At 45.9% G+C, this 288,358-nt stretch overlaps 2 protein-coding genes, 3 long non-coding RNA genes and 2 pseudogenes across 7 annotated transcripts; 4 read left to right on the top strand and 3 right to left on the bottom strand.

The window, feature by feature from the left end:
• Positions 1-31,707: 31,707 nt before the first annotated feature.
• Positions 31,708-34,770, top strand: LOC149990136 (CLIP-associating protein 1 pseudogene; annotated as a pseudogene).
• An 80,631-nt stretch (positions 34,771-115,401) lies between these two features.
• On the bottom strand, positions 115,402-125,078 carry LOC149990135 (uncharacterized). 2 transcript variants are annotated; one of them, XR_016508920.1, is made up of 4 exons: positions 125,013-125,078; positions 123,000-123,107; positions 119,637-119,728; positions 115,402-115,843 (listed from the first exon to the last, which is right to left on the bottom strand). It is a non-coding gene; the product is annotated as an uncharacterized LOC149990135 (long non-coding RNA). The 2 variants fall into 2 exon arrangements; XR_016508921.1 differs by having other exon boundaries at positions 124,927-125,072.
• A 21,120-nt stretch (positions 125,079-146,198) lies between these two features.
• Positions 146,199-146,628, top strand: LOC149990134 (uncharacterized). The gene is made up of 2 exons (XR_016508919.1): positions 146,199-146,379; positions 146,497-146,628. It is a non-coding gene; the product is annotated as an uncharacterized LOC149990134 (long non-coding RNA).
• Positions 146,629-148,698: 2,070 nt separating this feature from the next.
• LOC149990133 (uncharacterized) lies at positions 148,699-153,752 on the top strand. 2 transcript variants are annotated; one of them, XR_016508917.1, is made up of 7 exons: positions 148,699-148,794; positions 149,072-149,149; positions 149,610-149,673; positions 149,953-150,009; positions 150,197-150,299; positions 151,588-152,553; positions 153,653-153,752. It is a non-coding gene; the product is annotated as an uncharacterized LOC149990133 (long non-coding RNA). The 2 variants fall into 2 exon arrangements; XR_016508918.1 differs by lacking the exon at positions 149,953-150,009.
• Positions 153,753-170,420: 16,668 nt separating this feature from the next.
• LOC149990131 (uncharacterized) lies at positions 170,421-224,205 on the bottom strand. Its single transcript, XM_090265666.1, has 5 exons — positions 224,083-224,205; positions 223,639-223,787; positions 172,949-173,075; positions 171,763-171,854; positions 170,421-170,738 (listed from the first exon to the last, which is right to left on the bottom strand). Exons 1-5 carry the CDS (start codon positions 224,203-224,205, stop codon positions 170,432-170,434), a joined length of 798 nt encoding a protein of 265 aa, XP_090121792.1. The 3' UTR covers positions 170,421-170,431.
• Positions 201,915-202,033, top strand: LOC149990132 (5S ribosomal RNA; annotated as a pseudogene).
• Positions 224,206-236,481: 12,276 nt separating the features above from the next.
• On the bottom strand, positions 236,482-245,851 carry LOC149990130 (uncharacterized). Its single transcript, XM_090265665.1, is given in 7 exon segments — positions 236,482-236,922; positions 237,781-238,272; positions 238,274-238,491; positions 238,494-238,578; positions 238,581-239,255; positions 239,257-239,539; positions 245,682-245,851. Coding segments are annotated over 7 exon segments (2,364 nt in total).
• Positions 245,852-288,358: the final 42,507 nt, after the last annotated feature.

Here is a 288,358-nt window from a genome sequence, read left to right as displayed (position 1 = left end):
AGGAAACATGAAGATTCTGCTATTCTCTGGAGGCTGGAGTGTCTTAAAGAAGATGTTCAGCGACAACAGGAAAGAGAAAAGGGACTTCAGCAAAGATATGCTGATTTGCTGCTGCAGAAAGAAACTTTAAAGTCCAAAATGTGAAGCACAGTTTGTATTCTGTCACAGGATGAATTAGCTGCTGGTTTTCATACTCTGGAAGGCTGAAACTGATGTTTATCCTCAACGACAAATTCACCCGTGACCTGTGGGTTCTTTTGTTGTTTATTTTAAATGACATCGCTCTTACACAATCTATGTATAAAGTATTTAACTCCACAGGACATTTTAGAGTGTAAATTATGATGACAATCATTCTTTAAGCACTGTCATATTTGCAGATTCTTTTTGGTTTTGGCCTTTATTTTAAAAGCGTAATTTGAAAGTGCTGCCTGGGAGTATGCTCTTGAATAAAAACGAAAGATAAAATTGAAAAAAAAAACAAACAAACAAAGCTTGTGGGCAACCTCTCCTCGTGGTTTAAGGAACTGTAGCCGCTGTCTGAGCATGACGAGCCACCGGCGTCCCGGCCGTGCTTGTCTCTACGTCTCAACATAAGGCTGTGTGTGGAACATGACTGACAGTCACTCAGAGGGTTGTCATGGGAATTGGATTAAAGAATGCATATTGTACTCATGTTTTAGAACTTGCTTTGCTTTCTTTATCATTAATGGAACATAAATAGTCTCTATCTAGCAAGGAGTGTATGAAACCTTGCCCTTAGTTCCAGTGTGGCGCCAAGATGTTTTATGGACCCTGACACAGACTGGTCACTGTGGCCCCTGTACTGGTATGCGTAATCTGTTCCTGTCAAATGCCTAATGGCTATTGACGATTTATGAGTTTTAGCCTTGTATCTTTTGTATGCATCCTCCTCAATAAAAGGCACAAGGGATGAAGGTTTAGGGGCTGGTCTGCACTAGAGAGGCAGTCACCTTCTTTCTCCTAGACATCACCTGTTCTTTGTTACCTGTCTTATGCCTTCACCCCGTGGTGCGTGTCTACCCCGATGAGCAAGCTCCGCACCTGTTCTTTGTTCCGTGTCTGCTGCCTTGATTCCGGGGGGCGTGTCTACCAGGCTAAGCAAGCTGCTCATCTTTTCTTGGTTACCCGTTTTATGCCTTGACCCCGTGGGGCGTATCGACGAGGCCCAGCAACCCGTTCTCCTGTTCCTGGTTACCTGTCTTTCGCCTTCACCCCGGGTGGGCCTGTCTACCAAGCCGAGCTAGCTGCTCACCTATTTTTCCCTACCTGTCTTCTGCCTTCAACAGGGGGGCGTGTCTACCAGGCCCAGAAAGCTGCTCACCTGTTCTATGTTACCTGTCTTCTTCCTTCACACCGGGGGGCTCGTTTACCAGGCCAAGCCAGCTTCTCTCTTGTTCTTTTTTACCCGTCTTATGCCTTCACCCCGAGGGGCGTATCTACGAGGCCAAGCAACCGGCTCCCCTGTTCCTCGTTACCCATCTTTTGCCTTCACCACGGGGGTGCGTGTCTACCATGCCGAGCAAGGTGCTCACCGGTTCTTTGTTACCTGTCTTCTTCCCTCACACCGGAGGGGCTCGTCCACTAGGCTGAGCAAGCTGCTCACCAGTTCTTTGTTATCTGCCTTCTTCCTTCACACCGGGGGGCTCGTCCACGTGGCCGAGCCAGCTTCTCTCCTGTTCTTTGTTACCAGTTTTATGCCTTCACCATGTGGAGCCCATCTACGAGGCCGAGCAGCCGGCTCTCCTGTTACTGGTTACCTATCTTTGGCATTCACCCGGGGGGGGGGGGGGGGGGGCGGCGTGTCCAACATGCTGAGCATTGTGCTCTCCTGTTCTTTGTTACTTGTCTGCTGTCTACACCGGGGGAGCGTGTCTACCAGGCCGAGAAAGCTGCTGACATGTTCTTTGTTACCTGTTTTCTTCCTTTACCTCTGAGGGCGTGTCTACCAGGCCGAGCTATCTGCTCACTTCTATGTTCTTACCTGTCTTCTGCATTCACCTCGAGCGTGTGTCTACCAGGCCAAGCAGACTGCTCACGTGTTCTTCCTTGCCTGTTTCCTGCCTTCACCCCGTGGGGCGTGTCTACACCGCTCAGCAAGCTGCTCACCCGTTCTTTGTTACTGTCTCATGCCCTGACACCGTGGGGCGTATCGACGAGGCCCAGCAACCGGATTTCCTGTTCCTGGTTACCTGTCTTTCGCCTTCACCCCGGGTGGGCCTGTCTACCAGGCCTTTCAAGCTGCTCACCTATTTTTCTTTACCTGTCTTCTGCCTTCACCACGGGGGCGTGTCCACCATGCGGAGAAAGCTGCTAACTTGTTCTTTGTTACGTGTCTGCTGACTTCACTGCGGGGGGCGTGTCTACCAGGCCGAGCAAGCTGCTCATCTTTTCTTGGTTACCCGTTTTATACCTTGACCCCGTGGGTAGTATCGACGAAGCCCAGCAACCCGCTCCCTTCTTCCTGGTTACCTGTCTTTCGCCTTCACACCGGGTGTGCCTGTCTACCAGGCCGAGCTAGCTGCTCACCTATTTTTCCTTACCTTTCTTGTGCCTTCACCCCGTGGGGCATGTCTACCCCGCCGAGCAAGCTGCTCACCTGTTCTTTGTTACGTGTCTGCTGCCTTAACTCCCGGTGGTGTGTCTACCAGGCTGAGCAAGCTGCTCACCTTTTCTTTGTTACCCGTTTTATGCCTTGACCCCATGGGGCGTATTGACGAGGCCCAGTAACCCGCTCTCCTATTCCTGGTTACCTGTGTTTCGCCTTCACCCCGGGTGGGCCTGTCTACCAGGCCTTTCAAGCTGCTCACTAATTTTTATTTACATGTCTTCTGCATTCACCACTGGGGGCGTGCCCACCATGCCCAGCAAGCTACTCACCTGTTCTTTGTTACCTGTCTTATGCCTTCACCCCGAAGGTCGCTTCTACCCCGCTGAGCAAGCTCCTCACCTGTTCTTTTTTCCGTGTCTGCTGCCTTGATTCCGGGGGGCGTGTCTACCAGGCTGAGCAAGCTGCTCATATTTTCTTAGTTACCCGTTTTATGCCTTGACCCCGTGGGGCGTATCGACGAGGCCCAGCAACCCGCTCTCCTGTTCCTGGTTACCTGTCTTTAGTCTTCACCCCGGGTGGGCCTGTCTACCAGGCCGAGCTAGCTGCTCACCTATTTTTCCCTACCTGTCTTCTGCCTTCACAAGGGGGGCGTGTCTACCAGGCCGAGCAAGGTGCTCACCGGTTCTTTGTTACCTGTCTTCTTCCCTCACACCGGAGGGGCTCGTCCACTAGGCTGAGTAAGCTGCTCACCAGTTCTTTGTTATCTGCCTTCTTCCTTCACACCGGGGGGCTCGTCCACGTGGCCGAGCCAGCTTCTCTCCTGTTCTTTGTTACCAGTTTTATGCCTTCACCACGTGGAGCCCATCTACGAGGCCGAGCAGCCGGCTCTCCTGTTACTGGTTACCTATCTTTGGCATTCACCCGGGGGGGGGGGGCGGCGTGTCCAACATGCCGAGCATTGTGCTCTCCTGTTCTTTGTTACTTGTCTGCTGTCTACACCGGGGGAGTGTGTCTACCAGGCCGAGAAAGCTGCTCACCTGTTCTTTGTTACCTGTTTTCTCCCTTTACCTCTGAGGGCGTGTCTACCAGGCCGAGCTATCTGCTCACTTCTATGTTGTTACCTGTCTTCTGCATTCACCTCGAGCGTGTGTCTACCAGGCCAAGCAGACTGCTCACGTGTTCTTCCTTGCCTGTCTCCTGCCTTCATCCCGTGGGGCGTGTCTACACCGCTCAGCAAGCTGCTCACCCGTTCTTTGTTACCGTCTCATGCCCTGACACCGTGGGGCGTATCGACGAGGCCCAGCAACCGGATTTCCTGTTCCTGGTTACCTGTCTTTCGCCTTCACCCCGGGTGGGCCTGTCTACCAGGCCTTTCAAGCTGCTCACCTATTTTTCCCTACCTGTCTTCTGCCTTCACCAGTGGGGTGTGTCTACCAGGCCCAGAAAGCTGCTCACCTGTTCTATGTTAGCTGTCTTCTTCCTTCAAACCGGGGGGCTCGCTTACCAGGCCAAGCCAGCTTCTCTCCTGTTCTTTTTTACCCGTCTTATGCCTTCACCTCGAGGGGCGTATCTACGAGGCCAAGCAACCAGCTCCCCTGTTCCTCGTTACCCATCTTTTGCCTTCACCACGTGGGTGCATGTCTACCATGCCGAGCAAGGTGATCACCGGTTCTTTGTTAGCTGTCTTCTTCCCTCACACCGGAGGGGCTCGTCAACTAGGCTGAGCAAGCTGCTCACCAGTTCTTTGTTATCTGTCTTCTTCCTTCACACCGGGGTGCTCGTTCACCAGGCCGAGCCAGCTGCTCACCTTTTCTTTGTTACCCGTTTTATGCCTTGACCCCGTGGGGCGTATTGATGAGGCCCAGTAACCCGCTCTCCTATTCCTGGTTACCTGTGTTTCGCCTTCACCCCGGGTGGGCCTGTCTACCAGGCCTTTCAAGCTGCTCACCTATTTTTCTTTACATGTCTTCTGTATTCACCACTGCGGGCATGTCCACCATGCCCAGCAAGCTACTCACCTGTTCTTTGTTAACTGTCTTATGCCTTCACCCCGTAGGTCGTTTCTACCCCGCTGAGCAAGCTCCTCACCTGTTCTTTGTTCCGTGTTTCTACGAGGCCCAGGAACTGGCTCTCCTGTTACTGGTTACCTATCTTTTGCATTCACTCGGGGGTGGGGCGGCGTGTCCAACATGCCGAGCATTGTGCTCTCCTGTTCTTTGTTACTTGTCTGCTGTCTACACAGGGGGAGCGTGTCTACCAGGCCGAGAAAGCTGCTGACATGTTCTTTGTTACCTGTATTCTTCCTTTACCTCGGAGGGCGTGTCTACCAGGCCGAGCTATCTGCTCACTTCTATGTTCTTACCTGTCTTCTGCTTTCACCTCGAGCGTGTGTCTACCAGGCCAAGCAGACTGCTCACGTGTTCTTCCTTGCCTGTCTCCTGCCTTCACCCCGTGGGGCGTGTCTACACCGCTCAGCAAGATGCTGACCCGTTCTTTGTTACCGTCTCATGCCTTGACCCCGTGGGGCGTATCGACGAGGCCCAGCAACCGGCTTTCCTGTTCCTGGTTACCTGTTTTTCGCCTTCACCCCGGGTGGGCCTGTCTACCAGGCCTTTCAAGCTGCTCACCTATTTTTCTTTACCTGTCTTCTGCCTTCACCACGGGGGGCCTGTCCAACATGCCAAGAAAGCTGCTCACCTGTTCTTTGTTACGTGTCTGCTGCCTTCACTGCGGGGGGCGTGTCTACCAGGCCGAGCAAGCAGCTCATCTTTTCTTGGTTACCCGTTTTATATCTTGACCCCGTGGGTCGTATCGATGAAGCCCAGCAACCGGCTCCCTTCTTCCTGGTTACCTGTCTTTCGCCTTCATCCTGGGGCGTGTCTACCAGGCCGAGCAACCTGCTCACCTGTTCTTTATTACCTGTCCTCTCTCTTCAACTCAGCGGCCTGTCTGCCAGGCCGAGCAAGTGGCTCTCCTGTTCTTGGTTCCCTGTTTCTGTCTACACCCCGAGGGGCGCGTTCACCTCACCAAGCAAGCTGCTCACCTGTTCTTTGTTACCTGTCTTCTGCCTTCACCTGGGGTGGCTTGTCTACGAGGCCGCGCAAGCTGCTCACCTGTTCTCTGTTACCTGTGTTCTAACAAAATATGGACACAGTCTACGTTTAAAGAACACTCACTCAGCCTCTGTTCTAAGGGAATAATCAACCAGCCTGAATTTCAATAGAATATGGACTCAGTCTTTGTTTAAATAGTACTCACTCAGCTATTGTTCTAACAGAATATGGACTCAGTCTACGTTTAAAGAATACCTACTCAGTCTGTGTTCTTACAGAATATGGACTAGCATTATTTTCAAAGAATACTCACTCAGTTTGTGTTCTTACAGAATATGGACTTAGTCCATGATTAAAAAATACTCACTCTGACTGTGTTCTAATAGAATATTGACTCAGTCTATGTTTAAAGAATACTCACTCAGCCTGTGTTCTAACAGAATATGGACCCCATCTTTTTCAAACAATACTCACACAGCCTCTGTTTGAACAGAATACTCACTCAGCCTGTGTTCTAACAGATTATGGGCTCAGTCGAGGTTTAAAGAGTAGCCACTCAGCCTGTGTTCTAAGAGAATATGGACTCATATTATTTTCAAAGAATACTCACTCAGCCTGTGTTCTCACAGAATATTCATTCAGCCTTTGTTCTCACAGAATATTCACTCAGCCTGTGTTTCAACAGAATATATACTCAGTCTGAGTTCAAAGAATACTCACTCAGCCTCTGTTCTAGCAGAATACACACTCAGCCTGTTTTCTAACAGAATACACACTCAGCCTGTGTTTCAACACCATATGGACTCAGTCTCTGTTTAAAGAATACTCACCTAACCAATGTTCTAAGAGAATAGTCATTCAACCTGTGTTCCAACACAATATGAACTCAGTCTATCTTTAAAGAATACCCACTCAGCCTGTGTTTTAACAGAATATGGACCCCATCTTTTTCAAAGAATACTCACACAGCCTGTGTTTGAACGGAATACTCACACAGCCTTTGTTCTAACAGATTATGGGCTCAGTCTAGGTTTAAAGAGTAGCCACTCAGCCTGTGTTCTAAGAGGATATGGACTCAGATTATTTTCAAAGAATATTCACTCAGCCTGTGTTCTCACAGAATACTCATTCAGCCTGTGTTCTAACATAATATTCACTAAGCCTGTGTTTCAACAGAATATATACTCAGTCTGAGTTCAAAGAATACTCAATCATCCTCTGTTCTAACAGAATACACACTCAGCCTGTGTTTTATCAGAATACACACTCAGCCTGTGTTTCAACACGATATGGACTCAGTCTCTGTTTAAAGAATACTCACCTAGCCAATGTTCTAAGAGAATAGTCATTCAACCTGTGTTCCAACACAATATGGACTCAGTCTATGTTTAAAGAATACCCACTCAGCCTGTGTTTTAACAGATTATGGACTCAGTTTATGTTCAAATAATACCCACTCAGCCTGTGTTCTAACAGAGCACTCAGTCAGCCTATCTTATAACAGAATATAAACTCAGCCTATCCTTAAAAAATATTCACTCAGCTTGTATTCTAAGAATGCACCCACTCAACATTTTTTCTAATAGAATATGGGCTCAGTCTATGTTTAAAGAATACCGACTCAGTCTGTGTTCTTACAGAGTATGGACTCAGTCCATGTTTAAAGAATACTCACTCTGACTGTGTTCTAATAGAATATTGACTCAGTCTATGTTTAAAGAATACTAACTCAGCCTGTGTTCTCACAGAATATGGACCCCACTTATTTAAAAGAATACTCACACAACCTGTGTTTGAAAAGAATACACACTCAGCCAGTGTTGTAACAGAATATGGACTCAGTCTATGTTTAAAGAATACTCACTCTGCCTGAGTTCTAACAGAATACTCAGTCAGTCCATGTTCTAACAGAATATTCTTTGTTAATTGTCTTTTACCTTCAATCCAGCGGCCCGTCTGCCAGGCCAAGCAAGCTGCTCACCTGTTCTCTGTTACCTGTCTTCTGCCTTCACCCCGGGGGGCGTGTCTACCAGGCCGAGCAACCTGCTCACCTGTTCTTTATTACCTGTCCTCTCTCTTCAACCCAGCGGCCTGTCTGCCAGGCCGAGCAATTGGCTATCCTGTTCTTGGTTCCCTGTTTCTGTCTACACCCCGAGGGGCGCGTTGACCTCGCCAAGCAAGCTGCTCACCTGTTCTCTGTTACCTGTGTTCTAACAAAATATGGACACAGTCTATGTTTAAGAACACTCACTCAGCCTCTGTTCTAAGGGAATAATCAACCAGCCTGAATTTCAATAGAATATGGACTCAGTCTTTGTTTAAAAAGTACCCACTCAGCTATTGTTCTAACAGAATATGGACTCAGTCTACGTTTAAAAAATACCTACTCAGTCTGTGTTTTTACAGAATATGGACTCAGATTATTTTCAAAGAATACTCACTCAGTTTGTGTTCTTACAGAATATGGACTCAGTCCATGATTAAAAAATACTCACTCAGCCTGTGTTCTAACAGAATATGGACCCCATCTTTTTCAAACAATACTCACACAGCCTGTGTTTGAACAGAATACTCACGCAGCCTGTGTTCTAACAGATTATGGGCTCAGTCGAGGTTTAAAGAGTTGCCACTCAGCCAGTGTTCTAAGAGAATATGGAATCAGATTATTTTCAAAGAATACTCACTCAGCCTGTGTTCTAACAGAATATGGACCCCATCTTTTTCAAACAATTCTCACACAGCCTGTGTTTGAACAGAATACTCATTCAGCCTGTGTTCTAACAGAATATTCACTCAGCCTGTGTTTCAACAGTATATACACTCAGTCTGAGTTCAAAGAATACTCACTCAGCCTCTGTTCTAACAGAATACACACTCAGCCTGGGTTCTAACAGAATACACACTCAGCCTGTGTTTCAACACCATATGGACTCAGTCTCTGTTTAAAGAATACTCACCTAGCCAATGTTCTAAGAGAATAGTCATTCAACCTGTGTTCCAACAGAATATGGACTCCGTCTAAGTTTAAAGAATACCCACTTAGCCTGTGTTTTAACAGAGTATGGACTCAGTTTATGTTTAAATAATACCCACTCAGCCTGTGTTCTAACAGAGCACTCAGTCAGCCTGTGTTATAACAGAATATAAACTCAGCCTATCCTTAAAAAATATTCACTCAGCTTGTATTCTAAGAACATACCCACTCAACATTTTTTCTAATAGAATAAGGACTCAGTCTATGTTTAAAGAATACCGTCTCAGTCTGTGTTCTTACAGAGTATGGACTCAGTCCATGTTTAAAGAATACTCACTCTGACTGTGTTCTAATAGAATATTGACTCAGTCTATGTTTAAAGAATACTAACTCAGCCTGTGTTCTAACAGAATATGGACCCAACTTATTTAAAAGAATACTCACACAACCTGTGTTTGAAAAGAATACACACTCAGCCAGTGTTCTAACAGAATATGGACTCTGTCTATGTTTAAAGAATACTCACTTAGCCTGAGTTCTAACAGAATACTCAGTCAGTCCATGTTCTAACAGAATATTCTTTGTTAATTGTCTTTTCCCTTCAATCCAGCGGCCCGTCTGCCAGGCCGAGCAAGCTGCTCACCTGTTCTCTGTTACCTGTCTTCTGCCTTCACCCCGGGGGGACTGTCTGCCAGGCCGAGCAAGTGGCTCTCCTGTTCTTGGTTCCCTGTTTCTGTCTACACCCCGAGGGGCGTGTTCACCTCGCCAAGCCAGCTGCTCACCTGTTCTTTTCTTACCTGTCTTCTGCCTTCACCTGGGGTGGCTTGTCTATGAGGCCGCGCAGGCTGCTCACCTGTTCTCTGTTACCTGTGTTCTAACAAAATATGGACACAGTCTATGTTTAAAGAACACTCACTCAGCCTCTGTTCTAAGGGAATAATCAACCAGCCTGAATTTCAATAGAATATGGACTCAGTCTTATTTTAAATAGTACCCACTCAGCTATTGTTCTAACAGAATATGGACTCAGTCTACGTTTAAAGAGTACCTACTCAGTCTGTGTTCTTACAGAATATGGACTCACTCCGTGATTAAAAAACACTCACTCTGACTGTGTTCTAATAGAATATTGACTCAGTCTATGTTTAAAGAATACTCACTCATCCTGTGTTCTAACAGAATATGGACCCCATCTTTTTCAAACAATACTCACACAGCCTGTGTTTGAACAGAATACTCACTCAGCCTGTGTTCTAACAGATTGTGGGCTCAGTCTAGATTTAAAGTGTAGCCACTCAGCCAGTGTTCTAAGAGAATATGGACTCAGATTATTTTCAAAGAATACTCGCTCAGCCTGTGTTCTCACAGAATACTCCTTCAGCCTTTGTTCTAACAGAATATTCACTCAGCCTGTGTTTCAACAGTATATATACTCAATCTGAGTTCAAAGAATACACACTCAGCCTCTGTTCTAACAGAATACATACTCACCCTGGGTTCTAACATAATACACACTCAGCCTGTGTTTCAACACCATATGAACTAAGTCTCTGTTTAAAGAATACTCAACTAGCCAATGTTCTAAGAGAATAGTCATTCAACCTGTGTTCCAACACAATATGGACTCAGTCTATGTTTAAAGAATACCCACTCAGCCTGTGTTCTAACAGAGCACTCAGTCAGCCTGTGTTATAACAGAATATAAACTCAGCCTATCCTAAAAAAATATTCACACAGCTTGTATTCTAAGAATATACTCACTCAACATTTTTTCTAATAGAATATGGACTCAGTCTACGTTTAAAGAATACCTACTCAGTCTATGTTCTTATAGAATATGGACTCAGATTATTTTCAAGGAATACTCACTCAGTTTGTGCTCTTACAGAATATGGACTCAGTCCAGGGTTAAAAAATACTCACTCTGACTGTGTTCCAACCGAATATGAAGTCAGTCTGAGTTCAAAGAATACTCACTCAGCCTCTGTTCTAACAGAATACACACTGAGCCTGTGTTCTTACAGAAAACACACTCAGCCTGTGTTTCAACACCATATGGACTCAGTCTCTGTTTAACGAATACTCACCTAGCCAATGTTCTAGGAGAATAGTCATTCTACCTGTGTTCCAACACAATATGGACTCAGAATATGTTTAAAGAATACCCACTCAGCCTGTGTTTTAGCAGAATATGGTCCCCATCTTTTTCAAAAAAAACTCACACAGCCTGTGTTTGAACAGAATACTCACTCAGCCTGTGTTCTAACAGATTATGGGCTCAGTGTAGGTTTAAAGAATAGCCACTCAGCCTGTGTTCTAAGAGAATATGGACTCAGATTTTTTTCAAAGAATATTCACTCAGCCTGTGTTCTCACAGAATACTCATTCAGCCTGTGTTCTAACAGAATATTCACTCAGCCTGTGTTTCAAAAGAATATATACTCAGTCTGAATTCGAAGAATGCTCACTCAGTCTCTGTTCTAACGGAATACACACTCAGCCTGTGTTTCAACACCATATGGACTCAGTCTCTGTTTAAAGAATACTCACCTAGCCAATGTTCTAAGAGAATAGTCATTCAACCTGTGTTCCAACACAATATGGACTCAGTCTATGTTTAAAGAATACCCACTCAGCCTGTGTTTTAACAGATTATGGACTCAGTTTATGTTCAAATAATACCCACTCAGCCTGTGTTCTAACAGAGCACTCAGTCAGCCTGTCTTATAACAGAATATAAACTCAGCCTATCCTTAAAAAAATATTCACTCAGCTTGTATTCTAAGAATGTACCCACTCAACATTTTTTCTAATAGAATATGGGCTCAGTCTATGTTTAAAGAATACCGACTCAGTCTGTGTTCTTACAGAGTATGGACTCAGTCCATGTTTAAAGAATACTCACTCTGACTGTGTTCTAATAGAATATTGACTCAGTCTATGTTTAAAGAATACTAACTCAGCCTGTGTTCTCACAGAATATGGACCCCACTTATTTAAAAGAATACTCACACAACCTGTATTTGAAAAGAATACACACTCAGCCAGTGTTGTAACAGAATATGGACTCAGTCTATGTTTAAAGAATACTCACTCTGCCTGAGTTCTAACAGAATACTCAGTCAGTCCATGTTCTAACAGAATATTCTTTGTTAATTGTCTTTTACCTTCAATCCAGCGGCCCGTCTGCCAGGCCAAGCAAGCTGCTCACCTGTTCTCTGTTACCTGTCTTCTGCCTTCACCCCGGGGGGCGTGTCTACCAGGCCGAGCAACCTGCTCACCTGTTCTTTATTACCTGTCCTCTCTCTTCAACCCAGCGGCCTGTCTGCCAGGCCGAGCAATTGGCTATCCTGTTCTTGGTTCCCTGTTTCTGTCTACACCCCGAGGGGCGCGTTGACCTCGCCAAGCAAGCTGCTCACCTGTTCTCTGTTACCTGTGTTCTAACAAAATATGGACACAGTCTATGTTTAAGAACACTCACTCAGCCTCTGTTCTAAGGGAATAATCAACCAGCCTGAATTTCAATAGAATATGGACTCAGTCTTTGTTTAAAAAGTACCCACTCAGCTATTGTTCTAACAGAATATGGACTCAGTCTACGTTTAAAAAATACCTACTCAGTCTGTGTTTTTACAGAATATGGACTCAGATTATTTTCAAAGAATACTCACTCAGTTTGTGTTCTTACAGAATATGGACTCAGTCCATGATTAAAAAATACTCACTCAGCCTGTGTTCTAACAGAATATGGACCCCATCTTTTTCAAACAATACTCACACAGCCTGTGTTTGAACAGAATACTCACGCAGCCTGTGTTCTAACAGATTATGGGCTCAGTCGAGGTTTAAAGAGTTGCCACTCAGCCAGTGTTCTAAGAGAATATGGAATCAGATTATTTTCAAAGAATACTCACTCAGCCTGTGTTCTAACAGAATATGGACCCCATCTTTTTCAAACAATTCTCACACAGCCTGTGTTTGAACAGAATACTCACTCAGCCTGTGTTCTAACAGCTTATGGGCTCAGTCGAGGTTTGAAGAGTAGCCACTCAGCCAGTGTTCTAAGAGAATATGGACTCAGATTATTTTCAAAGAATACTCACTCAGCCTGTGTTCTCACAGAATACTCATTCAGCCTGTGTTCTAACAGAATATTCACTCAGCCTGTGTTTCAACAGTATATACACTCAGTCTGAGTTCAAAGAATACTCACTCAGCCTCTGTTCTAACAGAATACACACTCAGCCTGGGTTCTAACAGAATACACACTCAGCCTGTGTTTCAACACCATATGGACTCAGTCTCTGTTTAAAGAATACTCACCTAGCCAATGTTCTAAGAGAATAGTCATTCAACCTGTGTTCCAACAGAATATGGACTCCGTCTAAGTTTAAAGAATACCCACTTAGCCTGTGTTTTAACAGAGTATGGACTCAGTTTATGTTTAAATAATACCCACTCAGCCTGTGTTCTAACAGAGCACTCAGTCAGCCTGTGTTATAACAGAATATAAACTCAGCCTATCCTTAAAAAATATTCACTCAGCTTGTATTCTAAGAACATACCCACTCAACATTTTTTCTAATAGAATAAGGACTCAGTCTATGTTTAAAGAATACCGTCTCAGTCTGTGTTCTTACAGAGTATGGACTCAGTCCATGTTTAAAGAATACTCACTCTGACTGTGTTCTAATAGAATATTGACTCAGTCTATGTTTAAAGAATACTAACTCAGCCTGTGTTCTAACAGAATATGGACCCAACTTATTTAAAAGAATACTCACACAACCTGTGTTTGAAAAGAATACACACTCAGCCAGTGTTCTAACAGAATATGGACTCTGTCTATGTTTAAAGAATACTCACTTAGCCTGAGTTCTAACAGAATACTCAGTCAGTCCATGTTCTAACAGAATATTCTTTGTTAATTGTCTTTTCCCTTCAATCCAGCGGCCCGTCTGCCAGGCCGAGCAAGCTGCTCACCTGTTCTCTGTTACCTGTCTTCTGCCTTCACCCCGGGGGGACTGTCTGCCAGGCCGAGCAAGTGGCTCTCCTGTTCTTGGTTCCCTGTTTCTGTCTACACCCCGAGGGGCGTGTTCACCTCGCCAAGCCAGCTGCTCACCTGTTCTTTTCTTACCTGTCTTCTGCCTTCACCTGGGGTGGCTTGTCTATGAGGCCGCGCAGGCTGCTCACCTGTTCTCTGTTACCTGTGTTCTAACAAAATATGGACACAGTCTATGTTTAAAGAACACTCACTCAGCCTCTGTTCTAAGGGAATAATCAACCAGCCTGAATTTCAATAGAATATGGACTCAGTCTTATTTTAAATAGTACCCACTCAGCTATTGTTCTAACAGAATATGGACTCAGTCTACGTTTAAAGAGTACCTACTCAGTCTGTGTTCTTACAGAATATGGACTCACTCCGTGATTAAAAAACACTCACTCTGACTGTGTTCTAATAGAATATTGACTCAGTCTATGTTTAAAGAATACTCACTCATCCTGTGTTCTAACAGAATATGGACCCCATCTTTTTCAAACAATACTCACACAGCCTGTGTTTGAACAGAATACTCACTCAGCCTGTGTTCTAACAGATTGTGGGCTCAGTCTAGATTTAAAGTGTAGCCACTCAGCCAGTGTTCTAAGAGAATATGGACTCAGATTATTTTCAAAGAATACTCGCTCAGCCTGTGTTCTCACAGAATACTCCTTCAGCCTTTGTTCTAACAGAATATTCACTCAGCCTGTGTTTCAACAGTATATATACTCAATCTGAGTTCAAAGAATATACACTCAGCCTCTGTTCTAACAGAATACATACTCACCCTGGGTTCTAACATAATACACACTCAGCCTGTGTTTCAACACCATATGAACTAAGTCTCTGTTTAAAGAATACTCAACTAGCCAATGTTCTAAGAGAATAGTCATTCAACCTGTGTTCCAACACAATATGGACTCAGTCTATGTTTAAAGAATACCCACTCAGCCTGTGTTCTAACAGAGCACTCAGTCAGCCTGTGTTATAACAGAATATAAACTCAGCCTATCCTAAAAAAATATTCACACAGCTTGTATTCTAAGAATATACTCACTCAACATTTTTTCTAATAGAATATGGACTCAGTCTACGTTTAAAGAATACCTACTCAGTCTATGTTCTTATAGAATAGGGACTCAGATTATTTTCAAGGAATACTCACTCAGTTTGTGCTCTTACAGAATATGGACTCAGTCCAGGGTTAAAAAATACTCACTCTGACTGTGTTCCAACCGAATATGAAGTCAGTCTGAGTTCAAAGAATACTCACTCAGCCTCTGTTCTAACAGAATACACACTGAGCCTGTGTTCTTACAGAAAACACACTCAGCCTGTGTTTCAACACCATATGGACTCAGTCTCTGTTTAACGAATACTCACCTAGCCAATGTTCTAGGAGAATAGTCATTCTACCTGTGTTCCAACACAATATGGACTCAGAATATGTTTAAAGAATACCCACTCAGCCTGTGTTTTAGCAGAATATGGTCCCCATCTTTTTCAAAAAAAACTCACACAGCCTGTGTTTGAACAGAATACTCACTCAGCCTGTGTTCTAACAGATTATGGGCTCAGTGTAGGTTTAAAGAATAGCCACTCAGCCTGTGTTCTAAGAGAATATGGACTCAGATTTTTTTCAAAGAATATTCACTCAGCCTGTGTTCTCACAGAATACTCATTCAGCCTGTGTTCTAACAGAATATTCACTCAGCCTGTGTTTCAAAAGAATATATACTCAGTCTGAATTCGAAGAATGCTCACTCAGTCTCTGTTCTAACGGAATACACACTCAGCCTGTGTTTTAACAGAATACACACTCAGCCTGTGTTTCAACACCATATGGACTCAGTCTCTGTTTAAAGAATACTCACCTAGCCAATGTTCTAAGAGAATAGTCATTCAACCTGTGTTCCAACACAATATGGACTCAGTCTATGTTTAAAGAATACCCACTCAGCCTGTGCTTTAAAAGAATATGGACTCAGTTTATGTTTAAATATTACCCACTCAGCCTGTGTTCTAACAGAGCACTCAGTCAGCCTTTGTTATAACAGAATATAAACTCAGCCTATCCTTAAAAAATATTCACTCAGCTTGTATTCTAAGAATATACCCACTCAACATTTTTTCTAATAGAATATGGACTCAGTCTATGTTTAAAGAATACTCACTCTGCCTGAGTTCTAACAGAATACTCAGTCAGTCCATGTTCTAACAGAATATTCTTTGTTAATTGTCTTTTACCTTCAATCCAGCGGCCCGTCTGCCAGGCCGAGCAAGCTGCTCACCTTTTCTCTGTTACCTGTCTTCTGCCTTCACCCCGGGGGGCGTGTCTACCAGGCCAAGCAACCTGCTCACCTGTTCTTTATTACCTGTCCTCTCTCTTCAACCCAGCGGCCTGTCTGCCAGGCCCAGCAAGTGGCTCTCCTGTTCTTGGTTCCCTGTTTCTGTCTACACGCCGAGGGGCGTGTTCACCTCACCAAGCAAACTGCTCACCTGTTCTTTGTTACCTGTCTTCTGCCTTCACCGAGGGTGGCTTGTCTATGAGGCCACCCAAGCTGCTCACCTGTTCTCTGTTACCAGTGTTCTAACAAAATATGGACACAGTCTATGTTTAAAGAACACCCACTCAGCCTCTGTTCTAAGGGAATAATCAACCAGCCTGAATTTCAATAGAATATGGACTCAGTCTTTGTTTAAAAAGTACCCACTCAGCTATTGTTCTAACAGAATATGGACTCAGTCTATGTTTAAAGAATACCCACTCAGCCTGTGTTTTAACAGAATATGGACGCAGTTCATGTTTAAATAATACCCACTCAGCCTGTGTTCTAACAGAGCACTCAGTCAGCCTGTGTTATAACAGAATATAAACTCAAGTCTATCCTTAAAAAATATTCACTCAGCTTGTATTCTAAGAATATACTCACTCAACATTATTTCTATTAGAATATGGACTCAGAGTTTGTTTAAAAAGTACCCACTCAGCTTTTGTTCTAACAGAATATGGACTCAGTCTACGTTTAAAGAATACCTACTCAGTCTGTGTTCTTACAGAATATGGACTCATATTATTTTCAAAGAATACTCACTCAGTTTGTGTTCTTACAGAATATGGACTCAGCCATGATTAAAAAATACTCACTCTGAGTGTGTTCCAACAGAATATGGACTCAGTCTGAGTTCAAAGAATGCTCACTCAGCCTCTGTTCTAACAGAATACACACTCAGCCTGTGTTCTGAGAGAATACACACTCAGGCTGTGTTTCAACACAATATGGACTCAGTCTCTGTTTAAAGAATACTCACCTTGCCAATGTTTTAAGAGAATAGTAATTCAACCTCATTTCCAACAGAATATGGACTCAGTCTATGCTTTAAGAATACCCACTCAGCCTGTGTTTTAACATAATTTGGACTCAGTTTATGTTTAAATAATACCCACTCAGCCTGTGTTCTAACAGAGCACTCAGTCAGCCTGTGTTATAACAGAATATAAACTCAGCCTATACTTAAAAAATATTCACTCAGCTTGTATTCTAAGAATATACTCACTCAACATTTTTTCGAATAGAATATGGACTCAGTCTATGTTTAAAGAATACCGACTCAGTCTGTGTTCTTAGAGAGTATGGACTCAGTCCATGTTTACAGAATACTAACTCAGCCTGTTTTCTCACAGAATATGGACTCAGTCTAGGTTTAAAGGGTACCCACTCAGTCAGTATACTAAGAGAATATGGATTCCGATTATTTTCCAAGGATACTCACTCAGCCTGTGTTCTAACAGAAAACTCAATCAGCCTGTGTTCTAACAGAATACCCACTCAGCCTTTGTTCTAAACAGAATACACATTCAGCCTGTGTTCCAACAGAATATGGACTCATTCTCTGTTTAAAGAAAACTCATTCAGCCTGTGTTCTAACAGAATACCCACTCAGCCTGTGTTCTAACAGAATACAAACACAGCCTGTGTTCTAACAAAATGCTCACTCAGCATGTGTTCTAACAGAATACTCACTCAGCCTGTGTTCCACATAATATGGACTCAGTTTATGTTTTAAAAATACTAAATCCGCCAGTGTTATTACAGAATACCCACTAATCCTGTGTTCCAACACAATATGGACTCAGTCTTTGTTTAAAGAATACTCACCTTGCCAATGTTCTAAGAGAATAGTAATTTAACCTGATTTCCAACAGAATATGGACTCAGTCTATTTTTAAAGAAGTTTGGCATTCTAAACAAGTAAGTAATGACATAAGTTCCTTTGCATAGAACTAATAAGACCAGTTGTCAACAGAGGTTCTCTTTTTTTTTTTTGACCAAGTCTTTGACTGGAATGTCAAGCCTAAAGGAAACATACTTGGGCTCAGATTGTTACCAGAAAGCCCTGAGGAACTGGGAATGACTTTCAAAGGTAATAAAAGCCCGTGAGATAAAAGGCCTGGTACCATGGTTGGTTGTGCGGTCCACAGCAATCTTTCCAGGGAAGGAACGAAGGTTGTTTTCCTGAAAGATGGCTAGAAGGGACCTTAAGGCACAAGGAAAGACCAGAAAGACTTGGAAAAAACTGGTTTGTACAGGCAAGGATGAATGCCAGATATGTGGCACAGCTTCTGTGCCCTGAAGAACAGACTGAAGGTCACCCCAAATATTCCTTGGGTAAGTTCCAGCAAAGCAGAACTAAAGATCATAAGTGATCATTTGCTGCTCTTATTATGTTTATGCAAATGAACAGGATAAATTAAAAATGGACTTAATGTAGTCCCTTTAAAGACAAGGAGGGTAACCTTAGGGAGAAAAATTATTATTCAAGGAAAATCACAATGATCAGTAGTAGAGTATAAAACAGAGCAACTAACCGTCTTAAAAGTTTCTTCTACAGATTTAGAGACTTGTTTACGGGTTATGTTACATAAATTAACACGTGTTTTTTGTTTTCAAAGGACATAAGCCTATGATCGCATTACCTGAGTGATTATCTGTACCCATAAGCCTCACTTAATCCTCCCTGCAGCGCTGCCTCCTGAGACTCAACGGTTTGGCTGAACTAAATGGCTGGGTTGGGGAAGAATGGGGTGGTCTGTGGTCTTCACTTTCAAACGGGTTTCTCTTTTCTATCCTAATGGCTTGGAGAGAAAAGGCCCAGAGGTCTGAGAGGGGGAAAAACCTAAACTATTTACGTCAGCCCAAAATAAGTATAATGGGCAAAATGGTTTTGGACAGGCGAGATGTGCCTAGCACACCTTCTTACAAAGAAGCCTTTTTTTTTTTTTCTCCCCTAATATGGAACATTGAAAACTTAATCCCTGCCTTTTGTCATGTAGTAGTTATGGATTGAATGATGTCTTTTAACCCTTTTCGCCAAATCTGTTGCCCCCAGAACACAACAAGGACACCAGCCTGTTAAACCAAGCACGCCGTTGACCGGAGACAGCCAACTGACCTGGAGTCTGCACGATCCTTCCCCATGAGGGAAGGCCACCCTCCCCTCCACACCCCTACGCTTATTAGGGTTTTCTGGACCCAAGGGTAGGTAGGACGACGACCATGTCCAGCTTGAAGCAGCTAGAGGAGCTTGAGACCTTCGCCCATTGTCCTTTACAAGATTACAAAGGGTCCTAATACTTTAAGGGAGGGGATAGTTAATTTTTACGAACCAGGGGTATGGACTTGGGGGGGATTGCTGGGGGAGGGGGGTGCTGGGTTGAGGGGAACAAGGGGGAGAAAATTGGAACTGTTGTAACAATATAATCAATAAAAAACATTAAAAAAATAAAAAAAATAAAAATCAATTAATCAATCAAAAAAAAAATAAAGAATACCCACTCAGCCTGTGTTTTAACAAAATATGGACTCAGTTTATGTTTAAATAATACCCACTCAGCCTGTGTTCTAACAGAATATGGACTCAGTCTAGGTTTAAAGTGTACCCACTCAGTCAGTGTACTAAGAGAATATGATTTCAGATTATTTTCCAAGGATACACACTCAGCCTGTGTTCTAACAGAAAACTCAATCAGCCTGTGTTCTAACAGAATATGGACTAATCCTATGTTTAAAAAATAATCACTCAGCCGGTGTTCTAACACAATACCCACTCAGCCTGTGGTCTATCAGAATACACACTCAGCCTGTGTTCTAAGAGAATATTCACTCACCACTGTTCCAACAGAATACTGACTCTGTCTATCTTTCATAAAATACCCACTCAGCGTGTGTTCTAACCGAATACTCACTCAGCCTGTGTTCCAACAGAATATGGAATCAGTCTCTGTTTAAAGAATTCTGACCTAGTCTGTGTTCTAACAGAATATGGACTCAGTCTATGTTTAAAGAATACTCACTCAGCCTGAGTTCTAACAGAATACTCAGTCAGTCCATGTTCTAACAGAATATTCTTTGTTAATTGTCTTTTCCCTTCAATCCAGCGGCCCGTCTGCCAGGCCGAGCAAGCTGCTCAGCTGTTCTCTCTTACCTGTCTTCTGCCTTCACCCCGGGGGGCGTGTCTACCAGGCCGAGCAACCTGCTCACCTGTTCTTTATTACCTGTCCTCTCTCTTCAACCCAGCGGCCTGTCTGCCAGGCCCAGCAAGTGGCTCTCCTGTTCTTGGTTCCCTGTTTCTGTCTACACCCCGAGGGCCGCGTTCACCTCACCAAGCAAACTGCTCTCCTGTTCTTTGTTACCTGTCTTCTGCCTTCACCGAGGGTGGCTTGTCTATGAGGCCGCGCAAGCTGCTCACCTGTTCTCTGTTACCTGTGTTCTAACAAAATATGGACACAGTCTATGTTTAAAGAACACTCACTCAGCCTCTGTTCTAAGGGAATAATCAACCAGCCTGAATTTCAATAGAATATGGACTCAGTCTTTGTTTAAAAAGTACCCACTCAGCTATTGTTCTAACAGAATATGGACTCATTCTACGTTTAAAGTATACCTACTCAGTCTATGTTCTTACAGAATATGGATTCAGATTATTTTCAAAGAATACTCACTCAGTTTGTGTTCTTACAGAATATGGACTCAGTCCATGATTAAAAAATACTCACTCTGACTGTGTTCCAACAGAATATGGGCTCAGTCTGAGTTCAAAGAATACTCACTCAGCCTCTGTTCTAACAGAATACACACTCAGCCAGTGTTCTAACAGAATACACACTCAGCCTGTGTTTCAACACCATATGGACTCAGTCTCTGTTTAAAGAATACTCACCTTGCCAATGTTCTAAGAGAATAGTCATTCAACCTGTGTTCCAACAGAATATGGGCTCAGTCTATGTTTAAAGAATACCCACTCAGCCTGTGTTTTAACAGAATATGGACGCAGTTTATGTTTAAATAATACCCACTCAGCCTGTGTTCTAACAGAGCACTCAGTCAGCCTGTGTTATAACAGAATATAAACTCAAGTCTATCCTTAAAAAATATTCACTCAGCTTGTATTCTAAGAATATACTCACTCAACATTATTTCTAATAGAATATGGACTCAGACTTTGTTTAAAAAGTACCCACTCAGCTTTTGTTCTAACAGAATATGGACTCAGTCTACGTTTAAAGAATACCGACTCAGTCTGTGTTCTTAGAGAGTATGGACTCAGTCCATGTTTAAAGAATACTAACTCAGCCTGTTTTCTCACAGAATATGGACTCAGTCTAGGTCAGTCTAGGTTTAAAGGGTACCCACTCAGTCAGTATACTAAGAGAATATGGATTCCGATTATTTTCCAAGGATACTCACTCAGCCTGTGTTCTAACAGAAAACTCAATCAGCCTGTGTTCTAACAGAATACCCACTCAGCCTTTGTTCTAAACAGAATACACATTCAGCCTGTGTTCCAACAGAATATGGACTCATTCTCTGTTTAAAGAAAACTCATTCAGCCTGTGTTCTAACAGAATACCCACTCAGCCTGTGTTCTAACAGAATACAAACACAGCCTGAGTTCTAACAAAATGCTCACTCAGCATGTGTTCTAACAGAATACTCACTCAGCCTGTGTTCCACATAATATGGACTCAGTTTATGTTTAAAAAATACTAAATCCGCCAGTGTTATTACAGAATACCCACTAAGCCTGTGTTCCAACACAATATGGACTCATTCTCTGTTTTAAGAATACTCAGCTAGTCAATGTTCTAACAGAATAGTCATTCAACCTGTGTTCCAACAGAATATGGTCTCAGTCTATGTTTAAAGAATACCCACTCAGCCTGTGTTCTAACAGAATATGGACTCACAGAGGGGAAGATGGCAGAGGAGTGAGGAGACGCTGCGGTTTCAGGCTCCCGAGACTTTTCTGCCGTTTTGGCTAACTGCAGACAGAACATCTCAGTGAGCATCTGGGTACTGGCAGGAGTCGAGCCAAGACACTGCTGAATTAGAGAAAATCCATCTGAGAACAACCTGTTTAGTGAGGATAGCGGAGAAAAAGTGGATGAAACGGGATTCCTGACTGGGGCGGCTGCAGGAGCTGTGGCTGGAAGGACAGAAAGGATTTTTGGGGACCACAGGCTGCCCCGGGAGAGGAGTTGGGAGGAGAGCGGATCTCTGCCCGCTGGCAGAGACTGGACTTGACCAAGTGGCATTGGTGCTGAAGGACAGGAGACAGCGTGCTGCCGGGCAAGTGAGAACATAATTCTCCTTTGTATTTTTCTCTAGTGGACGGTGGAGAGGGGAGGAAAGTTTGGGAGTGGTAAGCCATTCTTGAGGAGCGCAGGCGCAGTGGTGTGTTCATCCACACCCCAACACTCTCTTTGGGTCACTGGGGCGCGCACAGGGAAGTGCCCTCATTCACTGGGCCTGGTGCACCGGGCTGCGCGTCCAGGTGCCCCTGGGACACACACCAACAGACATAAAATCAGTGACCCAACGGGCGCAGGGAGGGCCCACTGGACACGCAGAAGACTGTGCGCAGTCGCCCCTGGCCAGCCCAGTGGGCGCCAGGCCAGAGTACCAGGCCGGAATCCGGAGCGCAGAGCACTTGCCCAGGCTCTGCGCGTGCCCGCTCAGGAGGTGCGGGAACGGTGGGCAGCGGGACTCACAGACACTCCCTTCCACTGAGCACAAGTGTCTGCAGCCCTGCCCTAAAAGGCGAAAGACCGAAGCCCAGAACACGGCGCTGCAGGCCTGAGGCTAGCTCCCCAGCCGCTTGGGTGCACACCAGCACTCGAGCCAAAAAAACACCTCAAGGGCTTTCCTGGAGTGCACCTCGACCTGCTTTCTGGGAGTGCGGTGCGGCAGGCCTGAGCTTAGTTCCCCGGACACCTTGGGCGCGCACTGGTGCTCTAGCCAAAACAACACCTGGAGAGCTTTCCCGGAGCTTGGCACGGCCTGCTTCTTAGGAGGGCGGCGCGGCAGGCCTGAGCTTAGTTCCCCAGCTGCCTTGGGCGCTAAACAGGTGTTCGAGCCAAAAAAAAAAACACCTGGAGGGCTTTCCTGGAGCTTGGCACTTCCTGCTTTCTGGAAACGCAGCGCAGCAGGCCTGAGCTTAGTTCCCCAGCTACCTTGGGCGCACACTGATGCTTGAGTGAAAAAAAAAAAAGAAAGAAAACAAACAAACAAAAAAAAAACACCTTGCCAGCTTCCCCAAAGTGCGGTGCGGCCTGCTTTCCTGGAGCACTGCCTGGCAGACCTGAGGTGGGCTCTTGGCTGCCTTGCATTGTGCCTTGCCGACCACCTCGCGTGCACCACTGCTGCAAGGAATAGGAATCTCTGACCCATCACATTAGACCAGCTGTGGACAAAGAAAAAGAAGACGACACAAGAAGGCTGAACTGACATCTCCACAAAAGAATTCGAGATAAAGTGGATAGAGTGACTCCCAATCAACAAGCCAGAAGGAATATCCTAACAACAACAACAAAAAAAAAATATGAAATATAACCAGACAGCATAAACAAACGATATAAAAGGTACCCCAAGAACATCAGGCTCAGGAGATCAAAGAGCCTGCACCACTGAATCCCCCAGATCTACCATAAAAAATCTCATACCACAAAGGTGGGTAGGCAAAGCAGACAAATCCAAATAACAAAGACAAATAAGAAGAATCCAACATGGTAAGACGCAGAAACAACCTCTCAATGAAAAGAAAAGAGGAATCCCCAGAAAGAGAGGTAGATGGAATAGACATAGCCCAAATGTCAGACATGGAATTCAAAACTATGGTGGTGAAGAAGCTCAATATGCTCGAAAACCTCAAAACCAACTACGACAGCCTCCAAGGAAGTTACCAACAGCTCCAAGAAAATTACAGAGAACTTGCAGAGAACTACACCAGCATCAAAAAAGGACAAAGAAACTATTAACAAGAACCGGGAAGAAATGAAGAATGCAATCTCTGAACTGAAAAACACAGTAGAATCAGTCAAAAGCAGACTAAACGAAGCAGAGGATCGGATTAGTGAGTTAGAGGATAATGTAGGTAATAATTCTCAAATGATACAGCAAAATGAAAAACGATTGAAAAAATATGAACAAGATGTAAGGGAATTACAGGATAGCATTAGAAAAAATAATTTAAGGATCATAGGAATAGGAGAGGGAGAAGAAAAGGAGCATGGAATTGAAAATCTGATAGGAAAAATAGTGACAGAAAATTTTCTGAACCTGATGAGAGAAAAAGCTATGCAAGTCCAAGAAGCACTGAGAGTTCCAATCAAGAGGAACCCCCAAAAACCCACTCCAAGGCACATCATAGTTCAAATGGCAACATTCCAAGACAAAGAGAGAATCCTAAAAGCAGCAAGAGAAAAACAGCAAATAACTTACAAGGGAGCTCCAATAAGGCTATCGACCGATTTCTCAACAGAAACATTACAAGCCAGAAGGGAATGGTCAAAAACATTTCAAGCAATGAAAAACAAAGGCCTACAACCAAGAATACTCTACCCAGCAAGGCTCTCATTCAAAATAGAAGGTGAAATATGGAGTTTCTCAGACAAAGGAAGACTAAAAGAACACATCTCCACCAAACCAGCATTGCAAGAGATGCTAAAGGGAATATTCTAAGAAACAGGAAGAGAAAAAACAAAAAAAGAGTAGAGGAACAGAGATACAAAAGGGAAATGAATAAATACATGTCAATAATAACCTTAAATGTAAATGGATTAAATGCTCCCATTAAAAGACATAAGGTGACGGAATGGATAAGAAAACAGGACCCACATATTTGCTGTCTACAAGAAACACACCTCAAAACAAAAGGTACACATAGACTGAAAGTAAACGGATATAAAAAAATATTCCAAGAAAATGGACCTGAAAAAAAAGCTGGGGTAGCAGTCCTCATATCAGACAAAACGGATTTCAAAGCAAGGGCAATATAAAGAGACAAAGAAGGACATTTCATAATACTTAAAGGAACGATTCATCAAGAAGATATAACACTGATAAACATATATGCACCCAACATAGGAGCACCCAAACACATAAAGCAAATACTAGAAGACCACAAGAAGGATATTAACAACAACACACGCATAGTAGGGGACTTCAACACTCCATTATCAACAATAGACAGATCATCCAAGCAAAGAAACACCAAGGATATACAGGAATTGAACAATACACTAAACCACATGGACTTAACTGATATATATAGAACTTTTCACCCCCAAAAAGCAAAATATACATTCTTTTCAAAGGCACATGGGACATTTTCAAAGATAGACCACATAATAGGACACAAAACAAGCCTCAACAAATTCAAGAAAATTGAAATCATATCAAGCATCTTTTCAGACCACAATGCCTTGAAACTAAAAATCAACCTCAGGGAAAAAAAATCAAAGACACCCAAACTCATGGAGAATGAATAACACGCTCTTAAATAACGAATGGGTTAGCAATGACATCAAAGAGGAAATCAAGAAATTTCTAGAAACTAATGACAATAAACACACAACAGCCCAAAACCTTTGGGACACAGCAAAAGCAGTCCTAAGAGGGAAGTTCATAGCAATACAGGCATATCTGAAAAGGCTAGAAGAATCTCAAATTAAAAACCTAACCTTAAAGCTACAAGAACTAGAACAGCAACAACAAAAAAGCCTAGGGCGAAAACAAGAAAGGAAATCATCAAGATCAAAGCAGAATTAAACGACATAGAAACGAAACGAACAATCCAAAAAATCAACAAAACTAGGAGCTGGTTCTTTGAAAAAATAAACAAAATTGACAAGCCTCTAGCCAGGCTCACTAAGAAAAAAAGAGAGAAGACCCAAATAAACAAAATCAGAAATGAAAGAGGAGAAATCACGACTGATACCTCAGAAATACAAACAATTATAAGAAATTACTACAAACAACTATATCGCAAGAAATTTGACAACCTAGTAGAAATGGACAGATTTCTAGAAACATATAACCTTCCAAAACTGAATCAAGAAGAAGTAGAAAGTCTCAACAGACCAATAACAAAGAAGGAAATTGAAACAGTAATCCAAAATCTCCCTGCACACAAAAGCCCTGGACCGGATGGCTTCACAGCCGAATTTTACAAAACATTTAGGGAAGAACTAACTCCTACCCCCCTCAAACTATTCCAGAAAATCCAAGAGGAGGGAAAAATCCCAAACTCTTTCTATGAAGCCAGTATTACTCTAATCCCAAAACCAGGTCAAGACACAGCAAAGAAAGAAAACTACAGGCCAATATCACTGATGAACATAGATGCTAAAATCCTCAATAAAATTTTGGCAAACAGGATCCAACAATACATCCAAAAGATCATACACCATGATCAAGTGGGATTCATCCCACGGATGCAAGGATGCTTTAATATTCGCAAATCAATAAATATAATACATCACCTAAACAAAATGAAAGACAAAAATCACATGATCATATCTATAGATGCAGAAAAAGCATTTGATAAAGTACAACACCCATTTATGTTGAAAACACTCAGCAAAATGGGAATAGAGGGAGCATACCTTAACATAATTAAGGCTATATATGAGAAGCCTGAAGCCAACATCATACGCAATGGACAAAAACTGAAAGCATTCCCCCTGAGATCAGGAACTAGACAAGGCTGTCCACTCTCCCCACTTCTATTCAACATAGTGTTGGAAGTCCTAGCCACAGCAATCAGACAAGACAGAGACATAAAAGGCATCCAAATTGGGAAAGAAGAAGTAAAACTATCACTATTTGCAGACAACATGATAGTATACCTAGAAAACCCTATAAAATCCACTAAAAGACTACTTGATGTAATAAGTGAATTTGGCAAAATAGCAGGGTACAAAATAAATATACAGAAATCTAAGGCATTTCTGTACACCAACAATAAAATCTCAGAGACAGAAGCAAAAAAGAAAATACCATTTACTCTAGCAACAAGAAAAATGAAGTACCTAGGAATAAACTTAACCAACGAGATAAAAGACCTGTACACTGAAAATTATGCAACATTGAAGAAAGAAATTAAGGAAGATACAAATAAATGGAGGCAAATACCATGTTCTTGGATGGGAAGAATCAACATCATCAAAATGGCCATACTACCCAAAGCAATTTACGGATTCAATGCAATCCCTATTAAAATACCAAGGACACATTTCACTGACCTAGAACAAATCCTCCAAAAATCCATATGGAACCAAAAAGACCCCGAATAGCAAAAGCAATCTTGAAACAGAAGAACACAGCAGGAGGAATCACGATACCAGACATCAAACAATACTACAAAGCCACTGTGATCAAAACAGTCTGGTACTGGCATAAGAACAGACATATAGATCAGTGGAACAGAATTGAAAGCCCAGAAATAAACCCAGGCCTCTATGGTCAACTAATCTTCGATAAAGGAGGAAGGAACATAAAATGGAGTGAGAAGAGCCTCTTTAACGAATGGTGCTGGGAGAACTGGACAGGGACGTGCAAAAAAATGAAACTAGACCACCAACTTACACCACACACGAGAATAAACTCAAGATGGATTAAAGACTTAAATGTAAGCCTTGATACCATAAAAGTCCTAGAGGAAAACATAGGCAGGAAAATTTCAGATATCACACGTAACAATATCTTCACAGATAAATCTCCCAAGGCAAGAGAAATAAAGGAAAAAATAAACAAATGGGACTACATCAAACTAAAAAGTTTCTGCTCAGCAAAAGAAAACATCAGCAAGATGAAAAGGAAACCAACCATATGGGAAAACATATTTGCCAATGATATCACAGACAGGGGACTGATCTCCAAAATATAGAAAGAGCTGATACGACTCAACATCAAGAAAACAAACAACGCAATTAAAAAATGGGCAAAGGACCTGAACAAACACTTCTCCGAAGAGGACATACAGAAGGTCCATAGGCACATGAAAAAATGCTCAACATCATTGGCCATCAGAGAGATGCAAGTAAAAACCACAATGAGATACCACCTTACACCTGTCAGAATGGCCACCATCAACAAATCAACAAACAACAAATGCTGGCGAGGATGTGGAGAAACGGGAACCCTGGTGCACTGTTGGTGGGAATGCAGAATGGTGCAGCCACTATGGAGAACAGTATGGAATTACCTCAAAAAACTAAAAATGGAACTGCCATTTGAACCAGTGACTCCACTGCTAGGATTATACCCGAAAAATCCTGAAACCCTAATTCAAGAGAACTTATGCACCCCTATGTTCATAGCAGCCCTGTTTATAATAGCTAAGTGCTGGAAACAGCCTAGGTGCCCGTCTGTGGATGAGTGGATCAAAAAACTGTGGTACATTTACACAATGGAATACTATGTAGCAGAAAGAAAGAAGGAACTCCTGCCATTTGCGACAACATGGATGGAATTAGAGAGAATTATGCTTAGTGAAATAAGCCAGGCAAAGAAAGCAAAATACCATATGATATCACCCAATACAGGAAACTGAACAGCAACACAAACAAACGAACTAAATAGGCAAAGACTACAATAGTAGTCAGTAGAGGGAGGTGGGAGGGAGAGAAGGGGGATAAGTAAGAGAAGGGTCAGGTCAAGAAATGTATATGAATGACTCATGGACATGGACAACGGGGAGGGATATAACTGTGGGAGAAGGGATGGGCTGGGAGGGGGGAGCAATGGGGGGAAAATGGGACAACTGCAATTGAATAACAAAAAAAATAAATAAATAAAGTACCTCTTGTAAAAAAAAAATATGGACTCAGTCTACGTTTAAAGAATACTCACTCACCATGTGTTCTAACAGAATATGAACTCAGTCTATGTTTAAGGACTACCCACTCAGCCTGTGATTTAACAGAATATGGACTCAGTTTATGTTTAAGTAATACCCACTCAGACTGTGTTCAAACAGAATATTCAGTCAACCTTTGTTATAACAGAAAAAGTACTCAGCCTGTGTTCTAACAGTGTATGGACTCAGTCTAGGTTTAAAGTATGCTCACTCTGCCTGTGTTTTAACAGAATGTGGACTTAGTCTATGTTTAAAGAATACTGCCTCAGCCTGTGTTCTAACAGAATACTCACTGAGCCTGTGTACTAACCGAATATGTACTCAGTTTATGTTTAAAGAATAATCACTCAGCCTGTGTTCTAACAGAATTCTCACTAAGCAAGTCTTCTAACAGAGTATGGACTCAGTCTATGTTTAAAGCATACCCACTCAGCCTGTGTTCTAACAGAATATGGACTCAGTCTATGTTTAAAAATAATCCCTCACCCTGTGTTCTAACAGAATACTCACTCAGTCCATGTTCTAAAAGAATACTCTTTGTTAACTGTCTTTTCTCTTCACATCAGCGGCCCATCTGCCAGGACCAGCAAGTGGTTCACCTGTTCTTTGTTACCTGTCTTCTTCCTTCACCCCAGGGGGCGTATCTACCAGGCCGAACAAGCTGCTCAAATGTCCTTTGTTTCCTGTCTTTTCCTTTGACCCGGATAGCGTGTCTACCAGGCCGAGCAAGCTGTTCACCTGTTCTTTGTTACCTGTCCTCTCTTCACACCAGCGGCCTGTCTGCCAGGCCAAGCAAGCGGCTCTCTTGTTCTTGGTTCCCTGTCTTCTGCCTACAACCCAGGGGGGCGCGTGTACCAGGCCTAGCAAGCTGCTAACCTGTTCTTTGTTACCTGTCTTCTGCGTTCACCACGGGGGCACATCCACCAGGGTGAGCAAGCTACTCGCCTGTTCTTTGTTACCTGTGTTCTGCCTTGATCCCGGGGGCATGTCTACCAGGCCAAGCAAGATGCTCACATGTTCCTTCTTACCTGTCTTCTACTTTCACCCGGGGGGCCTGTCTACCAGGCTGAGCAAGCTGCTCACCTGTTCTCTGTTACCTGTCTTATGCCTTCACCTCGGGGGGCGTGTCTACAAGGCCGAGCAAGCGGCTCACCTGTTCTTTGTTACCTGTCCTCTCTTCACACCAGCGGCCTGTCTGCCAGGCCAAGCAAGCGGCTCTCCTGTTCTTGGTCCCCTGTCTTCTGCCTACAACCCAGGGGGGCGCGTAAACCAGGCCAAGCAAGCTGTCTACCTGTTCTTTGATACCTGTCTTCTGCCTTCACCCCGTGGGGCGCGTCTACCAGGCCTAGCAAGCTGCTAACCTGTTCTTTGTTACCTGTCTTCTGCCTTCAACCCGTGGGGCCAGTCTACCATGCTGAGCAAGCGGCTCTCCTTTTTTTTGTAACCTGTCTTCTGCCTTCACCCCGGGTGACTTGTCTACGATGCCGCGCAAGCTGCTCACCTGTTCTCTGTTACCTGTGTTCTAACAAAATATGGACTCAGTCTATGTTTAAAGAACACTCACTTAGCCTGTGTTCTAACAGAGTATGGACTCAGTCTATGTTTAAAAATTAGTTAATCAGCCTGTGTTCTAACAGAATACTCACTTTGCCTGGGTTCTACCATAATATAGACTCAACCTATGTTTAAAGAAAACTCACTCAGCCTCTGTTCTAACAGAATCTGGACTCAGTTTATTTTTAAAGAATACTCACTCAGCCTGTTTTCTAACAGAATATGGACTCAGTCTATGTTAAATAAATACTCACTCAGCCTGTGTTCAAACAGAATACTCAGTCAGCCTGTGTTTTGACAGAGAATGTACTGAGCCTGTGTTCTAACAGAACACTCACTCAACCTGTGTTCTAACAGAATATGGACTCAGTCTATGTTGAAAGAATACTGACACAGCCAGTGTTCTAACAGAATATGGACTCAGGCTATGTTTAAAGCATACTCCCTCCTCCTGTGTTATAACAGAATATGCACTCAATCTGTGTTTAAAGAATACTTACTCAGCATGTTTTTTAACAGAATATGAGCTCAGTTTATATCTAAATAGTACCCTCTCAGCCTGTGTTCTAACTGAATACTCACTCAGCTTGTGTTCTTTTCTTTTTTTTTTTTAGATCATTTTTTTTTATTTTTCAAATATCATTGTTAGCAAAGTCCTGTAGGATCTACAAAGGTTTTATTTGCTGTTCTTTGATGTGTATTATGTTTGATAAATAAAGGGCAGTGGGAAAAGAAAAAGATGAGAAAAAAGTCTGTTGCATTGCCTGCACAGGGTGTTGGTAAGCGCGTGACGGGCACTAGGCCCGGGCGCACACGGTGTACTGAGGACCTGCGCACGCCTTGCCCTCAGCCTGCAGGACACTATGGCCCCGAGGGAAGGCAGCAGCTTGAAGAAGAGGAGCCAGATGATCCAGCCGCAGCGGTGGGTGCAGGTGGGTTTCTGTGGGCTCTGGACAGTCAGGTAAACAGAGGAGGCAAACCCAACATGGGGTGCTTTGCTTTTTGTGTCCTGTTGTCTCAGGCGGACAGGAGCCTTGCAAGGAAGTGGCCAGGGAGCTGCAGCTGTCAGGACTCCGAGGGTGGCGGGCGTGGCCTCTCTCCCTGTGAGGTGGCGGCGGCATGCGAATCTCCTTAGTGGCAGGCAGCAGTTTGACTGAGGCCAAGGGGCCACTCCCCGGATTGCATCTTTGAAACACAGGCTCTTAATAACCTTCAGCGAACAGAGAGACGACCTCCTGGGTACATTTACCGGGAGGGTGGCGCCCTGACTGCCCTCTAACTTTTGCTGGATCTGGATTTGAATTTCACCATGGAGCCTCACATGCAGTCCTGCCTGGCACAGGTGTTGCAGAAGGATGTGGGGAAGCAACTGCAGGTTGGCCAAGAACTTATAGACTATTTCTCAGACAAACAGAAGTCTGCTGGCCTTGAGCATGACCAGACCATGTGAGATAAACTTGTGGATGGGCTTGCTACCTCTTGGGTGAACTCTAGCAATTACAAGGGGGTTCTTCTGGGGATGGACATGCTGTCTGCGCTGGTCACCCGACTGCAGGATCAGTTCAAGGCGCAGATCGGCACAGTGCTGCCAAGTTTAATAGACAGACTGGGAGATGTTAAAGACTCCGTGAGGGAGCAAGACCAGACTCTGCTGCTCAAGATCATGGATCAAGCTGCTAGTCCCCAGTATGTGTGGGACCGAATGCTGGGAGGCCTCAAGCACAAGAATTTCAGGACTCGGGAAGGCACATGTGTCTGCCTTGTTGCTACACTCAATGCCTCTGGAGCACATACTTTGACACTAAGCAAGATTGTGCCACATATATGTAACTTGCTTGGAGATCCAAATAGCCAGGTCTGAGATGCAGCAATAAACAGCTTAGTGGAGACTTACAGACACGTAGGAGAGCGTGTGAGGGCAGACCTCAGTGAAAAAGGGTTGCCGCAGTCCCGGTTGGATGTGATATTTACAGAATTTGATGAAGTCCAAAAACCTGGAAACATGATACAATCTGCGAATGATAAAAATTTTGATGATGAAGATTCTGTAGGTGGTAACAGACTTTCCTCTGCTAGTTCTACATCATCCAAAGCTCCACCAACCTCAAGGAAGAATATTGGAATGGGGACCACCCGTCGGCTTGGATCATCCACCCTTGGATCCAAGTCTTCAGCCACAAAAGAAGGAGCTGGTGCTGTTGATGAAGAGGATTTTATTAAAGCGTTTGATGATGTACCTGTAGTTCAGATTTATTCCAGCCGAGACCTTGAGGAATCCATAAACAAGATTAGAGAAATATTATCTGATGACAAGCATGATTGGGAGCAAAGAGTAAATGCTCTAAAAAAGATTAGATCTTTACTTTTGGCTGGTGCTGCTGAGTATGATAACTTCTTTCAACATTTGCGACTTTTGGATGGAGCCTTTAAACTATCTGCTAAGGATCTGTGGTCTCAGGTAGTGCGGGAGGCTTGTATCACATTGGGGCATCTCTCATCAGTTCTGGGGAATAAATTTGACCATGGAGCTGAAGCCATTATGCCAACTATCTTTAATTTAATTCCAAACAGTGCCAAAATTATGGCCACTTCTGGTGTTGTAGCTGTTAGGTTAATCATTCGGCACACACACATCCCTAGGCTAATACCTGTCATAACAAGCAACTGTACCTCTAAGTCTGTTGCAGTTAGAAGACGCTGTTTTGAATTTTTAGATTTACTTTTACAAGAATGGCAGACACATTCACTGGAACGACACATATCGGTATTAGCCGAAACAATAAAGAAGGGAATACATGATGCTGATTCTGAAGCAAGAATAGAAGCCAGAAAGTGTTACTGGGGTTTCCACAGTCACTTCAGCAGAGAAGCAGAGCACCTATACCACACCTTGGAGTCCTCCTATCAGAAGGCCCTGCAGTCCCATTTAAAGAACTCAGACAGCATCGTGTCTTTGCCACAATCTGATCGCTCATCTTCTAGCTCTCAAGAAAGTCTAAACCGGCCTCTCTCTGCCAAAAGTTCTACTGGGAGTACCACCTCCAGAGTCAGTACCAAATCTGCATCAACGACTGGGTCCCTTCAGCGGTCTCAAAGTGATATTGATGTCAATGCAGCAGCCAGTGCCAAATCCAAAGTCTCCTCAGCTTCAGGCGCTACACCCTTCAGCTCTGCGGCGGCCTTACCTCCAGGGTCATATGCATCCTTAGGTCGGATTCGCACAAGACGACAAAACTCTGGGAGTGCCACCAATGTCGCCTCTATACCTTCTGATAATCGAGGCCGCAGTCGTGCTAAAGTGGTTTCACAGTCCCAGCCTGGCAGCCGGTCAAGTTCCCCAGGGAAATTGTTGGGAAGTGGTTATAGTGGCCTTGTTGGGGGATCCTCAAGAGGCCCACCTGTGGCACCCTCTTCAGAAAAATGAAGCAAGATTCCCAGGAGTCAGGGATGTAGCCGAGAAACAAGTCCAAGCCGAATAGGATTAGACCGGTTTGGGCTTGGCCAGGCAGGAAGAATACCTGGTTCTGTGAATGCCATGCACGTTTTAAGCACAAGTACCAATCTGGAAGCTGCTGTTGCTGATGCTTTGCTGTTAGGAGACTCCAGGAGCAAGAAGAAACCTGTGAGAAGGAGATATGAGCCGTATGGGATGTATTCTGATGATGATGCCAATAGTGATGCCCCGAGTGTTTGCTCTAAGCGCTCCTATGGTTCCAGGAATGGTGGCATTCCCCATTATCTGCGGCAGACAGAGGATGTAGCAGAAGTGCTCAACCACTGTGCTAGTTCAAACTGGTCAGAAAGGAAAGAAGGGCTTCTAGGCCTGCAGAACTTACTGAAGAGCCAACGAACGCTGATTCGAGTAGAATTGAAAAGATTGTGTGAAATCTTCACACGAATGTTTGCTGACCCACATAGCAGGAGAGTTTTCAGTATGTTTTTGGAGACTCTTGTTGATTTTATAATAATTCATAAGCATGACTTGCAGGACTGGCTTTTTGTTCTTCTCAGAAAATTACTTAAGAAAATGGGAGCAGATTCACTTGCATCTGTGCAAGCAAACGTTCAGAAGGCTCTAGATGTCACAAGGGACTCCTTTCCATTTGATCAACAATTTAACATTCTGATGAGATTTATTGTGGATCAAACTCAGACTCCTAACCTCAAGGTCAAAGTTGCAATCCTGAAGTACATTGAGTCTCTTGCCAGGCAGATGGATCCAACAGATTTTATAAACTCTAGTGAGACCAGGCTTGCCGTTTCTAGAATTATAACCTGGAAAACAGAACCAAAGAGTTCAGATATGAGAAAGGCAGCGCAAATTGGCATCAGCCTGTGTTCTAACAGAATACTAACTGAGCCTGAGTTCTAACAGAAGAGTCACCCAGCCTCGGGTCCACCATAACATGAACTCAGTCTACGTTTAAATAATACTCACACAGCTTGTGTTCTAAGAATAGACTCACACAAAATGTGTTCTAACCGAATACTCACTGAGCCTGTGTTCCAACAGATTATGGACTCATTCTATGTTTAAAGAATATTCACTCATCATGTGTTTTAACAGAATATGACCTCAGCCAGTGTTCCAAAACAATATGGACTCATTCTCTGTTTAAAGAATACTCACACAGCCAATGTTCTAACAGAATAGTCATTCAACCTGTGTTCCAACAAAATATGGACTCAGTCTAGGTTTAAGAGTACCCACTCAGCCTGTATTCTAACAGAATATTCACTCACCTGTGTTCCAACAGAATATTGACTCTGTCTATGTTTAATAAAATACTCACACAGCCTGTGTTCTAACTGAATAGTCACTCAGCCTGTGTTCTAACAGAATAATCTCTCAGACTGTGTTCTAACAGAATATGGACTAAATCTGGGTTTAGAGAATACTCACTGAGCCTGTGTTCTAACAGAGTACTCACTCAGCCTGTGTTCTAACAGAATATGGACTCAGTCTAGGTTTAAGAGTACCCACTCAGCCAGTGTTCTAAGAGTAGATTGACTCCGATTATTTTCAAAGAATACTCACTCAGCCTGTGTTCCAACAGAATATTCACTCAGCCTGTGTTTTAACAGAATACACACTCAGCCTGTGTTCGACGACAATATGGACTCATTCTCTGTTTAAAGAATACTCACCTAGCCAATGTTCAAACAGAATAGTCATTCAACATGTGTTCCACCAGAATAAAAAATAAGTCTCTGTTTCAAAAATACTCACTCATCCTGTGTTCTAACAGAATACTCAGTCAGTCCGTGTTCTAACAGAATATTCTTTGTTAATTTTTTTTTCCCTGCACTCCAGAGGCCTGTCTTCCAGGCCGAGCAAACTGCTCACCTGTTCTCTGTTACCTGTCTTCTGCCTTCACGCCCGGGGGCGTGTCTACCAGGCCGAGGAACCTGCTCACCTGTTCTTTATTACCTGTCCTCTCTCTTCAACCCAGCGGCCAGTCTGCCAGGCCGAGCAAGTGGCTCTCCTGTACTTGGTTACCTGTTTCTGTCTACACCCCGCGGGGCGTGTTAACATCGCCAAGCAAGCTGCTCACCTGTTCTTTGTTATCTGTCTTCTGCCTTTACCCCGGGGGATGTGTCTACCAGCCCGATCAAGATGCTCACACGTTCTCTGTTACCTATCTTTTGCCTTCACAACGGGGGGCGTGTCTACCAGGCCGAGCAAACAGCTCTCCTGTTGTTTGTTACCTGTCTTGTGCCTTCACCCCGGTGGCTTGTCTATGGAGCAGCGAAAGCTACTCACCTGTTCTCTGTTACCTGTGTTCTAACAAATTACGGACTCAGTCTATATTTAAAGAACACTCACTCAGCATTTGTTCTAAGGGAATAATCAACCAGCCTGAATTTCAACAGAATATGGACTCAGTATATGTTTAAAAAATACCCACTCAACTTTTGCTCTAACAGAATATGGACTCAGTCTATGTTAAAAAAATACTCACTCAGCCTGTGTTCTAACAGAATATGGGCTCAGTCTAGGTTTAAAGAGTACTCACTCAGCCAGTGTTCTAAGAGAATATGGACTCAGATTATTTTCAAAGAATACTCACTCAGCCTGTGTTCTAACAGAATACTCACTCAGCCTGCGTTTTAACAGAATATGGACTCAGTCTGAGTTCAAAAAATACTCACTCAGCCTCTTTTGTAACAAAATTTGGACTCAGTTTATGTTTAAAAATTACTCAGTCTGTGTTCTAACAAAATAATAATTCCGTGTATGTTTGAAGAATGCTCACTCAGCCTGTGTTCCAACAGAATATGGACTCAATCTCTGTTTAAAGAAAACTCATTCAGCCTGTGTTCTAACAGAATACACACTCAACCTCAGTTCTAAAAACATGCTCACTCAGCATGTGTACTAACAGAATACTCACTCAGCCTGTGTTCCAACATAATATGGACTCAGTCTATGTTTAAAAAATACTAAATTGGCCTGTGTTCTAAGAGAATACCCACTAAGGCTATGTTCTAACAGAATACACACTCAGCCTGTGTTCCAACAGAATATGGACTCAGTCTATGTTTAAAGAATACTAACTCCGCCTGTGTTCTAACAGAATACCCACTCAGCCTGTGTTCTAACAGAATACAAACACAGCCTGAGTTCTAACAAAATTCTCACTCAGTATGTGTTCTAACAGAATACTCACTCAGCCTGTGTTCCAACATAATATGGACTCAGTCTATGTTTAAAAACTACTAAGTCAGAGTGGGTTGTAAGAGAGTATGAACTCAGTCTATGTTTAAAGAATACTCACATAGCCAATGTTCTAACAGAATAGTCACTCAGCCAGTGTTCCAACATAATATGGACTTAGTCTATGTTTAAAGAATACTAACTCCGCCTGTGTTCTAACAGAATACCCACTCAGCCTGTGTTCTAACAGAATACAAACACAGCCTGAGTTCTAACAAAATGCTCACTCAGTATGTGTTCTAACAGAATACTCACTCAGCCTGTGTTTCAACATAATATGGACTCAGTCTATGTTTAAAAACTACTAAGTCAGAGTGGGTTGTAAGAGAGTATGGACTCAGTCTATGTTTCAATAATACTCACTCAGCCTCTGTTCTAACAGAATAAACACTCAGCCTGTGTTCTAACAGAATACACACTCAGCCTGTGTTTCAACACCATATGGACTCATTCTCTGTTTAAGGAATACTCACCTAGCCAATGTTCTAACAGAATAGTCATTCAACCTGTGTTCCAACAAAATATGGACTCAGTCTATGTTTAAAGAACACTCACTCTGACTGTGTTCTATTAGATTATTGACTCAGTCTCTGTTTAAAGAATACGAACTCAGCCTGTGTTCTAACAGAATATGGACCCCATCTATTTCAAAGAATACTCACACAGCCTGTGTTCTAACAGAATACTCAATCAGCCTGTGTTCTAACAGAATATGGACTAATCCTATGTTTAAAAAATAATCACTCAGCCTGTGTTCTAACAGAATACCCACTCATCCGCTGTTCTATCAGAATACACACTCAGCCTGTGTTCTAACAGAATATTCACTAACCTCTGTTCCAACAGGATACGGACTCTGTCTATGTTTAATAAAATACCCACTCAGCGTGTGTTCTAACCGAATACGCACTGAGCCTGTATTCCAACAGAATATGGAATCAGTCTCTGTTTAAAGAATACACACTCAGCCTTTGTTCTAACAGAATACTCACTCAGCCTGTGTTCCAACAGAATATGGAATCAGTCTCTGTTTAAAGAATTCTGACCTCGTCTGTGTTCTAACAGAATATGGACTCAGTCTATGTTTAAAGAATACTCACTCAGCCTGAGTTCTAACAGAATACTCAGTCAGTCCATGTTCTAACAGAATATTCTTTGTTAATTGTCTTTTCCCTTCAACCCAGCGGCCCGTCTGCCAGGCCGAGCAAGCTGCTCACATGTTCTCTGTTACCTGTCTTCTGCCTTCACCCCGGGGTGCATGTCTACCAGGCTGAGCAACCTGCTCACCTGTTCTTTATTACCTGTCGTCTCTCTTCAACCCAGCGCCCTGTCTGCCTGGCCGAGCAAGTGGCTCTCCTGTCCTTGGTTCCCTGTTTTTGTCAACACCCGGGGGGCGCATTCACCTCAAAAAAGCGAGCTGCTCACCTGTTCTTTTTTTACCTGTCTTCTGCCTTTACCCCGGGGGTACGTGTCTACCAGCCCGAGCAAGCTGCTCATATGTTCTTTGTTACCTATCTTTTACCTTCACCACGGGGGGCGTGTCTACCAGGCTGAGCAAAGGGCTCTCTTGTCCTTTGTTACCTGTCTTCTGCCTTCACCCAGGGTGGCTTGTCTATGAGGCCACGCAAGCTGCTCACCTGTTCTCTGTTACCTGTCTCCTAACAAAATATGGACACAGTCTATGTTTAAAGAACACTCACTCAGCCTCTGTTCTACAGGGAATAATCAACCAGCCTGAATTTCAATAGAATATGGACTCAGTCTTTGTTTAAAAAATACCCACTCAGCTATTGTTCTAACAGAATGTGGACTCAGTCTACGTTTAAAGGATACCTACTCAGTCTGTGTTCTTACAGAATATGGACTCAGATTATTTTCAAAGAATACTGACTCAGTTTGTGTTCTTACAGAATATGGACTCAGTCAATGATTAAAAAATACTCACTCTGACTGTGTTCTAATAGAATATTGACTCAGTCTATGTTTAAAGAATACTCACTCAGCCTGTGTTCTAACAGAATATGGACCCCATCTTTTTCAAACAATACTCACACAGCCTGTGTTTGAACAGCATACTCACTCAGCCTGTGTTCTAACAGATTATGGGCTCAATGTAGGTTTAAAGAGTGGCCACTCAGCCAGTGTTCTAAGAGAATATGGACTCAGATTATTTTCAAAGAATACTCACTCAGTTTGTGTTCTTACAGTATATGGACTCAGTCCATGATTAAAAAATACTCACTCTGACTGTGTTCCAACAGAATATGGACTCAGTCTGAGTTCAAAGAATACTAACTCAGCCTCTGTTCTAATTGAATAAACACTCAGCCTGTTTTCTAACAGAATACACACTCAGCCTGTGTTTCAACACCATATGGATACATTCTCTGTTTAAAGAATACTCACCTAGCCAATGATCTAACAGAATAGTCATTCAATCTGTGTTCAAACAGAATATGGACTCAGTCCATGTTTAAATAATACCCACTCAGCCTGTGTTTTAACAGAATATGGACTCAGTTTATATTTAAATAATACCCACTCAGCCTGTGTTCTAACAGAGCACTCAGTCAGCCTGTGTTTTAACAGAATATGGACCCCATCTTTTTCAAACAATACTCACACAGCCTGTGTTTGAACAGAATACTCACTCAGCCTGAGTTCTAACAGAATACTCAGTCAGTCCATGTTCTAACAGAATATTCTTTGTTAATTGTCTTTTCCCTTCAATCCAGCGGCCCGTCTGCCAGGCCGAGCAAGCTGCTCAGCTGTTCTCTCTTACCTGTCTTCTGGCTTCACCCCGGGGGGCGTGTCTATCAGGCCGAGCAACCTGCTCACCTGTTCTTTATTACCTGTCCTCTCTCTTCAACCCATCAGCCTGTCTGCCAGGCCGAGCAAGTGGCTCTCCTGTTCTTTGTTCCCTGTTTCTGTCTACACCCCGAGGGGCGCGTTCACCTCACCAAGCAAGCTGCTCACCTGTTCTTTGTTACCTGTCTTATGCCTTCACCTGGGGTGGCTTGTCTATGAGGCCACGCAAGCTGCTCACCTGTTCTCTGTTACCTGTCTCCTAACAAAATATGGACACAGTCTATGTTTAAAGAACACTCACTCAGCCTCTGTTCTACAGGGAATAATCAACCAGCCTGAATTTCAATAGAATATGGACTCAGTCTTTGTTTAAAAAATACCCACTCAGCTATTGTTCTAACAGAATGTGGACTCAGTCTACGTTTAAAGGATACCTACTCAGTCTGTGTTCTTACAGAATATGGACACAGATTATTTTCAAAGAATACTGACTCAGTTTGTGTTCTTACAGAATATGGACTCAGTCAATGATTAAAAAATACTCACTCTGACTGTGTTCTAATAGAATATTGACTCAGTCTATGTTTAAAGAATACTCACTCAGCCTGTGTTCTAACAGAATATGGACCCCATCTTTTTCAAACAATACTCACACAGCCTGTGTTTGAACAGCATACTCACTCAGCCTGTGTTCTAACAGATTATGGGCTCAGTGTAGGTTTAAAGAGTGGCCACTCAGCCAGTGTTCTAAGAGAATATGGACTCAGATTATTTTCAAAGAATACTCACTCAGTTTGTGTTCTTACAGTATATGGACTCAGTTCATGATTAAAAAATACTCACTCTGACTGTGTTCCAACAGAATATGGACTCAGTCTGAGTTCAAAGAATACTAACTCAGCCTCTGTTCTAATTGAATACACACTCAGCCTGTTTTCTAACAGAATACACACTCAGCCTGTGTTTCAACACCATATGGATTCATTCTCTGTTTAAAGAATACTCACCTAGCCAATGATCTAACAGAATAGTCATTCAACCTGTGTTCAAACAGAATATGGACTCAGTCCATGTTTAAATAATACCCACTCAGCCTGTGTTTTAACAGAATATGGACTCAGTTTATATTTAAATAATACCCACTCAGCCTGTGTTCTAACAGAGCACTCAGTCAGCCTGTGTTTTAACAGAATATGGACCCCATCTTTTTCAAACAATACTCACACAGCCTGTGTTTGAACAGAATACTCACTCAGCCTGAGTTCTAACAGAATACTCAGTCAGTCCATGTTCTAACAGAATATTCTTTGTTAATTGTCTTTTCCCTTCAATCCAGCGGCCCGTCTGCCAGGCCGAGCAAGCTGCTCAGCTGTTCTCTCTTACCTGTCTTCTGCCTTCACCCCGGGGGGCGTGTCTATCAGGCCGAGCAACCTGCACACCTGTTCTTTGTTACCTGTCCTCTCTCTTCAACACAGCGGCCTGTTTGCCAGGCCGAGCAAGTGGCTCTCCTGTTCTTGGTTCCCTGTTTCTGTCTACACCCCGAGGGGCGCGTTCACCTCACCAAGCAAGCTGCTCACCTGTTCTTTGTTAACTGTCTTCTGCCTTCACCCGGGGTGGCTTGTCTATGAGGCCGCGCAAGCTGCTCACCTGTTCTCTGTTACCTCTCTTCTGCCTTCACCCCGGGGGGCGTGTCTATCAGGCCGAGCAACGTGCACACATGTTCTTTGTTACCTGTCCTCTCTCTTCAACTCAGCGGCCTCTCTGCCCGGCCGAGCAAGTGGCTATGCTGTTCTTGGTTCCCTGTTTCTGTCTACACCCCGGGGGGCGCGTTCACCTCGCCAAGCAAGCTGCTCACCTGTTCTTTGTTACCTGTCTTCTGCCTTTACCCCGGGGGTACGTGTCTACAAGACCGAGCAAGCTGCTTACATGTCCTTTGTTACCTACTTTTTACCTTCACCACGGGGGGCGTGTCTACCAGGCCGAGAAAATGGCTCTCCTTTTCTTTGTTACCTGTCTTCTGCCTTCACCCGGAGTGACTTGTCTATGAGGCCGGGCAAGCTGCTCACCAGTTCTCTGTTACCTGTGTTCTAACAAAATATGGACTCAGTCTATAATTAAAGAACACTCACTCAGCCTCTGTTCTAACAGAATATGGACGCAGTCTACATTTAAAGAATACCTACTCAGTCTGTGTTCTTACAGAATATGGACTCAGATAATTTTCAAAGAATACTCACTCAGTTTGTGTTCTTACAGAATATGGACTCAGTCCGTGATTAAAAAATACTCACTCTGACTGTGTTCTAATAGAATATTGACTCAGTCTATGTTTAAAGAATACTCACTCAGCCTGTGTTCTAACAGAATATGGACCGCATCTTTTTCAAAGAATACTAACACAGCCTGTGTTTGAATAGAATACTCATTCAGCCTGTGTTCGAACAGAATATTCACTCAGCCTCTGTTTCAACAGAATATATACTCAGTAGGAGTTCAAAGAATACTCACTCAGCCTCTGTTCTAACAGAATACCCACTCAGCCTTTGCTCTAACAGAACACACACTAAACCTGTGTTCCAACAGAATATTGACCCATTCTGTGTTTAAAGAAAACTTATTCAGCATGTTTTCTAACGAAATACCCACCCAGCCTGAGTTCAAACAAAAAGCTCACTCAGCATGTGTTCTAAGAGAATACTCACTCAGCCGGTGTTCCAACATAATATGGACTCAGTTTATGTTTAAAAATTACTCACTCAGATTGGGATGTAAGAGAGTATGGACTCAGTCTATGTTTCAGTAATACTCACTCAGCCTCTGTTCTAAGAGAAAACACACTCAGTCTGTGTTCTAACAGAATACACACTCAGCCTGTGTTTCAACACCATATGGACTCATTCTCTGTTTAAAGAATACTCACCTAGCCAATGTTCTAATAGAACAGTCATTCATCCTGCGTTCCAAAAGAATATGGACTCAGTCTATGTTTAATAATACCCACTCAGCCTGTGTTTTAACAGAATATGGACTCAGTTTATATTTAAATAATACCCACTCAGCCTGTGTTCTAACAGAGCACTCAGTCAGACTGTATTATAACAGAATATAAACTCAGCCTATCTTTAAAAAATGTTCACTCAGCTTGTATTCTAAGAATATACTCACTCAACCTTTGTTCTAAAAGAATATAGACTCAGTCTATGTTTAAAGAATACCTACTCAGTCTCTGTTCTTACAGATTATGGACTCAGTCCACGATTAAAGAATACTCATTCTGACTGTGTTCTAATAGAATATTGACTCAGTCTATGTTTAAAGAATACTAACTCAGCCTGTGTTCTCACAGAATATGGACACCATCTTTTTGAAAGAATACTCACACAACCTGTGTTTGAACAGAATATTCACTCAGCCTGTATTCTAACAGATTATGGGCTCAGTCTAGGTTTAAAGAGTAGCCACTCTGCCAGTGTTCTAAGAGAATATGGATTCAGATTATTTTCAAAGAATATTCACTCAGCCTGTGTTCTCACAGAATACTCATTCAGACTGTGTTCTAACATAATATTCACTCAGCCTGTGTTTCAACAGAATATATACTCTGTCTGAGTTCAAAGAATACTCACTCAGCCTCTGTTCTAACAGAATACACACTCAACCTGTGTTCTAACAGAATACACACTCAGCCTGTGTTTCAACACCATATGAATTCATTCTCTATTTAAAGAATACTCACCTAGCCAATGATCTAACAGAATAGTCATTCAACCTGTGTTCCAACAGAATATGGACTCAGTCCATTTTTAAATAATACCCACTCAGCCTGTGTTTTAACAGAATATGGACTCAGTTTATATTTAAATAATACCCGCTCAGCCTGTGTTCTAACAGAGCACTCAGTCAGCCTGTGTTATAACAGAATATAAACTCAGCCTATCTTTAAAAACTATTCACTCAGCTTGTACTCTAAGAATACACTCACTCAACCTTTGTTCTAACAGAATGTGGACTCAGTCTATGTTTACAGAATACCTACTCAGTCTGTGTTCTTACAGAGTATGGAATTAGTCAATGTTTAAAGAATACTCACCCTGACTGTGTTCTCACAGAATATGGACCCGATCTAATTCAAAGAATACTCACACAGCCTGTGTTTGAAAAGAATACACACTCAGCCAGTGTTCTAACAGAATATGGAATCAGTCTAGGTTTAAAGGGTACCCACTCAGCCAGTGTACTAAGAGAATATGGACTCAGATTATTTTCAAAGAATACTCACTCAGCCTGTGTTCTAAAAGAATACTCAATCAGCCTGTGTTCTAACAGAATATGGACTAATCCTATGTTTCAAAAATAATCACTCAGCCGGTGTTCTAACAGAATACCCACTCAGCCTGTGTTCTATCAGAATGCACACTCAGCCTGTGTTCTAACAGAATATTCACTCACGTCTGTTCCAAAAGAATACTCACTCAGCCTGTGTTCCAACAGAATATGTAATCAGTCTCTGTTTAAAGAATTCTGACCTAGTCTGTGTTCTAACAGAATATGGACTCAGTCTATGTTTAAAGAATACTCACTCAGCCTGAGCTCTAACAGAATACTCAGTCAGTCCATGTTCTAACAGAATATTCTTTGTTAATTGTCTTTTCCCTTCAACCCAGCAGCCCGTCTGCCAGGCCGAGCAAACTGCTCACCTGTTCTCTGTTACCTGTCTTCTGCCTTCACTCCGGGGGGCGTGTCTACCACGCCGAGCAACCTGCTCACTTGTTCTTTATTACCAGTCCCCTCTCTTCAACTCAGCGGTCTGTATGCCCGGCCGAGCAAGTGGCTATGCTGTTCTTGGTTCACTCTTTCTGTCTACACCCCGGGGGGCGCGTTCACCTCGCCAAGCAAGCTGCTCACCTGTTATTTGTTACCTGTCTTCTGACTTTACCCCGGGGGTATGTGTGTACAAGACCGAGCAAGCTGCTCACATGTTCTTTGTTACCTAATTTTTACCTTCACCACGGGGGGCGTATCCACCAGGCTGAGCAAATGGCTCTCCTTTTCTTTGTTACCTGTCTTCTGCCTTCACCTGGGGTGACTTGCCTATGAGGCCGCGCAAGCTTCTCACCAGTTCTCTGTTACCTGTGTTCTAACAAAATATGGACTCAGTCTATGTTAAAAGAACACTCACTCAGCCTCTGTTCTAACAGAATATGGACGCAGTCTACGTTTAAAAAATACCTACTCAGTCTGTGTTCTTACAGAATATGGACTCAGTCCATGATTAAAAATTACTCACTCTGACTGTGTTCTAATAGAATATTGACTCAGTCTCTGTTTAAAGAATACTCACTCAGCCTGTGTTATAACAGAATATGGACCCCATCTTTTTCAAAGAATAATCACACAGCCTGTGTTTGAACAGAATACTGACTCAGCCTGTGTTCTAACAGATTATGCGCTCAGTCTAGGTTTAAAGTGTAGCCTCTCAGCCTGTGTTCTAACAGAATATGAACCCCATCTTTTTCAAAGAATACTCACACTGCCTGTGTTTGAACAGAACACTCATTCAGCCTCTGCTCTAACAGAATATTCACTCAGCCTGTGTTTCAAGATAATACATACTCATTCTCAGTTCAAAGAATACTCACTCAGCCTCTGTTCTAACAGAATACACACTCAACCTGTGTTCTAACAGAATACACACTCAGCCTGTGTTTCAACACCATATGAATTCATTCTCTATTTAAAGAATACTCACCTAGCCAATGATCTAACAGAATAGTCATTCAACCTGTGTTCCAACAGAATATGGACTCAGTCCATTTTTAAATAATACCCACTCAGCCTGTGTTTTAACAGAATATGGACTCAGTTTATATTTAAATAATACCCGCTCAGCCTGTGTTCTAACAGAGCACTCAGTCAGCCTGTGTTATAACAGAATATAAACTCAGCCTATCTTTAAAAAATATTCACTCAGCTTGTACTCTAAGAATACACTCACTCAACCTTTGTTCTAACAGAATGTGGACTCAGTCTATGTTTACAGAATACCTACTCAGTCTGTGTTCTTACAGAGTATGGAATTAGTCAATGTTTAAAGAATACTCACCCTGACTGTGTTCTCACAGAATATGGACCCGATCTAATTCAAAGAATACTCACACAGCCTGTGTTTGAAAAGAATACACACTCAGCCAGTGTTCTAACAGAATATGGAATCAGTCTAGGTTTAAAGGGTACCCACTCAGCCAGTGTACTAAGAGAATATGGACTCAGATTATTTTCAAAGAATACTCACTCAGCCTGTGTTCTAAAAGAATACTCAATCAGCCTGTGTTCTAACAGAATATGGACTAATCCTATGTTTCAAAAATAATCACTCAGCCGGTGTTCTAACAGAATACCCACTCAGCCTGTGTTCTATCAGAATGCACACTCAGCCTGTGTTCTAACAGAATATTCACTCACGTCTGTTCCAAAAGAATACTCACTCAGCCTGTGTTCCAACAGAATATGTAATCAGTCTCTGTTTAAAGAATTCTGACCTAGTCTGTGTTCTAACAGAATATGGACTCAGTCTATGTTTAAAGAATACTCACTCAGCCTGAGCTCTAACAGAATACTCAGTCAGTCCATGTTCTAACAGAATATTCTTTGTTAATTGTCTTTTCCCTTCAACCCAGCAGCCCGTCTGCCAGGCCGAGCAAACTGCTCACCTGTTCTCTGTTACCTGTCTTCTGCCTTCACTCCGGGGGGCGTGTCTACCACGCCGAGCAACCTGCTCACTTGTTCTTTATTACCAGTCCCCTCTCTTCAACTCAGCGGTCTGTATGCCCGGCCGAGCAAGTGGCTATGCTGTTCTTGGTTCACTCTTTCTGTCTACACCCCGGGGGGCGCGTTCACCTCGCCAAGCAAGCTGCTCACCTGTTATTTGTTACCTGTCTTCTGACTTTACCCCGGGGGTACGTGTGTACAAGACCGAGCAAGCTGCTCACATGTTCTTTGTTACCTAATTTTTACCTTCACCACGGGGGGCGTATCCACCAGGCTGAGCAAATGGCTCTCCTTTTCTTTGTTACCTGTCTTCTGCCTTCACCTGGGGTGACTTGCCTATGAGGCCGCGCAAGCTTCTCACCAGTTCTCTGTTACCTGTGTTCTAACAAAATATGGACTCAGTCTATGTTAAAAGAACACTCACTCAGCCTCTGTTCTAACAGAATATGGACGCAGTCTACGTTTAAAAAATACCTACTCAGTCTGTGTTCTTACAGAATATGGACTCAGTCCATGATTAAAAATTACTCACTCTGACTGTGTTCTAATAGAATATTGACTCAGTCTCTGTTTAAAGAATACTCACTCAGCCTGTGTTATAACAGAATATGGACCCCATCTTTTTCAAAGAATAATCACACAGCCTGTGTTTGAACAGAATACTGACTCAGCCTGTGTTCTAACAGATTATGCGCTCAGTCTAGGTTTAAAGTGTAGCCTCTCAGCCTGTGTTCTAACAGAATATGAACCCCATCTTTTTCAAAGAATACTCACACTGCCTGTGTTTGAACAGAACACTCATTCAGCCTCTGCTCTAACAGAATATTCACTCAGCCTGTGTTTCAAGATAATATATACTCATTCTCAGTTCAAAGAATACTCACTCAGCCTCTGTTCTAACAGAATACACACTCAACCTGTGTTCTAACAGAATACACACTCAGCCTGTGTTTCAACACCATATGAATTCATTCTCTATTTAAAGAATACTCACCTAGCCAATGATCTAACAGAATAGTCATTCAACCTGTGTTCCAACAGAATATGGACTCAGTCCATTTTTAAATAATACCCACTCAGCCTGTGTTTTAACAGAATATGGACTCAGTTTATATTTAAATAATACCCGCTCAGCCTGTGTTCTAACAGAGCACTCAGTCAGCCTGTGTTATAACAGAATATAAACTCAGCCTATCTTTAAAAACTATTCACTCAGCTTGTACTCTAAGAATACACTCACTCAACCTTTGTTCTAACAGAATGTGGACTCAGTCTATGTTTACAGAATACCTACTCAGTCTGTGTTCTTACAGAGTATGGAATTAGTCAATGTTTAAAGAATACTCACCCTGACTGTGTTCTCACAGAATATGGACCCGATCTAATTCAAAGAATACTCACACAGCCTGTGTTTGAAAAGAATACACACTCAGCCAGTGTTCTAACAGAATATGGAATCAGTCTAGGTTTAAAGGGTACCCACTCAGCCAGTGTACTAAGAGAATATGGACTCAGATTATTTTCAAAGAATACTCACTCAGCCTGTGTTCTAAAAGAATACTCAATCAGCCTGTGTTCTAACAGAATATGGACTAATCCTATGTTTCAAAAATAATCACTCAGCCGGTGTTCTAACAGAATACCCACTCAGCCTGTGTTCTATCAGAATGCACACTCAGCCTGTGTTCTAACAGAATATTCACTCACGTCTGTTCCAAAAGAATACTCACTCAGCCTGTGTTCCAACAGAATATGTAATCAGTCTCTGTTTAAAGAATTCTGACCTAGTCTGTGTTCTAACAGAATATGGACTCAGTCTATGTTTAAAGAATACTCACTCAGCCTGAGCTCTAACAGAATACTCAGTCAGTCCATGTTCTAACAGAATATTCTTTGTTAATTGTCTTTTCCCTTCAACCCAGCAGCCCGTCTGCCAAGCCGAGCAAACTGCTCACCTGTTCTCTGTTACCTGTCTTCTGCCTTCACTCCGGGGGGCGTGTCTACCACGCCGAGCAACCTGCTCACTTGTTCTTTATTACCAGTCCCCTCTCTTCAACTCAGCGGTCTGTATGCCCGGCCGAGCAAGTGGCTATGCTGTTCTTGGTTCACTCTTTCTGTCTACACCCCGGGGGGCGCGTTCACCTCGCCAAGCAAGCTGCTCACCTGTTATTTGTTACCTGTCTTCTGACTTTACCCCGGGGGTACGTGTGTACAAGACCGAGCAAGCTGCTCACATGTTCTTTGTTACCTAATTTTTACCTTCACCACGGGGGGCGTATCCACCAGGCTGAGCAAATGGCTCTCCTTTTCTTTGTTACCTGTCTTCTGCCTTCACCTGGGGTGACTTGCCTATGAGGCCGCGCAAGCTTCTCACCAGTTCTCTGTTACCTGTGTTCTAACAAAATATGGACTCAGTCTATGTTAAAAGAACACTCACTCAGCCTCTGTTCTAACAGAATATGGACGCAGTCTACGTTTAAAAAATACCTACTCAGTCTGTGTTCTTACAGAATATGGACTCAGTCCATGATTAAAAATTACTCACTCTGACTGTGTTCTAATAGAATATTGACTCAGTCTCTGTTTAAAGAATACTCACTCAGCCTGTGTTATAACAGAATATGGACCCCATCTTTTTCAAAGAATAATCACACAGCCTGTGTTTGAACAGAATACTGACTCAGCCTGTGTTCTAACAGATTATGCGCTCAGTCTAGGTTTAAAGTGTAGCCTCTCAGCCTGTGTTCTAACAGAATATGAACCCCATCTTTTTCAAAGAATACTCACACTGCCTGTGTTTGAACAGAACACTCATTCAGCCTCTGCTCTAACAGAATATTCACTCAGCCTGTGTTTCAAGATAATACATACTCATTCTCAGTTCAAAGAATACTCACTCAGCCTCTGTTCTAACAGAATACACACTCAACCTGTGTTCTAACAGAATACACACTCAGCCTGTGTTTCAACACCATATGAATTCATTCTCTATTTAAAGAATACTCACCTAGCCAATGATCTAACAGAATAGTCATTCAACCTGTGTTCCAACAGAATATGGACTCAGTCCATTTTTAAATAATACCCACTCAGCCTGTGTTTTAACAGAATATGGACTCAGTTTATATTTAAATAATACCCGCTCAGCCTGTGTTCTAACAGAGCACTCAGTCAGCCTGTGTTATAACAGAATATAAACTCAGCCTATCTTTAAAAAATATTCACTCAGCTTGTACTCTAAGAATACACTCACTCAACCTTTGTTCTAACAGAATGTGGACTCAGTCTATGTTTACAGAATACCTACTCAGTCTGTGTTCTTACAGAGTATGGAATTAGTCAATGTTTAAAGAATACTCACCCTGACTGTGTTCTCACAGAATATGGACCCGATCTAATTCAAAGAATACTCACACAGCCTGTGTTTGAAAAGAATACACACTCAGCCAGTGTTCTAACAGAATATGGAATCAGTCTAGGTTTAAAGGGTACCCACTCAGCCAGTGTACTAAGAGAATATGGACTCAGATTATTTTCAAAGAATACTCACTCAGCCTGTGTTCTAAAAGAATACTCAATCAGCCTGTGTTCTAACAGAATATGGACTAATCCTATGTTTCAAAAATAATCACTCAGCCGGTGTTCTAACAGAATACCCACTCAGCCTGTGTTCTATCAGAATGCACACTCAGCCTGTGTTCTAACAGAATATTCACTCACGTCTGTTCCAAAAGAATACTCACTCAGCCTGTGTTCCAACAGAATATGTAATCAGTCTCTGTTTAAAGAATTCTGACCTAGTCTGTGTTCTAACAGAATATGGACTCAGTCTATGTTTAAAGAATACTCACTCAGCCTGAGCTCTAACAGAATACTCAGTCAGTCCATGTTCTAACAGAATATTCTTTGTTAATTGTCTTTTCCCTTCAACCCAGCAGCCCGTCTGCCAGGCCGAGCAAACTGCTCACCTGTTCTCTGTTACCTGTCTTCTGCCTTCACTCCGGGGGGCGTGTCTACCACGCCGAGCAACCTGCTCACTTGTTCTTTATTACCAGTCCCCTCTCTTCAACTCAGCGGTCTGTATGCCCGGCCGAGCAAGTGGCTATGCTGTTCTTGGTTCACTCTTTCTGTCTACACCCCGGGGGGCGCGTTCACCTCGCCAAGCAAGCTGCTCACCTGTTATTTGTTACCTGTCTTCTGACTTTACCCCGGGGGTACGTGTGTACAAGACCGAGCAAGCTGCTCACATGTTCTTTGTTACCTAATTTTTACCTTCACCACGGGGGGCGTATCCACCAGGCTGAGCAAATGGCTCTCCTTTTCTTTGTTACCTGTCTTCTGCCTTCACCTGGGGTGACTTGCCTATGAGGCCGCGCAAGCTTCTCACCAGTTCTCTGTTACCTGTGTTCTAACAAAATATGGACTCAGTCTATGTTAAAAGAACACTCACTCAGCCTCTGTTCTAACAGAATATGGACGCAGTCTACGTTTAAAAAATACCTACTCAGTCTGTGTTCTTACAGAATATGGACTCAGTCCATGATTAAAAATTACTCACTCTGACTGTGTTCTAATAGAATATTGACTCAGTCTCTGTTTAAAGAATACTCACTCAGCCTGTGTTATAACAGAATATGGACCCCATCTTTTTCAAAGAATAATCACACAGCCTGTGTTTGAACAGAATACTGACTCAGCCTGTGTTCTAACAGATTATGCGCTCAGTCTAGGTTTAAAGTGTAGCCTCTCAGCCTGTGTTCTAACAGAATATGAACCCCATCTTTTTCAAAGAATACTCACACTGCCTGTGTTTGAACAGAACACTCATTCAGCCTCTGCTCTAACAGAATATTCACTCAGCCTGTGTTTCAAGATAATATATACTCATTCTCAGTTCAAAGAATACTCACTCAGCCTCTGTTCTAACAGAATACACACTCAACCTGTGTTCTAACAGAATACACACTCAGCCTGTGTTTCAACACCATATGAATTCATTCTCTATTTAAAGAATACTCACCTAGCCAATGATCTAACAGAATAGTCATTCAACCTGTGTTCCAACAGAATATGGACTCAGTCCATTTTTAAATAATACCCACTCAGCCTGTGTTTTAACAGAATATGGACTCAGTTTATATTTAAATAATACCCGCTCAGCCTGTGTTCTAACAGAGCACTCAGTCAGCCTGTGTTATAACAGAATATAAACTCAGCCTATCTTTAAAAACTATTCACTCAGCTTGTACTCTAAGAATACACTCACTCAACCTTTGTTCTAACAGAATGTGGACTCAGTCTATGTTTACAGAATACCTACTCAGTCTGTGTTCTTACAGAGTATGGAATTAGTCAATGTTTAAAGAATACTCACCCTGACTGTGTTCTCACAGAATATGGACCCGATCTAATTCAAAGAATACTCACACAGCCTGTGTTTGAAAAGAATACACACTCAGCCAGTGTTCTAACAGAATATGGAATCAGTCTAGGTTTAAAGGGTACCCACTCAGCCAGTGTACTAAGAGAATATGGACTCAGATTATTTTCAAAGAATACTCACTCAGCCTGTGTTCTAAAAGAATACTCAATCAGCCTGTGTTCTAACAGAATATGGACTAATCCTATGTTTCAAAAATAATCACTCAGCCGGTGTTCTAACAGAATACCCACTCAGCCTGTGTTCTATCAGAATGCACACTCAGCCTGTGTTCTAACAGAATATTCACTCACGTCTGTTCCAAAAGAATACTCACTCAGCCTGTGTTCCAACAGAATATGTAATCAGTCTCTGTTTAAAGAATTCTGACCTAGTCTGTGTTCTAACAGAATATGGACTCAGTCTATGTTTAAAGAATACTCACTCAGCCTGAGCTCTAACAGAATACTCAGTCAGTCCATGTTCTAACAGAATATTCTTTGTTAATTGTCTTTTCCCTTCAACCCAGCAGCCCGTCTGCCAGGCCGAGCAAACTGCTCACCTGTTCTCTGTTACCTGTCTTCTGCCTTCACTCCGGGGGGCGTGTCTACCACGCCGAGCAACCTGCTCACTTGTTCTTTATTACCAGTCCCCTCTCTTCAACTCAGCGGTCTGTATGCCCGGCCGAGCAAGTGGCTATGCTGTTCTTGGTTCACTCTTTCTGTCTACACCCCGGGGGGCGCGTTCACCTCGCCAAGCAAGCTGCTCACCTGTTATTTGTTACCTGTCTTCTGACTTTACCCCGGGGGTACGTGTGTACAAGACCGAGCAAGCTGCTCACATGTTCTTTGTTACCTAATTTTTACCTTCACCACGGGGGGCGTATCCACCAGGCTGAGCAAATGGCTCTCCTTTTCTTTGTTACCTGTCTTCTGCCTTCACCTGGGGTGACTTGCCTATGAGGCCGCGCAAGCTTCTCACCAGTTCTCTGTTACCTGTGTTCTAACAAAATATGGACTCAGTCTATGTTAAAAGAACACTCACTCAGCCTCTGTTCTAACAGAATATGGACGCAGTCTACGTTTAAAAAATACCTACTCAGTCTGTGTTCTTACAGAATATGGACTCAGTCCATGATTAAAAATTACTCACTCTGACTGTGTTCTAATAGAATATTGACTCAGTCTCTGTTTAAAGAATACTCACTCAGCCTGTGTTATAACAGAATATGGACCCCATCTTTTTCAAAGAATAATCACACAGCCTGTGTTTGAACAGAATACTGACTCAGCCTGTGTTCTAACAGATTATGCGCTCAGTCTAGGTTTAAAGTGTAGCCTCTCAGCCTGTGTTCTAACAGAATATGAACCCCATCTTTTTCAAAGAATACTCACACTGCCTGTGTTTGAACAGAACACTCATTCAGCCTCTGCTCTAACAGAATATTCACTCAGCCTGTGTTTCAAGATAATATATACTCATTCTCAGTTCAAAGAATACTCACTCAGCCTCTGTTCTAACAGAATACACACTCAACCTGTGTTCTAACAGAATACACACTCAGCCTGTGTTTCAACACCATATGAATTCATTCTCTATTTAAAGAATACTCACCTAGCCAATGATCTAACAGAATAGTCATTCAACCTGTGTTCCAACAGAATATGGACTCAGTCCATTTTTAAATAATACCCACTCAGCCTGTGTTTTAACAGAATATGGACTCAGTTTATATTTAAATAATACCCGCTCAGCCTGTGTTCTAACAGAGCACTCAGTCAGCCTGTGTTATAACAGAATATAAACTCAGCCTATCTTTAAAAAATATTCACTCAGCTTGTACTCTAAGAATACACTCACTCAACCTTTGTTCTAACAGAATGTGGACTCAGTCTATGTTTACAGAATACCTACTCAGTCTGTGTTCTTACAGAGTATGGAATTAGTCAATGTTTAAAGAATACTCACCCTGACTGTGTTCTCACAGAATATGGACCCGATCTAATTCAAAGAATACTCACACAGCCTGTGTTTGAAAAGAATACACACTCAGCCAGTGTTCTAACAGAATATGGAATCAGTCTAGGTTTAAAGGGTACCCACTCAGCCAGTGTACTAAGAGAATATGGACTCAGATTATTTTCAAAGAATACTCACTCAGCCTGTGTTCTAAAAGAATACTCAATCAGCCTGTGTTCTAACAGAATATGGACTAATCCTATGTTTCAAAAATAATCACTCAGCCGGTGTTCTAACAGAATACCCACTCAGCCTGTGTTCTATCAGAATGCACACTCAGCCTGTGTTCTAACAGAATATTCACTCACGTCTGTTCCAAAAGAATACTCACTCAGCCTGTGTTCCAACAGAATATGTAATCAGTCTCTGTTTAAAGAATTCTGACCTAGTCTGTGTTCTAACAGAATATGGACTCAGTCTATGTTTAAAGAATACTCACTCAGCCTGAGCTCTAACAGAATACTCAGTCAGTCCATGTTCTAACAGAATATTCTTTGTTAATTGTCTTTTCCCTTCAACCCAGCAGCCCGTCTGCCAGGCCGAGCAAACTGCTCACCTGTTCTCTGTTACCTGTCTTCTGCCTTCACTCCGGGGGGCGTGTCTACCACGCCGAGCAACCTGCTCACTTGTTCTTTATTACCAGTCCCCTCTCTTCAACTCAGCGGTCTGTATGCCCGGCCGAGCAAGTGGCTATGCTGTTCTTGGTTCACTCTTTCTGTCTACACCCCGGGGGGCGCGTTCACCTCGCCAAGCAAGCTGCTCACCTGTTATTTGTTACCTGTCTTCTGACTTTACCCCGGGGGTACGTGTGTACAAGACCGAGCAAGCTGCTCACATGTTCTTTGTTACCTAATTTTTACCTTCACCACGGGGGGCGTATCTACCAGGCTGAGCAAATGGCTCTCCTTTTCTTTGTTACCTGTCTTCTGCCTTCACCTGGGGTGACTTGCCTATGAGGCCGCGCAAGCTGCTCACCAGTTCTCTGTTACCTGTGTTCTAACAAAATATGGACTCAGTCTATGTTAAAAGAACACTCACTCAGCCTCTGTTCTAACAGAATATGGACGCAGTCTACGTTTAAAAAATACCTACTCAGTCTGTGTTCTTACAGAATATGGACTCAGTCCATAATTAAAAATTACTCACTCTGACTGTGTTCTAATAGAATATTGACTCAGTCTCTGTTTAAAGAATACTCACTCAGCCTGTGTTATAACAGAATATGGACCCCATCTTTTTCAAAGAATACTCATACAGCCTGTGTTTGAACAGAATACTGACTCAGCCTGTGTTCTAACAGATTATGCGCTCAGTCTAGGTTTAAAGTGTAGCCTCTCAGCCTGTGTTCTAACAGAATATGAACCCCATCTTTTTCAAAGAATACTCACACTGCCTGTGTTTGAACAGAACACTCATTCAGCCTCTGCTCTAACAGAATATTCACTCAGCCTGTGTTTCAAGACAATATATACTCATTCTCAGTTCAAAGAATACTCACTCAGCCTCTGTTCTAACAGAATACACACTCGGCCTGTGTTCTAACAGAATACACACTCAGCCTGTGTTCCAACACCATATGGACTCATTCTCTATTTAAAGAATACTCACCTAGCCAATGTTTTAACAGAATAGTCATTCATCCTGTGTTCCAACAGAATATGGACTCAGTCTGTGTTTAAAAAATACCCACTCAGCCTGTATTTTAACAGAATATGGACTCAGTTTATGTTTAAATAATACTCACTCAGCCTGTGTTCTAACAGAGCACTCAGTCAGCCTGTGTTATAACAGAATATAAACTCAGCCTATCTTTAAAAAATATTCACTCAGCTTTTATTCTAAGAATATACTCACTCAACCTTTGTTCTATCAGAATATGGACCCAATCTGAGTTCAAAAAATACTCACTCAGCCTCTATTCTAACAAAATGTGGACTCAGTTTATGTTTAAAAATTACTCAGCCTGTGTTCTTACAAAATATTAACTCCGTGTATGTTTGAAGAATTCTCACTCAGCCTGTGTTCCAACAGAATATGGACTAAATCTCTGTTTAAAGAAAACTCATTCAGCCTGTGTTCTAACAGAATACACACTCAGCCTCAGTTCTAAAAAAATTCTCACTCAGCATGTGTACTAACAGAATACTCACTCAGCCTGTATTCCAACATAATATGGACTCAGTCTATGTTTAAAAAATACTAAATGGGCCTGTGTTGTAAGAGAATACCCACTAAGCCTGTGTTCTAACAGAATACACACTCAGCCTGTGTTCCAACATAATATGGACTCAGTCTATGTTTAAAAAATACTAAATCGGCCTGTGTTGTAAGAGAATACCCACTAAGCCTGTGTTCTAACAGAATACACACTCAGCCTCAGTTCTAAAAAAATTCTCACTCAGCATGTGTAGTAACAGAATACTCACTCAGCCTGTGTTCCAACATAATATGGACTCAGTCTATGTTTAAAAAATACTAAATGGGCCTGTGTTGTAAGAGAATACCCACTAAGCCTGTGTTCTAACAGAATACACACTCAGCCTGTGTTCCAACATAATATGGACTCAGTCTATGTTTAAAAAATACTAAATCGGCCTGTGTTGTAAGAGAATACCCACTAAGCCTGTGTTCTAACAGAATACACACTCAGCCTCAGTTCTAAAAAAATGCTCACAATGCTACAAGAACTAGAACAACAACAACAAACAAAGCCTCGGGCAAGAAGAAGGAATGAAATCATCAAGATCAGAGCAGAAGTAAATGACGTAGAGACTAAACAAACAATCCAAAAGATCAACGAAACTAGGAGCTGGTTCTTCGAAAAAATCAACAAAATCGACAAGCCTCTAGCCAGTCTAATCAAGAAAAAAAGAGAGAAGACACAAATAAACAAAATCAGAAATGAAAGAGGAGAAATCACGACTGATACCTCAGAAATACAAATGATAGTTAGAAATTACTTCAGACAACTGTATGACAAGAAATTTGACAATCTAGAAGAAATGGACAAATTTCTCGAAACATACAACCTTCCAAAACTGAATCAAGAAGAAGTGGAAAGTCTCAACAGACCAATAACAAAGAAGGAAATTGAAACAGTAATCCAAAATCTCCCGGCACACAAAAGCCCTGGACCGGATGGCTTCACAGGCGAATTCTACAAAACATTCAGGGAAGAACTAACTCCTATCCTCCTCAAACTGTTCCAAAAAATCCAAGAAGAAGGGAAAATCCCAAACTCTTTCTATGAAGCCAGTATTATCCTAATCCCCAAACCAGGTCAAGACACAACAAAGAAAGAAAACTACAGGCCAATATCACTGATGAACATCGATGCTAAAATCCTCAATAAAATATTGGCAAACAGGATCCAGCAACACATCAAAAAGATCATACATCATGATCAAGTGGGCTTCATTCCAGGGATGCAAGGATGGTTTAATATTCGCAAATCAATAAATATAATACATCACCTAAACAGAATGAAAGACAAAAATCACATGATCATATCAATAGATGCAGAAAAAGCATTTGATAAAGTTCAACACCCATTTATGATGAAAACACTCAGCAAAATGGGAATAAAGGGAGCATATCTTAACATAATTAAGGCTATATATGAGAAGCCTGAGGCCAACATCATACTCAATGGACAAAAACTGAAAGCATTCCCCTGAACTCAGGAACGAGACAAGGTTGTCCACTCTCTCCACTCCTTTTCAACATAGTGTTGGAAGTCCTAGCCACAGCAATCAGACAAGAAAAAGAAATAAAAGGAATCCAAATTGGGAAAGAGGAAGTGAAACTTTCATTATATGCAGATGATATGATAGTATACCTAGAAAGTCCTATAAACTCCACTAAAAGACTACTCAATACAATAAGTGAATTTGGCAAAATCGCAGGGTACAAAATAAATATACAGAAATCCAAGGCATTTCTGTACACCAACAATAAAATAGCAGAGACAGAGACAAAAAAGAAAATACCATTTACTATAGCAACAAGAAAAATAAAGTACCTAGGAGTAAACTTAACCAAAGAGATAAAAGACCTGTACTCTGAAAATTACATAACATTGAAGAAAGAAATTAAGGAAGAAACAAATAAATGGAAGCAAATACCATGTTCTTGGATGGGAAGAATCAACATCATCAAAATGGCCATACTACCCAAAGCAATTTACAAATTCAATGCAATCCCTATTAAAATACCAATGACATATTTCACAGACCTAGAACAAATACTCCATAAATTCATATGGAACCAAAAAAGACCCCGAATAGCAAAAGCAATCTTGAGACAGAAGAACACAGCAGGAGGAATCACAACACCAGATATCAAACAATACTACAAAGCCACTGTAATCAAAACAGTATGGTACTGGCATAAGAACAGACATATAGATCAGTGGAACAGAATAGAGAGTCCAGAAATAAACCCAGGCCTCTATGGTCAACTAATCTTTGATAAAGGAGGAAGGAACATAAAATGGAGTGAGAAGAGCCTCTTTAACAAATGGTGCTGGGAGAACTGGATAGGGACCTGCAAAAAAATGAAACTAGACCACCAACTTACACCACACACGAGAATAAACTCAAGATGGATCAAAGACTTAAATGTAAGCCGTGACACCATAAAAGTCCTAGAGGAAAACATAGGCAAGAAAATATCAGATATCTCACGTAACAATCTCTTCACGGATACATCTCCTAAAGCAAGAGAAATAAAGGAAAAAATAAATAAATGGGATTACATCAAACTGAAGAGTTTCTGCTCAGCAAAAGAAAACAACAGCAAATTGAAAAGGAAACCAACCATATGGGAAAACATATTTGCCAATGACATCACAGACAGGGGACTGATTTCCAAAATATATAAAGAGCTGATACGACTCAACATCAAGAAAACAAACAACCCAATTAAAAAATGGGCAAGGGACCTGAACAAACACTTCTCTGAAGAGGACATACAGAAGGTCCATAGACACATGAAAAAATGCTCAACATCATTAGCCATCAGGGAGATGCAAATAAAAACCACAATGAGATACCACCTTATACCAGTCAGAATGGCCATCATCAACAAATCAACAAGCAACAAGTGCTGGCGAGGATGTGGAGAAACGGGAACCCTACTGCACTGTTGGTGGGAATGCAGACTGGTGCAGCCACTATGGAGAACAGTATGGAATTACCTCAAAAGATTAAAAATGGAACTGCCTTTTGAACCAGCGACTCCACTACTAGGATTATACCTGAAGAATCTTGAAACACCAATTCAAAAGAACTTATGCACCCCTATGTTCATAGCAGCACTGTTTACAATAGCTAAGTGCTGGAAACAACCTAAGTGCCCATCTGTAGATGAGTGGATCAAAAAACTGTGGTACATTTACACAATGGAATACTATGTAGCAGAAAGAAAGAAGGAACTCCTACCATTTGCAACAACATGGATGGAACTAGAGAGAATTATGCTTAGTGAAATAAGCCAGGCAAAGAAAGAAAAATACCATATGATATCACCTAATACAGGAAACTAAAGAACAACACAAACAAAGGAACTAAATAGAACAAAGAGCAGAATAGCAGTCAATAGGGGGGAGGGGAGAGGGAGAGAAGGGGGATAAGTAAGGGAAGGGTTTAATTAAAGAGCCTGTATGGAAGACTCATGGACATGGACAACGGGGAGGGATGTGATTGCGGGAGGGGGGGTGGGCTGGGTGGGGGAGAGAAATTGGGGGAAGAGGGGACAACTGTAATTGAAAAACCAAAATAAAAAAAAAAAAAATGCTCACTCAGCATGTGTACTAACAGAATACTCACTCAGCCTGTGTTCCAACAGAATATGTAATCAGTCTCTGTTTAAAGAATTCTGACCTAGTCTGTGTTCTAACAGAATATGGACTCAGTCTATGTTTAAAGAATACTCACTCAACCTGAGCTCTAACAGAATACTCAGTCAGTCCATGTTCTAACAGAATATTCTTTGTTAATTGTCTTTTCCCTTCAACTCAGCAGCCCGTCTGCCAGGCCGAGCAAACTGCTCACCTGTTCTCTGTTACCTGTCTTCTGCCTTCACTCCGGGGGGCGTGTCTACCACGCCGAGCAACCTGCTCACTTGTTCTTTATTACCAGTCCCCTCTCTTCAACTCAGCGGTCTGTATGCCCGGCCGAGCAAGTGGCTATGCTGTTCTTGGTTCACTCTTTCTGTCTACACCCCGGGGGGCGCGTTCACCTCGCCAAGCAAGCTGCTCACCTGTTATTTGTTACCTGTCTTCTGACTTTACCCCGGGGGTACGTGTGTACAAGACCGAGCAAGCTGCTCACATGTTCTTTGTTACCTAATTTTTACCTTCACCACGGGGGGCGTATCTACCAGGCTGAGCAAATGGCTCTCCTTTTCTTTGTTACCTGTCTTCTGCCTTCACCTGGGGTGACTTGCCTATGAGGCCGCGCAAGCTGCTCACCAGTTCTCTGTTACCTGTGTTCTAACAAAATATGGACTCAGTCTATGTTAAAAGAACACTCACTCAGCCTCTGTTCTAACAGAATATGGACGCAGTCTACGTTTAAAAAATACCTACTCAGTCTGTGTTCTTACAGAATATGGACTCAGTCCATGATTAAAAATTACTCACTCTGACTGTGTTCTAATAGAATATTGACTCAGTCTCTGTTTAAAGAATACTCACTCAGCCTGTGTTATAACAGAATATGGACCCCATCTTTTTCAAAGAATACTCATACAGCCTGTGTTTGAACAGAATACTGACTCAGCCTGTGTTCTAACAGATTATGCGCTCAGTCTAGGTTTAAAGTGTAGCCTCTCAGCCTGTGTTCTAACAGAATATGAACCCCATCTTTTTCAAAGAATACTCACACTGCCTGTGTTTGAACAGAACACTCATTCAGCCTCTGCTCTAACAGAATATTCACTCAGCCTGTGTTTCAAGACAATATATACTCATTCTCAGTTCAAAGAATACTCACTCAGCCTCTGTTCTAACAGAATACACACTCGGCCTGTGTTCTAACAGAATACACACTCAGCCTGTGTTCCAACACCATATGGACTCATTCTCTATTTAAAGAATACTCACCTAGCCAATGTTTTAACAGAATAGTCATTCATCCTGTGTTCCAACAGAATATGGACTCAGTCTGTGTTTAAAAAATACCCACTCAGCCTGTATTTTAACAGAATATGGACTCAGTTTATGTTTAAATAATACTCACTCAGCCTGTGTTCTAACAGAGCACTCAGTCAGCCTGTGTTATAACAGAATATAAACTCAGCCTATCTTTAAAAAATATTCACTCAGCTTTTATTCTAAGAATATACTCACTCAACCTTTGTTCTATCAGAATATGGACCCAATCTGAGTTCAAAAAATACTCACTCAGCCTCTATTCTAACAAAATGTGGACTCAGTTTATGTTTAAAAATTACTCAGCCTGTGTTCTTACAAAATATTAACTCCGTGTATGTTTGAAGAATTCTCACTCAGCCTGTGTTCCAACAGAATATGGACTAAATCTCTGTTTAAAGAAAACTCATTCAGCCTGTGTTCTAACAGAATACACACTCAGCCTCAGTTCTAAAAAAATTCTCACTCAGCATGTGTACTAACAGAATACTCACTCAGCCTGTATTCCAACATAATATGGACTCAGTCTATGTTTAAAAAATACTAAATGGGCCTGTGTTGTAAGAGAATACCCACTAAGCCTGTGTTCTAACAGAATACACACTCAGCCTGTGTTCCAACATAATATGGACTCAGTCTATGTTTAAAAAATACTAAATCGGCCTGTGTTGTAAGAGAATACCCACTAAGCCTGTGTTCTAACAGAATACACACTCAGCCTCAGTTCTAAAAAAATTCTCACTCAGCATGTGTAGTAACAGAATACTCACTCAGCCTGTGTTCCAACATAATATGGACTCAGTCTATGTTTAAAAAATACTAAATGGGCCTGTGTTGTAAGAGAATACCCACTAAGCCTGTGTTCTAACAGAATACACACTCAGCCTGTGTTCCAACATAATATGGACTCAGTCTATGTTTAAAAAATACTAAATCGGCCTGTGTTGTAAGAGAATACCCACTAAGCCTGTGTTCTAACAGAATACACACTCAGCCTCAGTTCTAAAAAAATGCTCACAATGCTACAAGAACTAGAACAACAACAACAAACAAAGCCTCGGGCAAGAAGAAGGAATGAAATCATCAAGATCAGAGCAGAAGTAAATGACGTAGAGACTAAACAAACAATCCAAAAGATCAACGAAACTAGGAGCTGGTTCTTCGAAAAAATCAACAAAATCGACAAGCCTCTAGCCAGTCTAATCAAGAAAAAAAGAGAGAAGACACAAATAAACAAAATCAGAAATGAAAGAGGAGAAATCACGACTGATACCTCAGAAATACAAATGATAGTTAGAAATTACTTCAGACAACTGTATGACAAGAAATTTGACAATCTAGAAGAAATGGACAAATTTCTCGAAACATACAACCTTCCAAAACTGAATCAAGAAGAAGTGGAAAGTCTCAACAGACCAATAACAAAGAAGGAAATTGAAACAGTAATCCAAAATCTCCCGGCACACAAAAGCCCTGGACTGGATGGCTTCACAGGCGAATTCTACAAAACATTCAGGGAAGAACTAACTCCTATCCTCCTCAAACTGTTCCAAAAAATCCAAGAAGAAGGGAAAATCCCAAACTCTTTCTATGAAGCCAGTATTATCCTAATCCCCAAACCAGGTCAAGACACAACAAAGAAAGAAAACTACAGGCCAATATCACTGATGAACATCGATGCTAAAATCCTCAATAAAATATTGGCAAACAGGATCCAGCAACACATCAAAAAGATCATACATCATGATCAAGTGGGCTTCATTCCAGGGATGCAAGGATGGTTTAATATTCGCAAATCAATAAATATAATACATCACCTAAACAGAATGAAAGACAAAAATCACATGATCATATCAATAGATGCAGAAAAAGCATTTGATAAAGTTCAACACCCATTTATGATGAAAACACTCAGCAAAATGGGAATAAAGGGAGCATATCTTAACATAATTAAGGCTATATATGAGAAGCCTGAGGCCAACATCATACTCAATGGACAAAAACTGAAAGCATTCCCCTGAACTCAGGAACGAGACAAGGTTGTCCACTCTCTCCACTCCTTTTCAACATAGTGTTGGAAGTCCTAGCCACAGCAATCAGACAAGAAAAAGAAATAAAAGGAATCCAAATTGGGAAAGAGGAAGTGAAACTTTCATTATATGCAGATGATATGATAGTATACCTAGAAAGTCCTATAAACTCCACTAAAAGACTACTCAATACAATAAGTGAATTTGGCAAAATCGCAGGGTACAAAATAAATATACAGAAATCCAAGGCATTTCTGTACACCAACAATAAAATAGCAGAGACAGAGACAAAAAAGAAAATACCATTTACTATAGCAACAAGAAAAATAAAGTACCTAGGAGTAAACTTAACCAAAGAGATAAAAGACCTGTACTCTGAAAATTACATAACATTGAAGAAAGAAATTAAGGAAGAAACAAATAAATGGAAGCAAATACCATGTTCTTGGATGGGAAGAATCAACATCATCAAAATGGCCATACTACCCAAAGCAATTTACAAATTCAATGCAATCCCTATTAAAATACCAATGACATATTTCACAGACCTAGAACAAATACTCCATAAATTCATATGGAACCAAAAAAGACCCCGAATAGCAAAAGCAATCTTGAGACAGAAGAACACAGCAGGAGGAATCACAACACCAGATATCAAACAATACTACAAAGCCACTGTAATCAAAACAGTATGGTACTGGCATAAGAACAGACATATAGATCAGTGGAACAGAATAGAGAGTCCAGAAATAAACCCAGGCCTCTATGGTCAACTAATCTTTGATAAAGGAGGAAGGAACATAAAATGGAGTGAGAAGAGCCTCTTTAACAAATGGTGCTGGGAGAACTGGATAGGGACCTGCAAAAAAATGAAACTAGACCACCAACTTACACCACACACGAGAATAAACTCAAGATGGATCAAAGACTTAAATGTAAGCCGTGACACCATAAAAGTCCTAGAGGAAAACATAGGTAAGAAAATATCAGATATCTCACGTAACAATCTCTTCACGGATACATCTCCTAAAGCAAGAGAAATAAAGGAAAAAATAAATAAATGGGATTACATCAAACTGAAGAGTTTCTGCTCAGCAAAAGAAAACAACAGCAAATTGAAAAGGAAACCAACCATATGGGAAAACATATTTGCCAATGACATCACAGACAGGGGACTGATTTCCAAAATATATAAAGAGCTGATACGACTCAACATCAAGAAAACAAACAACCCAATTAAAAAATGGGCAAGGGACCTGAACAAACACTTCTCTGAAGAGGACATACAGAAGGTCCATAGACACATGAAAAAATGCTCAACATCATTAGCCATCAGGGAGATGCAAATAAAAACCACAATGAGATACCACCTTACACCAGTCAGAATGGCCATCATCAACAAATCAACAAGCAACAAGTGCTGGCGAGGATGTGGAGAAACGGGAACCCTACTGCACTGTTGGTGGGAATGCAGACTGGTGCAGCCACTATGGAGAACAGTATGGAATTACCTCAAAAGATTAAAAATGGAACTGCCTTTTGAACCAGCGACTCCACTACTAGGATTATACCCGAAGAATCTTGAAACACCAATTCAAAAGAACTTATGCACCCCTATGTTCATAGCAGCACTGTTTACAATAGCTAAGTGCTGGAAACAACCTAAGTGCCCATCTGTAGATGAGTGGATCAAAAAACTGTGGTACATTTACACAATGGAATACTATGTAGCAGAAAGAAAGAAGGAACTCCTACCATTTGCAACAACATGGATGGAACTAGAGAGAATTATGCTTAGTGAAATAAGCCAGGCAAAGAAAGAAAAATACCATATGATATCACCTAATACAGGAAACTAAAGAACAACACAAACAAAGGAACTAAATAGAACAAAGAGCAGAATAGCAGTCAATAGGGGGGAGGGGAGAGGGAGAGAAGGGGGATAAGTAAGGGAAGGGTTTAATTAAAGAGCCTGTATGGAAGACTCATGGACATGGACAACGGGGAGGGATGTGATTGCGGGAGGGGGGGTGGGCTGGGTGGGGGAGAGAAATTGGGGGAAGAGGGGACAACTGTAATTGAAAAACCAAAATAAAAAAAAAAAAATGCTCACTCAGCATGTGTACTAACAGAATACTCACTCAGCCAGTGTTCCAACAGAATATGGAATCAGTCTTTGTTTAAAGAATTCTGACCTCGTCTGTGTTCTAACAGAATATGGACTCAGTCTATGTTTAAAGAATACTCACTCAGCCTGTGCTCTAACGGAATACTCACTCAGTCCATGTTCTAACAGAATATTCTTTGTTAATTGTCTTTTCCCTTCATCCCAGCGGTCCGTCTGCCTGGCTGAGCAAGCTGCTCACATGTTCTCTGTTACTTGTCTTCTGCCTTCACCCCGGGGATACGTGTCTACCAGCCCGAGCAAGCTGCTCATATGTTCTTTGTTACCTATCTTTTACCTTCACCACGGGGGGCATGTCTACCAGGCCAAGCAAAGGGCTCTCCTGTCCTTTGTTACCTGTCTTCTGCCTTCACCCGGGGTGGCTTGCCTATGAGGCCGTACAAGCTGCTCACCTGTTCTCTGTTACCTGTGTTCTAACAAAATATGGACTCAGTCTATCTTTAAAGAACACTCACTCAGCCTCTGTTCTAAGGGAATAATCAACCAGCCTGAATTTCAATAGAATATGTACTCAGTCTTTGTTTAAAAAGTACCCACTCAGCTTTTGTTCTAACAGAATATGGACTCAGTCTACGTTTAAAGAATACCTACTCAGTCTGTGTTTTTACAGAGTATGGACTCAGTCCATGTTTAAAGAATGCTCACTCTGACTGTGTTCTAATAGAATATTGACACAATCTATGTTTAAAGAATACTAACTCAGCCTGTGTTCTCACACAATATGGACCCCATCTATTTCAAAGAATACTCACACAGTCTGTGTTTGAAAAGAATACACACTCAGCCAGTGTTCTAACAGAATATGTACTGAGTCTAGGTTTAAAGGGTACCCACTCAGCCAGTGTTCTAAGAGAATATGGACTCAGATTATTTCCAAAAAATACTCACTCAGCCTGTGTTCTAACAGAATATTCACTCAGCCTGTGTTCCAACAAGATATGGACTCAATCTCTGTTTAAAGAAAACTCATTCATCCTGTGTTCTAACAGAATACACACTCAGCCTCAGTTCTAAAAAAATGCTCACTCAGCATGTGTACTAACAGAATACTCACTCAACCTGTGTTCCAACATAGTATGGACACAGTCTATGTTTAGAAAATACTAAATCGGCCTGTGTTCTAAGAGAATACCCACTAAACCTGTGTTCTAACAGAATACACACTCAGCCTGTGTTCCAACAGAATATGGACCCCATCTATTTCAAAGAATACTCACACAGTCTGTATCTGAAAAGAATACAGACTCAGCCAGTGTTCTAACAGAATATGGACTCAGTCTAGATTTAAAGGGTACCCACTCAGCCAGTGTTCTAAGAGAATATGGACTCAGATTATTTCCAAAGTATACTCACTCAGCCTCTGTTCTAACAAATCTGGACTCAGTTTATGTTTAAAAATTACTCACTCAGCCTGTGTTCTAACAGAATATTCACTCAGCCTGTGTTTCAACAGAATATATTCTCAGTCTGAGTTCAAAGAATACTCACTCAGCCTCTGTTGTAACAGAATAGACACTCAGCTTGTGTTCTAACAGAATGCACACTCAGCTTGTGTTTCAACACCATATGGACTCATTCTCTGTGTAAAGAATACTCACCTAGCCAATGTTCTAACAGAATAGTCATTCAACCTGTGTTCCAACAGAATATGGACTCAGTCTATGTTTAAAGAATACTCACTCTGACTGTGTTCTAATAGAATATTGACACAGTCTCTGTTTAAAGAATACTGACTCAGCCTGTGTTCTCACAGAATATTGACCCCATCTATTTCAAAGAATACTCACACAGTCTGTGTTTGAAAAGAATACACACTCAGCCAGTGTTCTAACAGAATATGGAATCAGTCTAGGTTTAAAAGGTACCCACTCAGCCAGTGTACTAAGAGAATATGGATTCAGATTATTTTCAAAGTATACTCACTCAACCTGTGTTCTAACAGAATGTGGACTAATCCTATGTTTAAAAAATAATCACTCAGCCGGTGTTCTAACAGAATACCCACTCATCCTGTGTTCTATCAGAATACACACTCAGCCTGTGTTCTAACAGAATATTCACTCACCTCTGTTCCAACAGAATACTGACTCTGTCTATGTTTAATAAAATACCCACTCAGCGTGTGTTCTAACCAAATACTCACTGAGCCTGTATTCCAACAGAATATGGAATCAGTCTCTGTTTAAAGAGTTCTCACCTAGTCTGTGTTCTAACAGAATATTCACTCAACCTGTGCTGTAACAGAATACTCCTTCTGCCTGTGTTCTTACAGAATATTCACTCAGCCTGTATTCTAACAGATTATGATCTAAGTCTGTGTTTAAAGATTACTCCCTCCGCCTGTGTTCTAAGAGAATAATCACTGAGCCTGTGTCCTAAAAGAACAAGGACTCAATCTATGTTTAAAGAATACCCACTCATCCTGTGTTCTAACAGAATATGGACTTAATTTATGTCTAAATAATACCCACTCAGCCTGTGTTCTAAACGAATACTGTTGGCCTGTGCTCTAACAAAATATAGACTCAGACTATATTTAAAAAATACACATTCAGCATGTGTTCTAAGAGTATAGTCACTCCTCGTTTATTCTAACAGAATATGTACTCAGCCTATGGTTAAAGAATAATCACTCAGACTTTGTTCTAAAAGAATATGAACTCAGTCTATGTTTAAAGAATACTGCCTGAGCCGGTGTTCTCACAGAATATTCACTAAGCCTGTTTTATAACAGAATACTCACTTACCTATGCTCTAACAGAATATTCACTCAGCCTGTGTTCTAATTGAATACTCATTCAGCTCTTGTTGTAACAGAATAACTCACAACCTGTAGTCTAACAGAATATGGACTAAGTCTAGGTTTAAAGTATACACACTCAGCCTGTGTTCTAACATAATATGGACTCAGTCTATGTTTCAAGAATACTCACTCAGACTGTTTTCTACCGGAATTCTCACTCAGCCAGTGTTCTAAGAGAATGTGAACTCAGTCTGTGTTTAAAGAATACCCACTCAGCCTGTGTTCTAATAGAATATGGACTCAGTCTGTGTTTAAAGAATACTCACTCAGCCTGTGTTCTAACAGAATATGGACTCAGTCTAGGTTAAATTTTCTCAATAAGCCTGTGTCCTAACAGATTATTGACTCAGCTTGTGTTCTAAGAGAATATGGGCTCAGTCTTTGATTAAGGAATTCTGCCTCAGCCTGTGTTCTAACAGAATACTCACTTAGCCTTGGTTCTACCATGATATGGACTCAGTCTGTGTTTAAAGAATACTCACTCATCCTCGGTTCTAACAGTATATGGACTCAGTCTATGTCTAAATGATACTCAGCCTGTTTTTAAACAGTATACACAATGAGCCTATGTTCTAACAGATTACCCACACAGTCTGTGTTCTAACAAAACATAAACTTAGTCTATATTTAAATAATTCTCACTCAGCCTGTGTACTAACAGAGTACTCACTCAGTCTGTGTTCTAACAGAATATGTACTAAATCTAGGTTTCAAGAATAGCCACACATCCTGTGTTCTAACAGATTTTGGACTCAGACTGTATTTAAAGTATACTCACTCAGCCTGTGTTTTAACAGTTTACTCACTGAGCATATGTTCTAACACAACACTCACTCAGTCTATGTTCTAACAAAATATAAACTCAGTCTGTTTAAAGATTAGGCACTAAGCCTGTGTTCTAACAGAAAAGTCACTCAGCCTGGGTTCTAAGGAAATATGGACACTATCTATGTTTAAGGAATACTCATTCAACCTGCGTTCTAACAAAATACTCACTAACCTGTGTTCTAACAGAATTCTCACTCAGCCTGTGTTCTAACAGAATACTCAGTCAGCCTGTGTTCTAATAGAATATGGACTCAGTCTATGTTTAAGAATACCCACTAAGCCTGTGTTCGAACACAATATGGACTCAGTCTATGTTTACAGAAAACTCACTCAGCCTGTTTTCTAATATAATATGCACTCATCCTGTGCTCTAACAGAATATGGACTCAATCTATATTTAAAGAGTACAAAGTCAGCCTGTGTTTTAACAGAACATGGACTCAGGTTATGTTTAAAAAATACCCACTCAGCCTGTATTCTAACAGAATATGGACTCGGTCTATGTTAAAAAAAATACTCACTCAGCTTCTGTTCTAACATAATACTCACTCAGCCTCTGTTCTAACAGAATATGGACTCAGTTTATGTTTAAAGAATACCTACTCAGTGAGTGTTCTAACATAATATGGACTCAGTCTATGTTTCAAGAATACTCACTCAGACTGTTTTCTACCGGAATTCTCACTCAGCCAGTGTTCTAAGAGAATGTGAACTCAGTCTGTGTTTAAAGAATACTCACTCAGCCTGTGTTCTAACAGAATATGGACTCAGTCTAGGTTAAATTTTCTCAATAAGCCTGTGTCCTAACAGATTATTGACTCAGCTTGTGTTCTAAGAGAATATGGGCTCAGTCTTTGATTAAGGAATTCTGCCTCAGCCTGTGTTCTAACAGAATACTCACTTAGCCTTGGTTCTACCATGATATGGACTCAGTCTGTGTTTAAAGAATACTCACTCATCCTCGGTTCTAACAGTATATGGACTCAGTCTATGTCTAAATGATACTCAGCCTGTTTTTAAACAGTATACACAATGAGCCTATGTTCTAACAGATTACCCACACAGTCTGTGTTCTAACAAAACATAAACTTAGTCTATATTTAAATAATTCTCACTCAGCCTGTGTACTAACAGAGTACTCACTCAGTCTGTGTTCTAACAGAATATGTACTAAATCTAGGTTTCAAGAATAGCCACACATCCTGTGTTCTAACAGATTTTGGACTCAGACTGTATTTAAAGTATACTCACTCAGCCTGTGTTTTAACAGTTTACTCACTGAGCATATGTTCTAACACAACACTCACTCAGTCTATGTTCTAACAAAATATAAACTCAGTCTGTTTAAAGATTAGGCACTAAGCCTGTGTTCTAACAGAAAAGTCACTCAGCCTGGGTTCTAAGGAAATATGGACACTATCTATGTTTAAGGAATACTCATTCAACCTGCGTTCTAACAAAATACTCACTAACCTGTGTTCTAACAGAATTCTCACTCAGCCTGTGTTCTAACAGAATACTCAGTCAGCCTGTGTTCTAATAGAATATGGACTCAGTCTATGTTTAAGAATACCCACTAAGCCTGTGTTCGAACACAATATGGACTCAGTCTATGTTTACAGAAAACTCACTCAGCCTGTTTTCTAATATAATATGCACTCATCCTGTGCTCTAACAGAATATGGACTCAATCTATATTTAAAGAGTACAAAGTCAGCCTGTGTTTTAACAGAACATGGACTCAGATTATGTTTAAAAAATACCCACTCAGCCTGTATTCTAACAGAATATGGACTCGGTCTATGTTAAAAAAATACTCACTCAGCTTCTGTTCTAACATAATACTCACTCAGCCTCTGTTCTAACAGAATATGGACTCAGTTTATGTTTAAAGAATACCTACTCAGTGAGTGTTCTAACATAATATGGACTCAGTCTATGTTTAAAAAATACTCACTCAGCTGGTGTTCTAACAGTATACTTACTCAGACTATGCTCTAAGAGAATATGGATTCCGTATATGTTAAAAAATACGCACTAAGCCAGTGTTCTTAAACAATACTCACTGAGCCTGAGTTCTAACGGAATACTCACTTTCCCTTGGTTCTACCATAATATAGACTCAGTCTATGTTTAAAGAATACTCACTCAGCTTCTCTTCTAAGAGTATACGCACTCAACCTGTGTTCTAACAGCATATGGACTCATTTATTTTTAAATAATACCCGTTCAGCCTATGGTCTCACAGAATACTCACTCAGCCTGTGTTGTAACAGAATTGTCAGTGAGCCTGTGTACTAACAGAATATAAACTCAGTCTATGTTTAAACAATACTCACGAAACCTGTGTTTTAACAAAATACTCACTCAGTCTGTGTTCTAACACAATATGGACTCAGTCTATGTTTAAAAAATACTCCCTCACTCTGTGTTCTAACACAATACTCACTCAGTCCGTGTTCTAAGAGAATACTCTTTGTTAACTGTCTTTTCCCTTCACTCCAGCGGCCCGTCAGCCAGGCCCAGCAAGCGGTTCTTGTATTCTTTGTTACCTGTCTTCTACGTTCACCCCAGGGGGCGTGTCTACCAGTCCGAGCAAGTTGCTCACCTTTTCTTTGTTACCTGTCTTCTGCCTTCACCCCAGGAGGTGGGTCTACTAGGCTGAGCAAGCTGCTCACCTGTTCTTTGTTACCTGTCTTCTGCCTTCACCGCGTGGGGTGTTTCCACCAGGGTGAGCAAGCAGCTCACCTGTTCTCTGTTACCTGTCTTCTTTCCTTACCCCTGGGGCGTGTCTACCAGGCCAAAGAAGCGGCTTACCTTTTCTGTTACCTATCTTCTGCCTTCACCCCGGGGGGCGTGTCTACTAGGCCAATCAAGCGGTTTACATTTTCTCTGTTTCCTGTCTTCTGCCTTCACCCCGGGGGACGTTTCTACATGGCCAAGAAGTCCGCTCACCTGTTCTTTGTTACCTATTTATTGTCTTCAACACAGGGGGCGTATCTCCAATGAGGAGCAAGCTGCTCACCTGTTCTTCGTTACCTGTCTTCTGCCTTCAACTCGGGGGACCAGTCCACCAGGCTGAGCAAGCAGCTCTCCTGTTCTTTGTTACCTATCTTTTGTCTTCACCACGAGTGGCTTGTCTATGAGGTCACGCCAGCTGCTCACTTGTTTTCTGTTCCCTGTGTTCTAACATAATACTCACTGACCTTATCGTCGGCAGCCGTCCGTCTCGAGAGACGATGGTGTAGCTTCTCAAGAGTCTATCTGCACCGCCGAGAATGGTTGTGCAGTTCGACTCGGGAGTGACACGGTATCTGTCTCCTCCCGTGTTGAATCGACATCTTGAGATGACGCTGGAGTGTCCTCTCCAGTGAAGCTGAAGCTACAGAGCCTGGGCAGGGTGATATGGAGGGTCTGCTGTTGCCCATGCAGCAGATCCCCCCTCTCTTCGCAGCTGAAGGATCCAAGGGAAAGACGGAGTCAATACAGCTTGGCTTCAGGTGCGCCGCAGGAGTTGCCGGTGTTGACAACGTCAAACCGCCTTAGGGACTCCGGCTCCGGATTTTCTGTCGGGGTTTACTCCCTTAGCCCTTCCCCTGAAGAGGTATGCCACAAGGCAGCGGAGGTTTTTTGGAATCAGAGTTTTCCTTCTCTGATGTGCCCTGACTGGAAGATCGAACCAGCGACACTTAGCTCGCAGGCCGACGCTCAATCCACTGAGCTAAACCAGCCAGGGTTTCACTGACCTTATATTATAACAATATATGGACTAAGTCTGTGTTTAAAGAACACGCACTCAGCCTGTTTTCTAACAGAACATTGACTCAGCCTGTGTTCTAACAGAATACTCACTCCTCCTTTGTTCTAACAGAATATGGACTCAGTCTGTGTTTAAAGAATACCCACTGATCCTGTGTTTTAACAGAATATGGATTCAGTTTATGTTTAAATAATACCCTCTCAGCCTGTGTTCTAACAGAATATGGACTCAGTGTATGTTTAAACAATAATCACACAGCCTGTGTTCTAACTGAATACTCATTCAGCTTGTGTTCTAACAGAATACTCTCTCAGCCTGTGTTCTAACAGAATATGGACTCAGTCTAGGTTAAATATACTCAATGAGCCTGTGTCTTAATGGAATACTCACTCAGCTTGTATTCTAACGGAATATGGACTCAGTCTATGTTTAAAGCATAATTCCTCAGCCTGTGTTTTAAGAGAATACTCACTCAGCCTGGGTTCAGACAGTATATGGACTCAGTCTATATGGAAAGAATACTCACACAGCCTGACTTCTAACTGAATACTAACTCAGCTTGTGTTTTAACAGAATATTCACTCAGTCTAGTTTTAAAGTATACTCACTCAGCCTGTGTTTTAACAGAATATGGACTCAACCTATGTTTAAAAAATACCTACTAAGTCTGTGTTCTAACAGAACATGGACTCTATCTATGTTTAATGAATACTCACTCAGCCTGTGTTCTAACAGAATATGGACTCAGTCTATGTTTAAAGAATACCTACTCAGTCTGTGTTCTAACAGAATATGGACTCAGTTTATTTTTAAATAATACCACCTCAGCCTATGTTCTAACAGAATACTCAGTCTGTGTTCTAACACAATATAGACTCAGTCTGTGTTTAAGAATACCCACACAGCTTGTGTTTTAACAGAATATGGACTCAGTTTATGTTTAAGTAATACCCACTCAGCCTGTGTTCTTTCAGAATACTCAGTCACCCTGTGTTTTAACAGAATATGGACTCAGACTAGGTTTAAAAATACCTACTCAGTCTTTGTTCTAACAGAACATGGACTCAGACAATGTCTAAATAATATTCACACAGACTGTGATCTAACAGAATATTGACTCTGTCTATGTTTAAAGAATACTCACTCAGCCTGTATTCTAACAGAATATGGACTCCGTCTATTTTAGGTAATACTCATACAGCCTGTGTCCAACAGGATACTCACTCAGCCAGTTTTCTAACACAATATGAACTCAGTCCATGTTTAGAGAATACTCACTCAGCCTGTGTTTTAACGGAATACTCACTCTGCCTGTGGTATAACAGAATACTCACTTTCCCGTTTTATAACAAAATACTCACTTGGCCTGTGCTCTAATATTCACTCAGCCTGTGTTCTAACGGAACACTTACTAAGCCTTTGTTCTAACAGAATATGGACTCAGTCTTTGTTTAATGAATAATCACTCAGTCTGTGTTCTAACAGAATATAGACTCAGTCTATGTTCAAAGAATACCCACTCAGCCTGTGTTTTAACAGAATATGGATTCAGTTGATGTTTAAATTATATCCAATCAGGCTGTGTTCTAACAGAATATGGACTCAGAGACAGAGTGGGAAGATGGCGGGGGAGTGAGGAGAGGCTGCGGTGTCAGGTTCCCGATACCCGTCTGCAGTTTGGGCTAACTGCAGACAGAACATCTCAGTGAGCAGCTGGATACTGGCAGGAGTAGAACCAAGGCACTGCTAGATTAGAGAAAATCCATCTGGGAACAACCTGTTTAGTGAGGATAGCAAAGAAAAAGGGGACGAAATGGGATTCCTGACTGGGGCGGCTGCCCGAGCTGAGCCGGGAAGCACACAAAGGCTTTTTGGTGACTACAGGCTGCCCCGGAGAGGAGTTTGGAGGAGAGCAGATCTCTGCCCGCTGACAGAGACGGGACTCGACCAAGTGGCATTGGCGCCGAAGGACAGGAGACAGCGTGCTGCTGGGCAAGTAAGAACATAATTCTCCTTTATATTTTTCTCTAGTGGACAGTGGAGAGGGGAGGAAAGTTTGGGGGTGGTAGGCCATTCTTGAGGAGCGCAGGCGCATTGGCTCGCTCATCCACTCTCAAACTCTACTCTTGGGTCGTGGGGGCACACATAGGGAAGTGTTTTCACTCACTGGCCCAGGGGCGTGGGCCCGTGAGTCCAGGCATCCCTCTGACACTCCCCAATGGACATTAGATCAGTGCCCCAATGGGCATAGGGAGGGCCCACTGAACACGCAGAGGACCGTGCACAGATACCCCTAGACAGCTCCAGTGGGTGCCGGGCCCCAGGCCAGAAAGCAGACCACTAGCGCAGGCTCTGTTTGTGCCCACCCAGACGGGTGAGGGAAGGCGGGCGGCTGCAGCATGGGAACAGCGGGAGGCGGCGACTCACGGACGCTCACTTCCACTGAGCACAAGTGTCCGCGGCCCTGACCTAAGAGGCGAGAGACCAACTCCTGGAGCTTGACTCAGTGGGACTAAGGGCACGGGCAGCGCGCGAACGCAGAACCACCTCGGCCCGGCAACAATAGGCGCCAATCCTGGGGCAAGCTCTCGGGCTGCCCGCGAGTGCAGGGACGCGCGCAGGGACACCTCGGCGTGAACGCGGAACCACCTCGGCCCGGCAACAATAGGCTCTAACCGCGGGGCAAGCTCTCGGGCCACCGGAGCATGCAGGGGCTGGCGCGCAAGGGCACCTCAACTGGCTCCAGCGGGCAGCACGGGAGCGCGCCATGCCGGCAACTGTGGGTGCGCACCATTGCGGCAACCGTGGGCGCACACCAGTGCTGCAAGAAACAAGAACCTCTGAACTGCCACACTAGACCAGCTGCGGACACAGGAAAAGAAGGCAACACACCAAGGCTAAAACGGAGTAAAAACATCGCTTTTTTTTTTTTCAATTTTTTTCTCCCTTTCCTCTTTCTTTCTTCTTAATTCTTCCTTTTCTTTCTTTCTTTCTTTATTCTTTTCTTTCTTCTCTTTTCTTGGGTCTTTTTGGGGGATTTTTTATGTTTTTTTTTTCTTTTCTCTCTTTTTTCTTTCTTCTATATTCTTTCTTCTATTTTCTTGGGTTTTTTTTGGGGGGGGTGTTTTTTTTTCTCCCCTTCCAAAAAGAATAACAAACTTTATCTCTGACGTGTTGCATATAACCTCTCCTTCTCATCCTTTCTCTTTAATTTGTGTTTATTCATTTGTGTGTCTAGTTTAGCCCCCCATCACTCTAAGTAATAGAATATAATTACTATATAAACCCAATACAATACAATCCCACTTTCTTACTGTATTATGCATTTTTCTATCCTTTTCTTCTATTTTTATTAACATACAATGTAAATATCACCTAATGGCTTGCACAGTCTCAACTATTATCAATCTATCACCCCCTCTATCAAAAATTATATTTTCCTCCCCAAAAACAACTCTTATCTATTCTTCTTATAGTATAAAAGCTCTAATCTCTTTTTTTTAAGTACTGCTTGCCTGCAGTACTGGGGATGAGTCAGCACTGGGACCCGGCCGGCCACTTCCCCAGCTCTCCCCTCAAAGCCACCACACCAAACTCTCCCCAAGCATCTCCAGTCCTCTCTGTCTTCCCTCTGCTTGTGCCCAGGTACTGGGGCTGAGTCAGCACTGGGACCCGTTCTGCTGCTTCCCCAGTTCTCCCCTCAAAGCCACCACAACAAACTCTCCCCAAGCGTCTCTAGTCCTCTCTGCCTTCCCTCTGCTTGAGCCCAGGCTACATCAGCTGCCAGAGGACCTCTGAGACTTTGACAGGGGAAGGCTAAGGAGAAGGGAAACTCTGACTCCAAACCTCCGCTGCCTTGCGGCATACCTCCTCAGGGGAAAGGCTAAGGGAGTAAACCCCGACAGAAAATCCGGAGCCGGAGTCCCTAAGGCGGTTTGACGTTGTAGTCAACACCGGCAACTCCTGCGGCGCACCTGAAGCCAAGCTGTATTGACTTTGTCTTTCCCCTTGGATCCTTCAGCTGCGAAGAGAGGGGGGGTCTGCTGCATGGGCAACAGCTGGCCCTCCATATCACCCTGCCCAGGCTTTGTAGCTTCACTGGAGAGGACACTCCAGCGTCATCGCAAGATGTCGACTAAACACGGGAGGAGACAGATATCGGTTATAAGCTCATCCGATTGGCGAAGGAAACGAGCGCCAGGGGTCTCCTCTGACGGTGGGAGAGGTCATCGCACCTCACTGGACAGCTACCGCCCGCCTCAAGCTGGGCAGCCCCCAGCCAATTAGGTGCCGTCTCGCCATGGCTCGCCTGCCCCACTGGGTGCATGGGGATCAGAGAGGCGTCTCTCGAAAAGTGGGCCACAAAACACTCGCACCAGGCTATTCCAAGCAAAAAACAAGAAAGAAGCCTCCAGCTCTTCGCCTCGCTAGCTAGAACATCAGGACCATGTGTCCCGGACTTACTGCAGACCTTCCGTGGATCAATGGTGCCAGGAAAACCGCTGTCATCGACAGGGAACTGGCACGACTAAACATCGACATTGCGGCTCTACAGGAGACCCGGATGGCCAACAACGGAACTATCAGAGAAACTAACTACACCTTCTACTGGCAAGGGAAGTCTCCGGACCAACCAAGACAGCACGGTGTTCGGTTCGCAGTGAAGAACGTGCTTGTTAACTCCATAGAGCCACCCACAGGAGGCACAGAGAGATTACTTACCCTCCGATTGTCAACAACTTTCGGTCCAGTCAGCATTCTTAGCGCGTACGCCCCAACCCTCTGCGCCACCACCAAAGAGAAAGAACAGTTCTACCATGCACTGGACGAAGCGTTATCCAAGATCCCCAGAAGTAACGCTCTTTATCTCCTCGGAGACTTCAACGCAAGAGTAGGAGCCGACCACATGGCCTGGCCCACCTGCCTCGGAAACTTTGGGAGAGGAAAGATCAATGAGAATGGTCAGCGACTGCTTGAGCTTTTGTGTCACCACGGCCTGTGCGTGACAAACACATTCTTCAAGTGCAAAGAGATCCACCAGGTGTCATGGAGGCACCCCCGCTCCCGCCACTGGCACCAGCTTGACCTCGTCATCACCAGAAGAACGGATATTGGCAGCACCCTCCTCACCCGCAGCTACCACAGTGCAGACTGCGACACGGACCATGCCCTCGTGGTAAGCAAGGTGCGCATAACGCCAAAGAGGTTGCACCACTCTAAGATGAAGGGTCGCCCACGCATCAACACCAGCTGTGCCAGCAACCCAGCTAAGACCCAGCAATTCATCAACAGGATGGAAGATGCACTCGGCGAGGGAATGGCGGCAGATGACATTATCGAATCCAATTGGCTACGTCTCCGCGACGCCATATACAACTCCGCCATTATTGCTTACGGGAAGAAAGAGCGGAAGAACGCTGACTGGTACGAGGCTCACTGGGAAGAAATGGAACCCGTGATCGAGGCTAAGAGGAAGGCCCTACTGGCTTACAAGGCCACGCCCACTCCCAGTACACTTCAAGCTCTACGGGCTGCCAGGAGCAAAGTCCAGAAGACCGCCCGCCACTGTGCCAGCACCTATTGGCTAAACCTGTGCAGAAGCATCCAGGAAGCCGCCGATATAGGCAACGCATGAGGAATGTATGAGGGTATCAAGAAGGCAACAGGCCCAATCCCCTCCAAGATCGCCCCCCTTAAGTCCAAGACAGGTGAGGTCATCACTGACCAGGAACAGCAAATGCGGCGGTGGACCGAGCACTACCTCGAGCTGTACGCGACGAGGAACACCGTAACAGACACTGCTCTTAACGCCATCCCAGACCTACCAGTCATGGAGGAGCTAGACACCCCACGTACTGCGGCAGAGCTCGGCAAAGCCATTGACCGCCTCGCTTGCGGGAAAGCACCAGGAAGCGACGGAATCCCTCCAGAAATCCTAAAGAGCGGGAAACCAGTCCTGCTACAGCCGCTCCACCATCTACTCTGTCTCTGCTGGAAGGAGGGTTACATCCCCCAGGATATGAGAGACGCCAACATTATCACCATGTACAAGAACAAAGGAGACCGCAGCGACTGCAACAACTACCGGGGCATCTCTCTCCTCAGCGTCGTCGGCAAAGTATTCGCCCGGGTCGCTCTTGCCCGCCTGCAGACCCTTGCTTCCCGCGTCTACCCAGAGTCCCAGTGTGGCTTCAGAGCTGGCCGATCAACAGTGGACATGATCTTCTCCCTACGCCAGCTGCAGGAGAAGTGTCACGAGCAGCATAAACCACTCTACCTCGCCTTTATCGACCTCACGAAGGCGTTTGATCTGGTCAGTCGAAGCGGACTCTTCAGCTTGCTACAGAAGATTGGCTGTCCACCACATCTGCTTGCTGTGGTCATGTCCTTTCACGACAACATGCACAGCACCGTGTCCTACAACGGCGCAACCTCTGAGGCCTTCCCAGTCAGCAGCGGAGTAAAGCAGGGCTGCGTCCTCGCGCCTACGCTGTTTGGAATCTTCTTCTCCATGCTCCTCCAATACGCCTTTAAGGACTGCAGCGAGGGTGTCTTCATTCACACCAGATCCGATGGCAAGCTCTACAACCTGGCCCGTCTACGAGCCAAGACCAAAGTCAAAGAGGTGCTCATCCCTGAGATGCTCTTCGCCGCCGACTAAGCCTTGACATCACACTCTGAAGAGGGACTCCAGCAGCTAGTCACTTGCCTTTCCCACGCATGCAAGGAGTTCGGACTAGCCATCAGCCTGACGAAGACGAACGTTATGGTTCAAGGCACGGGGACTCCCCCATGCATCACCATCGACGGATACACCCTGGAGGTTGTCAACGACTTCACTTACCTCGGGTCCACCATCTCGAGCTCTCTGTCAGTCGACTTGGAGGTCAACCGGAGAATCGCCAGGGCAGCCACAGTTATGGCCAAACTGAACCGGCGAGCGTGGAACAATTCCAGCCTCACTGAGAAAACCAGACTGCGCATCTACCAAGCCTGCGTACTCAGCACTCTCCTCTATGGCAGCGAGATGTGGACCACCTACGCAAGGCACAAAAGGAAACTCAACAGCTTCCACATGAGGTGCCTGCGACGCGTCCTGCATGTCACATGGCAGGATAAGGTCCCCAACACCGAGGTGCTGAAGAGAGCCAACATGAGCAGTTTGCATGCAGTTCTTAGTGAGAGACGCCTCAGGTGGCTCGGCCATGTCAAAAGAATGGATGCAGGCTATATTCCCAAAGACCTCCTCTACGGCGAGCTAGCAGAAGACCAGAGGATGACAGGGCACCCAAAACTGTGGTTCAAAGACATCTGCAAAAAGGACATGACACAATGCTCCATCAATCTCAACACATGGGAAGTTCAAGCAGACGGCCGCCTAGCCTGGAGGCTCGCGGTCAGGCAAGGTACGTCACGCGCAGAGGCTGCGCGCTACGAGGAGGCGGTCCAGAAAAGATCGAGGCGGAAGCAGCGTCAACAGCAGCAACAACAGCCATCTGCCTTCACCTGTAACAAGTGCGGCAGGGATTGTCACTCCCGAGTCGGACTGCACAGCCATTCTCGGCGGTGCAGATAGACTCTTAAGAAGCTACACCATCGTCTCTCGAGACGGACGGCTGCCGCCGCCGCCGCCGCCGCCGCCGCCGCCGATGACGATTTTATTGATTATATTGTTACAATAGTTCCAATTTTTTCCCTTTGCTCCCCTCCGCCCAGCACCCCCATTCCCCGACAATCCCCTCCCCAAGTCCATGCCCATGGCTCACCCTTTCATATATTCTTCTTTTTTTTAATAATTAACTAATTAGTTAAATATTTTAACAATAAAAAATAATCCCTCCCTCTCAGACTTGAGACCCTTTACATTCTTATAAAGGACAATGGACTAAGGTCTCGAGCTCCTCTAGCTGCTTCAAGCTGGACTTGGTCATCGTCCTACCTACCCTTGGGTCAAGAAATCCCTAATAAGAGTGGGGGTGTGGAGGGGAGGGTGACCTTCCCACAAGGGGAAGGATCGTGCAGACTCCAGGTTGGTTGGCTCTCTCTGGCCAATGGCATGCTTGGTTTAACAGGCTGGCATCCTTGTTGTGTTCTGGGGCAACAGGGTTAAAGGACATCATTCAATCCGTAACCACTAGATGACAAAAGACAGGTATTAATTTTTCAATGTCCCACATTAGGGAAAAGAAGGGTTTCTTTGGAGGAAGGTATGCCAGGTACATCTCACCTGTCCAAAACCCTTTTGCCCATTATACTTAGTTTGGGCTGAGGGAAATATTTTAGGTTTCCCCCCTCTCAGGCCTCTGGGCTCTTTCTGTCCAAGCCATTAGTATAGAAAAGAGAAACCAGTTTTAAAGTGAAGCCCACAGACCACCCCGTTCTTCATCAACCCAGCCACTTAGTTCAGCCAAACCATTGAGTCTCAGGAGGCAGCAATGCAGACAGGATTAAGTGAGGCCTATACGTACAGACAATCACTCAGGTAATGAGATCGTAGGCTTATGCCCTTTGAAAACAGAAAACACATGTTAATTTATGTAACATAACCCACATACATGTCTCTAAATCTGTAGGACTGTCTTATTGGAAAGACATCCACTTGCAAGGCATTTGACATACTTCTTGCCTGTGAAAAGCTCTAATCTCTTTACATTTAAATTAATACGGGCTCGTTGGCTGACAATAGCAGGATAGAGTGGGGGATGCTTTTTGAGGGTGTGGGTCTCCTGCCTGGGCTGTGTGTTTATGTTTTTAACAGCATATCCACAAAAGAACTCAAGAAAAAGCAGATAGAGTGACTCTCAACCAACTAGCCAAAAGGAAGATCCTAGCAAAGAACATCTGAAATATAACCAAACAGCATAAACAAATGACATAAAGGGTAACTCAGGAACATCAGGCTCGGGATATCAAAGAGACTGCACCACTGAAACCCCCAGACCTCCGATAAAGAATCTCACACCACAAAGGAGGGAAGTCAAAGCAGACTACCCCCCCAAAAAAACAAACAAATAAATAAATAAAAACAAAAAGAATCCAACATGGTAAGACGCAAAAATAACCCCTCAATGAAAAGAAAAGAGGAATCCTCAGAAAGAGAGGTAGATGAAATAGACGTAGCCCAAATGTCAGACATGGAATTCAAAACAATGATGGTAAAGAAGCTCAATATACTCGACATCCTTAAAATCAACTATGACAACCTCCAAGGAAGTTACCAGCAGCTCCAAGAAAATTAAAGGGAACTTGCAGAAAACTACACCATCATAAAATAAGATATAGAAACTGTTAACAAGAACCAGGAAGAACTTAAGAATGCAATCTCTGAACTGAAAAACACAGTAGAATCAGTCAAAAGCAGACTAAACGAAGCAGAGGATCGGATTAGTGAGTTAGAAGATAATGTAGAGAAAAACTCCCAGACAATACAGCAAAATGAAAAAAAATTGAAAAAATATGAACAAGATGTAAGGGAATTACAGGATAGCATTAAAAAAAAATAATATCCGGATCATAGGAATTAGAGAGGCAGAAGAAAAGGACCATGGAATTGAAAAACTGATAGGTGAAATAGTGACAGAAAATTTTCTGAACCTGATGAGAGAAAAAGTTACACAAGTTCAGGAAGCACAGAGAGTTCCAATGAAGAGGAACCCCCCAAAACCCACTCCAAGGCACATCATAGTTAAAATGGCAACATTCCAACACAAAGAGAGAATCCTAAAAGCAGCAAGAGAAAAACAGCAAATAACATACAAGGGAGCTTCGATAAGGCTATCAACTGATTTCTCAAGAGGAACATTACAAGCCAGAAGGGAATGGTCAAAAATATTCAAGCAATGAAAAACAAATGCCTACAACCAAGAATACTCTACCCAACAAGGCTCTCATTCAAAATAGAAGGTGAAAGAATATCTGGGACTTCCGGCCAAGATGGAGGCTTAGACGGACACGCTAGGTCTCCCTCTACAACTAGAGACGAATACAACTACTTCAAAACAAAGGATAACTAGAAATTCCAGAAAATAAAACTACACGGAAGCCCAACATATGAAGTTATAAACCAGCGGTGCCATTTGGGCAGGTAAGAGTTAAAGATGGCAGTGCTGTTTGCGGTCGCACCTGAGACAGCGGCGAGGCGGCGAAAAATTCCGGCTGCAGTCAAGCCCCTGGCAGTGCGCCACCCCAGCGCTGGGGAAAGGAGCCACCACATTGCCTTGAACAGTGAGGCCCAGGGGGGCGGGAAGACGGATCCCGGTCTCCTAGCTGAATAACTGTGTGAATCCATCTTGGACCCCCGCCCCCAAAGAAAGCGCCACAGGGCTGCGAAATAGGTCGCGGACAGGCGCCGGTCGCTGAACTGTGACGCGTACACAGGCACTGCCCCCTACAGCCGGCACAAGAAAACAAAACGCATCTGTCAAAATGAGGCAGACAACTATAGAAATCCCGGTGGCACAGCTCACCAGGCAACAGATGGAGAACCTGACAGATGAACAGATAAGAAACCTGTCAGAGGCTCAGTTCTGGGCCATTGTTATCAGGTGGCTTACAGAATTCACAAAAGAGCAGGAAAAAGATAAGAAAGAAGCGAAAAACATTCATAACGAAAGGAACAAAACCACATACGAGACAGATGGTGAGGAACAAAAATCCAGAGTTCATTTCAACAAACTGGAATATGGAGAAGGAACAAGCAGTCAACCAATGCAGAGAGAGGAAATGGGAAGCAACAATGAGAGGATCAGAAACCTCTGGGACAGCTATAAAAGGCCCAACATAAGAATCATTGGTTTGCCAGAGAGTGAGGAAAATGAACTAGAACTTGAAAAATTGAGTGAAAATATAATAAAGGAGAACTTCCCAGACTTGGGGAAGGGAATAGACTTGCAGGTCCAGGAAGCAAGGAGAGTTCCCAAGAGACTGGACCCAGGGAGAACCACTCCAAGACACATTATAATCAAAATGTCAAAAATTAAAGATAAAGAGAGAATCTTAAAAGCAGCAAGAGAGAAGAAAAGAATTATGTACAAAGGGGTCCCAATTAGACTATCAGCAGACTTCTCAAGGGAGACCCTACAGGCAAGAAGGGACTGGCAAGAAATATTCAAAGTAATGAAAATCCAAAACCTACAACCACGAATACTATATCCAGCGAAATTGTCATTCAGAATAGAAGGACAGAGAAAGTGTTTCCAGGACAAAATAAAACTGAAAGAGTTCATTAGATCCAAACCACTGTTATATGAGAAGTTAAAGGGACTGGTTTAAAAAACAGAAGCTAGGGAGATGAAACAAAGCCAAACTAAACAGGCAACGAGAGTGGAAAAGGAACTGTGGGTACGGGAAGCATATTGGGGGGAGGTCAACAGGGAGGGGGAGTGGGGAGAGGGAGGGAGATGATATAGGAATTGGAGATCATGGTAGGAGGGAATGGAATAGACGGAGAGAGGTTGGGAGGAACTGTATGCACAACTAATGGACATAATCTAAAAGGGGGGGACAACTGGAGGGAGGGGGGCCACCGGGTGGAGGGGAGCAGAGGGAAGGGAAATTGGCACAAATGTAATATTTTAATCAATAAAACACACTAAATCTGAAAAAAAAACAAAACAAAAAAAAAAACAAAAAAACAAAATAGAAGGTGAAATAAGGAGTTTCTCAGACAAAAGAAGACTGAAAGAATACATCTCCACCAAACCAGCATTGCAAGAGATGCTAAAGGGAGTGTTCTAAGAAAAAAGAAGAAAAGAACAAGAGAGGAGAGGAACAGAGGTACAAAGGGAAATGAATAAATACATGTCAATAATAACCTTAAATGTAAATGGATTAAATGCTCCAATTAAAAGACATAGGGTAACGGAATGGATAAGAAAACAGGACCCACATATTTGCTGTCTACAAGAAACACACCTCAAAACAAAAGATTTACACAGACTGAAAGTAAAGGGATATAAAAAAATATTCCAAGAAAATGGACCTGAAAAAAAAAAGCTTGGGTAGCAGTCCTCATATCAGAAAAAAATGGATTGCAAAGCAAGGACAATAAAAAGAGACAAAGAAGGACATTTCATAATACTTAAAGGAACAATCCATTAAGAAGATATGACTTTGATAAACATATATGAACCCAACATAGGAACACCCAAATACATAAAGTAAATACTGGAAGACTACAAGAAGGATATCAACAACAACACACTCATAGTAGGGGACTTCAACACTCCATTATCAACAATAGACAGATCATCAAAGCAAAGAAACACCAAGGATACACAGGCATTGAACAACATACTAAACCACATGGATCTAAATGATATATATAGAACTTTTCACCCCAAACACGCAAAATATACATTCTTTTCAAGTGCACATGGGACATTTTCAAAGATAGACCACATGATAGGTCACAAAACAAGCCTCAACAAATTCAAGAAAATTGAAATCATATCAAGCATCTTTTCAGACCACAATGCCTTGAAAGTAGAAATCAACCTCAGATAAAAAAATCAAAGGCACCCAAACTCATGTAGATTGAATGACATGCTATTAAATAATGAATGGGTTAACAATGACATCAAAGAAGAAATCAAGAAATTTCTAGAAACTAATGATAATGAGCACACAACAGCCCAAAACCTGTGGGACACAGCAAAAGCAGTCCTGAGAGGGAAGTTCATAGCAATACAGGCATATCTGAAAAGGATAGAAGAATATCAAATAAAAAACCTAACCATAAATCTACAGGAACTAGAACAACAACAACAAACAAAGCCTAGGGCAAGAAGAAGGAACGAAATAATCAAGATCAGAGCAAAACTAAATGACATAGAGACCAAACAAACAATCCAAAAGACCAACAAAACTAGGAGCTGGTTCTTCAAAAAATAAACAAAATTGACAAGCCTCTAGCCAGTCTAATCAAGAAAAAAAGAGAGAATACCCAAATAAACAAAATCAGAAATGAAAGAGGAGAAATCACGACTGATACCTCAGAAATACAAATGATAGTTAGAAATTACTTCAGACAACTGTATGACAAGAAATTTGACAATCTAGAAGAAATGGACAAATTTCTAGAAACATACAACCTTCCAAAACTGAATCAAGAAGAAGTGGAAAGTCTCAACAGACCAATAACAAAAAAGGAAATTGAAACAGTAATCCAAAATCTCCCTGCACACAAAAGCCCTGGACCGGATGGCTTCACAGGCAAATTCTACAAAACATTCAGGGAAAAACTAATTCCTACCCTCCTCAAACTATTCCAACAAATCCAAGAAGAGGGAAAAATCCCAAACTCTTCCTGTGAAGCCAGCATTATCCTAATCCCCAAACAAGGTCAAGACACAACAAAGAAAGAAAACTACAGGCCAATATCACTGATGAACATAGATGCTAAAATCCTCAATAAAATTTTGGCAAACAGGATCCAACAATACATCCAAAAGATCATACACCATGATCAAGTGGGATTCATCCCAGGGATGCAAGGATGCTTTAATATTCGCAAATCAATAAATATAGTACATCACCTAAGCAAAATGAAAGACAAAAATCACATGATCATATCTATAGATGCAGAAAAAGCATTTGATAAAGTACAACACCTATTTATGTTGCAAACACTCAGCAAAATTGAAATAGAGGGAGCATACCTTAATATCATTAAGGCTATATATGAGAAGCCTGAAGCCAGCATCATACTCAATGGACAAAAACTGAAAGCATTCCCCCTGAGATCAGGAACTAGACAAGGCTGTCCACTCTCCCCACTTCTATTCAACATAGTGTTGGAAGTCCTAGCCACAGCAATCAGACAAGACAGAGAAATAAAAGGCATCCAAATTGGGAAAGAAGAAGTAAAACTATCACTATTTGCAGACAACATGATAGTATACCTAGAAAACCCTATAAAATCCACTAAAAGACTACTTGATATAATAAGTGAATTTGGCAAAATAGCAGGGTACAAAATAAATATACAGAAATCTAACGCATTTCTGTACACCAACAATAAAATAGCAGAGACAGAGACAAAAAAGAAAATACCATTTACTATAGCAACAAGAAAAATAAAGTACCTAGGAGGAAACTTAACTAAAGAGATAAAAGACCTGTACTCTGAAAATTACATAACATGGAAGAAAGAAATTAAGGAAGAAACAAATAAATGGAAGCAAATACCATGTTCTTGGATGGGAAGAATCAACATCATCAAAATGGCCATACTACCCAAAGCAATTTACAGATTCAATGCAATCCCTATTAAAATACCAATGACATATTTCACAGACCTAGAACAAATACTCCACAAATTCATATGGAACCAAAAAAGACCCCGAATAGCAAAAGCAATCTTGAGACAGAAGAACACAGCAGGAGGAATCACAACACCAGATATCAAACAATACTACAAAGCCACTGTAATCAAAACAGTCTGGTACTGGCATAAGAACAGACACATAGATCAGTGGAACACAATAGAGAGTCCAGAAATAAACCCAGGCCTCTATGGTCAACTAATCTTTGATAAAGGAGGAAGGAACATAAAATGGAGTGAGAAGAGCCTCTTTAACAAATGGTGCTGGGAGAACTGGATAGGGACCTGCAAAAAAATGAAACTAGACCACCAACTTACACCACACACGAGAATAAACTCAAGATGGATTAAAGACTTAAATGTAAGCCGTGACACCATAAAAGTCCTAGAGGAAAACATAGGCAGGAAAATTTCAGATATCACACGTAACAATATCTTCACGGGTACATCTCCTAAGGCAAGAGAATAAAGGAAAAAATAAACAAATGGGACTACATCAAACTAAAAAGTTTCTGCTCAGCAAAAGAAAACATCAGCAAGATGAAAAGGAAACCAACCATATGGGAAAACATATTTGCCAATGACATCACAGACAGGGGACTGATCTCCAAAATATAGAAAGAGCTGATATGACTCAACATCAAGAAAACAAACAACCCAAGTAAAAAATGGGCAAAGGACCTGAACAAACACTTCTCTGAAGAGGACATACAGAAGGTCCATAGGCACATGAAAAAATGCTCAATATCATTGGCCATCAGAGACATGCAAGTAAAAACCACAATGAGATACCACCTTACACCTGTCAGAATGGCCACCATCAACAAATCAACAAGCAACAAGTGCTGGCGAGGATGTGGAGAAACGGGAACCCTAGTGCACTGTTGGTGGGAATGCAGAATGGTGCAGCCACTATGGAGAACAGTATGGAATTACCTCAAAAAACTAAAAATGGAACTGCCATTTGAACCAGTGATTCCACCGCTAGGATTATACCCGAAAAATCCTGAAACCCTAATTCAAGAGAACTTATGCACCCCTATGTTCATAGCAGCCCTGTTTACAATAGCTAAGTGCTGGAAACAGCCTAGGTGCCCGTCTGTGGATGAGTGGATCAAAAAACTGTGGTACATCTACACAATGGAATACTATGTAGCAGAAAGAAAGAAGGAACTCCTGCCATTTGGGACAACATGGATGGAACTAGAGAGAATTATGCTTAGTGAAATAAGCCAGGCAAAAAAAGCAAAATACCATATGATATCAGCTAATACAGGAAACTAAAGAGCAACACAAACAAACGAACTAAATAGGCAAAGACTAGAATAGTAGTCAGTAGGGTGGAGGGGGGAGGGAGAGAAGGGGGATAAGTAAGGGAAGGGTCTAGTCAAGGAACGTGTATGAATGACTCATGGACATGTACAACGGGGAGGGATATAATTGTGGGAGAAGAGATGGGCTGGGAGGGCGGAGTAATGGGGGAAAAATTGGACAACTGTAATTGAATAACCAAAAAATAAAATTAAACCAAAAACAGTACACCATAATTTTCCCTAAATAAATATTTCTCTCAAAATAAGAATCACAACTGCATCCAAGTGCTCCTTCCAAAATGGGTGTGAGCCACACACCTGCTTACCACGCGGAGGAAGTCCTGCCTCTGCCGGGAGCACAGTCCTCTCCGCCCACTGCCAGCGTCTCGGCCCCGAGGAGCCACCTGCAGGGACGGGAGTGTGCAGCTCGAGCTGATGTTTCCGAGCACAGCCAGCACCTCCAGTGTGGCGCTGGGACAGCACCGAGTTCAGATGCGGATGTCGCAGAGTTCAAGGAGAGGCTGGGCCATCTGCGGGTCAGGGTGTGACTCCCTTGAGCAGGCTCCATGGCCATCCTCCTGTGGCCGCCATGCTAGGACCTGCTAGACTGTGAATCCCTGGGAGCACAGCCATCTGTTGGTCTGTTTTTAGTCACTGATACAACAGCTAAACACGGCAGCAGTTCCGTCCCTGAAGACTTAACTGTGTGACCTGCCATCAGACAGACCAGCACGGACACAGAGGTTACTGAGGCTCATTGGGTAATTCCTCCTGGGAGCTGGCAACATGCTTATACACTTTAAAACACAGAAAATGGCTAAGTCTGTGATCACAATGTGCTGAATTAATTTTTTAACAATTTTCAGGATGAAACTTACTTCTCAATAATAGGAAGTATATCCAAGTCATTAAAACACGATGATTCTCAGGGATGTGGTGGTGTAGCGTATACATGATTTTATCAATACAGAGTTGTAAGCATTTGTTTCAGAATTACCATCTAATCTAAAAAAAAAAATTAAATACATTACAATAATTAAGATGCCCAATTAGCACCTGTGCAATGTATTTATGGGATTGGTTAATGAGCAAAGCACTTAATCTGCAACTTAGTTTCCTTAAATATAAAGTGCAAAAGCCACCATCAGTGGCAGGGGAGAAAATTCATGTACAGTATGCTACAAGCGATGTGTTCTGTTGACAAAGACGACCTGTGAATCTGCCTGCTGGTTCTGTGATCCGAAACTTCTGTTTCCACTCCCCTCCTGAGAGCCAGACCCCCTCCAATTGCCCACTGACTGCTTCTAGTGGACACTCTTGGTCTCTGCAAAGGCCCGCCCTCCACGGAGCCCTGAGCAGGGCCGTCATCCTTCTTCCTCCTCATCCCGGGATCTACATGACACAAAGCCCAGGAGTCCCTCCTCAGCACCTCCTCATCCAACAGCCAGGCCCACGGGAGGAACCTGCTCCCACACAGCACAAACGGCCGTGCCCCAAGGGTTCTCTCGTGTCTCTGCACATCCGCCCAGAAGACCCCTTCCTGCTGGTGTCACTGCTCTCCAGACCTGGTCTTCTCAGGGTGCTGCGTCCCTCCTCACCTGTGCACTCTCCTGGACCTCTGTGCTGACCCTACTGCTTCCTGGCACAGGGCAGTCTCATTGATGAATTTCTACATCAGCAACTGGCGTGATTATTATGCTTTCGGGGATGACCCCTTTCTGACCCCTTGGCCCACCTTCATGTCCTACAATATGTAGAATAAAGTACCACCTAAACTAACTTCTAAATTGGAACTATCTGGCAGCAATGCTTAACTATGCTGTTTGCTTTAATTTATAAGTTAACAAAAGACAGTTAAAATTTCTGGCTTTATCACTGACAAGCAAACACTGTTGCTAGTCCCGGGTTCATGATAATAATAATAACACACTTCACTGGCACTGTCCAACAGTCCCCCGCTTAGTATAAGAACCACCTGACAAAACACATGTCTCCATTACTTCAGCTGCTGCACACAGAGACTGAGGCTCAAAATGCTGAGCACCTCAGCCAAGACCATGCACTTGAGCCAGCACCCAAGGACACATGACTGAGCCAGCATGCAGGCACACTCACCCGACCCCCACACAGAACACGCTCCTGAGTGACACCCTGTGGTTAGAAAACCACATCTGCTGAGCCTGAACTCTGCCCTGACGAGGCCGCACTGAACCCTTGGAAGCTCTGCAGCAGGGGACAAGCACACCCCTCTCTCCCAGATGGCCTGATGCAGGAAACCTGTCTTCAAGCAGAGCACCGGGACAGAAGCAAGCCCTGTGGTCTTCTGTGAGACACAAAGGTGATTTTATTGCTACTGTTTCTACTTCAGAAAAAAAAGAGACATAAATTACTGCAACTTTTGGTTAGGTTTCTAGTTGTGTTCTACTGAATTTTCAGTCACGTAAGAGTCCCAATTTCTCATTATATCCCTTCATAAAATTCCATCACCTATAATAAAGTAAAGCTCTTCTTAGAAGTGATTTGAGATAGCAGTCAAATCATAACCAACAAAATGATTTTAAATAAAGCCAATTAACAATGATAAATTTAAAAGGCCACGTTCCCTCTGCACAATGCAACAAAGCTAAAAACAAAGGAGAAAAAATTCCAAACACTGAGAAAAATGCAGAGATTCTCCTAAAAATAATAGAATAGAAATTTAAACATTAAACATCAATACAACTAAAGTGAATTACATAGGTCTAGACGTGTAATTGCTGAACATGTAAACATTGACAAAAAAGTAAAAATATTATTATTTACAGCTGATATAACTGTAACTAGAAAAGCCAAGTCAGCTAACTAAAAATTAACAGGAGGAAAAGGAAAGGTCAGTGAGTTGGCAACTGACAAATTTCTATAGCTTTACTGCATGTCATCAGTAAATACCCAGAATTCTCGGGAGCAAAAACTAATAATTAAAAGAGCTAGACATTAACTGAAGAGGAGTTAACTTCCATTCACTCAAATTCCTAAGAACTGCAGGGCAGTAAGTCCACACAACAGACACACACGCACCCTCAGGGGTCTACATTCGAGTGGGCCGCCGAGACCCCCGAGGGGAGGTCAGTGACGATGCGAGAGAGACGGGGCCCAGGGTTTCTGCTCTAGGGAGACCCCAGGAGGGTGATGAGCAGGGAGGCACCGCAAACCCCAATCTGTCTGCTGGGCTGAGAGCAGAATGAGCGGGGAGGCCCCTGAGAGCCAGTGGTGTACCAGGGGAAAGTGCAGCAGAGTTGTCCCAGGGGTAACCTGGGAGGGAGGAGACAGAGACCTGGACATCTTTGTCCAGTGGAGGACGGATGTGAACGTGGGAGAGTGAGGAGAGGAGGCTCGGCCTCGGGCCTGGCAGCCTCCTGCGGGGAAGGCCCTGCCCCTGGGGTGGGGACACGGCGTGAGGCAGCAACAGTCGATACTGCACCAGCTGCCCATGATCCCGAGTGAACCCGTCAGGGCTCATTCCTACAGGTTTAAAATGAATTCCTGAGCCCTTTCACTCTCTACACTAATTTTTTCTATCTCGTTTGAAATTGTAAACAACTTTAACAATGATTATGACATGTATAATCTAAAACAAATTAAAATCTCAATAATAAACATTCTACCCTACATGATTTATTTGAATATAAAAAATTAGTTTATTAACACACACAAATATTGCATCCCACCAATGTAATGGACACCTGTAAAAGTTTCCATTATATTTAATGAATCCTGTTTTATAGTCTTTCATTCTTGGGTTTGCCATTTCCCAGTAATGTTAAAAACAAATGCAAATGTGTTCTTAAGAAATGGGTTAGTATATAAAAGTAATGTATAAAAGGAATTAATATAAAATTAAATTTCTGGATTCTTTTATTTTAAGAACATTAGTGTCATCAGTCCCGAAATGATTATTGACTATGTATCAAATCCATTACACAAAAAAATTTTAATAGTTTTTGAAAAATATTCTGAAAATCTGAGGATGACTAAAAGTCCAAGTGCTAAAGACAGGACCTGTTAAAATGACCAAAGGAAATATTTTATGCTGTAGCATTAAGCTTTTAAGAGAATACAGTAACGAAGTTACTAAACAGTCATATATTGAAATACTTTTTAGTATGTGTATTTTTTGCCTGATTATTAATAATCATAGTAAAAGCTAGGTCTATGTCAGTATGTGCTAAAATATTACTGGGTACGAGACAAGAGAAAAAATAAATAAAGCTGTTGACACTAAAAATAAAGCTCATAGAATAAAAATAAAAGAAATGGATTAAATTATGTAGATTAAATAAATTAAGTACTACTGATTTGTTCTAGAAAATATATGCACACACATAATCCATTCACAATTATTTGTTCTGATGGGAGCATACCTCAATTCAGATAAATTAAGCAAAAGATGACTGAGCTAACTGTACTTAAAAATAAACTATATTATTTCACAGCTGAATGACCGTGATCTAATTGACTGCTTCCTTCCCTATATGTTACCTTCAACAGTGGTGCTGGATCTTCATCAACAAGCCTCAGTGGAAGTACAGTGGACAGTGCAAGCAGCTGATCTGTTGTTATTGCTTTTGGAAATTCAGATGATTTCCCTGTGGCTTCAATGATCTCTTACATGAGGATGCTCCTGAGGGTTCAGGGTCCCAGAGACATTCCCTTTAAGAAATAAACATAGAAAATACTTTGTTAGTAATCTCACCAGAGAGAAGGGAAGTGCCAAGGCCACACTGATGCATGCAAGTAGCACAGTGTCCATTTACAGACCAGAGGTGAGCCTCAAAGGGACTGAGTTTTAGGCCACACAACTGAGTCCAAGCTGCACCGTCCTGAAAACCCTTGTTCTAAGTGCACCCCTGTACCTCAGGGCAAGAAATGCCGAGAACGCCTTCTACCTGCACGCTGCTCTCTTAGACAGAATTCTCCATAAAACTTGTGTTCTAACTGCACCCCTCTCCCTCAGGCAGGACTGTCCCAGAAACGCCTGTTCTACTAGCCCCTCATTACCTAACTTCATGAGAGAAAAAGTCATGCAAATCCAGGAAGCACAGAGGTTCCAAATGAATATGACCCAGAAAGGTCTACTCCAAGGCACATCATAATTAAAACTTCAACATTCAAAGACAAAGAGAGAATCCTAAAGGCAGCAAGAGAAAAAAAGGAAATAACATACAAGGGAGTTCTGATAAGACTATCAACGGATTTCTCAACAGAAGCACTACAAGCCAAAAAAGAATGGCAAACAATATTTCAAACGATGAAAAACAAGGCCGACAACCAAGACTACTCTACCCAGCAAGGCTCCCTTTCAAAATGGAAGGTGACACAAGGAGTTTCCCAGACAAAGGAACACTAAAAGAACGCATCTCCACCAAACCAGCATTACAAGACATGCTAAAGGGGATGCGGTGAGAAAAAGAAAAAAGAGAGGGAGAGGAACACAGGTACAAAGGGAAATGAATAAATAACCGTCAATAATAACCTGAAATGTAAATGGAGTAAATGCTCCATTCAAAAGACATAGGGTAGCAGAATGCACATAAAAACATGATCCACATATATGCTATCTACAAGAGACGCACCTCAAAACAAAAGATTTACACAGACTTAAAGTGAAGGGATGGAAAAAGCATTCTAAGCAACGAACATGAAAGAAAGCTGGGATAGCAATACTTACATCAGACAAAACAGATTTCACAGCAAAGGCCATAAAAAGAGACAAAGAAGGACATTTTAAAATACTTAAGGGAACAATCCATCATGAAGATATAACCCTGATAAACATATATGCACCTAACATAAGTGCACAAAAATATATAAGGAAAATATTGGGAGGCTACAAAAAAGATATCAACAGCAACACACTCATAGTAGGGGACTTTAACACCCCATTGTGAACAATGGACAGCTCTCTGAAGCAAAGAACAACACCCTAAGTCAAATGGACTAATTGATATATATAGAACCTCTTACTCCAGAGAAGCAAAATATACATTCTTTTCAAATGCACACGGGACATTTTCAAACATAGGCCACATGGTAGGACACAAAACAAGCCTCAACAAATTCAAGAAAATTGAAATTATATCAAACATCTTCTCAGATCACAATGCCTTGAAAATAGAAATCCACCTCAAGGAAAAAACTCAAACGCATTCAAACTCATGGAGAATGAATAACATGCTATTAAGTAATGAATGGATTAACAATGACACCAAGGAATAAATCAAGAAGTTTCTGGAAACAAATGATAACACACAACAGCCCCCAACCTATGGGGCACAGCAATAGCAATCCTGAGAGGAAAGTTCATAGCAATACAAGCCTACCTAAAAAGGATAGAAGAATCTCAAATTAAAAATCTAACCCTACAGCTACAGGAACTAGAACAACAACAAACAAAGACCAGGGCGAGTAGAAGGAAGGAAATCACCAAGATCAGAGCAGAATTAAATGACATAGAGACTAAAGAAACAACTCAAAAGATCAACTAGTACTTTGAAAAGATGAACAAAATCGACAAGCCTTTAGCCAGGCTCATCAAGAAAAAAAGAGGGACTTCCGGCCAAGATGGAGGCTTAGACGGATGCGCTAGGTCTCCCTCTACAACTAGAGAGGAATACAACTACTTCAAAACAAAGGATAACTAGAAATTCCAGAAAATAAAACTACACGGAAGCCCAACATATGAAGTTATAAACCAGCGGCGCCCTTTGGGCAGGTAAGAGCGAAAGGGGGCGGCGCTGTTTGCGGTCGCAACTGGGACAGCGGTGGGGAGAACACTCCCGGCTGCAGTCGAACCCCCGGCAGCTCGTGACCCCAACGCTGGGGAAAGCAGCCACCACATCGCCTTGAACAGTGAGGCCCAGGGGGGCGAGAGGACGGATCCCGGTCTCCTAGCGGAATAACTGTGTGAATCCATCTTGGACCCCCGCCCCCAAAGAAAGTGCCACAGGGCTGCGAAATAGGTCGCGGACAGGCACCGGTCGCTGGATTGTGACGACAAAGCACCACGGCACAGCAAGAAAGGCTGCCGAACGGCGCCGGTCGCTGGGTCATTACGCGTACACAGGCACTGCCCCCTACAGCCGGCCCAAGAAAACAAAACGCATCTGTCAAAATGAGGCAGACAACTATAGAAATCCCGGTGGCGCAGCTCACCAGGCAACAGATGGAGAACCTGACAGATGAACAGATAAGAAACCTGTCAGATGCTCAGTTCTGGGCCATTGTTATCAGGTGGCTTACAGAATTCACAAAAGATCTGGAAAAAGACGAGAAAGAAGCGAAAAACACTCATAACGAAATGAACAAAACCACATACGAGACAGATGGTGAGGAAAAAAAAATCCAGAGTTCATTTCAACAAACTGGAATATGGAGAAGGAACAAGCAGTCAACCAATGCAGAGAGAGGAAATGGGAAGCAACAATGAGAGGATCAGAAACCTCTGGGACAGCTATAAAAGGCCCAACATAAGAATCATTGGTTTGCCAGAGAGCGAGGAAGATGAACTAGAACTTGAAAAATTGAGTGAAAATATAATAAAGGAGAACTTCCCAGACTTGGGGAAGGAAATAGACTTACAGGTCCAGGAAGCACAGAGAGTTCCAAAAAAACTGGACCCAGGGAGAACCACTCCAAGACACATTATAATCAAAATGTCAAAAATTAAAGATAAAGAGAGAATCTTAAAAGCAGCAAGAGAGAAGAAAAGAATTATGTACAAAGGGGTCCCAATTAGACTATCAGCTGACTTCTCAAGGGAGACCCTGCAGGCAAGAAGGGACTGGTAAGAAATATTCAAAGTAATGAAAATCCAAAACCTACAACCACGAATACTCTATCCAGCAAAATTGTCATTCAGAATAGAAGGACAGAGAAAGTGTTTCCAAGACAAAATAAAACTGAAAGAGTTCACTAGATCCAAACCACTGTTATATGAGATGTTAAAGGGATTGGTTTAGAAAAAGGATGATCAAGACAATGAAATCTAAAATGAAAACTGCATCACAAGAAACAACAGAAGCTAGGGAATTGAGACAAAGGCAAAACTAAACAGGCAACGAGAGTGGAAAAAGAACTATAGGTATGGGGAACATATTGGGGGGAGGTCAACAGGGAGGGGGAATGGGGAGAGGGAGGGAGATGATATAGGAATTAAGGATCATGGTAGGAGGGAATGGAATAGACAGAGAGAGGTTGAGAAGAACTGTATGCACAACTAATGGACATGATCTAAAAGGGGGGGACAACTGGTGGGAGGGGGGCCACCGGGTGGAGGGGAGCAGAGGGAAGGGAAATTGGCACAAATGTAATATTATAATCAATAAAACACATTTAAAAAAAAAGAAAAGAAAAAAAGAGAAAAGACCCAAATAAAAAAAATGAGAAACGAAAGAGGAGAGATCACGACCGATACCACAGAAACATAAAGGATTGTAAGACATTTCTACAAACAATTATATGGGAAGAAACTTGACAACCTAGATGAAATGGACAAATTACTAGAAACAGATAATCTTCCAAAACTGAATCAAGAAGAAGCAGAAAGTCTGAAGAGACCAATAACAAAGAATGAATTGCAACAATAATCAAAAAACTCCAGGCACACAAAATCCCTGGACTGGATGACTTCACAGGCGAATTTTACAAAACATTTAGCGAAGAACTAACACCTACCCAAAAAATCCAAGAAGAGGAAAGACTCCCAAACTGTTTCTATGAAGCCAGTATTACCCTAATTCCAAAACGAGGTCAAGACAAAACAAAGAAAGAAAACTACAGGCCAATATCGCTGAGGAACATAGATGCTAGGATCCTCAACAAAATATTGGCAAATCAGATCCAGCAACGCATTAAAAAGATCATACACCTATATCAAGTGGGATTCATTTCAGGGATGCCAGGATGTTTTAAGATTCACAAACCAATAAATGTAATACACCACATAAACAAAATGAAAGACAAAAATCACATGATCATATCAATAAATGCTGAAAAGGCATTTGATGAAGTACAACACCCATTTATGATGAAAACACTCAGGAAACTTGGAACACAGGGAGCATACCTCAACACAATAAAGGTCATATATGAGAAACCCGCAGACAACATCACAATTAATGGACAAAAACTGAAAGCATTTCCCTGCGATCAGGGACAAAACCAGGATGTCCACTCTCTCCACTCCTAGTCAACATAGTTTGGAAGTTCTAGCCATAGCAATCAGACAAGAAAAGAAAGAAAAGGCATCCCTATTGGAAAAGAAGAAGTAAAACTGTCATTACTTGCAGATGACATGATAGTGTACATAGAAAACACTATAGACTCCATGAAAAAACTACTCAACTCAGTAAGTGAATCTGGCAAAACAGCAAGGTACGAAGTCAATATTCAGAAATTGAAGGCATTTCTGTACACCAACAATAAATTCTCAGAAATAGAAACTAGGAAAACATTCCATTTCCTATAGCAACAAGAAAAATAAAGTACCTAGGAATAAATTTAACCAAAGAGGTAAAAGACCTGTACTCAGAACACTACATAACCCTGAAGAAAGAAATTAAGGAAGATACAAGTAAGTGGAAGCACATACCATGTTCATGGGTGGGAAGAATCAACATCATTAAAACATCCATACTACCCACAGCAATTTACAGATTCAATGCAATCCCTATTAAAATACCAGCAACGTATTTCACCGACCTAGAACAAATACTTCATAAACTTATATGGAACCAAAAAAGACCCCGAGTAGCAGCAGCAATCTTGAGACAGAAGAACGCAATAGGACGTTTCATGACACCTGACATCAAACTATACAACAAAGCCACTGTAATCAAAACAGCCTGGTACTGGCATAAGAACAGACATATAGATCAATGGAACCGAACAGAGAGCCTAGAAATAAATCCAGGCCTCTATGGGCAACTAATATTCAACAAAGGGGGAAGGAACATAAAATGGCATGAGAAGAGCCTCTTTGACAAATGGTGCTGGGAGAACTGGATGGTGACATGCAAAGAAATGAAACTAGACCACCAACTTATGCCACACACCAGAATAAACTCAAGATGGATCAAAGACTTAAATGTAAGCCGTGACACCATAAAAATCCTAGAGGAAAACATAGGCAGGAAAATTTCTGATATCCCACATAACAATATTTTCACTGACACATCTTCTAAAAAAAGGGAAGTAAAGGAAAAAACAAACAGATGCGACAACATCAAACTAAAGAGTCTGCTCAACAAAGAAAACATCAGCCAGATGAAAGGGGAACCAACCATATGCGAACACATATTTGCCAATGACACATCAGATAAGGGATTGATCTCCAAAATATATAAAGAACTTACATATCTCAACACCAAGAAGATAGCCCAATTAAAAATGGGTAAAGGACCTGAACAAACACTTCTCCAAGGAGGATATGCAGAGGGTCCATAGGCATATGAAAGAATGCTCAACATCATTAGCCATCAGAGAGATGTAAATAAAACCACAATAAGATACCACTTTACACCAGTCTGAATGGCCATCATCAACAAATCAACAAACAAGTGCTGGCGAGGATGCGGAGAAACGGGAACCCTACTGCACTGTTGGTGGGAATTCAATGCAGACTGGTACAGCCACTGTGGAGAACAGTATGGAATTACCTCAAGAAACTAAATATGGAAATGCCTCTTGAACCAGCGATTCCACTGCTAGGATTATACCCGAAGAATCTCGAAACACCAATTCAAAAGAACTTATGCACCCCTATGTTCATTGCAGCCCTGTTTACAATAGCCAAGTGCTGGGAACAGCCTAGGTGCCCGTCTGTGGATGAGTGGATCAAAAAACTGTGGTACATCTACACAATGGAATACTATGTAGCAGAAAGAAAGAAGGAACTCCTGCCATTTGTGATAACATGGATGGAACTGGAGAGAATTATGCTTAGTGAAATAAGCCAGACAACAAAAGCAAAATACCATATGATATTACCTAATACAGGAAACTAATAAACAACACAAACAAATGAACAAAACTGAACCAGAGACACGTAAACAAGGAACAGAGTAACAGTCACCAGGGGAGAGGGCGCATGGAGTGAAGGGGTCAGTGGTGGACGGGTTTAGTAAAGGAACTGGTATGAATGACCCATGGACATGGGCAACAGGGTGGGGGTTGAACTGTGGGAGAGGGGGTGGGCTGTGGGGGAGCAATGGAGGAAAAGTCTGCAGAAGAACATTTTATTTTTTTATGTTTTTAAATAATTTATTTGTTTGTTTGTTTATTTTATTTTTAGAGAGAGGGGAAAGGAGAAAGGGAGGGAGAGAAACATCACTGTGTGGTTGCCTCTCACTTGTGCCCCCAACTGGGGTCCTGACGTGCAACCTAGTCATGTGCCCTGACTGGGAAGTGAACCAGCGACACTTGGCTCGCAGGCCGATGCTCAATCCACTGAGCCACAGAAGCCAGGGCTGGAAGAACATTTTAGTAAGCTGAAAATAATTGTTAAATGGTGTATTCACCCCTCGTTCCTGATAATATGTCACATAAGGTAATCATCAAATTTGAAACAAAATAAACAAAGAAGAGCCTATTAAAATATAATGGCTATGGTAGCCTCCTTAAAGCCAGGGTGTTAAAAATAATAAATTATGTTTTGTGTCCAAATAACATATTGAAATGAAAATGAGGTCGTGGTCCTGCCCTTTGTGGCTGAGTTGGTTGGAGCACCATCCTGTGGACTGAAAGGTTGTGGGTTCGATTCCGAGTCAGGGTGCTTACCCAGGTGACTGTTTTGATCCATAGTCGGGGCATGTAGCAGGAAGCAACCAATTGAAGTTTCTCTCTCCCTGTGTCTCTCCCTTCCTCTCTCCCTAAAAGCAATGAAAAAAATATACTTGCATGAGGATTTAAAAAATGAAGTTGTGATGTTTGATATATTTTTCCATTTTTAAATAGTTTACTATTTCTTTGTAAGTTGTAGAACAAGTAAGTATACAAAAGAGACAAAGGATGAGTAGGATAGTACTTTTCTCTTTGCCTCGGTCTAGAACGATTCCACCTGAGAGGAGCAGGTGCCACACTTTTTATTCCTAACTTGAAGAAAGAACAGAGGAGAGAGAGAAAGAAGGAGAGAGGAAGTGAGAAAGAGCAAAGTTTGCAAAGGCCCCTTTCAACTTTTTAGTTATGTAAATTCACAGGCATTTATTTCTTTCACACAAATGGAAAAGGGATTACTTCGATTTTTCTTTTATTGTTTATATTAATGTGATAGATTTCTGTATATTCGGTTTGTATTTTGTTTCTTAACGAATTATTTTATTAAATCTATTAATTTTGTTGAATTATTTAAGAAATTCTATATAGAGTACCATGTCATTTGCCAATAGTGAATTTTAATTCTTTCTTTTTTACTTAAATTCAATTTATTTCTTTTTCTCCTTTGATTGCTATGTTTAAATATTCCACTACTATTTTGAATAATAATAATGAGAATGAACATTCTTGAGTTGGTTTTGATTTTAATGTGTTTTATTGATTATAGTGTTACATCTGCCCCAATTTCCCTTCCCTCTGCTCCCCTCCACCCGGTGGCCCCCCTCCCGCCCCTTGTCCCCCCCTTTTAGCCCATGTCCATTGTTTGTGCATATAGTTCTTCTCAACCTCTGTCTATTCCATTCCCTCCTACCATGCTCCTTAATTCCTATACCATCTCCCTCCCTCTCCCCCTTCCCCCTCCCTGCTGACCTCCCCCCAATATGCTCCCCATACCTATAGTTCTTTTTCCACTCTCGTTGCCTGTTTAGTTTGCCTTTGTTTCAGTTCCCGAGCTTCTGTTGTTGTTTCTTGTGATACGGTTTTCATTTTAATGTTCATAGTTTTGATCCTCCTTCTTCTAAACCAGTCCCTTTAACATCTCACATAACAGTGGTTTGGATCTGATGAACTCTTTCAGTTTTATTTTGTCCTGGAAACACTTTCTCTGCCCTTCTATTCTGAATGACAGCTTCGCTGGATAAAGTTTTCGTGGTTGTAGGTTTTGGATTTTCATTACTTTGAATGTTTCTTGCCAGTCCCTTCTTGCCTGCAGGGTCTCCCTTGAGAAGTCAGCTGATAGTCTAATTGGGACCCCTTTGTACATGATTCTTTTCTTCTCTCTTGCTGCTTTGAAGATTCTCTCTTTATCTTTAACTTTTGACATTTTGATTCTAATGTGTCTTGGAGTGGTTCTCCCTGGGTCCAGTTGTTTTGGAACTCTCTGTGCTTCCTGGACCTGTACATCTATTTCCTTCCCCAAGTTTGGGAAGTTCTGCTTTATAATATTTTCACTTAATTTTTCAATTTCTAGTTCATCTTCTTAGCCCTCTGGAAAACCAATGATTCTTATATTGGGTCTCTTATAGCTGTCCCAGAGGTTTCTGATCCTCTCATCATTTTCCTTGCTTTCTGTTTCCTCTGTCTGCACTGGTTGACTGTTTGCTCCTTTTCTATGTTCTGGTTTGTTGATTTGAACTCTGGATTTTTTTTCCTCACCACCTGTCTCGTATGTGGTTTTGTTCCTTTCAGTATGAGTGTTTTTCAATTCTTTCTCATCTTTTTCCAGATCTTTTGTTAATTCTGTAAGCCACCTGATAACAATGGCCCTGAACTGAGCCTCTGACACGTTTCTTATTTGTTTGTCTGTCAGATTCTTCATCTGTTGCCTGGTGAGCTGCGCCACCGGGATTTCTATAGTTGTCTGCCTCATTTTGACAGATGCGTTTTGTTTTCTTGGGCCGGCTGTAGGGGGCAGTGCCTGTGTACTCGTCACGACCCAGCGACCGGTGCAGATCTGCAACCTTTCTCGTCGCTCTGTGGCCCTTTGTCGTCACTGCCCAGCAACCAGTGGCTACCCGCAACCTATTTCTCAGCGCTATGGCGCTTTGTGTGGGGGCAGGGTTCCAAGATGGATTCCCGCAGTTATTCTGCTAGGAGACTGGGATCCGTCCTCCCGCCCTCTGGGCCTCTCTGTTCAGGGCGATGTGGTGGTTGCTTTTTCGAGTGTTGGGGTCTCAAGCTGCCGGGGTTAGACTGCAGCTGAGATTGCTCTCCCTGCCGCTGTCCCTGGTGCGACCGCAAACAACACCACCCACTTTTGCTCTTACCTGCCCAAAGGGCGCCAATGGTTTATAACTTTGTACGTTGGGCTTCCGTGTAGTTTTATTTTCTGGAATTCCTAGTTATCTTTTGTTTTGAAGTAGTTGTATTCCTCTCTAGTTGTAGAGGGAGACCGAGCATGTCCTTCTAAGCCTCCATCTTGGCCGGAAGTCCTGGTTTTGATTTTAAAAGGAAAACTTTAATTACTTCACAGTTGAGTATACTGTAAACTGTGAGGTTGTCATATGTAGCCTTTATGAAGCTTAGGTCATTTCCTTCTACAAACCTTCTTTGAAATATTTTTATTACTAATACATACTGTATTCTAGTACTTTTTCTGTATTTCTTGAAATTCATATGGCTTTCATTTTTATTTCCTTTTTGATGTGATGAGTCACATCTATTGTTTTCTGCGTGATGGGTCATTCTTGCATCACTGGCATAATTCACACTTGATCAGAATAGAGAACCATTTTAATATAGTCAAATTTGGTTGGCTACTATTTTGCTGAGAATTTCAGCATGTACACTTATCAAGAATATAGGCCTGTTATTTTCTTTCTTTGCAGTGTCTCTCTTTAGTTTTGGTATCAAAATAATTCAGGTCTCATGAAATAAATTTGGAAGTGAACTTCATCAATTTATGGGTTGGTTGAGAAGGATATATACTAATTATTATTATTTTAATTTCCGAGAATTCTCCTGTAATTCTATCTAGTCGTGGGCTTTTGTTTTTAGGTGTTTTGATTAGTGATTCAAATTTGTTGTTAGTCATTGGTTTGTTCAGATTATGTGATTCACTCTGGTTTAGCTTCAAAGAGGGTAAGACCTAAAAATTTTCCATTTTATTAAATTGTCAAATCTGTTTTCTATAATTGCTGATGTTCAATAATTCTTTGTGTTTTGGTAGTCTGGATTATAATTTCATTATTTTTTCTGATTTATTACTTTTTTTTCTGTCTTTAGTGCCTGATGAGTCTTACTAAAGGTTTTTCAAATTTACTTATCAGTTCAAAGAAGGAGCCATTGGTGTTCTTTATTTATTTTATTGTTTTTTAAAATTTTATTGATGATGGCACTGGTTTTCATTTTATTTTACTACAACTAACATTTTTGTTTTGGTACTTCTTTTTCTAAGTTATTTAGAAATAAATTCAAATGATTTTATTGACATTTTTCTGCTCTATAGTTAGAATGGAATAGCTATAGAGTTTCCACTTATAACAGCTTTACTAAATCCAGGTTTTCTACGGCCATGTTTGAATTTTTATTTGTCCAACTGTTGTTGTTGGATTTTTTTTGTTTCCATTTTTGATTTCCTGGGCATTTGATAGCATGTTTCATAATCTCCCAATCCTTTATTTTATTATGTTTTTTCCTATATTTGATTTCTAGTTTCTTACCAGTGTGGTCAGAAAATATGGTTACTATAGCTTAAAACTTTTTAATTTATTGAAGATGGCTTTTTTCCCTTTGTATGAGATCTATCTCAGAAAGTTTCCATGTAATCAAGAGAAAAATGTGCACCCTGCAGTTTTAAATGCAATGTTCTATAAATAGTTATCAATCAAACCTGGTTTGCAGTTCAGTCTGTTTTTATTTTTTAACAGTCTAAAATGCAGTATTTTAAAATAAGAGCAATGTTCTTTAATAATCTCATACCACACTGAACTATCAAATTGACCCTTTTAAATAAATGCTTTTGTCAATCTCAGATAATGAGTGAGGAAATTACAAGGCATTTTAACTACTTTAAAATCATAACACTCACCTGTGGCATCTCCCATTTCTCAACCTGGAACTGTCTGTTTCCCAGCCATCTACATCCTCTAATTGTACAGAAAGGTAATTTAAATAGATTAAGAAGAAAGGTTGGAAAGAGTATTAGGTGGCTCTGAGTAAGTGGTTCTCACTAGTGTTTGTACAACTGACTCCGTGGGTCTGAACTTCACAGAGTGTAGCAGCATGTCCTCTGTATGGCACAGGATGAAGCCGGTAAAGTTGATGGAGAAAAGGCACAAGGTCAAGACCACCAGCTGAAGTGAAAAAAAGCACAAAGTGGCAACGATTTTACAAAAAGTTTGGACAAAAGCCAGAGTATTTCCAGGCCCTTCTCACCCATAATGCCATTTTCTCTTCCCAACATATATACTGTAAAAACAAGAGGCCCTTTCTCTGGACTCAAAAGGTCACTAACCTATATTTATTTCTGTGATTCATCAGTTACGTCCTCATTTAGAAAATGCCTGCAGATCCAAATATGCTAAAAATATATATACGACATATGTGGAGGAGACCTCCAATGATGTGTAGTTTGTTTGCTGCCTGATTCTGTGACCAAAATTGAAGATCAATAGTTGTATCTCCATCTTACACTGTGTTATGGTAAGTGTCTCAGGCAGGGCCTTCATGAACTAGGAGTACCACATGCAGAGTCACATGAACGCACATTGTCATGCAGTTGGAGATGTCATCTATGGGACTCTTTTTCCTGTACAATCTGTGGCCAAATCAGGGACCCCTGGAAGCAGCAGTGAGGCCTCAGGACAACTCAATTATTTGGGACAATTTGGTAATTTAGTTCCTCTTGCACTTGTGCACATGAACACCTGCTACATGCAGGCATATCTGGGACATGCAGCATGACTCAGTGAGAGAAGTGGACACAATACTGAGCTTCGGTTTTAGCCAAAGTGCCAGACCGTCACCTAGACATCATTTGAGGTCTCTGTCTTGTATGTTACGATTGTAATCCTCATAGTCTTCTGTGCATCTGTAGGCATGTTAAATTCTGACCAGAATAATGGGTCACAAGATGATGTACAAAATTAAGTGATTTTTGGATCCGTTTAAAAGACCTCATGTATCTACAGAACATGGCTTGAAAAAGAGAGCATACGGTTGTATATGAAAAGGGCCTGGCACAAACGTGCATATGGTCCACGTGTGTCTGAGGGCGTAACCACTTCTTTTCTTTCCCACGCTAGCTGCTGAGCTGGCCCTGGTCCCCTTCACACTGAACTTTAGATCACCAACCTGTGCCACTCAGAGAATGTACAGCCAGAACCACTTAAAATGAGCTCCACCGAGTTAGTTGTACAAATCCTGGTGAGAGACCCCTGATGAGAGCGCCCCATTTCCTTTTAGCAGTTTGTTTTAACTCTCTCTGAGTTTAACTGCTGCACTATTGGAAGATATGCAGGAGAGGTGAGGAAAGGAATGTCATGTTCAAACGTGAACCTGACACGTGTAAGTAATGTGAATTTAAAGTAGTGAACTCTTTTTGTATTCTCATTTGTAACACCATGATTTAAAAAGCACTTACCTCTAAAGGTAATTTTTAACACTTTTAATTCAATGTATTGGCATGACATTAGTTAAGAAAATTATACAGGTTTCAAGTGCACAATTCTATCATAAGGCGTGTGTAGATTGTATTGTGTGTTCACCACCCAATTCAAGTCTCCTCATCCTTCCTTTAAAAATTAAATGTGGTATGAGATGCTTTTTTATAATATATGTTATTATAAAATACAGTACTTTAACTAATTTAAGAACTTTCCCTGGTGAGGTGGCCTATTTAGTTTAAGCATCATCCCTTGCACCAAGGAGTATTGAGTTTAATTTTTCATCAGGGCACATATCAACGTTGTATGGTCAATTCCAGTCAAGCTGCACAGGAAAGGGAACCAGTCACTATTTCTTTCTCACATCAAAGTTTCTCTCTTTCTCTTTCTCTACTCCTCTGTCTCTTTTCCTTTCTGTCTAAATTCCTTTCAGTTAAAAATCATATATTCAGGTGAGGCTAAAAATATTTAAGATACGAATGTCCTTACCTTCCACTTTAGACTAGATTGATTTGGTAGACATTTATAGATCATTTAAGGCAAAAAAAAAAAAAAAAAAAAAAAACTTGCATTTTATGCATTTTTAATGCACATGGAACATTTCCCAAGACAGATCTTGTACTAGGCCACAAATAAAGCCCAAAATGTTAAATTATATCTGCCATGTTCTCTGACCTCATTGGTAAGAAAGTTGAAATAAAATATCAAGAAAATAAAACAGAAAGCAGTACAAGCATTTGAACATGTTTGTAAATCACCAGCAGATCAAAGAGAATAACAAACCAAAACAGAAACTACCTAGAGACATAGGAAAACTGGAAAACAACCTAACTAAATCTGGGATACAGCAAAATCACTTACAAGAGGAAAATTTATAGCTATACGGGGTTATCTCAACAGGAGAGACTCTTTTAAAAACTTAAAAATTTATTCTTGAAGAAGCCAAAAGAATATTTAAGTAGCAGAAAGGAATATAGCAGGGATCGGAGTGCAAATGAATAAAATTGAAATACAAAAGATCACACTAGTAAAACCAAGTGCTGGTTCTTTCCAAAATATATGGAATTGACAAGCTTCCTGTAAGACTCATCCAGCAGAAAAAATAGAAATAATCAGAAATGATAAAAAAATGCTTTATCTGACACCACAGATTAGAAACATTCAAGAATGCTGTGAAAAATTACCTGCAGTTTCACCCAGTCCAGCACACAGAAGTGGCAGGGGCTGGAAGGTTCCCGCATGGGACGACTGATGTAACTTACCTTGGGTGGCCTGCCCTGAGCTGCCATACGTGACCCAAGGCTGCTCACTGCTCACTGACCACAGCTGTTAAACAAGAGGTTGGAGCCACTGTCTACCTTGTTAGTGAAACAATTTTATTACAGGCTTTCCAAATTCCAAAGCCTAAGAAGGTCTGGAGACAATGGGAAAACATCCTCCTCTCTCAACTATCTTTACTGAAGGCAGGTAGTCAGGGGCCTGTCTTGGAAATGTGGGTGCTTGGTTATTAGGGTTCTAACACCTTTATTGTTCTGTCACCAAAGAAGTGAAACAACTTCTTCAACATTCTATGCCATGGGCCTTCTCCAATCATCAGACTTGCCTGTAAACCCCTCAGAACTTTCAAGAGCTCACTGCCAGCACCTCCATAAATATGCAAACATCCCCAACACAGCCCTCCCCACACCTTCTTCATATTGAATCCAGGGTCCTGGCTTTCAGGAGAGACAGCTGCATTTAGACCTGCGATTTCTGACTTGCTTAGTTTCCCGCATAATCCATGAGTCTTCCTGGCCCTCCTGAGTAACTTTAGCTGCACAGTGGAGATGACACAAGAGACTAATTCCTACATACATTGTCAGGTGTGTATTAACATAAAACCCACACTATCTGTGGGCCACTGTTACAAGGATTTGATGCCAAGTCTCAGAGATGACAAAATTATAAGCAGGGCTTAGGCCTAGGATTCAGCAATGTGATCCTAAGAGGATCATACTGCCCTGGGCCACATTTTTAGGTCTTCCCCTTAAAGAGGTTGAAATTAGGAAAGCAAAGGTATTATCCTTTATTTCATATAAGTCTTTTATGTTGTCCTGTCATACTTAGGATCAGACCTTGTGTGTCATGTGGGCCTGCATGATGGGCAGACTCCACAATGGCTCCCAGTGGACCCTGCCTCCTGATATGCACATCTCTGTATCACCACTGAGTGACTGCAAAAGAGACTCCAGCACATGATACAGCCAGGTGATATGAAGTCACATGCAAGTTGTATTTAACAATAATGTCACTTTTCTCTCATAAACTTTTTTGAGTTGTTTTCCTTTTGTTTCAATCTTTTATTTTCTCTCTCTTTGCCTCTCCACTTTCTCTTTCCCTGTCTCTTCTCCTTTTTTAATACCAATTTTGGGGACTTGGGGACTGCAATATTTTGGGTTGTGTTAAAGGATCCAATGAATATTCTTTGATTCGGTTGATGGCCGTCCAGAACAAAAACACTCTGACCTAGAATGTCAATAGTTGCTCTCCTTGAAAAGCCCCAATGCAGATGCATACTAAGTGCTTACTGTCCTTTAGTCTTCAAAATATGTATAAGTTTGAAGGCACTGTAGCCTGTGGGTGTGGCTCTGTGATGGGGCAAAGCTGTGTCCTGTGTGAGGGATTCGGTAAAAATTCCGAGTTGCTACATTTTGTCATTTGATTCCAGAACCATGGCATGAGGGGTGTGAGGCTCAGGAGGACAGAAAGCTTAGTAGCATGGCCCAGGGGCCATTAACCAGAGAGACAGATGCTGTCCCAGGTGGAAAGCTGGGAAGAGCTGAGGCCATAAATGAGACCCAGTCTTAGACAACTGGGAGTGAGAATCTCTAATGTTTCTCCCTGGGACACCTTCTTTGAAGGTTTTACATGAGTAACAGGGGTGTTCCAACACTGGTGCTCTCAAACACTTGTGATCTCAGGTTTTGAGCTTTTTTAAAAAATGAGGCGTGTGAATAAACAAGATAAGAAGAGAGGTAGTTTGGGATCAGACTGGTGGGGACATCATCAGTTGGACTGCAGACTGTGAGCAAGGCTGGTGTCAACTGAAAGGTAAAAAGATGTGGGAAAATCTGCAATCGGCTTAAAGACAGAAAAAAGTGGGCAGGGCCGGTGTCAGTTGGGATTCTGGGAAAATTGTGTAGGGCTGGCTTCAGTTTAAGAGTATTTTTTGTATAGTGTTTAAGAGAGTGTTTAGGTCTATTTTTAGCATGTATTTGTCGTGTTTTCTCAAGATCACTTTTTGAAGGAACTGTCATTGTTTCAGTGTATATTTCTACATCTTTTGTCATACATGACTTGTCCATATGGAGGAGGGTTTGTTTCTGGGCTCTCTATTATCTCCATTAACCTTTGTGGGATTTTCTTTTTCTTTGCCAATGACATCCTGTTTTGATTATTATTTCTTTGTAGTGTGGTTTGAGATCTCATTTCATGATACCTCCAAGTTTTTGCTTCTTTTTTTCTTCTCAAGAGTGCTTTGGCTATTTAGGGTCTTTTGTTGTTCCATACAAATTTTAAAATTATTTGTTTGAATTTTTGAGAAGAATAAAATCGGTATTTTAACAGATACTGCATTAAGCCTGTAAATTGCTTTGGAAAGTATGGTCATTTTAAAAAATTTAACCTTTCTACTCTGTGAGCAGAAACTATTCCTCTAGTTCTCTCATGTTTTATTCAAAACTTTCTTCAATGTCATATAACTTTGATTCAAGAATCTCTCACATCTTTGATTATGTTAATTTCCAGGCATTTAATTATTTTTCATGTAGTTGTAAATGCTATTATTTAACTTATTTCTTCTTCGGATTTTTAAATTTTTTCATTTATTTATTTTTTAGAGAGAGAGGAAGAAATGGAGAAAGAGAGGGAGAGGCACATTGGTGTATGAGAAAAAACATGGATTGGTTGCCTCTCACAGGCCCTCAGGCTGGTACCTGGCCCTTAACCCGGGCATGTACCCTGAGTATGAATCAAACCAGTGATTTTTCAATTTGCAGGCTGATGCCCAACCTACTTGATCACACCACTGAGGACTCATCTTCACAATTTTTTGTTATTATTTTATACAAATGTGACACATTTCTGTATATTAACTTTGCATTTTGATATCTCACTGAATTTTTTTATTAATTCTATTCATTTTTTTGTTTCATTCTCTTGGGTTTTTCTATATAGTCTAATGCCATTGGCAAAGAGTGAGTTTTACTGTTTTGTTTTTCTTTAAATGACTTATTTCTCAAAGAAAGAAAATCATAGGCCAATATCCCTGATGAACATAGATGCTAAATCCTCAACAAAATATTGGCAAATCAAATACAGCAATGCCTCAAAGAGCTCACACACAATGATCAAGTGGGATTTATTCCAGGAATTCAAGGTTGGTACCACATTCACAAATCCATAAATGTGATTAACCACATAAACATAATGAAGGATAAAAACCACATGACCATATCAATTGATGCAGAAAAAGTATGATACAATCCAGCACCAATTTATGAAGAAAACTCACAGCAAAGTGGGCACATAGGGAACATACCTAAACATAATAGAGGCCATAGATGACAAACCTGAGGCCAGCATCATACTCAATGGGCAAAAACGACAAACATTTCCCTTAAGATCAGGAACAAGGCAGGGGTATCCACTGTCTCCTCTCTTATTCAACATGGTACTGGAAGTCCTAGCCACAGCAATTAGACTAGAAGAAGAAGTAAAAAGCATCCAAATTGGAAAGGAAGAGGTCAAACTGTCTTCATTTGCAGATGACATGATATTGTACATAGAGAGACCCAAGTGCTCCACTAAGAAACTCTTAGAATTGATAAATGAATTCAGCAAACTAGCAGGATAAAAAATCAATATTTAGAAATCAGTTGCGTTTTTATATGCAAATAAGAAACTGACAGAAGGAAAGTGAATAAAACAATCCCACTCACAATTGCTTCAAAAAGAGTAAAATACCTAGGAATAAAACTAACCAAGATTGTAAAAGATATGTCCTCACAAAATTATAAGACATTGAAGAACAAAACTGAGGATGGTACAAATACTGGAAGCACATACTGTGCTCATGGATAGGGAGAATTAATATCATGGAAATGTCCATACTACCCAAAGAAATCTGTAGATTCAACACAATTCCTATCAAGATACAAGAAGTGTTCCCTAAAGTAGAACAAATATTCCTAAAACTCATATGGACCACAGAAGACCCTGACTAGCTTCAGAAATCTTGTGAAAGAACAAAGTTTTGGGAACCACACTACCTGACGTGAGACTATAGGACAAGGCCAGAGTAATCAAACAGCATGGAACTGGCCTAAAAACAGACACCTAGATCAATGGAACAGAATAGGAGAGCCCAGAAATTAACCAACACCTATCTGGCCAATTAATCTATTGACAAAAGAGACAAAATCATACAATGAGTCGTCGGCAGCCGTCCGTCTCGAGAGACGATGGTGCAGCTTCTTAAGAGTCTATCTGCACCGCCGAGAATGGCTGTGCAGTCCAACTCGGGAGTGACACGGTATCTGTCTCCTCCCGTGTTGAATCAACATCTTGTGATGACGCTGGAGTGTCCTCTCCAGTGAAGCTGAAGCTACAGAGCCTGGGCAGGGTGATATGGAGGGTCTGCTGTTGCCCATGCAGCAGACCCCCCCTCTCTTCGCAGCTGAAGGGTCCAAGGGAAAGATGGAGTCAATACAGCTTGGCTTCAGGTGCGCCACAGGAGTTGCCGGTGTTGACTACAACGTCGAACCGCCTTAGGGACTCCGGCTCCGGATTTTCTGTCGGGGTTTACTCCCTTAGCCTTTCCCCTGAAGAGGTATGCCGCAAGGCAGCGGAGGTTTTTTGGAGTCAGAGTTTTCCTTCTCTGATGTGCCCTGACTGGAAGATCGAACCAGCGACACTTAGCTCGCAGGCCGACGCTCAATCCACTGAGCCAAACCAGCCAGGGCAATGAGTAAGGAGAGTCTATTCAATAAATGGCATTGGAAAAATTGTACTGATATGTGCAAAAAAGTGAAACTAGATCACCTCTCATACCACACACAGGAATAAACTCAAAATGGATAAAATGCTTAAGTGTTAGATTGAAAACCATAAAAATCCAAGAAGACAACATAGGGGGGAAAATCCCAGGCATTTCCTGTAGCAATATTTTTTTTTCTGATACATCACTTAAGGCAAGGGATAAAAAGAAGAAGAAGAAAAAAAAAACCCAACTATTAATACATCAAACTAAAAATTTTTGCGCAGCAATGGAAATCATCAGCCTACTGAATGGAATAACATATTCACCAAAGGTACTTCTGATGAGGGGTTAATATCTAAAATTTATTAAAAACTCCACAACTACCACCAAAATAAACAATCCAATTTAAAAAATGGACAATGATTCTCAATAGACACTTCTGCAAAGAGGACACACAGATAGATGGCCAATGGACATATGAAAAAAGTCTCAACTTCATTAATCATCAGAGAAATGCAAAGTAAAACCACAGTGAGATACCACCTCACACCTGTCAGAATGGCCACCATCAAGAAATCAGCAACAAGTGCTTCTGAGTATGTGCAGAAAGAGGAACCCTTGTGCACTCTTGGTGGGAATGCAGATTGGTGCAGCCACTGTGGAAAGCAGTGTGGAGTTATCTCAAAAAAGTAAAAATGCATCTGCCTTCTGACCCAGTCATCTCACTTCTGGGAATATATCTGAAGAAACCCAGAACACTAATTTGAAACAATACACGCACCCCTGTGTTTATCGCACCATTGTTTACGATCACTGAGCCATGGAAGCAGCCCAAGTGCCCATCAGTACATGAGTGGAGAAAACAGCCGTGGTACGTTTACACAATGGAGTTCTAATCGGCCATATAAAAGAAGAAAACCTTACCCTTTGCGACAGCATGGATGGAGCTGAAGAATGTTATCTAAGTGAAATAAGCCAGTCAGAGGAAGACAAGTACCATATGATTTCACCTTCATGTGGAATCTAATGAACAAAATATACTAACAAACGAAACAGAAAGGGACTCCTTGGTCCAGAAAATAGACTGACAGCTGTCAGGGAGAGGGCACTGGGGGACTGGGTGAAAAAGATAAAGGGGTTAAGCAAAAAGACAAACAAACTCATAGACACAGACCACAGTGTGATGATTACTAGAGAAAAAGCAGGGTGGGGAGGGGTAGGAGAAGGTAACTGGGGGATAAATAGTGATGGAAGAAGACTTGATTTGGGGTGGTGAACACACACTACAATATACCTAAAATGCGTTATAGAATTGTACACCTTTAACGTACATAATTTTATTGACCAATGTCACCTGAAAAAATCAATAAAAAGAAAAGAGAAGATAATGGCATCTAGATTGGAGAGGGAGAAGTGAAACTATCTACTTCTACATGACAGGTTCTTGTATGTGGAAAATCATAAGGAATTCTAAAAGAAACAAGAAAACAAACAAAAAACTCAGACTATTGGAGCAAAGAAATACATTCAAACAACCCAAAAATTCAATAGAGCATAACAAAATTCAATTACAATGTAAATTACTTGGTATTTTATAATAAAAACAAAGCTTGAAGGATATAAAATGAATATACAAAAACCCATTGTCTTTCTATATACTAGAAATTAACAATTTGAAAAGAAAATTAGAAAAACAATTCCATTTATAATAGCACCAAATAGAATAAAGTGTTTAGGAAACATTTCAAGAAAATACTGGAAGATCTGTTCCCTGAAATCTACAAAACATCATTGAAAGGAACTGAATTACACCTAAATAAATAAAAACACATGTTTATGGACAGGAAGATTTAATATTGTTAAAGTGACAACACTTCCTCAATTGGTTTCCCTAGATAATCCAAGCTGCCTATTATGCAGAAATTAACACACCAATCTTAAAATCCAATCAATCATGGGTGTAAAACTTTTTGACCTTAGAGTAGGTAATGATTCCTCAGATAAAACACCAAAGACAGAATCAACACAAGGGGAAAAAAAGATAAATTGGGCTTTGTCAAAAGTTTAAAAATTATGATTCAAAGGACCCCACCAATAAAGTAAAACAGCCTAGGGCATAGAAGAATAGGTTTGCAGATCAAGTATCTGGTAAGGAGATAGTAGCCCAGAATCTTTTATAAACAGTTACAGCTCAACAATAAAATGATAGATGAATCCATTTAAAAATGGCAAAGGGTGTAAACAGGCATTTCCTTCCTACTAAAAAATACAGAAACGGACAATACGTGAAATGATGCCGCGCATCACTAGTAATTAGATAAACGCACACTGAGACCACGCGACATCTTCCCCAGAAGGCTACACCTAGGAGATGAAGGACAACAAGGGAGGACAGGACGTGGAGAGACTGCCACCCTGAGCTGCTAAGTGGAGACGGGAAGGTCTGTCCCCTCCCGCCAGCGAGGCTGTTTCCTCTCAGCATGTCGTAGGGTGTAGTTATTTCTGCGATCTCTCCCACTAGACTGAAAGCACCTTGAAGACAGAGATTAACTTCCTCTCCTTCCCCAGAGTATGAGTGTGTGCCTGGGTCTGAGTGTGTGTGTGAGTGTGAGTGTGTCTGTGTCTGAGCGTGTGTGTGTGTACACGCATCCATAACAGGGCACCGGTCATTCTATGCTGTCTGCAGTCACTGATCTGCTCACTTCTCTTCACCACGAGATCATAACCTTCTCAAGACAGGGCTGGCTGAAGCACACACGTGGGCCGACCCTGGGGCGGGGAGGAAGGGGGAGTGGAGGAGGGTTGAGGTCAAGTAGGGGACCCCTGGATGTGCTCTGACTTCGCCAACTTAGGGGTGCCACGCGGCGCTGGCCAAGCCCCATCGCTACCAGCGGTGAGCGTCACACAACCCTTGGAGGGCGGACGTGTGAGCATTTTTGCACTCGTATTAGGAACCTAAAATAGCAAATGAAATCCAGTGGAAACGGAAGGAAACACTGACTGCACACGTGTCTGGAAGGGTACATACATAAAATGATTACAATTTTATTTTATTTTAGTTTTTACCTCTCAGTGTAGCATTCTGAGTAATATTTTTCTCATTGTTTAAGGAACTTGCAACAAACAACACAAATTACCAATGATTTTCAAGCACACTTGGAACTTTTCAAAAACTGATGAAAGCTGTAAAGCAAGTTCCAACGAATGCCACATAAACTACCTTTATTGCCTTCTTTGCCATTAACCTGGAAACCAGTAACAAGAAAATCCCTATATTAGATGTTTCCAATAAGTCTCCAAAATGAGTCACAGTTGGAGTTAGAAAGTAATTGACATGGAAAAATAATAATACTGCATACCAAAGCCAGATCATTCTGGTTTCAAAAATGATAAAAGCTTCAAAATCAGTGGTTCTCAAACAAAAGTGATTTTTGCCCCCTAGGGGACACCAGGCAATGTTTGGAGCCATTTTAGATTGTCATGCGGGTGGGGGAAGGGAGGGTCTTATCTGCATGCAGTGAACAGAGGTCATGAATGCCAAAAAGCACCTACTACGCAGAGGACAGTCCCCCAGGAGAATGAATTACCTGGCCCAAAAGGTCCAGAAACCCTGCTCCATATCATGAAGAGTCCACTCGAATTAAAACAGCATGTCACTTTGCTTCCTAGGCCAGAAATGCTGCCTTTCTTTGATTAGGCAGCATGGAGTCTGCAACTTACGGAACAAAAAAGGCCAGCTGTCCTGCAAATATCGGGGAGGACTGTCCCAGGCTGAGAAGTCACCTGAAAAGAGTAGGAGGCAAAACAAGATCTGACAACCTAGGAGACTACAATTCAGTCTCCTATATCCTGTGATAAACACAGTAGGCATCTGAGGGTCACTGCTTCTTTTCATTGCTCACAAAGCACTTGAATAACTGTTTCATAATGTCACTTAGAACAAGCGGCCTTACTCTTTTGGATTCCGGAATTCACCATCAAAAGTTTTCCTCTTTCAAAGTGTGGACCTTTGCTATGTCGTGTGTTCCTCAGAGAGCCTACCTGGAGCACGTTTCCACTAACAAAGTACTTTGGATTTCTATAATACCATGTGTCCAGGCTATGGCCTAGTTTAAAATGCTAAGAATGATGTTACTCTATTCTTTAGTCGTGGAGATATTTGTGACTAACAGAAAATATTTTCTAGCTCCTAACAGAACCTCATTTTCTCTTTTCTTACATGTTTTAACTATTCCTACATCATATACGCTTACAAGAATGTAATGATCATTGTTGAGTGATAGCATATTTACATTGATAATTAATGGGAATCAACTAAAAAGTATTACAAATAGAATTTACTACAATGAAGGGGATATAACATGCTGCAATAAATTTTATTTCTAGAAATAGTAAGTTAAAGATATAATTTTTTAAAAAACTAACAACAAAACATGTAAACAATGAAAAACCTGGGAATAAACTTAACCACCATGCACAAGATCTGCATGAACAAAATTGGAAAATGCTACCCAATAACAGACACTTTAACAACTGAAAAGCATTATCAAGTTCTTGGATAAAAGAATGATGATACCTATTTACCAAAGTTCTCTCTAAATGTAGTATCTATATTGAAATAGAAAAGTTGTCCCACAGGAAGTGTCGCTTAAATTGGGACCTGAGATGTGTACCCCACAAACACTCTGGCCACCCTCTTCTGCTCCTTACAGGTTGGCTGTAGCCGCTCCCCAATCCCCTCACCTCATACCTCCACGCAGCTCACCTGACCTCCCTGGATTTCACTGCTTGCATCACCTTTGGCCATGAGTGTCATTTCATGACCCACGGAGACAGGCGGCGGGCAGCGCCTGATCTCAGGACCACCTAGTTGCTCACCTCTCCTCCACCACTGCCCTCACCTCAGGCCTGCCAGCCTCAATGAGCCTCCCACCCAGCGCGGACCCACAGCCTTGGCCTGACCCTGCCTCTCACCTCCAGCCCGATTCCGCCTTTCACCTTAAGACAGGCCCCGCCCCTCATCTGTAAGTTGGATTTTTAGTGATCCGTTTAAACAAAATCAGCCAGGAATCAGGTATACTTTTGGACATGAAGTTTCATGAAGAAATGGATTTATAATGTATAATTTGTAAAATTAAAGACTACTCTGTAAAAGAACTTATTCACAGAATAAAAACACAAGACAAAAACTGGGCAAAAACATCAATCACCTAAAACATAGTGTACAAAAAGACTGAAAGTGAAAGAATGGGAAAAGCTATACAGGATGGTACAAAAGTAGGTTTAATAGTATGAACACTGAATAATAATACAACAATAAATTTTGTTTCTTGTACTCAGAACTCTAAACCTACTTTTGTCTCACCCTGTATCAGGCAAACATACCAAGTGAAAATGACATAATACCATCCAGCAGACTTCGATGCAAAAAGCAATACTAGAAAGGAAGAGCACTTCATATAAGTAAGTTTAATTTACCAGGAAGATCCACATTCACAACATACTCAATAAACTAAACTCAAATTATATAGAAGAGATACAAAGAAGAATTTATAATCATTAGGGATAGCACATACCTCGTTAAGAAACAATAGACCCCCTCAGAAAATTCCGTAAGGATATAAGGAACGTGAGCAGCAAACTGGAGTCAACATTCACAGACAACCAAGCGCACACAACTTTCCCCGCTGACCTGCACGACGCTGTGATTCCCGAAATGAACAAGAGATGACAGCAGAGATGCACGCCTGGAATGTCTGTTACACTGACCCTACTGTAGTATGAAGCAAGTTTCAAACAAATGCAAAGGATTGAAATTATATAAAGTGAGTTTCTTGTTCTCATTGTAGTTAACAGAGTAATCAGTAACACATGGTAAGTAGAAATCCCTACATTTAAAAGATATGAAATACACTTCTAAATAACTCTCAAAATAAATCGCAGTTGTAGTTAAAAATAATTGGAACTGAATAATAAAAAAAAATGCATTAAAACCTACTGGAGCCCTGGCTGGTGTGGCTTGGCGAGTTAATCGCTGGCCTGCGAACCAAAAGGATGCAGGTTTGATTCCCGGTTGCTTCACATGCCTGGGCCGTGGCCGGATCCTCTGTTGGGGGCATGAGAGAGGCAACCGATGGATGATTCTCTCACACATCCAAGTTTCTTTACCTCTCTTTCTCCCTCCCTCCCTTTCTCTGAAAATAAATAAATAAAATCTAAAAAATATAGTTCAGACAGAAGTAATATTTTAAGAACCTATGGGAATTCACAAGGTTTGCATCATATCACAAACCCAGAGTAACAAAAATTAAATCCAGAGGAAGCAGAAGAATATAATTATGCAAGTAGAGATGTCTTGAAGGGCCTAAACTTATAACAGTAGCAGTTAACCTGTTTGGGTAGGATTTTGAATACATTTTTATTCTACTAGATAATGTAAGTAGCCTGTAACAAAGAAAGGCTTTCTCGGTTTGGGTAAAAAGGAGTTCTAGAGGAAAACATGGCATAATTTAAAAATAACCACACCAGAAGCCTTTTGTTTGCTCACCTGCACTGATCTTGTCACCCAGAGGGGCTCCTTTGCAAACTTGTGCTGCTTTCTGTGCCAAGGTGGCAGAGCAAAGAGGGAACGATGGGAACAGAACTCACATAAATAGCGAAGAGCTGAGAACCGCAGCCTGAGGGAGTCTGTCCCCGGGCTGTCCCACAGCCGTGACGCTCCATAACTGAGAAGCGGCACCACTGAGTTGGTCCGCGGCAGCGCTGCTTCACAACTCACCCGTAACAATCCTGGGTTTCTTAACGGCTGTGCACCCACTCACAGACGTTCTGTACCAAAACCGAGCTATTTGCACTCAATAAGCTTTCCTTCTTCAACGCACCCCACCTCTGGAACTCCTGTCGACATTGAATTGGTGTCAGTTCACACACACCCAGGACACACTCAGGACTCCGGACACAGACCCTGGACTCAGGACCCTGGACCCTGGACCCTGGAGCAGACTCAGAACCAAAAGCTGAACCCCAGACCCCTGCCCCAATCCAAAAACTCTCTCCAAGACCCAAGCCAGACCGTGGACCCTGAATGCCAGACACCAGACACCAGAGACTGACAGCGAACTCTGGACACCAGCTTCCATACTTCAGACTCATGAGCCAGAACTGCACGTGGACCCCACACACAAACCCAGCGCACAAAGACACACCCAAAGAGACCCCAGCTCCCAGACACACAGCCAAATACAGATTCGACCCCGGGCCACGGACCCTGGAGACAGAATCCACATCTGTAAGCAAGAACCCATAGCCAGACTCCAGAGCTGGAGCTGGACAATGGACCCCAGTTGCCAGGGGCCAGATGCAGGAGCAGAACCAAGTCCTCACCCTGTGAGCAGAGCTGAGAGTTAATGAAGAGCTCGTGTGACTCACTAAGTCGGAGCAGCTAGTGTCACAAATATTTTTCAGGCCAATGTAAATGTACAAGAGAGGAAAATAACTCACAGAATTACTAAATAACGCCAAACCCTGCAGAAATAAACCAAAAAGACGAGCAACAACAAGAAAAAATAGTGCTTACTTTTGCCAGAGATGTCCATGATCTCTCCGCTGCTGCACCTTCCAGAAGTTAAGTGTCCCTGCCATGAATGTCACCGCGCCGGCTCACCAAAACTGTGGGAGATTAAAAACTACTTTTGTCATACCTTCTAAATTCTGACACCTGAGATAATAGTCAAACTCGCACAATCAGATTAAGAGGAGATACTCAATGTTTAATACATGCACAAGGGAAATTCATATTGAAATGAATGCCAAACACAATGAGGTGATATCGGGTATAAAGGACATTTTGGAAAATGGAAGAACAGAGTCTTAGACTTTAATGGTGAAATGGGTACATTCAGGTTAATTTAGAAAAAAGGCAGCATACCCGGCAGGTTAATTTTTGTTCGGCCACCCCCCAAAGACTATAACACACAAGAAGTAAGATAAGAGGGTGGACGGGCTTTTGCTAGGACTATTACTGTCTAAAGCTAAGGTGATTGTGCTAAAGCTCTTTTCCTAAACCAAATTTTGGCCATTAAACTGCTCAGGAAGAACTGAGATGATAAACACAAGTAATTTCTCAGTCTTTCCTTTCTTAACAGCCAGTTTAAAATCAACATGCCGAGCAGAAAATTCTGGCCCCCTTCATTACCACCTTTGAAAGTTTGAATAAAAGGTTTATAGCCACAAGCTAAAATGGTGCCTTGTTCCATATTTCACTGACATAATCACTCAGTTTTGAGAATAAGTTGCTTTAGCTAAATTGCTAAACCTTACTTAAGGAAATGGTGACATATATGTACTCCCCAAATTTACCTATTAAATACCTCATTGCTCGCTTGCCTACGTGGTGGAGAAGCAATCTTTCCTCTAACCTCAAGAATCTTTAGGCTGGTCCAATAACCCAATAGGTATGACACAGATTAGCCAATGAAAATAACCAAACTTTAGACATACGTAGGCATGGGACCCTCACTCACATGAGAGTCAGAAACCCCACGTGCAGAAGAGTATTAGAATTGGAATGGAAACACGGGTGTACACAACGTACTGAGCTAGTGGTGGTGTAAGTTGCCTTGGGTCTTCAAGTCTCCTTGCAAAATTATAAGAGCAGATGCTTCGAAAAAAGGTGCTATTCCCAAGATGTGCAAGATGGCAACGAAAAAGAGCATTTCCTGGCGGCCTCGTCTCGGCTGTTATTCCACAGATGCGCACTAGATGGCAGGCAGTGTGCAGCAGAGTGTACAAAGGGGCCCCACTCTGACACGGCAGGGCGACCTGCCACATCAGCCCTGGGTCCTCTGGCTGTTGGGGAAGTATTACCTAAGAGAGCATGGCGCCCTGTAATGCGAGCTCTGGGTCTTCGCCAAAGAAAATCAAAGGTGGTGTCCGGTCAGCTCTGGGGCTGATGAGCAAGGGGAGGGGCCCCATCTGAGAGCATAGTGGGTCCTGTGACATCAGGTCTGGGTCATTGGAATGTGGAGAGGATCACACATGAGAGGCTGGAGTGTCCTGTGAGGGTCAGAAAGGCGTCTCCCTGTAAAATTTCATGTCCTGACCTTTCGTCTTTGTGTCCAGTGACTGCGGGGAGGGGTCTGACTAGAGAGAGTAGGGTGTCCGGTCACATTGGCTCTGTCTCCTATCAGTTTGGAAAACAGTCCCACCAGCGGGAACAGTGGTTTCTGTCGTATCAGCTCTGGGTCTCCTGAGTGTGGGGAAGGGCCCCTCCCTTGGAGTGTAGTCATCCTGTCCCATCAGCTCTGGGTCCTGTGACTGTCGGGTACGGTCACACTTGAGACGGCAGAGGGTGCGGTAACTTCAGCCTTTGCTCCTGTGGTCGTTGGCTGACCCACCAGAGACAGTGAGGCGCCCTGTGGTTTCGGTGTGGAGTCTTATTACTGTGATGAGGAGTTCCACCCAAGAGTAGAGCAAGACCTGTGACATCAGGTGTAGGTCCTGTGAGTGGAGGCGGCCAGTCTGGGAGGGTAGGGGGTCCTCTGAAAATCGCGCTGCATCTTGTGAGCACTGGAAGGAGTCCCATCAGAGAGAAAAAGGGGTTGTGTCACGTCAGCTCTGGGTCCGGTGAATGTGGTGAGGGGTTTCACCCAGAAAGAATAGCGGGTCCAGTGACATCAGCTCAGGGTCCTATGAGTATGAGGAGGGGCTCCCACCTGACAGAGTAAGGGGCCATGTCACTTCAGCTCTGAGTTCTGTGATTGTGAACAGGGGGCTCTCTCTGGGAGAACTGGGGGTCTGGTCAAACTAGCTGTATGTCTTGTTAGTTTGGGGAAAGGTCGCACCAGACAGAATAGCGGATCTTGTTGTAGGGGCACCAAATAGTCCCTGTAAAAAGTTTCAAAGGTCTGCTAAATACGTAAACACGTAGGGGCTTCAGATGCTCTTTGTAAAAAGTAGCAAGGACTTGCTAAAAAGCCTTGAAGAGAGGAATGTCGGAAGGAGTGTAGCAATTGGTGATTTACAAGCTAAAAGGACCTCAGCCTCTATCACCTTCCATTTACTTGTGTCTGGTTTAGAACATTTGTGAAGGTTGTGCTTTGCAGAATGTCTAGCCCTTTGAAGACAGATTGCTTCGCAGGGAGTTCGTCCCTGGCTGAAGAGCTATGCTGCCACCAGAGATAACCTTATAGCCTTGCAAATTTCTGTTCCTGTTACTGCCAAGACATTCCTGCAGTCCTGCCCAGCCCCCTCTTCCTAAGGCCGTTTCCCGCCAAAGAAGCAGCAAAGGGGGCCTCATCAGTATAAAAACTCCGCGTTTTAGACTCCATTGCAGGTTGGAGCATGTTAGAGGCCGGCTCAGGGTCTGCCCAACTCCTGGTCATTAGTAAAATCCTTTCCTTACTTTATACACGGCTTCAGAGCGTTCCATCTCACCTATGTAGCTGCAACACTATCCCCCGAGCCACCATGGAGAGGAGTGTCACGTGAGAGTAGCGGGTCCTGCCACAGGTACTGCGGGCCCTACCACGATGGATGCGTTTGTGAGACATCCCGAGCAAGGGGTGGCGTGAGTTGCCTTGGAGATTCACACTGTCCTTGCAAAATGGTAAGAGCTGCTGCTGAGTACATAGGCGCCGGTCTCAGGATGTGCACTAGATGGCAGCAGGGAAGAGCATTTCCTGGAGTGTGCATCTGAGCCTGTGGGGGGTTCCACTCTCTCTGCCTGCAGAGAGACTCCTGTCACTTCAGCCGTGGATTCTCTGAGTGCCGGGAGGGGTCTTACCGGAGAGAGTACGGAGCCCTGGCCATGGGACGGTGTGGAGGAGTCCAGCATGAGAGATTAGGGGGTGCTGGAATGTCAGCTCTGAGTCCTGGCAGGGAGTGTGGGGTGTCCAGTCACTGCCCCTCTGAGTCCTGTGAGTGTCAGGAGGGGTCTTACCTGAGAGAGCAGGGGTCCTGTGACAGCAGCTCTGGGTCAGTATGTGATTATCACATCTTCGGTTCTTAGGATGCAGAAGACTGTCTTCTTTAGTAATCAAAGACCTGACTGAAACGATATGAAGCAGAAACATTTTAAGGAAACATAGTATCTCTGTTTTATAGGCAGAAAAACTCTCATACTACCTTATCTGGTGCTACACAATATGGAAAAGTTTTTGTCATTTCAACAAAATAAAATAGAACTGAACCGTGCTTCTACGTCAGCTCACTTTTCATATTTACATTCATTTACTTAATGGAATTTCGTCCCATCGTATTCGGCTTCACCGTATAGAAAACGTCCTCTCTCTGCATTTCTCATCACGGACCTTCCACTTTCCTTCTGACATTCAGCTTTTGTCCTGCTTTTCCTCTGTCCACTCTGGCACAACCAGCCTCACTTAGAACAAACTTAATTACATTTCTCTGAAATATACATGCCCGTATCTCAATACCTTTCTCTTACACACAGTACTTTACGGCTTTTTTCTGGACCTTTTACTTGAATTCTTAACCTTTAAAAAATTTTAATCCCTTGTGAAAACTAAGAGTAAGAAATTGTCAATTCTCTGGGACACCAGTATTCTTTAGGTTGACACTGATAAACAAATTCGATCACTTCTAGAGATTACTTATTCACAGCACACATTTTTAATATTCCACAAGACGTGTTTACTAAGTCTCAAGTCGCCTAAATCTGTCTATCATTTGCAGCAAAACACAAACAAGCCTGTGTTCTGTCCGCCTAACCCTCACCCAAACTCTCCCTGACGCCACACAAGAACCTCAAAACCCCACGAATGTGCTCACCGAGCCGACTCTGCGGGCCCTCTGTAGATGACGCTCCCTCCGCCCCCCTGCGCCTCCCGGTCCCCGGAGGCGCCCCGCGGGGCTGCAGAAGCCGGTGAAGCACCTCGGCCCAGCGGCACCGCGCGGAGCCACGGACGCGGCCTGACAGCACAGAGCCAGCCCGGGGACCAGCGAGACGCCGGCGCACGGGAGTCCCCTGGGACACGGAGGCGGTCGGGCGCCCCTGCCGCACCGGCCGCCGCCGCACAGTTCAGCCGGGCCCTGGGTCCCCTTCTAGCCGTCCTGCTTAAACCCATTCATTGGGGGAAACTCCAGCTGCAGTGGAGACACGAACCCCAGGACGTCTCCCTCCCGGCCCCGGAGCAGCAGGAGAACGGTCTGGAGAGCACAGCGCCCGCGCCACGAGCCCGCTGCCCAGACGCCGCCCGCGGGCCCCGGCCCCTCGCCCGCACGGCCAGAGCGCCCGCTTCGGCCGCCAGGGGGCAGCACGGCTCACCGCTCCCTCCCTCCTCCGGCTCCGCCGGGAACCGGAGCAGTCCTGCGCTCCTGACCCCGCTCCCGGGGCGCCAGGGTCCCCGTCTCTCTCCTTCCCGGGAGAAAAGAGCAGCAGCCCGGCGGCCCTGGCCAGCGCAGCGCCGTGAGCCCCCAGCCGGCGCCAGCTGCGCAAACCCGCCCGACCTGCCCTCCCGCCCCGGTCACGGCTGAGGCCCGGCGGGAGGGCCGGTTTGCGGCGACGCTGCTTCGCTCTGCTCCCTCTTCCTCCGCACGGGGAAGGAACCCCAAACTTGTGGGAGCGGCGGGCCCCTTGTCCCGTGCCCTGCCTCCCCAGCTCTCCGTCCAGCCTCTCGGGGCCTGTGTCACCTCCGCCCACCGACAGGTCTCCGCTCCGCAGGCCTCAGCCCGCTCCTGTTCCCCCCAGTTCTGCCCGGGCCCTCCCCCCACCCCGCCTCCAGTTTCCCCCTCTCACCGCGTGCCCCGGACGTCTCCGGTCCGGCCTTCTCCCCGGCCCGCCTCTTCCCGCACGGCTCCCAGGGCTCCGGCCCTCCTTCCAGACGCGCCTCCGTCCGCCTTCTCACCTGGGCTTCTCCTCACCGCCACCCCGACCTGCCGGGACGGCAGCCCCGCCTTCACCTCCGCCCGTCGCACCCCTCCAGGCCCGCACCTGGCAGCCTCCGAGTCACTCCTCCTCCTCCCGCGGTTCTGGAACAGAGCGCGCCCGCGCCGCCCCTTCCGCTGTCCTCGCTGACCGCTCGCCCGCGGCCAGCGCAACGCAGCTGACGCCCCTCCTGAGCCCTGCGCCGACCACGCCTCCATACGTGGGGTCATCTGCGCGCACGCGCACGTGGGGTCATCCGCGCACGCGTACGTGCCCACGGCGTAGTCATCCGCGCACGCGTACGTGTGGACGGGGTGGTCATCCGCGCACGCGCGCGTGCCCACGGAGTGGTCATCCGCGCACGCGTACGTGTGGACGGAGTGGTCATCCGCGCACGCGTACGTGCCCACGCGGTGGTCATCCGCGCACGCGTACGTGCCCACGCGGTGGTCATCCGCGCACGCGTACGTGCCCACGCGGTGGTCATCCGCGCACGCGTACGTGCCCACGCGTTGGTCATCCGCGCACGCGTACGTGTGGACGGGGCGTCTGCGGCGCTGGGAGGGAAGGGAGGGCACCGGCGGGCGGGGGACCCGCACAGGCTGCGGACTGAGAAGGGCTCCGGAAGCGGGCCGGCCGCTGCGGGGGTGAGGACCTCGGGGAGGCTGTGAAAGTACTCTGCTGTACCCAAAAGCTGCAAGGGACAGATGATTTCTGAGCGGCCTTGTAACTTCTTCAAAACTGACCATATTATGATATGAAGCAAGTGCCAACAAATTTCAAAGGCTTGAAATTTATATCTGTGCATTCATTTATATACGTGTGTGTAGTGTTTCTTGCTGTCATTGCCATTAATCTAGAAATGAGTAAAAAGTACTTAAAAGTCATGAAATACACTTCAAATTACCCTCCCAAAATAAAACACAATGCGGGTTAAGAAATGATTTGAACAGAATGATAATAGGCATATTGCATACCAAGGCTAGATCATTGAGGTTCCAAAAATGATCAAAGATTCAAGATCAATGGTTTTCAACCAGAGATTGATTTTGCCCCCAGGGGGACATTTGGGACGGTGTGGAGATCTTTTAGCTTGTCATTAGGGTGTGGTTAGGGGGGGGCTGTTGCTCGCATGCAGTGAATAGAGGTCATGAATGCTAATAAACATGTACAATACAGAGAAAAATTACTCATTGTACTGAGAACGAGAAACCCTGCTCTATATGGAGCATGATGGAGAGTCAAGTTAGAATAGTAACAACACGCGACTCTGCAAAATCGTGCCTCTTTTTGGAAAGGCGGCATGGAAGCTGAGAGCTCAAGGACAACCACCACGAGAAAAGGGAGCCACATTACAAAGACCGGGGAGGAGCGTCCTTGGCGAAGCAGCGGCAAGAACTCAGAGGCTGAGGCGTCTGACGCCTTAGCAGACTGAATCGTACTGCCATAAACCACAGCACACACCTGAGGGTCACCTGCTGCTTTTTCATTGCCCATAAATCGCTCTTTAATGACTTTCCTAAAGTTACTTAGAATACTCTTTTAGATTCCAGAATTCGCCATCTAATGTTCTCCTCTTTGAAAATGTGAACGTTCGCAGTATTGTGAGATCCTCAGATAGCCTATACAAGGCACACTTCTACTTACAAAACACTTCAGATTGATAGAACACCATTGCTCCGGGTCCCGAACTAATTTAAAACGCTAATATATTCAATTATTAACATGATTATAACACAAAAGTTCAACTCCTCATTTCTTCATGTTTTCTTCTGAGCTTTAACTCATTTTCACGTTTTATATAGCTAAACTAACATAATTTCATTATCGCATGATATCTTATTTAGCTTGACAACTCACAAGTATCAACTTAAAAACTGTTACAAAGAGCACTGGCTGGTGTGGCTCAGTGGATTGAGTGCTGGCCTAAGAAACAAAGGGTTGCTGGTTTGATTCCTAGTCAGGCCACGTGCATGGGTTGTGGGCCAGGTGCCCAGTTGGGGGCTTATGAGAGGCAAACACACACTGAATGTTCCCTCCGTCCTCTTTCTCTCTCCCTTCCCCTTGCTCTAAAAATAAACCAAGTGTTTTTTAAGACAGTACAAATAATACAATTTAGTAAAGGGGGTAAATAGCATGCAGAAATAAATATATTTTATATAGACAAAGAGTAATTTAAAGATACAATCAAAGAAAAGAACCAATAGCAACAAAACCAACTTAAAAATTTTCATGATCTAGATGAACAGATTCTTAAATGCTACCCAAATAAAAGAAAGTTGGGCAAGTGGAAAGTAACAACATATTCTTGATTAGAAAAATCATGCATAGAGGTCACTTTCTCATAATTGTTTATATGTTTAATATAATCTATAATAAATATTAGAAAGGTTTTCCAAACAAGCTTACCTGTTAAAATAAAGAATTTAAAAGAAAATTCTGAAAAACCAAAGTAATGAATAGAAGTTATCCCAAGCAGATATAAAAGTGTATTGTATTATGAAGCTATGGTCATTACAAGAATGTGATAATGGTCTGTGAACGGACAAACTGATGAAACAGAAGTTCCAGTAATAGACTCAAAATGATAGAGAAGTTTTCAACAATAAAGATGTCTCCTTAGATCAGCGGGAAAATATGGATCCTATAGTAAATGGTGTTTAGAAAAATGAATGTGAAAAAAGAGTTGACCCCTACATCATACTCCCCCATCAAAACCAATTCTTTATGGGTTTTAAGAGCCACTCATAACTAATATAAAACACTGACAACTCCTTAAAATATGAAAGTATAAAGACACTGAACATGAAAAAATGGGACAAGGTATACTATGCAATCATAAACAAAAATAAAATTATATACTAACATTGAGTCAACTGGAAGGCGAAAAGCATTCCTATAGCAGTCAAGAGGGGGGAGGGGGGAGGGAGAGAAGGGGGATAAGTAAGGGAAGGGTTTAGTCGAAGAACGTGTATAAATGACTCATGGACATGGACAACGGGGAGGTAGATGTTTGTGGGAGAAGGGGTGGGCTGGGTGGGGGAGAAAAATAGGGGGAAAATGGGAGAAGTGTAATTGAAAAAAAATAAAATAAAATAGAATAAAAAAGCTGTCCTAATGTGATTTCCAGAGTCAGGATCGGTGGAAATCCACTTTGGTCTCGCACATTGTTGGATCCTGTATTTCTGAAGGCCTCACCGGGTGGGACTATTATATCATGTTGACAATATAAATTAGACTGATTAGAGGCTGACAACATCATTAGGAATGATATACTATTTAGTAGCTGGCATTGCTGCCTGTTAGATTCGTACATGACCAACTGCTTTCTCTCTGCCCAATGACACTTTGGCACCAGCCCAAATCATAGTAAACGCTGCATGTAAACCTCAGGCCACTCATTAACTGCCCCCAGGAGGTCACTCAGCCCTTCCAGCCCTGTTAATAGATTGGCCTTTGGTAAAACTGTGAAGTAGAATAAGCTTATGTTTCTCCTGGGAAGTCAGGGATCTCACCTGGCTCCCAGATCCCCTATAGAGAGGCCATTGCCATACATGGGGAAAAAACACTCCACTTCCCACTAAAAGGTGCACCTTTTAGTCTTACTCATGTCTTGACCACCATAAGTCACTTTTTATTCACAAGTCTCAGTTTCCTCACATAAAGAGAATTAAAATTATCTGACTATCTGTATCATGGCAGGGGGAGGGGGGGATTCTTTAGATTGAATGAGCCAGTGGATATGAAAGCACCTTGTATCAGTCAGTTCTTTTAACAAACAACCATAAAAATCTCAGGGTCATAGAACAATAAGCATTTATTTCATTCAGCTACCTATAGGTAAGCTAAGGTTGTCTGAACTAGGCTGGGCCGGGCTGAGCAGTTCTGCTTTACGTTCTGGGTTTGGCTCGAATTGGGTCCTTGCTACCAAGTTGGGCTCTGGTCCATTTCCTGTATGTTTGTTCTAGAGCCCAGAATGCAGAGGAGGCATCAGCCTGGGAGAAGGTCTGCTCGCGGCGATGGCAGAGGTACAAGAGGGCGAGCCCAGCTGCACCGGCACACTGCAGTGCTTGTGTTGAGTCTGCTCCGACTCCAAACTGAGTCACATGGCCGAGCCCAACAGTGAAGAGTAAGAAAAGAACCTTCCACAAAGGTGAGGAAGAGGGCATGAAGAGTTTTAAACAATAATCTGGTCTACCACACACATGTGCCATTCACAGGCGAGAGCGTACTCTTTCTCGTTACTCTCTCCACCTCACTTAATACCAGGAAGCCAAACGTTATGTTTTTTACCTATTGCTCTGGCATCAGAGCAACTTGTTTGGCTGTGATCAATCTGACTGACCACTAGCCCACTGGATTAATCAACTGTTTGGTCATGTCCCATGGAACCTGTTTCCAGAGGTGCACTGGGTCCTCTGAGTTCTCTGTGCAGCCACCTCCAGGCCGTGCAAAAGGTAGGCTGCCAGAGGAGAGCTTTCTTTCTTACGCCTAATTGTTCCAGCTCCACTTCCTCAGACAGGGAGCCACATAACACCACCAACCCATGTTTACACAGACCAAAGGCTTCTACAGATTCGATCTATTTGTCACCTCTAAGTAGCCTCAATCATGCCCGTTTTATACACAAGGAAGTGGAGGCTCAAAGAGCCTCAGGTGACAAGCCCTAGGTCGCACCAAAAAGGAGTGGGAAACCCTGAATTTGACTCCAGAGCTCAGCCTCTTCCTCCCGCCGTGTGGACAAGGCTCCTGCTGACCATGTCCGGCTCTGCCTGATGCCACAGCACTCCCCTGATAGAATGCCAGCCCCACGTGACAGCTTATCTGCCACAACCACAGTGGTTTAATTTCTGCTGTTTGTGTGAACAGAAAGTACTCACTAAAATTTAATTTGGTGCATTTCAGTCTTAGTAAGCACTTAATTCCACGATGACACAACCCAGCCAGTCAGCAGTTGCTCCAGCTATTTCCATGCGGCCAGCCCCCCAGATAACCGAGAACGCTCCCGCTCCCGCATCCCAGGCTGTTTGAAATTCACATTCCTTCATTATTATGTCAAGGAAAGTCATTATGTGACTAAAGAAAATGCTTTCTGCCTAGAAAAATAAAATGTAATCTTGTGCGATGGATTAACATTTTCTGCTGGGCATTACAATAAATGGGGAGCTTTTAAGAAGCATGATTTTCTGAATTATGTGGTCTGATGATTATTTAACCACGTTGGCTGGTAACAACTATTTATCAAGCCCGGAGTAATGCAGTTTAACAGACCCATCGTTAGGCCCCATGGATCCCTTCAGAGGCTCCTGCCAGGAACTGGACTCCCAGAATCCTCTGGGGCAAGGCAGAGGGTGAAGGGAAATGGGGGTGAGCTTGAGAGAAAGAGGAAGATTTGATATAGACCTGTTAATGTTAACCAGGTCAAGCTAAAGGGGCCATGAGTTTTCAGCGGCAGGGACAATATCACAGTCATCGTGCCGAGAACTCACGTGCAGCCGTAGCTGTGAGGCTGCTTGTCACGTAGTGTGGTAGGTGCAGTTGACCACTGAGGTGTTGGCTCCGTCTCGATTATGGTCTTTTCCCTTGCTTTATCTTCAGCTCCTGGCCCGATGCCTGGCACAGAGATGGCACTCAGTAAATACTTATCGAATCTTGTCTGAATCTGCATTGAGTGTGGAAAGTAAAGAAAAGAGTCTCTAAGACCAAGAAAGTGGCACCCGTCTTGGAAAGGAGGTCAGGAGAAAGGAAGAGTTTGAGGTGATACATAGGGTGGGAAATCTTATGTTTTTTCTGGAGAAGAGAAGGCTCAGAGTCAAGATCACTGCCTTGAGCCCATAACATGGCCACCACGATGCAGGAGTGGCCCTATATTGAGTAACTTTGGCGCAGGGGAGGGTATTGCTAGCAGGTAACTTTTGAAGGGGAAAATGGAAGTAAATTCTAAGGTATCCGTCAAAGAAGGAACGACTTTCCCAGAGAGTTAGCACCATGTGTCAGGAGAGGCTTGGCTTTGGGAAGAATGTTAGAGAGGGAAGTATAACATCAGACAGAAGGTTGAAGTAGGTGACCTTTAAAGTCCTGTGAGAGGCTATGATGCAGAGTCCATATTTTATTTATTTGCTTCTGCTGGCACAGAGGAAGCTGAATCAGGTCTCTTGTTGAATTTGACCTTGAAGACCCTGAAATGAAAGTAACTACGGTCAGAATAGTTCAGATGGGGACCATGTGTGAATAATCACATGCTGCAGGGCTTGGTTGAGTTACATGTGTCACAGGCATGTGGGGTTTAGAGGTCAAGGCTACTGCAGTCTAGAGACCCCTGGAGAAGTTCTAGGAGGCCAGAGCAACCAGGAAGACCTCCCTGGAAGTGGTTGGTTGAGCATTCAGGAAGCATGGGGAAGTGAGACCCAAGAACCAATACCTGAGCAGATGCTGTGGAATTGTAAGATAGGGGCTCTGGCCAGAAGGGAAGGGGTGAAGTCCAGTCCCAGAGGAGAAAAATAAGCCAAGGGCTTTGGAAAGAATGCAGTCTCTCCAAGGGAAGATCTGGGACTGGGGATAAGAGAACGTGATGTCAACCCCAGGACAAGGCACACCCGGTTGGTTCCTTGATGAAGACCTGCCCGTGACAGTTCTCATATGTTCGCACTGGTGGAGGCAGCGGCGGCTCTGACAGAGCGAGAAGGTGGGATGAAAGTTTTAGAAACAGACAGTCCTGGCTCTATCACGCCCGGGATGTGTGGTCTTTGGCAAGTGGCTGAACCTCTGAGTTTTAGTTTCCTCAGCTATAAAATAGGGTCTTAAAAAAAAACCTCTCCAGCCCTCTGAGAGCTGCTGTGCTGATTATATGGGTCACGGATATCAGCATGATTTGTGACTCTTAAGTGCGCTGCACTTACCGGGGCAGCCGCATCTCCTCTCCTTCTCAACGCAGTCTGGCAAGAGCCTCTTCTTAAAGCAGCCTGGAGATCCCTTCTCCAAGCCAGACGGAGGGAGCCCACAAGAGCCAGAGAGTGAGGGCGTGAGGGCCAGAGACAGCCTTAGAGTGAGCCTCCTAGAGCCAGAGCCAGCCCAAAATGTCTGCAGCTCCTCTCTCCCTCCCTGCCTCCTCTCTCTCCCCGCGTCCTCTCACAGTGGGTGTTGCAAACCGTCCTGACCATTCACAGAACCCTATGTAGGCTCTGTCTGCTTCTTCCCTAGGCTCTGTCTGCTTCTTCCATACCAGCCCACAGACCAAGATCCCTCCCATCTTCCTGAGTCTTGGAAGTAAAGCGGATCTTTGCAACAATGTATCCAGCCACTAGCTCCAGGCATGCAAGGGCATCCTGAAAGCTGCTTCCTGCTGCCTATCTCCCAGCTGCAAACTCTGCGGTTTGTTTTTGGACTCTCCTGTTTCTGTAACAGGAGGGCCTGGGCGGCCCGTGCAGGATCAGTGGCTGCGTAATTGGCAGAAGCCGTTCGCGTGCGCCTGCCCCTCCCCCAGCCCGAGATGGGGAAGCCCCCAAGCGACCTCGAGAGGCGTCTGGGCGCGCCCTTCCCACAGAACCTGGGCAAGCTGGAGCGCGCGCCTTCCTCCTGCCGGCCCTCCACGTGGCCCCCCTCCCCGCGCCCCCCCCCCCCGGGAGTTCCAAGTGTATCCAGGCAACAGCCCAACGGATACTTCTTGGCGAGCTCTCTCTGGCTGCTGAGGACGGTTTCTGTGCTCCCGGACAGAGCTCCCAGACGCGCCCAATGGGCAACTGCCTGAGTTCACTCTGCCCCCACCCCCCGCCCTGGGGACCAGGGGGCCAGCTCAGAGCTCCCCCAGGTGGCCAGTTTCCCTTGGTCCGCCAGCGGCACCCAGTTGTCTGTGCTCCTCCACCCCCTGCAGGGCCAGCCCGCCAGCACCTGCTAACATGCGGTGTTGCAGCCTTCGTGAGTGTCTGTGTGAGGATCCCCCAGAGCCTGTGGCGTTTGCTCGGGATCCTGAGGTCCCTTTACCAGTGGGCCTGTGGGGGGCACGGGGAGGAGGTAGGTGAGGAGGGGGGGGAGCCCACTGTGCCAGAGAGTGAGGCTGAGGGCTGTGAGGGAGCCCCGCCTACCTGCAGGCTCCCGGGGTCCCAGGGAGGCCTCCGTGCCTCGGTGCTCAGGCCTGGGCTCCTGCAGGGCGTCCTGCAGGTGCAGGGCCGGGAAGACGGAAGGCGCGGTAAGTCCCAGGCCTCCGTGAGGGGCTCCCCCTGCCTTTGCAGGAAGAGGAACCCCATCACCAGCTCCTATAGCTCCACCCGAGGCTGCCCTCTGGTGGAGAGGGGGAGGCGTGCCGCCCCTTGCCACGTCGGGCCGCCCCAGAGGGCCGGGAAGACGCTGAGACAGCAGCGCCCTGGGGCTCCCTCCTCAGCTGCCGCCCTGCCACGGAGGCTGAGCCAGCCTGAGCAGGGCCAGGGTGCCACCAGAGGGGACACAGCACCCTCCAGGCGCCGCAAAAGGAAGGTCTGCCTGCTCCCGCGCAGGCGAGGGCCCCCTCTAAGCCTGCCACCAGGTCCCGACCCTGGGTACAGGGTGACCCCAGAAGATTTGGACAGAGACCGAGAAGCGCGGTGGCGGACCATCCTCAGGGCTCTGCGTGGTGAGGCGTGGGCCCTCTCGGGCTGCGGGGCTCCAGAGCCTTTGCCTTCCTGCCCGCAGCCTGTGCCTGCCCTCAGTGCCCCTGTGTCCGCCGGTGCTCCAGTCACCTCTGTGCTGAGCGCCAGCCCCTCGGCCTGCACATCTGCAGACTTGGCTGCCAGGCCAGCCTCTGACAGCGGGGTGATTCCCATGGACACCAGCCCACCTCTCAGGCCAGCCTCTGACAGCGGGGTGACCCCCATGGACACCAGCCCACCTCCCAGGCCAGCCTCTGACAGCGGGGTGACCCCCATGGACACCAGCCCACCTCCCAGGCCAGCCTCTGACAGCGGGGTGACCCCCATGGACACCAGCCCCGCTCCCTATGCACTTCCCTCGGGGGCTCCACCCAGCTCTCGAGGCAGAAAACGGGCAGCCTCAGGCCCAGCCCAGGCCCCAGTCTCCACTGTAGGCCAGCCAGCCCTGGGCAACATCGCCCAGGCCCCCCCGGGAACGCACGCCGGCCCCAGGCCTGCCTTGGCCGCCTTGTCATCGGCTCCAGGCCCGTCTGGCACGGCCACCCAGCGCCCTGGGGGAAGCTCCGGACAGAACAGCCGGAAGCGCACCCGCCAGGGCACCCTGGTCACGACCCCTGGCGCCAGGGCTGGGAAAAAGCGTCCGCTCGGAGGCGCTGCTGCGCCCGCCGTCATGCCCACCCATGGACCTGCACCCAAGCAGAGCTCCCATGCTTCCAGCCAAGGGCTGGGCACCACCAGCAGCACGGTGGCCTCTACCGTGGTGTCCCTCTCAGCCTCCACCACCAAGGGCCCTGCCTCTGCTGGGCACACGGCAACAACTCAGAAGACCACCAGCCTACCAATCCCTGGGGCAGTCGGTGCGGGCACATCCTCAAGCACATCCGCAGCCTTGGCTGCCAGGCCAGCCTCTGACAGCGGGGTGATCCCCATGGACACCACCCCAGCTCCCTAGCTCTCCTCTCTGAGGCTGCATAGAGAACAGGAGGTTGGAAATGAAGGCGCGGTGCAGGCTGTTAAGAAGGAGGAATCCTTGTGGGCTTTCTGGGAAAGGAGGAAGCTAAGCTGGCAGCTGGAGAAACCAAGGAAGAGGAGCACAAACGGTAAGGATCTGCGTCCCTGTGATGGCCGACTTTCCCCTCTTACATTATGTCATGTTGTATGACTTGAAGGGACAAAAAAGTAGAGCACAGTCTCCCAGGTACTGATGCCAAAGATGCCCCTTGGGTTTGGCAGCCAGGCCAGGACCCCTGCTCCCCGGAGTGGCCTTCAGCCTGACGGCCTCCTCCCCTCTTCAGCACTGCAGTTCCTGACTTCTGGTCAGAGGCGGATTAAGGCGGGTGGAGGCCCCGGACGGGGAAGTAGATATTGGTTGGGCCCCTTAAAAACAAGGAGAGAGCCAGGGAAGAGAAAAATCCGCATTTCCCATATTTTATGCAGCGTAGCAATGAAAGCAAACTTGGTGTCATTAAAGGAAAGTGTCAAGTTGGGGTTTTGCGGGGCCCTTCAGAAGTCGGGGCCCAGGGTGCGCGCCCGCTGCGCCCACCCTTCGATCCGCCTCTGCTTCTGGTAGGGCTGCAGGGCCCCAATTACTCGTTTAGAATTGATATTTGAGAAGAACTCAGAATGATTCATTTAAGATCCATTCCTGTTTAAATCAGCAGTGTGTTACTTTTTCTTGTTGACCTGTATTTCGTCGCATGGCTGTACCACAGTTTGTTCATTCACGTGCCATGAAAGGTCTGACAAGTGTCAACATTTGTTTTTTATGCCAACTCTTCTAATAGGTAACCACTGGTATCTCCTTGGGGTATGGATTTGTGGTTTCCTAGTGATGAATGAGGATTTTCTTTTCCTGTGCTGATTAGCGTGCACAGGTTTGCTTTGGGGCAGAATCTTCAGATGTCTTTCTCACTTAAATGGGCGGTTTTTGTCTTGTTGTTTTAATTGAAAGGTTTTTCACATATTCTGGGCACATATTTATCACAAGTGGGAGCCCTTTAATTTTGTTGTTTTTCGACTTTGCTTTGGCTATTTTGGGCTCCTTGCAATTCCATATGAATTGGATGACCAGCTTTTCTATTTATGTAAAAAGGGGGATGACATTGTGATTGAAATCGCATCGAACGTGTCCTCATTTAGATAGTATTGCTATCTCGATCGTTTGTCTTCTGACCCATGAACACGGAATACCGTTCTATTTATTTGGACATTTTAAATTGATTTCCTGCATTCTTTATAGTTTTCAATGTACAAGACTTTCATCTCCTTGGTTAAGCTTATTTCCAGTATTTAGTTCTTTGAAATGCCATTGAAATGGAATTGCTCTTTAATTTTCTTCATGGATTGTCACTGCTGGTGTATAGAAACACACAGATTTTTGTATGTTGATCTTATGACCTGCAAATTTGCTCATTTCATTTGTTGTTGCCACAGGTAGATCTGTGGTAGATTCTTTGAAAGATTATATAGATATATATAGATAGATAGATATAGGTATAGATATATGGAATCATACCATCAGTGATATAATTTTACTTCTTCCTTTCCGATTTGGATGCCTTTTGTTTCTCTTCCCTGTCTACTTGCTCTGGCTAGAAGTTTAGGGTAATAATGAATAGCAGTGGTGAAAACAGGAACACTTGTTTTGTTCCTGATCCTGGTGGGAAAGCTTTCAGCCCTTCAATATTGATTTTGTTGTTTTCTGTGGGGTTTTCATAGGTCACCTTTATTATGTTGAGGAAGTTCCTGTCTGTTCATGGTTTCCTCAGTGTTTTGTTTTGTTTGTGTTTTTTAATCTACTTATGGTTTTCTCACTTTTATTTTTTCAATCATGAAAGAGCATTAGATTTTGTTAAATGCCTTTTCTGTGTCTATTGAGGTGGTCAGTAATTAATTTCATTCCATTAGTGTCTATTGTATGGATTGATTTTCTTATACTGACCTTCTTGCATTCCTAGGATAAGTCCTGCTTGCTCACGGTATATAAACCTTTGTACGTGCTGTAGATTCAGTTTGTTAGTATCTCGTTGAGAAGTTTTTCATCTATGCTCATTAAAATGTATCCTGGCCGTTATAATTTGGGGGGGGGCATGTCTTTATCTGGCCTTGGTAGGAAAAAGAACTGGTGATCTCATCGAATGAGTTAGGAAGAGTTCCCTTCTTTTCTGTTTTGGAAGAATTTGAAAGATGTCAAGGTTACTTCTTCTTCAGTGTTTAATAGTGTTCTTCAAGTCTTTTATTCTTTCTTTCTTTTTTTTTCTATCCTCCCTTGATGATTGTTTTATTGCTTTTTAGAGAAAGACAGGAAGGGAGAGAGAGGGAGAAGCATCCATTGGTTGACATTTTGTACGTGCATTGACCAAGAAATGGACCCACAACCTAGGTGTGTGCCTTGACCAGGAATCAAACTCATGACCTTTCAGTTATGGGATGATGCTCCAGCCAACTGAGCCACCACAGCCAGAGTTCAAGCTTTTTTGTTTTGTTTTGTTTTTTTGTTTCTTAGTGTAGGTGTTTATTGGTGCACATTATTTCTCACAAGTGCTTTTTCTTCATCCCATTGGTTTAGGTATGCTATGTTTTAATTTTTTGTGGTCTCTAAGCTCTTCCAGTGTATTTCAAAGAGTTGTTTAAAGTCTTTGACTAGTCTGTTTCCTGAACTTTCTCAGGAATTGTTTCAGTCAGTATATTTATTCCTGAATGGGCCATACTTTTTAAATTTGCTAATGCCTTGTGATTGTCTTCTTGAAAATGGTGTGTCTTACTCTTATGCTGTAACTTTGGAAGTCAGATCTTCCCCTTGTCCAGGGTTTGACTTATTTTTTTGTGATGGTCGAAGGTTATAGTAGTCCATTTTTCAGGGGTTTACTGAACTCTTTTTACAGAGGATGTATTTGTTGCTATGCGTGGTCACTGAAGACTGCTCCTCGGCGTATGTTCGGGTAGTGTTTGGACAGAGATCTCCTTGAATACCAGGAGCCAGAAAACGAGAGAGTAAACTTTTTTTCAGTCTTTGAAGATTGGCTGTTAGGGTTGTCCCTCAGCACTCAGCCGGGTTTGCACTGAGCCCAGGGACCAGCCCAAAGTGAAAGCTTATTTCTTCAAAGGTAATTTTTGAGCAAGCCTCTTCCCCGACGCATGCATGTGGCTTTCTGAATTCCCCAAATATATGGGTGATTTTGAGTGCTCTAATTTCCCAATAAAAGCTCTCTCCCCAATTTCCGCCCATAGGCATTTTGCCACCTGTGGTATTATGCCTCAACCAGAATCTTTTGGTCCAGGCAGCTACGGGTTGTTGGCCAGCTTAATGGCTTCAAGCAATGCCCGTAGCTTTTCCAGCCTTCAGGGAGCTCTCAGACGGCTTTAGAACAGACCTGCCTACACGATCATTAGCAAAGAGGTCTTGCTCTGCTTTCTCCAGACCTAAGGACCAGGATCCCACCCTGGGAACTGGGGGATACAGTTTTCATGGCCACAGCCAAGCTGGGGAAGGAGTGGCACAAGGGCAAGGAAAACCGCCACGAAGCTTTCCTACCGTTTTCCAGTGGCCTTTTTAAAAATTCACTGTTTGCTTGATTGCTGTGAACCTTCGACCATTTATAAAGTTCTAACAAGATAGAGTTGTTTAAAAACAACTACTGTTTAGTAGAAATGATTTCCATTTTATACTCTTCTTGGAGATTGTTCCTGACAGGCTGCAGAACTGCTGCGTTCTTTATTAAAAGTCTTTAAAGTATTAAAAGTCCTAAGCTCCTTGCAGACTCTATGGGTGTTATCTCTTTGTTGTGTTTTGCTTTTCTGATTTGTTGGTATGGGAGATGAAAAGGGATAGGTGTTGGAATTCAATATGAAAGAGTCATAATTAATATAACTCTGTTAAGCAACATAATTGGTAGGATGAAGTCTTTTATTCGGGCCTGCCTTTGGTCTGTTTATTTTAGTGTAAGTAGGGAATAAAGTGAACTAAATGCCTCAGGTAGTCTACTTTGTCTTGGGTTGCCTAGGAAAGCTTTTGAAATGCACAGACTTGGTTTGTAAAGACTTTCATTTATTTTTACAGAGAGACGAAGGGAAGGAGAGAGGGAGAGGAACAACTACCGTTGCCTCTGGAATGCAGTCCCCCGGTTGCGAGCCAGGCCTTTCCTCGCACCACGGTACCCGGATGCCCCGCGCGCGCCCCCGGGACCTCCGCCCGCCCATGGACGCGGCCTCCTGGGCCCGCTGCCTCCCTGCACTCGGCCCGCCACCAGTGCCCCCGACGCCGCGCGCCCGCAGCAACGGTACCGGAGCCTCACGCACTCCCCAGGCCGGGCAGCCGGGTGGGCGGGAGCAGGGATGGAGAAAGCCAGCGGGGCAGCGCGGGGCCGGGATGGGCGGCCCTGTCGGCCAATGGCAGCCCAGAGCTTCAGCTAGCAAAGCCCTCGGCCAATGGAAGCCAGGGGTGGGGGCAAAGGGCAGGTCACTTGTGTGAGCAAGGAAGGTGGGCCTCGGGGATGGGACCTTCGGGTTGGGTGGGCTGGTGTCGCCGGCGGCAGAGGCAGGGTACTTACAGCTGCAGCGGCGGCGGTGGCGAGGCGGTGTGTGACAGCGGCCGGAGCGGGAGCGCCGGCGACGGCGGTGGTTCCAGTGGCGGCGGAGGTAGGAGAGGCCGTCGGAGGGTCGGCGGGAGCGGGAGAGGCGGCGGTGGGACCCGGTGCGGCGGCGGTGGGACCCGGCGGGGGCGGCGGTGAGATCCGGGGGACGGCGGTGGGACCCGGTGCGGCGGCGGTGGGACCCGGTGCGGCGGTTGGACCCGGCGGGGGCGGCGGTGAGATCCGAGGGGCGGCGGTGGGACCCGGGGTGCGGCGGTGGGACCCGTGGGCGGCGGCGGTGGGACCCGGTTGCGGCTGTTGGACCGCGCGGCGTTGGCGGTGGGACCTGGGGGGCGGCGGTAGGACCCGTTGCGGCGACGATGAGACCCGTCGTGACCCGGAGGCGTCGTCGTCGCCTGTGAGACCCGGCGGGACCCGGAGGCGGCGGCGGCGGCGGCGGCGATGAGACCCGGAGGGACGTGGCGGCGGCGGCAGCGGTGGGACCTGTCATCGGTGGCGGTGGGGCCTGGTGGCGGCGGTGGGACCCGGCGGCGGCGGCGGCGATGAGACACGGCGGGACCCGGAGGCGGCGGCCGCGATGAGACCCGGCTTGACTCGGCGGCGGCGGGACCCGGGGGGCGGCGGTGGGACCCGGCGGCGGCGATGAGACATGGCGGGACCCGGCGGCGACGGCGGCGGCGGCGATGAGACACGGCGGGACCCAGCGGCGACGGCGGCGGCGGTGATCAGACCCGGCGGGGCCCGCCGGGGGCGTCTGTGGGATCCCGGTGGCAGCGATGGCACCGTGGGCGGCGTTTGGACCCGGCGGAGGCGGCCTCGATTGGACCCGGCGGGGGCGGCGGTGGGACCCGGTGCGGCGGCGGTGGTATCAGGGGGGCGGCGTTGCGACCCCGAGGCGGCGGCGATGAGACTCGTCGTGACCCGGAGGCGGCGTCGTCGCCGGTGAGACCCGGCGGGACCCGGAGGCGGCGACGGCGGCGATGAGACCCGGCGGGACGTGGCGGCGGCGGCAATGAGACCCGGTGCGGCGGCGGTGGGACCTGTCATCGGTGGCGGTGCGTCCCGGGGGCGGCTGTGGACCCCGTAGGCTTCTTGGGACCCGGCGTCGGCGGCGATGAGAACCGGGTGGCGTCGGTGGGACCCGGTTTGCACCGTTGGGACCCGTCAGCGGTGGCGGTGGGTCCCAGGGTGCGGCAGTGGACCCGGTGTGCAGCGGTGGGTCCCGGGGTGCGTCTGTGGACCCGGCGGTGGCGGCGATGATACATGGCCGGACCTGGCGGCGGCGACGGTGAGACCCCTCGTGGCCCGGCGGAGGCGGCTGTGTGATCTCGGGGGCGGCGGTGGGACCCGGTTCGGCGGCGATGGGACCCGGTGGCGGCGTTTGGACCCGGCGGCGGCGGCGGTGGGACCCGTCGGCGGCGGCGGTGGGACCTGGGGGCGGCGGTAGGACCCGTTGCGCGACGATGAGACCCGTCGTGACCCGGAGGCGGCGTCGTCACCGGTGAGACCCGGCGGGACCCGGCGGCGACGGCGGCGGCGGCAATGAGACCCGGCGGGACGTGGCGGCGGCGGCGGCGGCAATGAGACCCGGTGCGGCGGCGGTGGGACCTGTCATCGGTGGCGGTGGGACCTGTGGGCGGCGGCGGGACCCGGCGGGCGGCGAGGGGACCCGGCGGCGGCGGCTATGAGACCCGATGGCACCCGGAGGCGGCTGCGGCGGCGTGAGACACGGCGTGACCTGGCGGCGGCGGTGATGAGACCCGGCGGGACCCGGCGGCGGCGTTGGTGAGACCCGGCGGGGCCCGGCGGGCGCGGCGGTGTGATCCCGGGGGCGGCGGTAGGACCGGTGGGCGGCGTTTGGACCCGGCGGCGGTGACGGTGGGTCCCGGGGGGCGGCTGTGGACCCCGTAGGCGGCGTGGGACCCGGCGTCGGCGGCGATGAGAACCGGGTGGCGTCGGTGGGACCCGGTTTGCACCGTTGGGACCCGTCAGCGGTGGCGGTGGGTCCCAGGGTGCGGCAGTGGACCCGGTGTGCAGCGGTGGGACCCGTGGGCGGCGTTTGGACCCGGCGGCGGTGGCTGTGGGCCCCGGGGTGCGTCTGTGGACCCGGTGTGCGGCGGTGGGACCCGGTGTCGGTGGGTCCCGGGGTGCGGCGGTGGGACCCGGCGGTGGCGGCGATGATACATGGCGGGACCCGACGGCGGCGGCGGTGAGACCTTCGGGGCCCGGCGGCGATGGGACCCGGAGGCGGCGTCGGTGGGTCCCGAAGGCGGCGGCGGTGGGACCCGGTGGCGTCGTTTGGACCCGGCGGCGGCGGTGGTGGGACCCGGTGGCGGCGTTTGGACCCGGCGTCTTTGGCGGCGATGAGACCCGGCGGGGGCGGCGGTGAGATCCGGGGGACGGCGGTGGGACCCGGGGGGCGGCGATGGGACCCGGGGTGCGGCGGTTGGACCCGGCGGGGGCGGCGGTGAGATCCGAGGGGCGGCGGTGGGACCCGGGGTGCGGCGGTGGGACCCGTGGGCGGCGGCGGTGGGACCCGGTTGCGGCTGTTGGACCGCGCGGCGTTGGCGGTGGGACCTGGGGGGCGGCGGTAGGACCCGTTGCGGCGACGATGAGACCCGTCGTGACCCGGAGGCGTCGTCGTCGCCTGTGAGACCCGGCGGGACCCGGAGGCGGCGGCGGCGGCGGCGGCGATGAGACCCGGAGGGACGTGGCGGCGGCGGCAGCGGTGGGACCTGTCATCGGTGGCGGTGGGGCCTGGTGGCGGCGGTGGGACCCGGTGGCGGCGGCGATGAGACACGGCGGGACCCGGAGGCGGCGGCCGCGATGAGACCCGGCTTGACTCGGCGGCGGCGGGACCCGGGGGGCGGCGGTGGGACCCAGCGGCGGCGGCGATGAGACATGGCGGGACCCGGCGGCGACGGCGGCGGCGGCGATGAGACACGGCGGGACCCAGCGGCGACGGCGGCGGCGGCAATGAGACCCGGTGCGGCGGCGGTGGGACCTGACATCGGTGGCGGTGGGACCTGGTGGCGGCCGCGGTGAGATACGGCGGGACCCGGCGGCGACGGCGGCGGCGGCGATGAGACACGGCGTGACCCGGCGGCGACGGCGGCGGCGGTGATCAGACCCGGCGGGGCCCGCCGGGGGCGACTGTGGGATCCCGGTGGCAGCGATGGTACCGTGGGCGTCGTTTGGACCCGGCGGAGGCGGCTGTGGGACCCGGTGCGGCGTCGGTGTGTTCCGTAGGCGCGTAGGCGTCGGCGGTGGTATCCGGGGGGCGGCGTTGCGACCCCGAGGCGGCGGCGATGAGACTCGTCGTGACCCAGAGGCGGCGTCGTCGCCGGTGAGACCCGGCGGGACCCGGAGGGGGCGGCAATGAGACCCGGCGGGACGTGGCGGAGGTGGGACCTGTCATCGGTGGCGGTGGGTCCCGGGGGGCGGCTGTGGACCCCGTAGGCGGCTTGGGACCCGGCGTCGGCGGCGATGAGAACCGGGTGGCGTCGGTGGGACCCGTTTTGCGCCGTTTGGACCCTTCAGAGGTGGCGGTGGGTCCCGGGGTGCGTCTGTGGACCCGGTGTGCGGCGGTGGGACCCGGGGGCGGCGTTTGGACCCCGCGGCGGTGGCGGTGGGTCCCGGGGTGCGTCTGTGGACCCGGTGTGCGGCGGTGGGTCCCGGGGTGCGTCTGTGGACCCGGTGTGCGGCGGTGGGACCCGGTCTGCGGCGGTGGGTCCCGGGGTGCGGCGGTGGGACCCGGCGGTGGCGGCGATGATACATGGCGGGACCCGGCGGCGGCGGCGATGAGACCCGGCGGGGCACGACGTGGGCCGCTGTGGGATCCCGGTGGCAGCGGTGGTACCCTGGGGCGGCGTTTGGACCCGGCGGTGGCGGCGGTGGGACCCGGTGCGGCGGCGGTGTGTCCCGTATGCCTCGGCGGTGGTATCCGGGGGCGTCGTTGCGACCCCGAGTCGGCGTCGATGAGACGCGAGTGGCGTCGTTGGGACCCGTGTTGCGCCGTTTGGACCCGGCGGAGGTGGCCTCCATTGGACCCGTCGGGGGCATAGGTGGGACCGGCGGCGTCGCGATGAGACCCGGCGGGACCGGAGGCGGCGGCGGTGAGACCCGGCGGGGCCCGGCTGGGGCGTCGATGGTATCCTGGTGGCGGCGGTGGCACCTGTTGACGCGTTGTGACCCGTCGTCGGCGTCTATGAGACCCGGCGGGACCCGTAGGCGGCGGCGGTGAGACCCGGCGGGACCGGAGGCGGCGGCGGTGAGACCCGGCGGTGCCCGGCGGGTGCGGCGGTGGCATCCTGGTGGCGGCGGTGGGACCTGGAGGGCGGCGGTGTGAGCCGGCGGCGGCCATGAGACCCGTCGTGACAGGGCAGCGGCGACGGTGAGACACGGCGTTGCCCGCGGGGGCGGCGGTGGTATCCCTGTGGCCGCGGTGGGACCCGGCGGACCCGTGGGCGGTGTCCGTCGTACCCGGAGGGCCGCTTTTGGACCCGTCGGCGCCGTCAGTGGGACCCGGTGCGTCCGCGGTGGGACCCGGTGCGTCGGCGGTGGAATCCGTGCGGCGGCGTTGGGACCCGGTGCGTCGTCAGTGTGATCCGGGGGGCGGCGTTTGGACACGGCGTGGGCGGTAGTGGGACCCGGCGGCGGCGTCGATGAGACCCGTGGTGGCGGCGGTTGGACCCGTGCTGGCGGCGGTGGGACCCGGTGCGTCGTCCGTGTGATCCGGGGTCGGCGTTTGGACACGTCGTGGGCGGCGGTGGGACCCGTTGCGGCGTCTGTGGGACTCGTGGGGCGGCGTGGAACCCGTTGCGGCGGCGGTGGGACCCGGAGTGGCGCAGGTGGGACCCGTGGCGGCGGCGTTGGGACCTGGGGGGCGGAGGTGGAACCCAACGGCGTCGGCCTTGGCGGCTGGGGCTGGACCCGAGGAGCCGCGGTGGACCTGTAGGCGGCGTCGGTCGGACTCGAGGCGCGGCGGTGGGACCCGGCGTCGGCGGCGGGACGGGGGCGGGGGGCCGGCGGCGGTGGCGAGAGCTGTGGCGTCGGCGTTGGTACCGGGGCCGGCGGCGGCGGGGGGAGCTGGTGCGGCTTCCGTGGCTGGGACGGCAGCAGGACCTGGGGCGTCGGTGGAAGTGCTATCGGCCACCGCCCCTCCCGCCGCCGCCGCTCCGGGTCCTCCCGCCGATAGCACCTCCGCCGCCGTCCCCACTTTTGTCAAAGACTCCGCCGCTGATCCGACAGGCGGGGCCATCGACCCTGCACCTGCCGCCCCCGGCTCTCCGACGGCCTCTCCTACCTCCTCCGCCGCCGCTACCACTCCAGCCGCCGCCGGCCCCCGTCCCAGCGCAGCAGAGGTAGGAGAGGCCGTCGGAGAGCCAGCGGTGGCCGGTGCAGGGTCGGTGGCCCCGCCTGTCGGATCAGCGGCGGAGTCTTGGACAGAAGCCACGTTCGCATGCGCCTGCCCGTGCCCCAGCCAAGATGGAGAAACTGCAAGCAAAGTAATACACACCGACGGGAGTAGAAGACCTCAGCCGGTCAGAAGGATTGAGGTACTTTGTGATGCTTCTATGATCTTAGCAAACTTTTATGCCACCGAGTGGAACCTGCTTCATTGCCCTAGGAGTCTTTTGTATAGTCCCGCTAATGAGTGAGACATCCTTTGACCTGAGTGATTAGATGTCTCTAGAATCTGTAAATATGACATAAATGACTGCATTTTCCCGAAGGTGGTGGCACTGGCTGTAAGTGATGATGGAGGAAGCAGCGATGGGCCCAGTTCATCACAGGAAATAGTATGGGGAAGGCCAGGGGAGGGAGAGCAAGGGCTGGGTGCAGGTGGGCCAGGCTGGGGATCATGGGGGGACATCTGGAATGCAGCCCGCCTGGGGACTGAACCTGACCGCGAATCCAACAGATGACCTTTCACTTTGCGGGACGATGCCCAGCCGACTCGCCGCACCGGTTCGTCGGGGCTGCGCAAACTCATTTCAAGACAAAAAGTAAAACAATAAACACAACAAATAACATCCAAAAAAAGTAAGTTCCTTTTTTTTAATAATCTTTAGAATTTCGCCTTTTTCTGCCTTTTTAATTTATGTTGTATATATCAAGTGTGATTTTTTACTGCTATACCATCTGATGGCTTTTCTGTTTTTCTGTAATTATTCAATGCAAAATACGCAGCCAATGTTCCACGAGAGCTGGAGCTGGGTGGGTGTGCTCTTTGTGCACTGCCAGAAGGTCGTGTCGGTTCTCATGTAAAGCACTTGAGACTGACTGACATCGGTGCCTGTTAAGTGAAGACGGGCATGCTATGGGGACCTTTCATCCTTGTTCCCTCTGGCTTGAAAGTTCTGGTGTTTCTGAAGTCAATGGCCTGATGAAGGCAAGTTGTCTATTTCAACCCAATATTCTGCCCTGTGCTTTCAAAGCTTTGACACAAATCTGTCCGTGTCATGGGTCATGTATACTTCTTTATACTCCTAGCTCTTGGCTCAGTGCTCCTAGTTCACATAGGTTCATGTACACATAGTTTTTCTTAGATAGCTTTAATGATGCCGTTTTCTAAAGAGAGAATTCTGGTCAGTCTTTTCCTATTTCTTTGCCGTTGCCGTTGGCAAGTACCCAAAATGCTAGATTGGGGGATTCGAAAAACAGTTAAAAAAATGTGATCACAGGTGGCTTCCCGCCCCCCGGGCCTTCTTCTGCTTTGTGCTTTTCTGGAATTTTTACAGTGAATTTCTTTTGTAAATGAAAAAAAAATTTCTCCCCACTGGAATACATTGTATTCAGTCTCAATAAATGCAAAGGAGATACCAATGATATTTCACATTGTTTTTCCTCAAAGCACTGAACAAATAAAAAATAGATTTAAAATACAGCCATTTCCAAATTATTACATCTTTATATACTTCATTCCTAAGGGGACTGTTTTGTTTGGATCCGAGGGATTATAGTGCTTTGTTGTCTACATGTGTACATACACTTTTTTCATTTCTTTTTTTATTATAACTGAAAATTTGAAGTTTAGTTTGTTTTCATGCATTGCTTTCTCTTTTGATTTTTATTATTTGGTTCGCATCTAGACTGCAAACAAAATAATACGTACCATCCGGAGTAGGAGGCCTCAGCTGTTCAGAAGTATTAAGGCCCTTCGTGATGCTTCTATGATCTTAGCAAACTTTGATGCCACTCAGTGGAAGACTCAGAGTGGTATGTATCTAAAGAATGAGTGTTCACTTCTGGCTATGTTACTTTCTGTGGGGATATATTAGTTTTGGAACCCATATGTTAATCTCTCTAAGATCACTAGCAGTACTGTAATTACAGATATGAAGGTCCTGATGATCACAATTCACACATGATGGAAAACTTAATTTTTATCTAATAGCTTCAACCCCGTCCACTTTTCCACTTGATATCCTTTGGTGCGACTGATAATAAATGACTGCACTGACTTCATTATTTGATTTCTCTGGGTAATCGTCTGTTGCAGAGAATTGTAGAGAAGCAAGTCCTTTAACTGAATAGCTGAGAGTTTTTAGGGTCAAAAGTGTTTTAGAATGGTGTTAGTTACTCACTGTGCCCTTGGAGTGAAAAGTGAAAAGGCTTCCATTTCCTCCATAGAATGCCTTGCCCGTAATCCATCCCTCTTCTTGCTGGGTCTGTACGATGGCTATAAGCTGCTGTAGTTTTTGGTTATATGCCCTCACTTATCAGTATCTTTCTCCCCATGCTTTAATAATGATATTGCTTTTTCTGTTCAGAATCAGAGCTTCCCCTTTAAATCCTTACTACTTTGAGATAAGAATGAGACTTCTCGTTGTGTTCCTCTAAGCAAACAAAAAGTATCATCCAGCCCTTCATTTCCTTTTAAATAGTAATGTGGCAGGAGTATATCATGTCATCATCTAATGTAATTTTTTTTTTTTAAGCATGTAATTACCTTACAGTGCTCAGCCCAGACCTCAGACGGAATGCGGCCACCGAGCAGGGGCAGGTCACCTGCAGACGCGCCGTGAGCCGTGCTGACCATCGCCTGCTCTGACCCTGAGCTGCGTCGGGTCCTGAGCCCCGGGGTCTTCGTTTCTAAGCCAGGGCCTGAGCCACGGAGCGGCGGCAGGTCGGGGGTGTGGCATCTGCTGAATGGGGCTGTAGTTCAGTGCTAGTCCTCCGTTTTTGGTTGTCACTGAAACCTCTGTATTTTAAATACAAAAGACATAAGTAGTCTAAGTTTGAGTTTGAAATGAGAGGTGCGGCGGGGCATGGCTTTCTCAGGTACAGTGAGAGCAGTCAGCCGTGCCGTCTGTGCTCTGAGCTGAGCAGAGGAGGAGGCGAGGCCAACAGACTCAAACTGTCGATGAGCCTGGAGACTGTTTAATAAGTGTGCGGGAGAAGAGGTTTGATTAGAATGTGGAACTTAAGATTTCTAAGCAGGTGTAGTTTTCGGAAATTAGAAACTATACAGTATAATCCGCATAAATGGTTTACTGAAAGAGAGTAAAATGGAATTACCTTGGAAAGAGATGAAGGATATTATGAATATAAAATGACTTTATATATCGGTCCTCTGCATTTTAAATTCTACCTGCAACTACTTCACTTTTGAAATCACCTTTTAATCAAGATTTCTCTGATTCTGTCCAGAAGTAGTTCGTGTGTGTTTTATTGGAGGTGGACCTCCTAAACAGTGGTAGGGATGAGGAAGTCAGGCAGAGCAGAAAGAGAATAAACTAGTGTGTGCTGTAGTACTGAGGGGATCCGGGTGACGAGTCATTTGGTGCCTCTGCAAAGTTTATGTGCCAGTTGGGAAGAAAGTCAGTTAGCTGTGGAGCCTCCAAACCTCACTGTAATTTTCACTTAGAAGTTGCTTTTGAACCCGATAAACTCCTTCTTGCTCCCAAAACAGTCCTTTTAGACTCGCCAGAGATATCGTGGATGGAATGGGCATTACTGGTGTTGAAGGCATCTTCGGAAGGAGGTGATGGAACGTAAGGTAAAGACGATGATTTTTGACGCCACGATTATTTGGATAGTCGATTTCTATAGGTTATAGAATTCATTGCTAGAATTACATCTCAGTGCTTTGCCAGTACTAAGGGCCAGACCCTGGGTGAAAATCATAACCATTTCCCCTTCTTTCAGATAACCTGGGACCTCCTCCAGTATATCCTATGGACTGTCCTTCCCAACTTCTTCTGGAAGCCTCCCACCTTTGCCTTTAATACCTCTGTTCTAGCTAACTCTTCTTTTTTACTGCTGAAACTCCTATCGGGCGCTCACAGTCGGGCTCATATGCCTTCCCAAAGGAGCTTACGGTCCACCCCGAATGTCTGCTACAAGAAATGTGCAGTTCCCTGTAGCTTTCCCACCATAGGTCTCTATACTCAGCTTTCAATGGGGCAGAGTCTAGTCAAAGTAAACTAATAATTACCATCATGAGTGACTGAAAGAAATATGTTGTAGTATTGTATCATTATATTTGCAGATATTTTAATTAATGTATAGTTGACATAGCATCTTACATTACTTTCAGGTGCTGGACAACATAAGGATCTGACATTTACATACCGTACTAGATTGATCATCATCTAGTAGCCATAGGTCACCATACAAAATTATTACAAGGTTATTGACTATATTCCCTGTGTTGTATATTACATCCCTATGACTTACTTATTTTATAACGGAAAGTTTGTATCTCTTAATCCCTTTCACCTTTTCATTCATCCCCCACTCCCACCCTTGGGCAACCATTAGCCTGTTCTCTGCATCTGTGAGTCTGTTTCTGATTTCTTTTGTTGGTTTTGTTTTTTGTCTTTTGTTTTAGATCCCACATAGAAGTGAAATCGTAGCCTACACGTCTTTCTTGTCTGACTTCTTTCACTGGTATAACACCCGTTAGGTCCATCTAACGGCTACTGTTGCTGCTGCGTGGGGAGACACATCTGAAGAAAATATTGCTAGGGCTGACGTCAAAGAGGTAACTGCCTATGTTTTCTTCTAGGAGTTTTAATGGTTCTTAGGCCGTACATTTAAGTCTTTAATGCATTTTGAGTTTATGATTGTGTACGGTGTAAAAACGTTGTCCAGTGTTCGTTTCTCACGTGTATCTGTCCAGTTCTCCCAACACCATCGAAGAGGCTCTCCTTCCCCGTCGTGTACCCTTGCCTCCTCGGCTATGGCTGAAGTAGCCGTATAATGTGGGTTCCTCTCTGGGTTCTCTGTTCTGTTTCATGTAGACATATATTTGTACTGATTTCAGAAATTCTACTGAAAGCCCACTCTGCCAAGTACTACACTCTTTGAGATATGAATTTGGAAGTAATTATCAAGAATGGTCTGAGTATGCCACACATGAAGCTAGCTAGCTAGACAGACAGACAGACAGATGTGGAAAACACTGGGGTGTAACAAAAGCCATATTTATAATGTGGTTGTAGGTGCTGTGAGAAAACCACGGAGGTGAAGAGGAGCTCTCGGGAGACCCTGGTAACCACTGTAGAGGTGAAGTATATTGCAAGGAACTCTTTATTCCTCTACCCGATGGACTGTGTCTTGTCAACAAGACCCTGCTTTGAGGAACAGTGCTTCCCTTTAATGTGGTGGGCCGGTGCCCAGCAGCGGGAGGGCGGGCTTGCACACAGCAGTAAAGACTGGTGTGGAATGCCTGCAGCTCCCTCGGGTCTCTCACGGTGTTACAGCAGAGCAAGCAGTCTCCGGTCTTTGGTACGTAAATCAGCACGTCGGCATCTCAGACCCTTCTTTGGTATTCATTGTCTTCAGAATGGAGTCCGTTGCAGCACTGAGAGGATTCAGGTTATCTCCTCTTCCCCCGGCCGGGTTCGGAACCAGGTCGTCAGACACACGGGCGTCAGAGTCAGCGTGGTTAGTCGGGGCTGAGGAGTGAGGGCCAGACTGGCTTGCGTCTGGGCCTCTCTGCTGTCCTAGCCTTGGACAGTCACCCAGCGGGGGTTTGAACCTGCAGGTCACGCACACTCCATTAGGCTCTCTGTCTCGTGTTCAACAGGGCAGAAAGGGAAGGCAGTCCTGAAATTTCTGGTGTTTCTGACCCTGGCTCTACCCAGCAGGAACTGTGTCCCTAAGGCAGCCATTGACCATCCTGGGAAAAGGTATGTGTGGCAAGAGGTGAGGAGTCTTCCTCCTCAGGGAAACGTGGGAGGTGGAGGATGGGCAGGCTCACTTACATCCTCGCGGTTTTCGTTCCTTCAGGCTGGTGGGGCTGGGCCTGGCTGGACTTCAGTGTCCCCTGTACTGTCTTTAAAAAATATTGATGCTGACCAAATGCAAACCAAATGTTCAGGGATGTGTCAGGAACATCGACATGTTTTAAACGCTCTCCCACTGTGCAGCCAGAGCTGAGAATCGCTGTCTTTAATTCACTGGCATTAACCACTAAGCCTCTGATCAGGCTGCATCCTGTGTGGAGTGAAAGGAACAGTCTGTTAGGACGGTCCTGTGTCCACCCTTGTGAACCGAAGGCTTCATTATAGGTCTCTGCAGTGCTGGTGGCGTTATAGATTTTTGCTAGAAAGGGGGTGCTGAAAAGGACCCCAATGGTGTCTTGGCCATTTAAACAACGAGGCCACGCTGTTCGCAAGACGGAATAAAACGCATTCCCTCTTCTTTTCTCCATCTGTTATGTTACTACACACTATTGATTACAGTTTGCCATCGACTCTGCAGTCAGAGTCAACGATAACCTGGATGTCTCCGTAATGTAGAAATGAAGGTCTAAAGTCAAATTGTCTTGCCTTTTTGTGTTTAAGGTAAAAAGGCCAAACTTCTCCAATTAATTTAAGATCCAAAGAAGTTTAAAAGATTCCCCAATAGTTTGCTCTGCTCACTCTGAGGCAGAAGGGTCTTTCACGCCTGGGTAGACCTGGGCTTCCTTTGGGAGCCGTGTGCTGAGTGAACACCTGCTGGCAGAGGGTCGTTTCTTCCAGGACTCAGAAGAGTTAGTAGTCAAATGTCAGACTGCTCCTGAGCTTCATTCTTTCGATCGTCACAGGGTATAAGTGAGAGAAGCGAGAGCGGCCAGGTCCCCGAGGGGTCCCCGCAGCAGTGTAAGGACTTCAGGTTCTGCCGAGTGAGATGGGAACTGCGGGACGGCTGTGAGCCCGAGAAGTGACTTGCATCTCCACCTGCAATACCCGTGTCACTGAAGAGGTCACCGTCTCGTGATTTGTGTATTTGACACTGAGGTACCCGATCTTCCGTCCGTGAATGTTCAAATTTCCTGAAATCATTTGATTGTCCCAATCGTTCCGAGTAGTTTGCCAGTTGAAGGCTGTGCATCTTCGGCTTTTGGAGGGTGATTCTCAGTGGCAGCAGGGGTCCCGGTCCTGCAGATGCCAGTCCAGGCCCCTCTCTTGTAATTCATTGCTTTTCCTCTCTTAGGTTTCGCTGGGCCCCAGCCACTGTCTCTGACGGAATAGCAGCTCAAACATCTCCTTGCTCACCAAACCCCTCTCTAGGAGCGCCTTGGCCCAGGTGTGCTTCCCTGCCCCTCTCAGCACCTTTGTCTCCTCCGGCCTTCATGATCGCTCTTTCTTCATAACAGAGCGCTGGGTCCTCCAAGATGTTAATCAGCTCCACTAAGCAGATAAGGTTCTCAGCCAAGGGCAGTTCTGTCTCCTAGAGGGTAGCCGGCAGTGTCTAAAGACATTTTTGGTGTTCAGAAAGGGGCAGAGGGGTGAAGAGGATACGCTCGACATATAGCCGGTTTTGGCCAGGGAGACCGCTGAACGTCCCCTGTGCGGGGCCGCCCTCGCAACTGGGAAGGGTCCGGTGCCACAGCCCACGCAGCGCGACGTCGGACCTAAGGGACCAGAGAGCGTGTCGACCTGGAGATTCAGAGAAAAACGCAGACACAAGACGCAAGATGAATGCAAAGCAGGGGCCCGGTGGCCTGTTGCCCTCGGATGGAGAGACAGTGACACAGGCCTGAGTCCACCAAGTTTATTTATAACGTTCCAGTACATCAGCTACTGACATCAGCAGTCAGGAGGGAACACTAACAAGCGAAACTTCTAAGAAACGAAACTGATAAGAAACCCCTGAGAAAGCTGTAGGCGGCGTGTTGAATCTCGCAAGTAGCTCCTGCTCTAACCTAGTAGTCAGGATGTCCCCTGCTCCTGCTGTTTCCAGCCGGCGCGGCTCCAGCCCTCGTATTCGGCCAGGCAAGACCTTGCAAATTCCTGATCCCGGCCAAGCGAGCCGGCCTTCCTTTTGGAACTTCAGCTTTCACCGTGCCCTACAGTCCAGCCCCAAAAGGTGCACAGCGCCGGGACTGAGACACCCTGCCCCAGCTTAGTCGGCCTCTCTTCCCGCGTTGTCTTCTCTCAGCCTCTTCTGTTCTAACAGGTAAGACCGCAGTATGTTTTTCAAATCACTTCCTTCTTGATTTTAGAGTTTGCATATGTGATTCCTAACACAAGTCCTTGGGTTGGAAATACTTTGTGTTGTTTCTCTACTCCAACCCAAGAAGACCATAGAGTCTCTTTATAATTGAGGCCTTCATTCCTTTTTATTAGTCGATTAGTAAAAGAGTCCTTCCTTTGGTGGTGAAACTGGTTTGGATCTCTGAAATCTGAAGCCATGTCAGTGCTCAACTTGAAATCACATAGGGGCCCTGAACTTGTGGACAAACCACTTATATTCACAGTTGGTCCCGCCACACTTTTTAATGGGCCTGGAGGACGCTCAGAACCGCATAAACAGACACCAGATTTTGGTACTGCTGATTCAGTGCATTAAACATGTAATGCTCAATACATTGTCCAGTCTCAGCCCGAAGACCTGCTGGGAAACTGAGTAAAGCCATCAGTAAAAAAGTGTTCTTAACTTTATAATGCTGGAGTATCCTGCAACGTCCCTCATACCTAGCATTGAGTCTTCAGTTTTTATTAAGACCTGTGTGGTAAGCACTTGCTAAGATACGTTTTAAAAAATGTTGGTGCTTATAAACAGCAGAGGCAGTTAGCTGTTCGGAATTGTCAAGGTCATCAATCCCTCACGACCTCCCTTACTAAAACTTGTGATGTAAAGCCACTTGCTCTGGCCATAGCAGTTATTTTGGTATTAAAATGTTTCTCCATGTATAACTTAAGATGCCAACCACGGCACGAGGTCTTGTGTTTTGAGAAGCTTTCAATAAGTTAGACCTTTTTCTCGTCTCTCAAAGTTGGAACTAATTGCGGGGGAAAAAAGGAAAAAAAAAAAAAACCACAGAAGAGCCTTGGTAATGGGAATAGGATAGAGAGCAAAATGTCAGGTTGCTGCTATTAAAACTCTTGGAGAACAAGACTCAGGAGTGAGGTCAGCAGGGTTGCCAGTGCTGTGAAACTCATAGCCAGCCTAGCCTAGCGTCGTGCATGAGAATTGGGCCTGCAATGTAAATGCCCTCACCCAGCACAGGGAGAGAGAAGAAGGAAAGTGACTAGTGCTTTTCTCCTTTTAATAGATCAGTTTCACCACATGAGGAAACACGAGTCAAGGGATGTCACTGCCCCCAACCGTGGCCCGGGAATGAATTCATTCAGAATGGGGTGAGAAGCCCAGAGCCTCGTACACTGTAGGTTCCTCCACAAAGAAACAAGAAGCTTGTGCGTGCAGTAAGTTTGTCCCTCCCCGCAATCAACTACCACATGCCTGGCCTCTGCTAGTTTTATAACACTGGTCCTACTGTTACTAAATACGTCATCAAGGTGCATTTTGTTCTTCGAACACGTATGTTCTCCTTTCTAGGTCCTCCCGTGTGATCCTGTGTTTGACTGGACCATGAACCCTTCGAAAGCTTTGTATTCACAGCAGGGGCTGGGGATGAAACTGAGCTCCACTTCGTTCTGAATGCGGACGACCAAGAACGCAAACAGTCTCCGGTAAGCAGTATTTTAGGAAGAGCCTTCAGTTGTTCAGATTTTCCTATTCCCGAGGCCCTTTGAAGTGATCTGCCTCATTAACGCCTTTGTGTTCTTGTCATTAGTGAGACTGGCCAGAGTTTCAACAAAGTTCCTGAGGATCTCTTGATGAGAATACAAGAGAAGCTCAAAGGAGTGGAGGAAGGAGCTGTGCTCAGTGTGGGTGGACGAGCCAGTTTACTCCTACAACAGGCCATGGACCCCCAAGACCTCCGCCGACCTTTCCCAGGGTGGAAAACTTGCGTGTGATACTCAGCATATGAATGACTCTTGAATTCAACCTTCGGAAATTATACGCTGGCCTTTCTCTCTAACCCACGCACATATGTTTAATATATGGTATTACTCCTTAACTAAGCAAACTAGCTACTGTGTTTTTTTAAAAAAATGTGAACTTCTCGCTTTGGTCACTTAGACATGCTTTGAGGATCTCAAGGAACATCTCTTCTTGCGCCCTTCAGACATAATTGTCATTCATGCTCCGTTTCTTGGCTAAACAGCTATTTGTTTTTCTTCTCAAGTACACACGATCATTTTCAGTGGAATCTCTAACTTGACGCTTCAGCTGAAACAGGCAGCGGGAAAGCAAGAGCGTCACTGGCAGCTTTTCCTCTAGGATGAGTACAACAAATGTCCTGCTGGTTTTGAGGTGGCCTTTCCTTACAACCTGCTTCCCCGATTTTACGTATGAATGAAAGATATTCAATATTCGTATGTAAAAGGAAGAAAGCCCCTTCAAAATAGTAACCACCTCTATATAGCATGGTCAAACTACCTTAAAAATAAGCAATGTTGAAAACAAGTTAGTGTTTAAGAAGTATTTTTGGATTTTCAATAGCAAAATCATGCAAGGTTACTGGATAAAGAGTTGTTATGGTGTGGAGAACACACTTCAAAGACACAGATAGTATGGTTACTAGTTTTAAAAAATGTATATTGGACCTACTCATTCTTTTCTCTTTATCTTTTAAGCTCTCTGTGTTTCCTATTACTTCTCTTTGGGTGATGCCTTTTTCTCTGTTTTCTAGTTCATGAATTACCCCTGGCTGGTTTGGCTCAGTGGATTGAGCGTCGGCCTGCGAGCTAAGTGTCGCTGGTTCGATCTTCCAGTCAGGGCACATCAGAGAAGGAAAACTGACTCCAAAAAACCTCCTCTGCCTTGCGGCATACCTCTTCAGGGGAAAGGCTAAGGGAGTAAACCCCGACAGAAAATCCGGAGCCGGAGTCCCTAAGGCGGTTTGACGTTGTAGTCAACACCGGCAACTCCTGCGGCGCACCTGAAGCCAAGCTGTATTGACTCCGTCTTTCCCTTGGACCCTTCAGCTGCGAAGAGAGGGGGGGTCTGCTGCATGGGCAACAGCAGACGCTCCATATCACCCTGCCCAGGCTCTGTAGCTTCAGCTTCACTGGAGAGGACACTCCAGCGTCATCGCAAGATGTCGATCCAACACGGGAGGAGACAGATACCGTGTCACTCCCGAGTCGGACTGCACAGCCATTCTCGGCGGTGCAGATAGACTCTTAAGAAGCTACACCATCGTCTCTCGAGACGGACGGCTGCCGACGACGAGTTCATGAATTAGCTTGTCAGCTGTTCATATAACCTCCTAAAATTATTCATTGGGTTGCTGTTAATTTCTAGCTGCGTATCATTCTTCAGATCTGCCTGTTGTTTCAGGGTGTCTAGTTGTTCTCTTAACTTCTCAGTTCCTTTTACGTCAGTGGTCACTTTATACATGCTCACTTTATAGTGTCTCTAATAGTTCTATTAAGACAATTTCCTGTTGTCTGTATGTGTTGATTCTCATATCTGGTAGACTGTTTACGCAGATATTTTGTAGTTTTGAAAGAGGAGCTCATTTTCAGCAGGGCTTTCTCTGTACTACTCTTGAGTGACGTGTTAAGAATAGTGCCTTCTGGATAAGTTTTGTGTCTCCTTATGTCCTGTTCCCAGGGCTGTTACCGACAAAGGACCACTATTATTTTAATTTCTCAGCTTCAGAGTTTCCAGACCTCAAAAGGAATGTGGAGACCCCCCAGGCCAGGACAGACACTTTTCCTCATCACCTGCCTGTACTAGTGGCAGAGTGTTGTTCTCTTGACTTCCCTTTCACTGAGGGGTCATCCGCGACTTGCCTCCTGTTTATGGAGGGCTTCGGGGGAGGGGCATTTAATTCCCACCTGCTGCCTTTTGTAAGGCCAAGGTTACATGAGTTCCCTTATAGCTTGTTCAAGCTGAAACCCACAGGTTGGTGATGAGATGGGCAAATTGTGCCAGGCCAGCTAGGAGAGCTAGAATGTCAGCTCACAGCTTATGTCTACTTTTCAGTTTCCTTCCATTTTGGCCCTCAGGATGTTCCCTTACTTTCTTGTGAGTTCTCCTCTTCATGTAATAGATTGTTTCTTACATCTTCTTCAGCATTTCTGTGTTTTGTTGCAGAGGAAGAGTTGAGCTATCAAGTTTGCTCCACAGCTAGAAATGGGACACTTTCCTGTCTCCATACTGTCATCAGATAACAAGTAAAACTACTGACTTACCTATTGGTGAATAGAATTCCTCTTCCACTCTGAGGAAGATGTTCATTTCTGCTGCAGAGATTAAGAAACGGGTGGTTGAACTTTCCTCGTATTGTTTAGGTAACGAGTTTATGTAAATAGTTGTTTCTCTTTTGAAGGGTTAGCGTTTCTGTCTCTTGCCAATAGCAAGCACTTACTCAGCTCTTAGCTCCCCATCTTCCTCCCCCTCCTCAAACAATCTCTAGCACTTTGTAGATTATAAATTTCTTGGTTTGGTTTCTGGAGAACTGTTCTTAGTATAATTTTTCTTTTCAACTTGTAAACTCATCTTGGTGTATCTTCTTCTTATAGGCTGACTTCACTCATAATAAAACTACCATTATATACCAAAGATTAGTGAATCAAAGGAATGTATTCAACTTAGAATGTCTTTAGTTAAGAAAGCTTTGAAATCTTCATGAATGAATAAAAAGTGATCAGTTAGATGACAGTATAGGTAAATGAATTTGTAACTAATTCTTGCTAGTAGATGTATCCAAAGAGCTTTGAATAAAATCATGAACCCGCTCTTCAGCCTTGAATGGTGTACAATGAGACTTCTGTCCCATTCAAATATTCTTACTAATGGCTTTGAAAAGTTTACCTAATATACAGATAACAAACGTAGGGAATTACAGGTAAGGAAATTAGAATTCTAAAAGATTTTGACAAGCTGGAACACTTGTCTGGAAATAAATAGGATAGGAACTTATCGAGAACAGATGAGTAGTGCTTAGGTTTGTAAAACATTAATTATAGAATATTTGTTGTATGCGAGTACCTGATGTGCATTATATGCAGCATCTTTTGCAAGATTAGCGGCGTTATTTCAGTTTACACCTGGGGAAAGTAAAACTTGGAAAACTAAAGTAAGGATATTAAGGCCACAATATAGTAAATCGATCATACAAGTCCATGAGGTATCCCTAACTTGAAAAGCTAAAAATTTAGATATGGGTTAAAGCAAATAATCGCAAAGAGAAAAAACTTTGGACTTGTTAAAGACTTAAGTAAGCTAGGTTTAAGAAATGTAAAACCTGTTATACTGGCTTGAAATAATAGATATGTGCCGTTTGGAATATTTTAATTGCACCTTAATGAAGTGATATGTTTTGTAGTGATGTCTTTAAGTACTATTGTATGTATTTCTTTACTATTCTGTGACCTGTTTTTGAATAAATATTTCTAAAACAAACATATGCTAAGACTCATTCACGTTATTCAAGTGTGTGCGTGTTCTGTGTGCCAGGCACGGTGCTGGTTCCCAGGGCAACAGCAGTGAAGCGGGGCAGGCACAGGCAGCCCTTACGCGGCTCCGTCGGGGTCAGACCTGCAACTCAGCGTGCCGTGTGAGCTGGGAAGCCTGCTACTCAGAACCAGCCCGGTGCGCTGCGTCTCGGACAGTCTGAACTGTCTGCTCGTTCTCCTTAACTGTCCCACGACAGAAAGGCAAATGAATGTTCTTTGGACCTAGAGAGTGACCTAGTTGACATTTCCAGTGTCTAAAAGATACGTGTTGGAATGTGACAGATACCAAGATCCCGTCATCTCAAATGTGAAGTTTGTATGCCGCACGTTCCTTTTTTCTTTTTCGAAACTCTTTTTTCGAAAAATTGAGTTTATTGGGGTGACATTGGTTAATGAAACCATACACGTTTCAAGTGCACAGCTCCATAATATGTCATCTGCACTCTGTGTTCTGTGCTCAACACCGGAAATCAGGACTCCTCTCACCCCCCATGGGTCCCCTCTTGCCCTCCTCTGCCTCCCCACCCCCTTTCCCCCCCGGCATCACCGTTCTGTTGTCTGTGCCCTTCTGTTTGTTTGTTCTTGCTTAATTAATCCCTTCTCCTTTTTTAACCCAGCCTCCCAACCTGCCCCCTTCCTGAGAGTTCTCAGTCCGTTCTCTGTATCTATGAGTCTGTTTCTATTTTGTTTGCTTTGTTCATTAGAGCCCACATATCAGTGGCATCATATGGTATTTGTCTTTAATGACTGGCTTATTTCACTCAGCATAATACCCTCCAGGTCCATCCGTGCTGTCACAGTAGGTAAGATTTCCTTTTTTTCCCTTTCTTCATTTCTTTCTTTCTTTCTCTCTTTCACTCTTTCTCTGTCTCTGTCTCTGTCTCTCTCTTTCTTTCTTTCTTTCTTTTCTTTCTACAGCCAAGTAGTATTCCATTGTATAAACGTACTACTTGCTTTTTATCCACTCATCTATTGATGGGCATGTGGGCTGCTTCCGAATCTTGGTTATTGTAAATAATTTGCATTTTGGGTTTCTTTGGATATAGTCTCGGAAGTGAAAGCACAGGGTCATAAGGCAGTTTCATGTATGATTTTTTGAAAGACTGCACACTGTTTTCCGGAGCGGCTGCCCCAGTCTGCATCCCCGCCAGCACTGCCCGAAAATCCCCTTTTCTCCGCATCCTCGTCAGCACTCGTTTGCTGATTTAGTGATGGTAGCCATTCTGACAGGTGTGAGGTGATAGCTCGTGGTTTTAACTTGCATTTTTCTGATGATTAGTGACAATGATCATCTTTCCATACGTCTTTGGCCATCCGTATGTCCTCTTTGGAGAAGTGTCTGTTCAGGTCGGTGCCAGCCATTGCTGGTTTCTGGAGATTTCCATTGGTCGTTTGGTGCCCACTTCCTTAGTTCTCTTTCTGGGTTCGGATTTGATGGGGGTTTTCTAATCCAGTGGTGTTATCCAGGGAAAACCAGGCCTCAAGTTTGCTGCTCAGGCTAGGACTTAAAATCTTGTGCATCTGTTGGTCTCCCAGAGTTCTCTGTAAAGTCACCTTCAGAACTTTGACTATGTTCTTGGGTGGATATTTCCTTTCCGCCACAAAGATCATATGACCTTCTGGTAAGTTTCAGTGGCGAAAAGAGGGAGCTGCACTCTCCTATATTTTGTCACTTGTGTATTTTCATCATTGAAGATATGCCGGCTGTCCTGCAGAGATCCCAGGGAGCAGAAGCTGCCGGGTCCCCATTTTGGACCATCCAGAGGGAAGCTTCAGGGTTTTGGGTCCCTCAGCTGGAATACCTGACTCGTGACAGAGTACTTGGAGGGTTGGAAAGGACTTTTCTGACCATCTGTGTTAACCCCTCCCTCTTCCCACCACACACACAAGGGGCCAGGGGGCCTGAGAGGGAAGTCGCCAGCCCCAGGAGCACCCCCAGGAAACATGGAGCCCCAAGTAAAGCACTCATTTCCTGTCTCCTGGGAAGAGCTCTTCCCATCACACCCTACTGATCTCTGTGGGAGTAGGCCGACCACAGACCAGGACAGAATGAGGGGTCACATGGAGCTCCAAGAAGTCAGGATCAGCCCTCATGAATTTGTCACATGAAGAAGTCCCCAACTTGAGGTCTCACACCGAGACCAAGCGTATGGGATTTCAGGCAGGTAAACGTCTTCCTCTTCACTTAGCAAGCCGTGTGTGCGAGCAGGGGGCTGGGGGCCCAGTGTCCTGTCCCGTGTGTAAGAACAGAGTCACTCAGAAAACCATCATGACGCAGCGAGCAGAAGAAGTTTATGGAGGGAACTAGCAAGCAGGAAGGAAGCCGTGCCGCGAATGGCCCGACTCCGGGGTCCTAGGGAAGGAAGGGCTGTTTTACAGGGGAGAGAAAAGAAACTATTGGATTTAGTTGTTTATCTTGCAGCTGTAAGCATGGCGGGCCGATCAACGCCCGACGGGGCTCGGCCTGATGCACCCCGCTATCACAGGAAGCTCCCAGACAGCTGCGGGCGGGCGGGGGGAGGGCGAAGCACGTGGGACCCGAGGCTGTCACCGTGACATTGGTCCAGGTCGGTGCTTCAGGTTTTCTGTGGACCAAACTGGCCAGCCTGCCGCTGCAGAACAGGACTTCGTGCCTGAGTCAGAGACGCCGCCGAACAGGGTGGCTGGACACTGTGGTGCCCAGAGCCCCCAGGATGGAAGTGTTCGGTCCCGCTCTGGAGCAGGGCTGCTTGTTGGTGGCTCACAGCCGAGTCCTTCTCTAGGAACCCCTGCTAATCAACAGCGCCACCTCACTCATGCTCATGCTCATGCTCCTTCCGGGGCCCATCTGCATCCCTAACAGAGCCAATGGGGCCCACCTGTGTGGCCAACCCAGTGCCACCAGAGCCCCCTGCAGGGCTGGCCGAGGCCTTTGTTACAACTACACTGCACCTCGACTTCTTCTGCACTTGGTCTTGCTCCCCTCCCTCTGTCCCTGTCACACCCACCTCCCCACCGGGGGCTGAGGTCCTGGATCCTTGGTCCTTTTGCCCTTGACTGACTATATAAGCTCCTCCACGTTCCGATGGCTCTCCCAGGAGAATGCTTTTCCGGTTTGAGATTCTACCTCTTTGTAGCTTCTTCCAACTCGTTCTACTTCTCAGAGGCACCCAGGCCCAAGCTCTGTTCTTTCACGAGCCTTTACCTGTAGGAAGTGATTCCACAAATCATTAAGATGTAGCTCCCGTTCCTCTAACATTCCTCACGCGGCTGAGCTTGGAGTTTGCCTGCCATCTGGTGCCGGCACTCTCGATGTCTCCAAGCACGAGGCTTCCTTCTCTCCTCTGCGCTCCAGCCTCACCAGCCTTCAGCCTCCACCAGGGCCCCAGCTGCCCCAGGGTCTCTGCTCAGAACCACCTTTAAATGTCACTTTCAAGCGCGGGCCCCATTTTTTAGATTGTGTGAATACCATGCAACACTTATTTCCCTTCCTGCAAGTGCCTTGGGGACAGGGCCTGGGATGGCCAGTTAGTCACAAGCTAAGTGGGACAGTCATTTATTCAATGAATACTGAGGACCAGGCACTATGTTCAGTGCTGTGAAAAGACTAGCCCTGGCCCCCTTTGTAGATGTCATTCTTTTATTGATGCAGCCCAACACAACAGCTTGTCCTCCATGTTGTCCTCTGTTTCTGGTTCATGGGGACACCCTGCCTGAGCATGGCCAGTGTTAGGGCAGAGAAGAGCACAGAAAAGCATGCACACTGGCCCTCAGAATTCTGCCCAGAAATTATACATACAGTTTCCTATTTTTACAAATTGAAGTATATTTCACCCATTCTCTGGTGATTTCCCCACTTTGAGTATACAGTGGGCACACTTGACAACTGGCAGGATCCCCACATTAACTCTTTGATCCATTGCATGAGGGCTACTGTGACGGGAAGAATATGTGGGAAGTCTCTGGAACTTCACCTCCCTACCAAAATGATAAGCTAGAAGCGGTCCTCTATTCCTGGGGGGAGGAGGGGAAGGATTTCACAGATTAATGTTCCCATCGGAACCTTCAAAGCAGCAAAGTGGTGATACCCATCACGTTCCCATTTAACTCACCTGCCTGGCCCATGCATACGTCTGACGGAGCTTAGAGAGTAATTATAGACTCTGACACTCCTAGGAGGCCTTGCAGGCTCCCTTTCACACCATTGCACTAAAGCAAGTGTTGCACCTAAGCCAGCTGTAATCTTTTTGCTGGTGGAGGGTCTTGCCTTCAATTTATAAAACAAACAAAAAGCAAAATCTGAGAAGCACAATAAAGCAAAGCCATGTCTGTGCTACAAACTTCATCAGGGCCTGTCAAGTTGCAGCTGCTGCCACAGATGTGGTACCTTTCCCGGAGCAAGTCAACACGGTCCCTGGCTAGGGACGCATCGCTGACCTGGCAAATGCCTTGCTCTGTACCCATCTGTAAGGACCACCAAAGCAAGTGTGGTGCTTTTACCTGGCAGGGCCAACACTGTACCTTCACGGTACAGCCTAGTCTCTGGGCTATATTAATTCTTTCTGCTGTAACAGAATCTAGAGAAACATTCACCACCTTGATATTTCGTAAAGTATTACGCTGGTTCACAATATTGATGACATTTTGCTCATTGGAGCTGATAAGCAGGAAGCAGCAAGTTCTATAGATGCTTTAATTAAGTGAACCAAAAGCATGAGAAATAAACTCAAAACGCAGGGGCCCTCAACTCAGTGACGCTTCTGGGGGTTTAGTGGTCTGGGGCATATCAAGACATCCCCTTGGAGGTGGAAGACAAGGTGCCGTGCCTCGCACCGCCCACTCCGTAGAGGCACAGTGCTCAGCAGGCCTTGTTCGGTTTTGGAGGCAGCACACACTTTTGAGTGTGTTAACTTGACCCATCTACAGAGGCACCAAATGGCTCCCAATTTCAAGTGGGACCACTCGAATCTTACGACCCCGAAGACCCACTGATACTCAGAGGGTCCGGGGCAAACAAGGAGGCTTTATGGAGACTCTAGCAAGGACCGATTGGGGAGAAACAACACAGCCCTCCAAGATTTCAGAGCAGAGCAGATCAAATCTTTATCCTCTCCTGCAGGCATTTCTTCTTTTTAGAAATAACTTGTTTGCTTCTCGGACTTAGTAGAGACAGAACATCTCATCACTGGACAACCGCGGACCATGCGGCTGAGCAACCCCTAACAGACTGAGTGTTGTCTGACTTGCTCGGCCTTAAGGTCGGGGAGTCCAGCAGCCCAGGGGAAATGGCATGTAGAGGCCGAGTTTGGGCATGACCACCAAGTACCGTAAATTACATGAGCAGGTGGCTCACTCTATCAACGGACACTTGTGCATGGCCTCCTCGTGTTCCTTGTGACCCGGGACAAGAGGATAATCCTGCAGGGAAGTGATGAAGGAAATCCTGGGAGCTGAATGTCTGGTTCCCTGCTTTGTCTGGAATGAGACAGGCCCCAAAGTACTGATCTGCATGGACTCATGGGGAATTGCTAACAGGTTGGCGGGATGGCCAAGGACTTGGAACAGGATTTAAAGATTGTGACAAAATCTGGATGGGGACAGAGCTCTCAACACGGGCAGACTGGGAAGGCGTCTGCACCCATGCGTGCCCATGAGAACCTACAGAGGATGCACTCAATGATCGGGGACAGACCAGCACGCCCATGGGTGTGAGTTAGCATCCTCCCCAGCCACCTGCTGGCTCGGCAGGCCCAGGAACTAAGTGGCCACCAAGACAAAGGTGGAGACTACATCAGGCTCAGTGTCAAGGTTCAGCAGGCTAGCTCCTGCAGAGCACCTCACCGGCTAACCGAGAGACTCCCTGGGATGACATTTCCTAGGAGGACCAGCTAGCTGCCTGGTGGCAGGTCGACTCCACTGGGCTTCTTCCAACACGGAGGTGGAAGTTTGTCTTCACTGGAAGAAACCCACATACTAGATACGAACCTGCCTACGCTGCCTCTCGGCGTCTCCACCCACTACTGCGACACTCCGTGCAGCACTGCTTACGAGCAGGGAACCCAATCACAGCAAGGACCTGCGGCAACGGGCTTGTGTCTGTGGCCGTGTTTTCAGTACACTGCCCGCCCCCGGGAAGCAGCTGAGCTCCTCAAGCCTCTGGTAGGGTGAAGGGTTTGGGGAGGGGGTTCTTCTCTGGAACTTGACGCTTTGAACTAGAGACCATTAGAGGGTGCTGACTGCCCCGCAGCTGAAGCACACTGTGCCGAGGACCGCGGGGCCGGAGGGGGACCGGCAGTTTTCAGCATTACACTGAATAACCCGACTACACATTTTCCTCAGTCCTGTCCTGGAAAACCTAGGCTTTGCTGGCGTGAAGGTCTTGGACTCCGAAGGAGGAGCTTCCCCTGGGGAGACAACCCTGTTTCTGTTTAACTTGAAAAGACTGCTACACAATGGGGACAGGAGGACCAAGGCCAGAACCCCAAGGATTACCCAGCACCTCCCTGTATTTGTGGGGGGGAAACGAAGGAGCTTGCAACCAAGGTGACCAGAAAAAGGACACTTCGGAAATGAAGGTTTCGGTCAGTCAGGTAAAGGCCGATCGAAGTTCTGAGTGCAAGGAGAATGTGTAAGGTGATGTGCAGGAGGATGTTACAGGTGCCAGCTACAGCCTGCCACCAACCACACAGCCTTCTCTTGGCGTGGTTACTTACACGTGCTATGTTCTCGCCACTTGAGGAGCTTTCTGTAAACGCACGTTCCCACACCACATGTCAGGTCTTATCATCAAGCTCTGGCAAGGACTCAGCATTTCAAGTTCCTCAGGTGACTTTCAAGCACGTCAAAGCCTGAGGTCCCACGGGAGCCCTGAATCCAGGGTAGTCACCGTCTTGCCCACAGGAGGAGAAGAGGTCAAAGCAGCAGCGGCCCCAACACAGAACATGAGGAAACCTGGGCTGCAGGGACTCTCCACCTCCAGGCGTAAACCAAGGCCGCTGCTCTGCGCTCTCAGCTCGTTTGGGCTCCTCCCCTGGACAGGCCTGCCGGGGGGGGGGGGGGGGGGGGGGAGGGGGGGGGCATGACCGGGTACTCTCATCCCCTGCCTCTCGGTTTGGCTGCCTTGGCTGCGGTGTTAGGAAGGGGAGAGCACCGGCCAATTCTCAGAAGAAAATGTAGTTTATTGTGACACAGGAAATACTACAAGCCATTGAGGGAGGGGGAAGAGTCAAACAGTTCCTCAAAACAATAGGTAAAAGACAGGTGTAAACATCTTGGTCATTAAATCCACAGCACGATCACTGTAATCTTTTTTTTACAATATTTATTTTTAGTTATAACAGTCACACCAGTTGTCAAAAACGAAAACATAAAACCCTGGCAATTTTACACAATGAAAGCCAAACCACAACTGCTCAGGTCGATGCGGGGCAGGGCTGCACAGGACGCAGGGTCCCGGACTTTCTGGCGCCTGGAGGGCGCAGGGCCGCGGGGCGGGGATGGCTGGCCACTCCACCCTCGGGCGGCCCCCGCCCTGGCCCCCCACCCCGCTCAGAGCACACGTCAGACATCTGAAGAGGCAGAGTTCGCAGTTTCACTGGGAAGCGCTGAGGGGACAGCCAGCGGCTCAGAAACACGTTATTGCACAGACACTGGGGGAGTGGAGGGTCACCTCATGACTCCTCAGTGGTCAGACCACCTGGTCACCGTAGGAACACCTGCCTAGGGGTGGTTGTTAGGCAACAAAAAAACATTTCCCCAAATTTAATAGCTGGATCGAGAGCTTAAAAAATAAAAACAAGAATAAAAGAATTTTAAAAAGGGCAATTCCCCAAACGGTCAGGTAATGCTTTGTCCCTAACAAGGTAGACTCAAACACACCCCTAGTGCGGGGCCTCCTGCTGGGAGCACAGGCGGCCGCACCGCCGCATCAGCAGACAGAGGTAAGTGCCTGGAACACCAATGCCAGAGGGAGGGAGGAAAGACGATGGATTTGGGTATAAGTTTAAAATAACGTCCACAGAAGATCAACGTGGCTCCCTAGTCCTTGTGTTCTCAGAGCAGCTGAGCCTCTGCACACTGGCGAGGACAGGAGGGGAGGAGGGAGTGGCCCGTACGGGAAGCAGGCAATCTTCCAGCAACTCCAAGGCCAACAGCCCTGCTTTGTCCCCACTCTGCATTTACAGCCCTCCAGTCAAGTGAAGAGGACACCAGGCAGCCCACTGCAGGGAGAGACTTTATGGCTCAGAACTCAACAGGCAACTTCAGTCAACTTGCCTTTCCATTCCATTTGTTTATTATTAAAAGACAACACCTCCCCCCAAAGAAATCTTTACAGCATCCTCCCCACACACACACACTCAAACACAGGTGGCCATTTTCTAAAAATCTGCCCCCATCCATACTCCTCTACAAACACTAGCTGTATTAAAACATGCTTTACAACCTGCGTTCCATAAATGCAGAAATGTAAGAGTGAACCGAGAGAGTGCTTAACAAACTGTCGCTGGGGATCTGGCTGCAGCTGATGATTCCGCAGCAAGAGCGCTGCTCCGCGTTCCCTAGCACTTTCCGCACCGAGCGGGAACTCCTCGGCGCCTGCGCCCGGCTTCCTCCCACCCAGCTAGCTAACGAGCCCGATCCGGCCCGCCGCCTGCTTCTGTACGGCCTGCCGGCTAAGAACAGCTCACACGGTTTTAAACAGTGAAAAACTATTCCATGACATGAAAATGACATGACATTAAAACCTCAACGTCCATGAATAAAGTTTTATTGGAACACAGCTAGGCTCACTTGTTTACGTATTATCTATGGCAAGAGAGCGGGAAAGTCTAGGACCTACCATTTGGGCTCTTTACGAAAAAAGTCTGCTGACCCTTCAATAATCGTACTCTCCTCTAGGAATGAATGTACCACCGCTCATACGCAGCCTGGGCTCTCAGGATAAGCACAGCTTGTTTCCCTAACTATATTAAAGCAACTTTTCCTCCCCTACATCTCTGGGTTGAAATTTCTCAGGAAAGTACAAAAACCTAGCTTGGAGGGTTGGACAGACAGCTGCACGCAAGACACCTCACAAGGAACGCGGCGGGGCCTCAGCCAGCCCCCCCCCACAAGCTCAGTCACAAAGCCGCTTCTCCTGCTACAACCTAAACTACACTGAAGGGAATGCAGAGGCACTCGGCCACTCCAGCCACCAAGCAGTGACAGGGACGACTAGCGGGACAGGCAGCCAAGAAGAAAACGTGAGGAAGGGGGACAATAAAACCATTGGAAACCGCTCCATCTGCTCGAGAGCAAACATAATCGAACCAGCGACACCCAACTTGCACCTGCCAGCTTGAACCAGGACATGGTCTTCCGAAGGCGGGGCTGGGGGTGGGGGCAACAGAACAGCACCAAAGCAAGATCCACTCAAGAATGAATAAGACTACCTAAATCTCATTATCAACTCTACTCACCCACGTTGCTAAACATTACACTGATCAAACCCACCACTGAGGAAAGAGGAGGAGGGATGAGAAATGCCCACGGGCACAGAACTGAGGGAGGACGGACACCCAGGCTGATACGACCACATGCAGGTGGATGCCATGTTACCGGCAGGACACGTACGCTTGGAAGTCCCAGTCAGTGTCTTCAATTACACAGGTTCTACTCACAAAACGAAGGCTAGGAGTTCCATACTATACACATGTAATACTAAGGCTCACAAAGACACTTGCAAAGTCCTCTGTCCTTATATATCTGTAGCCTTCTCTACGGCTTCACTAAATCCATAATGTAAAAACGGGCCGGCGCCTTGTAAAACTGTAGTCACGTGGCAGAACCGAGGGACTAGAGCGAGGCTGCTCCACGCTGTGGGGGTGCCCACCCCAATCACCGTTTGAGGAGCAAAGGAGATACACTTGGGACATATCTACTCTGCCCCTTCCCATGCAGAACACACCCTGCGTGACATGTGTTTGCCGTGCGGTTCCGAGAACCCCGCCCACTGCGCGTGTCCGCTCCATCCCCAGTCCTGGGCTGGAGGCAGAGGACTTGATGCTCCTGGGGTACTTCCGTCAGGGGTGGTAGCATGATCTTGGGTGTCTGGGGGTCATTTTGTGAGGCTTTCGTGTTTCTGACCAGCGGAGGATGAGGCTACTCATATTCCAGGACCTGTCTGTGGTAGAACAGCAGGTATCTGCGGGGGCAAAGACAGAGCACGTTTACAGCCTCATCCATGAGAACTCAAGGCAAAACCAACCTCCCCTCCAGAACCTTGGCACGCTGGCCTCAGCACTCACCAGCGGTCTGATTTCTTGCTCAGACAGTTTTTGGTTCTTAGTCCCCAAGGAGGAGGATCCTCAGCTAGGTCGTGGCAGTGCCCCCCCGCCCAATGCCAGAGCCCTTACGTCTGACCCCCGCTCATTCACCAGGAAGCCCCAAGTCCTGTCAGTCCTGCCTCCCACATAGCTCCTGGATCAGCCTCTCCTGTCCAGGGCTGCCAGGCCCTCGGGGTCAGTGTCGGGGGTCCTGTCCGGGGCTGCCAGGCCCTCGGGGTCAGTGTCGGGGGTCCTGTCCGGGACGGCCAGGCCCTCGGGGTCAGTGTCTGGGGTCCTGTCCGGGGCTGCCAGGCCCTCTGGGTCAGTGTCGGGGGTCCTGTCCGGGGCTGCCAGGTCCTCGGGGTCAGTGTCGGGGGTCCTGTCCGGGGCTGCCAGGTCCTCGGGGTCAGTGTCTGGGGTCCTGTCCGGGGCAGCCAGGTCCTCGGGGTCAGTGTCGGGGGTCCTGTCCGGGGCAGCCAGGCCCTCGGGGTCAGTGTCGGGGTTCCTGTCCGGGGCAGCCAGGCCCTCGGGGTCAGTGTCTGGGGTCCTGTCCGGGGCTGCCAGGCCCTTGGGGTCAGTGTCTGGTCCTGTCCGGGGCTGCCAGGCCCTCGGGGTCAGTGTCGGGGTTCCTGTCCGGGGCTGCCAGGCCCTCAGGGTCAGTGTCTGGTCCTGTCCAGGGCTGCCAGGCCCTCGGGGTCAGTGTCTGCGGTCCTGTCCGGGGCTGCCAGGCCCTCGGGGTCAGTGTCTGCGGTCCTGTCCGGGGCTGCCAGGTCCTCGGGGTCAGTGTCGGGGGTCCTGTCCGGGGCTGCCAGGCCCTCGGGGTCAGTGTCGGGGGTCCTGTCCGGGGCTGCCAGGCCCTCGGGGTCAGTGTCGGGGTTCCTGTCCGGGGCTGCCAGGTCCTCGGGGTCAGTGTCGGGGTTCCTGTCCGGGGCTGCCAGGTCCTCGGGGTCAGTGTCGGGGGTCCTGTCCGGGGCTGCCAGGTCCTCGGGGTCAGTGTCGGGGGTCCTGTCCGGGGCAGCCAGGCCCTCGGGGTCAGTGTCGGGGTTCCTGTCCGGGGCAGCCAGGCCCTCGGGGTCAGTGTCTGGGGTTCTGTCCGGGGCTTCCAGGCCCTCGGGGTCAGTGTCTGGTCCTGTCCGGGGCTGCCAGGTCCTCGGGGTCAGTGTTGGGGGTCCTGTCCGGGGCTGCCAGGCCCTCGGGGTCAGTGTTGGGGGTCCTGTCCGGGGCTGCCAGGCCCTCGGGGTCAGTGCGACTTCCGGTAAGGCTCCTGCACCGTGTTCCATCTAATCCCCCATGGCTCTGCCCCCGTAACTGACCCAAGTGTGTCCTCTCCGATGCAGACTCTCTGCCAAGGGGGCGCCCTCCCAGCTGGGAATACACAGACGCACCGCGCAGACCACGGCAGCGCCTCCCTGGGGCTGAGACCCGACCCCCACTGGTGGTGCTGTGCCAGGAGTGAGGAAAACGGACCTGAGAGAGGAGCTGCTGAACGACCCCTGTGTCAGCTCACGTCGCGGCTCGAGCAAACAGCCACCACCCCGTGCTCTGGGTAAGGCGTGGATCAAGTGTGCTGCTCAGGGACCCTGCCTCCTAGCCAGTGACCAGCTGAGGCTGGCATCCTGTCCAGAGCCAGCCTCGCTCCTTTGGCCACCAAAGGTGCACTTTCCTGAATGGCACTTAGAAACAGACGCGGCCCCGGGCTCGGACGCACACAGGGAACCGAGCTGCCCCACGCACCCCTCACTGTTCAGCACGGCTTCAGTGGTGGCCTTGGTGATGATGGCGTCGTCACACTTGAACCACTGGTCCTTGTGCTGGTGGATGAAGCTGGTGTAGTGGCTGCTCTCCAGGGTCCCCTGGTGGTTGACAACGGCAAACAAGGAGTACCTGGTTTGGGGGCAAAGAAGTGGGGAGAGATGCAACGGTTAACTGTTTCACCCTCGTCAGAAACCACGCAGCACATGCAGCCAGAGGCCTGCAAAGTGAGGGTGCCTCACCGACCCCCAGGAGTAACACCCGGGATCGAAGCCTGTGTCCAGGGGCTCAGAGAAAGAGGGAGCCTGTGCGGCTCCACGCTGCAGGGTGGGAGACACTGGCACCGCTCTCTGCCTCACACCGTCTGCCACACCGGTGGTCGAAAGGCAGGCGGAGCGGAGCAGAGGCCTCGTCACAGTGCCGGCCAAGGAAGAGGCCACGGGGCTTTCACTCCGGAACTGCGATGGCCAGGCTGACCCTCACTCACACCCAGGGGCCAGGAAAGGGCACTGATGGTAAAGGTGTGAACAGTCCTTTCCCAGTAGAGGGCTCAAGTGCTTTCCAGAGAGGCCGATGGACAGTAGGACAGGAAGCAGGCCAGTGGCCAGGAGAAACAGCCCTGCCACGGCCACTCAGAAACACAGCCATGTCCCCGGAAGGGCTGGGGCCGCCCTGCAGCTCCCCGCGCAGCCCCCCGGGGCCGGGCGCACACACGGGCGCTACTTCCTTGTTATCATTGCCGAGGCTGTCTGACGGCTGCTGGGACTGCCCATTCGTCCTGCTCTCTTTGCTGCAACAAACAACAGCAAAACTCAGCACACCGAAACTAACTAGAGCCGCAGTGTTCAACCACCTTCATCTGATGGCGCACATAAACTCATTGCCGACGTTTTCTGGCACACCAAAAAATAGCTTCTAATTTTTGCCCCCCTGACAAAAAACAAACAAACAAACAAACGAGTGTAATTTTGATTCATTCACACTGGACGGCGATTGTGTTGGCTGTCGTTTTTTTATTTGACAACCTAAGGGAAAGAGGTCCGTGCCCCTGACTAGTCAGGAGCTGCATGTTTTACAGATTCATGCGGTGCACTGGGTGAAAGTCACTGAACTGGGACGATAATACCAGTATTACTGGGGGCTCACTATGCCAGACACTGTGTTGGATTCATTTTATATACAACTATGCTTTTTATGCAGAGATTACTCCTGTTTAGGGGAAGAAACCAAGGCCCGGGCTGGTGTGGTGAAGGGCCGAGCACACACCTGCTGTTAGGCGTGCGGCCAGCCCACGTCCCTGTGGCCGGTCACCTCCCAGCAAGGAATGAAATCTTCCCTGGGCCCTTCCAAGGGAGCACAGACCTGCCAACAGCTTTTAGCTTTTAGCTACCAACCCCGCGGTCATTTGTTACAGGGGCCCTAGGAAACCAACATGCAGCCCATGTATTAGTAACTATTGTGGGTTTTTTTGAGGGTAAATTTTAAGTGGCCTTGATGTCAAGATTTGAAAATAAGATAAATGGGATCTACAAATGCAGTGTGCCTACATTCCAAAACCAGCGCCCTCAGCTGAAACGCTGCCTTCTCCCAGCGACGCCACCTTGCTCTCTCAGGGCGGAGAGCTGATGAAGGCTGCGGAGGAAACCCCGCAGCTGAAACAGGGCATCTGAGGAGAAGCAACGCAGCAAACGCCAATGTGTCCCAGGTGAAGACCAGGACAGTAGCTGGCGTTAGTGTTGTGGCTGTATCAGTGCCTACAACTGTCTCATCAGTGAGCGCCCAGAGCCGCAGCCTCCAGACGAACCCTCCCCTACCTGGACGCCATGAAGGGGGTCATGTCCAGGACCAGCGGGAAGGACACGTAGGTGGTAATCTTCCGCCTCCGTTTGGCCGAGTGCTCAAATCGCTACAGGCACGGGGAGAGAAGAGGAATGGCCTGTAAGGGGCTTCCTCCAAGGAAGACCCCCAACGGGCATTTCATTAACTTTCTGATTGCCTTCTGGCCGCATCTGGGCCTTACAGAGGCAGTAAAACACAATATCTATAGAAATCTAATTTATGGGGTTCAAGCCAAGTCTTGAAATGAAGAGACTGTTCAAAGTGATAAATACCCAGTGTACCAAAAAGTTGTCTTACGACAAACTCAGCCAAGTGCAAGGTAGTAGAGAAAAGAAGCAATATCCATAACCCCTGGGAGCAATAACAAACTTATGGTTCCTTTCACTAGAGACTCCTCTGATTACATCAGAGGTTACCAAATCCACAAAGGAAGCTAGGAATGGTTTCTTGTTTTGTGTTTTAACACATTTAAAGTCAAAATAAAGAAAAATATGAAACAAGCCCTGGCTGCTGTGGCTCAGTGGATTGAGCGTAGGCCTGCAAGCCAAGTGTCGCTGGTTCGATTCCCAGTCAGGGCACATGACTAGGTTGCACTTCAGGTCCCCAGTTGGGGGCGCGTGAGAGGCAACCACACTGGGATGTTTCTCTCCCTCTCCTTCTCCTTTCCCCTCTCTCTAAAAATAAAATAAATTAACAAACAAATAAACTGTTTTAAAAAAAAAGAAAAAGAAAAATATGAAACAGATCATATACCTGTGAACCCAAAATACTATTAGACCCTTTACCGGAAAAACTTCTGACCCCTGGACTAGGTCATAACCCCAAGGGTCTTTGTTTACTTTTAAGTAAAGAAAAACAGAAAACCTGGGGTGAGAATGGAAGAATTTAGGTAGGAGTAGTAAAACCATAACAACCTCACCCCCAGTGGAGCACCGCACAGCCTACTTTCATTCTGCAGTAATGACTTTTTGTTCACAACGGATGTCGCATTGCAACAGAAGACAGGGGAAGCGTTACAACTTACCACCCCTTTATTGCTTTAGCACTTTTCGGGAGTCGCTGCAATTACAAAGTGCACTCTGTACACCAAACCGGCAGGCTCTAAGTTTTACTAGGGACTAAAAATTGAGTCTGCTACTAGAGTTTTTCTGGAATACTTACTTTGAGATGGAGACAGGCTACAATAGGCAATTTCTTCCTGGTGAGCTGTTTGGTGGACTCCTGGTAGCTATGACAACCACTACATTCGATCTTAGCACTGCTTCCTAAGTGCTCTGGCCTGGTAAATCTACAAGGCATTAAAAAATATATTTTCAAGAAAAAAATATGGAAGAGGTAAGAGGGAAAAGAATTACTTTATCACTTTTGGTGCATTAATTTCCCTAATAAAAACATACATACGTAACATACAACCTTCACCTTCTCTCCTTCTCACGTTAAAAAATACTTACCTTACAGCTGAATCGATAAGAAAACAAGACCCACATATATGCTGTCTACAAGAGACCCACCTCAGAACAAGAGAAGTAAAGGAATGGAATATGATATTTCATGCAAATAGAAATGGAAATAAAAAACTGGGATAGCAATATTTATATCAGACAAAATAAACTTTAAAACCAAGGCTATAGTGAGAGACAAAGAAGGACACTACGTGATGATAAAGGGATAAACTTTTATGCACCCAACATAGGAGCACCCAAATATATAAAGCAAACCTTCGTAGATTAAGAGAGAGAGAGACTGACAGAAATACAGCCACAGCAGGGGGTTTTAACACTGCACTGACGTCAGTGGATAAATCTTCCAAACAGAAAATCTACGAGAAAACAGTGGCCTTTAATGACACACTAAATCAATGTATTTAATTAATATCTTCAGAGCATTCACCCCAAAGCAGCAGCATATACATTCTTTTCAAGTGCACGTGGAACGTTGTCTAGGACATGTCAGGACACAAAGCAAGTCCAAATGAATTTAAGAATGATACCGTATCAAGCATACTCTCTTGCTAAAATGATATGCAACAAGAAAAAAACTTAAAAAGGCAAAAATATGGAGACTAAATAACATGTTACTAAACAGTGAATGGGTTAACAATGAGATCAAGGAAGAAATCAAAAGATACCTTGAAACAAATGAAAATGAGATCACAACCACCCACAGTCTATAGGACACAGGGAGAGCAGTCCTAAGAGGGAAGTTCACAGCATTACAGGCCTACCTCAAGAAGCAAGAAAAAGCTCAGATAAATAATCTAACCTAACAATAGGAAAATAAAATAAAATAAAGCCCAAAGTGAGCATAAGAAAGGAAATAATAAAGATCAGAGCAGGAATAAATAAAATAGTCTAAAAAAAATACAGAAGTTTAATGAAACCAAGAGCTATTTCATTTGAGAAGATAAACAAGACTGACAAACCTTCAACCAGATTCAACAAGAAGAAACGAATAAGAAGAAGTAACAACGGACACCACAGAAATACAAAGGTTATAAGACAAATTAGGAACAACTATATGCCAACAAACTGGACAGTCCGGACAAAATTCCTAAACACATACCATCTTCTCATACTGAATCAGGAAGAATCAGAAGAACTGAATAGGCTGATTACAATTAATGAAAACAAAAGCAGACATTTAAAAACTCCCAACAAACAACATAAGTCCTGGACCAGGTGGCTTCCCAGGTAAAGTTAACCAAACATTCAAAAGAACTAACACGTCTCGTACTCAACTATTCCAAAACATATCAAGAGAAGGCAACACTTCCAAGCTCATTTCATAAGGCCAGCATTATCCTAATTCCAAAACCCAATGAAGACACTACACAAAGATAGAAAATTATAGACCAATATCCCTGATGAACATCAACACTAACGTCCTCCACAAAATAGAGCAAACCGATCCAGCAATGCATTAAGAAGGTCACACACCATGATCAAATGGGATTTTTTTCCCCAGATGCAAGGTTGGCACAATATCCACAAAGCAATAAACACAATACACCACATAGGGAAAATGAAGGATAAAAACATTATGATCCTATCAATAGAGGCAGAAAAAGCATTTGATTAAATGCAGCATCCATTTATGATTAAAAATTCTCAGCAAATGGAAGTAGAGGGAACATACCTCAATATAACAAAGGCCACATGTGACAAAGCCACAGGCAACACCGTATTCAACAGACAAAAAATAAAAGTGTCTCTTAGGATCAGGAACAAGACACGGATGTCCGCTTTCACCAGTCTTATTCTATACAGTACTGGACGTCTTAATCACGGCAATCAAGCAAGAAGAAAAAACAGACAAACAAATTATAAAGAAAGAAGTAAAACTGTCATTATTTGAAGTCATATGTACTATATATAGAGAACCCTAAAGATTCCACGAAAAACTACTAGAACCGATAAATACCCGGAAATCAGTTGCATTTTTATATGCCAATAACGAACTATCAGAAAAAGAAACTAAGAAAATGATCCCATTTATAACTGCAACCAAAAAAAAAAAAAAAAAAAAAGAGCAAAAAAATCCTGAGAAATAAATTTAACCAAGGATGTAAAAGATCTAAAGTCAGAAAAGAGTAAGGGCTCTGAAGAAACTGAAGAAGACAGAAGATGAAGCGTATACTCTGTTCATGAATAAGAAGAATCAGCGTCACTAAAATGTCCATAGTAACCAAAGCCATCTATAGCTTCAACGCAATCCCTAACAAGACAGCAATGGCGCATTTCACAGATCTAAAACAAATATTCCAAAAACGTATATGGAAACACGAAAGACCCTGAAAAGCCTCAGCAGTTGAAAGAAAGAACAACAAAGCAGGAGGGACCGCAATACCCGACCTCACACTACACTGTGAGGCCACAGTGAACGAGACAGCCCGGCACTGGCACAAAGCCAGGAAAGAACAAACACCGGGCAGAAGAGTCTCTTTAATAAGTGGTGTTGGGAAAACCGGACAGGGACATGCAAACAAATGAAACTAGATCAGCTTCTGACACCATACACAAGAATAAACGCAAAATGGATGAAAGACGTACACGTAAGACTCAAAACCATAGGTAGTAAAATATCAAACATTTCTCGTAGCAATATTTTTCTAATATATGTCCTCAGGCAAGAGAAACAAAAGAAAAACGGAACAAATGGACTCCAGCAAACTGATGTTTTTGCAGAGCAAAGGAAACCATCAACAAAATGAAGACAACCTACTGGACTTCCGGTGAAGATGGAAGTGTAAGAAGACACACTTCACCTCCTCACGCAACCACAGGAAAAGTCACAACTACCTTCAAAACAAAATACACCCAGGACCACCAGAAAATCTAACTGTAAGGAAGTCCAACAACCAAGGATTTAAGGAAGCCACATTCATCCAGATGGGTAGGAGGGGTGGAGATAGGGAGTCAGGGCGGAGGGGATTCGGTGTGGCGGGGAGCAGCGGCGTCAGAACAGGCGGTCCCACATTCACGTGTGGTGGATAAAAATCAGGAGGGACACCTTGGGAGCGAGCGATCCCAGCCCCAGGCCAGACTGCACAGCCCAGGGTTCCAGCGCTGGGAAGATAAACCCCGTAACTCCCGGCTGTAAAAACCAGTGGGGATTGGGGCAGCCGAAGAAACTGCCTGTTTCTCAGGGAAGTCCATTTAAAGGACCCACACAGCTTAGGACATACACAAACCCACCCACTCTGGGAACCACCACCACGGCAACAGCTAGAAGGGTGCCAATGGCGTATGGGAAGTGGGTGACATGACTGGAAATGGGGCGAGTGCCAGGAAAACCTCTGCAACCCCTACCCCCTCCACAGAGCCACAATGTGCTGAAGTGAGCTGGCTGGCCCTGGAGAATACCTAAGGCTCTGCTCCATACAATTTAACAGGCGTGCTAAGACAGGGAGTCAAAGCAGCTCCAATGAACACACAGAAACAAACACAGGGAGGCTACCAAATGAGGAGACAAAAAAATATGGCCCAAGTGAAAGAACAAAACAAAACCGCAGAAAAGGAACTAAATAAAAAAGGAGACAGCCAACCTATCAGATACAGAGTTCAAAACATTGGTGATCAGGATGCTCAGAAAAACACACTGAGTACGGCAAAATCATAAGGGAAGAAATGAAAGCTATACTAAGTGAAATAAAGACAAGTCCACAGGGAACCAACAGTGAAAGGAAGGAAGCCAGGGTTCAAATCAACAATTTGGAACATAAGGAAGAAATAAACATTCAACCACAATGGAATGAACAGACAAGAACTAAAAAGAAACAAGGACAGTAAAAGAAGACTCTGGGACATGCCAACATCCAAATCACAGGGATGCCACAAGAAGAGGAAGAGCGAATAATTGAAGTTACTTGAAAAAATAATGTAAGAAAACTTCCCCAATTTGGTGAAGGAAATGGACATAACACGTCCAGGAAGCACAGAGAATCCCAAACAAGTTGGACCCAAAGAGGACCACACCAAGGCAAATCATAAGTAAAATGCCAAAGGTAAAAGAAAAGAGAGAATCTTAAAAGTAGCAAGAGGAAAGCAGGGAGTTACCTACAAAGAAGTTCTCATAAGACCATCAGCTAATTTCTCAAAAGAAACTTTGCAGGCAAGAAGGGACTGGAAATAAGTATTCAAAGTGATGAAAAGCAAGGACTTACAACCAAGATTACTCTCTCCAGCAAAGCTATCATTTGGAATGGAAGGGCAGATGAAGTGCTTCCAAGACAAGGTAAAGCTAACAGAGTTCATCATCACCAAGCCATTATTATATGAAATGTCAAACGGATTTATTTAAGAAAAAGAAGATCTAAACTATGAACACTAAAATGACAACAAACTCACAACTATCAACAACTGAATCTAAAAAACAAAAACAGACTAAGCAAACAACTAGAACAGGAACAGAATCACAGATGTGGAGATCATTTGGAGGGTTTTCACCGTGGGGGGAGGGATGGGGAAGAATGAGGGAAAGGGTACAGAGATTAAGCAGCATAACTGGTAGGTACAAAATAGGGGGATGTTAAGACTGCTATAGGAAATGGAGAAACCAAAAAACTTACATGCACGACCCATGGACATGAAATAAGGGGGGTGGGATTGCTGGAGGCAAGGGGGGTACTGGGCAGAGGGAAGCAAAGGGAAAATCGTGGGACAATTGTAATAACATAATCAATAAAATATGCTTAAAAAAAAAGACAACCCACTGAATTGGAGAACATATTCATAATGATACATCTGATAAGTGGTTAATGTCCAGTATTTATAAAGGACTTATACAACTTAACATCAAAAACAAAACAAAACAAGAACAACAATCTAATTAAAAAATGGACAAAGCACCTGAATAGACACTTCTTCAAAGACACGCACATGGCCAAAGACATGAAAAAATGCTCAACATCACTGATCATTTAAGAAACACAAATGAAAGCCGCAATGAGGTATTACCTCACACCAGTCAGAATCGCTACTCTCAACAAATCAACACACAACACGTGCTGGCGAGGATGTGGGAAAAGGGGAGCCCTCGTGCACTGCTGGTGGGAATGCAGACTGGTGCAGCCCCTGTGGAAAACAGTATGGAGTTTCCTCAAAAAATTAAAAATGGAACTGCCGTATGACCGAGCTCTACCACCTCTGGGAACGTATCCAAAGAAACCCAAAACAGTAATTCAAAAGAATATATGCACCTCTATCTTCACTGCAGCGTTAGCTCTAAGAGCCAAGACCTGAAAGCAGCCCAAGTGCCCAGCAGCAGATGAGCGGATACTAACGCTCTGGTACCTTTACACAGCGGAGCACGACTGGGGCAGAACAGAGAAGGAAATCTCACCTTTTGTGGCAGCACAGATGGACCTAGAGGGCGTTGTGCTGAGTGAAATAAGCCCCTCAGAGGAAGACAAGCACCCTATGACTTCACCCATATGCGGAATCTAACGAACAAAACAAACTAAGAAACAAACCAGAAACAGAAGCAGAGATACACAAAACGTACGGACACTATCGGAGGGGAGAGACGCTGGGGGGCTGGGGAAAAGGGGAAGGGATAAAGCAGAGAAGAAAAACTCACAGACACAGACAGCAGGGTGGTGATGACCAGAGGGGGGCGGTGCGGGGCAGGGAGGAGAGGGTGCAGGGGGGCAATCGGTGACGGAAGGGGCCTGGGCCTGGGGCGGCGAGCACACACCACAGTGCGCAGATGCTGTGCTAGCAAACTGTACACCTGAAGCCTATCTAGTTTTATTTACCAAGGTGGCCCAAAAAATTCAATAAAAGAAAAGAGAAGAAAAAGTAAAAAATACCTTCGAGTTTTTCTAAATGAAGTTTGGTGAAATAGTAATAACCTTATCACTACCCTAAGACGTAGCCCATCAAATCTGTCCCAGAAAAAATGAAAACTGTGTTCCCACAAAAACTGTTCAGAAAATAAATTTTAGAAAACAAAAACAAAAAACACCCAGAAAACAACTGGAAGCAAGGCAGATGTCCGCCAATGGGCGAACGTTAAACAAACTGAGGGACAGGACGCCTTGGAATACTACTCAGCAATGAAAAGGAACAAACTACCGGCACAGGCAACCTGAATGAACCACCAGCGAATCATGAGGAGGGAACGAGAGAACGCCCAAGGGTTACAGGTCGTGCAGCTCCCGTAACACGCCAGTCCTGAGACGTGGGCCCCGCGGGGAGCGGGCTGAGCAGGCCGCAGGGCTGGGAGGGCGGGGGGTGGCTGGGCGGGCCCTGGGGCGGCGGGGGTGCCCTGCTGTAAATCTGTGAGGCCTGGGGGCCTCGGGGCAGGACACGGGGTGTCTCTAGGTAGTGTCTCTTACAACTGCAGTGGCGGCTACAATGACCTCAGAATAAAAAGTTTAATTAAAAAGAAATCAAACTTGTTACTTCCCCAAAACTTCCTTTTCACACATACAGAAACTATACTGGAAGGGGGGACCTCCAGCAGCCTAAGAGCCAGAGGTTCCAGCCACTAAGGCGTCAGCCACCACTGGAGGCCGCCAGCGTCCTGCCCAGGAGGGCTACCTGCCAGGACCCTCCGCTACACTGCCTGAGTTCCCCGGGCCTTTCCAACAGCTTCTGGAGACTACATACAAGTTTACGCACATACCCTCTCTCAGGCCTGTCTACCTGACCACGGCACGGTTCTTGCTTTCCTCGGGCAGATCGGGGTTGCACCGAGGAGAGCTCCAGCTATTCCGACACAGGCTAAACGGGCAGGCCGCGGGCAGACAAGGAGCAGGCGTCCCGGTCTGCTTCTCACAGCGTTGTCACGCTGCCACACTGATGCTTTGCAGAAACATACAGACCTCTGGATGCAGCCACCCAATCACAACCAGCTCCAAGGCATCCAGAACATCACATACTTGGCTCTCAGCTCCATGCGTCCTGTCTGTGGCTCAGAGAGCTGGGAGGGGGGAGTCCGTGATGGATTTCTAACAGGTGCTTAACCTGACTTTTTCCTGTCCTTTTGGGCTCACCCGCCCTCGGGGAGCATGTGGCATTGACACAAGCAGTCAGACATGTCACATAATATGATAACTAAAGAAGAGAGACCCAAAGTTATCAATGCAAACAGGGTCCCACCTTCCCATCTCCCTGGAAACATCCCATCGTCCTGAAGTCCCTCTATCATTGGGTGCCCCCTCACCATCCAAAGCTCACCTCCACAGACAAATACCTTCTACTTGGAAAAGGGCGATTCACTGTCTCCTAGGAAGGCCCCCTCAAAATCTCACGCCCCCTTCAAATACAGCAGCTGGCCCAAAGCCAACTGTTTACTGAGGGCTTACTGTGACCGCTGCTGCCATTAATCTAGGACCCTCCTGCCTCCCTCTTCTCTGAACTGCTCCGTTTCACTTACACCTCCCCGGGGAATGAAAAATATGCTTCAGACCTCTGAGCTTGAACAAGCAGTTTTCTGTGTGGTGGGCTCTTCATCCCATCCTGCTGGCAGCTCCCTGCCCACCCTCCCAGGTCTCACCTCCCAACCCCAAGCCGTCTGTGCTCCTTCTCTCTTAGAGCACATCAGCTCCATGGGGACAAGAACCGCACCTTCGTTCAGTGAAGTGCCCAGTGCCAGAAAGGGCTCCAGCGACTGAACGAGTGAACACAGGAATCACTCAATGGACACACTAATTTGTCACCACCTCCCAGCTGAGAACTGAACGGCTCCCCAACTATTGTCCAAGTGCTGTTGGCAAGGCCTTCCCAGCCAGGACGGTGAGCCCGAACCGCACCTCTGACTTCCACACACGGAGTTCCCAGATCACCAGGAGGCAGACTGGGCGGCACCGAGGAACCACCGGCAAGCGGACATGCTGAACTTCAACTACACTTCTCCCTCTTCCAAATCCAACCCCCAGTCACAGCAGCACGCGCGCCACGCGGGCCCAGGCAAACCAGAAGCACTGTGGGAAAGCTGGCACTCCTAGAGAGCAGCAGCGAGGCAAAAACACTGACATTTCCACGTTCTTGCCCCAGGAACCCCATGACCAGAAACTGAGCCTAAAGAAACACCACAGACAGAAGAAAAAAGTTCCACTCATGATTTGGGAGGAACTCGATGTCCCATAGAGAAAATGGCTAAATGAATGGTAATTTATCAACTCACTCAATTACACAGCTATTAATTACAAATAACTAAGGAATTCAAGAAACCCTCCAGAGTATGGCCCACAGGATTCCATCAAGCCAGGGCTTCCTGCACAGAGCCAGATGACTTCGTTCTCCTGGGTGACAGGCACCTTCTAGAGCTATTCAGCAGAATGTCCCCAGGAGCTGCTCTGAAGCTGGACTCACCCAAGGCCTCAGGGATAATGACATGAAGCGCACACAGCCCCTCTCCCAAGGGGCTCTAGGTCTAGTGAGGACCGACATGGGAACAAGCAACCAGGATGGGGTGTGAAAACGTGGTCTCTGTTTATCAAATGCATACAAATGGAGAAAGACTGAGAATCAACAAGCAAACAACTATTGTCTTAACTGTCAGGATCATGAACAAGTCTCGGGAGCTTTTTGTTTATTTTTACAGATTTTTGTAAAGTAATGCTGCTACATGGCACCTGATACGCCACTCTCCACCAATGGCATGACCTAGCAGCTCAGTAGTGTCAAGGCTGGGCCTGGAAACCAGGAGGCCCAAGTCCAAGTCCTGGTTCTATGATTTAGTCATTGTATGGCCCAATGCAAGACACTATCCCTGTGAACCTCAGTTTCATCATCTACAACATAGAAAAATACACACATCCTTTCCATATTTTTAAAAGCTACGTCAGACACGAATGCCTCAGAATCAGAGACATACATCCCGGCGCCATACAGCTGCCGCTCAAACCAATCTGGGAATAGGGCTTGCGGGCTACCGGAGTCCAGGGGAGTGGGCCTTTCTGTGGAGACGGCAACTGGGGGTCCCAGACAGTGTGATGGACAGGACTGCAGAGGCCAATCCACAGGGACTGGAGCCCAGGGCTCCCGACTCCACGGGCAAGAGCAGCGTATGCAAAGCCCACACAAGCTGCCTCGCACCAGCCTGAATGCCGGAATTCCAAGCAGAGTAACTGTCCTCATGAAAGCTCTTCAAAAGGAAAAGTCCCTCACAGGCCTGAAGAAGGATCCATACCAGAAGGGACCAAGTATCCCAGCTCTAGGGAAATTGCTGGGGCAAATAAGTTTCTCTGGGCCAAAGGTGGGGGTTGGGCAGCTGCACTCAAGGATTAAGTAGGAGGTCAATGGCGCTTTGGTGGAGAGTTCATTGAAAGATCTACGGGAAGAATGTGTATAAATCACAAGTAATATATTTTCTATGGTTTTGAGGTTGTTCCTTGCCCTTCCCTTTTTTCCAAGAGTTTCTGTGGAAACGTTTCCACACTCACAGCAAGCAGGCTGTTGAATAGTTTCTACATTTTGATTCCAAAAGGAGAAACAATGCCTGGTTAGCAGCCATCTGGCCATCTTTATAAGCTGGTAAATCACAGGAGAGTTCAAGGTCACCTGTATTCTGGGGCATTTAGATATAAGTCAGTAAAATGAGATGGGAGCACATGTCAAAGCCCAGTCTTGGGTTGCACCCCTGCTGAGGCCTAACTGTGTCCTGTGGCCACCCAGAAGGAGGGCAAGAGAACCTGACAGTTCTAAGCCCAAGTACACTGAGGAGGGAAGTTCTTCCCACACCAGTGGTCAGCACACACCTTGACCAAGCCCACTAGGGCCATGAGCCCCAGGAAACTGGGACTTCTCTTTTAGAACAAACCTGCCAGGGCCAATAAGCATTGGCCATCACTACAGACTCTTTGACAGGCCACACACAAACCTGTCCCACAATGCCACATGAACCAAATCATGCTGGAGGATCTCAAGCCCTGGATAATACCATCCTGTTTTGAACCCAAACTATATCCCTCAATGCGGGCACCATCTGTTAACACAGGTTTCCAGGGCCTGTCACCTGCCTCCAAAAGTCAGCAGAGAACAACTGGCCAACGCAAAGATGCTCACAATTATGCCATGGCCTCTGTAAATGACTCAACATGATCAGGACCCAGAGCCATGTGACCAGAGTGAAAAGTCCAGCCTCCACAGTAAGAAAAGGCTACCGTTTGCCAGCTGGCAGAAAGCATCATCTGTGTGGCCTAGAGAACACACACTTGATCTAAGTGAGCATGCTGGGTAGTCTGTTTAAAACGCCCATTGGTTCCCTGTCTTAGTCACATCGGTCCTATACCCCGCTGTCACCAGCTAACACCACCCATGGCTTATAAGGCTCCACATTTGGGGCTGGCCAAAAACTTCATTTAGTTTTTTCCATACAATGGCTCTAGCAGCACTTATTTGACTTTAACTTCACTCGAAACAATTTTGTTAGATCATATTGTGACAGCTGTCATATCAGCGTGCATTTAAAAAAGAACAACACAACTGATGAATTTTTGTGCAGTCGTTTTAATATTGAAGATGGAAGAAAATACGCATTTTTGGCGTATTATGCTTTATTATTTCAACAAAGGTAAAAACGCAACTGAAACACACACAAAAAAGAAATAAGATCTGTGCAGCGCATGGAGAAGGTGCTGTGACCGATCGAATGTGTCAGAAGTGGTTTGTGAAGTTTCTTGTCCTACTGACATTTTGGCCAAATAATTCTTTGCTGTGGGGCTGCCTTATGCACTGGAAGATATTTAGCAGCACCCTTGGCCCCTACCCACTAGAAGCCAACAATGGGAGACAACCAACATACTCAAAATATCCAAATCAATCAAGTTACTGGTGAAAATGAAAAATGTGTCTTTCATTTTACGGGCTTCTTGGCCAACCCAATACTTCACATCACTTACTCCTCAATCTCCACAAGAAACCTATCGGGTATATACCACTACTACATCACTGTATTACACATACGAGGAAACGGAGGTGCACAGAAAGATTAAGGCACCTACGGCCACAGAGCCAGGGTACGAGCCAAGGCCACCTGGCCCCATATCTGGCCCTTAATACCCGACACAGCCTCTCAACGTCAGTAAGCCACTCCTGACGGCGAGGGCCCGAGCCATCCCAGCAGCAAGTACATTCCCAGGCGGAATGTTCTCCTGGGCAGCCCACTCCTGACAAGCACATCACTCAGAGCCGTCCCCAGCCCCCTTGAAGCTGAGCCCTACGGCCTGTGTGTGGCCCCTCTACGGAACTCATCAACCACAGACCACCCTTCCATGGGGCTGCCCACCCAGACCGGTCGGTCCCCACGGGTGTTAAGGAGCCGAAAGAGACAGTGGGGCTCTTTTCCAAAAGGAGTGCCTCCTCCTTGTACAAAGACGTAAGTGTGAGCAGAGGCTCACACCTCTGCCCTACCCCAGGGAAAGGAGAGCCTCATAAGTAGGGTAATCCTAAAATTTATGATCCAAATTGGTACAACTGGGGTAATGAACAGGGACTCCAGTAATTATGCCAGGACATGCGACCTTGGAACTCTGAAGAAATGCAGACTATCAACCTTTGCTGCCAAAGGCCGGTAAGACAAAGATGACAAAGTCACTGATAACACCCACGATGAAACAAAGGCACACAAAGCGCAGCAAAGGGAAAGGAACCCCACACAATGGAACTGAGAGGCAGGGTCTGGGTGAGACGTCCATGAGGAATGAGCAAAGGACCAACCTCAGAAATGAAAGCCAGGGAAAAGCAGCGCGACAGAGCCAGCGCAAGGTCAGCGGGTACATTGAGAGATTCGAAATGCCCTCCAGAGCCTGTGGCAGGGCTTTTACACACAGTGCTGCCCCCACCTGGCAGTGCGTCAGGGCTCTGGGGTTCAAAGACATACCAAGAAGGGCACATCCCAAGAACTCCACAAGGCCTGGTGTCTTCAAGGCCCACTCCTCCAGAGCTACCACAAAAGCCCCAAACCGAAGAACAAGCTCTTGACAGTCCCACCCCTCTGCTCAAGCAAAAGCAGCACAGCGTGGAGACAAAGACACTCAACACATATTTGGTGAAACACGGACCAGAACTCTAAGTAATGTTATCTGACGGCCTGTTGGTTTTGGCACAGAATCTGTTCCACCAATGCTGCCACACATGTGACCACGCCTGAACCCCGAGCTGTGTGTGGGTGCGCGCGCGTGGGTGTGCACATGCACAAGTAAGTGTGTGTGAGAGAGTGCAGGCCCACACAGCACGTTCCTGGGGACCCAGGGTGACCAAGACAGAGAGTAGAACGGTGGTAGCATCTGTGGCATAAGCTACACATGGGCACCAAATGCCAAAGAGGAAAAGACACGGGGATGGGAAATGAATTTGTCAAGTCCCCTGAATATTTTGCTTTCCCAGAGCATAGAAAAGTTATGTTTACATAACTATTAACTGTGTAACAGCATTATAGCTAACAATACCCTAATTTAAAAATATTTTATGGCTAAAAAATGCTAGACATCACCTGAGCCTTCAATGAGTCATAATCTGTTTGCAGGTGGAGGGTGTTGCCTCAATGCTGATGGCTGCTGCCTGATCAGGGTGGTGGGTGCTGGGGTGGCAATTTCCTAAAAGAACACAAGAATGAAGTTTGCTGAATCGATTGACTCTTTCTTTCATGAACAAGTTCTCTGTAGCACGAAATACTATCCTGATGGCATTTTACCCACAGGAGAACTTCTTTAACAACTGGAGTCAATCCTCTCAAATCCTACCGCTATTTTATCAATTAAGTTTACATTATGTTCTAAATCCTTTATCATTTCAACAGTCTTCACAAAATCTTCACCAGGAGCAGATTCCTGGTTCTCAAGAAACCATTTCCTTTGCTCGTCCACAGGAAGCAACTGCTCACCCGTTCAGGGTCCACCATGAGATTGCAGCAGCTCAGTCACATGTCCAGGCTCCGCTTGTAATTCTCCTTCTCTTGCTCTTTCCACCACGTGTTACTTCCTCCACCGAAGTCTTGAGCCTCTCGAAGTCATCCGTGAGGGGTGGCATCAATGTCTTCCAAAATCCTGTTAATGTTGACATTCTGGCCTCTTCCCATGAATCACAAATATCTGAAAGGCATCTAGAATGTTAAGTCCTTTCCAGAGCTTTTCAATTACTTTGCTCAGATCCATGAGAGGAATCACTATCTACGGCAGCTGTAGCCTTACAAAGTGCATTTCTTAAATAATAAGGCATGGAAGTTGAAATTAGTCCTTGGTCCCTGGCTGCAGCGTGGGTGTTGTGTTAGCGGGCGTGAAAACGACACTGATCTCACTGTCCTCCTCCCTCCGTCCGAGCTCCTGGGGCACCAGGTGCGTCGTCACTGAGCAGTAAGACATTGAAAGGAGTGTCTCCCTGGGCAGAAGTCTCCACAGTGGGCTTAGAAGGTTCAGTAAACCATGCTGTAGACAGCTGCGCTGTCATCTAGGCTTCGCTGTTCCGTTTACGGAGCACAGGCAGAGCAGAGCTAGCATAACTCCTAAGGGTCCCGGGGTTTTCAGAACGGAAAGTGAGCATTGGCTTCCACTTAGAGTCACCAGCTGCTTTAGCCCCTAACAAAAGAGTCAGCCTGTCCATTGAGGCTTTGAAGCCAGGCCTTGACTTCTCCTGCCTGGCTATGAAAGTCCTGGATGGTGTCTTCTTCTAGTATAAGGCTTCTTTGTCTGCACTGAAAATACGCCGTTCATGTCACCACCCTCACTAATGACCTCAGCCGCATCTTCTGGCTCCCGCGCCGGTACGGCCGCCTCCCCTTGCGCCGTCAGGTTACAGAGACGCCGTCTTCCTTCGGCCTCAGGAACCAGCTCCGCTGCTTCCAGCTTCCCTTCTGCCGCTTCCTCCCCTCGCTCGGCCTTCCCAGAATTGAAGAGAGTTAGCGCCTCGCTCTGGACCAGGCTTTGGCCTCAGGGAATGTTGGGGCTGCTTTGCTTTTCTATCCAGACCACTAAAACTTTCTCCCTCTTGGCTTAAATGAAGCTGTTTCAATTTCTAATCATTCATGTATTCACTGGAGTAGCACTTTTTAATTTCCTGCAAGACCTTTTCCTTTGCACTCACAACCCGGCTGTTGGGCACCAGAGGCCTAGCTTTCGCCTCGCTTGGCTTTCGACACGCCTTCCTCACTAAGCTGAATCATTTCTAGCTTTTGATGTAAAGTGAGAGACGTGTGACTCTGCCTTTCACCTGAACACGTATTGGCCTAATTGCAATATTGTTGTGTGATGCTTCCCCCCAAAACATTTAGAATTCCAATGTGTCACTTGAGACCTACCCAATATTCCCTTGAATCCCCTTCCTATAGACATGTCACTACTAGACTGAGGGACAACTTTGAAGAAGAAGAGAAATGCGTGAATGGCAGGTCGGTAGAACAACCAAACACACAAAATATTCACTGATTAAATCCCCCATCCTATGCGGGCAGAGTTTCTGCTGCTGCAAAGCAATTACAGTAGCAACATTATTGATCACAGATCACTATAACAAATATGATGATAATAAAGTTTGAAATATTGCAAGAATTACCAAAATGTGACAGAGACATGAAATTAGCAAATGCTAATAGGAAAGTGGCACCGATAGACTTGCTTGCTGCATGCTTGCTGCAGCCTTAATTGATAAAAACACGCAGTCTCTGGGAAGCACGATAAAGTGAAGTGCAATAGAATGCGCTATTCCTGTACCAGTCTGGCATAATGTGAATCATGAGCACAAACCCAAAATGAGGTGAGGGGAATAACTATTTAGGGCTGTAAGTTTTTTGAGGTATAAGTCTCATACCATACGACACACCCACTTAAAATGTACAATTCAATAGTTTGTGGGGCACCCATCACAACAATGAATTTAGAACATTTCGTCACCTCAAAAAGGAACCCTATAGTCTTCAGCTACCATTTCCCAAACCCTCTGTGCCCCACCCCACCCTCGTCCCTGGCAACCACTAATCTCCTTTCTGCCTCTAGAGTTCTGTTCACTCACTGAGTGGTGCTTGATAATTTCTGGACATTTCCTGTAAATGGAATCAGAAGCTACGCAGCCTTTTGCAACTGGCTTATTTCATTAAGCATAATGTTCTCAAGGTTCACCCATGTTTAGCATCTGTCAATATTTCATTCCTTTTTATGGCCGAATAATACTTCATTGCACAGATGCGACACTTTTATTTTTTATCCATTCCCCACTTGCTGCAGATTGGGCTGTTTCCACCTTTTGGTGGCTATTAACATCCTTGTAAGTTTGCTGACTGTTTTTAAACCTCCTTTAATTAAGAAACCAAACAAGTAAATACCATTATCAGTCTCAAGTTCAGACAATTAGCTCCTGAAAAGCCAACAAAAATAAAGGAAAAAGGGTTGAAGAGGGTTTGGAAAGGTGGAGGGAGGTCCTGAGAGGTTCCTTATAAGCAGCCTGGGGCTTGGGCAGTTCCAGCTACACAGACCAGGCTCAAGCTGAAAACCTGTCAGAGGAAACCTACACAGGCCTTTCCACAAAGACTTCTGAACCAACAAGGACGGGGAAGGGCTGCAGAGGCAGGAGGAGGGAACAGGAAAGGAAGAAGGAGTAGGAAATATGTTTTCTTTAACAAAAATAGTAGGGTAACTAAAAGGTCCTACTCCATGGGGATAGCTCTCATTAACATTAGACACATAAAAATTCCTGTCCAGTCGCCAAATCCAAGGGCCAGGACTTAAGGAGCATTTGAATTCCAAAGAGAACAGGCAATTTTCCCAAGGCAGATTCTCAGGGTTGATCCGAGCTTCTCCAAAAATAGAATTAAAAATCCCAACGTGTCACCTCTCCAAGATTCCTCTGAATCCACTTTGTGCCACATGTTTAGAGGGAGCAGGCCTCCACCATCACTCCTAGACCAAGGAATCCAAATCTCCCCCTCCACCGTGACTTCCGACCCTCGTCCCAACCCTCTATCCCCAGGGAGAGGGGCACTCCACCTGGCTACTTCCATGCCTCTTACTCGTGTGTCCGAACACCAAGCTCCAGGTCAGGAATGGGGATGGGGCTTAGAAATCATCACGCACCACTCAGTGAACAGATGAAAGGACTGGGGTCATCTTGCCTTCTGGCCACGAAGTAAATCAGTGGCAGGGCCAGGAGGAGAAGGGCCTGACCCAGGCTGTAAATCCTCAGCTGCCTCCCAAGCCCTACATGGGCAACCGGGCAGGCCCAGTAGCTGCTCCAGCCTCCATCCTAAAACATTCCAGTCATCTCTGACTCCTCCCTTCTGAAAGCTACAGAGCACAGTGGTAAATATCTTTTATGCAAAGCGACTTCCTTTTCCAAGTCTCAGAGGCCTCTAACCGTCAGAAGAATAAACGCTACCCCATTGTTTGCACATGGACTCCCTACCACATGCTGTACACCTTCCTAGCACTTCATTGTGCCTCAGACAGTCCTCGGTGGTAGGAAGGGTGGGCTGCCAGAGACAGCAGGCACTCCTCGCAGTGGCCCCCTTGTTACTCTCCATGTGACACCTCACTCGGGTGTCAGCCCAGACTCTGCACTTGCACCAACTCCAAAATGACAGGCATACTCACCGAGGCTCCTATCAAGGCATTCGGGCCTTCATGAAAACGGCCCGAGTCCCAGAGACCCTCCTGGGGTCTGTGAGCCAAATCTATTTTTATAAAAGTACTAAGTCATCATTTGCTTTTTTCACTCTCATTCTTGCACTAATATAGAGTAGGGTTTCCAGAGGCTGTAGGACTCGATCATGTGACAGATTAAATGCAGATGATATGAGAATCCAGCGTCTTTCATTATGACAGATGTTGCAGAGATTTGGAAAAAAGGTAAAGTTATATGACTTTTCTCAAAGAAAATTTTATTTGTTTTGGAAAAGCTACTTTTCAAAATGCAACTGCTATATATGTGAACATGTAGCAGGGTTATGTTTAAATAAATTAAGAAACTTTTAATTTCTCAGTTTGACTTTCTAATGTAGTGAATACCATATTACATAAACAAAAGCCTTTTGAAGGCCTCAATAATCGAGAACTAAAAGGGGTCCGGAGAACAAAAAGTGGAGGCCCACTGACCTAGGCAACTGCCCCACCTCCACAGTGGCTCGGCCCCAGGTCATAATTGTCCTGTCCTGCCCCCACAACACCCCTGCTTCTCTCGCTGATCTATTGGTAGGGTTGCCCCAGCCTGATCCCACTTCCCTGGTTCTCTGTCAGACCAAACACAAACGAGCCTTCAGGTCAGTCTCCAGGTCCCCACTCAGCGTCCTTTCTCAGCACTACCTTAAAAGGCCACATCTCACTCCAGACTTGCCCCCGGCAGCTGTGTCACAGCCCCTCTAGAAATGAACAGATTCCTCCACACACCAAGCCCAGAAACCTTCCTGTCAAAGCAAACCTCTGCCGTTGAGAGGCGGGCTCAAGAGGGGGCTAAACTCTATGCAGGTGACACCTGCTTGTGGGGCCCCTTCCCTGGATCCCAGCTACTAAGGCAGAAACACCAATACCCTGGGCATTCTGCAGGAATACTGTACATATATTGTACATATATGCTATTCAATGCTCTTCTGTACATATAAAATATTTCATTATAGTAAAAAATATTAACGCAAGGGTTCATCATTGTTTCTCGAACAGCGAAGACTCTTAGGGGCTGTGCTTCAAAGGCCACGGCAGAGCATGGGTGGTCTCACAGGCAGTGCCACTCCTCCTCCCAGCTTTCACATACACGAGCTCCCCATCACGTCTCAGGGGTCCCACGTTCTACGGCTGGAGAAATAAAGTGTGAAAACCAGTAATGAAGTGGCTAACAGGCCAGAGACGGCCTCTTCCCTCTGTCCGACCCCACCGGCCCTCTCACCAGCAGCTCCCCGCGCACCTCACCCCTCTGCAGTGCACCAGAGTCTCCCCACGCTGTCTGGCCTTCGAGTCCCTTCCTCCTCAGCCCCCTTCCCAACAATATCAAGCCCCAACTTAGCTCCCTGTTGGCAGCTCAGCTGATCTTCACATTAAAGAAAAAGAGAAGGAGGAGATGAAGCTGAGCGGCTCAGCCACCCCTGCGCACAGCCACAGCTGCCACCACCTCAAAGCCACGCACAGTGCTTGCGCCCCTGAGGGTGGCCCTGGGCCCCACGTCTCCATCTTGGACCCCCCCAGATGAGGAGCACTGAACTCTGGGCAGCCCACCCAGGCTCCACCACTCCCTCCTGCACCTGCTCCACTGTCCTCCCACACAACAGCATGTAGTGCTGATGCCTGGCCTGAAGCGCTGATTCAAAACACAGCACTAACGCAGCTACCACCGGACCCAGCAACTGCACCTCAGGTCTGCACCCAGAAAAGCTGACAGTGGGGGTTCCCAGCACCACTACTGACACCAGTCAAAAGGTGGAAACACCCCAAATGTCCATTGGCAGATGAACAGAAAAACAAAATGTACCTTGAAGTGGACTATTAGCCATAAAATGCAATGAGTACTGACTCATGCTACCACATGGATAAACTCTGAAAACATGCTGTGCAGGGAGCCAGACAAAGGGTCAGATATACTATGATCCCATTTTGATGAAATTTCCACAGGAAGTAAACCCATAGACAGTAAGCAGATTGGTGGCTGCTGTAAACTGGGAGTGGGGAACAGAGAGTAACCACCGAATTGCTGCTGGTCTTTATTTTGGGGTGCTGAAATGTTTTAAACTAGAGTGGTGGTGTTTGCACAACACTGTGAAGCGCTAACTACACTGAACTGTACTCCTTAAAATAATTAATTTTATGTTGTATGAATTCCACCTCCCCCCACCCCCCCCCACAGAACTCACTAGACCCCAGGCACAGAGAGGGCAAAGACACACAGCTGATGGCTTGCTCTTCGTTCTCCCCTCACTCCCCAACTCGGCTGCCCGCTCACTCCTCTGCGCACACATGTGCCCTGCTTAAGGCCACTCCCCTCTGGACTGCAGCAGCTAAAGAAAGAGAGGGAAAGTGACATTTTAAAAAGCTTCTTCCCTGTTTGGTCCTGACAAGGAGTCCATGGCCATGGGATTTGGGGAACATGATGCCATTTGTGGCAAAGGGAGGAATGCTAGAGAATGCGTGGGGACAAATTTCTGGGGCAACAGCTTTGCATGAAAGGGTCACACCCTGTTCTTCAAAAAGCAGTGCTTCCACTAAAAACAGGTAGGAACAAAAGGGACAAGAGATCTAAGGAAGTTCAGCCCAAGCCTCATCCTCCAACCACACCTTCCCAGCACACACACACACACACACACACACACACACACACACACACACACACTTCTGGCAGGACAGCCCCTGCCCCTGCACACGAGGGGCCAAGGGCCACACACAGCCAGAGATCTAGCATCCAAAAAGGCCCCCTGATCTGACTCCGGTTAGCGTGGGAAACAGTGGAAGGTGGAGGCCCTGAGTCAGATTGTCTGGGTTTGCATCCCAGGTCTTCCCCTTAACTATACTGCCCCTGGGCAAGTTACAATGATCTCTTTCCATTTCAGTTTTCTAATTTTTCTACTTCATAAGGCTGCTATGAATATAAATGAGTTAATAGTGGCCTAGCACACAGCAATTACAGTTTGCTATGAATGGCACCACCATTTCAATGAATATTCCCGAGCATGTCAACTGCTCCTTTGACTTAAATATGGGAAAACCTCTGCACCGTAAAAGGCTTCATGGCCATGCTAGCTGACCCAAATCGACGCTGGTGACCAAAGGGCCAGGACATATCTTGGCCAGATCTCCTGCCCACCTGCCCAGTGATTTGGGGCTGGACCTGGCTGCTCTCCATCCTCATGTAGCAAATTCACCCAGGCCCCACAGCACAAGGACTGATTCCTAGACAACTGCTCCCAGGGATACCAGTGGGATAAGCGGCTTCTCTTAATTCCCCCACTTTGCTGATGGCAACTCAAGACACTTCCAGTCAAAGTGACTTCTGAAATCGGGATCTGCCACTGCTATTCACAGGACCTGTGCACGTCCCTGGACTTGACAGGGGCTCGGGGTGGCTGCTGTGCTGGCCAGCAGCCACCGTACCCTGAAGCAGCGCCTCCCTCTAATGTGAGCTCTTGGGCGGGTGGCACCTGTCCTCTTCATTTCCCGCCCACTAAAAATTCTTAAAACCAATTCAGTCTATGAATATAGAAAGGCACCCAACTCTATAACTAAGATGATCGTATAAACTTTCACATTCTTGAATTTGAAATTATTATAATTGGTTACTTTAATATGAAGTATATCTTAAAACCTTCAATCTAAAGTAACAAAACACATGTAATTTAAGGCTATAATTTTAGCCCTTATTTAAATTTTCCATGCCACATCTCTTAAAATGGTCTCTAGGAATGATTGGTGAAGTAAGGATAATGAGGCTTCTGTGCCTTACTGTGAAATTCTACAAACCTATGGCTTTCTCAAAACCGACTAGGACATTCTTTATTTTTTCCCCAATAATTGTTTAAATATAGACTTATGTGACCTTGGAAAGTTTCCAGGCACATCAATCATCTGGCTCTACTGTGTCCACTTCCAGAATCTTGTGAAGATTTAAGAGAATACAAGATGGGATCGCTCTCCAGTAGTTTTAAATTGAGCTGAATAAAGAAAAATGATGGTCTCTTCTTGACCTTGCTGCCTGCAGGCAACTCATAATATGCTGAGTTAGTGAGAAGCCAAGGCTATTTGCAATCCAATATCTCAGAGAATAGGGCTGGAACAATGAGTGTATTCATGCTGTCTCACAAAAGGAGACCAATAATATTGACAAAAAATTGATTTCTAATGGAAGATGGAGAAAGATGAAGATATACAAGTGCAGATGCTATGTATGTTATTACTTACCTCAATGTATGTTCTAGAAGCAGCCAGGTCAGTGTACCTGAGAAAACAAGGAAAGAGATCATTTCAGATGTGTCACATTCACAAGCAGCTTCAGAAACTCAGAATTTGTCCAGATGAAGTTCAAGGTATGCTTCCCTCTGTGATATGTCCTGTTGGTATTTTCAGAGTGCTCTTATGCTATAATGTGGTCCATTCTTTGTTTCAGCCAGCCAAGCTGTAAATAATATGAGGGCAGAGAGTTGTTCACTCTGGTCTTTCCCACACCTGCCTCAGTGTTTGGCATATGGTAAGTATTCAGTAAATATTTGTAGAATAAATTGGTATTCATGCAATGTCACAGTTTTGTCTCTCTCGTTTACTCTTGTCTCTCTAGCACCTAAAACAACATCAGAATGTTGGACACTATTGGGGCATATTTCTTTTTTTTTTAATTTCTAAAAATATGCTTCTTGATTTTAGAGAGAGAGGAAGGGAGAGGAAGAGAAAAACATCACTGTGAGAGAGAAACATTGATTAGTTGCCTCCTCTAAGCACCCCAACTAGAGATTGAATCTGCAACTTAGACGTGTGCCCTCACTGGGAATCGCACCAGTGACCCTTTTGGTTCACAGAACAATGCTCCAATTCAGCCACACTGGCCATGGCAGGACTTATCTCCTAAATAAATGAATACATACAGAGGTGGTCCTTTCCACCCCTCAGCCTTGAAACGAGGCTCTAATGCTTGTTATGTGCCCTACACAGTGCCTGGATAGTCACTCTGTGTGCTTTTTCTTCTCGTCAGCCTTGGAAAGCAAGATGGGCTGTGCAGGTAGAGAAACAAGGCTGCCCTCCTTACATACAGCAGACCCTCGGAGGCAATATGGCTACCGCCAAGCAAACAGGACATTTATAACCTGCCAGAATGTGCTTATGACACTTCAAATGCTCATTGATATTTGATGTCTATGATGACAGGATGGGAGAGCTGAGAAGACTCTGAGAAACCACCTAATCCCCCCGACCTCCGATTGCACGGCTGGGAAAGTGGAGCCTTATGAGAAGGAAGCGCTGGGTGTGGGCCCAAAGGTGTGTTGGTGGCTGGGCAACAGGTGCCACGCAGCCCTCCTGTCCTCTAATCTGGGGCCGTTTCCGTTGTGCCGGCTTCTTCTAATGGCGATGTGTGTCCGTTAGCAGGAAGGTGTTAGGATTTTCACTCATTATCTATAGAGATGGTCCTCAACTTAAGATCTTTCCCCACCTAAAAACCAAGAGAAAAAGCCATTACGTGTACATTTTTTGCAAATAGTCTTTGGTGGGGGGATGTTGGTTAAGAAGATAGCTGTGTGATTGACATTATGGAATTTTGTAATGTTGTAAGAGTTTAGAGTCTGGCGTTAACCTGAAGGTGGAGTGTTTGCCAGTTACAGATCTTAAAGGCGTAGCTACAGGGATTCCGTTGGGGTTTTAGAATCGGTACTTTTCTTTGGGGGTCTGAGGACCAAGAATTACTTGAAAGCAGGGAACCTCTTTAGGAGGAGGAAGGGAAACAATTCGGAAAGGATGAGGCTCCCGGTTTGGAGGGCTGGCCCAGAGGAGGAGAGATCAGGTAAGAAACGAGGCGTATTGTGGGCAGAGCCCGGAGTGCAAGAAGGTGGCTCCTGCAAAGAAACCCTGGAGTCTGAGTTCCAGCTCCGCCACTGACATGTTTATCTCGGACAACATATAAAATCTTCAAAGCTTTGATTGCCTAACCTGTAAAATGGGTGAGATAATAATAAAAGCAATGTCTGTGACATATTTATAACTTAATGAGGATAAATTATTGAAAATTTTTAGCTGGAGAATAAACCACATGCATAGAAATTTCTAGGGAAGGACTATTGTGTCCGTACAGCCACGTGCCATTCAGGGTCGTGCCTGGTCCACTGGAGACAAGAGGCCTTGGAAACTCTCACTTCTATATTTAGACCACTCAGCCTGGGGAGGAGCACACAGCAGGTGGCAGTTATTGATGCCTCACTTCCCTCTCCTCTTTCCTCCACAAAACTGCAATCCATCTCTGTCCCCTGAAGGACGAAGCTCAGCTCCTTGGTTTGACCGGCCAGGCTGCGCACTTTCATGCCCGGGAGAGGTTACTGCATCAACCCCGATCTCCCAGGGACAAGAAGGTACCACTGTTTCCTGGAATTCCCCTCCTAGCTGGAAGGCGCAACTGTATTCTAAGTTCAGTCCATATTACTATAGTTGACATTTTTTTCTTAAACCAGCTGCATTCTACTCGCTGCCTACCCTGCGCACAGAGGCTCCTCCCCAGCTCAGGTGCCCCCGGAATTGCAGAGCCCTGCCCTCCCCTTCCGAGCATGGGTTCCAGGCAGGAGAGTGAACAGAGAGGTAGCTGTGTGACCTGTTTCTTAGAACGCCTAACAACAGGAAGATTTCCTGGGAAAGCAACTGGGAGAGAAATATTCTTGGAAAAAACTTAAGTGAGTCATATTTGCAACATCTGGAGAACTATTCCATGACTCCCAAGAATGCACAAGTTCTTCAGGGACAAATGGACTATGAGGGTGTGTCCTGGGGGACACTCTTGGGATAGGCCTGGATGCAGTGTGGTCTGTGACTTTGGTTTGGTTGAGTTCTTTTTTTGTTTGTTTGTTTTGCTTACCGACCCCCACCCCCACTTGTCTCCATGAGCGTGGGATCGCATACTGAGTTAACCAATGAGCCCACATTGTCATTTTGATTTAAAACTACGGAAAGCCTCCCTTTACACTTTCCCAAGAGCACTTGGATTTTCAAAGGTCATTATCAGAGAGAACATGTTTAATTCCAAGGAATGGGCCCATGAACGGGGCATTTCCGGCCACAGTGAGGGAGGTGTGTGGTCCCTCGGTGGGACCCCTTTCAGCAGACGGCGAGTCTGGCCTCAGGCCTAAGGGCGGCAGACACCCCCGCCCTCCACTCCCCAGCCCTTTCCCTGTAAAGTCACTAACCCTTGTCACCACAGGGATCTGAGCAGACAGCAGGCAGGAACTGAGGCTTTCAAACACCAAACCTGGGGGTGGTCCTGGGGTTCCCTGTGCTTCTTCAATGCCACCTGTCCTGGCAGGAATGGGGTCTTTTGGCCTCAGGGGGCAAGGAACAACCCCTCTGTCTGTCCGAGTTCTGCAGGCTGTGTTAAGGCTTTTCCCAGGAGGCTGCAGCGGGCTGTCTCTGCTTCTTTCGCTTTAAAAGCAGCTTGGCCCCTGCGGAGCAGGCCCCCAGCCCGGGCCTCTGAGCTGCGGCCGCACACGCTGCTGTGGGGGCCCCACCCGCTTCTCAGCCATGCCAAGGCCCGTCTCTGTGCGCTCCGCTCTGTCCCTCTCCCCAGAAAGACTCTCACTGTCCCTAAGGACACTACTCATGCTGTGGTCCCCAGACCCACGCTGGCCCAGAGCAGTCTGGCACTGGTTTGTGCTGAGATAAGGAGCTCAGGTCACAGTGAATGCCCTGAACGACTGAACCACTAAGCCCACCACTCAGTTCGGTGCTTTCTCTTTCTCAGCCGGAGCTCCCAGACGAGGGAGCACTGCTGTTGATTTGCCTTCTGACACCGCTTCTTTGCTTACCCCAGGCTGGCTCTTTGAGGAGACCTGCTTTCTACAGGACTGACACTCCCTCTTCTGGGAGACCCCCAACTCCTCAGCCACAGCATCTCTGCCTCACTCTCCCTGACCCACCTGTGGCAAAACACCAAGCTAACTGCAGTGTAATTATCTTTCTTCCCAGAGTAGCTCATACGCACATTTAAATGTCTGGGACTTGACATGTAATGGTGCTTAGGAAATTTGTGCTGAATGAGTCAATGAATGATGTTTCCATTCTTTTCACCACTCGTCCTTCCTTTTGTATAGTTAACACTTGGGTGACAATTGTTAATTACCATTTTCTGCAGCTGTGGAAATTGGACTCTGTCTTCTGAATACTCTAAGTCTTAACTAGGATGTCAGAAATAGAATAGATTTAATCGTTCAAATAAACTACTCTCTTCACACATCACACAGGAACTGGAAATACGTGAAATCCTGTTCACTTGAAATGAGCCACCTACTTACTACTGTCAACCAAAGTTGTAGATATGGCAGCACGTGGTATGCAGGATGTTCAGGTCTCAACCCCCGTTCTTGATCCTGTCTCTCTGCCTGTCCCCACTCTGGAAGCTTCTTGGAGTCTGCGTTGTGCCTTCACCCATGCAGTGGTCCCTGGCTCTGAGCTGGAGCTGCGAGAGGAAGGAAGGGGAACAGGGCTCTCGCTGCCTTCCTGCTCCCAGGACACGCATGCTCCTTACTCTTAGGCATAAAGCCTGGGTTCTGGGGATGCAAGGCTGGTTTTAGCAAGCCCCTCCAGGAGCTCCTGGTGTCAGGGGCTGCCTAATCCAACCCTTATCTGTAGATGGGAACTTAGCAACGTCTCTGTTCTCAGAATCAACTCCTGCTCCCCCATCTGAGTCATCAGCAGAAAGTCCCTTCAACTCCCCCCACCCCTAGCTGCCCCTGACTCAGGCGACCATCAGGAGATGGCAACTGTCCAACCCCAACCTGCTGGCTGTACAAGGGGGCAACTCCGCCCACCCTGTACTGCTTATAGATTCCAAGACTTCCTTCTCTCCACTCTGGCAATGGATAAATCCCAGAAGTTGTCACCACCTGGAACTCACCCCATTCTTCTGAAATAAACCAACTTCTCCATGTCTACAGCTTCCTCCCCTCCAACCCCTCGCTGACGTGTTCCACTGTCCTGGCCTCCCACCTCACAGATCCTGCTGGCTGCTCAAGCCTTCCACTCCCTTCTTGTTTCTCAGCCCCTTACTACCTTCATTTCCTACCTCATGCAGCTAATTCTTGTCTTCAGCATTTTCTTAATTTTTTTCTAACACACGTCTGTATCCACCACCTGCTATTTCAAGCCCCAGCTCAAGAACGTCTTCCTGCCCTGACTGGTTGGCTCTGCTGGCGGGAGCATTGTCCCATGCAACAGAAGGTTGAGGGTTCGATCCCTGGTCAGGGTTCCTACCTAGTATGTAGGTTGGGGCTCTGGTTGGGGCACGTATGGGAGGCAACCAATCAGTGTTTCTCTTTCCTGTGCACGTTTCTCCCTTTCTCCCTGTCTCTCTCTCCCTCTATCTCTCTGTCTCTCTCTGCCCCCACCCCTCCCTCTCTCTCCAAAATTAATAAATTTATCCTTGGGTGAGGATTTAAACAGGAAAAAAATAATTGAAAAAACAAAACAAAAGACATTTTGAATAGCCCAAGGCAGTCCAGAGTGTGTTTTTTATCTTCTGAATATTCGGGGATTTTATTAGAGCCCATCTGTGAAAACTAACTGCACCCATGCCTTCCACTTTGATAGTGCTCAATTCTATATGTAGGTAAAAATTATATTCCTTAATTCTCACTGTAGACACAGACAGAAGAGGGGTGATTATATCACTCATCTTTTTTGTTGTTGTCGTCTTGTCAAACATGAAAAGAAAAAGAGGCTCAAGGTTGCTAAATGACTTGCTGAAGCTGCATAGTTAGGAGAAAGTGGAACCCGAATCTTCTATGCTTAAACTGGTACCCTTCTCCTGACCTGTGCATCTTCACAGCACTTGGGGACCGCGTCTCAGCCTACTGGTCCATCTATTATTCCCCAGTCCATGGGACCCTGGCACTTGACTCATCTACCTCTCACATCTCAGCTCCTGCCATCTCCTTGGAAATACTTAACATCCATGTGGGTGTTCCATTCAATAACCAACATCCGTATGTTTTTGACCCTCTTTATTTCAATAATCTTATTTTTTGTCTAAATTTCACTCACTTCCACTGCAGAGCCAAACTGAATCATTACCCATAAATGTTCCGTATGTCAATACTAAGTTAGATAACACAGCATATAGATTTATGTCTCCAACAAGGATTCACTGAGTTCCAGCCTATATGCACAACGGACTAGAGGGACATGTTCTCTTGGATATCTGAAAAGAACCTCTACTCCAGCTCATCCTAAATTGAACATGAGCTTCCCCTGAAAACCTTAACCTCCTTCTCCATTGTCCCTGACATCAAGTAATGACACCACCACTGAGGAAAGGGATACACAAACCAGAAACCTGATGCCTTCTGTACTACCTACATCCACCCCCATCCACCCACTCACCCACTCAGGCCAGCCCCAAATCCTGGAGCACTCTCAAGTCTATGGGCTCCTGCTCACATTCATTCATTTTCATTTCCACAACCATTTACTGAGTGCCCACTACCTGCCAGGCCCTGTTCTAGGTGCCAGGGCTAACGTGAAGGCCAGAACAGTGATCCCTGTTCCCATTACAATGATGCACATGGCGCTTAGCACTGCCATTCTCCTCCTGGAACACTTCCCCCCCCCCAATGGTTCTGCCAGTGCCCACCGTACTCCACTCAGACCCTTTTTTCATACTGCAAAGTAGCCACTTTGAGGTACAAATTCTTTTCCTGAAAATTTTCCCCTAGAATTCTTAATCTACCATCCAAGCTCCTGCATGGTCTGGCCCGCCCGCCTTCCTCACCTCATTTACCACCAGTTCCAGGCACCTCCCTGGGTCCTAACACTTAAAAAAAAATTTATGGAGATAACATTGGTTAATAGCATTATAAGTTTTAGGTGTATAACTTTATTATACATCATTTGTCTGTTGCACTGTGTGCTCACCAACCAAAATCTAGTCTCCTTTCATCGCCACATATTTGACCCCATTTACCCTCTTTCTCCCCCCCCCATGCCCCTTTTCTCTGTGGTCACCACCATCCTGTTGTCTGTATCCATGAGTTTGTTTTTTGTTTTTTATCCCACATACGAGTCAAATGTGGTTCTTGATCACTCCTTTTCTCAGTACCTAATTCCCATCATCTTCCAGCTCAGCTCCAACAGCATGTACTCAGGGAAGCCTTCCTGATCCCAAATTCAGATAGACCTCCCTCCCTGTTATATGCCTTTTAGTTCCCTCAGCCATATTTTTCATATTTAGTGTCTGACTCTCACTTTAAAATATTCTTTTAAGACAAGAAAAATAATCATTTTGGTCATTATTATATTCCCAGAACCGAGCACAATTCTTGTTACAAGACAGGTATTCTTTGTGTGGTCGGTAAATGAAACAATAAATGAAGGAAGAGTCCAACCACTCACCTTGCTCCCGTTCTGCCCGCCGCGCCTGTGCTGCCGATGGCGGCCCTGCCCACGTCCTCTGGGGCCGTTCTTCGCCGGCCGTCTTCTCTTCTCTGGCTTCCAACCCAGCTTCTCCACTGGCTCCTTTCCTGAAACACGCTGTGCTGGGGTCACTCCCGACTTAAACACGCAAGACGACCACACGCGCCGCCGCAGGGCACCCCTGGGCTGGGAGGTGCCGTGTCCCCCAGACCCGCTCGCGAGGGAGGAGGTCCCCAGTTGTAGGGGAGCCGGAGCCCGCGGAACAGAGACGGAGGGAAGGCCCTCCGCCTGGTCCGCCCCGCCCAGAAGTCCTGTTCGGCCGGCCTCGGCCGCGGCAGCCCCCGTCTGGTGGGGCGGAGCCGGGGAAGGCCGCCGCGCCCCTGCCCCTCCCCGGCTTCCTCTGTGCTGGGGGGCGGGGGGCTCGCTCTTGCTTCAGCGGGGCGGGGAGGAAACGTCCCCTTCGGAGGAGGTGCCTCCGCCCTCCCCGCTGCGGCCTGAGCGGCGGCGCAGGGGCAGGTGGAGGGCTCGGGGGCGGCGTGAGAGGCAGGGGCGCGGCCCCGCCGGGCGGCCGAGGGGACAGGGGCCTGCAGGCGAGGCGCAGGCTCTTGGGGCCTCCGGAAGCCGCCTCCCGTCTGCGGCCACACCGCCCTGCACGCGCCCGATCTCCTCTGATCTCCGAAGCTAAGCAGGGTGGGGCCTGGTGAGTACTGGGATGGGAGACACCCTGGGAATACCGGGTGCTGGGGGCTTCTTGGCAGGCCTCTCCTTCGGCCCCCAGCCCACCCCTCCCCCGCCCCCCGTCGCCGGGCCAGGGCGCTTTCATCTTCTTGCTCCAGGTGGAGCTCTCCAGACCCAGGAGGGGGACCGGCCCCTCTCCACTCCCCGTGGTCAATGAACCTTGTGACTGGGCCCATTTTCGTATTTCTCGTCCTAAGATGTTTCTTGAAAGGGATTTTGCTCTTTGCTCCTCTAGAGATGCCTGTGTGAGAAATGCTCCCGGTAAAGCACTGGGACACAGGACTTCAGCAGTAACCTAGGCAGCTGATTCACAGACCTGCAGGTCCGGGCCAGATCAAAGGTGCCGGCCAAAAGAGGGGGCTGGCTGCTTTTATCCCTAAGGCATCTAAAGCGGCCCCTGCGCCCCCTCCCCCTTCTTCTCTCCCCATTTCTTCATGCTGGGTATTCCGGAGTTACAATCTAACACGATTATCTAAATGTCCCTTTTGTGATTTTTAAATATGCTAATGCTGTCAACTACCTTCTCCCATTTTCCCTGTGTCTGGTGATGACTATCTCTCCCCCTTCAGGATGCCCCTTTTGTGATTTTTAAATATGCTAATGCTGTCAACTACCTTCTCCCATTTTCCCTGTGTCTGGTGATGACTATCTCTCCCCCTTCAGCATGCCTCTTTTGTAAATATGCTAATATCATTAACTCTGATTATATTTGCTCTTGGTTACTAATAATTTTTTACTGGTTTGGGAGTCACTATTTCCTTGTTTCTTACAATCCGCCTCCCCCCCCCCCCCCAGCCCCATCTTCCCTTGGGGAATTGACTACTCAAACCTTTTTATTTATCCCTTCAAATCTAAGGAGGATTTCTGGACTTTCTCGCTCATAGCAAAAATTCTAGGAGGAGGAGATTATGAAAAGTTGCTGGCATCTGTTTAGTTAGTGCAGTGTCAATTAGTCTCTGAACTAAACCTCTGACCCGTGGAATAATACAGCGGCCTAACGCTGTGAGGACGCCTGCCACCACTAGGAGGGATACGAGAGCTGATGAGATCATTCCTTTCCAGTTGCCAAACTAATTTCCTAACCATCCTGTTATGGGATTTTCGATGCCTGAGTTTTCTGCTAGTTCATTTGCTAAGGTATTTAGTCCCTGCAGCGCCTTAGCGATAGTTCCATCAGGAGCTGTATTATTAGGGATAAAGGTGCAACACTGCTCCCCCCCAGCATTACACAAACACCTCCCTTTTCTGCCAACGTCATATCCAGTGCCATCCCGTTCTCCCAAGCCGCTCAACTGGTGCCATCTAATTGTTGAGCGATTCCTTCTATAGCATTCCTAGTATAATTGATAAACCTCTGCTGGTTATAATAAATATAATTTACCCAATCAACAGTTTTATTAATGGTAGACCACCAGAAAAGCACTGACTCAAACCCTGCTGCTATCTGATTTCTAGCTTTAAACTCATCTGGAACTCCTCTGGGGACCCCAATGGCGTCAATATAGATAGGAGGATCGAATGACCCACCAGGCGCCATTGACCTCTTTCCTAGCAGGGCAGTCTGGGCCAGTTTTGGAAATCTAGGGTAAATGGGATAGTCAATTGAACCAGGGCACAGGTTCCACTCCACCTGTCAGGTAGGATTTTCCAGAGACTCCTCTGCCCACAATACCACCAGACATCTGCCCTGGGGACTTGGAGGGGAATATAGTTGTCTGCCCCACTGTGAAGGTGGCTCGCATTTCTGGTAGGAGTACATGTTAGGAGTTCTCCCACAGGGGTGCCCGAATTCGCTTCCCACCTAGACAGGCAAGGAGAGTAATTCATGGGCCCCACTGAGTATGGAGGGAAGGATTGAGTCCCCTTACTCCTTATAGAGGGAAAGAAGAGAGACAAGCTTCTGCAAGTCCCATTTCCCCATGCATTCTCATCCCGGTAGAGAGCGAGCACACAGGCCACTCCAGAGGGGTCAGAGTCCCAGGAAATGGTACGGCCTGTGCCTGGGGTCTCCCTGTGGTACAGGCATAACAGTTGCTTTTATTAATGGATTTAACGGTAAATTTGACCCTTTCTACCCAAGCATTTGCATCCCCATCCCCAGTCTCTATCTCTAAGGTTCATCTGAGATCTAATACCTCAAGGACTTTTACCTTGGCTGGATCATTCTGGGGTCTTTTCTGGGGTGTTTCTGAGGTCTGGGTGGGAGAAGTTAGATTTTCTAGGGAAGGAGGAGTTGTCACTAAGTGAAGACCTACCCACCCGACTGGATCTATGCCAGATACATCAGCTCCTAGGCCATAAACTCTGGTAGCCACATGGGGTTCCTGACTTAAGGTCTGTGGCTGATTAAGTGTTAGAAGAAGAGGGTTGCACTGGAGAGGCTGGCAGTTTGGGGGAGGAGCTCCTTTGCCTAAAGTTATTTTAGGCAGGAGCAGTTTTACTCACTCAGGGGGAGTGGTCGTTTGCCCACCGGTTTTGTTGTCCACCAGGTATCATCCCAGGTAGGAAAAGAGCCGTTCCCTAAATATGTAAGAATTCCATTGTTTTCTAGATAGGGACAGAGATATTTTTCCTGAGACGACAACCAGCATTGATAAGTACGGTCTCTACAAGCAAAACTTGGCATGCATCAAACTTCAGGGTTTGGGGATTTGTACTTTCAGTTATATTAATAATTTCAGTCATTGGCCTGACCCAGCCCAGAGTGCCCTGGAAGGAGACTGTTATCCAGCAGAGCATTATAAAGGGCCCACACCCTCACCTGGGGGACATGACTTTATCCTGAGAGTTAACTTCACAGGGTCCCTCCCCTGCTCCGAGCTTACTTCCCACTTAGCCTCTGCCTTTTCTTCTATGGGTCCTTTACCCCAGTGTAATGAGTCCACCCCTTTTCAGCAGTTCTCACGGCAGTCCCGGTGGTCAGGGCAGGAAGACGTTCTTGAGCTGGGGCTTGAAATAGGAAGTCGTGGATACAGACCTGTGTTAGAAAAAAATTAAGAAAATGCTGAAGACAAGAATTAGCTGCATGAGGTAGGAAATGAAGGTAGTAAGGGGCTGAGAAACAAGAAGGAAGTGGAAGGCTTGAGCAGCCAGCAGGATCTATGAGGTGGGAGGCCAGGACAGTGGAATACGTCAGTGAGGGGTTGAAGGGGAGGAAGCTGTAGACATGGAGGAGGAGGTTTATTTCGGTGGCAATTGCTAGGATTTACCCATTGCCAGAGTGGAGAGAAGGAAGTCCCTGGATGTGCTGTGAGTCTAGGGTTATGAATATTGACATTGAAGACATGCAAGACAGCGCCAGGGATGCCAGGGGCCGAAATTGTCGTGGTTGCCAGAGTGAGAAGGAGGCTAGTGGGTTATGGAGATGATGGTGGAAGGAAGAAGGACTGCTGTGCGGACTGACCTCCCACGAAGAGTCCTTTTACTAGAGAGAGAAATTGATTGGAAGTTTAGGAACTTGAGACTGATGCTGATCACTTCTCTACCCCTACAATGTAGCAAAATTAGCAGCATCCGGAGGGCTGTTGGGACTAAGCCAGGAGGACCAGCCTTCAGAAAGGCAAAGAGGCTGAGGGTATTCTGTGATAGGAATTAAGAAGTAGGTGCAGTGGCTTTGGTAAATGTCCCAAAGGATAGATGGAAAACCTTGCACAGAAGAGGAGCAGTGGGAACTGTCAGTCCAGGTGAGGAAGCCCAGACGGAACTGCAGGTGAGGGCAGAGGAGAGAATGGATACACAAAGGAGCCTGTGGTTTGCAAGGTGTCCAATACGATGGGGAAGCACAGCAGAGCAGAATGAACTGGTCCCAAGGTTTCAAAGTGAACTGTGGTACAAAGCAGTGTGGATGCAGGTGGGAAAAAGTATAAATAAATAAAAGCAAAAAAATTGTCAAAATGAAGTTGACGGGAATCCTGTGTCTGAGCTCTCTGGGATAGGCGATCAGAAATCTAAATAACTCTAGAAATCTGTTCCAAGGCAGAAGATTATTAGGCCCAGGAGGAAGAGACATACAGAGAAAGGGCAATGTGAGAGTTAGTTTGGGAAGAGCGGGCTGAGAACAATGTGAGTGGCCTTACCAGGTGCTTCCTCCTCAGCCAGTGTATCGGGGCCAGCGTGGCCCCCGACTGTTCTGAAGAACCATACCTAAGCATCTGCCTCCACTTCCACTGCCTGGGTCAGCCCCTGCCTCTCCAAACCTGAAGAAAGGCTTTTGTCTGCCTCTGAGTGCATTTCCTGAGAGTTCCTGAAGTCGACAACTTTCTCCTTTCTGGACTTTCACCCTGTGTAGAAATTTCTTTATCACTCACCTACACCAAGTCATCAACCCTTGTTCTCACACACACTTTCTTCTCTAGCTGACTGGGGAAGATATGGGTTGTTTTTACTCATCTGTGCCCTAGGTTGACTTTTCCCCATTAAGTGTTGATGCTCCTCCCTCTAGATAAAAACTAAGAAAAACTTTCCACATCCTCCAAAAAAAATATTTGGCCAATCACATTATCTCGGTGTGTGTTTAGAGTATTTTTAGTAATGGTTATATTTACTTGTCCTCTTTCACTTGAGAATAATGCACATTTAATATTTCTAGCAGGCTTTGGCATTTAGCTTTTCACAATGGACTACGGATTTTCTCTAACAGGGGTTAATGGGTGATGTGAGGAGATGAGGAAAGGCGGTCTGAAACAAAATTTTAACATACCCATGAGAACTACATGAGTACTACATGGGCCATGCTTTAAAACGAACTTATTGACAGAGATTCTATATCTATCATAAGAAACTTAAATAGCTTTCATTGTAAGAATAATGTCATTTTCCCTACTTGCTTAAAAATTATTAACAATGAACAAAAATACAACTAATGGAACTTGTAGTCCTTTTATATAAGATAATTATATATGTATTAAAGCATAAGTCCCTCTAAATAACTTCTATATGATACATATATGATATATAAATGCGCGCGCACACACACACACACACAATTCTCCTCCTGGTGCGTCATTTCTTGTTGATGGCCCACAGTCGCCCCTGTGGCTAACTGTTCTGCCCTAACTGGCCCCTTACCGACCCCTTCCTCTTCTTTGCCAGTCATCGGATTTGGAGACTGTAAACTTCTCACGTGCTCCCTTTCCTCATTATTATGGCTGCAAGACTCAGTGACATCTCCTCCATGCCTACAGTTCTTCCTTATTTTACATGCCAAGGTCATATTCAATATCTGCAAGCATGTCTGTCTGTTATGGCATAAACCCCACCCAATCATGCATGATGTGTGATCATTTCATGTACTGTTGAATCCAGTCTGCTAATACTTTTTGAGCACTTTTGTATTCATTGGGGATATTGGCCTGTAATTTTCTTTTTTTGTGATGTTCTTGTCCGGTTTTAGTATCAGGGTAATAATGGCCTTGAAAATGAGTTTGGAAGTCTTCCTTTCTCTGGTATTTTCTTGGAAGAGTTTGAGAAAGATAGGTATTAGTTCTTTAAATGTTTGGTGGAATTCACCTGTGAAGCTCTCTTGTTCCAAACTTCCATTTGTTGGGAGGTTTTTGATAACAGTTCAATTTCCTTACGAATAGGTGGTCTTTTCAGATTTTCTGTATCTTCATGATTCTGTCTTAGAAAGCTGCACGCTCCTAAGAATTTACTCGTTTCTTCTAGGTTGTCCAAAGTGTTGGTGTATTAATTGTTCGTGTGATCCTTTGTATTTCTGTAGTATCAGTTGTAATATCTCCTCTTTCATTTCTGATTTTATTTGGAACCTCTCTTTGTGGTGAATCTAGGGAAAGAGTAATCAATTTGGGTTATCTTTTCAAAGAACCAGCTCTTAGATTCATTGATCTCTTCTATTGTCTTTTTAGTATCTATTTCATTTTTTCTGCTCAGATCTTATTTTCTTCCTTCTGCTACTGTTGAGCTTCACTTATTCTTCTTTCCCTTGTTCCTTGTAAAGTTAGGTTGAGATTTTTCCTGTTTCTTGAGGCAGGCATTTATCGCTAGGCAGTTCCCTCTCAGACTGTTCTGGCTGCATCCCATAAGTTGTCGTGTGTTGTATTTCTATTTTCATTTGTGTCAAGGAATTTTTCATTTTTCTTTTGATTTCTTTGTTCACCCTTTGGCTGTACAGTAGCATGTTGTTCAGTCTCGACATATTTATGAATATTTGTCTTTTTGTCATTGATTTCTAGTTTCATACCATTGCATTATGAATGATGCTTTGCATGATTTCAATTTTCTTAAATTTTTATGACTTGTTTTGTGGCTTAACATATGACCTATCCTGGTGAATGTTGCAGGTGCATTTGAGAGGAATTGTGTATCCTGCTGTTTGGGGGATGGGGTGTACATAGCTCTTAAACCCAAATACTCTACTGTGTCATTTGAGGCTGATATTTCCTTATTGATTTTCTGTTTGGATAATCTATCCATTGATGTAAGTACAGGTATTAAAATCCCCTACTATTATTATATTGCTGATTATTCTTCTCTTTAGGTCTGCTAATATTTAGTTTATATATATTTAGATGCTCCGGTGCTGTGTTGCACCCAGATTTTATTCTTCTTCTGTACTGTAGGATTTAATTTGCTATATTTTTGTTCAAAAATCTGCATCTGTGTTCATAAAAATTATTGGTCCTTATTGGACTATTACTCTGGGTTTGACACCAGGGTAACGCTGGCCTCATAGGATAAATTTGGCAGAATTCCCTCCTTTTCCATTTCCCAGAACACCTTTGGTAGAAACTCACCAGAAAAACCACCTAGGCCTGGAGTTCTTTTTATGGGATGGATTTAATGTATAGATGCATTTTCTTTAATAAATATAGGGACCATTCAAAGTATTGATTATTCCTATGATAGTTTCTCTCTGTGTATTAGTTTGCCTAGAGCTACTCTAACAAAATGCCACAGATGAAGGGCCTTCAACAACAGACAATTTGCTCCAATTTTGGAGGCTGGACGTCTAAGATCAAGATGCTAACAGGGTTGGTTTCTTTGGAGGCCCCTCTCTTGCAGTTGGCCACCCTCCTGTGGCCTCTTTGCATAGAAGCTGAAGAAAATAATCCTGTTGTGCAGGTCTGACCCTTGTGTGTCTGTGTCCTGATCCTCTCTCCTTGTGAGGACTCAAGGCAGATGGGATGAGGGCACACCCTGACAGACTCGTCGGCAGCCGTCCGTCTTGACAGACTACCTCATTGAAAACCCTGTCTCCACCCACATACACTCACAATCCGAGGTGCTGAGGGTTAGGGTTTCAACACACAAATTCTAGGGGCCCACAGTTCAGCCCATAAGTGACTTTCAAGACATTTGTGCATTTTATCCAAGTTGATGAATGTATGACTATAGTTGTTTCTAGTATTTTCTTCTGATTCCTTTAATATTTCTTGGATCTGTAGTGACTCCTCCTTTTCATTCCTGGTATTAATATCAATATTAATAATTTTTCCTTTTTTTCTTTTCATGATTAGTCTGGCTTGAGCAAAGGTTGACAAACTTTTTCTAATTTTAAAACATTTTAAGCCTTTTGGCTCAATGTGGTCGTTGTCACATCTCCTCCTCTTCCTCCCCCCCTTTCTTTCCCTTCTTCCCCCATCTCCCACCATCCTTTTAAAACATCCCTTAAAAATGACACACACTATTCTTAGCTCACAAACTGTACAAAAAGAGACTATGAGCCAGATATGACCCACAGGATGTGTTTGCCCACCTCTGGGCTGGAAGATTATCAATATTATTCCTTCCAAAATATCATCTTCGGTTTCATTAATTTTCTCTAATCTTCTTCAGTTTACTATTTAATTAACTTCCACTCTTGTTTTTAATACCTCCCTTCTTTTGCTTACTTTGAGTTTAATTTGATTTATTTTTTACCAAAACTCACTTTTGATTCTTATTCTTTTCCACATTGGGAAGGCCCATACTAAACTCAGTATCTGGCAGCTAAAAGTTCCTAGCTTTACAAGCACACGAATAAAGAAACATTGTCACCCTGTATTGGGGGGTCATTGTCCAATTTTGCTTTTTTTCCTATTTCAGCTGAAGGTTAAAATATTGATTTGAAATTTTTCTAATATAGGTACTCAGAGTGTAAATTTTCCCATATATTGCTTTAGCTACATCCTGCAATTTCAAAAGTATTTATTTTAATTTTTGTTCAGCTTAAATATTTTTTTGGTTTTCTTCTCTTAACCATGGGTTACTTAGAAGTGTGTCGTTTTCAGACAATTTGCAATGTTCCATATATTTTTCCGATATTGACTTCTAATTTATTCCATTGTGACAAGAGAATATACGTTGTATAATGTGAATCTATTTAAAGTTGTGTGAAGTTGTTTTATGTCCCAAGACATGCTGTACCATAGTAATGTTCAATGTGCACTTCTAAAAAACGTTTATTTGACTGCAGCTGCAGGGAGTATTCTATACATGTCCAGTAGTTCAAGTTGAAGTATAGTATTGTTGGTCTTTTAAATTTTTACTAGTTTTTTTGTCTGCTTTTCTATTAATTATTGAGATAAAGATGTGTGTTTAAATTTACAACTTTAATTATGGATGTCTATTTCAGTGAGGAATATAAGAACTTTTGCTTTCTGTATTTCAAAGCTCTGGCTTTAGGTGCATCAACATTTAGGGTTGTTTTGTTTTTCTGATGAACTGACCTCCTAATATTACGAAATCACCCTCTTTAGTTTTCATAATATTTGTATTGAGAGACGTGCTTTCTCTAATATTACTATAGTCACTTCAGGTTTCATTTCATTAGTGTTCCCTGGTATACCTTTTCTATCCTTTTCATTTTAACCTGCTTCTTGAAGACAGTATATTGTTTCATCTTGCTTTTGTAACCAATCCAACAATTTCTGAATTTTAATTCAGATGTTTACAACATTTAATGTGGTTAACATAATTTGTTTAAATTCATATTTTTTGTTTCCTATTCATCTCATCTGTTCCTTGGCCCCTGTATTTTTTATGCTTTCATTTCAATTAACTATTTTTAATGATTCCACTTATGTCATTCGTTACCATTGGCTTTATTGTTTTCCTGTGGAGGTTTATGAACATCTAGTGCCTATCTATAGCTTATTATCTTCAAGTCATATTATACCACCTCAGAGAAACCATAAGAGCTCTACAACAACGTGCTCCCTCCTCCTCCTCACACCTCTCTGGCCTTTGTGTTACAAAATCAATAATATATCATTGCTTTGGTGGATGCAGTCATTTATATTGAAATAAAGTTAAAAATAAGGAAAATTTATACATTTATCAACATATGCACCACTCCCAGTGCTTTCTACTGCTTTGTCTATATTTACACCTTGTATCATTTCCGTTTGCGTGAAGGACTTCCTTCAACATTTCTGCTAATATAGGTCTGCTGATGATGAATTCTTTAACCTTTCATACGTGTGCCAAACTTTTGCCTTTGTTTTTGAAGAATATTTTCACTTGGTATAGAATTCTAGATTGGTGGTTCTTCTACCTTTAAAGACACTTTAAACTGTCTTTCAGAAATTTAAAGATGACACCTTGCTGTCTTCTGCCTTGCATATATTTTTTCTGATGAGAAGTCTGTTGTCACTTCATTTCTGTTCTTCTGTACTTAAGATTTTCTACTTGTTGCTTTTAAAGTTTTTAAACCACTGATTTTAGGCGTTGTGACTATTATATGTCTCAGCATAAATGTGTTTCTTTTGCTTGAATTTCATTGAGCTTCTTGGAATGTCAGTTTATAGTTTTCATCACATTTGGACATTTCTCACCCAGGAATTCTTCAAATTAGAAGTCCCCTTCTCCTCTCTTCACTTGGACACTCAGAAAATAAGAATAAAATTTTTGCCTGAAATTTTCCCATAGCTCATTGATGCCTCCTAATATTTTTCTGGATTTCTTACAATTGCTGTTTCAAAAGTCACTAATTCTTTGTTCTGCAGTGTCAAAGTGTTTTGCTGTTAATTCCATTCAATTATTTTACATCTCTACAATCATATTTTTCATCTGCAGCAGTTTGATTTTAATTTAACGTTCTCAGTATTTTCTTGCATGCTTGAACATATAGGTTGTAATAATGTTTTAGCCTTATATAGGTGGTTTAATTTAATAAAAACTAATGTATACAATAATTGTTTTATAATAACTACTTTAGTGTTTGTTGGTAGTAATTCTATCTTGTATCATTTCTGGGTGCATATACTGATTGATTCTTGTCCTCATTTTGGGTTGCATTTTCTTGCTTTTTTGTAGGTTTGCTAATATTTAGTTAGACACGAGACACTGAATTTCACATTCTTATTTGCTGTATATTTTTGTACTCCTGTAAGTATTCTTGATTGTTCTTCAAGGATGCAGTAATTTGGAAACATTTCGCCTTCCTGAGGCTTGCTTTTAAGCTTTGAAGGGCCAGACTAAAGACATCATAACTCTAGGGCTATTTTTTTAATGCCCGCTACTGAGACAGTGCACATCTTAGCACTTCGCCTATGATTTACTTGGTTCCCACTCTTTCTGGTGGGAACACACATGAGTTTCTGTGAGTCAAAGGTTTTCTCTACCTGCTCCTTTAGGGGGTCCTTTCTTTGGGCCACATGTGGTTTCCTTTCCAGACACACTCATGCACTATGCTGGAGACTTGAGGAAAATCCTCTGCAAGTATCTGCAGCCATTTGGACAGCTCTCTCCTCTCTCAGATTGTGCCTGCGTACTCACGTCACGTTGGCCTGCCCTGGGTCTCAAATATGTCACAACTAAGGGAGACCTCAGCATAAGATGCGGGCTGGAATCCTTCAGTCGGTCAGGGGGAACCTTGGGGCTCACCTTCCCTGTTTCCCCTCCCTCAGATATAAGTAGCCTGTCTTGCCTGCATCCAACCAATGGAAGCAATTGCTTCATCCATTTTGACTTTCAGTAGTTTCTTGTAGGAGTTGGTTATTTTATGTTGGCTGCTAGTTGAAGTTCTTCATCAGAAATAAACCTGCTGCATTCATCATCTGTCAGAGTGCTTTATGTTTACATTTTAAAACAAGACTAGTTTTATTATTATTATTATTATTATTATTATTAGAATGCTTCCCTGTAGGGTAGTTACTTTCCTTTGCACCACAATATACTTTAGAGATACAACTACATTGTATCATTAACATGGATTCTGGTTGCAGTGATTCCCTTGGGGTAGGGCATGCTGGTATGGTTTAAAAATGACACTTAAGAGATTTAAATATCTAAAACTCTAACATTTCTACTATTTCCTTCTTATATACAATATTGGCCAAAGGCAGAATCTTGGTACTTACTTCTAGATGTTAGAAATAGTTCTTAAATATAATCAGCATTTTGCCTCCCCTAAAACAACCTATTCATTTAACCTATTAACATGCCATTTTCTTACACGGAGACTAATTATAATCCCAGAACAAACTTAGTTCAGTCATGAGATGCCTTTATATTAATGTATCACTAAATGCTGTTTATAGTATTTAAGATTTTCAAATATATGTACACAAGTGTGATTAATCACGTTTTAAATTTCTGGTCATCTGTTTAAGATCTGGGATATTTTGTTGCAGGCCATAGGGATTGGTTGCTTGTGAAACAAAATTTTAATTAATGGGGAAAAAATGCCCACAGAATTGAAGAGAAAGGGAAAGGACCAGAGAGACACAAGGGGCACTTAAATATGCCGTTCTCATTATGAGTTCATCTCAACCATTTTCTTCAGCTATTAAAGGAACAGCTAATCTAATGCAGTTTTGGTAGCGTCTTGACAATAACATTCAGGAAAGTGACTGAGAGTCCCCCCAAGAGGCTCTCCTGTGGGGAATTAGTTAACTCTACAGATGAGGATTGAGGTACAACTTTAAAAATGTGTAGTAAACATAAAATGAAAAGATGCTTATATTGATTAGGTTGTGCGTGTCCTCACTTTTCCTGTGCTCACGAACATGGGGACCACCAGTTACCTGCAGGATAGAAATGACTTATCCGTGCGGTCACCGGGACGCTTAGCGAGCAGGGTGGCTCGAGGTTACTTAGTGCTCATCCCGGGGGTGGCCTTCGTGCCCCCAAGGAGTGTCATCCGTGTGGTTCACGGCGCAGCGCGGGCAGCCCTGTGTAGTAAAACGGCCTCTGTGGCTCCCACGTGTGCAGTAAAACCATCTTCGACCTTGTAAAGACCATTCTGGCCACAAAAAGTAACGAATCCCAAGGACCTCATTGGCTGTAGATGGGATTCTGTGGAGGGGCCGCACAGTAAGGATTTGTATTTGTTTTTCTTTTTCAGGCAATTACACATGAACCATCTAGCATCAGCTTTAGCTATATCTACTGTTTAGTACTCTGTGTAGATGCTTTTAGAATATCACCTCTGGTGATTTCAGTGCTAGAAGGCGATGATATTTTTCACCATTTTACAGTTGAACTTGAGGCCCAGGCATGTTAAGTAACCTTTTCAAGGCAGGAGGTCATTTCTGAGGATGAATTCAGGTTTAAGTCTGCTCTGGGCGAGACACTGAGGTGCCCTAGAGGGTCGGAGCGCACGCACGTGCACACACAGCGGTGCAGGGTTCTGCTTCTAGTGGGTGACAGGTGGGTTTGTCACTGATGCAGGCCCCCAGGGACTGCTCATGACTGCCAGTTTCTGTATTGCAGCAGCTAATATTGATGTGAGGTTGGGTTTTATTTCTTAATTAGCAGTGGGGTCCTGGCTGGTCCAGTAGGCTACGTAGGGGACAATAAGTTAGACCAAGGGCCAGCCTGCAGAAGTGTTATCTGTTGGTAGGGGACAGGGTAGAGAGTCAGCTCGGGGGAGGATGGGCCAGTCATTCAGTTCCCTCGTACTGTTCCCTTGTTGTGTGCCACGGGCCACGCTGCTGCCGGGGGTCCAGTGTTGTATAAGACCTGGTCTTGTGCTCTAGGATCTTACAGTTGGGTTGAGGCTGAGGGACAACTGTGTTGATTGGGCTTCTCCAGTGAAAAGCGACTTCTTAAACGTAAGTCGCCATGTCTAGGGCACATTTTAACAATTCATACCAAAGGTACTATATACTTCGTCTCTGAAAGTTTAGTATGTGTGTGTGTGTGTGTGTGTGTGTGTGTACCAATTAACCAATTTGTTTACTTTTGGTATTTTAGATATTGGCAGAACACTGGAAGGATGATGAAATCAATCAACTTCCTCTTTTGCTTGGAGCCTGCATTGGTAAAGTATTAGGCATTTTCCAGTCTAATATTATAGCATTTATGCGCGTGATTAGCACTTCTTCCAAGTGGCATTAATTTGGGCCTGTGATGTGCTCCAAGAGAGTGCTTCTGCGCCTGCCAAGCCTGTCTGCACCTCGTCGTCTGCACAGCAGACATTGGCTGAGCTCTGACTCCAGCTTGGGTCCTGTGCAACGTGCCCGTTACTCAGGTGTCTTTTTTCTAAGGCCTGATGGCTTAGCGGCCCTGCTCCCAAGCAGTGGGCGAATTCGCTGGTTATGTGCATGTGCTGGTAAAAGAGTGTATTTGCTGTGGGAGCTGCAACAACAATCCAGTGAGAGTCTTGAGTGTTCGATGAAAAGAGGATTAGTAATCGTTTAGAATCATTTTCTGTTATCACTTTATTGTACTTTATGAGGATACTACAATGACTCCTTTGGACTATAAGTGGAAGTTCTGTGTGCAGCAGTTGCGCTGCGGCTACACACTGGGTAGGAGCGAAGCTGGGTTTAAAGCCCGGATGGCCGCAGGCGGATCTGGGGGTCCTCAAGGAGAGTTGCTTGTTAGTGGGTGAGGCAGCTACCAGGGAGCCATTTCCCTCCCATGCCTCTTAGGAGGGCCTTAGCTAAGTGTGGTACGTTAACAGAAAGGTCCTGTCCTAGAGTGAGCCTATCGGCCTCCTTGACTAGGAGGGCCGTAGTGGCAACAGCTCTGAGACAGGCAGACCACCCTCGGGGCACGGGGACGAGTCTTCTTTTATTATTTATATATATATATATATATATATATATATATGAATCGGACTGCACAGCCATTCTCGGCGGTGCAGATAGACTCTCAGGAAGCTACCCCATCGTCTCTCGAGACGGACGGCTGCCGACGACGATATATATATATATATATATATATATTTATATATATTTATATTTATATATATATTTTTTATGAATGTTATGCTACTGGCCTTCGCCAAGGTCCAAGGGCTTCAGTCAGGACTCCGCTGGTTCCTCCTTTTTTCTCAGGGACAAAAAGGCTGAAAGGCTTGGTGACATCTGGCAGGACAAGGGCCGGAGCCTGGGTGAGTTCCTCTTTTAGTTTTTGAAAAGCCCTTTTCTGTTCTTCTCCCCAGATTAACGGGGCATTGGGGTCTCGGGTAGCCTCATAGAGGGGCCGTGCGATTCAGCAAAGTTGGGGATCCAAAGGCGACAAAGTCCCGCCGTCCCTTGAAAGTCACGGAGGTCCTTCTTGGATCTCGGGGTGGGAAGCCTGGGGATTACCTCCTTTCGCTCGGCTGACAGTCTCCGGGTCCCTTTTTACAAAATGAACCCTAGAAACTTAACTTTTTGGGTGCAAATTTGTGCCTTCCTGTGGGAGACTCCATAGCCTTTTCCCTCAAGCAGAGGGAGGAGGGTGGAAGTGCCATTAGACAGTCCTCCTTAGTCTTGGCTGCTAGAGGAGATCATCTACATATTTATTGGAGGAGCGTCAGATGAGGATTTTCTATGGAGAAGGGGCTCAGGTGCTGTCCTAGGGCCTCTCCGAAAATAGTGGGGGAGTTTTTGAACCCTTGAGGCAGCCAAGTAAGTTGTTGCTTTCTGCTTGTCTCTGGATCCTCCCACTCCAAAGCAAAAATGTCTTGTGACTGCTGAAGCAAAGGACTGCAGAAAAAGCATCTTTTAGGTCTAATGTTGTATCCCAGAGTCTATTAGGTGGCAGGAGACCCAGGAGAGTGTAAGGATTTGGCACCATTGGGTGAATAGTCTCTGTTATGGCGTTTACCCCCCTCAGGTCCTGAACCTGCTGGTAATCATTGGTCCCAGGTTTCCGGACCGGTAAGAAAGGAGTGTTTCATGCTGACTGACATCCCCCTCCTATGCCTTCCCGTAGCAGTCGGTCTGTGCGGGGCTTAGTGCCTTTACAGGCTTCCCGGGAAATAGGGTACTGCTTGGTGCTGACAGGGCTCGTGTCGCTGAGTAGCAAGACTACCACAGGAGGTATATGGCTTGCCAAACCCGGGGGATTGTCTTCTGCCCATAGTTTGGGAAACTCCGCCTGAAAATCCATGGGAAGAGGCTCAGAGTCTTGTTGAGGAGACTCGAGCAATCGATACTGCTCTTCTAAGGGAAGGGAGACAGACAAAATCATTGGAGGGTTTACTTGAAGCTCTGCAGCCTTGAGGGAGAAGGAGATTTGAGCTCAGAGCTTTCTGAGGACATCTCACCCGTGCAAAGGAAATGGACAATCTGGAATGAGAAGAAATGAGTGGGTGCAGTAGGTTTTCCTAAATTGACCGTCTGAGCTTCACAAAAGGGATGCTCTGCAATTTCTCCTGGTGTTTTACTTTTAGGAAAAAGCTTTGGGACCACTTTTTCCTCTGCACCATTTCATGGTTAAAACCCCTCCCATCTTCTTGGGGCCTTGGAAGAACCAAAACCATTTGCATAACTGAGACACTTTACTAGCCATAGTCATGGAAAGTCATCTTAAAAGTCGTTCCCTTTTCTTTGCAGTATGCACATTGGTCTGAAGTTAGTTCTTTCCCTGGCTTTCCCTCTCCGTTCTTGCGGAACTTCTTGCTAGATTCTGGACCTGGTTTAAAGGAGGTGGTTTTTTATTTTGTTTGTTTGTTTGTTTTTAGGGCAGTGGCTAACACTTTAACCTGCTGTTTTTTTTTTTAAGTTATGTTCTTTTATCGGCCTCATCTCTGTTTAAGTATACTGTGGTAGCAGTTTCTAAGAGCTGGCTTAAACACATGCCTCTGGCTCTCTCTAATTTTTGTAACTTCCTCCGAATGTCAGATGCCGCCTGAGTGACAAAAGCCAGATTGAGGGCACGGGCACTCTCTGGAGCCTCAGTGTTGTGGCTGCATAGGCGAGACTGAGCACTCCGGAGCAGCGCATTAAAGCAAGCAAAGTTTTATTAAGCCGGCTGTCGGGCGGAGACCCTGTCTCAATAGTGCACCAACGGGGGACTGGGGTTTCGGGCAAGGGTTTATAAAGGATTTGGCTTTCTTTAGTGAGATGCAACTCATTGGGGAGTGGGGTGGCAGGACAGGGCTGCAGGAGTGTCAAACAGAAATAAAGTTCTCAGGGCCAGAGGTTCCACAGGGCTAAAAGTTCGCAGGGCCATAAAGTTATCTCCAGCAGCATAACTCTTCAGCCAGGGAGTGATTCTCTGTGAAGCAATTTATCTTCAAAGGGCTGGATATTCTGTAAAATATAACTTTTCACAACAGTTACAAACAAGACACAAGCAAATGGAAGGTGATAGAGGCTGAGGTCCTTTTAGCTTGTAAATCACCAATTGCTACTCCTCCCTACATTCCTCTCTCCAAGGCTTTTTAGCAAGTCCCTGCTACATCTTACAAAGAACATCTGAAGCCCCTACATATTTACATATTTAGCAAACTTCTGCAACTTTCTACAGGGAATAGCTGATGCCTCTACATCAGGATCAAAAGGGGTGTACATGGAATATGCCTTTCGCTGGCGCTCAAGGAAGGCAGTGGGGCTCTCGGTGGGGCCCTGAATAACTTCTGAAACCTTATTTAAGTTAGTGGACATTTTAGCTGCCTTGATCATTCCTTGAAGTAAGCCCTGATGGTAAGCTTTAAGGGCCATCATCCCAGGCGCAGTGTTGGAGTCCCTGTCGTGTGGCCCGGCAGGTACTACTTCCCTCACGGCTGCCTCCCTTTCCTGTTCTGTCCCTATAGCCTGACTCCTGACATTTTCCCTGGCTGCCTTAAGAAGTAACTCTCGCTCTTCTATCAAGAAGAGGGTCAGTAGGAGCTGCTGGCAGTTCTCCCAGGTCGGAGGGTCCAGACTTCAGGAAGCAGCCAGAATCTCCTCCTCCGCCTCGCCCCAGGGTCTCCTCGTGGCCATCAGAACTCTCTCCCCACCCCACCCACATGTGTTCTAGAACTTACCAGATGGGAGACCTGGTTGCCTTAGTGATGCAGCAGAGGTCACTGGCCTGGCTGCGTGCTGGGAGCATCTGCTGAGATGTGAGTTACACCCTCGCAAAAAGGGGAGCATTTTCAGCCCCGGGTATGTGCTGCACCCTTCACCTACCATCTCCCCCCAAGGGCCCACAGTGTCTCCGGGTCCAGGTGCATGTGGATTGTCCAACTGTCGCTGAATCAGTGGGAAGGGACAGTTGAGTCTGTGCTATTCCGTGTGTGTGTGTGTGTGTGTGTGTGTGTGTGTGTTGGGGGATGATGGGACCACAAGGTTTTACAGAGAGGCCCAGGGGACAGAGGGCAGAGTGGGGGGGCATAAAGCGGGCCAAGGCAGGGTACTTAGAGAGGTTGGCGGGCAGCCCAGGGCCAGAGCTATTCCCAAATTAAGGGACAAGGATCGGAGACACTGCGGGTTCCAGCAGAACCCACGCAGGCAGAAGGCAAGACACGGAAACAGGCCTAGGGGGCAAAAGGAGCAGCGTTGTCGTCGTGACCAGAGCAGGTGGTTCCTGCACACGCCGATGCCTTATGGAGGTGATTTGACCTTATCACAACTGTTGCTCCCTCCAACCCCACGTGTGGCTGTCCTTCACGGCCATCAGGACTTAACACGGGTCAGAGCTCAAGCCGGGCAGGTAGGATTTTCAGCAGGGACTCGGCTCTGGTCCGCGAGACCAAGTGGTCACGTTGGCTGTATGGTTGGCAAGGCTCCTGGCCTGGATGCTGAGGCCTGAAGGTGAACGTGAGGGTAGAGAAGTCTTAAGTGACAGGGGACACAGGCAGTGCATGCTCAGGTGACTATCCTTGCTCAGCCCTGCAGGGTTGGAGTGTCAGATTCCTGAGATGAACACAAAGTTCCCACACCTGCTGTTTCAGGACTAGCTCTCATCTTTTACTGGCTGGCCACTCACTGGCTCCCGGAACGGACCGGGTGGGCTGCTAATGTCTGGGTCAGAACAACTCTGCTGAGGCCAAAGGGACAGCAGGCAGAGGGCGTCAGCTCTCCCACCGGGCAGACGTCTGCCTGCTGTCCCCCACCTTGTCCATGGCAGAGGGTCGGTTTGTCAGAGTCCACGCACTGAGGAGTCTGTGCATCCGTGTGTGTTCTCAGTGAACCGCGCCTGGGCTGGGAGCTGGAAGGAATGACGGGAGGTGCCCAGCTCCTTTCACCCGCTGAACGGGCCTTTGGTCTCACAGCGATGATGGATGAAGTTGTCTAGGTTCTGCAGGATGTGATCAAACACTGGGTCCCGAGGCACTAGCTGGTGAAGTCCTTTTGCTAGTCCATTATTAGTGAGGTGGAGAGAAAAAGAAAACAAAACCACATTGCGAGGAAGTCTACTTTGTAGTGTTTGCAAGGCTTTCTCTGTTGACTTAACCTGTTAGTAAATACAAATCACGTATTTACGTTATTTTCATCTATAATTCTAAAATAGTCTGAAATCCTTGTCAGTCTGCGTATTTGGAAAATAGTAATATTTTAATTTGAGGCCCTAAAGTAAAAGAAAATGTTACTTAAATTAAGAAATAAATTTGTCTTCTAAAAAATTAAGTTGAAATTGTTGAATGTGTAATGATTCTCATGACTCAGAAATAAAACACCTGAAAATGCATTCATTGTAAAGTCTGCTTTCATCCCTCCTCCTGTCTGCTCAGTTTGTAGTCCTCTGTGTAAGAAATTCTTTTCTTATTGATTTCTTGGAGCCCTTTATGTGTTCAGGATAATTCCTAGGGATTGATTTCTTGTGTACCCTGAGTTTCCTAATGTGTGTATATATAAAGAAATGGAAGTATGGGGACTCACTTGCACTTTCTCTGTTTTTATACAAGTCATAGGATATTGTATGTACTGTACTTTACCTGGCTCTTTTGTTTAATGGTATATATTGGAAAGTCCTCCATAGTAGTACATGGAATACTTTTCCACTTTTCAAAGGTGCCTAGTATTTCATTATATGAGTGTTTTCTATTGATGAACAGTTACCGTTTCAAACCCTTTGTTATAACAAATAATGCTGCACTAAAAGCCTTGATCAATGAAATTTAACACATGTATTTTGTATCGATTCCTAGGAGTAAAATTGTTCCAAAACTATGGGCCTTTGTCATTTTATAGCTGGGAACTGGACACCCACATTTGAGCCTGGGGAGCTGACTTAAGATCGTCGCCCACACTGAGCTGCCAGAGCAGCGGCTGGTCGGCTCCCAGAGCTTGATGAGTACGAACTGCGCTGATGTCATTAGTAAGAGTGCGGAGACGCGCTTAGATTAGTAAGCGGGTGGGTGATGGATAAATGTATATAAAAAGTCCCTCAGGACTGAAAAAAGCAAAGGAAAGGAGGCGAGTGAAGAAAGCCCCCAACGCAGCCAGCCAGCCCGCGACGAGGTCAGCTTGCGACGAGGTTTAAGCCCCACGTGAGCCCCTCTTAGGATCCCTGTGTGCGAAGTGGGAGCGCCCCGTTGCCCAGGAGGGGGCCCCCAAAGCCCTCCTGCGGACCCCTCCATCCTTCTGCACCTCAGTCAAGGCTTCGGGGGCAGATGTTAGAGATTCCAGAGCCTTAGAACAAAGAAGAAGGAAAAATTCCCCAGACTTTTAAGTGGAGAATGATTTTAATTCCTGGGCACTTCGAGTCAAGTCTGGACTTGCCGGCGCGAGGGGCGAGGGTGAGATGACTCACACGTCGCGTCTCCCAGGACATGAGCCTCCGTGCCTGGTCCCGTGGCGGCTGAAAGACACTCGCAGGACCCCGTCCCCGGGCGGCACCTGCTTCTCCTGGCGGGCGCCGCTCCGGACGCCCACCGGTGCTGCCATCCACGCCGGGGCCGCGCTGAGTCCCCTCCACCGTCTGTCCCCTCCTGTGTCTGTCCCGCCGCACTTTCTGCTTCACAGTCAGGCTCCAGGAGAGGGGACGTGGCGATAGGCTTGCTCCCCCAAAAGGGGCTGTGGCACCGGGTTCAAGTGGGGCCTCCCCGTCTCGGATACCTGGATGAGGGTGTGAAAATTCAGACACAGTGTGCGTTTCACGTCCCGAATTTACCACACAGGCAGCGGCGGGCGGCATGCACATCCCCGGGAACGTCCCCAGAAATGCATTCTGACACTCGGCTCTTAAACAAAATGTATATGCGCCGCCCGTCAAAGGCAGGGTTATTTATGCGTCCTGAGATTCCCAGGCTCCTGCAGCTAATCTTCACGAACATTACCTGATGGCCATTACAGACAAGATTTACTTAATATTTGTCCTTCTCTAAAGCCGTGCACTTATTTAAGGTCATGTCCTGGGTTCTCGTTGAGGGATGAGTCTCAGACCCGGCCGCTGCGCCTCTGGGTTGTCACCAAACATTGATCGTTCACAAGATGATCCGTCCACAGAGCCACCGGGGCTGGGGGCGGGGGGGGGCCGCTGTGAGTCAGAAACGATGAGGCGGCCGCTGCCTCTGTGAGGAGGACGTGGAGGGAACGCAGGGAAGGCAGGCGCGGGGGGCGGGGGTGGGGGGAGACGGCTGGAATCCTCGCGTTGCCGCAGGGCGGGGAAGGCTAGCTCCGCGCGTCCTGGGCCGAGGCTGCGGGGCAGTGTTGTCACTCCTCGGGGCAAAGAAGGAGACGAGGTCAGCAAGGGGTCGAGGGCCCCAAAGTCTTGGGAAGAAAGGAGTCTGAGTTGGAGTCCAAAATGGCCCCCAGGCCCTCAGGGATCCAGCAGGTGACAGACGCTCCACGGGAGACCGGGAGACCTAGGGGAAGCCCAGGGCCCACGCCTTTCGACAGTCTGGCCGTGAACGGGGGTGGGGGGGTGGGGGGGTGTCAAAGCCGCGACGTCGTGGCCAGAGGCCTGGGCCTGAGCTCGGGCTCTGCTCTTGGGCTCGGCTGAGTTCCTGAGCTGCTTGAAGACTCGGTTCTTGTCTGTTGGGGGAAGAGGCGGGCTGGTTGGCAATGGGGTTCTCGCAGGATGGAACTCCCCACAACATGTTCTCCCAGAGGCAGCTGACCGCCCGCTCAGCGCTGACGGGAGGCTGAGTCCTGGGGGTGACCCTCTGGGCACTGGCCCACCGGCCATGTGACCAGGACCACGGGCCCCTTCAATGCCCATCCATGTGTGCTCAGGGGACACCAGGTCAGCTCGGTTTCCCGCCTCTGCAGTGCCGGCTCTCCACCTCCTCAGGGTCCTTCCTCACCTGCAGGGCTCGGTCTCCGGTCCTCCGCCCTCTCCCTGGTTTTACACGCGGTCTCTCAACAAGGCACACGCACCTCTGCCCACGCCAGTCTCTGATGTCACTGCCGGGACGTCCAGGAGCCATTTCCAGCTCAGTGTCCGGAGCAGAGCTCCCAATCCTTCCATCCAGCACAACCTCCTCAGCCATCCCCACCTGAGCGCTCGGGGCCCCCCTGCGCTTCCTGGGGCTCAGCCCCCTCCACGCCAGAGGGCGCTCTGCCGCCCGTGCCGGGACTCTGCTCACTTGTCCCCTGCGCTGGCCGCCCTCCCGTCCCACGCTGCATCCAGCTCTCGCTGGGCGCGTCCCCTGCGCACCAACCTCTCCTTACACAGCCACCTTTCTAAGGCAGCCTGGCCCTTCTGCTGCAGGTCCTCAGGCGGCCCGGCTTCACCCTAGACCAAAGCCAGGCCCTGGCGATGGCCTTGCCGTCCCTTATCTGGCTTGTCCCTGGCCCACGTGCTCCTGAGCCCCTGCAGGGTCCTCGCCCTGGCTGCTGCCCGCCTGGAGTCCCTGTCTGCTCCCTCTCCTCCGCCAGGCTCCGCCCCCGTGCCTCCTTCTCTGTAGGGACCCCCTGACCGTCACCTGCCCCTGGGTCCCGTGTCACCTCCTGTTTCCTCTTCCTTCTTCACAGCACAGATCACCTTAAGGAGAAGCTATGCTTCCCCTAATCGTGTGGCGATTGCTCACCCTCTGACTCGCCAAGGACGCTGTAAACTCCACGCAGGCGAGGAAGGTGCGCTTGGCTCCAGGGTGGATGGCAAAGGTACATTTGGGGTGACAGGGTGAGGGAGTGACCACAGCCGGGGACATCGAGGGGGCCCTGAGGCTGATTCTGAACAGGGAGGACAGTGAGGACGGTGAGCTGAGGACGTCTGGTCTGGGCAGGGCTGCCCTGGCTGCCGGGGCAGAGGGACGTCTGTTCCCCTGGAAGTGAGGACTTAGTTGCAGGGCGCGCGTGGGGCGCACACAGGAGCATGCTGCACATAAGGCTTGCTCTGCGCGCTGCTTTTACTCCCTTAGCAAAGTCTTGAACAGCTTTCCATGTCAGGACATATATCTACCTTGTTCTTCTCAACTTCTCCATCAGAGTTCAAAATGTGGATGTAATATGTTCTAGTATCTGTCCCCCTTCCATGGATATTGATCTCTCATATTTTCTTATATAAACTGTTCTGCAGTGAACTCTTTGTGCACACATGTGATTACTTTCCTGGAGAAGCTGGAAATGAGAAATGGAATTGTGGGAGCATGGGGTGGTCACCTTTAAAATAGAACAAATGGGCTTCCCACAAGCCTAGTGTGCCTGCTCTTTTCATTGCTCTTCAATATACCTTTGAATGTTGAAAGTAGGCAGGTTGGGCAGGTAAGAATAGGGATCTGGCGAGGTTCTCCAATCCTTCAGGCAGTGCCTATGGTGCACAGAAGCTCAGGCAGGCATCCTGATGGGGGAATGCCCTTCCCCCTGAGATCATCTTTGGCTGCCCAGGGTGAACCAAGAGATAGAGAGTGTGACCTCAGCCTTCGACCACCCAATGCCACCTTCACAGGTCAAATAGGGTAGCAGTTCAGCATTATAATCTTTCCTTTAGGATTCAAGAGAGAGCTGGACCCCGTGCTTGCAACTCAGTCTCTATTCCAGAACCTGAGAAGCTGTGAACTCCAAGTCAGAGACCTGGGTCTGTGACACAGCTCTGCCCTGAGCTGTGTGGCCTTGGGAAACTCACTCACCCACTCTGATCCTCAGGTTCCTCAGTTTTAAAAACGTCATAATTATTCACATCCTATCAGCGGGGTGGTGTGAAAGTGATTTGTAAACTGTTAAGAAACCGAGAAATGTGAGGGATGATGGATTTGAAGCCATTATGACCGAATATATGCCAGGGTCTCCTCACCAGGACCTAGGAGCCCAGTGGTGACCAAAACAGGAGTCATGTCATCATGAAATAGACAAGTACTTGCAGGGGTGTGCGCGACATGCTGTGATGGGGTTGAAGTGGCCAACAGGAGGTATGTCCCTTGGCCTCACAGAGCAGAGCCACTCACAGTCGTGGCTGCTCAGATGGGACCTCAAAGTGGAGAGCAGAAGGAAGAGATGGAACCAACCAGGCAAATAGAGGGGATGGGAAGAAGTGAAGATAGAATATTCTAGTGTGGGGGAAAAGAAGACCACATGTGAAGGTCCAGCAACCAGGGGGCACCAAGCACATGTAGGGAACTGAATCCATGGTAGTACAATTACAGGGTGTGTGGGTGTGTATGTGTGTGCACAGGTATGGTGGGGGTGGGGAGATGGGACTGGGGAAGTGTGCAGGGTTAGATCCCAAGTGTTCTGGCAGGCAAGTTAAGGAATTTGGGCTTTATCCTAAAAAGCAAAGTAGAGTGTGTAAAAGGATTTTATGAGGGAGGGAAGGAACAGCCAAACTTGTGTTATAGCAAGTTTTCCTGGCTCCAGTGTGGAGAACGGGTTGCAGCTGGAGGCTGTGTTCCCATCACTCCCCGAGGGCTGATGGGAGCATTGGGGGTGGGAGAAGCAGTGATGTCCATGGGTGGTGGGAAGGTTGTCGGAGTCAGCTATGGACTTCCAGTGTCCTCCTGGGTCTGGTGTTGAAAGGATGCAACGCTGTGAAGACCAGATCCAGTTTAAGCACCGGCCCCATCCTGTCTTCCTGTGTCCTCTGGAGGGCTCAGACCTTGGGCCCCCAAAGTGATGGCCACAGCAGGCAGGACTGGCTTTTCTCAAACTGCCCAGGGGAGCTTCTGTGTGGCTGCCATTGGACCTGGCAGAAGGGGGGGAGGTGCTGATCCAGGACCGAGACTGAGCAGACGGCTGGCAGGACGGGAGGAGCTTGGGCCTCAACTTGCCCAGGGTTTGGACTTAAAATCCCACCCCAGTCTAAACATGGAGAGCAGCCCTGAGGCTGAGCATCGGAGAAAAGCTGACCAGGAGGAAGGAGGGGGAGGAAGTTACAGAAGACGCATCTGCCTCTGCAGAGGACAGTTAACAGTCTTGGCTGAGAGTCAGCAGGGCAGGGTCCCATGCTCAGGAGGTCACTCTGCTGACCTGGGCCTTGGTGTTCCCGTCTCTATAAAGGTGGACTGTGTGGAAGGTGGACAGGGTCCTGGCTCTCAGGTCACGGTGCAGAAGAGTAGTTCCCAGAGCTGTGCCCCGAGCAAAAAACATCATCACCACGCCTATGTTTTCTCATTTTCCAAAGTGCTAAAGGACAGCTTCCTTCTTAATCTCCTGGGGTTGGCTCCCGTGAAGCCCTGGGTGTGAAAGCACTTTGAAACCCCATGGGCGGAAACAATACCGCAGACTGATACGCTTCTTCATAGTGAATGATGCTGTCGTAGCCGTGGTCTCATCTGACGCCCTTGTCAGAGCGTGCGCGTACTCCCACGTGCTGCTCTCGTGTCTTCTGTATAATAACGTACAACACTGCGTATAATGCAATGCATCATTGTATATGCGAGGGCAGACATGAAATTCTCATATATTCTAACCCCCATTCAGGCTCCCTGGAGCATTCAGGGAGCACAACAGGCTCTTATACTGCCTCCCAAGTCCTGCTCCATCGCACACACCACCCACTTCCCTGGACTTCTCCTCTCCTCTCCCCTCTTTAGTCTGCTCCGGCCACACTGGCCTCTGCCATCTTCACGTCCACCACCACTCTGGACCTTCATGCTGCTGCTCCTTCCCCGTCAGCTTGGTGCTCGCTCCTCACCTCCAAGTGCTATTCAACTCACCTGCTCAGTGAACCTCCAGTCCCACTGTTGCAGCCCTCTCCCCTGTCACTCAGCTCATTTCTCTCTACCACCTGACATGTTATATATGTCACTTGTTTATCCCCTGTCCTACCCCCAGGCAGGTAAAAGGGTCCCTTCTGTGTCCTCTGTGCCTAGGCAGAGCCTGGTACACCAGAGGTGCTCAGTAAACCCTTGTGCTGGTGTGGCTGATGTCCGATGGAAAGAATGTGAGTGGTAGGGACAACTTGATGGCCTCACTGTGATGGCGTGCACCCAGGCCGTGGGCACACAGCAGTTGACTAGACAAACACCGGGCCATAGTCTCAGCTATGCACACCCCTCATTATTTTTTGGCAGCTGGTGGTTGAAGCAGAAACTCAGTAGCCTTAACATTTACCCCAGGATGGTGTCTGCCTGTCTCTTCTTTGTTCTGGACAGCTGAGGAGCCTCTGGTAGGATCAGGGTGGGAGGCGGGCGCAGATCCTGACCAGGGTCAGGAAGAGGTGTAGAGGGAGTGGTTCCGCAGATTCTGGGGCAGTGGGAGACAGCCAGACCATCCCTCTCCTCTTTGGCACTCAGTCCTGCTATGGAAGTCTCCAGAACTCTGGACAAAGGTCACAGCACCTGCTGCCCGGGGGACATGTGACCACTTGAGTACTGCTGAGTTGCAACAAGACACACAGTGAGGTCATTGTGCTAAACATGCAGGTTCCCCTGCCAGGCCACGCCCCATTCCATCACTGCCAGACCTTTCTGGAACCTGATTTGTAGGGGCCCCGATCTGGGGATGGAGTTGTCCGGTGGCCCTGGGGGAGGAGGGTCTGCTCTGAGACCCAGGGAGAAGCAGACGGGAGAAGGAGGCAATGACCCCTTTTTGGCTTCAGGCCCCATGAAGAGTGGCAGGCTCAGGTAAGACCACTGTTTGACTCTTGGTGACACTTGGGCATTAAGCCTTGTCTTCTAAGGTCTGCTCTGGGTGGTGAAGGCTGGGTCCCAGGACTGTGGGCAGGGGTCAGAGCAAGGCGTCAGGGAGAGTGGCCAGCTGTGTCGCCTTCGGCTGAGTGGCCCGGGGCCACTGTACCTCTCTGAGCCCCATGGCCGCGTCTATAAAGTGGGGACAACGACGTCTGTCATCCTGGATGGTAAGCGATCTTACATGAAATAAGGCCCAGTACAACCTGAGTGCTTTTGTCCCTGTCCTTTCAGGAGTGAAGAGTCACACGGGGCTTTGCATGCTGCAGACGCTCAGGCAAAGCTCACTGGTGGGCTTCACTCCACAGGCCATTGGGTGAGTGTAAAGGACCACCCTGCTTGGGCTGCTTATCTTGTCATAGGTGACGCTAATGGAGATGGCACGGCGAGGTGGCACTCAGCTTGCTGGCCACAGCGATCTTGATTTCAACAGGCAGGCGAGTGAGGAATGTTCCTTTGCTTGGCACACTGCGCGGTTCTTGGGTGTCTGGTGTGTAGCTGAATGCAGGAAGGAGGAGAGCGGAGCTGCAGGTGAAGCAGGACCACCTGGGCCCTGGGCACCCATTACAGGTTCAGAGACCCTGCTTCTGCTTTGCCACCATCCTTAGTACACCTTTCCGCAAGAGACAGGGAGGCAGTAAACAGCACTCACCTTTCTCCACCTCATCTGTGGGAAGGAGGCTGGTCCAGAAGCCAGGACCCGGACACCTAGATGTTCTTGCCTGTAAGCCTGGCCCTTGGGGCCCAACAGGTGACTGCTGCGCCCCGTGTCCTGTCCTTGCAGAGTCCCCTCCAGGGGAACCAGCCCCAGGACTCGCACCACTGCCACGTGCAGGACACCTGGGCGGGGGCGGGACATTCCAATTACTGAGCACCAGTCAGTTCTGTGTGCTGTCCCAGGGCTGCGTGAGCGCCGTTCTCACCGCGCACCATCCTAGGTGCCCTTTCCCTGAAGAAAAGGCCCCGAGATCTTGAGCCGCAGAGCTGGATCCTCTTGGAGGCTCTGCTCTGCGCTTAGATTTAGCCTTGCAGCCTCAGCTGCCTCACCTGTGAGAGGGCTGTGTGAGGATTAAGCGAGATGAGATCATTAAAGCACAGGGCACAGGGCTTGTTAAGGGCTCTGCAGATTTCAGGGATGATGATGATAAGATGTAGGAGGAGCCTGCTCTAAAAGCCTCTCTAAGATGTTACCCTGGTCCTCACTGCTGTTTGGGATGCAGAGCCTGACTCCATTCCTCACGTTCCCCATCCCTTGGAGCCAATCGCTTCCACCAGACAATTCCGAATCCAGGGTCTGAGACCTGGGTCCCCGGGGCGCTGGGCCAATCTGCTGTGTCAGAGCTATTCCAAAGCACAGAAGGGCCCTCCTTTCGCCGGGCGCTGGGCTTTGCCTCTCCCCCAACGCGGCGGGTGAGCTGCCCCCTCTTCTGCGGGCAGGTGGGCAGGAAGAGCGGTGCGAGTCAGGGTCATGAGGAAAGGGTGAACCCTGCGGCCCAGCCGGCTTCCTCCCTCCTAGCAGCGCAGAGTGACCCGCTCCAGTTCCCTCCTCGCACCTGCTGGTCTCCAGGCTCCTTCCTTTAATTAAACGCGTTTAGTCTTCATTTGCATAAGATCCTTCTCTTTACGCAGCCTCAGTTCAGAACGAGCCGGGAGGTTCACCGAGCCCGGTCGGTCGCGTGCCGCGTCCCAGAGCAGCCCCGAAGAGCCAGCGCAGCCGTCCAGCGCGGCCCAGTTTCCGCTCCCCTCCGTCCCTGCGCGCCCCAGTCCCTGCACTGTGGGCGAGCTGCCCCATCTCTAGCCCCTCTACCTCCCGCCGCCCCACCTTCAGGCCCCAGACCCCGTCTAGGAAGCGCGTTACAGACACATATATCTCTGTCGATCCTGCAGAGCCAGTGAGGGTCCTCCGTGCGTCTAAATCCACGAGGAAGGAAGGTGCTTTCCAGTGACCTGTTTGCCGAGCACTGGGCTGAGTTCCTGCAGTATTTCAGGACGACTCACCAGTCCTGCCTAGAAGGAACTGAGGCCTGACAGGAGAAACTGTATTGGCGATAACACAAAGAACTGTGGCGTCTGTGAGAATCCACCTGAAAGAGCTCTGAGGTTCATAGGAAGGCAGGATGGGAACTGCCAATCAAGCATACCAGACCCTGCCTCGTTAGTGTTGAAAAGAAGATTCTGATGCTTCGACAAATCAGGCAGATTCACAAAGGTCATATGGATGATGATCTAAACTCAGGCCAGCTAGTCCCCGGGGCCCACCTGGTCCCACCCAGGAGGAGAGGAAGGGTGCACCTTAGCGAGACCAGGCTCCCTCCCTTGCAGGAGCTCATGCTTTAGCTGGAGGACACCACACAGGCCTGGAGACTCTAGATCAGGGCCTTGCTTCTGACCCCACAGCCGCCTCAGTCTCGTGGGTCTGGCTTCCTCAGCAGACTTGGAGTTTTCTCCAGGACTCCCCCCAGCCTGCTCAGTGCCCCACCCACCTATCACCAGGCCAGCATCCACCCCTCCAGCTGCCCCAGCGTCTCAAGACCAGGGAGACAAGAGCAGAATCAACAGCCTAGCTTATAGATGAGGAGGAAGAGGCGCAGAAAGAGCTTCTTTATTTCTGTTTATGTTGTTGTCCCTTTTCCCAGATTGATTCTGAAGACCCGCCTCCCGACCTCTGTGAACCCGTTTAACTCTTCCTTTCTGTAAATCCCTTTTCATTTCCTTAGACTGGGAGATGGGCACCACCGTGGGGTGGGATACTAGGATTACTGTGATTTCATCCATGCCGTGTCTGGTGCAGAGTGGACAACCAATAGGAAAGAAAGAATGAATAGATGAATGGGCCCAGAGCTAGAGAACTAGACTCACCCTTCCATGTTAAAGACAGAGGAGGAAAGAGATATGGACCCAATATGGAAGGGGTTCAGACCCCTTATTCACTGCTGTATTCTGCCCAAGTGTCGACACCAGGGTTATTTGATGTCAGCCCCTCCTGCAAAGCTCCAGAGGAAAGCAGGCAACATGTCCTCTCACTTGATTATATCAAGGTCTGAAACTGAGACCCCTTGGGGCCCAGACAGTCAGTTAACACTGTTGTAGGCCCAAGAGAGGATGATGGTCTCAGGACTTGCATTGAGGTGTGTTTTCAGTAGCTCATGCCCAAATGGAAGACAAAAGCCTTTCATTAGCCTGTTCTCGGCCACAAACCCCAGAGTGGAGTGAGCCCTCCCTTCTCCCTCTTCCTTGCTATCGGTGCCCTGCAGAATTGGCGGAGGTCGGGAGAGAGCCATGGACAACGAACAGCAGCACTACCACAGCAGAACGCTTCAATAGCATTACGTCTATCATCCTCATGAGCAATTGATGAGGTTAGTGCTGAATTTGTTTCATAGATGAGCAAAGCGAGGCTCTGATGGGCTAAATAACACACCCAAGGTCACCTAACTACTGAGTGTTTGGGTCAGGATTTGGACCCAGACCTTCTAATTCCAGAGACTAGGGGACTTGGGGAAGACCATCTGAAAGGTAAGTGGAGCCTGGACAAGACCCCTGAATCTCCAGGCTTCGCTCTCCTGGAGACTGCCCTCCATCAGATTGCCCAGTTTTGCTATTAAGTGATGGGTCTTTGAATGGATATCATCATACCCTTCCCAAAAGAAATATTTGTTTTAAAATCAGTCTCTTTAGAGTCACTGTGCCTTAATTAGAGGAGAACCTTGACGAACCACTGATCAACAGCATTCATTAGTAATTCTAGTTTTAGTTCTAGTCCATATATTAGAGCGACAAGTTCCATTCAGTTCACCACCTAAAATGTAGTCAGCCTCAAAGATGGTCCCCAAATAGCCCCTGCTTCCTGACGTCACCTCCCGCAGTGCGTCGGGGTTGCTGTATATGACCACTGGAGCACGGCAGAAGTGACACGTCACTTTCCTGGCTAGGTTATAAGACAAGGCTTCTGTTCTGCTGCCTCTTGGGTTACTTGTCTTGGGAGAAGTCAGATGCCATGTCTTAAGGACACTCAAGTATCCCCACGGAGAAGTCCACATGACAAGGACCTGAGGCCTCCAGTCAGCAAATGTGTGAGGGGACATTTTGGGTGTGGGCTGACCAGCCTCAGCCGAGCCTCCGGACGAGCACAGGCCCGGCTGACAGTGCGCCTGAAACCCCATGAGGAACCTGATCGAGAGCCACCGCGACTGGGCCAGACGTCACATGCCTGCTGTTCCAAGTGCTGTTTGTGGTCATTTGTCCCACGATGGTAGGTAGCTGGTATTAGAGTCAGTCTCCTGCCTGCTCTAGGAAATTCTGCTCTTGGTCATTGAAGGGTTTTGTCTGCACACTGCTCAAAGAAGGTTTTGCTCACTAGAGCAGAAAGGAGAATGTCGTCTTCTTCCTTTTTCATCCTAAGCTGACTTCTTCAAGCTTGAAGCCTGCCTCTAACACTGACACCAAGGCTTGGTGAGTGCACACCAGTTCATTCTTGGCATTTTAGATGTGACTGTGATCCATCCTTACAGGGGATCCTCCCAGCAGCTGGTCTGGGGACAACAGGGATGTCCTTTGGAGTCCAGCCAATGTTCTATTCTGCTTTCGCTGACGTTTTGGCTGAGACAAGGGGTCATCCTGGGGGAGAGGTCACAGGGAGAGAAAAGCCAGGAAGAATGGCAGTGGGGGTGGGCAGCAATAGGTGAGGTTTGTGAGACTCGCCTCTCAAAGTCAAAGAAAAAGGGAGTCCCTGCATTTCATATCTGTCTGCGTGGAGGGGGGCAGCCCTTCCTCTCAGCGTCTTTGAAGAAGTAGAGACCTGAACTAGTACTGGTCAAGTTTCACAAGTTTTGCTTGTTACTTTCTCCCTAGTAACTGTACTTTTCACAGGAAAAGGAGCTGGGGGCGAGGGGAGGTGGGGAGCGCAGAGTGGGGTATGGGGAGGGGAAAGGGCAGCAAACATCCCAAGTCCCTGAGGACTAAGACAAAGCAAAAACAATCATCTGAAAAGCTGGTTTGGGCCTGTGAAGGAGGTATGGGCACTTGCCCTGGGGTCCCCAGTGTCCCTGGGTTCTTCCCATTGGCAGGACTCTGCCTGTAATTCAGGTGGGTGCCAGCAGGGGGAGAAGTGTCTGCCTCGCACTGCTGACATGGTTTCTGGTGGGTGTGGGTAACTAAGATAGGATCCCACCCTCATCTTACACTGTTCCTAAACACACACACACACACACACACATCACAAATACTAATTACTGAGAAAAGACTCCTCCACTAGCCAGAGCTGTAAATTTATGGGAGTTGCTCATCCCTCATTTCTCTGCAGACCTTTGTTGCCTCATCTTTGCAGTGAAAAGGTCAAGAAAGTGACTTCCAGTATCTACCTCTGAAATTACTACACTAAAGGCCCGTCCTGACTACAACTGTAAATACTCTTTCCAAATAAGGTCACATTCACGGGTAGCAGGGATTAGGACTTCAACATACCTTTGGGGGGACACAATTTAGCTCATAACGCTGTATAAATGTTCTTACTGCCAGCTCCTTCCCTGGCTGCTTGTACTCAGGTTTCTGTCCACACCTTGCTGACAAATTCAATGGCTTTTCCCAGTCTTCTCTGTAGCATTTGTCATGTCTCCTTTCCCCTCCTTCCATCTGCTAACCTGACATCCAGGTCATTGCGCACAACTGCGGTTCTTCCCGCTTCCAGATTGTTCCAGGTGTGCCTTCTGCTCTGATTTTCCTTCTCTCCTCATCTCCAATTTAAGGTGCGTTTGGATGCTGAGGACTTGTTCATGTTCTCTCCTGTCAATACCCTTTACTCTGGCCAACTCCCAACCTCCATACTTCAGTGCTCTCTTCCAAGTAGATAACAAATATCTCTTTCTGGCTTCACTGTCTCCCAAGCTCAAGGCAAGCATTGCCACTTGGAAATCACTGAAGACCCTGGAAGGTAACATATTCCAAGTGTAACATATCCTCTTTAAACACACACACACACACACGCCCCCCCCCACACCTCCCAAGATGTCCAGAAATACTGTGACACTTTGAACATGGACAGGTGTTGTGGAGCAAGTGCGAGAACCAAACGGTCAGAGACAATCAAATTAGAATTTAAAGAGCCGTTATTAGCTGGCCAGCGGCTGTCCACCTGTCCACAAGTCGGACTTAGGTGGACAGCCCCGACCTTAGGGACTGGGGGGTTTATAAAGCATTTCAAGTGCGTTCTTGTTCCTGCAGGTGTAGAAACTTGGACAGAAATACAGCTTGTATAGACAAAAATTTCCCACTATTCTCAGGTCATTGCTCAAAGGAATAGGTCACTGCTCAAAGGAATAACAGTTAGGTCAAGTTCCTTGTTCTGCTTGGTTGAAGCATGCAACCGTGGGGGTCTGGTTCCCGGGACCCAAGTTCAGCTGGTTACCCTACTGGCTGGACATCTAAGAAATACCCTTTAACATTCCCCACAGATTGTAATGGATGGTTCAAACCCTTGAATCCTGAGCTTCGAGGGGGACATAATGACTTCTGAAAACAAATAGCTTGACAGCTTGGATACTTCGCCTAATATAATTAGCGAGGCAGTTGATTATACAGGGACCAATGGTTAGGGCTAGAAGTAAAAGGAGAAGAGGACCTGCGAGTGCAGTTAGGAGTGTAGTGACCCAAGGGGACGTGGAGAAAAGCCGTTCATACCAATTTTCTCCTTGTTTTCTGTCTTCCTCCCTGTCCTGTAAACACGCTTCCGTAGCTGACTGAGACTGTCCCTTATTGCTCCGGAATGGTTGGTATAGAAACAACAGGCTTCCCCTAAGGCTAAGCAAAGGCCTCCTTGCTTAGGGAACAATAAATCTAGGCCCCGCCTATTCTGTAGGACTACTTCAGCAAGCGAGCTTAAGGAATCCTCTAGTTTACTTACACTATTTTCAACATTGGCTAAATCTTGGTCTATTTGGGCGCTAAGGTCTTTTAAGTTTTTATTTCCTGTCGTGAGGGCTGATGTTCCTGCGACAGCGGACCCGGCTACCCCTAAGCCTAGGAGTACCGGGACTAGGACGGGGGCGCGCTTGTACCGGCTGAGCCCCTCAAGTCCTAAATGTTCCCTACCCTGACTTCCAGAATAGTAATAGACCTGTGGCAAGAGATGTGCCAAAATACAAAGTTCCGGGGAGCCAGAGGAGGTCTCAAGCAGGAAGTGGAAGGAAGAAACACAGGGCGTTAAACCGCTCGGGCAAGCAAACCAGGTGCCTGGGGGAGCCCCTGGGACTGCCCTGCTGCGTCGCTAGGGGCAGTATAGTTCTCTGAGCACCGGAGTCCCGACGAGGGGAGGCGGATAACTTACAGTCTGAGGATAGAAAACACGCCCCTGACCTTCAAAAGGTCCTAAAGTAAGTCTGGGGGACCGGCCCCACGAGCAGTGGCCAGGCTGCTGGCTTAATTGAGGAAGAGTAAGGTTTTTGATGTCTTCCTCTCCTGTCCCTAGACTGCAGTTCGCTCCCAACCCGACATAGTAAGGGGGCTCAGGGTTTAAACACAGCCAGCGGTCTCTTGTCACACTAGGGTGGGATTGGTTCAGGAACTGGAAAACAGTGTGTAGTGTTCTGTAGGTTTGCTTCTGTCGTCTTTCATTTGACGGGGTAGGAGGGGTCCTGGTTCCCTTGGTCGGGGTAGAACCCCCGCCTTCTCTACCCTCCGTCGCGGCATTAGGAATTGGTGGGGGCGAGGGCACTTTTGGGCATGGGGGAAGACCTAGTTCAGCTACGGGCCCCACGGGGAGACTTAGTTGGGGGAGATGGCGCTTCTGAAGAGTGAACAACACTCCTGGATCTCGGCCGGATACATAGAGCCGCAGGCCCCAGGTCTTCCCCCTTCCCCGTCATCTTGCCTGGGGCTGTGGGGCCATAGCTTGAAAGGGTTGCAAGCCCCCACCGAGCACTCCCTCGGACTACGGGACGATCAAAGCAAGGGAGGGGTCCGTCTTGTTCCAGGGTGCTAAGGTTACACAGTCCAACTTAGGGCAGAAAAATTCCCCTTGGCTCTGGCACTGGGGGGACTCTGATAAGGGGCGCATATAGACCTGGACTGATTGTAGCCTCCTTTCCCCCTGCAGCGTCCCGCACCCTGGCCCAGTTACCCTGTTAAGGACTCCAGTGCCGAGGTGGGCGCCCATAGGACTTGGGGGTCTTTCGGCCCATCCTTGCCCCCAACTACCGGGGTAGAACTTGCTCCCGAGGAGAGTGCAGAGGTCAAAGGAAAACGCTGGGGTCCCTGGGGTACTGATTTGGCTTACTAGCGCCCCATCAGTGGTCCTAGACACTTGCCAGGTGTAGTTGGTTAAACGGTAAGGGTTTCCTGTGGCAGAGTCAAGGGAGAGGAGGAGGAGGATTAAGGGGAGCGCCGCCGCAGCCGCACCCGCCGGGGGTGGTCGGAGCGCTCTGCAGTCCGTTCTTCTGAAATTCCGCCCGCATCACTGGCCGGCTTGACCTGCGAACGGTGAATCCGATACTCCTTCCCTGCTCCTTTTCCTCCCATTGGGGTGCTCAGCACCACCTGGTACGGTCCAGTCCACCGTGGCTCTAACGTTCCAGGGTCCCGTCGCTTGACCCACACGAGATCCCCTTGCTCAGCCAGTGGTCCTTCTGGAGTCCCTGCAATTGGAACGGGGCGATTCACCCGAAGGAGGGAGTGCAGGTCTTGAGTGCTCTCTGAAAAAGCCTGTAGGGACTTAAGAAGCTCCTGGTTAGTGATAGAAGCAGAAATGTCTAGTCCTAATTTAGGCAAGAGTGGCGGTAGACGACCGAACATAATTTCGTAGGGCGTGAACTTCTGGAAATAAGGTGTACAGCGAGCCCTTAAGAGGGCAAACGGAAGGAGTCCTAGCCCGTCTCTGCCAGTTTCTAATTTCAACTTGGTTAATGCTTCCTTAAGGGTCCTGTTCATTCTTTCTACCTGTCCTGAACTCTGGGGCCTGTAAATACAATGTAACTTCCATTCAATACTTAGTGCTTTGCTGAGTTGTTGGGTGATTTGGCTTATGAAAGCCGGGCCATTATCGGACCCCATGGCTAGAGGGAGGCCGAATCGAGGAATTATTTCCTGTATTAACTTTTTAGTCACTACTAAAGCTGGCTCTGATCGAGTGGGGTAAGCCTCTACCCAGCCCAAGAAGATATCTACTAGGACTAGGAGGTATTTGTACCCTCCCCGTGCTGGCATCATTTCAGTGAAGTCGATCTCCCATTTCTCTCCAGGAGCATCCGCACGCAGACGGTGGCGAGGGGGTTGGGGGTCCTTGGGGGCTGGATTGACTGCAGCGCACTGGGGACACCGCCGGCTGGCCTCCTTTGTTTCCTGAAACAACCTGGGAATGAAGTAAACTGATTGGAGGAGTTCAGCAAGCTTCGTCACCCCCCCCAGGTGAGTGCTCTGGGGAATTTACCGGATTAGTTCTCGCCCAAGGGCCTCTGGGACTAGAATGCGAGTGTCTGGGAGGCATTTCCAACCACCTTGAGTGTCCTGGGCCTGCATTCTGACAGCAATTTCCTGATCCCTGGCTGAATATACCGGGGGCCCGGCAAGCACCCGCGGTGGAGCCAGGGGCAGGAGTTTTAGAGGCCCCACTGGTTGTAGGGCCGCCTTTCTGGCCTCTCAGTCTGCGAAGGCATTTCCTTGGGCTTCCGGTGCCTGCGCTGTCTGGTGTCCCTTACAATGAATTACGGCAACCTGCTTTGGCAGCCAAACAGCTGCAAGGAGATCAAGGATTTCTTGGGTGTTCCTTATACGTTTTCCCTCTGAAGTTAGGAGCCCTCTTTCCTGACATATGCGCCCATGGACGTGTACTGTAGCAAAGGCATAGCGCCTGTCTGTGTAGATATTTACCCGCTTTCCCTTTGCCCAGCGAAGCGCTTGTGTTAATGCAATGAGTTCAGCTCTCTGGGCAGATGAGCCAGGCCCCAGAGCTTGGGCCCAGATGACAGTGTCGCTTGTTACAACAGCTGACCCAGCGTACCGGACTCCTTCTTGGACGAAGCTGCTGCCGCCGTCAGTGTACAGGCCGGCGTCAGGATTAGTCAGAGGGAGGTCTGTGAGGTCCTCTCGGTAGTTGGTGAGGGCAGTGAGTACATCAACACAGTCACGGAGAGGTTGGTGTGGGTCGTCATCCGGGAGGAGAGCAGCAAGGGTTTAGGGCCCTTGACTGTAGGGACTTGACATGGTCTGGATCGAGGAGCAGAACTTGGTATTGTACAATGCACGCATTGGAGAGCCATCTGTCAGGGGGACTTCTCAATAAAGTCTCTACGGCATGTGATGTGATGACCTGTAGCTCCTGTCCAAACGTTAGCTTCGCAGCTTCTTTTACTAGCTGTGCTGTGGCAGCTATAGCTCGTAAACAATGGGCCACCCAGCGGCTGTTGGGTCTAGCCGCTTAGAAAGGTAAGCTACGGGTCGCTTCCAAGGTCCTAGGCACTGCGTGGGAACCCCTATTTCGCTATACCCCTATTTTCTGCCACATATAACTGGAAGGGTCTTTCAAGCCTTGGTAGCGCCAGGGCAGGCGCGGTGACGAGCGCTTCCTTTAGCGCCTGAAATGTCCCTTCCTCTGCCTCAGTCCATACTAAGGCCTCTTTTGTTCCCCCTGTGCATGCATAAAGAGGCTTAGCTAGTTCTGCAAATCCTAAAATCCATAGGCGGCAATAGCCGAAGGCCCCGAGAAACTCACGAACTTGGCGCTTGGTAGTGGGGGCTGGGATCTGTAAAATGGCCTGGATTCTTCTAGGGGACAGGGTCCGGCTACCTTCCTTTAATGTGTACCCTAGGTAAGTGACTTCCTTCTGGCATAACTGGGCCTTTTTAGCTGACACCCTGTACCTCAGATGGGCTAGTAATTTTAGTAATGCTTCCGTTGCTTCCAGGCAATTAGCTAGGTCCTCGGCCGCCAATAAGATGTCATCTACATATTGTAGGACTGTGACATGTGGATTGTCCTCTCGGAAGGGGGCAAGATCCCTGCTGAGCGCTTCATCAAAGAGGGTTGGAGAGTTTTTAAAACCCTGCCGCAAACGAGTCCATGTTAATTGACCTGATTCCACGGTGTCGGGGTCAGTCCATTCAAATGCAAAGAGGGGCTGACTGACTGGAGCCAGGGGTATGGAGAAAAGAGGCATCCTTTAAGTCTAAAACCGAATATACCGTCTGATCGGGAGGCAAAAGGCTGAGAAGAGGATAAGGGTTGGGCACTGTAGGATGGACAGTCTCAACCCGTTTATTGACTTCCCTCAGATCTTGTACCGGGCGGTAGTCCTCAGTGCCTGGCTTCTGAACTGGGAGGAGCGGGGTGTTCCATGCCGACTTGCAGGCCTTTAGGATACCGGCTTCCCACAGGCCCCGAATATGAACCGCAACTCCCTGCCGGGCCTTTATTGGCATAGGATATTGCCTCTGCCTGCATGGCACCGCATTCCCTAAAAGAGTTACAACTGCTGGGACATGAGCCGCCAGGCCGGGGGTCGGGGGTGGGGTTGTTCTCAGCCCAAACTGTTGGTATGTCTTGTTGCCACTGAGCCAGGAGGTCCTTTTCTGCCATATCTAGAATGTTCTTGCCCTCCTTTCTGAGGTAAAGTTTGAAGTCTGACTACTTGATTCTGGGCAGGTTTTTGTTGCTTGATGGCACGGGGGAAAGGAAGAGTTCCCATGGGTTTGTGTCCAGCCTTGGTCTTGGACCCAAGAGTTGCTTTCTCTCGTCTGTATGTACATGGATTCATACCACATATGGGGGTATGAGAACTACTCTAATAAGAATACCTCTGGGGTTCAGATTATTCCCTCAGAGTCGCTGTGGACCTGGGAATCCGTACTTCCACCAGAGGGATACCTCTGACAGTTGTCGACTAGTTTCAACAGTTCTCCTTTCATTGCTCATGTTTGTTTTGTTGAAAAAGAATCAGAGCTAGTCAGTAGTTAAGCAGTAAGGGTGGATTTTGTTCAGGACTATTGCAAAGCAGAAAAGACACCTCGGTATATAGCACTAAACTCAGTTCTGAAAACAGGCTGGGCAAATGAGAATTAATAGCCAAGGAGCAGCGAGGAGTTGGTGGATGGAAAGTTACTAAGTATCAGAGGTAAGGGTATGGGGAGGACCCTGCTTAAAACATTCTAATACGATTTTTGCTGAAGGCAGCCAGGGTGATCAGACATCACCTGGGGGAAGAGGGGGTATCAGATATTGAGGCCGATTAGATATGAAGGACACAGGACTCTTGCTAAACTGATTAAGCAGGATTCTTGCTAAAACTGGAGAATGCAGAGACAAACGTGGAAGCTAAAAGTCATGGCCTAGTTGAAAAGAGTCAGGGAAGCCTGAGCAGAGTTTGCTCAAGGAGAGAATCTTGGTCAGTATGTTCCATTTTCCATCAGGTTGGCTGGGGTGAGTGCTGGAGGAGTTGCGGCGGGCAACTTTCATGGAGCTGGTATGTGTTCCCCCAATACTCTATTGAAGAAGCCCATCTTATATATTTTCTACTTTTTCTTAAGTAGGTAAAACCTTCAGTTACTGCTGAAGACAATTAATGTGTTTTTGCTTGTTCTGTGTACATCTCTCCTTTTTTTAGAATTTATAGACCATGAAATGGCATTACAATTTTTTCAGATTTATAATTTTTCTATTGATATTTTTCTGTTAGCCTTTGACACATGTGTTTTGCATTTTCCCATGAGTCAAACATGCCTATTTTTCCTTTAATAACCTCTATGTTTCTTATCTTGGTTAGGTGTTCCCTCTACTTTTTGTCTTATGGGTTTTCTAAAATGTGAAGTCATGATCCCCACCAGCTGCCAATTGCCAAGTCAGTTACCTGCCCATTAATCATAACTAAGATGACGTAACAAGAGTACAGACTTCCAGCCAAGATGGAGGCCTAGACAGACATGCTGGGTCTCCCTATACAACTAAGAAGGAACACAACTACCTCAAAACTAGAAACAACCAGGAGTTCCAGAAAATCAAGCTGCATGGAAGTCGAGCAAACAAAGATATAAAGAAGAAATACTCATCCAGAAGGGTAGGAGGGGCAGAGCTGAGGTGGAGAGGCTGCAGTGTGCTGGTGGCAGCAGTGGCAGTGGCAGGTCGACAGAAAGTGCAGTTACACATTTGTAAAAGTCAGGAGGGACACCTGGGGAGCGTTCCCAGCCCCTCACAAGACCGTGCAGCTCACGGTCCCAGCGCCAGAGAAAATCAAGCCTCATTGCTTCTGACTGTGCAGACCAGTGGGGGTTGGGGTGGAGGAAGAAACTGCCAGTCTCTCAGCAGAGTCCGCTTGTTTAAAGGCCCCCCGTGGTCCTAGAACATCCGCAGACCCACCCACTCTTGGAACAACAGCCAGGGCAACAGCTAGAGAGGCACCAGCCCCATGCGGAAGTGAGAGAAGTGCCTGGAAAAGGGGCGAGTGCTGAGCAAGTGGCATTGTTCCCTCTCAGACCCTTTCCCCACATACAACGCCACAACATGGTGAAACATGTCGCCCTGTACTGACGAATACCTGAGGCTCTGCCCCTTAAACGTAACAGGAGCGACAGCTCTACCTAAGACACAGAGGCAAACAAACACAGGAGCCTGTCAAGATGAGGAGACAGAGAAGTATGGCCCAAAAGTGGGAACGGATCCAGGTTCCAGTGGGAGAACTAAGCGATGAGGAGATAGCCAACCTAACAGATAAGGAGATAGCCAACTGAACAATGCAGAATTCAAAACACTGATAATAAAGATGATCACAGGCTTGACAGATATGCTTGAGTATGGCAGATGCATAAGGGAAGAAGTGAAGGCTATGCTAAGTGAAACGAAGGAAAATCCACACAAAACCAATGGGGAAGGGGAGGAAACCGGGATTCAAATCAGTGATTTGGAACATAAGGAAGAAAAAAAGAGTCAACAAGTACAGAATGAGCAAACAAGAATCGAAAAAAATGAGGAGAGGCTTAGGAACCTCTGGGACAACTTGAAACGTGCCAACATCTGAATCATAGGGGTGCCGGAAGGAGAAGAGGAAGAGCAAGAAATTGAAAACTTATGTGGAAAAGTAATGGAGGAAAACTCCCCAAATTTGGCGAAGGAATAGACATACAAGTCCAGGAAGCACAGAGAGTCCCGAGTGAGCTGGACCCAGAGCGGACCACACCAAGACACATCGTGATTAAAATGCCAAAGGCGAAGAAAGATAAAGAGAGAATCTTAAAAGCAGCAAGAAAAAAGCAGAGAGTTTCCTACAAAGGAGTGCCTAAAAGTCTATAAGCTGATTTCTCAAAAGAAACTACAGTCAAGAAGGGACTGGCAAGAAGTATTCAATGTGATGAAAAGCAAGGACCTACAAACAAGATTACTTTCTCCAGCAAAGCTATCATTTGGAATGGAAGGGCAGACGAAGTGCTTCCCAGACAAGGTAAAGCTAAAAGAGTTTATCATCACCAAGCCATTATTTATATGAAATGTTAAAGGGACTTATTTAAGAAAAAGAAGATCAAAACTATGAACATTAAAATGACAACATACTCACAACTATCAACAACTGAATTTAAAAAATAAAAACAAAATCCAACTAAGCAAACCAGAATAGGAACAGAATCCTAGGTATAGGGATCATTTGGAGGGTTATCAGCTGGAAGGGGGAAGGGAGAGAAATTGGGAAATGGTGCAGGGACTAAGAAGCATAATTGACTGGTACAAAAGAGACAGGGGGAAGTTAAGAATAATATAGGAGAGGGTGAAAGAACTTATATGCATGACCCGTGGACATGAACTAAGGGGGGTGGGATTGCTAGAGGCAAGGGGGGTACTGGGCCAAGGGGAGCAAAGGGGAAAAAATTGGAACTACTATAACAACATAATCAATAAAATATACTTAAAAACAGAAACAAAAAACAAGAGTATGATAGCGCTCCCCACACTGGGCCCCAGTTTACAGGGCCTCTTGTCGGCTGTCAGGGTCCCACCCTCATGCCAACCTACCAGGTAGCCATTTCCCTGAATATAGCCAGGGCAGAGACTCAGGCGATGTGTCCCACTGACTCACAGACCCTGACCAGGACTCCTGAGCCTCTCTCTATGGTCCAGGCGACCACTTCTGCAGCACAAGGAGACCATCACACACGTGGCCTCTGGCCCATCGTTTGTTGACCTGTCCAAGCAACAACTGCCCCTTCGCCCACTAACTAGCAAGAAAGAGACGGAATTGCCCTTTGTTGAGCTTCAGGCAGATGAGAAGTCCACATTTACCTGCTTCCATGAGCAACAAGAGTGGACTTGGAGCCCTGGCTGCTGTGGCTCAGTGGACTGAGCATCAGCCTGCGAGCCAAGTGTCGCTGGTTCACTTCCCAGTCAGGGCACATGACTAGGTTGCATGTCAGGTCCCCAGCTGGGGGCGTGTGAGAGGCAACCACACAGGGATGTTTCTTTCCCTCTCTTTCTCCTTTCCCCTCTCTCTAAAAAATAAATAAATAAAATAAAATAAACAAACAAATAAATAAATTATTTAAAAAAAAAAAAAAGGGTGAACTTGGATGCCAGAAAGTAAGACTAGCCAAGAACAGAGGGCTAGGGCGTGGGATTCTAGTTACACAGAGACCCACGCCTCCCTGTATTGTCGATAGCTCCAAACTTCCTCAGAGTTGCCACCTTTCCCCCTCATCCTACTCTATGCATAAGGGGAAACAACCCTGTAATGACCTGTAGACTTTCTCCTTTCACTTTTCTCCTCCTGGGCTCTGTTCACTCTCGTCTTCCTCTTCCTCTTCCTCTTTCTCTTCCTGTTGGGGCAGAGAGAAGGCAGTGGATTTCTGTAGTTCACTTCAGTATTCTTTGAGCCTAGCTGTCCAAGGCTTGCTGGGATGGGGAACGAGTAGGAAGGAAGTAGAGAGATTTGCTGTTTGAAATTGTCACTCTATCTCTCTTAGCTATGTTGGGAACCCAGAAAATGTATTGCCTTTGCTCCTGAACTTCCTCAGAGTCCTCTCTTTGTATACAGAGTCTTTGCTGGATTGTTTTCCACCGATGCTCTCTATCCCCCAAGACTCGATGTAAATGTCGTCCTTACCTGTTGGCCAAATGACTTTTGACCAGCTCTCTCTATTTCTCTTTTTGAGCTCTGTGGCATGCTGTATTTTCCTGGAAGGTGGTTTCTCTGTTGTGATCCACATCTGTCCCCAAGTGAGAGGGAAGAGGCATTTACCTCTCCACGGGTATGAGGAGACACATGAATTCCAGAAATAAAGACATCATGATGGGCCAAAGCAGGACCTTAGCCCCTGCCCCCTCCTGCAGTAACAAGAGAGATATCAAGCCCAAACGTCACATACTTTATCATTCCACTTATATGCCACTTTTGAAATGACAGATTTATAGAAATAGAGTACAGTATTCCCTCACTTATCGCGGGTATTACATTCTAGACACACAGACACATACACACAGCCCCCACGATAGGTGAAAATCCACGAAGTAGGAACTTTACATTTATTTTAATATTTATATATATTTTAAGGCTTTATAAACCCTTCCCACACACTTATAAACTGTTCCCAGTCCCTTATTAACCTTTGCCACTCCTTTATTAACCTTTTCCACACTTTTATAAACACTACTTATGTTCTTAAACATATTTTACACTCTTAAACCGACCGCAAAATCCCACGATATAGTGAAAAATCCGCGACAAATAATTCAACATAATATTTTTAAAAATCCCGCGATACAGTGAGGCCACGATAAGTGAACCATGATATAGAGAGGGACTGCTGTACAAATAACAGATTAATGGTTGCCAAATTTTAAGGTGAATGCAGAACCTAAAGGGAAGTGATTGTGAATATAAAAAGGCAACCCATGCCCTGATCGTTGTGGCGCAGTTGGTTGAGCATTCTTCCACGAAGTGAAAGGTCACTGATTTGATTCTAGTCGGGGCACATGCCCGGGTTGCGAGCATGGATGAAAACTGATCAGTGTTTCTCTCTCATGTTGATGTTTCTCTCCCTCTCTTTCTCCCTCCCTTCCCCTCTCTCTAAAAATAAATACATAAAATCTTTAAAAAGTAAAATAAAAATAAAAAATAAAAAGGCAACCCATTGGATGCTTGTGATGATGGAAATGTGCATCCTGAACTGTATCAAGGTAGTATTCTGGTCTGAATCTAACCCCATTTTGTACTGGGGGAACCTGGATAAAAGGGCACGTGGGATCGTTCTGTATTATTTCTTACAGCAGCATGGAAATGTAAAATTATTTTGAAATAAAAAGTTCAATCAAGTATTAAAAGGGTGAAAAGGGATATACAGTGTTCAGTATATAGAAAGGCAAACATCAGTATCAAATAGGGATTGTTCCAAGCCCTGAAGGCTGATTCAATATTGAAGAATGAATGTAATTCACTACACTAACAGACAAGAAAAAAACAATATTGCTATCTCAATAGATTGCAGAAAAGAATAGGACAAAATTCAACATCCAATTGTGCTGTGTACTCTCACTGCAGCAGGAACAGAAGGGAATTTCACAATCTAATCAAGTGCATTTAAATCAAGCTTACAGCCGGCAGCACCTTTCGCGGTAAAAGACAGCTTCCGCTGAGATCCGGCCCTCGGCCAGGATGCTCTCTGCGCACCAAGCGAAGGTGCTTCTGGTGCGGCCCGGGGCGCCAGGGGAGACGTTGGCCGCCGGAAGGACTCTCGCAGGGGCTGTGGGCCACAGAACGGCCCGCAAGGCCGCCATTCGGAGGAAACGCGGGCGTCCCAGCCGGGACACAGTGCTCAGGGCTCTGGAGGCCAGCCTAGGGGGCGCGGCGGTCAGAGCCTCCCTGGCACAAGCGCGGGCCCTGGGGCCGACAGCGCACGTGCCTTACTGTCCTGGTGCGGGAGCGCCGGTTCCGCCGTGGGCAGCAGGTCCTGGGGGCCCGGAACTTCTGCTCGGCGGGGTGCGGGGGTCCTGCCTCCTGGGGTCCTGCCCCTCTGAGAGCCTGTGGCGAGCTTGCCGCCCGGAGCCTGCAGGTGACCCGCTTTGGGTGAGTCCCTGTTTAGCAGTTGTAGCTTGGCCTGTGCGCCTTTCTTCTCATATTCTCTGCTCGGGGTTGTTTGTTTTCGTTTTTGTTTTTGGGGGGTCGTTCGATATTTTCTTAAATTGATTTGATTTGAAGACTTTAAAAAATTATTTTCTATAAATCAATAATTTGTAGGCTCGTTTATCTTGTAGATGCATACTTGCTTCCTAGTCCAACCTTGTTTCATTACATTTTCTATTTTATTCTTGCTCGTTCACAGTAATAATTTGATTTTATATATTGAAATTCATTTATTTACTAATTGCAATAGTTTTGGATTATGGTTGATTTTCCATATATATGGAAGTGTCTTAATAATAGTAATAATGATTTTAAAAGTTGACCCTATGCATTTTTACTTCTTTTTTCCTGCTTTATTTCCCTGACTATACCTTCAGTATAGTATTGAATAAAAACAGTAAAAGCTGGCAACCTTTTGTGTCTCCACTTCCAGGAAAACAGCTTTTAATAATTGTAGATCAGTTACAGTGCTCGTTTTATAGTCATTTTAGAGGAACAGTCAAATGAGGAAGTTGCCTTCTTTTATGACTTTGCTTAGAGTTGTTTTTATGCCTAGGTGTTGAGTTTTATTAAACACGTTTTTACAATTTATTCTAACTGTACATATGATTTTTCTCCTTGTGTTTTCCTGTTAATGGAATGTTTTACATGATTTCTTATTGAATTTTAACTACCCTTGCATGTTTTCGTATGTTCCACTTGGTATTATTGCTCTATTCTGTTTTCCTAGATGACTTAATTCATGTAATATTTTGGTTAGAACATCTGTATCTTTGTTATGAAAGCCATGCTCTCCGCTTTGCTTGTTTTCTAATGTCCTGGTGGGAGTGTAGTGTCAGGGTAATAGTGACCTCACTAAAGAAACTTCCAAAGTTCCCTGTTTTTTTCCACATTAGGTAAACCTGGGACATTTAGCTGTTTTTCTTATTTTTAATTGTTTGGAGTATTTCATAATTCCAGGCTTAAAGTTTTGAATGTGGAAATTTTTTTTTGTTGTTTTTATTGGTTAGTTGGTTTGACTTTTTAAGAAGTGATTTAACTTATTTAGTAGATACATGAGTTTTCCTTAAAATTTATGTTATTTTTGTGAGTTTGGTACACTAGCTTTTATAACCTGGTGAATTTTGACCTCTATCATCTAATTTTGTCCTAATTATTTTACAAAATTCTGTAAAGGATCTTGTTAAGGCTTATGCACTTTGTAAAGAAAACGTCTTGTGATTTTTGATACTGGTTATTTGTGTTTCTTCTCTTGTTCTTTTCCTGAATCAGTTTTGCTAGTGGCTTATTAGCTTTGTTAATATTATAATTTTTAAACTTTTAGCCTAATTTGTTTATTCTTTTCCTCTTTCGTTTTGCTTATTTTTGTTGTTGCCTTGACTCTGAATTTTTAATTTTTTTTTTTTTTTTTTAATTCTTGACATGGAAGCTGAGATGATGGATTTTTCTGTGTTTCTTCCATTCTAGTGCATTCATCTGAGGCTCTACATAATTTCCCTCTAAGCACAGAATTAGCCGGCATCTCCTGTCCTTCCTAGTGTATTTCTGAACCCTGGACCTGCGAGCCACGTGTGTGCCAGTGTCCCCGGCCATGTCTCTTCCCCTTGCTGCCCGGCCATCTCCATTGTTCTCCGTCAACATCAGCACTGGCCTTCGTCTGACTAGACTCGAGCTTCCTTGTTTTCACCCCACCCTCACTCTCAGACAAGGCTGAGCTCCTGCTCCTGGTCACCCCTCCTTCTCTCCTCTCCCTTCCCCTATCATGTCTTCACTCTTTGTTCTGCTTCCACGCCAATACACGGACACACACCCCTTTCCTGTCAGTCTTCACCCAGCTCCCCTCCATCACCATTTTAGGCACTTTCCATAGCCCCTGCCATTGCCCTCCCTTAATCTCTCTTTCCACCATCCTCCAGTGAAGCTGGGCTCTTCATCACATTGGTCGCCTTCTTCTCTGTCAGCTTCTAACCATTTCTTCAGCTCTCACCACTGTGGGCCATCTCTGCCACTGTCTGCAGCCCAGCTCTTGGGTGCCAGTTACTGTGGGCCCTTGGGCGGGGCTCAGCCCTTCCTGATATCTCCACCCTGCTCTGGTGGAGTAGTTCCCACTCTTAGCCCCTCTCCTCGCCCTCTCTGCTCTTCTCTCTAGCCACACCAGTCTTCCGGGGCCGGTCTTTCCCCTGGGACCCGAGCCCTCTGGGTACCTGCCAGATGTAGAGGCAGAAAGCTCCTCACCCAGGAGGTGGGCAGTCCCTGCTTTTCTGAGTGAGGGGAGGCCATTTGGTAGGCCTGAGAGCCCTCGTGTTTCTTTTGGGGTTCGCAGCATTAGCAGTGTTTTCTGTGAGAAACACTGTGCCTTGTGGTGTGAGTGGCCAGTCTCTTTTTCCAGCTCATCTTCTGTCTTTTTCACTTCGATAATGGTGCAGCGTTTGTCTTATGGCTGTTTTTTGTTTGTTTGTTTGCTTTGTTTTTAAAGTAGTCATATTTATTAATGAGTTTTTTTCTGCATGGCCCCTCATTTTATGGCATACGTAGAAAGGCCTCTTCTATTCTGATAATATAATATTTTCTATTCTTAGATTATGTCTATAACTGTTTTTTAAATGGCCATTGATCCAGCTGAAGTGTGTGCGTGAGAGAGAGAGAGGGAAGGGGACAGAGGGAGGAAGAGCCCACAGACCTCTAACCTCCGGGGCACCTGGCACAGGGTCGGCTGTTGCTCCCCAGCTCCTGACCCGGCCTCTCCATTGAAGGCCTGCGCAGGGACCTGGCTCTTCTTCTCTGGAGGGAGGGTTGGCTCAGAAAAGACCAGGCCAGGAGGCGATGGTGCCATCTTCTTCCCCTACCCTCCAGCCCCTCTGTTGGCCTCAGGCCCTAGACATTGGCCTTTTATACCCCCATGTGCTCCATGGCTCTAGGCAGGTCACAACAGAGTCCCCAAAATGTCACCCCTAATGACTCCATGCCTGGAGGACCCCTCAATATTCCTCTCCTGAGTTGCTGTGCAGAAAGACCTGTCCCATGACTCTCCCTCCCTCCCGGAGCCCCTGCTTCCTTCTCCCCCACCTCAGGGCCTTTGGTTTAACAGATTGAACAATTGACTGGGGGAACATAGACCTGTTCATGAGAAAACCTGAACTACATAAGGGGCAGCCTCCAGTCTACTCTCAGGAACTTGGGGGAGGGGAGCAAATAAGAGCCCATGATCATTCCTTCTGCTCTCTCTCAAAACTGTAGCTTCCTTTCCTGGCTGAAGCCCTGCCCTGGGTTTCCACAGTGACTGTGAAAATGCCTCAGACCTAGGGATACACCGGCTCCTTTTACTGTAATAGCTTCTCCCGTCTGATAGCTGGTCACCTAGAATCCACAGAGGGAGACCCAGGGATCTGGCTCCGCGTGCGCACTGACAGGAGCTCGGTTTCCTCAGGACCCACCAGAGAAATGTCACCGAGGGAGGAAATCAGATGCAGTAAAAGCAAGAAAAAGTGGGGAGAGGCTTCTCGTGCATGAACTGCTGGAGGTGATGGCAGGGGGGACAAGAGGTTGTCAGTCTTCAGAGGACAGCGGAGGAAGGCTTTGATGTGGAAAACTGTTGATTTTTAGTTAGTTCTTTGTGTAGTGTCAGAGAGCGTCCTGTGTTGCGTGTGTTTGCTTATTTGTTTGGTCTTGCATTTGGCCCTCCAGCGTTCCAGCACCGCTTATGCAGATTCATTTCAGGGCCCTGTGCCACTCCATAGATCGGTGTGTCTGTTTTTATGCCAATACCGCACTGTTTTGGTTACTGTAACTTTGTAATGTAGTCTGAATCCAGAGAGTATCATGCCTCCAGCATTGTTCTTTCTCAAGATCGCTTTGGCTATTCAAGGCCCTTTGTAATTCCATAGAAATGTCAGGATTATTCGTTCCATTTCTGTGAAAATGCCATTAAATATTGACAGGATTGCATTGAATCTGTGGATTCCTTTGGGTAGAATGGACATTTTAACTATTAATTCTAATCCACGAGTACAGGACCTCTCTCCATTTATTTGTGTCTTCTCTATTTTCTCTTAGCTATGCCTTACAGGTTTATTGCACAGGTCTTTCACCTCCTTGGTTAAATTTATTCCTAATTACTTTGTTCTTTTTGATACACCTGTAAATGGATTGTTTTCTTAATTTTTCCTTCTGATGGTTCATTATTAGTGTATAGAATCACAACTGATTTTTATATGTTGATTTTGTATCCTGCAAATTTATTGAATTTATTCATTTTGATGGTATTTTGGCAGAGTGATGTGAAACATTGGAATTTGAAAATCCCACTGTATCTACTGCCTCCCAGGTCATTCACAACATCCAGGACATAGTGGCTACTAATATCATCTTCCCGCAGTGCTTTTTAAATAACTTTTGCATTGCTACAAGGACCGTTAGCTTCACTACTTTGGGTGAATTGGATCTGAATAGGGCTAGACCTCTATAGCAAAATTTGATGTCTTCTCTGCTTTTCCTGGCATGGTATTGACATGGTTGTTTTAAGTAGATTTACTTTCTAATCATTTCAAATGCCCAGAAAACGTTTTTTAAAAATAGATTTTATTTTTCAATTACAGTTGATATATAATATTATACTAGTTTCAGGTGCATAAGATAGTGATTAAACATTTATAAAACTTATGAAGTGATCACCTTGATAAATCTATTACCCACCTGTCATAGTTATTACAATATTATTGACTATGTTCCATATCATATACTTTATATCCCCATGATTATTCTACCAATTTGTACTCCGAATCCCTTCTTTCTTTTCACCCAGCCCCCATCCCATCTGGCAACCATCAAAGTGTTCTCTGTACCTGTGAGTTTCTTTATTGTTGTTTACTTTGTTTTTCATATTTCACATACAAGTGAATCATATGGTATTTGTCTTTCTTTGTCTGATTCATTTCTCTTAGCATAATACCCTCCAAGTCCATCCATGTTGTTGCAGGTGGCAAGATTTCATTCTTTTTCTATGGCTGAGTTATATTCCATTGTATATTTGTACCACTTCTTAGTTATCCATTCATTTATTGATGGACACTTAGGTTGATTCCATATCTTGACTATTGAAAATAATGCTGCAATGAACATATGGGTTCATATATCTTTTCAAATTAGTGTTTTGGGTTGCTTTGGATAAATACTCAGAAGTGAAATTGCTGGGTTCTTCTTTATCTCTTGTTATAGCCTTTGTTTAAAAGTCTACTTTGCCTGATATAAGTATTGCTACCCCTAGTTTTTTTGTTATTTCCATTAGCATGAAATATTTTTTCCATCCCTTTACCTTCAGTCTGTGTGTCTTTTGATCAAAGTGAGTCTCTTGTAGGCAGCATATATAAGGACCTTTTTTCTTTATACGTTCAGCCACTCTATGTCTTTTGACTGGAGCATTTATCCATTTATTTTTAAAGTAATTGTTGGTAGATATGCAGTTATTGCCATTTTATTATTTATATTTATGTTTTTTCTCTTCCTTCTCCTCCTCCCCTGTCTTCTTCAAGAATTCCCTTTAACATTTCTTGTAATACTGGTTTGGTGATGATGAATTCTTTTAGCATATTTTTTGTCAGTGAAACTCTTTAACTGTTCTTCAGTTATAAATGACAGCTTTTCTGGCTAGAGTATCTTTGTTGTATGTCCTTGGTTTTCATCACTGTAAATATTTCATGTCAATCCTTTCTAGCCTGAAAAGTTGCTGTTGAGAAATCAGCTGAAAGTCTTATGGGAGCTCCCTATAGGTAACTGATTGCTTTTCCCTTGTTGCTTTTAAGATTCTCACCTTGTCTTTAACCTTTGCCATTTCAGTTATATGTCTTGATGTGGGTTTCTTTGGTTTCATTTTGTTTGGGATTCTGCACTTCCTGGATTTGTGAGTCTTTTCCCTTCACCAGGTTAAGGAAATTTTCTGTCATTATTTCTTCCAATGGTTTCTCAAATTCCTTGCTCTCTCTCTTCTCCATACTCATGGATAGGGAGAATTAACATACTACCCAAAATGATCTACAGAATTCCTATGAAAATATCAATGGTATTTTTCACAGAACTAGAACAAATAATCCTAAAGTTTATACGGAACCACAAAAGACCCTGAATAGCCTCAGCAATTTTGAGAAATAAGAACAAATTTGGAGGTGTCATGATACCTGACATTAAACTATAGTACAAGGCTATAGTCATCAAAACAGCATAAAAACAGACACATAGATCAATGTAGCAGAATAGAGAGCCCAGAAGTAAACATACACCTCTACTGGTCAATTAATATATGACAAAAAAAAGCAGGAACATACAATGGGGTAAAGACTGTCTATTCAATGAATGGTGTTAGAAAAATTGCACAAATGCATACAAAATAAATAAAACTAGACCACCTTCTTACACCATATGTAAGAAAAAACTCAAAATGGATTAAAGGTAAGATTTAAAATCATAAAACTCCTAGAAGGAATTATTGGCAGTTAAATCTCTGACGTCTTTGTTAGCAATATCTCTGATATATCTCTTTGGGCAAGGGAAACAAAAGAAAAAATTAAAAAATGGGACATCAAACTAAAAAGTTTTACACAGCAAAGAATGCCATCAACAAAATGAAAAGGCAACTCACTGAATGGGATCGTTTAATAGAGGTTAATATCCAAAATTTATAAAGAACTCTTATGTCCACACCAAAAAAAGAATCCAATTAAAAAATGGGTAAAGCACTTGACCAGACACTTCTCCCAAGAAAACATACAGATGTCAATAAATATATGAAAAGATATTAAAAATCACAAATCACCAGAGAAATGCAAATTAAAACCACTATGCAATGTCACCTTGCCCCTGTCAGAATGGCTATCTATCAATAAATCAACAAACAACAAGTGCTGGCGAGGATGTGGAGAAAAGAGGACCCTAGTGCACCATTGGTGGGAATGCAGACTGGCGCAGCCACTGTGGAAAACAGTATGAAGGGTTCTCAAAAAATTTAAAATGGAACTTCGATATGGCCCAGCAATTCCACTTCTGGGTATATAGCCAAAGAAACCCAGAACACTAATTTGAAAGATTATTTGTGTTATAATACAATAGCCAAGCTATAGAAGCAACCCAGGTGCTCATCCATAGACAAGTGGATAAAAAGAAGCACCACATACATACAGTGGAATATTACTCAACCATAAAAAATGAAATTTCCTCATTTGCAAAAGCATAAATGTACCTAAAGAGTATTATGCTAAGTGAAATAAGTCTGACATAGACAAACGCTATATTATCTCACTTATGTGTGAAATCTAAAGAACAAAACAAATGAACAAAATCGAAACAGACTCAGTTGCAGAGAATAGACTGATGGATGCTAGAGGTGAGGGGTGTTGGGGGCTGAGTGAAAAGGCTGAAGGGAGTAAGTAGTACAAGTTGATAGTTACAAAATAGACATAGGCATATAAAGTACAGCATAAGGAATATAGTCAATAATATTGTGATAGCTATGTATGGTGCTGGGGGCGGGGGGTACAGCAGTCCCTCTCTATATTGCGGTTCACTTATTGAGGCCTCACTGTATCGCGGGATTTTTAAAAATATTATATTTATTTATTGTGGATTTTCCCCCATATCCCAAGATTTTGCGGTACTGTATATGTATGTTGTTAAAGTTACATAGGTTTAAGAGTGTAGAATATATTTAAGAACTTAAGTAGTGTTTATAAAAGTGTGGAAAAGGTTAATAAGGGAGTGGGAAGGTTAATAAGGGACTGGAAACGGTTTATAAGTGTGTGGGAAGTGTTTGTACCCGCGATAAGTGAAGGAATACTGTACTTGAAATATCTAGGGGACCACTTTGTAAAATATATGATTATCTAATAACTATTCTGTACACCTAAAACCAATGCAAATTAATATTGAATGTAAAAAACATTGTCATATGGGAAAATTTTCTTGTTACATGTGAAAATTTAGATTCTTTGATAAACTCATTTTTTTAAAAGTCAATTTGCATAACCCAAATACAATGAAAGGCAATGAAAGAATCCATACGTAACCCATTCTTAAAATTTAAATTTTATTGTTATATATGCTTTATAAAACTTACCATGCTATCCAGAAAGAAGGAAAAAAGAAAGAAAGAAAGAAAGAAAGGAAGGAAGGAAGGAAGGAAGGAAGGAAGAAAGAAAGAAGAAAGAAAAAGAAAGGAAGGAAGGAAGGAAGGAAGGAAGGAAGGAAGGAAGGAAGAAAAAGGAAAAAAAGAGAAGTAGACCCCTTATCTATAGAAACAAACGCAGGAGCTGGCCTGTTTACAAATTGGCCAACTGACAAGCCCTATAAAACATGTAGGGACAATAATAATTGTTGGACAAGAAATATGCCCCACTGGTAACTGTTCTATCATAAACTTCTCAATTCACCAAATCTAGGTTTTCAATATCTCACAAGCATTTAATAAACTTTATTGGTCTAGTGTTGTTCTTTTCACAAGTGTGACTAATCTCAATTTATAATATTAAAGTTATCTTTAAAAAAAATAAAGAAACATAATTTAAAAGAGTAGGTACCTGATTTTCTTGGAGCTGACATTATTAAAGTGATTGACATTTACCTTGCCATTCACTCATTTTTATTCCATAAATTATATATAATTATACATAACATAATGTATAATTAAATATATTTCATACGTATTGTGCACCTAAAATGTACCATGCACTGGGCCAGACTCTAGACATGAAACAAGACCTCTGCCCTCAGGATCCCATAGTCTGGGAAGAAGAGGAAAACGGACAGACAGACATATCCGGCCTAACAGAGGAGTGTTCTAAGGAAAGCAAGCACAGGCCCGGCTGAGCGTAGAGAGAGAGCTGGGTCTCAGGAGACACAGTCAAGACTTCACGGAAGAGGTGGCCCCAGTCCTGCCTAGATGACTCAGTTCGCAGCTATAGGTTGATCCGAAGAGAGCTGCTTTTCACTCACTCACACCAGGCAGAGAGTGGGCTGATACAAAGTGTTGAGCTCCGCCCTCTCCCATGTGATACCACCACCAGAGTTCCAGATCTCTGGTTTCTAGTTCCGGTATAAACAAGGTGTTTACATTTCCTGCCACTAGATGGCAGTGTGGGCCAAAAGTGTGGGCCACAGCTGCCTTATGGCAAAGTCAGCCCTAGTTCGGGTTTGGGGTGCGGAGGGGCAGGGCCTGGAGGAGCAGGGGCCCGGAGAGTGGCAACACGAATTTTAAGATTTTAAATTTTACTTTAACTCATCAAATTACAGCTGACATATATGTTCATATGCCCAAAAGGATTAAAATATCAAGCAAATATTAGGTTATGCTGTCCATAGTAGATTAGAAATTACTACCCAATGTTTTCTAAAAAAAATGATAAAACTGGAATTTTGCCATGTGAATTATCTTTTGTTATGTGTGTCCCTACCTCCTGGCCAAGTACCAGATGTGAGCATTGATGATGTTACACTTAATTTTTTTCATGATCCCCAGTTGGCACCATCTTCTTTTATTTTTACCTCTTCCCCCAGCTTCTCTGTTAAGTGGGTGGTGATTGGAAAGAAGCAATAGTCTAGAATGTTTACAGTATGTCAGAATCATAATGTAGGTTTGACCTTTCCCCATAATTTACAGAGTTGGAAGTTTTATCTCCAAGGTGACTTGGCTCCCTTTCTCAATAATTTCCTTTCGATGGGATTAAAATTCTCATTTCTTATTAACCAAGCTAATACTATCTCTCTCTCTCTCTCTCTCTCTCTCTCTCTCTCTCTCTTTTTATTTTTATGACTTTAGGGAAACTATACTCTGAAGAATACCGTCTTTTGTAAGGCAAAGATTCAATAAACATGTATTAACATTTGCTAGGTGCAAAGCACTTCCATGAAGGTACAAAGTCAAAATTGTGATCTGAGCCCTGTAGACACTGACAGTCAAGTGCATAAGTGGAAGATATTACACAACCAAATGCCTTAATAGAGGAATGACCTTTTATGAAAGAGAGTACAAATGAAAGAACAACAAATGAACTTCTGTTCTATCAACTCCTCATGAGTTGGGGAGATGTTATAGAAGGAAAATAGTGGAGGCAAAGGAATGAGACAGGCACTGGGGCAGAGCAGAGAGGTAGCAGGCTTGCAAGTCAGGAGAATGCAAAGATCCCCTCTCTTTCCCACACATTCCTATAAGGAAGGTTTTCTGAGGGATTCTTAGGAGTCTTATGGGCTCAGAGCATCTGCAGAAGGCCCTGGGAACATGGAGGGTGGACAGTGGGCCAGCGCCTAGTGCCGTCAGCTGAGAGGGGTTGAACTGGCTGGGCAGGTGGAGTGGAATCCCTCAGTGGCACTGCATGGGCATTTCCCGACAATGGAGATGACAAACATGCCAGCTGGGCACCTGAAAACCACCAAATCAGCCTCATGATCCTAATCTTCTGTGAGAGTTAGGCAGTTGATAATATCTAAAGCTTTAAAAAGGAATGAGGGGAGGGGAGAAGAAAAGATCATAAAATCGTGTTATTAAGAAATGTGGGAAACAGTAGGAGAAACAAAGCTGAAGGAGTTGAACGTGGACACGCTCTCCCTCTCAGGAGCACGCCGGTGCCTTTCCCTTGCCCGGCGCCCTACTTTTGCCTCTCTCTCCTAAGCTCCAGTGGCCCTTCTGCCTCTGCAACTTGTTTCTTGAGCCTACACAGCCCAGCTGGCTCACTTCTACTACCTCTGTAACTTTCTAAATAAACTTTCTCTAACAATCTGAAACAAAGTTGAAAGTGGTTGCTGTCGTCTCATTACTTCACCTTTTATGTAAGCTTTCATCTGTGGTTTTAAACTCTAGGACTAGTCCCAGACTCAAACTTCAGTGTGCTCCAGCACACGAGGGAAGCTGACTGAACAGCCGGGCCCACTCTCGGAGCTTCTGACTCCTCAGGTCTGTGATGCGTCCAGACATCTGAATGTTTAACCTGATACAGGAACTAGGAGGACCATTTTTGGGGGGTTTCTGCTCTAGATTTCAAGCAGAGGTAGAGCGTGGGAGGAAGCCCACCCAGAGTTCTGTTTCAGCTCCATTGATTCCTGGCAGTGGGATTTGAAGCCAATCACTTCACTTTTACTGTTTCCTCCTGTTACCAAGGGATCACATTAGATCAGAGCTTCTTGAACTCTTCGGGAGGCGAAAGTTGGGAATCTAATGCAAGCCTTTGCACATAATTTCAGGGTGTTCCTAGACCCTTCAGGGTCCCATAAATTCTTAGTTAAAATCTCTTGGAATGAATGCTCTCAAGAATGTGTCCCTTTCATCTGTGGCTTTAAAGACTGATCTGAGTTCTGGATGTTGTGTGCAGGCTGGCTGGGGAGAGAGGGCAGGACTTGATCTAGACAGCAGCTTTAGAATCCCAGCCCACGGGTGGTCTCCCTACATCCATTGAATGGGCCCCTCATACTTCTTTTTATGGGATCGTGCAGGCCTGGCAGAGAGGCAGCATGGGGGCCTCTGTGCTCCTTCCAGGAGGTGGCATTGGGTTTTTTGTGCAGGACTGAGAGACAGGTAGCATGGGACCTTGTGCAGCCTGGTGAGGGGGCAGCGTGAGGTCACGTGAGGGCTCGGCAGAGAGGCAGGAAGTGGCCCTGGCTCAGCCTGGCAGAGGCGGCATGGAGCCCTGTGCAGCCCTGGCAGAAAGCAGCGCGGGGTTTTCTGTAGGCCTGGCACAGATGCGGAACAGGGTCCTGTGCAGTGAGGCAGAAAGCCGGCATGCAGTTCTGCGCATGCCTGGCAGAAAGGAAGTTGTAGGGGCCTCTTCTTTCAGGCTGAGAGGAACCATTGGGCCTCACGCAGTCAGGCAGAGAGGTGACACAGCGACCTGTGCAAGCCAGGCAGGGAGGCACCGTGGGGCCCGTGCGGGCCCGGGGAAGGTGCGGCCTAGGAGTCAGGCCTAACTTCTGGGTGAGGACTCCAAGTGCTATTCCTTGTTTCTTGCTATATATAGGGTAAGTGGTTTTTCTAGACTTGGCAGCCCTGAAGTGGGTGCGCTGCTTGGTTTGATGTAGTAGCATTCACGGATCCCAGTCTATAGGCCCTTTGCTGTCTCCCTTTAAAGCCTCATATAGAGGTTTAGCAATTAGCCCAAAACCAGGTATCCACGGGTGGCAGAAGCTGGCTATTCTTAAAAATCCTCAAAGCTGTCATTTACTTTTGTGGGACTCCAAGAGCCAGTACGGCCTGTTTTCTTTGGGGTGACAAGGTCCAGGATCCTGGGGTAAGTAAGTACCCTCAGTATTGGACCTGCTGGGAGGTCTTTTTGGAAGAGACTTTATATCCTCTATCTGCCAGAAAATGTAACACCAGAATTGAATTTTTATCTGAGTCTTCTTTGTTAGTACTAGAAATTAATAATTCATCAATATATTGTAGGAGAGTCCTGTTAGTTAATTGGAGTTCTTTTCATTCCTGGCTAAAGCATTTCCAAACCAATGGGGGCTGTCCCTGAAGCCCTGATGGAGCACAGCCCGCGTGTGTTGGCAAGTGTCCCTAGTTTGGGGGTAGCCTGCTCAGAGGCGAACAAGTGCTGGGGTCAGGACGAAGGGGCGCGCGGAAGGCGGTGTCCTTTAAGTCTAATGCAGTACAGTATTTGGCTTCTCCTGGGGTTTGAGTTGATATAGTGGAGGGGTTTGAACTACAGGATGTACCAGAATTATAGCCTTGTTTACTGCCCTTATGTTTTGTACAAAATGGTACGCTCTTTTTGGCTTTTGTACTGGGAGGACAGGGGTATTGTGTGGGGACTGGCAAGGCCTGAGAAGCTGTGCTTTAAGTATCTTTCAGTGAGAGGTTTGATCCCTTCTGTGGTCTTGAGTTTTGGAGGGCATTGTCTTTGTTAGGGTAGGATTAAACCAAGGGGTCTTAGAGATATCTTGACAGGGGGCAGGGGTACATTGGTTGCCCTGCCCAGTATTCTAGTTTCCCATACCTTGAGACTGACTTGGACAAGGACAGATCCTAGAGTATTGTTAATTTCTGTCTTCACAGTGAGAAGTTAGATTGGCTATCGAGTATAACAATGAGAATTTATTACTTTCTATGGCTAATGCTCCTGGGGTTACGGTAGTTCCTAGACGAGATATCCTTCCCTACTAAGGAAATGGGACACCCCAGAACTATAAGAAAGGGATGACTGAAAGTGATATTTCTGAGGCTGCAGCTGAGGGGGTGAGTGAAATGGTAGCATTGAGGATGCTCATTTACTCCAATGATCAAACAGGTTTTGGAAAAAAGAGGCCCTGGTGAGTGAGAGCAGATATGCAGCCCACATATCTAATAAAAACGTAATGGGTTTACTTGCCATGTCCAGGGTCACCCGAGGCTTCTTGGTATGTTGGTCAGATGGTTGGTGGGGTTGGTAGGCGGCCTCAAGCACCATCAATTCTCAGGTGTTTTACCTATCATTGCCTTGAGGTACTAAGGTTCCTTTGGAGCCTAGAACACTCACTTTCCCAATGGCCTTTCCTTCGCAGAGGGGACATGGTTCTGTAGGTAGTTGACCCCAGGTCAGGTATGGGCACTCCTTTTTTCTTTTAAGATTTTACTTATTTATTTTTAGAGCGAGGGGAGGGGAAAGAGAAAGAGAGGGAGAAAGACATCGATGTGTGAGAGAAACGTCAAATGGTTGTCTCTTGCACGCCCCCATCCAGAGAGCTGGCCCACAACCCAGGCATGTGCCTGCCCTGACCTGGAATCGAACCAGCGACCTTTCAGTTTGTGGGATGGCGGCCAACCCACTGAGCCACACCAGTCAAGGTGGCACTCCTCCTTTACGTGTCCTCCTCGCCCACAGGAATAGCGTTGCCCCTTTGATGTCCATTGTAGTTTGGGAACTGGGTGACCCTGAGGCGGCATAGGACTTCAGCTGTGGCGAACAAGTGAGCCTCTTGGTTCCATCAGGCGGCTGGTTGCTCTTCCTCCGCCCTGTCTTAGTTGTTAATATCACGAAAGCTGTCTCTACTAGTTGTTCTGGGGGTGGGGGGCAGGGCCTGGGGTCCCAAGGCTAGTTTTTGTAACTTCTCTTGGTATCTGGAGCTGCCTACTGGACAACATGCATCCCCCGAAGTGCTCAGCCCTTGGTAGACTTGGGGTTGATGTTTGTGTACTTTAGACTAAGAAATTAATTCATTAACTAATTGGTTCCCCACTGTCAATTGCACATGGAGGTTCTGTGGGGAAATAACAATTGGTTTTGAAAAATTAAAGGGAGCTCCGAGGCCTTTTTATTTATCATTAAAATTACCACTCCACCACCTACCTATGTGCCTTGTGCCTTTCCTTTTAATGTTTTTGTTGTTGTTTGTTTGTTTCCATTTCCCTTACTGAGTTTAGGATAATCCCTTCTCCAATGTCCCTTCTCCCTGTTACATGTCCCTTTCTTTTATACCCCTGTCTCACCTTTTTTTTTTTACTTCAATTCTTTCTCTTTTTGCTTATTCCCTCTTCACAAACTTTCTGAAACTTTCATAAACTTTCTGCAACTTTTTGCAACTTACACCAACCTTATATGCAACTTTCCTAGTCCCTTTTAGTTGGCCGTTTAAAATTCACTTAAAAATAATTATATAGAGCAACATATTTTCAATTTTTGCAGTTCTTTTCTGACTTAAAATTCTTAATTTTTAGTGGCAATTAAAAGAAAGTAATTAGCATTCTTTAGATTGGCAAATCCATGAATACATTTTATAACTTCTAGAAACAGGTTTTTTCTTTTTTCTTTTTTTTTTTTTTCCTGAGTTGACACTTCAGGATTTTTTCTTCTAGTACTTTTCGGAAGGACTTTCCAAGGACTCCAGAGGAGGTGGGAATGAAAATACAGGACTCTCTCCGGCAGTGCTGCCTGCAAAGCCATAGACCTTGAACTTGTACTTAACTGGAATTGCTCTGTGGGTTTCTTCTAATTCCCAGGGCTGGGGGCAGCTGCCTTCATACAAGTCAGTAAGATGAATCCAACACCAAATTGTCACATCTGGGTGGTCTTCGGTGTGGGAAAGAGCCTCGGCTGTTAGTTAACTAACAGGCTGTGAATAAACCATTTGGGCAAAACATACTACCTCCAAATGTGGCACTTGGCTTTCCCATGGAAGTGTCCTTGCCTCCTCTCTGAAGACTTCCTCATTTCCCCACACCCTTGCCTAAGAACTTTTATTGATAGCTGCTGGGGCTTTCCCTTTCTAGGTACCTATCCAGATAGAAGTTTTTTTAATGGTTCCCACTTTTGGAGGAAGGGGAGGACTGATGGAAGGAGTTGTGTTCCTGGTGCACAGCATTCATTCTGCAGCACCCCCTCGAGATTCCCTAGATTTGGTTGCCCCCTTTTTCTGGTTCACACCTTTCAAGCTCCGTGTCTCCCTTGGCGGCCTTGTGTCAGCCTGAAGTCAGAGATTTCTGGCCAAAGGCAGTTTGCAATACATACTTTTCTTGCAGCCCAGCTGCTGGGGGTGAAGACCAAGCTGTGAAGGCCCTGCTCTGTTGGTGTTCTTGCCTGGCTTGAAGAATTGTCTTCTACTAGAAACAGGTTTTTTCATTGGCAGACACACTTACATTTTTAAGAGGCATAACAGAGATAACATGAAACTTTTTTTTTGTAAACGCAGGCAAAACAAACGTGTATCTTATGTTAATAACTTTTTTAAAAGACATTAAGTTAAACTACCCATTTGGACTCTTGGTGATTATTGCCTTGCTTGTGTTGCTCAAAAGTGAGCTGTTTAATTATCTAGTGTCCTGACAACTTTTAAGGAGGCTGGAGAAGTGAGGGGGAGGTGTCTGGCTTGGGCAACTTCAGCCACTTGAGTTTATAAAAGTAGCAGTCTATTTCCTCCACATTGAGGTGGGGCGCTTGCCCCTGCTGCTCCCAAAGCCTGCACGGGGTTTGGGGGTTGCATTAGTCCTCCTAATGTTCCTAGGACCACTGCAGCTCCTAGGCCCCAGGAGTAGGATTTAGGGTGTTTAAAATACTTACTTTTTAAATTTTCCTTCAATGACCTCAGCCTTGTTTACATTCTAATTACTCAGAAGGAACACTCTTTGAGACTCTCGGGAAAAGTTTCAAAGGCCATGAATGAGCTGTGAAAACAAAGAAAGCCTCAGCCCCAATTCAAGGAATTACGTATGTGGTATCCCAAAGAGTTGTTTAGACGGGAAAAAGACAAACCTGGCAAGAATGAAGTTGTTAAAAATGGTCTAATAAATGCTTTCGATAGAGGACCGGAAGTTATAGTATGAGTAGAGGAACGCACTGTGGTTGTTTCCACCCCATGCCCTGAGGGCGGCCTTCCCAACGACCAGGGCAGTAGCTAGATGCCTTGGGGGCGGACTTCCCCTGCTCAGACAGGGTGCTCAGTTCCGTACTGGCAGGTAGAGACACAAAGAGAAAGTGCATCACTCCCTCGGACATGTTTGCACACGCCCTGGGGGCCGCCCTGCAACAATCAGGGCAGTAGTCAGATACCCTGGGGGTGTACCGGGCTCAGACAGGGGACTGAGCTCCATGCCAGCCAGTGGAGGGTGGGGAAGTGAAGAGATCCCTTTGGATGTCAGGGGGGATCAGGTCCTGACTCAACCCTGTCGTCACCCAGGTGTCACTGGGGGACAGTTGTGTGGGCCGGTAACTCCGTGTCCAGAGGGCAGGCTTACCTTCCACTTCAGCACTGACGAGGTGCATTTTGACAACGGATTTACTTTGCACCTGACAGGTAGGTTTCCCACACACTGATGAGAAGTGACAGGAAAGATGAATTGTGAGAGTAAAGAAGAGAAAACAAGTCTTGTTCCCACATGAGTCGCCAGACTATTACTGGCTGGGAACCGGGCCCGTAGCGAGTCTACCTCAGGCCATCCGGTAGTGAGTGGGTCCTTGACTTCATGCAGGAAAGGTTTCACAAGACAAGTCCTGGTGATTTTGAGAGTATGTTTATTAAAGCTGGGGACAGTGAAACAAAAGAAGGGCATAAGGTAGAAGAAGCAATAGGAGAGAACCTAGGTGGGGCTGCTTTGGTTCTCGAGAAATGTTATAGGAAAGAAATGAGTGAGGTGGGGCTGCTTTTAGCTTCCTGGGAAGTCAGAGAGAAAGAGGGCTTTGGAGATAGGTTCAGGGGTACACCTGGAATGAGTTGGTGCTGGCCACTGCTCTCCTGATTGCAAGTCTCATGGGGACCCTTAGTTTAGGAAAAAGAGAGCAGAGACACAAGGCATGGGCGTGGCCTAGCAAGAGTGTCCCATGGGTCTTTTGTCTTGAAACTTTTTATCTTTCTTTGGCTGGCAGGAACCCTAGGGGAGATTTTAGGGGAGTGTTTTTTTAAACTGGTCAGCAAACTTTATTGAGCACTTACTAGGTATTGGGTGTTTTCATGTATTGATCATATTTTTTTAATATGCTTTATTGATTATGCTGTTACAATTGTCCCAATTTCTTTTCCCTTTGTTCCCCTCCCCCCAGTGACCCCACTGGCTCCAGTTGTCCCCCCCTTAGCCCACGCCCATTGGTTGTGCATACAGTTCTTCTCAACATCTTCCTGTCTACTCCACTCCCTCCTACTGTGCTTCTTAATTCCTGCATCATCTTCTTCCCTTTCCCCCTTCCCCTCCCTGCTGACCTCCCCCCATAATGTTCCCCATACCTATAATTCTTTTCCCACTCTCGTTGCCTACTTAGTTTGCCTTTGTTTCAGTTCCCCAGCTTCTGTTGTTGGTTGTTGTGATACAGTTTTCATTTTAATGTTCAGTTTTGATCCTCTTTCTCCTAAACAAGTCCCTTAAACATCTCATATAACAGTGGTTTGGATCTGATGAACTCCTTCAGTTTTACTTTGTCCTGGAAGCACTTCCTCTGCCCTTCTGTTCTGAATGACAGCCTCGCTGGATAGAGTAATCGTGGCTGTAGGTTTTTGCTTTTCATTGCTTTGAGTATTTCTTGCCAGTCTCTTCTTGCCTACAGTTTTTTTGTTTGTTTTGTTTTGTTGTTGTTGTTTTGAGAAATCACCTGATAGCCTTATTGGGACCCCTATGTAATTCTTTTCTTCTCTCTTGCTGCTTTTAAGATTCTCTCTTTATCCTTAAGTTTTGACATTTTGATTATCATGTGTTTGTAACGGTTCTCCCTAGGTTTAGTTTTTTTTGAACTCTCTGTGCTTCCTAGACCCATAAGTCTATTTCCTTCACCAAGTTAGGGAAGTTCTGCTTCATTATTTTTTCACATAATTTTTCAATCTCTGTTTCTTCTTCTTCACCTTCTGGCAACCCTGATTTGGATGTTGGCCCGCTTATAGCTGTCCCACAGGTTTCTGAGCCTCTCCTCATTTTCCTCACTTTTCATTTCCTCTTTCTGCACTGGTTGACTGTTTGTTCCTTCTGTATGTTCTGATTTGTTGATTTGATCCCTGGTTTTCTTTCCCCCACCACTAGTTTTGTATGTTTTTTCATTCATTTCAGCAGGACTAGCCTTCATTCCTTCCCCGTCTTGTTTAAGATCTGCTGTTAGGTCTGTAAGCATTGATATAACCAAAGCTCTGAACTGTGCCTCAGAAAGATTTCCTATCTGCTGCTTCGTTAGATTAGATACTTGCTGTCTGGTCAGCTGCGTCACCGGGGTCTCTATCACAATCTGTGCCATCCTGACAGTTTTGTGTTTACCTTTGCTTCCTGGGCGGGGCTGCCACACCTCCTACGCTATAGGGGATGGAGCCCCATGCACTCATCACAACCGGGGGACCCGTCTCACCACGCTGTGGCATTTTCTGTAGCGGCGGGGGTCCAAGATGGTTTCCTGCCATTCACTCTCCACTGAGAGACCGGGAGCTGCCTTCTCTGTCCCCACTCCCTCCGGGCCTCAGAGTCTAAGGCAATGGGGGTCTGCCTTCCCCGGTGTTGAAATTGAAAGCTGACAGGTCTGGTCTGCAGCTGGGCGTGCTCCCCAGGCGCTTCTCACCTCCCCTTAAATACGGGTGTCTGTGCTTACCACCGTCCGCTGCCACCACCAGCACAGCTCGACCTCTCTGCCCTGGCTTAGCCCCTCCTACCCGTCTGGACGAGCACCACTTCTTTGTAACTTCATACGTTGAACTTCCATTTATTTTCTGGAACTTCTGGTTATTTCTGGTTTTGCGGTAGTTGTAGTCCTTCTTAGTTGTGGAGGGGGACGGAGCATGTCAGTCTAGGCCTCCATCTTGGCCAGAAGTCTCTAGGGGAGTGTCTTAACAGAACATTCATTAGCTTTCCGGGTGTGTTCTTCAGTGTGTTGACTTGTGTGTATAGATGGATCAGAGTTAATTACTGGAAAATTTTGTTTTTAAAGAATGTTACTAAAGAGGGACAAGGATCGAAGCTAATCCCCACAGGGTGGTCTGGAATGTGTAAATCATTTGTTCCTACGTGTCCTTGGTTAGGGAAGATAAAACTTTGTGCTTCATTAGCTGGTTGTAAATGGCTCAAATTGTTTGGCCTTGTTTGCTTATCATGTCTCAGTTTCCCTTATTCCACTTGTCAAGGAATTTCCCTAGCTTCTTACTATCCTGGCTTGCTCTTGTCACAGTAGCCCTCATGTGGCTTCATCCTAACCTCCATGTGACACATCTGGAGTATCTGTTGTAAGTTAGGTACTCAGCCAGGTGGGGAGGATCCACAGATAAGAGACTCTGGTCTTTTTCCTCAGGCCCAGAATCTTCTTTCCTTCTATGCGTCCATCTCCCCATGTGCTAAAACATTGGAAAGATTAGAATATTGGCATATAGTTGTTTTAACATCATTACTGTCGACCTAGAATGCTGCTTTTTGTCCTCTTCTTTTATGTTAAAATTATATATGTCCTTCAGGATTTGGTTCAAAGGCCATTTTTCCCTTAGCCTCATAAGACAAGGGTAAATTCTCTTTGATTTTGTAGAACGTTATGCTTCTTAGGTGCCTAATGCAGGTGTCTTGTTCTTAGTCGTCTCCGTGTTCGTCTCCCCCAGCCCTGCAAAGGCTAAGCCCCTGGAGAGCCGTTCGCCTTCTCTTCATTCAGCGTTGCTCACCGTGGGGCCTTCCTAGGAAATGTTCAGTGAGCTGTGTAACGTGTGGACACAAATATGGAGGTTGTGGGATTGATTACTGGTGGGTTGAATATCTGGGGTATAGGTCCAGTTCCCTAGCCCACTTCTGTTCCAATGTGGTAACCACCTCCACATCTGGGTGGATAGGGAACTTGGACAGCTCTCAGCTGAACCCTTTGGGTAGCCACCCTGAACTCAGATCTGCCTGTTTCTGGGAGCTTAGTCTCCCAGGAAAGGTTTCCATCAAAGACCCTGCTGGCTCTGCTTGGCTGCTTTTATAAGCTGGGGACACACTGGGCTTGCCTGAAAAGGGGTGCTTTTTGAAAAAGGTGAGTTTTTTGAAAAAGGCCGGCTTGTGGAATTTTCATTTCAGCCTTAGGTGACTTCCTTTTCCAGGTTTGTTGCCTAGTAACTACATTGGCACCTGAGCTGTGGGGGCAAGATGGCTACTCATTCCCACCACCCTAGGAAGGTGGAATAGTGGTCAAACCTTGATCAGTTGTGCACATGGGTCAGTAGCTGACGCAGGCAGTTGGGAGGGGGGTAAAATCAGCTACCTCTATGATTCTGAATAGGGAGTGGAGGGGTGATGACATTTTAGGGTCCTGTGTTTCTTTTGGCCATTTCTTCTTTTTCTTTTTTCCTGCCTCAGGTTTATCTGTACAAACGTACAAGACACCAGCTTCATGCAGAGAGCAGTCCAAGGGTCACACCAGTCCTTCTGTCCTCACATTGGCAACGAAAGGCCTCTACTGTGGAGTCTTCACAGGGGACTGGGCATCTCTCAGAGCTGCAGCCACAGCTGCATCCTGGGGCTTGGTTTGAGCCTTGGCCTAGGCCTTCAGTGGGCAGAGCCTGAGACCCTTGGCGATGCAGCATGAGTATGTTTACCAAGCTTGGGGTGAGCAGTGGAGGCAAGCTGACTGAGCTTGCAGCTGCTGCTCTTTGGGATCTTGGACTTGACTTCCTTGGCCTTCACAAGGCCTTGGTAGCCTCTGCATGTGCACTCATGGCCTTGGTGGTGTTGGCCTGCATCTTCTTCCGGCCCTTCTTATTGTGCTTCTTGGCAGAGCACGTCCTTCAGGAACCTGGGGTCCACCCCCGTAAGAGGTTCGCATCTTTGTGACTGGGGGTTCTTGATGCCGTTTCTGTGCCATTTTCAGGGATGTTATGCATGGCGTAGTTCTTGGACTCGGCCGTATCTGCACAGCCAGGTAGCCGCCTCCCTGTCCTCCCTGAGGCTCACGTCCCACCACTGTCTGGGAGTCACAGATGGCTTCGGATGCCATGAGGTCAAGTATTCCATCCCCATTTCTTTCAACACCTAATATACATGAATTTATTTAAACTCTTCCTAAAATAACATATATCCTCAAACTGGACCCATGGAATACAAATTCCTTCTTATTACCTGATGTTTAATGTGAGACTGCCTTTTCTTTATTATCAGGTCCTGAAAAGAGGACAGTTTGGAGCTGAAAAGTATTAGAGGAAGTAATGGCTGAAAAATCCCCAAACCTGGTAAAAGACATAAGCTACAGATTTAAGAAGTTGCACAAATCCCAAACAGAATAAACCCAATGAACTCACACCACAATACATCACAAACTCGTTTTTTAAAAAATATTTTATTTATATTTAGAGAGAGGGGAAGGGAGGGAGAAAGAGAGGAGGAGAAACATTGACGTGAGAGAGAAACATCACTTGGTTACCTCTCTTATATGCCCTGATCAGGGACCAAGCTCGCAACCCAGGCATAAGCCCTGACCAGGAATCAAACTGGTGACCTTCAACTTTGTGGGACAATGCCCAACCAACTGAGCCACACTGGTTAAGGACATCACAAACTTTTGAAAACTAAGCACGAATATCTTGAAAGTGAGAGAGAAACACTAGCTCTATTAACTGATGGGGAAATCATTCTAATGACAGTGGATTCTCATCAGAAACCACGGAGGCCAGAAGAAAGTAGCATGTTGTTTGTCGAGTGCCAAAGAGAACTACCAACCCAAATTCCATCTCCAGTGAAAACATCCTTCAGAAATGAGGGGTAGAGACATTCCCAGATAAAGGAAAACTAATAGTCCTCGGCCAGCAGGCATACCCGAAAAGATAAGTTAAAGGAAGTTCTCTAAACAGGGAGGACTCAATAAAAAAAGAAATCTCTGGCCCTGGCCAGGTAGTTCATTTGGTTGGAGCGTCTTCCCCTACATCAAAACGTGTGGGCTCAATTCCCGGGCAGGGCACATACCTGGGTTGCAGGTTTGATCCTCAGTTGCGGCACATACAGGCGGCAACTGATATATCTCTCTCCCTCCCCCTCTCTCTAAAATCAATTAACATCTCTTTGGGTGAGGATTTAAATTAATTAATTAACTAATAAAAAAGGAATCTCTTGAGCATCAGGAAGGAAGGAAGAACAACACAAAGAGTGCAAATAGGAGTACAACAGATATTCTCTTGAGGTTTCTAAATTATGTGTGATCATTGAAGCAAAAATTATAATATTGTGCGATATGGTTCTCAATGTATGGGAGGGAAATATTTAAGATGATTATATTAGACAGGAGAGTAATGACAAGTAAAGGGAGGTGAGGTTTCTATTTGTGACTTAAACTGGAATGTTGACACTAGCAGACTGTGGTGAGTTATGTGTGTAAAACTAACACCTGGAGCAACCACTAAAATGCTAGACAAGGAATCCACTCAACAGCACTACAGATAATTCAGAAAAGACTGAAAGCATATGTCCAAATAACACACACGAAGGCAGGAAAAAGAAACAGATGAAAAAGAGGAAATAAAGAGAGAACATACCCCCAGCAGACTAACGATTTCAGACTCCTCTCTAGGATCTGCCTTCTTTTAGATGCTTTTTGGTGCCTTCAGAGAGCTGTTTTTTGTATATCACCCAGAATTTACAGTCGTCACCACTGAGCAAGTTGTTCCGAGAGGAGCTTACTCAGCCATGAGTAGCAGCAGGCAGTGTCTCATTAATCAGTTTTACAAAAATGTTTTTATTTGTAACTAGCACTCTTTCAAGTCAATAGCATCAGTATTTGTTTTATAACTTCTCAATTTGGAAAGTTGATGTAAATTAATTTCATAAATTCTATTATTTTTATGTAAAGTAACTTCTGTTGTTCAGAATAAAATCTCAATCTTTGTTTTATGTTCTCATGGGTGAGAACAGGGAAAGGGATAGTGACAAGCACTGAACCAGACCCAAGGAAGAAGCAGTTCATCTTTTCCCGGTCACTGACGACACCTGCTCGTGCGTTTACGGCAGCGGTCGGCGCTGTGCAGTGTGGAAGGAGGCAGGGCTCCTGTAACACGAGTTCGTTTATTCACTCCCGGTCCAGATGAAAGGAAGGACGGCCCTTCTGGTGCCGTGAGTCAGAGCTACACTCAGGCTAAGCGAGCAGAACCCCCGAGCTCCCCCAGACCTGACCTGCTTTCAGTGTTCCCGAGCTCACTGAAGGTCACCACCACATAGACCCCACTCTCCCTCACCCGCCACATTCAACCCATCACCAAAGAGCGCTGGTTTTCCCTCTCTCGTCTCTACCTCCACTTCCCTAATCTAAGTCATCATCTTGTCTCTCACACGCCTACTATGACTCACGTATCTATGCTAACTCATGAAATGGCCCTCACACAGACCCTAGATGTCCCTTCTGCCCCTGTAATCCAGCTCCAGAGAGGAGCCAGACATCTTCCCAAAACACACATCTAAATCACGTCACTTGCCCTAGTAATCTTCCTGTTTTAGCATCAAGACAAAACTCGTACACCAGGCCTACAACGCCCTACGCAGCACGCCTTCCTGCCGTCTCCCGTTCCAGCCCAATCTGCACTTCTCCTTGCTCTCTCCACTCAGCCACGGTGGCCACCTGCTTCCCAAGTCCTTTCCTACCATGATCTTCGCCTGTGCTGCTCCTTTGGCCAGGTACATGCTCCCCTTTTTCTGGGCCTTGTTAAGGCCTGTTCACCCCTCGGATCTCAGCTCAAGCATCGCCTCCTCAGAGTCAGACAGTTCATTTGGGAGTTCTTCTCTAATGTAAACATGCAGTGCTATCAGCCTTCCCTCTAAGCATAGCTTTAGCCAGCATCCCACAGAGTATATGCTACATTTTCATATTTTGGTCAATTCAAAATATTTTCTAATTTTCCTTGAAATTTCCTTTTAACCCTCTGATCATTTAGAAATCTGTTGTTTTATTTCCAAGTATTTAAGAATTTTTCCAGTCATCTTTGTTACTGACTTCTAATTCAATTCAATGGGATCCAAGACCACATGTTGTATGACTTGAATCCTTTTAATTGTTCAGAATCATCTTTCTAGCTGAATGTTTCATATGACTTAAGAGAATGTGTATTTTACTACCTTGGGGTGAAGGGTTGTGCAAATATTAGTTAGATCCAATTTGTTGATGGTGTTCTTCAGTTCTTTTGTGTCCTTAATAATTTTCTGCCTGCCTGCTCCATAGATTACTGAGAGAGGAGTGTTAAGAGTTTCCCATTGTAACTGCGGTTTCGCTCATTTCTTTTTTCAGTTCTGTCAATTTTTACTTCATGTATTTTCAAGCTCTGATGTTAGGTAAACACACATTTAGGACTGTCATATCTTCCTGGTGAACTGTCCCTTTTATCATACAGTGTACCTCTTTATTCCTGGTAATTGTCTTTGTTTTTAGGAGTCACTCAAATTCTTTGGTACTGGGTTAAAAAAAAATCTCTTAGGAATCAGTGAGGAACGAAGTAGAAAAGGACACAAGGAAACGTTGTAAAGTGAGGATAATGCTCCACATCCTGATTGGGGTGTTGGCTATTCAGGGATGTACATTTGTACATTAATAATATCTGACATGGCAACTCTGTGCACTTAAGGCTTGAGCTATACAATATTAGAAGACAGGCATCAGTATCTTTTGTAGGTCACAAATCTAACTCTCAGAGGAGTTAACTGCAATGTATAAACCTATATGACACACTTAGCAACAGAAAGCTGGGAGTTAAGCCTATGTCGTCAGAACCCATGTAATGTGTACTCTACCACATATCAGTTTATAAGTATGTACACAGACACCTGCGCATATACATATAAAGAAAAAGACTGAGAGGAAGCATACAGACCCTTGTGAGTGCATGTTTAACAAAATGTTTTCCATCCTGACGTGAACCCATGTGCTCCTCAGCAAGTTCACCTTATTACCATCAAACAGACAGAGGTGCACGCGTCTGCTGAGGACCTGGATGCTTAGATGGGGAGCCTGATGTGCCAGAGAAAGTGGCAGCTGAATCCTCTTGTTGGGAGCCAGGCAGAGGAAGGAGGTAGAGGGGGAAAGCTGCTCCACCCGTTGCCTCTCCTGACTGGGGCGGGGGTGGGGAGTGCAGGAATGAGGCCCATTCCTTAACTGAGAACACATGAGGTGAAGAAAACCCCACTGGAGTTCCTTCCATGTACTACAAATACACCAGTGGAAATAAAAATTAAAATATCATTTTTAAAAGATCCAAACATAAATTATGTTGAAACTAAAACAATGCTGATGAAAAAAAATCAAAGCTGTAAATAAATGGAAAAACATATTATGTTCACAGATTGGAAGACTCAATGTTGTTTAAATGGCAATATCCCCCTAATTGTCTGATAGATTTAATGCAATTCCAATCAAAATTCCAGCAAAATATTTTGTAGATATAGACAAGCTGATTCTAAAATCTTAGTGAAAAGGCTAAGAAACTAGAATAGCCAATACAATTTTGAAAAGGAATCATAAAGTCTAAAATGTACCTGACTTTAAGTTTTCCTATAAGGTTACAGTAATCAAGATAGTGTGTTATTGGCAGAAATACACCCATATATGTAAGATGAGTTAATTTTTGACAAAGTTGCTGATGCAATTCAATGACAATTCAGCAAATTTTTCAACAAATGATCTTGGTACAATTGGACAGCTATCTGCAAAAAGTGATTTTCAGCATAAACCTCATACTTTATACAAAAATTAACACACAGTAAGTCATAGATATAAATGTAAGAATGCAAAACTATAAAAAATTTAGAAGAAAATTATCATGACCTAGGATGAGGCAAGAAGCTTAGACTTCACAACAAAAGCATAATAAAAATAAAAATTGATCAACTGGACTTCATCAAAATGTAAAATCTGGCCGTGGCTGGGAAGCTCAGCTGGTTAAAGTGTTGTCCCAATATGCCAAGGTTGCAGGTTCGATCCCCAGTCAGGGCATATGCAAAAATCAACCAGTGAATGCACAGATGGGTGGAACAACAAATCGATGTCTCTCTCTCTCTCTCTCTCTCCTTTCTTCTTTCTGTAAAACTGAAAAATAAATAAATAAATGTTAAACCTTTGCTCTGGGAAAGATGCCGAGACAAACTACTGACTGGAAGAAAATACCTGCAATTCACATATCTGAAGAAGGACATGTATTTAGAATACACAAAGAACACTCAAAACTTAATAGGAAAACATTCCGTTTTTAAATTGGGCAGAAGGCATGGAAAGACACTTAACCACTAGACTACCCATATGACAAACAGGCACCCAAAAGCTTTCTGAAGTAATTAGTTCTTAGGGAAATGGAAATCAAAGCCACAACGAGGTACCCTTACACAACTATCACAGGGGAACAATTTTTAACATAATTCCTGTTGAGTTCAATTTTTCAGCTGTTTTAGACTTAAATAGGCATGCTGGTTTCAAAACTGCAGTTAGTTTTCTTCTACTACATCAAGATTTTTCTGTACAGCTTATCTTAATGCGACCCCTCTATGCTGGATGGAGCCTGGATCGAGGGAAGCACTAGCGCTCTCCTGTTGGCTGGGAGCAAACCTCCCTCGAGTGGGGAGGGTGGGGGACGACCTTGGAGACCAGCGACAGGTTCATACTTGTCTAGGCTATTCAGTGACACACGAGACAGTGTGGTGAGAGGTTGTGTGCCTTCTATATGGTGAATCGTATTCCCAAGTGTAGTCCGAGTTCTTGTCTGTATACAAGGAGTTAGCAGAATTTATTTTTTTATTTACATATGTACTTATTTCCTTTCCTTCAGATCACGTCTGCCTCTGCTATTTCTCATCGTAAGTGCCTAAACAACCCTGATTCGTTTTGTTATATCTGTGGCAGTTTCACCATTCCCAAAGGACAAACATCAGCGCATTTGTCAGGCAAGCCTATTTTGCATATTTTAAAGTAAAACTTGGTGACCAGGATAAGTCTTGGGCCCCTCACAAGGTGTGCAAGCAATGTGTTCAGAGTTTACTGATGTGGACAAGGGGAAGACATGATAGATTGCCTTTATAACTATAAAGATATACACAGCTGGAGGGAACATAAAATGCTACAACAAATGGGGGAGATAGTTTGAGTTTCTTCCAAAGTGAAACAGACATTCACTTATCATATGACTCAATAATCCCACTCCTAAATGTTTATCCAAGAGAAATGAATATTTACAGTCACACAAAGAGCTGCATGGGAGTGTTCATAGCAGCTCTAACCCTCCTCACCCAAAACGGGACGTGACACCATGGGTGTCATTCAGTTCAGCGGGGCATCGATCAACAAATGGCAGAGCATCCACACAGCGGACTACTACTCAGTGATAGTAAACACAACAAAAACAAAAGCATGCATTCTTGGAACAACACGGAAGAATGTTAAGTGCATTGGGCTAAATTTGAAAAGCCAGACCAAAGGCCGTGCACTGTGATCCAATTCATATGGCACTGCGGAGAAGACAGACCACAGAGACGAAGAAGAGACCGGCCTGGGGTTGGTGGGACTGTCCTGTATCAGGACGGTGGTGGTGGTTAACACATGTAGTTTTGTGGTTAAAAGCGTGAGAACATACACCAAAAACACTTTGTCCCCATTAAACTATAAAAGGCAACATTTCAAATGGGAGGAGGCAACCAGGAGAATAAAGCTCTCTCAAATGGTGGAATTTGGAGCCCTGTGACAGCTAATCGCAAAAGAAGTTTTGGGGACAAGAAGCCTCTGAAACGTCATAGACTCACTCCCACCCCCACCCCAGGCAAAGAGCATGCTGAGACCCTGAACTCTGCTCACCCAGGGCAGAAGGTTGTTAAATGTTCTCTTCTTTAGAGTGAGAAACAGTGTCAAGAAAGGGCCCCCACTCGTGGGACCCCCACACTGCTCAACCTCCCCTTCTTCCCGATGACCACCTGCTCTCCATCAGCAGGTCACCTGCAAAGGGACTCAGGTCAGATGTACTAATAAGAGAGACACTAGTAGAAAGCCATGGAGGACCACAGGAGAGCAAATGAGACTGTCTGTCCCCATGAGATCACTGCTGCAGACCCTTGCAGAAGCAACCTCCCACCACCCTGTAACACACGTGTGTGCTCACACACACAAAGACACATATGTGTACACGCACACAACCAAGCATTCACACAGACACAAGTACACATGCACACACACCATATCTCCCTTGGGCTGTCACCTACTACAATAAAGTGGGAACACACTGGGAAACAGAGGCACCCCACACAGGGCTGTGGGCAGCAGTCAGGAGCTCCGATGCCTGTCCCTAGGGGCCCTTGAGTTGTGCGTGCCCTGCCCATTTCCTCTGCGGCAGGAGATGGTCCCACGGATACAAGTAATTCTCCAAACACTTGCTGAGTCTCCATCACCAAACAGATCCGGCCCATGGCTCATCCTGTGTTCGAATTAGGTGAACTTCAGGTGCACAAGCCACCTTAGGGTCCTCTTGAGTCCAATCCTTTGTCCACTCAAGTTCTCCTGCCCTCGGCCCTGTCCTGGGTCTACAGCATTTAACTCTGAAAGCTTGAGTCCCCGTGGGTTTCAGGTACCTACTTGCTTGATTAAAATCACTAGGGACAATTTTTCCCCAATCCAGACCAACTGAGTGAGAATCCCCGGGTGAGGCAGGCGTCAGGACTTCTAGAAGATCCCAGGTGACCTGATGTGCAGCCAATGTCTGCCCAGAAGCTGCCCAGCCGAGCACCAGCGGGCCCAAGCTCCGTTCGTTCCACGGAGCCCCTGCCGCGTGCTGGGCCCTGCCCCGATAGTGGGGAAGACAGTAACTTGAAACCTATCTCGATGAATCATTATAAACATCATCAGTCATGTGCTGGGGCCCTGCAGAGGCCAATAAGGAAAACACAAGGGCAGGGAGGGGCCTGTTTAGAGTGGGGCTGGGGAAGCCTCTGTGAAGAAGCACTAATTCTAACAGAGACCTGGAAGATGAGGAGCCAGGCGGAGTGTTCCTGAGGCCTTCTTTGTGGTTTACCCCTCAGGCTTCCCCAGACGGGCTGGGAGAGACCTCCAACCACAGAGGACTTTGGGTGAAGGGCAGTCTCGCTGGAATTTTTAAACCAACTTCCATGGACAATCTCTTTGTCCCCCTTCCCCCTTGCAAAGCCCAGTGAGTGGGACAGAAGTTCTGGTAGGTAAAGAGACAGAGATTCAGAGGAGAAGCACTTGGAGAAAACCTGGAAGCGTCCCGGCGGGGCTGGGCCTTCATCTACCAGGAACAGTACCAATCCTCTGCGAACTGCCAAGGTCTCACCTGTTTTCCAGGTAACCTGGAGAGGTTTTGCGAGCCCCATAAAATCAGACGGTGGCAGACAGGGCTCCCAGCATCTCCTTGCACATCCTGTCCACCTGACCCTTCACTGGCCCTGACTTGAGGACACACCTCCCTGTGCTTCTGGCCTTGGGCTCTGGGCTTGAGGTTGTGTTTTGTAATCTGCAGAGCGGATGAGAAACCCCTTGCTCTCTGGGTGGGTCCACTGTGGCCCTACACTAGGTCCCTGCGGCCTCATAGGAATGAGTCAACAAGAGTGGGAGGCTCCGTGAGTCCTTGCAACGAGAAAGAATGAAAAGCCACGGGACAATTCCAAACAAGGGACAACACAGTCAGACTCATCTTCAAATCTCATTCTGGCTACTACGTGGGAATCAAATTGGCCATTAGTTAGTCTTGTGTGTTCATTTGCAGGTGAGGGGGGACCCATTTATTACAGTCCTGGCTCAGTGTGTCCATCTGGCAGCATGTTCCTAATTCACAGGAACCTAAAGAGTCACCCAGTCCAGAACCAGCTCTGGCTGCTGACTCACTGGCCCTGTTCCTAGGATTATCTGGAAGTTATTTCTAAAAACATGATTGAAAACCTCATTATTCAACACTTTAAGTAAGCGGATCAGAATCATTTTCTAAAAATTATTTATTTGTGACATATGTCCTGCTTACTTCCAGAAAGCATTTGAGGCCATTGTTACAAAGCCAGTAAGCAACGGGACAAATTCAAGTTTTCCCTGGGAAATTGATGGTATATTGTGATGTATGTTACTGCATCCATGGGGGAGCAATACACTAACATTTAAGAGCTTTAAAAGCCCAGTTTGTTCTCAAGGTTGAGTTTAGCTGCACACAGAGCTCTGTCATGGACCAGGTTCTGGAAATGCCCTCACTGTCACCTACTTTTATATTTCTCCTCTATCCTCTCCCAGCACTCAAAGCCCTCCTTTGCCAGGTTTTTGCTGCTCACTAGCACCCCCATTGGACTGATCAGACAGGACAGGCTGAAATGCCCCTGGGGCAGCAGCCTCACTTCTGTCTGCCTGCAGCTTTGGGGGATGGTGTGTGGGGGCGGGGCGGGTAAGGGTTCATTATTTATCCGTTCTTCTACAGGGTAGTCTCCGCAAGCTGTCCACCAGTCTCTCTTGTTCTCTCTCCTGCCTCAGAAGCGCACCGCTTGGACCCACAGTGCGCAATATGAAAAAACCCTAAAACCAGACTGAGAGTTTAAGCTCCACTTATCACCTCTTCACACAGCGTTCTCGCTTCTGCTTTAATTCTGCCGGAGAGATCCCCAGTCTTTAAGCTTTTCACAAGGTCAGTGCTAATAGTGTCAGACACCTCCCAAGTAAATTCAAGATAAAAAGCAAAAGGTAGAACAAGAAAAATTGGAGACATTTTTCATTTTTCCTGTTGGATGGATTTTAACAAACCTATCACGTGTATCTGACTAAAGCTGACTGTCAGCTACAAATGTTTATATTACAGGTTTTCTAACATTTAGAAAAACACTCTTTATTAAATATCTTACTCCAAAACTGTTGTTTCCATTACTCTTCCCACAAGCTCACCACATTCACTACTTCCAAGACTAGTTACGGTCACCCTGAACTAGAAGGAAAGCAGACATAACAGATTGGCAGATTATGACAAATGGGTCTGGCAGGAACGCTGAGGCACTTTTTGAGGCCTTGGGAGGCGGAGAACAGGCTCGTTTTAGTTGGCTTTGGCCTTTGATGTTTGTCTCAAATTGCTGTGGTGCCCCAAATCATAAATTGCTTCGATGTGCACCAAGAGGCACTGCATAAGGATTTTTCATTTGACCAACTGAGCTTTTAGAAGAAGACCGCAAAAGGAGAAGTTTTAAGTAAATTGCTTAATTGTAACTTGTTGTGCTTAAAAAACACATTTGACTCTAATAAGTGATAGCTACTCAGCCATATTCATGGTCAGAAATCCTGCAGGCTGGATGGAAACAGTTTAGCCAAGAAAAAAACCCGGTCAGTATTTATTTAGCATATCTTTCTCGGTCTTTTTGGTTAGTGACTTGTCTTCCTGCTTCCAGTAGAAGTGGGTCGGCGGCCAGACCTCTGACCTGTGTACCCCTCGCGGCGGAGCCTGCTGTGGGTGAGGAACCAGCCCGCTGACTGGCCCGTGCTGACCCAGCAGCGCCTGCACTGCAGTGACTTATCAGCACACCTGGCAGAACTGGGGTGAACCTAGATGCTTTCCATGGCACTGGACATCCGGTCCGAAAACAACAGGGGTATAGAATGCACCCCCTTTCTCCTGGTCCCGCACTGCCACAGGATATCCTGTGATAATATTGCCCAGTGGGAGCCAGAGGGCCCACTCTCCACGCCCAGACAGCCACCTCAACTCCGCAGCCTGCCTGTCTGGGGGCGCAGCCCCCAGAGGTGCCATCAGAGCGGGTCCAGCCGTCCAGAGGGCTCCAGGGGAGTTTCCCACACATTCCTGCCTCGACCTATGACCACAGTCTTCTCACCGAAAACGTAGGGACTTGCAGCACTCCCATAGAGCCCGAACTCCTCCCCGCGGGAAAGGGGGCCTCCGGGGGCCGCTGCCAGACTCACACCTGACCCACCGGCACATAAGCAGGGCCTATACTGGCGACCTGGGCTGGTGCGCGCCCATCGTTCTGCCCCGGGTACCACTCGGAGGGAGCAGGTGCTTGCAAAAGTGCCCAGCAGCACAGCGCCTCACCCCCACCTCCTACCCCTGGCTCCGTGCCCCACCCCCCAGCCCCACCTGGCTCCTCCCCGGCCCGGTCTCAACGCCCCCTTCCCTGGCCTGATCGCTCCGGACTCCAGGCACAACCCCCGTTACCCGGCTGCCCACACTCTTCCCCAGCCCACGGTGTTCACAGGCGCACTCACCCCCGCTCTGAAGCGTGGGACGGAAAGCAAGGGCAGCTGCGACAGCAGCAGTGGCCTCACCTTTCTGGGGTCGTGGGTCTGGAAATTCTTCCCCATCAGCGAGGCGGCGTGGACTGCGGAGCCCCACAGTCCTTCCCTGGGCGCCCAAGTGCTGAGCGCCAGAAGCGAGCTGAGCACCAAAGGGGCGGCCAGAGCGGGCAGGGGGCGGGCCCAGGGGGAAGGATGGGGACCCCGCGGCGCCCGAACAGGGAGGGAGAGCCAGAGGAGCGGAACCTGGGCCCCACAGGCAGGCAAGGAGGCAGGCAAGGAGACAGGGGTCTGGCCTCTCGCAGCCCTGACTCCAGCTGAGCAGCGCCGCCGGCCCAGCGTTGAAGAGCCAGCGCCCCTTGTGCCCGTGGCGAGGCAAAGCCAGGACGCCAGTGGAGGGTGGAGGAGGGATGTAAGTCAAGGAAAAGCCCAAAGCCATAGTGCAAAGAGGCGAGCGACCTGGGTGCCAGGGGCCAGGGGAGCAGCAGGAAAGTTCATTCAAAAAAAGAAAGAAGAAAAAATGTAGGCCCTGGCCCCTGGCCAGGTGCTCAGTTGGTTAGAGCATCGTCAGACTATGCCAAGGTTGTGGTTCCATCAGGGTCAGGACACATGCAAGAATCAACCAGAGAATGTATAAATAAGTGAAACCAACCATCTCTCTCTCTCTCTCTCTCTCTCTCTCTCACTCCCTCCTCCTTCTCTTCCTCCTCCTCTCTCTCTGTCTCAAGTCAATCAATGATTTAAATTTTTTTTAAAAACGTAAGCCACATTTACTATTTTCATAGCAATAACTGGCCCGTCTATACATATTTTTGTAAAGGAAACATTCTTAGGATTAATGCATTTTCATGTAATCGCCTTAAAGTGTATCGACATCAAATAGGTTATATATTAGCTTTTCATAAAACTCATTTCTAAATGTACAGTAATTCACTATTTAAGTTATCAAGGAGCATGCTATGCCAAGTACTACCTACAGACTTTCAACTAAACTGCACATAACTTGACAAAAGATAGTGGCACATACTTAGCACAATATTTCCCATCAATCCAGCTGTGATGTGGTCCCTTTCTCATTAAATGTCTTAATATTCTAAAGGGAAAGCAATAGGTAAACAAAACAAAACAAAAAACAGCTTTCAATCTGTGATCAATATAACCAACAAGAATATTAAACGTGAAATCTGGCCATTTACGTTTTAATTTGTAAAGATTCGGCCTCAATAACCACAATGTTCTTTACAAACAGAACTCTGTAAATGAAGATCTTGCTCAGGCTTCATGTCAAAGCAATTACTGTATCTCCAGAAAATCATTCAAATGAGAACTCTCCTAAGACTAATAAATATCTTTTTATAAATATGTACTTTGACTACAGTATGTTTCAATGAAATGATCAAGTTATCAATCAACGTGTCAACACATTATAAAAAGAAAACTCATGTAAAGTGAAAGTTGGCCCTGATGAGTCAGCTAATCAAAATACATGGAGCAGAACATCAAATGCTTTTCTACAAATGCTTTATCTCTGAGAAAGCCTCAGATGCTAGGTTTTATCTAAATAGAAAGCATATAATGCTAAGACAATATAAATAAATAAACCTTCATTGTTTAATTAAATCATTTTATAAAAATTTGTATGCTCATGAGACAAGACAAACTTCAGTAATCCAAATCCTGACTATACAAAATTATGGCTCCTGATACTTTGGTGAACATCCTAGACAGCATTGTATGCATACACAGCAAAACAGACAAGTGCCTATAATTTCATAAAAATAAATATTGTGTTCCTGATTTATAACTTGCCTTTCTTCACTAAATAATATTAACAGGCATCTTTATCAGTGAACATAGGTCTACATTGTTTTTTCATTGTTGCGTAATATTCCACAGTAGCTATGTACTACAATTTACTTAAACAACCTTATATTGAGAGACACTCAGCTGGTCCACATATAAACAATCCTAGATTAAAATCTTGGCTCGCTGTGGTACATCACCACCGTATGGGTTGGCTGGCCCCAGGAGGCCTTCAACTCCTCATTAAAGACTGTCCTGCTAATGATGGAGCATACAGGAGGCAGGTCCAGCTCAAATGGTCAGACAGTGTCTCCATGCTGATGGAGTCATAGACAGTGCTGCAGGTGAAGAGGCAGGTCTGCAGTGACACTTTCTCATCTTCCACAGAGGGGGCAGGGCAGGGGGGCAGGGAACCCTCCCTGGAGGGGGAAGGGCAGGGGCACAGAAAACCCTCCATGGAGGGAGGAAGGCAAGCGGACAGGGAACCCTCCACAGATGGGCAGGGCGGAGGGGACAGGGGACCACTTGTGGATGGGGGAGGCCAGGGGTGCTGGGAGGTGATGCCAAGATGGCCTCGGCCTGCTTCACAACCTGCCCTGCGGAGTTCCCCAGACCTGTTAGAATAGCCTTGGGAAGAAATACCTCAGTCCAGCTCTTCCACGGCAATGACCTGCGTATGAGATGTGCAAAAAGAAGCCTTTTCTCCACTTTGAATTTAAAAAATTGGTAATATATAATGAAGCTGAAGTTACGTATAACCTACCACTCAGCATTTTAGGCCCTAGAGATTTGCCCTGCCCACAGCGAGACACACACCAAAGTTCATGGCTGTCTGGACTTGGGTAGTGGTTCTGATGAATATATTTGTCAAACTCATAGAACTCAACACTTAAAATCATGCATTTTATTATAGAAAAGATTAAAAAGGAGAATGTTCATGGCAATACATTTAGAAAAATTAAATGCCCAATAAGAGGTGGATAAACTAAACTATGATATATTCACATATTTGCCTATGAAGATAAATGAACCAGGGCAAACTTTCCAACCCAGACAAAAAAGAGCAAAGACATGAGAAATGTCCAGCAAACTTAAGAGTGAAACAGCACGCCGAAGAAGAAGGCACACTATTCACATAACATTGCATAACGCGTGCATGGCAGCAGCTGCTGGTGTCCCGCTCAATGCTCATACTCCCTTCTCCTACAAACGGGACCCCGTCTCACTCAGGGTAGCAGCTTGTCTAGCTAACACACTAGCAGCTTGTCTAGCTAACACACTTGATTTGCCCTCCTACTTGCCACTTGAAGCGGCCAGGGAACTCTAAGCACAAGTCCTCCGCATGGAGCTTCACATAGTTATCATCCTCTTGCCCTGGCTGAGTAGCTCAGGTGTTTAGAGCATCCTCTCGACATGCCAAGGTTGCAGGTTCGATCCTGCAGGGCACATGCAGGAGTTAACCAGTGAATGCATAAACAGCTGGAGCAGCAGATCAATGTTTCTCACTCTCTCTCTCAAATAAATAAATTAAAAATAAAAAGTCATCATCCTCTTCCTCTCTGTCCTAAAAAGGACAGACTCAGCTGGTATAGAACAGTTTATCTTTTGTCCTTCCTGCTTCCTTCTGCTTGGAATACAAATGCAATGCCCAGAGGAGCAGCGGCCATTCTGAGGCAGTGAGTTCCAACACCACAGTCAAGGCGGCAGCTGGAGAGGCAGGTCCCTCGCCACAACCTGGAGCCTCTGTCCCAACCCAGCCTGGCTGCCCTCACACTGCTTGTCAAGTGAGAGAAATACCTCTCTTTCGGTTCACTGAAGTAAGGTTTGCTCTTACATACAGCCAAATGGAAACCCAAACTGACTGCTGCAAAACCACACTGTAGAGTGCTGCCAGGACAATTGCGTCTGGTCAGAGGATAAAGAGCTGCCTGGGAGTTAAAGCGCCTACTATGGGGAAGTGGTTTGCTCTGGGGGAGGGGAGGCGGGGGATGAGAATGGCGAGGGGAGAAGGGGGACTGCACCTCTATTGCCGATGGCTGGTTTTGTATGCTGGGTGGTGAGCACAGAGGTGAATTTTACTACCCTTTATATCCTTTTGTGCATCCTAAATATTTTATAACAAGATTTGAAAATAAAGAAAAAAGCAGGTGGGAAAACAAAACATAATGGTAGAAAGAGAAAGTTCAGCCTTGCTGGCCCACCAAACGACAATAGTGGGAACCCACCCCACGTGGCTCACAGGAGGGACCTCAAGCTTCCTCCTATCTGTGGGTCCAAATAGCATAAGGGCACTTGGTTTGGGGAACTGTCCAGCCCGCATTTGTCACCCTAGTCAAAGAGTTGCCACCTGCCTTGGGTAAACATAATTATCTTATTTCTACCCTCAGGGCCAGGTTCTCAAGGGGAAGGGGTGTGATGCTCTCCACCCCTCCTCAAGAATAGGATGCACTGGATCTGTGGAGGGTAATGACATGTGCACCCCAAAGACTGAGTCCATACGTCCTGGGTGGGTCCCAAGCGTCTGCATTGTGAAAAAGCTTTCTCATTGACTCTTCTTGTCCTCCAAGCTCACATCAAAACCGGGATGAGAGGACATCAGGCCAAGATGGAGGTTTAGACTGACATGCTCGGTCTCCCTCTACAACTAAAAAGGAATACAACTACCTCAAAACAAAAGACAACTAGAAATTCCAGAAAATAAAACTACATGGAAGCCCAACGTATGAAGCTATAAACCAGCGGTGCTCGTCCAGACAGGTAGGTGGGGCGAGAAAATGCGGTGCTGTCCGCTGTAGCAGCGGGGATAGTGGCGGGACTGCGAGAAATGTCAGGGGAACAATCCCAGCTGCAGCTGACTCCTGGCAGCTCGCAATCCCAAGGCTGGGGAAGGCAGACCCCCATTGCCTCCGACTGTGAGGCCCAGAGGGCGTGGGGATGGAGGAAGAGACGCCTGGTCTCTCAGCAGAGAGCAACGGCAGGAATCCATCTTGGACCCCTGCCCCCACACAAAGCACCACAGAGCTGGGAAAAAGGTCGCTGCTGTCACCGTCACCGAGTAGTGAGGAATGCATGGGACTCCGCCCCCTACAGCCTGCCCAGGAAGCAAAGCTAAACACAAATCTGTCGGAATGAAGCAGACAAGGATTGAAATCCCGGTGACGCAGCTCACCAGGCAACAGATGCGAGACCTGACAGACGAACAAATAAAAAACCTTTCTGAGGCTTAGTTTAGAGCTATAGTTATAAGGTGGCTTACAGAATTAAAAAAATATTTGGAACAAGATGGGGAAGGAATGAAAGCTACTCATACTGAAATGAACCAAAACACATGCGAGACAAGTGGTGAGGAAATAAAATCCAGAGATCAAGTCAACAAACCGGAACATAGGAAAGGAACAAAAAGTCAACCAGTGCAGAAAGAGGAAATAAAAAGTGAGGAAAGTGAGGAGAGGCTCAGAAACCTCTGAGACAGCTATAAGCGAACGAACATTTGAATAATTGGATTGCCAGAGGGCGAAGAACAAGAACTAGAAATTGAAAAATTAAGTGAAAAAATAATGAAGCAGAACTTCCCAAACTCGGGGAAGGAAATAGACTTACAGGTCCAGGAAGCACAGAGAGTTCCAGAAAAACTGGACCCAGGGAGAACCACTCCAAGACACATTATAATCAAAATATCAACAAGTAAGGGTAAAGAGAGAATCTTAAAAGCAGCAAGAGAGAAGAAAAGAATCATGTACAAAGGGGTCCCAATTAGACTGTCAGCTGATTTCTCAAAGGAGACCCTGCAGGCAAGAAGGGACTGGCAAGAAATATTCAAAGTAATGAAAATCAAAAACCTACAGTCACGAATACTCTATCCAGCGAAACTGTCATTCAGAATAGAAGGGCAGAGAAAGTGCTTCCAGGACAAAGGAAAACTGAAGGAATGCATTAGATCCAAACCACTATTATATGAGATGTTAAAGGGACTGGTTTAGAAGAAGGAGGATCAACACTATGAACATTAAAATGAAAACTGCATCGCAAGAACCAACAACAGAAGCTCGGGAATCGAAACAAAGGCAAACTAAATAGGCAATGAGAGTGGGATAAGAATTATAGGTATGGGGAACATATTGGGGGGAGGTCAGCAGGGAGGGGGAAGGGGGGGAGGGAGGGAGATGGTACAGGAATTAAGAAGCATAGTAGGAGGGAATAGACAGAACGAGGTTGAGAAGAACTATATGCACAACCAATGGACATGAACTAAAAGGGCGGGACAATGGGAGGGGGGGGCCACCAGGTAGAGAGGAGCAGTGGGAAAAGAAATTGGGACCACTGTAACAGCATAATCAATAAAACATATTTAAAAAAAAAAAAAACTGGGATAAGAAGGCACATCTCTGGAGTCCCAAAATGGCTGGTTTCTTTCCTAACTAATGGTACAGATCTAATGCTAACCCTAATGAGCTTTCTTTTTTCTTTGCTCCAAAACTTTCAAAGAACATGGTTTTCACCCACAAATCTGCAAATCACAGGCCAGAGCTATAAACAGGCTTATAGGCTGCTTCCCCTTCCTGTGTGGGGACAGACAGGCAGCCACGGGCGAGTGGAAACCTGACAGCAGCTGTGGCCGCAGTGGGAGCCATGAGTACGGATCAGCTGGCCGTGCATGTGGTCAGCAGTCAGTCCTGGACAGAAAACCACGCTCGGCGAGGCTGGGTCCTTGTTCTAATATTCTGCACCAAGACAGCCTGTTCTGATTTGTAAAAACCATCATTTCCCGGGTTCCCAGCCTGGTTCCGAGATAGGGATGAGTGTGGGGCAAGTGATCCTCTCCAACATCACTATTCCTCTCCCTCTCTCTCTCTCCCCTCCCCCGTCCTATAAAAATAAATAAAATCTTTAAAAAAAAACTTATTTTTAAAAACAGAATTTTTCATTGACCAACTGAGCTTTCGAAGGAAGTTTTAAGTACACCGTTTAACTGTAACTTGAACTTTCCAGGTATTCTTAAAAAACACCTTTGACTCTAATAGGTGGAAGCTACTCGGCCATATTCATGGTCAAAAACCCCAAACGCTGGATGCAAATAGCTTAGCCAAGGAAAAATGCCTGGCATGTGTTTATTTAGCATACCATTTCCCCCCACTTCTTTGTCTTTTTTGGTAAGACATGGTTAAGTTTCTCCACGCTTCCAGAACTGGATCCCGATCAGACTTCTACCCTGTTTTTATCCCTCATCCCCGAAGCAGCTGTGGGTGCAGAACCGGCCCGCTGACCGGCCTGCGCTCATCCAGCAGCGTCTACACTGGAATGCCTGTGGGCACACGTGGCTGAACCGGGATAAACGCAGAAGCTGCGCAAGCACAGGGGACGCCATGGGACAGTAACAAGTAGAGAATGAGCACCCGTTCCCCTGTACCGCAACCCAGTCCGTCCTGCAGAGAGGCGCTAGTATGGCCCATGGGGCCCCAGTGAGAGCAGCCGGATGGCCACCCCTCCCGGACTCCGGCCTTTGTCCATCGCGCCCAAACAACCACAGCTCCGCAGCCTGCGCGTCTGTGTGCGCCGGTGCCTGGGAAGGTGGGTGTGCGGCCCCAGCAAAGCTCCGGCAGAAGCGGGTTGAGCTGCGCAGAGGGAAGTTTTCCACCACATTCCTGCTCAGACCTGCACCCACCCTCTTCTCCGCGGAAGACTTGGGGACTCACAGCGCGCCCGCGCGACTTCCTCCACGCACAAAGGGGTCTCCGGTGACGCCCGCCCGCTCCATGGGACGCGCCTAGACGGCCAGTCCTGGCGCCAGGGCTGTGGCCTTCTGCGCGCCCTGCGTTCCCACCCGGGGCTGGGGGAGGGGGACGACGTCCTGCGGAGTGGGGTCAGTGGGTATTTGCACCCCTGCCCAGCAGCGCGGCGCACTCCCCTCGCCGCCTGCTGACACCCCTGCCCCATTCCTCCTCCGGAACTCCCAACGCCGGCCCTCTTCCTCCTCGTCTCGCCCGGTTCCCCGACACCGCCCACCCTCTCCCCCAGCCCACAGCCCCTGGGCTGCGCGTCCCCTCTCCCAGACCCCGGGTCCACGCACTTACCCCCTCTCCGAAGCCCAGGAACAAAGATCCGAGGGGGCTGCGGCTGCTAGGTAATGGGGGGGGGGCGGGGGGGAGTTGGTGCGGAACGCTGGAAGAGGCGGGTGGGGGGCAGGGGAAGTGAGCAGGGGGCGAGCCCAGGGGCACATAGAGGATCCACCAGCCCGGGAGTGAGAAGAAGGGAAGCCAGTCGCGGGGAGGCGCGGACGAGGCGGGAGTGAGGAGAAGGGGACCGGCGTCCCGGCGTCCAGCTGCGTGCCTGGGGCACCAGCCAAAGTTGTGGGGCCCGCCCGGCGGGGAGGAGCTAGCGCCCAGTGTTTACCCGGGAGACAGAGCGGAATGCTCCTGGAGGGATAAATATCAACGAAAAGCGCAGAGGCAGGTACTGACCTCACCATTCTGTACCTAAGTTCTATCTAGCTGGTTTGACTCGGGTGCGAACGAGTCATTGCATGCTCTTTGGAGTGTCCACTGCGCTTCTACAGCCTGGCCCATAGGAGGCGCTCAGTACAAACTTAAGGAGCACGTGAATCAATTCCAGTTGACCTAATCTCTAAATTCTGACATTAGAATGTGTATTTTTTGAAATATAGACATTTTATTTGCAGGAAATTGTTAAATAATTGAATAAATATTCGGAGATATTTATACAAAATAGACAGGGGGGTGTCAAGAATAGTATAGGAAATGGAGAAGCCAAAGGACTTATATGCATGACCCATGGGCATGAACTAAGGGGGGGGGGCGGATTGCTGGAGGTAAGGGGGTACTGGGTGGAGGGGGCCGAAGGGGGAAAAATTGGGACAACTCTAATAGCATAATCAATAAAATGTACTCTATAAAAGGAGAAAAATATTTTAATATTAGAGGTAGAATGTTATCAAATATAAGATAATTTCAAAATATGGGTGTGTATGTTTAGCATATCTGAAAGGATATATAAAGATATGCATAATTTTCATTTAATATGTGGATGATCTTCACTTTTTTTAAACCTTTGTCTTTTCTACCGATAAACATGAATTATTTTTGTAATTAAAAAATATTTTTACAGTATTTTGAAAAAGAAAACACAGTATCTAGTCCAATTTCTTTATTATAAAGTAGAATACATGGGTCACAGGATACAGATTTTATTTGTGTGTGTATGTTTAAGTATTAAAGATTGAGATAAAGAAGTTTGTCCAGTATAATCCACCTGGAAGGACAAGCAGGTTAGGTTTTACTCAAAAGTTGGGAGTTGTTTTAATGTTTATGAACCATATAGTACTTGTAAAAAATAAATCCCATTATTAGCCATCAAATTGCATTGCGGCAAGACACTCGATTCAGAGGCAGATACACTCAACTAAGTGAACGCATTTATCAGAACATTAATGAAACGAAATATGCACAAATATTTGTTTTATTCCCTCTTTCATTCCCACACTCAGTTCTGGTTTCTATATAGGTGTATTCGTCTTCAGGATAGTTTTAGAACTGTCAATTGTCAGTCTCTCCATTTTTTAGACTTCCTGATATACCCTTTTTTAAATGTTTTTCTTATCTTTGAAATCTCATTCTAACATAGTTGAAGAACAAATCTATTTTATATGAAATAAAAGGTTGCAATTTCCTAACTTGTTTATTTTTCATTGTTTGTATTAAATGTTTTACTCCAAGTTTCTTTTACCTTATCTTTACATTTTCCCCTGACTTCTTT

This window comes from Furipterus horrens, unplaced genomic scaffold (genome assembly GCF_987537825.1).
Source record: "Furipterus horrens unplaced genomic scaffold, mFurHor1.1.pri manual_scaffold_24, whole genome shotgun sequence".
Classification (NCBI taxonomy): domain Eukaryota; kingdom Metazoa; phylum Chordata; class Mammalia; order Chiroptera; family Furipteridae; genus Furipterus; species Furipterus horrens.
This window is presented reverse-complemented; position numbering and strand designations above follow the sequence as displayed.

Coding starts and splice junctions, on each gene's coding strand:
- LOC149990131 (XM_090265666.1), bottom strand. CDS start 224,205: ATGTCCCCGGCTGTGGTCACTCCCTCACCCTGTCACCCCAAATGTACC. Junction 223,788..224,082: donor CGTCCTTGGCGAGTCAGAGG/GTGAGCAATCGC, acceptor GCTTTGGTCTAG/GGTGAAGCCGGGCCGCCTGA. Junction 170,739..171,762: donor ACCCCCTTCATGGCGTCCAG/GTAGGGGAGGGT, acceptor TGTTTGTTGCAG/CAAAGAGAGCAGGACGAATG.